This window comes from Mugil cephalus, chromosome 1, assembly GCF_022458985.1.
Source record: "Mugil cephalus isolate CIBA_MC_2020 chromosome 1, CIBA_Mcephalus_1.1, whole genome shotgun sequence".
In the NCBI taxonomy this organism is placed as follows: Eukaryota; Metazoa; Chordata; class Actinopteri; order Mugiliformes; family Mugilidae; genus Mugil; species Mugil cephalus.
In genome coordinates this window covers 44,309,389-44,547,901 of record NC_061770.1, presented here as the reverse complement: position 1 = coordinate 44,547,901, position 238,513 = coordinate 44,309,389, and the positions used below count along the sequence as shown (strand labels likewise).

The following is a 238,513-nucleotide window of genomic DNA, read 5'->3' as shown; positions in this document are numbered from 1 at the left end:
TGAAGAATTAACATGTTTCACCATCAGCAAAAACACACTTTCTCTTAATAAAATGTAAAACTAGAAGATCAAGGTTCATAAAACGCAAGCGTTAGGGTTGAGGCGTGAATGATGAGTGAAAGGTCAGGAAACAACTACTTCACACATTGTGTGCTCATGTATTGGGAAACATAATCATTAAATAAAATCAGGCACATTACAGTGAATCTAATAAATCGATATATGCATATTACCTGTTCTGTGGCATTCATCCTCATGTTGGGATGTCTCTGGGATGTCTCTCTCCACACACACTCACTGAGTACGAGTCCCTTTCCTGGACAGCTGCAACATAGCAAGTATGCAAAGTTAAAAGAGTCCAGTCATCAATACACGTCCTCCATTTTTAACTGCAAACATGTGCAGCCCTAGTCTAATCTATTAAAAAAAGAATCTGGAACTAATGGAAAAAATATTCCTTTGTAGTGTTTGTTACTTTGACACATTATATAGGGAGAAAACAGATCGTTGATTGTTTGTTTAACCACAGACCAAGGTAACGAGGATGAAGAATATTACCTCGTCCTGTTTTGGGGTCCCCTGTGGTCCTCTTGGGGCCGGGGTTGAGACCTTTGCTGTTCATCATTGAGTGTGGTTGGGTCTTTACGCCACTGCATCTAAAGTCTGCATCCAAACCGCAAAATGTTAAACTGTGACTCATCGATGCTTTGTGTGTGCTTTGTTTCACTGCCTTCATAGGCCACCTCTTCGCCATTCGCCAATGCTGCCTCTTCGTCCTTTATGAAGGATTTAACACAGAAGATAAAAATGGGCCAAGATGGAATTTAACTGAACACCACTTAAACTTCCCCAAATTTATCCTCAAATGTTTGCAGGGGCTCACTTTTTATTCTTGTTAAACACATTTCACGGGCACCATGTTAGATACATCCAACCAATATTCACCCACAGAGAAGAATAACAGAGAATAAAATTGAATTAAAGGTTAAAATATATGCTCAGTACTCAGCCTACGGCTCCAGCACAGTATCAGGAAAACACGAGAACAAAAACAGAGAAAGTCATGGGAGCAGAAGATTAAAAGGAAGAACTGGATGTCAACTGGTTTGTCCCTGTTATGTAACTGTCAATGTCTCTCTTTTATGTTTGTTAAGATTTTGTACAGGAAAATAAAGTCATACCATCATTAATGTGTACCTTAATCTCAAAAACGCCTCACACTGCTTTACAAATGAATGAAGTTTGAAGTTAACCAAGCCTTATGCTAGCCTTATGCTAGCCTTATGCTAGCTAGTTATCTACACTAAAGACTAGCAGCTACCGTCATATATACTGTGAAACACATAGTCAAATTTAAGCCGATAGACAGATAGCCGATAGACTCAGACAGTCTTGAGCTGCTGTAAATACATCTCTCAGTCAGTCAACCACAGGCTTCAGAGTGGCTGACTGCCTCAGTTTGTGGTGTTGACAACAAAGTACAGATTGCTTATTTAATGTTGCCCAACAGGCTGGAATTGGTTGTTTTGTCTTTTTGTGAAGCATGTGAATTATGGAGGCCCATTTGCGCCAAGAATAAAAAACAAACACTTGTATGTTTTTAACTGCATTTTAGTACATTAAAAAGAAGGTTATGTATCTTTAGATACTTTATTAACACACTACAATGATTAAAATCATCATATCATCATTTAGCATTGAGATTGATACAGACGAGGATTAGGGCCACCATAAAAGGTCTCACTTTATTTTTGGAACTTGACATTTGATTGACATAAGAGCAGTCGTCCCAGTTCAACTCTGTACCTTGATGACATGACAGCTGTATTGCATTTCGAAAGCTGCTATCAACACCTATATCTCTTAATTAACTGAAAGTGTGAAATGTAACAAAAATTATCTAACATTTTCACATAGTATCTTCTTTTTTTCTTTAAAAAACTCTAGTTGTGCGTTGATATGTTGTGATTTTGATGTAAGTGGTAAATTTTGATTTAGCATCACATAATTTTTTCATATTAAGTAATACTTTGGATAAGTGGTTTTGTATTTGGTCGTATGTTTTTAAGTGTTAATCCCTGAACTTTTAATGGACAATTTTAGACTTTAAATGAACATTTAAGTCACTGTCACATACCATCAGGCCTTTTCATATTTTTATTTTGTTGTTTTGTTTTATGGCACACATGGGCCTCCATAGACTGAATTTAGTCACACCGTGAAGCTAACGTGTGAAGCTTGTAGACAGCTTCCAAAATCACACAAAAAACAAAACAGACAAGTTTGCCAGACAAAGAGACACACCCAGTCCCTCTACACGTGAAACTTAAGTGTAGAAATACACACACGGCAAGTGAACACTAAACGAGGTGCTCATCCATGAACGTGTGCCGATGACATTAAATATCAGATTGTGGGTCACTCATCTGCACGGTTTTGTGCGATGCAGCCTGGCGGAGCCAGTCAAGAAGAAATCATTACAGAGTTTTTCTGGTGTAACCTCTCATTTTGTGCTGTTTCCTACTTGAAAACCACAATTTGCCATGAGTAAGAAACCCGGAAATGGTGCGACGAGAGAGGGGAGGAGAGTGTGTGTGTGACACAGAGAGAGAGAGAGAGAGAGAGAAAGAGAGAGAGGAGGGTGAGAGAGTGATCCGGTCGGTACAGTGGATGGTCCACATCCAACACACAGACTAACATCTGAGCTCATCTTCCTTATTCAGGAATATCGACCCGTTTTGACCGATCACGGATTCATCTCTTCCTTGGAAAGCGTGCGCTCGGCTCCTCTGCAGCATCTTCTCCACCCGAACGCGGCCGATCAGCGCTTTTTTTTTTAAATTTTTTTATTTTTTTTATTTACCGGATAAGATGGTAACAACGCAGCTAACACCCTCCAACTTCATTCATCGGCTGTGACTGGATCGGGCCGAGAAAGAAAACACCCGAGGGGCATAATACGCTGTGCGTCCGAAGAAGAACAACATGAGCCAGGCTGCGGATGTGGAGCGGTAAAACCCCGAGAAGATTTTGTAGTTTTCTCTCCGCCGGGCTGCAAATCACCTCCAGATTGAGTCCTAAATTAAAACGCAGAACGCAGGGATGACGGTGAAGCTGGACTTCGAGGAGTGCTTGAAAGACTCTCCACGCTTCAGGTAAGAGTTCCACCTGTGCTTCATTACTCATGGGGATGCAGCCAATGAGAAAAAAAAAAAAAATAAATAAATAAATAACTAAGTGGATTGCTCAACTGTGATCTCCAGCAGCAACGCACACATTATCACCAAAACAAACGATTACATGCCACTTTAAATCAAATACAGATGAGTGTTTTTTGTTTTAGACTAATATTATATTATTTTAATTCAGTGTAAAGAGTTGCTAAAAATCAGCGACTGATCGGAGTCAAAGGTCAAGCCATGTCACTGCTGGGTTCAGTAAAATTGATGAGAGACAACGTGCAGGCCTGTGATCACTCGTCTGAGGTCTGCCTTTCTGGTTTTTGATGTGTCACTGAAACACAGGAAACTAATATTAGTTGTGGAAACTCAACGTTGGCATTAAGCGCCCTCCGTAGAGGAACATCAGTGTCAAATTATAGTAGTGGCCGGGCTCCAAACATGGATTTTTGCCTCTTCTTGATATCCATCCAAAACTTTCTTGGCGCTATCCATGCGGCGAGTTACTTCCTAGCCCATAACTAAGCCGCCTGTGTGTAGCTCTACTTCTCTTTAGCACCACACTACAATTATTTTTCTTTCAACATCAGCATCTGGTGTAATCTAAAGGGAAGTGTCAGTAAGTAGGTTTTGCAAGTGCCTCAAGAGAGAGCTTGGCTGAATTTGGGTGTGCCCTGATAGTTTTTTGGCACCTCGCCTGACTCAGACAGAAACTGGTGTCGTCTCGTCCAGCTTATTGGACTTATTTCAGTCCCGAGCCTCCAATTCACGCGGGCAGCGGTGGAAAGTTTGACTACGGCTGGGGAGGTCTCGTGTCAAGGGGCCGAGAGCAGAAGGAGGAAGGAAAAAGTCCAAGCTATCAGACGTGTCGGACAAATAAACGTGCGGGGAAATTGAATTTAAGCAATAAAAAGGGCAATAAATCTCCAGTGACGGCTTGGCACCGCCACCGAAATGCGCTACCTCCTGTTGCCAGGTTACGGCGGGGTGGGAGGGCAACAGGAAGTGAAGCGAGATGTGCTGAGGTGATCAACAGGAGACAGGAAGTGTGTGTTTTGTGGGGAGAACCACGACGGAAACTCAGCTTTAGCACTGCCTTTATTTGCTTTCTTACTCTCTGTCTTGCATGCAGGGAGACGTGAAGAGGATGTGCCTCTTAACTGAAGCAATCTTTCAAGCTCCCTCCTTTCATCTTACCCTGTCTCCTCGGTCGACATGTAATTTGGTCGTATTTCAAGGGGACGTGAGCCCTGGCTTTGATTCAAACCTCCCCACTAACAACAAACAAACAGTCACTGTCTATCCAGGCCGTCCTCTCTTCTCTTTCCACTCAGACTCGCCTCTTGTTTCTTCCTCTGCGTCTCTCTGTCTCTCTGTACTGTTGGTGGAAGGCAGCGGAAACCACATGGTTGAGCTGTTGGTAAGAGGAGAGGCAACAGGCAGAAAGAGACACTAACTGTCAGAGCAAAGGCCAAGGCTTCGTGAAGGGCTTTTCAGTGCACACGTGTGAGAGATGTTCGCCGAGGCCAGATCTTGTGCTCAGACACTTAAATGAGATAAACGATGACTTAGCAGTTGACGAGGCCTGCACATATTTCCTGTAACCCACAGGAATGAGTCTCTAAAAATACCTCATGGTCAGAGACACAGGGGCATGAAAAGGTGCACGGGTCACCGTTAAAACATCGAAATATGCGATGTTTCATGCAAATTGTATTTTCTTTTTCTCGGAAAGGAAATTAAAATAACAATATCTGCGTTTATACCGAAGCTGGGAGAAATTAATGTGATTACGTAATTGGGAAAAAGTGCACGAACGCTGTTAAATTCAGACTGGAAAGTTTAAAAAATTTTAGTCTTACAGTGAGCACTAAGCATTTTAGATAAATCTGTTTTAATTTTATTTAATTTTCACTAATTTAGATTAAGTTTTAGTTAAATATTTTTAATGTAATTTTTTGTTATTTGTTTTTATTATGTATAGTGCTCATTTAAACAGCGACAGGCCAGCATTATTAGTTAAATTAAGTTGTTCTCTGATAGAAGTTACATAAGTTACAACACGGCAATAAACTGGATGAAGTGAGTTAGAAGAGGTACGTACTGAGACATTTTATCTGTGAAATGTTGTATCCAACCTATAACTGTCAACTTGCAATGACATAAAACAGAAAACATGAATATTTGAGAAGGGAAGATGAAACCAATGAATAAAAGATAAATTACCTAAGCATAATTATCTACTACATATTTACAGTCACATTTACATATTTTCACCTCTAAAATGACCCGTATGTTAATAAATGTGTTATTACGAGTACATTTGTTTTTAAAGACTGTGTATTTGTGTGTCCTTTTCAGAGCTGACATCGAAGTCGTCCAAAACGATGTGAGCGAACTCGAGACGCGGCTGGAGAAGGTATGCACGTACGCTCGCAGACACTTTCAAAATACCACACTGAGTCACTTTTTTTGCAAAATATCCCCTTCGCTACTCGCCAACAAACAACCAAGCAAACGCATACGCGTGGACACTCGGTCTTCGTGCTTGGTGACGGGTCGGCGGGTGAGACATTTTCCACCTGAGAGCAGGAAGTAGCTGCAGGTGCTGCTTCCCCATCATATTGTCCTGTTACACAGAGAACTACACTCTGTTCTGCTTCGGTGCGATAGCCTGTATTCCGCTTTGTGTGTTTGTGTTCATAGGCTGCGCGGTTTCAGATCTATTCATCAGGCCAACAGATCTGTCACATGCAGCGTTTCTGTTCCCTGATGATACCAACTGAGTGTGAATCAAACCGTTACTAGGCTGTTTATGAGAGCGCAGATCCCAAAGGCTGGGAACTGTGCACTCATAAACAGCGCGGTAACATTGTGTAGAGTTCCCAGCTTTTGGGAACTCCACAGTCTCTGAGGCACCTGTTTCACTTTGCCTGCAAAGCATCGCGACAGATTCACGACTGACGCCCAGGAGATGTAGCGATTCAGAAAAACTGGACTAACTGGGTTAAAGAGCCTGGTAACTTTTATCTGCTCTGTGTACTCGCCCTTGAGCAAAATCCTGTACGAGCTGCAGTGTTTCTGCTGACCTCTCACATCGCTGTCAAAGAAAGAAACAGAAAGAAAAGATTCCCCAGCCTGGCTAGTTTTTTTTTTTTTTTTCCCATGAGATCAGATCAAACAACTAATCCAGTTTTTCAGTTCTGTTTCCAGTTCACATGCTTTCATGTTGCGACTTGTCTAATCTGCAGGCAGATAAATAATATAAATGTCAGTGGGCCGCGTGTGCGTGTGTGACACTACCTGTAAATTAACAGAGAAGTTATCAAAAATACTCGATCACTGCTCTCCACTTACAGTTTAAAGTAGAAGTCCTTCAGCCAAATTAAACTAACAGCACAATGTGACCTTTGTGACGCGGCGACACAAGGACATTGTGACACGTGACTGCAGAGAAAGCACGCTTGTATTAAACTACTGAGCGTCCCAGTGAGCCACAACAATCGGCCGTCATTCACAAAGCGGGACCTCCTCTGAAAGGAATGCGGCCGTCAATACTACAGCAAATAGGTGCTTTGATTTCTGTGACGAGTCACAATGCGTGGCGTGTCAGCAAGCCCGACTCGTGAACTCTGACCCTTCCCAAAGTTGGCAGTTGACACCGCGGGAAGGTGTCAATCATATGGAGATAACGTCTTTTTAAATTTACATAGTGTTGAGCTTGTGAATACGCTAACGCAGTCCAGAGGAAAGGTCTGATCAGTCTCAGTGGGTGGAAAAACCTGTGTGGGTGGAGGTTGTTCATTGAGGCCTTGATGTTTCCTGAGCTGAAGTTGCATCAGGCCTTTTATTTTTTATTTCACCTGTTATTTTCTGCATAAAGTTTGAGGCCAGTAAAAGGTGTCAAGTGAAAAGGGGTTTTTTGCAGCGATGAAACCACAGAGATTTTTTAGTGATCTCTGCTCTAAATTCCTCTGTGATATTTTAGCATATTTTCTTTTTTGTTTGTTTTTGCAACTAGCTAGCTAGCTAGCCTACTTAGCAGCTAGCCCCTGTAATGGTGCATATTTCGTTCAGGTGCTGGTGGAGACCAAAACAGAGCTCAGTAAAGAATGAATGTTTAACTGGGCTGCGCCACTAGGTAGAAACTTTACTTAAATGTTGCTCTGTGTCTGTGTAACAACGCGGCCGTTCGCTAACATTTTCATAGCAACTTGTATGAGCTTCAGTTTGACGTTGGACAAAATCTCTCTAAAAAGTTTGTTGAAAAAATCTAATCTTCTCAGCACAGAAATATGCAGAAAAGATTTTCGTGTTTATTTGACTCATACTAAAACGCCACGCTGTTGTCATGCCGTTAATCTCTCGTGAATCGTTCGCTGATGTCTGAACAGTAAGAAGCAGGATGTTCAATTGAAGATTAAAAGTGATTACGTAAATGCAACTGAGGAACTTATCCTTGCGTTGTTGCGCTTATGTCCTAAAATAACTTCTTTTTTGTTAAATGATTCATACCTGTTATGACATCTGTCGAGTATTCAGGGTGGATTTGACTCTGGTATTTCTTGATTGCTTCACCCAGCTCGTCAAACAATGCCAGGCCATGCTGGAGGCAGGCAGGGTGTACTGCCAGACAAGCAAGAGCTTCGTCCACGGCCTCCGGGAGCTGGGCAACCACTGCTCTGGGGACAAGATGATGGAGGTGACAAGAACACACAGACATACCAGTCATCGGGGAGTTATTTATACACTTGTTTTATCTCTTGTGTTATTTTCTACTCAGATGGTGCTTTCCTTCTAAGTGCTGCATAATTCATGTTAAAACAGTGAATGAAACCGAACCAGGCGTCACACACTCCTAAACGGAAATTGCAAGTTGCATGATTTAATTTTAGATGTCTGTCTTGCAGGATTGCCTGGACAAATTTTCCAAAAAGCTGTCCATCATCTTGGAGGCGCAGGGGGTGAGTGTATTTTTTGTTGTTGTTGTTATTTCTTGTGTCACGTCCTCTGACTTCTCCATTCTTTTTGACGCTTATCAGCTGCAGTATGTGGTCAAACACGGCTGTTGCGCTCTGGTAAGCATATTTAAACTCATATAGTTATGTGTGCTCACTGCGGGATGCTTGTCTCTGTCTCCTTTTAGGAAGTGATCGAGACCACACAGAAGTCAGTCAAGACGAAGCTGCAGAACTTTGTGAAAGAGTGAGTTTTTTGGCAGCCTTCCCCGTTTGTTTAATCTAATCCTTTGGGATTTGAAGCCCATCTCCCACCAGCAACGTTGGCGGTGATCACACTTCTTCTCCAGACTTCTTAGCCAGTGACACACTTTGAATGTGGGCGCAGGCCTGCACTTTTGTTATGGTTATTATCAAGAGCTAATACAATCATCTTAGAGCAAGCTCCATTTAATTTGAACAGCGTGATCACACAGACAAAACAATAAATCCACAGCATAACTCAGTTTACTGCCAGTCTAGTTTTTTTTTTTTTGAACTGTAGACACAACCAATCCAGCATTCTTCCTCTCTGCCAGTGTTGTGTCTTTATGCTGAGTTAGGATAATTGATGTCATGATCCAGCTAAATACTTTATGTCTACTGCACAGACATTAAAAAAAAACATGCAAATATTTGACCCATTTTTGAATGTGGTCCAGTGCACAAAAGCAAATACCAGCTGATTTTCTTCAAAGTGTTATTTAACATAGCCCACATGAAAAAAAAAAAAAAAAAAACCCACATAAATACTACGTGACATTATTCTGCTTCCTGTTATCCGTTCTGATTGTGATGATATCTGGATGGTGCTCACAGAGTATCATTCATTAGCAGGAGACTTGTAAAGTTGGCTTAGCTTTGCAAAAGCCTCCAAGTAAAGTGGGATGGCCACCGCTGGGCTGTCCAGAGTTAACAATTTATCTATTTTTGTTGGTCAGCCTAATTTTTTTTTGCTTCAGATATAAGCAAGCTAGCGGTTTGCCCCTACTTCCTGTTCCTAATTAGTTATAACAGCACACTCAATTCACCGCCAAAATAAACTCTGGAGACTCTGAAGGCTGTTTATTAAAATCCTTTAATAAACAGGGTGACGTTATCCATGGATTTTTATATCTTCAGAGTGTTTTTGGATCTTTACGCTTACAGCCAGTTCACATTTTGAACATCGTTACTGGTCAACCTCAGTAAAATATATGAATCTAACTTAGCCTAGCTTAGCATAAAGACAGGAAACGGGGCAAACTCGGCTATGCTAAGAAAAAAACTAAAAGAGTTGCACTTGTAAACTAAATCAATAAAAACAGCTCCACTTGTTTAATGATGCTTTATATTAGCTTTTTGATCAGCTCTGTGTTCTAAAACAAAGCTCATCGGGTGATCCGTCCCGGCCTCAACATCTAATTTCGCTAACTTATTTGTCAAATGAAGGTGAAATACAGAATTGGGAATATCCAACCACACGTTCGTCTTTTCTTCCTGTCCTGCAGAGATGTTCGCCGGTTCAAGGATGTGCGAAAAGAGTTCGAGCGCAGCAGCGAAACCCTGGAGGGGGCGCTGGCGAGGAACGCTCAAGCCCCGAGACAGAAGCAACACGAAGTGGAGGAGGCGAGTAACGCTCTGCTCAATGCACGCAAGGCCTTTCGGTCCGAGGCCTTGGATTACGTTCTGGAGGTGAGAAAAGAGTCAAAATACTAAAGTAGTCACAGTTTTGTAAACTTGGGTTTCTGAGTCATGTAGACTACTAACACTCAGCAAGGTTCGAACAACAGCCTGGGCAAAATACAGCACAACTGATTATAGTTTTGAATGATAACGGGTTTGCCTCAGCGCTTCTCTCCAGACTTGTGGTTGTGGCTGTGAGCTGGTCAGTGAGTTTTCTTGGTCATGGAAATACAAACCTTGTTTTTAACCACTGCTTCCTTTTGTTTCAGATTAACGTGATTGAGGCCAAGAAGAAAACAGACATTCTGATGGCAGTGAGTTCAATCTGACCTATTTTAAGTCGTTTATATTTCTGTTGTTGTTGTTTAACAATAATAATAATATTAATGATGGTAAAGCTTCAGTCTAAATGCTTCCTCATCCTTCCTGTCAGATGTTGTCACTAATGGAGGCCCAAGCACAGTTTTTCCAACAAGGCCATCAGTCGCTGTCAGAACTGGAGGAATACCGACAAAAACTGAATCAAGAGGTAATTTCTTCCTTTGTTGCATTTGCGTGTTGTCTGCTAAGGAGGTTATCTGAGGTGTCAGGATGACTGTTATGACTTGACTATGGTTTAAACTGGTTCTTAACAAATGAAAAGTAGGCACTTAACCTGACAGAAACATCTGTTCTTTGCTTACGAAGAAAGAAAGTCAGCTGTTGTCAGCTAAAGGATATTACTTACTGGAACTTTAGTCTCTTTGTCAGAAAGAAACTATTTATGTCTTTGTGCTGTATGTGCGCTTTTTATGTAGTGTGTATGTAATTAATAGTGATAATTATCTGGATGGTATTCTCTGTAGAAAATGATCCATAAGCAGGATAGTTTGAAACTTAGCTTAGCAAAAGACTGGAAGTAAAGGGAAAGAGTTAGCCTTGTTTCTGTCCAAAGCTTAACAGTTTAAATAAATAAATGGTTAAATCTTAAATTTATCAGTATTCGTCTGTTATAAATCGAGGAAAGTGGGCACTGAAATGGTTGCTCACATCCAGGTTAAACCCAAAGATATCATGGTCATGTTTAAAGAAGAGTTGTAAAGTTTTCTTAGCCAGACTTGACTAATGGAACTATTATTATTTAGCAAAACTTGTGAAGAAGAAGTGCTGATCATCTGATATATTACTTTGGATAAACAAGTAGTTTTCTGGTTAGTTCCCAGTCTTTGAGCTAAGCTAGGCTAACTGCTACACACAGACGTGTCGGCATATATCAGCACATTCTCCAAATTTAACTTTTTTTTTCACAGTTTAAAACATCAGAAATTCACAGTCTATCCCCAATTTTATCAACATTCTTTCATTATCAACTTAGGGGAACAAATATGTAGCGATGAGCTGTGTAACTGTAAATAAATCTGCACGTTTTAGCTTTGAGTTCACGGATTTGTTACTTTTTAAATCAACTCGGAAGAAGTAACAACTCAGCACTGTGATCTGGCTAACTGTGATGTCCGCATGCGAAGAACAGGGCCTCGATTGCTTCATAGTTTGCATCCGCTGCTTTGCTAACACTGTATTAGTGTGCGTTTCCAAACCTCGAGCTTGAATGAGACATTTCTCAAATGGGGAAAAAAGAAAAGACAAACTTGTGCTGTGCATGTGTCTCCTTCTCTTCTCACTCATAAACCGTGTTTCTGGCTCCACTTTCTAAAAGTTATCCAAATGAAGCAATTAAGAGTTTGTTTTTTTGTTACATGGAAAAGTTTTGGGAAGAACGTAGCCCCCTCTACTGCAGCTCAGCGCGATAGCGTGATAATCTGCAAGTTGTGAACTAAAAGCTGACGAAGCAGGAAAGGGATTTTGGCGCAGGGACGCACAAGATATTGATGAGGAAAGTTGAACGTAACAATGTTCTGTGTGCGATTGTGTGATAGGCCTTGGAAGAACTGCATCTAACCATGTCTTCTGGGGTGGGGTAGAGGAGTCACAAGATGACATCATATTTTCATCGTGACAGGAAAAAGAGCAACAACAGGAAATATTTCACATGTCCATCTCTCTTTCTCTCTCTCTCTCTGTGTTCCTGCTCTGTGACTGGAGAAACTGGAACAGATTTTTTTTTAACATTTGCGGTTTGTAGAGTATTCGTTTCCAAGAATTTAAAACGGGAAATAAACACCGAAAACCTAATCAAACCACAACAGAGCCCCTTTTTACGTCAACGGGAAGAGATAGGAATGGGAGTGAGCAGAGAAATGGATTAGCGCGCTAAACAGATTCCCTTCAAGAGAAACAACTCGTGTTGTTCTTTGGTTTGGCACCGGATGTATGAAGAAGGTGGACGCTTCCTAATTCCAGCTTCTAGAAAAACCTGCAGGGAAGATAAACTCACCTCGAACCTGTTGACTCGTCTGCATTCCTCTCCCTCAGGGAGGAAACGCGTCAGAGGGGAAAGGGAAAGGATACGGTTGTCTCTTTAGTACATTAAGCAGATAATACAGGACTGACAGATGGAAAAACAGTCCGTTTTAACCAGGTCTCTGCATCTTCCATTATTATTTGTTACTCGTTCCACACCGACCAGAACAACCAAACAAACTGATAAAAAGTCCCTGTGAAATCAAATCCAGCGTTCCGTTATAATATTGAATTATATGTCAGCTTTGCATTGACCACTTTGGGGGTGTGAAGTAATTTTGCATGCAAGGAAGCACTTTCTCCAGTTTTCACGTCCCTTAGATGTCACTTTCATATCCTTAACCTCTAAACTCAAACACGTATGGGCGGGGCCTGCTTAAGCCATTGACCAATCAGAGCAGAATTGGCATTTGGGAAGTCTCGCTAGCTCTGCTTTTACAGGAAACACATGTTCACACTCAAGCAGTCGCGGTGTCCAAAAGGTGCCAAAAAGCCATGACGACCGTAGAGGCTGTGACGCATCAAGCTCACAGTCAGTCTGTCACAGGCTTTTCACAGCCAATTCAGCATGTTGCAAGAGTAAACGTCCTCCTAGCCACCTAGCGCATAGGCCTTCAACAGGCGGTCCGTGACCCCTAGGGGTTCCACGGAGGTACTGCAGGGGGCAACATCTTGGGTTGATCGGACATTTTTTGATATATTTTCTTTAATTTTCCACCCACAAATTTCAATATCTGAATAGAATCCGTCTCCAGGTGAAATCCAGACGCACACTGAGGTAGCGAAGCTAACAGTGCAGCTCGTTCCCATCAGCCAACTACTGAGGACAAAATGGATCGCCTTGTTTTATTTTCTTCATCTTTTAATTTCATTAATTTCATATATATACACAGATACACAGTTATATTTATGTTTATGTTTATGACAGCTGCACGACCACCATACTGTTGCATGTTTAAAATAAAAAAAAATAATATTTGAACTATATAGGCAGAGTAATATAGTAGGTAAGGGGTCCCTACTTAATCTCTCATCAGTTTGGGGGTTGTCGGCCTGAAAAAACATTGAAGACCCCTGACCCAGAGAATAATCGCTCTTCCAGATTCCCCTTTTTTAATGACGACTGCAGAACACTGCCACCTGCTGGCCTGGAGTGTTTCTTCCTCGCACACGGACTCGAAACATATTTTCCAGTTGTTCGTAGATTTTGTTGTGTGTTCAAGTGCAACGTTTTAGTCCAGACAATGGCGAACGCGTGGCGGCCTCACAGTCAGTCTTTGTTGTTGGTTGATGATAATGAAGGGTGCTGGTTAAAGACACAGCTTTGGTACCTTTGCATCCATGGCTAAATGCTCCCCCAGCCCTGCTCAGGTGTGCACACAATTTAATGAACAGGTTCAATAAAAACTTGAAATTGGACAAAGAACATAAGGAGAGTGGAACGACAGTGACCGGCATTTACCTGTGATTTGTTTCTGTTATGACAGCACACCCAGTTCCAGTTAGACTCAGCCAGGGAGAAGAGGGACATGGAGCAAAGACACGCAGCAATCAAGAAAAAGGTAAAGCAGCCCTAAGGTTGCAAAAGCTCTCAACATATCGGTTCAGTTTTACCCGTAAAAGGCTGTTTAGGTGTGGTAACTACTAGTTTTGTGTAATCAGACAACATCTCTGTTGTCTCTCAATGCCCTGATGTTACAGCTACAAGCCACAATAAAACCTGCAGGAATAGGCTTTGCACCAGATCGCGCGCACTGCAACCAATACAAAAGCCTCCTACACAGACATTTCAGTGGCACAATGTGTTTCTCTTAAATATTTCAAGGACGTGTCCTATGATGACTCCATTATGGATTTCAATGCCGACGCAGCTAATGGGATTGCGATGGAGGGCTACCTCTATAAGAGGGCCAGCAACGCTTTCAAGACCTGGAGCAGGTACAAGTTTCACCACAGAACGAAACCCAAAAGACGGGGGCCTCCTCTGGCCCCATGTTTCATGATAGCATCTAAACTGTTTAGTGATAAAGACCATATGCATTTCCTTTGTTAGCCTGTGTAACTTAGTGACTAACTTAGTTTTTCTCTCGACCCCTCAGGCGCTGGTTTTCGATTCAGAAAAATCAGCTGGTGTATCAAAAGAAATTCAAGGTAAACTATGAGTAAATGTCACAATTTCAGGAGGCATGGGAGCTCAGTGACAACACACAAACGTGAAATGTGTGCACTGAACTGTGCTGCCTGGCTTGCGCTTCCGCGTGTCTTTCAGGACCAGCCCACGGTTGTGGTGGAGGACTTGCGTCTCTGCACAGTGAAGCCCAGCGCTGAGAACGAGAGGCGATTCTGCTTTGAAGTGGTTTCCCCATCAAAGTGAGTGCGACTTCGTGCGTACGTGTGCATGTGAATTTGCTCGATGGGGTGGTGGATTTTTTTTTTCATGCTCCCTGCAAAGGAAAATCTGGTGACGACGGTGTCATCGTGTGCAGAGTAAAAATAATAACAGTGCGCGCGTGTGTTTGTTTGTAGGTGCTGCTTGTTGCAGGCGGACTCTGAGAGGCAGCAGAAAGCGTGGATCACCGCCGTCCAAAACAGCATCGCCTCCGCCTTTCAGGAGCGCAGAGAGGACACGCAAAGCCCAGTGAGGACTCACACCTTCACACTTTCACACTTTCACACACACACGGTGTCACGTTTTTTCTGCGGGAGGCTCTCTGCGTCTTCGCCCGTCTGCTGACGCGTGCTTTCACGTTCGCCAGCGACAGCGCTGCAGCTCGGTGTCGACGGGCAACTTCGGAGGAGGAGGTGTAGGCGGCGGGTGCGCGGACCAGGAGAACGAGGGCTGCAAGGCGCTGGAGGAGGTCCAGGCGATCCCGGGGAACAGGCAGTGCTGCGACTGCGGAGAGCCGGGTCCCGACTGGGCCTCCATCAACCTGGGCATCACGCTGTGCATCGTCTGCTCGGGAATACACAGGTGCGCGCTCGCACGCACGCACTCGCACACACTCGCACGCACTCGGGCCTGGAGCCTGAGCTCTAACTGTTGTCTTCTCTTAACAGGAGCCTGGGAGTACATTTCTCCAAAGTGCGCTCCCTCACGCTCGACTCCTGGGAGCCCGAGCTCATTAAGGTAATTTAACTTTTTAATTACAACAGCAGCCCGGGCCTCGTCGCTTAAGTGAGACGGATGCCTCCACGAGGCATCGCGCAGCAATTATCTTGAATTAAACCCTCCAGAGAAGGGCATTAGCACCGAAGCAAATTAAGTTTTATGTCTGTGCTTCCCGCAGCTGATGTGCGAATTAGGAAACACGGTAATCAACAGGATCTACGAGGCTCGGATTGATGAGATCACCATCAAGAAGCCTCACCCCTCCAGCCCCAGGTACAAGCAGACAGCCAGCACTGAATATACCCACTTCACACGTCACAGGAAAGGCTCCTCCATCTGTTAAAGCTGCTCTTCCGCAGCTCAGCAGAAGCTTCGTGTTTTTTATAGATCAGGGTCGTTTTACAACTGTTCTACTAACATGCACTACCGGTTGCATTGTGGGAAACGTAGCACGCAGTATTTTTGGAGGCAAACCAGTGTTAGGTTTATTCTGATTATGTTGCAAAAAAAAAAAACACACAGACACACCACCTGCTAGACATTAAAGGACATTAGAGGCAGAGATTAGATTGCACTGATGTGGTTTCGGTGACACCAAAGCAAAGTTCACGTTAACTGACTAATTTCCGTATTTTACTCGTTGGCTCATTTATTCGTTTTAGAAGGCAACTTTGGTCCCTCAGACAATGTACTAGAATCCCGTAAGTGAATGCAATGCTTCCTATGTGGTTGGTGCATCTCCTCCCAGTGTTGTTGTTGACGCTGTTACAATGACGGCGTAGCTCTGCCTGTGTGCGCGCCATGTTTTTTCGACGAGCTCAGCCCGGAGAGCGGGCACATCGGCTCGGCCGGCAGAGGAAGGGTTACGCGCACCGATGCGATGAGTGGTTCAGAGACGCCTTGTAGACTCATTTGTTACTCGACTTCCTCTTCTCTCCCCTGCATTGTGCCGCAGCAGACAGGAAGTGACACAGGTACACGATACAGATGGTTGATGCCGTGACTGAAGTTATCGCCCGGAAACGTGTCTTGAGGCTGCATGCTTTGCGCAGCATGTGCTTCCAGTCTTGTGTTGTGTTGGCTTACATTACACGTGTTTGTTTGCAGGTAGAAAGGCTTGTGAAGTACCTACATACCAAATATGTGGGGAGGCACTAAGGGGGGCGGGGACTATATTTATTACTTCATCAGGGGACATTCATTTCCTCATGAGATCTTATCTCGCAGCTGCAAGTAAAGCCAGAAATGTGCTGACAAACACAACCGCGCAGGTCGACGTTTTGTGTATTCACCTCGGCTTTGTTCTGATCCTTCAGAGGAGACAAGGAGTCGTGGATCCGGTCAAAGTACGTGGAGAAGAAGTTCATCCAAAAGCTGCCTGAGACGGGCAGGAACCCTCCTTTGAGGCGATCCAGCGCCAGGAGAAACCGGGCGACCACGCAGGACAGGACCGCGCAGCGGCCGCCTATCAAGCCCAAACCCAACAGAGCCACTCTGCCCCGGCTCACAGGTAAGACCCCCGAGAAACGGGAATCAGCACGCGGAAGTTTCATTAACTGCTTTGCTGATGTAAACAAAACAGAAACTCACACTTTTACAGTCCAGAGAGCTGACGGCTATGATCCTGTGTTTTCATGTGTGCGTTTGGCCGTTGTTGTGGTCGTCGGTGGTAAGCCATGACACTTTCTCTCTTCAGGGCTCAGCTCCAGTGACCTCTTCCAAAAGAACAACACAGGCTTCCACAAAGGTGAGACAAAACAAACGCACAAATAAAGTTAAACTCCGACAAAACGAAGAGAGACTAAAACCTCTGCTCATGCCAGATGAGGAAGAGGAAGAGGAGGAGGACCTCAGCGGCCTCCACCCAGGGGCGCTGCTGTACCGCTCGGCGGCACTGCAGAACTTCCCCGTCATGGCCGACGCGCTGGCCCACGGGGCCGACGTCAACTGGATCAACTCGGCCGAGGAGTCGAGCACGCCGCTGATACAGGCCGTCTCAGTGGTGAGGAGGCGTTCCACTAGCTACCGCTGTTAAGTATCGTGTAACTCTGTGAGCTGTACATATGAAATTTTGGCGTGGATACACGCAGCGATAATGTTAGTCCTGCTGTGCCGCCTCTCACTGGTTCTTCTGTTTGGACCAGAACGCCCTGGCGGCCTGCGAGTTCCTGCTGCAGAACGGCGCCAACGTCAACCAGGCGGACAGCAACGGGCGGGGCCCGCTGCACCACGCCACCATCCTGGGCCACACGGGGTAGGACGCACACTTCGTGGAACCGCAGTCCAGACACGCACAGGCTCAGATAAAATATAGCCCTTGAAGGCTGGGTTTAGTTTCTCAGTGTAACTTTGCAGCAACGTTTCTCGTAAGTTATCGTTGTGGTTGTTTGTTTAGCCGAACCTAGAGCAAGGAAAGCTGCGAACCCGAACCTGGGTTCAGTCTCATCTGGCTCGCGTTAGGCTGCAGGCATCTGCTGTGCACGTTTTGGAATTTGATGCGTGATCTTTTAGGAGAAGAAAAGTGATTTAGGGTTTGTTTCCAGGAACACATGAGCCACAGGTCAGTTAGGGTTAGTCAGTAACTTTAGGCCGCTAGCTGCTCAGGCTAATTCTCTAATGTGGTCTCTTCGCCTTCCCAGGTTGGTTTGCCTCTTCTTAAAGCGAGGAGCCGACTACAACGCCAGAGACAAGAACCAAAAAGACCCCATAACCATCGCCGTGGACAACGCCAACGCGGATATCGTCACCCTGTAAGCGTCCGCCCAACAGCGAAAGCGTGAAACGGTTCAGCTGCCACCGCTCAACTAACCGACCCCCCCCCCCCCCCCCCCTCTCTCTTTTAGGCTGCGAATCGCCAAAATGAACAAGGAGATGCGGGAGATGGACGGAGCGTTCGGACAGCCAGGTCAATCAGAGGGATCCGGGAGGGCGCAGGGGGGCACGGGGGGTGGGCTGGCCCACACCAGGAAGAGCTTCCAGATTCTAAAGAATCACATAAGCGGCTGGACTTCGGGGGGGCAAAATTATTAACGGGGATAAAAAAAAAAAAAAAACGGTCCTTCGAGGGTCGTTAGGTAATCAGTGTGTAAGCTTAAATAAGGAGGGGCGAGAACACAGGGTACGACGCAGCAAACAAAAGAACAAAAGAAACCTCCTGTGAATCATTGCAAGTCCACATGCACTTTGAATAACAAATGCACATCATCCTGCACTTTGAAACCCACTAAATGCCCAAACACCTTGTGAATAGAGAGTGCTACGTGTGGGCGTTCTCACAGTTGTGTAACTGAGTTTTATAGTAGACCTCTCTGCGGCCTATCTCCGTTTTTGGATATTTTTTATATCCAGCATCATACTGTCTTTGTTGTATTTCGTGATGTGTACAGGACTGTCCTTTCTCATTCCAGTTATGTAAGCTACAATCAGCATCTGGTTTTGATTCTTAAAAGGACAGTTTTCTCCTGCTATTCTGTGAATAGGGACTCCGTTTGTATTTCATGTGCTTTTTATTTATCAGAAGTTCAGGTTCAAGAGCTCCGTGCTGTAGCCCTTGAGCTTTACATTGGTTTGGTTTGTGTCCCTCGGCTCTGTTTCAAGCTGCTAAGTCCATCCTTTTTACGTCCTCCAGGCTTTTTTTGTTAGCGTTCTTTTTTTTCTGGTGTCAGTCGCGCCCGTTTTTCACTCGTGAAGGAATGGAAACGTGTTTGTCTGCTTGAAACAACTGCTGGCCAGTATTTGACGTGCTCTGCTTTATCGTTGTTTGTCTTTGCCGTGCGCACTCACGTGCCTTTGCCTTCTTCTGCCCGCTGAGACGTCCGGCTGGTCTCAACTGCTTGCGCAGTGTGCCACCTACAGCAGACTAAGAGGTAAAGTGCATGTGCATGTGATTACGTGTGTTTGTTTGTTCAGTTGCATGCGTCTCGCTGTAGGGGCTACAGCTCTAAATGTGTTCAGGAAATAGTTGGTGAAGATTAAAAACTGGATGCTTCCGCTCTGAAATCATTAGCTTTAGACGCTAGAGGGAGAGAGGAAACGCTCACAAGATGAAAAACAAAGCATCAAATTTAATAGGCTTCAAATATTCCTCTAAACTTTCGAGCTTCGAGGCTCATGTCGTCTTCTTCTTCTTTGGTCTCTTCCAGGTGATGAAACCTACCAAGATATTTTCAGAGACTTTTCTCACATGGCCTCAAACAACCCGGAGAAGCTGAAACGCCGCAGCGCAGACCCCAAATCTTAACCAGCTGCCGTCTCCTCCGCTCCCCGCTGGATCGCACCACGCCGCACCTCACATCTCCACACATATAGAAACGACTCATCTCACAGGCATCCACACACACACAGACACACACACACACACACAGACACACACACACACACACGCGTACGGACCGTCTCTGGCTACCTGCCACCCGTTTAAGTCAGAGCTCAGCTGGTGTTGACTTCAGGGGCGACGAGCGCCGCCAGACAGTGAATTCATTGTGCGAGCACGTCAGAGCCGAACAATCAGCGTCCAAGTGGAAACACTGCAACCGCTTTACGAGGCCAGCGTGAGGTGTCTTTATGTCTAGCAGAGGGTAACGCCGTCGCTCTGCCAAGGATTTCCTGATTAAAACCAGTAATTTCTTTCTTGTCTTTTTTTTTTTTAAACCAAAAGGGGCTGTTGCTATGTTCTTCTGCCATTCCTACTTGACTTTTTACGTGAAAAATAGTTGTCGGAAAAAAATGGACACAAGTGTTTTTTTTTTTTAAAGTTGTAATTTTATTTCAGCCGTCTTCCATCACGTCGCGACGTTTGCAGATTTTTACATTTTTAGGCGGATCTCCGTGTCTGTTTCTTCTAAACTCTGTGAGGTACTTTAAATTTGTATCAAGATCAAATAAAACACAATACAAACTTCTGTTCAGCTGTATTTAAGTGTTGCAGATGAAAGTGAATACCTGGAGAGAGGAAATGATTAAAGATCAATGTTTTCAAGGAGCTGATTGTTTTCATGTCAAAACCTCAGCAGAGGGCGCCATCATCTTGTGACGGAGTCCAGAAAACCTAAATCATGGTCTGGCAAAGACTGAAACAGAACCACTACACGAGAAAACACATGGAAACAAATCTGTTTTTAATCAAGGCCGAGTGGAAATATGTGATTTTAACATGTCACTGACAGATCACAGGTAGACTGAGTCGGATATTTGATTAGCAAAAGCAGGTTTCTAATTAAGATTTCTTTTTTCCCCTCGTTTCAACAAGTACTTTAGTTCCACCGTTAACTATTGACCGACTGCCTCTTGCATTGCAACAGCACTAAAGTTAGTGTGTCAGTAACTAGCAGGTCAAAATGACCCCGTTGTGCAAACACAGTGTTTATCCAGCTGCTCCCGAAGCCAGAAAACCAGTCTGGGCTTATGGTTCACAAAAGTACAAAGTGCAAAAAAATTAACTTATCTGGAAAAAATGTACAGTCATGTGTTCCCGCGGAGAAACATAAACCACCGGAGGAAAGAGACGCGCCACCTGAGGCCGAGCGTCGACGCCAGGAGCTCTAAATAGAAACCTGTTTTTGCAGCAATGTGCATTGTGTCAGATTTTTATCCGTGTGCTATATTTGGATGCATAAGGCACACGATGGTATAAAGAGAAGTCAGCACAGTTACGAGAAATCGTGAAGGAAGTTAGGCTAGAAATTTTCCAAAACGTGGATGATAAAAGTGGAGTCGTGGTTTATAACCTGAGTATAGAGGAGCCCTAAATCAAAATAAAGTTTTTATTACCTATTCATGGTGCGTAGTCTTAACTGATCGCTTTAATTTTCGATTGAAACTACCGGGTTTATTACCCTGCACCATGTATCGCTGACTTTTACTGGATCTGTGAAATATAATTTTGCTAAGTGCAGTTCAAGTTACTAGGTATAAGTGATATAAAAACACGGTGATGTGATGGCTGGTGTCTATAGTGCTAATCACAGTTGGTGCCACATGTAATCATCAAGTGCATAATTAAGAATAAATCATGTACATAATTAAAATATGCAGACTGTGTTTCGCATACACATAAAAACAACAGAAAATCAATTTCAGTAATAAATATGTTTTTAGTTTGATGACGTCACACACGAGAATTGTAAATAAAACACTTAAATATGTGAGTTTTAAGGCGGGAAGCACCTTGCTCCTAACGTTAGACTGACCTTTCTGCTGCTACAGCTTTCACAGGAAGCTTCTCAGCCTCTGAGGTATAATTCAAAGACACGTCCATTTGTCGACATGCGCTGCAGCGCGACCGCGGTTCCATCAAAGGCGCCGTCGTTCCCAAAGAGCGTCGTCGACGCTCCTCTTTGACCCCGTAACGGACGCAGGCGTGAGGTTCATTGAGTCTGATTGCTTTTCGCGTGTCAGATCACTCCTTTGAGATCCGCGTCGGGGGACGAACAGTTCATCTGCTCCGGCCTCAGGGTTAAACTGTTGGCTTTGTCGGGAAGGGAGCGTCTCTGTGGGGGCGGCGGCTCTGTGCAGGAGAAATAGTGAGGCAGAGTGGCCATGGTCAAGGTGCCGAGGACCACGAAGGAGCCGGCTACCACGAAGGAGGCGGTGTAGTCTCCTGTGATGTCCTTCAGTAACCCTTCAGACACAGAAAATAAACAAAAAGCATGAAGATAATTGTTTAAAATTAGGTTTAAAAAAAAAGGATCATAAAGTTAAACGCTAAATCTGTGTTTGTGTCCAGTTAAAATTCTCAGATCTCCAGGTCGTGGTATGTTTTACAACTAATTTAAAACAACTGGACTTTTCTCCAACAGCCACTTACAAAACATCTTAGCATCTGTCCCCAAACTGTTTCACCTGTTTACACCTGGTGTCTGGAGGTTCAGTGCATTAATGGATCGTTACAGAACCACTCACTGATATAAAATAACAGCAGTAAGACTCAGATCAACATGTGAGAAAACAGTCAAGTACTTTCTACTAAAGAAATAAGTGTTGAGTGTGTGTGTTCTCCAGTAAACAATTAAACAATTTAAACACATTATTTCTCAAAAACACACACTCTGTGTCCAGGATTCAATCTGTGAGAAAGAGGAGAACAGAGCAGGACCGACTCACCCTTATTACTCCACTTAATGTTTGACTTCAATGCGTTAACTTGTGTTTACTGACTGAGGTCACTTGAGATAACATGTCACAAAAAGCACTGACCTACATGGCCCGACACACGTGTCTATCATCACACACTGCGCAACCAAATCCGAAGCCACGCCGGTCGTTGTTTACCTGACAGGGGCGTCCCCAGCAGCCCCGCGCCGCTCTCCAGGAGCTGCAGCAGGCCGAGCCCCCCCATCACGCGCTCCACGCCCACGATCATGGGCACCACCGCGAACACCAGAGAGGTCAGCGCCCCGGAGCAGAAGCCGTAGAGGAGGCTGATGATCACGAGGGCCGGGTAGGAGCCGGACAGGGTGCTCACGGGCAGCAGCATGATGAACAGCCCCGCCAGGGCCGTCCACAAGCTCAGCAAGTGGATCAGCCGGAAGCGGCCCAGGTCGGCGAACCAGCCCGACGCCACGCGGCCCAGGATGTCCGTGGCGCCCGCGGCCGACATGACGAAAGCGGACTGGTACTCCGAGAAGCCGACCTGGCGGCTGTGCGCCACCAGGTGGAAATATGGCACGAAGTAGCCCACGTTAAAAAGGGAGACGGCCAAGGTGTAGGTGAGGTAAGACCTCTCGCAGAGCAGGGACAGCTCCAGGTAGGAGGAGATTCTCCTCAGCACAGTAACACAGGACAACCCGTCGTCTGAATCCACCTGGAACAGAGGAGCATAACGAAATGGTGAGCTCCGTCTTCCTCTTACATCCTGTTACATCACCCTACCAGAGCAGCATCTGAAAATTCAATCTCCTACCTTCTGTGGGGCTTTGGCGCACCGCCGTGGGCGGATGAGCGCCCCGCAGGCCACGATGTTGAGGCTGAGGCCCCCTATGATCAGCAAGGCCCCCCGCCAGGCGTACATCTCCACCAGGAGCTGGAAGAGCGGGTTGAAGGCGAAGGAAGAGAGGCCGATGCTGGAGAAGCCCACGCCCAAAGCGAGGGTGCGCCGCCGGGTGAAGTTGGCCATGACTGTCGCCACCATGGGAGTGAAGACCAGCCCCCAACCAAAACCTGAGGAAGCAGAGAAGTCAGTGAGGTCGCCTGCAGTTCACTAAACAATCACTAGTAACAAAGACTCATTAAAGAAGAAGCTGTTGGGCCCATTCTAACAAAGCCAGGAAAATAAAGCACTCTACGTGTCTACATGTCTTTCCTAGCAGGTTAAGTTTTAATAGGTTTGGTCTGAGACGTCGAGACGCATCACCTGAGATCACACCCATCGTGAGGTAGAGGTGGACCAGACAGGTGGCCTGAGAGGCAAGTATGAGGCCGAGTCCGGCGAAAAGGCCGCCCGTCATCACCACCACCCTGGCATTGTAAGCGTTACACAGCGCAGCACCCAGTGGACCTGCAAAAACAAACACACACACGAACAATATTCATTTAATCTCCCCGTCAAAATCGTTTGATTCCAATAGCGCTACGTGCTTTTCAATGGAAGGACGTGAATTAAAATGAATTATCTTTCGGATTTTCTGGAAACCGCGCGCTTCCTGCGCCGGGTGTGGATTTGACGGGAACAGAAAAGTGCTGAAACAAGTACAAGTATCCTGCTGAGTCATTCAAGTGACTCACCGCCCAGAACTTTTTAATGTATTCGTAAATGTGACGATTTGCTGTTTTTTTTTTTGTCTTCGGTGTCCAAGAAGTTGAAAGGTCGTATCGACAATGATTATTTAATTTTCATTAATCAACAGAATCACAGTTTCACCTGCTTCATAACATATTTCACAGTTGAACAGGTGTTAGAGACTCACTGAAGAACTGCTGTGCTGCTATGCCGGTGGACGAGATCCAGGAGATGGCCTGGGCGCTCTCCTCGAAGTACTGGACGAACTCCACGAAGAAGATCCCCAAGCTCCGCATCAGGCCGAACACGAGGCTGGTGCTGACGAACATGGCCACGACCAGCACCCAGCCCCAGCCTCCATCCGGGCCCTCGCCCTCATCCCCGCCGCTCTCCGGCTCGGTCTTGGGGTTCGTCATGTCTAGACGGCTGCGCGCAAGTGCGAAAGTGGAAGCGGAGAAAAGGCAGAGCGAGGAGGGCAGGTCATCGAGAAAGCGCCGAGAATAACAAGTATGCAGCTCCTCAGGAAGCGCGACAGGTTTCAGATCGCTGCGGTTGGTGAAAGGTGCAATGATTAACTTCCCACGAGCCAATAAATTCTCCGGTTGTGTCATTTATGCGTGGCCTCGCTCCTCAACTAGTCTGCCTTCGTTTGTCAACAAGATATAGGTGAGAGGTGGACTCCACCGCACTCAATCATTTACCTGTTCATTATCAATATTTACCTGCTTTACCTAAAATAACAGAGGTCACACAAAACATTCATTTGGTTTTCCAGAATGATCAAATACTCACTTTGCCACATTAAAACAGCGAAAAATTGTCATTCTCTAATTTCACACTGCATCACAGTGCGAATGCCATGTTTCTGAATGATTAACACATTGGGATGAACTGTGGGTTTACGTCCGTTTCTTCTGACCGCGTGATTCTGCGAAGTAAGAGGTGCTTACGCTGCACTACACTGCGACAACTCTCCCTTCTCATTTTGCAGAAGAAAGAATATTCATTAGTTACTGGTTACGCCTCGAGCAGTGTCTGTGTGTCAGCTGATCGCGTGACACATCCTCTTTTACCGCGCTGAGAACGGCTGCTGCAGGAAGCACAGTCACACACAGCCTTCAGACACTACAGCTGACATTATGATCTGCTCTTACCAGAAATTAGGGAGGAATTTCCCATGTTCACCACCATTTTTTTTTTTTTTTTTCAATAAAAAAAAATGCACAACTCCTGTTCATTTTGGAACAGCAATTATATAAAGTTAGAAGAAACGACGGAAAGAATTCAGACCACTTGGTCAAACATTATGTAATGTTCTGCTAGTGCTGCAGTGGGTTAACAAACAAACCAACAAGCAGCAGGAGCGACCTGATCCACTCCTAACCCGATGCCTCTCGCTCACGAGCTGCAGGAATTGCAGGAATTTTTCCGGCAGCGGCCTCTCAAACGCACATGCGTGAAAGACTTGAGAGAAATCCGCCAGGAGTTGAGAAAAATTCACGGTAAAAAGACGCCCTGTGCAAATGCAAACTTTGGCTCGGCAACTTAACTTTACACTGAGCAGTTTAGAGTCCTGAAGTGTGTGTAATATAATGAAGGAGACGGCTGAAAATAAACTGGAGGAGAGGAGGTGCAAATACCAGCCGAGCAACAAGCAGCAAACAAGCATTTCAGAAAAGATGCTGACTCTGTTTCCGCTATTTAAATTACATAACACATGTATCTGGTTATTAAGTGATAAGAGATAATTATGTCTGACATACTGACACCTATTAGGCATAACATTTTGTACACTTTTCTAATATTGTGTAGGTTGGGACTCATCAAAGAATAGACATGGGTCTTTTGAGGGTGTCCAATGTGGTGTTTGGCAACAGAATAGTTAGTGGGTGCTATGTGTTCAAGGGACGGTCTGTGGATCAACCCACAGACACTTTAACAGTTTGGGATCTAGTGAATTTGGAGGCCAGGGCAACACCTTGTGCTTTTTTTTAGTTGTTTTTAAAGCATTTTTGTGTGTGTCTGTGTATGTGTGTCGGGCTGCATCCTGCTGCTGTGTAATTGCTATGGGATGATGGAGAATGGGGTGATGGGCTATCACAGCCGATCAGTGTATGTCTATAAGGTCTTTGGTTTTGTCTGGGTGAATTCTCCCAGTGAGTAACTAATTTTTAATTAAATAAAAGTATTCAGATTTACTGTTTACAGTGTAAACATGCATTGTTAAATAGATTTCTGAAGCCAAACCATGTTGTGTCGACACGAATATCTGCAGACACCTGCTGCCGAACAACTTAACTTAACCCTCCACACGCCAAATTACTATTATCAATCGAGACCCTCGTTCTTTCTTATTATTCAAATAAAAGTTGTAACTTTTAAGACCTGTTGCTGTTGACTGTAACCAGGAACCTTGTTTTCAAACCACGTGCCTGACGTAGATTCACACTGCGCCTGCGCAAACGGCTGTCAAACCCAACCGTTGGACTCGTACTAAAACAAACAATACATACACGGGGGTCTTATTTTGTTTTATCATTCAAACGTATTCCTGAATATTTTGGAAGCACCTTTTCAGCTGCTGCTAGCGACGTGTTTGTTGCGGGGGTCTGTGCTGAGGTTAAAAGACCGTTAAAGGTTAACCGATTCATAGCGGTGTATTAACGGCTCTCAGCCTGATAAAAGCTCCAGTTTTACTCGTAACGCGAAACTACTCACCACTCGGTGTGTCAGCTTCGTCCCGGGCTACAACACATGGTCCACAGCCTCCAGGTTCGCTGCACTGAATAACAAGTGAATTGCACAAGGTACGACTGCAGCAGTATCACAGCGAACAACTTAAACAGCAACCACCACTGCCCTCAGGCTCAACTCCACGCATGCGCAGTTCTCATCGCCAATCTCATTAACTTCAGAGAATAACCATAAATTCATTTCATTCATTCATTCATTCATTCATTTCAGCTCGTGTAACATCGCACCAATATATGGAAATTATAAAATATATATATTTTTTTACAGTACACACTTATGTACACTCCACTTGATCATCTCCTTTTTGTAATATTGTTAAACTACTCCTATTGTTACAGCGCAGACCGAGCTCAAAGGTCAACAGCAGTGTTTGCTCTGTAGGAAAAAGACTACTTACCTATTAAAATATAAACTTTGCATGTGAGTGTGACTTCTTGCCAGTGTGTGTCTTTCTTGTGAGACTCTGTCGACTGTCATCAGTCGCTGCATTTCCTGTTTGTTTCTTTCTATCAGCTGATGCCTTCAAGCTCCTGGGTTGAGCTGAACCAGAAATAAGGAAAATTTCTGATCACCTGCCATCTACTTGGATTTAGCATTTCTGCAGACATCCTGAATTGTACAGTAAGGCATGCTGTTAAACATGTAACATTCATTGAAAATAATGCCATTCAGCGCTTTTAAGACTTTTAAAACTTGTTTTTTCCACATGGTAAATTTAATTAATATTCTTCTCAGACATTTCTTATATCTGCCTTAAAGTATCCAATGGCTAAATGAAGAGAAATGTTTATTTATGCAGGGCTTGAGACAATGAACCATTTATGAATAAGTAAAAAAAAGAGAGAGAGAGTCTACACACTGTTAAAACTAAATTTAACATTTCAATTACTTTCATAAAAACCAAGGACCACTTTTAATCTTTAGAGCCCACAGATGTTCAGCAAACTAACACTAGAGGGAGGCAGCCTCAAATTATCAGAACAAACGGCCTGGAAGTCGCCTCTCGGTGTTTACATTTCTTCTGGCCACTAGTGAGTGCGGGAGGTCTCAGTGTCCAGAGTCTAGTACCAAAATCTTACTTAGTCAGTCTTTTCAGATCATTTGATCAGTCATCAACATAAACTACTGCACCAACACACAGAGCTCCAGTGCTTGGGTATTTCTATTTATCTAGCTAGTACTTCAAACTAGCTCCAATTGCGTTATGTTGTAGTAATACTTTTTATTATTATTATTTAGATGTCATGTTTTGTCACAGGTGGTTGAATCTCCATGTATTTAGTTGCTTCAGTTTCAGTTTCCTGGCGTTTTTCATGTTGAGTAACTGTGACACATCATTTACTGGAACACTTGAATGCAACTTTCAACTGCCACCTGATGAGTAATTGTCTTTTCCTTATTTTGGATTTTAGATGTGTGACTCTGGTTGTGGTCATGCAAACCTTAATATATCTCGCTGAAGTCTCGCTGTCACAAAGGCAGTTTTTTTTTTGTTTTGTTTTGTTTTTGCTGAAGAGGAAATCTTAGAACTAATCTGCCTCTTTTTGATTGTGTTGTATATCATATATTACTCACTACAAGTTTCACAGCAAACCAAAGCAGAAATCCTACGATTACATATCCCAGCCGTGGAAAGGGTCGGTTAATGTGTCTTAGGGCAACACACTGAACAATATCAGCATGTGTGGTCTGATTTGTGAACTGTATGACAGGTACTTCAAGGCAACAGGATGTATGCACAATGCAAAGAGGGTTAAATTAACCTCTGGCACCCGATGCCCGTACTTCAAAAAGATTTTTCGGACATTATTTGCAAAACTTCACTAAACGTGGCACATGCAGATGCTTTCATGTCTATCGTATTTGTCTTTAATATGTGTTTAACGCTTTGCAGGGGGACCCCAGACATGGTACAGTTGTCCAGAATGTGTTTAAAAAGGAAAGACTCCACATCGCAGGTTTTCATTTGTTTTTCAAGTGGAGGAGCGGAGCTGAAGGTTGGAAAGTCCCGTCAAACATCCAACGTTTGTCTGCTGAGCTGGGACAATGAGGCCAGCTAGCCACAACTCATCAGGGAGCAGGAAGAGGGGATGACAGAGGGTGGGAGAGTTCGGCCGGAGTCTGCGGCTCCTCCGCGAGTCACCCCTTTTCAGGAAGCACCGGCGAGCTCGCACACGTGTTGTTGGCTGGTAGTCTGAGCGTGGAGTATTAGGAGCAGGGAGGAAACAGGTGCCCTTGACTTCATTGTTTCCACACCAACACCAAGAAAAAGGAGGAGATCGAGAAAATGGACAGATTTGAGTTAACAGAAGATGTGATTCATGGGTGAAAGAGTTAATGAGAGGAAGGAAAGTTAGGGAGGAGAAAGGTTGTGTTACACAGAGTGATCTTTTTTTTTTTTAAACTAGCAGAGCCTTGTTGTTTATATATTAATATGACTTCACACATCATGACGTCATAAATGAAACACCAAACACAACATTCCCAATTAATAAAAAATGATTTAATTTAAATTGTACAAAACCATTTTTGTCCAGCAAATTAACACATTTACCATTGTCATTAACTAATCGATTGTTTGTCTTATATAAATGGCTGCGTCATAAACAAAATATCATTTTATTTCCTCACTTTGTATTCAGTACAAGACATCTAAGTCCTTTGCCTGCTTGGACTGTGAAAGCAGATTATCTCTGCACACTACAACACACAGGCCCCAGGCCATGAGGTTAAAGATAAATATGAGATAAATACACATCTGAGAAGAAAACTTAAGCCACTTAATACTGATGAAGTGCTTTGCTACTTTGCTAGACTCATTGTCTCTTTTAATTCACTCCAAAAACTCCAAACCCATTCACTTCTTTTTCATAAAACTTACTCTATCTTTCTCTCAAACGTTTCACATTTCCTCCAAGTACACAACCTTTGACCACATGTTCATTGTCCTGTTCCCCTCTTTACGTCTCTTCACAAACCTTCAAATGCACTTTCTTTAATCATCTAATTTCTGATTAACCTCCGGGATTCCTACTAATAAAGCATTGATGTGTTGTTGCGATAGCTCCAACTTCCAAACATCTTCCGACAACATACTAAATAAAAATTTGTAAGTCTTAAATCTGGCTGCCTGACAAACCAGTGACTCAAAAAGACACATGCCAATAATTTAAAATTAGATCACATTTTCTGACAGATTTAGATATTATTGGGGTGACATTTGCCTTCCTCTTCAGCAGGCCTGCAGCAGAGGCTGGTAGGGCTCGGTCAGCACCTTGTAGCGGATCTTGGTGTTGGTGACGGCCCCGTGTTTTTGGCGCAGGTGCAGGCGCAGCTGACTCTTGTGTCGGAAGTGCAGGTCACACTTCTCACACTGGAAGACAAGTGGTGCACAGATTAGACATCGGGGAAATGAAAGGCAAACAAAGAAGGGCATTCTGTGATTTTCTTTGCAGACGATACAGCTCATGACGTAGGTAAATGCATTTGTGGCTTACAGTGTAAGGCTTCTCTCCAGTGTGGATGCGCAGGTGACTCTTCAAGGTCTGAAGGTGGCGGAACCGGGTGCCACAGGTGTGGCAGGGGTAAGGCTTCTCCCCTGTATGAATCAAGACGTGGGCCCTGAGGTGAGCAACCTAACACGGAAAACAGAGCAGGACAAACAGGTTGAGTGGTGAGATTGTGAAACAAAGAACCTAAAGAACATGTCAAGGCTTATACTCTGAAGTTTCCCCACATTAACATTTTTTTTTTTCAATCAGACAGTGCTCTATCAGCGACTCGACAGACTACTAAATGACTGGATGTCTCTTTCTTTTCTTATCGCTTTGATATTGAGATCAGTTGAAGAAAACTTTCACATAAGTTTGAAATTTTAAGGAAATATGAGTCTGAGTGAATGAACAGTTACATTATTGGTTGACTTTTTAGGATACAATGGGAAGATAAATTAAATACTGGTCTTAGAATGTCCTTTTTTTTATTATGGTTGTGATTAAAAATCTTCTCATAAACACACAGAGTTGTCCCTCACCTGTACGAATCGTGCCCCACAGGTGTCGCAGCGGTAGGGCTTCTCGCCAGAGTGAATGCGGGAGTGAGTCTTCAGGTTGGCCGGCCGGTTGAACTGAGCTCCACACACATTACAGCGGTACGGCTTGTCACCTGTCAGGTCCAAAAGGTCGCCATTAATATTTGTAGCTTATTTCTATTAAAACAAAGGCAGAGGTAGAAGGAACATAGCCGAACCTGAACAGACTGACTTGGTTCCCTGAAGGTTGCCTGAATAACTGTAGGGCACATAGCAGTTCTCACGCTTGACTGAGTGTTGGTTGTGATGGGCCGCTTCTGGATCAGAGGGGTGCACTTTGGGGAGAACGGTGCCAGGTGAGGTGACTGGAGAAATAGACGAGTTAAAAAAAGAAAGTAAGGATTTTACCTATTAACGGACATTTTGACCGCAAGTGTGAATAAGGAACAACGTGCCAACCTGGTTCCTCCTTGTGAGAGTGAGTCACTGTTAGATGATCCACAGAGGGTGGTGGCCCGAGGGGAGGGGCTCGGCCAGAACCCTCGTAGCAGGAGGCCTGCCCCTGTCTGATTGAGAGAGGGTCCAAAAGTTTCACAAAAACCCATAAACTACGTTTTATTTCTCTGTTATCTCGTCAGTTCCAGTTGCTCCTGCTTACCTATCAATCTGACCAGGCACTTCTCCAGACCACGCCTCTGTTGGTGCCTGTGGCACCGAGCCCACCCTCTCAGCAGAGGGTGATGCTCGACTTTGGGGTTCCTCTGGCTCCTCTACTTTCACAGTAGTGGCGGTGCAGAGGGGGTTAAGGACAATGTACTTGTACTTCTTCCAGTTGCAGGCCTTTGGGTCTGGTGAGGCTTTGGTGTCACTCTGGAGGAATAAAACCTGGATAGTTACTCCACTTTTGTAAATTCAAACTTGACTCCTATGAACCTTGTAGTGGCTCAAGTCGTGCTTTTGATCACTGATGACAATGCTTAAGGTGTCTTGAGGCATACCACAAAATTCTTGTTGCACGTGTTGGACTCGGCTGGAGAGTTTGGTTGGCAGCTGGAGCGGGCAGGGCTGTTTGGAGATGAAGTCGGGGAGCCGGTGAGGGGGGACCCAGGTTCTCCTTTTGTCTCCTTTGACCTGGGCTGACGGGCTGGGAAGTCCCCTGGCTTGAGAGAGCCGCCGGCCACTACAGGGACCCTGCCGGAAAAACACAGGAAGTGCTGTAATGGAGCTAAACCTGTCAACACGCACAAAGGCACACAGAACACAGAGGCAGCACTTCTGACTATGTGTAAACAAAAAGTGGCGACAAGTAAGTAGGAAAATATAAGGGCCACTCTTCAGGGTTGTCTCCTACTCTTGTTTCATGCTTAATTCTCTTACCTGATGGACCCGGCTGTTGGCAGCAGTGTCTGCGGCCGTGCATTAGGCAAGTCTCCTCCTTTGGGGGCTACAGAGGCTACAGATACCCTGGAGTCCAGCTCCAATTTCAGGTGTCTAGCACTCACATTCTCAGTGCTGAAAAGGAAAGACAAAAACATGTAAAAGTGCACAGTGAGATTAGTTTAAATGATCTCCTGCATTATTAAACCGCAGCGAATGTTCTTCTCAGGCACCTCACCAGTGCAGCTGCATGAAATCCCGGCAGGTATCAGCCACGTGGTCCATCTGCAGGTAGGTGGCGACAGCCAGCACCCCGGAGACGATGCTCGGTGTCAGAGGGAGGCGGGAGGTGTACATGAAGTCGAGCAGCAGGGAGACGCTGGATGGGTCCAAGGTGCCGGGGAGAGACACGGTCATGAGCTGCTCCCCGCTGCCACCACGCCCCTGAAGCAACACGCGGTGGGTGTACAGCGAGTAGAAGAACCCACTGAGAGGAGACAGGGAGACGGAGATGTACAACGTTTAATTCATGTGAGCATCAGCCTGAGGTCATTTGTTTTTAGAAGAGGTAAGGCAGTAATGATGGGAAGGAGAAGGGATGACAATGGATGTCCACATGTGGAAGGAAACTGAGACAGGCGAAGGTCTACAGGACAAAAGCCGTCATGAGTCAACCAGGAGAAGATATAACACACATGTGCTTGTGCAGATTACAGCTCATTCAAAACAAATTAGTCAGTTTCATCAGCTAAAGCCCACTTTGAGAAAACCCGTAGACTGTAAAGAAAAGGCTACTTCAGATAAAACCTCGACGACATGTGCACCGACCTGCAGGCCACGAGCACAGCACAGTGCGCCCGCAAGTGCACGTTCCCGACGACCAGGGTGGTGTCGGTCAGGATGCTTCTGTGCCGCAGTTCATTCATATTCAGCAGCACATCGTTCGAGTGGCGGGTAAACTCCTTCACGTAACCCTCAGGCGGGGCCGCGGCCCTCATCGCCTGTCCTCTGTCTACCCTGTATCCTTCTAACACTTCCATCATGCTCCTCTGGATCTGCAGGGGAGGGGAAGAAAAATGCATTATGAGTGAAAAATTCACAGTAAGTGTTGAATATTTGCATTAATTTTTTTTAGATTGCGATGCATATGAATAACCTACCTGTGTTTATCTGACAGAATAAATATACTGGAGTGTCACAGACACATCTGTTAGGTGAGACCAGCTCCCTACTCGTACCTGTGTGGTAAAACAAAGAGGAATACCCACTTCATCTCCTGTGCACGTTTAAACTTTACACTTTTTAATTCAATATAATTATAAGTCCTCAACCTTTGAATCAGTCAAGGTCGAGATCATTAACATTTCCACGTAAAAGCAGTCTAAACACACACTATCAAACAACCAGTGAAAAAAAATATAACATAATGAGAATTTCCAACTCACCCCGACCAGCAGGGACGAGAACTAACGCTCCCTCCGCTGACGTCAAGCCCCTGTGCTCAGCGTTCAGTCCACCGCCAAAAACGTGGAGCAGGAACCCACCCACAACCTCCAGCGACTCTGAGAAACACTGTGGCAGGAGGCTGCAGGGAGGGAGCTCTTTATAATGTCGCGCAGGAAGCCCCCTTACAACCACAGCCGCTCGTTTCCTCTTTCCTCAATGGCCCACGCGTACACTGGAAGCAGCGCAGGAAAAGGCCCTGGCCCGGGCTCTGGGCTCCAAGTATTTTTAGTGGGCTATTAGTTTGTCTAAACCCCCATAGCTCGGAGCAAAGTAATTGCAGGAAAGCGTTGTGTGTTTTTGTGCCACGCTGAAAAAATATATACGTGGAGGAGCAGTACGTGCCTGGCTATCTAGGGGTAAGGCAGAAAACATCCCCCACCAACGCTTTCCTACCCTTCACCCCTCTCCAGGACGGAGGAAACCGTTTGAGCGGAAGCAGGAACACCAGCTTATTGTTGGATAAACAAGCAATAACCTCATCATCGAGATTTTATCTCATCGTGGCTTATGATGTTTTTAACAACACAATCAATGGAATTCAAAGAGAGACTGTAATTGATAAGTGGACAAGATCAGTTAGGTTGCTCCTGGCTTCCGCCGTGGACGAGAGGCAACGTGTTATGAGGACACGGAGGAAGGAAGCAGGACAAAATCGATCGTTCTAGATGGGGGGACACCTTCTCCTGGTGGTGAAAAACAACCTCTGCCCCGCCCTGACTGAGAGAAATGCAGCCGACAGATGTGCAGGAACTTCCCCCCGCACACACACACACACACAGCGCATCCTGCGAAGCTGCTCAGAGACATGGATGAAAACGCCTGCGCAGGACATCCGTCAATAATAAAGCAAGCAGGGGATAAGGGAGGAGAAATGATGATGAGGGGGGGAGGGGGCTACGGAGCGAAGGGGACAAGGGCTCAAAGGTCACGAATAACTAAAAAATAAGCGGAAAGCCACCTCACCCTCGGTACAACCTTGGACTCGCAGCGAGTCAGATACAGGACAGTAAACCGAGGCACTACAAAAGTGAACCATGAACTGGATTTCCTCCACATCAAAGTATTTCGCAGAAGGAGACCTTGAAGAAGGCGGAGAGGAATCTTTAAAGTTGACTCAGGGATAATGAATACGAGGTTTCAGTGGTGCAACAGCAAAGTTGTGATCAGTGAAGAGAAGACATTGTTTTTGTTGTCACTCTTATGACTAATCCAGTTCAAAATGAGACAAATGTGAAGCTTCTTTTTTTAATTTTGAGCTGATTAAAAACATTTTTTTCATTCATTCATAAAATCACTAAAATCTACTTTGTTACAAGTCAGTGTGTCAAATATGGTGTCAGTGTCAAACAACGTGCCCGTGTTTTGATGTGAATCCTTTGAAAATGCGAGTCGGAAGTAACATGTTTGCATGGGACGGAGGGCGCTGGTTGCGTGTCCTTGTGCTTTTATTTGTTTGGACGGGGGTCGGATCAATTGTGTGCTTTGTAAAAAAAAAAAAAAAAAACAGAAGAGAGAGAGAAAAAAAGGAAAAACCATAAAGGAAAACAACGATTAAGAAAACAGAGAGGGAGATGTAGGTCTCGGCTACTTCCAGGCATTGTGAGAAGAACGGATGAGGGGGGCGGTTGAGGAAAAGTGAGAACATTACTAAACGGGTTCACCAATGGCCGGAAGCCATTGGGTCTGTCCCGTTGGCGAGGCTGGGCAACGCTCACTGAGACTTCCTGCATCTTACCCCCATCTGTCAGTGCCCATCAGCGACCCAGTGGTCCTGTTTTTGATTAATGCGGAGTGCTCGCTGTTTACCATCAAAATAAAGAACCGCATGAATCCTCAAATGAAGGGCTTCCCCTCGTTTTCTGGTTTCCTGGATACGATGTTTATCTGATAACGTGTGCATGTCCTGAGCCATGCTTTGACTTCAAAACTCCCAGTTGGTGCCAAAGTGTTGATAGCTCCTGCAACAATAACACAGATCTGCTTAAACTGCCTCTTCCTGCGATTGCAGAGCTCTGTGGACATATAAGGGCAACCAGCACCGAGCTGCTGGCAGGAGGAGAAGGAGGAGGAAGTGGGGAGATCCCAGCTTTGGTTGTTTGTCCACTTGTTGGCAGAGGCAGAGGGGAAATAAAACACAAATTATGAAGTTATGAATTCCTTCCGTTGAAGAGGTGCCTTGGGGAAAGGAGCTGGCCTCTGACGAGCTGAGGGAAGGACAAAAAGAGGAAGATGCGGGGTAAGGGGTAACAGTGGAGGGACAGTTGACCCAAATCTTTTGATCCGCAAAATTACAACTTGACCTCCATATGAACTGACCATTGTATGATGCATAACAACTGGGTATATGTTGAATTACTAATATTCAGTGGGAAGCTGGCACATTTTCAGTCAAACCCAGTGAACCCAATAAACACTATTTAAAACGTATAAATAGACCAAATCTGCTGACTAGCCTTGATAAATACACTAATTATGTTGCACACAATCATACAAAAGCACCATGTCTGTACACTGGAATCATATTAACACTTTTTACACTTAAATTTTTGTTCTGTTACTTTTTTTCTTTAACTTTCCTCACATTTTTTTGATTTCTCTTGTCTTTAAGTATATTTGTATACTGTATGTACTTCATGTGATGTGGCCTCATATACTGTACTTAACATGCAGTGCAGTATCTGAAACCACATCTGAAATCATACTGTAAGTTCTAAATTAAGAAGCAATGGAGCTGATTCTGCGCTATTGGCGCCATCTTAACTCGGAGATGCCTGGGTGGATCCATGCGACACATCAAGTAAACTTGCAGCTGTTGCATTGGACTCCATTAAATATAACATTGCTTACTAAGCAGAATTGTGATACTTGGAATAAGCAGCAAATCGCTTTCTCAATCACTAATCATGGCGGGACTGGATGTTTCTGAGAGAGTATTGTGTGGAGTTCCAAAATAGTTTTGCGGAAACTGTTTGTGTGCAAAACATAATCAGGCCAACCAAAGCACCATCGGAAGCAGAATACAGTAAGCTTTGTTTATATCAAACACTTTCATTACACATAGATAGCTTGTCACTAAAGCAGTAACAAATGTCAATAATTTAAGTATTTTCTTAAAAATACAGTATTGAATGGACGTGGGGGTTCCCGTTAAAACGTGAGTATCTGAGTTTTTATAAAACAGTCGAGTTTTGTATTTTATTTTCTAAAATGTGACGGACCCGCCCGCCACCCCACCGCCTCCCTACATGCGCGCGCACTGAACTCGCGCACTGCGGCGACGTCACACATGGGGAAGGCGGTGAGGAGCCGCCGCTGCTGCTAAAGGCCTCAGGATCCGGGACAAAGTAGGTTAACGACGCCAAAGCAAAAAGCGAGTTTTCTCTGGATAACTTTCGCCAACCTTTGAACGCGTAAGCGGAGGTTTAGGCCTCGTTTGTGTGGCTCATTTCAGGTGGTGGGTAGGTCTCGGTTGTCGCATTGTTCCCTCTTCGGTTGTGCTGGAGTTAGCCTGAAGGCAAGGCACGAGCTTTGAGTGGAAAACAGGCTAGCAAACAAGTAAACAAGCCTGTTATTAAAGTTAATTCTCGCTAATTATCTATCATTGTGGGTTATTGTGTCACTTAAGTGGCGTGTTTTCCACATATGTGACGCACAGAGGACATATTTGGACACACAGCTTGGCTGTTTGTCAGTCATTCATATGAGACATTAGTGCTGTGCGTTTAAAAACAAGTTATATTTCGCCGATGTGAGTTTAATGTGTTTTCTCTGCTTCCATTTTACCTGTTTTTTTTTTGTTGCTTTTTTGTATTTGTAGATGAGACTGAAGGGCAGAGGAGAATCACTGTAACGGTACTGTACAAGGTAGGAAACGCTGATACGTTAGTTATATGTACAGTCGTGTTTGCAAATGTTATTTCACGTTGTGTTTATTAAGCATTTTGTTTTAGTAAATGTTGTCTCGTTGTTATTTTATTTAAGTCGTGTGTCGCTACTGTGTATACAAAAATGTTAACCGCAGCCGTTTGCTTTCAAAATAAAAGCGCATGAAACGAAGCTGGATATTAATAATAATGTATTAAATGAAATATCGAGATAATATATTATAACTTTATTTGAGTTAAGCATATTAAGGATTTTTGTCCATTAATTGCCACGATGTATTTCTAAATGTTTGTATTGCTGAAACTCTTACGAAGGGGGTATTTTATTTTGGTAGTCAAAAATACCGGCTGCCTTTTTTGTTTATTTCCGGTAGCTTGATGCTCGTCGCTGTCATCAACTTTGATATTTCACGAGTTGCTACCGCCACGAAACAAAGCCGAAATAATGAATAGACATACCACCACTGTTTTCCTAAATGAATATAAAACCAAACTGGCCGTAAAACCCAGAGCGACACATCTGGTGAGATTAATTTTCTGGCCCGGTCATCCTCGGATTTGAGTGTGTGTGTTCATCCGGATTCGGGCAGAAAGGAGGAGGTGTTGGTCACTTGGTCACTACACGTGGTTACATCGTATAAAGCAATTTACACAATGCTGATTCTGCAACGGCAACAACAACAACAACAACCCCATGAATGGAAACCCCCCAAAATAACAGTGAGCTAAATGTAGTGTGTCAGCGTTGTGTTTCTGTAGGGCTACATCATCCTCCCATCCATCATCATAATCCTCTTACCAACATGGTCTTATGATGGCCACACGACCCACATGCAATCAGCCTGAGTGGGCTGCTAATTTCTCCGCCCTGACAACATTTGGATTTGATTCGCTCTTGTGTGTGTGTGTGTGTGCGCGTGTACTTTCAATCCCTTCAGGCTTTGTGCCAGTGTACATGCATGAACTTGTTTAAATAACAATTGAGGATTCAGCTGTATTTAGTCCGTCAGTCATGCTCTGTAAAGTGTTGAATGTACCGACAGATGTTGGAGGCTCCAAGATCACAACGGCTTAATATTTCAAATTTGTTCTGTCTGACCTCGACGGGATCCAGTTCATAATGTTGTTTGTTTTTCTTCACAGACGTATACATGACAAATCAATGATTGTATTAGATTACCAGTCAGACACTGGACCTGTCTCTGCCTTGTCTCTGTAAATGCACTGAATCATGTCTTTTATTTTATTTTTTTTAATTGGGTTTCTCTTTATATAAGACCTCAGGTGCAAGGCAGCACTCGGACGTGTCAGCTGTGCGCTCTGGCGTTGTTATTTATCCCACAGAGAATATCTAATATATTGTTGTGAGCCAGGTGTTCATGTGTTTGCAGATACATATCGTTGCATAACATTTCCTGCTTTGTTTTTGTCTCCAATTCATTTAGAAATAAGTGATACTGGTGTGTAAACACTCAAAGACAATAACTATTGTGGGGGGACAACAGGCGAGTGGTAGCCACAGAGTTGCACCTGTTTTGTATCTGTACGTGTGTGTGTGTGTGTGTGTTTGCCTTCTTTTCCATAACCGTTTGTGTCTCGAGGCACGCAAAATAACACACACACACACGTTTCAGTCATGTCGGGCCAGCTGGAAAGCCCCGAGCCCTGCAGAAATGGCTGCTCTCTTCCTGCTCCTCATGTGGACGCCTATTGTTCAGTCTGTGTGCCCCCGTTGCCATAGGAAACGAAGTCTGAAGCATCCCTTAGTTTCCACTGGTTACCTGAGTGTTAAATACACACAACAGCCCCAGCTGTTTTCAGACAAAATAATTATAACCGAAAGCTGCAACATAAGCGATAATTTGCTGTTAGCGTTGTGTCGTACTATTAAGTTACGATAATCCTGTAATTTATCCCACGGTGGGGAAATTTGCGGCGTCACGGCGACATTGAAAGAACAGAAATGTTATATCATATGATTTAAATATTCTCCTTTGTCGTTTCGTCTCAGAAGCCTGTCATGTCCGGTCCCACCTGGCTGCCGCCGAGGACTCTGGACAGCCCAGAGAGAGCCGTCCCCCAGATGTCCCACTCCGCCGGGGCAGCGATCTACCGAGCCCCCAACAAGAAGGGTACGTCCGAGTTCAGACCAAAATATGGTCCCTACGACCAGAACGGAGGAGGAGGAGGAGGAGGAGGAGGAGGAGGGATGACCAACAGGTACATGGCGACTGGTCCCACAGGTGAGAATGCCACTGATTTGTAAGTCATTTGTAAGTAAAATTTACGCGTACTAACTTCCTCGTGGCGTAACTGATCTTTTTATAACTGCAGCCATCGCCAGCACAAAGAAGCAGTTAACCCTGTACAGACAGATGATATGAAATAAGGGAACTCATAATGTTCCCTAAATGTTTTCGAGATGCAGCAATAAAATCTGCGTTTCTCTGCTTCCTAATATACGCGTTAGTTGATGAGTAATAATTCTCTCTGTTCAAGCTGGTCATGAAGAAATAACGCAAATAATGGCAACAAAGAGGCGGTCTGAGGTTTTTTACATTCTTTCGGTGTGAAATTCCTTCTGGATGTTTTCACATACAGTCCTGCTCTGCTACCGTGCAGGAAAGATAAGAAGGAATTTAACATTAAGACGACAACGATGCCAGTTTAAACCGCGTTAAATGTTCACACTAGTTTAAGCTGAGTCAACTCTTACACACCGATTGGACTGTGGAGCATTGATGTCCTGTAATGCCGTGGAGGAATTTCAGTATGAAAGTAATTGTCTCTTTGGGTTAAATTAACATGCTCCCTGCTGAGTCGTGTTTCCAATATCGGCTCTCCAAACTACAGGTGGACCAATTCATCATTCATCCGCCGATCACTATTACCCCCCTCCTCCTCCTCACGGGCCCAAAGACGACCGCAACTGGAGCCCTCACATGGACAGCTACGAGCTGATGGTGGGGGGATACTTTATTACTTAAATACTTTATTTTAAAGATGTAACTATAGATCTCCAAGCTAAGAGGAGGACATGGAAACGTTCTGATAAAGTCACTGACATCTTTGTAATGCTCTTCTGATGTTGTCAGCATCGTGGCCCTGAGAAGCCGGCGGCCTATCACTCCAACATCGACGCCGATATCGACTCCCTCACCAGTATGCTCGCTGACCTGGACAGCCACCCGCAGGACTCCAGCGCTCAAGTATGACGCTTCACTCTATTACATCATGGAAACTGACGAGAACCGATCAAATAAATGAGATAAATCGGTCCATCAGTGTTCATTTATTGCCCTCTGTCCCCGCAGCTCTACGACAACGTGCCTTACAACAAATACCTCTCAGGAGATCACTACAAACCTGCACATCAGACTGCAGCTCCTCCTCAGGGTCGGCCGACGATGGGCTACAGCTCTCACGCCCAGAGCCAGTACCACCCGGCGCCCCCTTACTCCAGCGACCACCAGGCGGCTCAGTACTCCGCCGCCCACCAGCAGGACTACTACACCTCCTCCGCTCCCAAGCCCTACCCTCAGCCCGTCCCAGCCTCCTACACCACTGCCTCGACTCCCACGGGGCCCAGGTTCAGCGTCCAGGTCAAGACGGCGCAGCCCGTCACCTACTCTCAGACGGGGAGGCAGGCCGAGCAGGCGTACACTCCGCCTCCTCCCCGACAGCACGTGTCGCGACCGCCGCCCCAGACTCAGACGGCTCCACAGGGCTGGTACCCTTCACATCCCGGCTCACAGGTTCAGGATATGCACCCCGAGGGGGGCTACAAGGCGAGCGGCCCGGGACCCGGAGGGAGAGTCAACCAGGTTCCGGTGTCTAAGAGAGGGATGGAGAATAACATGACGGGGCCGGGAGCTGCTCAGAGTCCTGCTTATCAAATGAGCAAGGTAGGGACACGAATCTCAGTTTAATGGATCAGACGTTTGTTTCGCAGTTTCATGCATTCGCTATGTCTCCTCTTTCCTCAGCAGGGGGTAGCAACGAGGCCCGAGGAGGAGCTGGATCGACTCACCAAGAAGTTGGTTTATGACATGAACCACCCGCCTGCAGAGGACTATTTCGGTACGGTTTCTACGCGTGCACCGTAAAACCAGCCGAATGTAAAACCGGTTTTGGCTTTGTAACACTTCCCTAAACAAATTCTGCTCTGTCCGTCTGCGTCCAGGTCGCTGTGCCCGCTGCGGAGACAACGTGGTCGGAGACGGCAGCGGCTGCATCGCCATGGAGCAGGTGTTCCACGTGGAGTGCTTCACGTGCATCACCTGCCACGCACGTCTCCGGGGGCAACCGTTCTACGCTCTCGACAAGAAGAGTTACTGCGAGAGCTGTTACATTGTAAGTGAAGGAAGTCGACCCTTTATAGTTAAAACTTTCGGATGGTCTGTTTACCCGGCACGATGGCAAAGCGTTATCTAAATTCCTTCTCACTCACGTATTTCTAGTGATCTTCATCATCGCAGTAGTTTTCTGTCATTTCTTCTCTCATGGTGTTTCCTCCTTTGGTTTTTAGAGCACCCTGGAGCGCTGTTCAAAGTGCTCCAAACCCATCCTGGACCGCATCCTACGCGCCATGGGCAAAGCCTACCACCCTCGCTGTTTCACATGTGTGGTGTGTAACTGCTGCCTGGACGGCGTCCCCTTCACCGTGGACGCCACGTCTCAGATACACTGCATAGACGACTTTCACAGGTGCGCTCTCGTCAACACGCACCACTCAGACGCCATTTCTTTCTCCAAAGCCTGATAACTAATGACTGAGTTTTGACGCCGCCTCTGACAGGAAGTACGCGCCCCGCTGCTCGGTGTGTGGCGAGCCCATCATGCCTGAGCCGGGTCAGGAGGAGACCGTCAGGATCGTAGCTCTGGACCGCAGCTTCCACGTCAACTGTTACATCTGTGAGGTGAGTTCATTTTCGTGTAAATAAGCGTTTGGAATAAAATCTGAACAAATTAATAGATTGATCGAGTTTGGCTGTTACATCTGTAAGACCCTGGGGCCTGATTTTGTTCATTGCTGCCACACATTGAACCCCTGTCTTCTCATTCATTCATTCATTCATTCATTCATCCAAATGTATTACAAGAGAAATGGAAGAAAACAAACACAAGTTTAAAGCACACACGCTGAAGGTCTCTTCTAGTCTGTCTAGTTTTTCTCGTCTGAACATTCAAATGTGCAAATATTTTCACATGATCGTCCAGGAATAAACTGCAGAATGTTTCTAGTTTTGAGTTATAATTACAGACTACTGCCACCTGCTGGTGTGAAGAGGTACCTCCACTCAGCACAGGTGTTGATTTAATTAAAAGAAATCAATCATGATGGCTTGGGGAAATTTAATTCCTTACATCTTTTGTTCCATTTCATTGAGATAAAATCATCAAACAATGCATCACGTTAGTACCAAACTAGACATCTGCTTTATTTTGGAGCCTGATAGATTCACAAAGCAGTGTTTTAGACGATAGAGGAGGAGAGAATAAATAAAATAATTATCCTGATCTTAAAGAAACGTTTCAGATTAGATTAGAGTTTCACACCAAGCGCCCCCAAAATAGCCTGGTTTGTTACAAGTGTTTCTCCTCCACGGGTCCGTGCGAAAGAGCCGAGGTGACTGGAGTGTCTGTGTTCATCAGGAATGTGGACTCCTGCTGTCGTCCGAGGGCGAGGGTCGAGGCTGTTACCCGCTGGACGGCCACATCTTGTGTAAGAGCTGCAGCGCTCGCCGCATCCAGGACCTCTCGGCCAAAATCTCCACCGACTGCTAACAAACCTTTTTTTTTTTTTCTCCAAAAACAAATCGGACAGTAAACACACCACACGGCATAAATCGGTTCATCTGTTACTGTTACTCCTGTTACTGAAGTTTTCTCGCTTCTCCTCCTCCTTCTTCTTTTATTTCGTTACGTTTCCGTTTAGCTCAGTGTTACAGTGGCCTGATCTGCAGGCAGCTTGGGCTCCACTCACCACTTTTCCACACCGGTACTGTTCACACCATTAGCTCGCGCATCGTATATCCCCGTCAATCACAAAGGAAGCACGAGAGGACATCACAGAAGACGACGGCTTGTTTCGACCGACCTAAACGAAGTCCTGAACTGTCTCGCGACACTAAAAGCACACAACGAAACTGTGATTGTACATAACAGACAGTGACATTGGAAATAATCCCAGTTGCTTCGGAGAGTGTAGCCTTTAGTGCGGTGAAAAACTTGCAGTGAAGTAGATGAAGAAGTATAGACGAAAGGAATGTGTAGGGTTTTTCTTTTCTTAAGTGTTTGCTAGCGCAGGTTATTTCTCACGCGTCTCAACGTTATGGAATCATGTTTAGTTATTTAATCTCTTAACATTTGTTTGAATGTCCGCAAAACACAAGGGTTGCTATTTTTTTTGTGTGCGCGTGGATACTTGACTGTTATATCGAAGCTGACGGTGCAATGAAGTCTTCTGTCTAACTGGACAACAGGGTGTGGGTCACTGACTGCGTGAAGCCTCAGGTGAAGAGTTTGCGTACGTGCCATTTGGGAAATAATAACATAATTTGTACGGTTTGAAAATGATTTTTACACATTTGCTAAGGATAATGAATGTCAAATTTAAGGGGGTGACTTTTATTTCCCCCTGATATAGGTCGTCCTTCTGGCTTCACTTAATGTCAATCCTTCCACTCCCACGAGACTTTGGAGCGACATTGTTTGTTATGATTTGTGTTTAACCTCTTGTCCATCCGTCCGCATTTATTTTTTCGTATGTGTTTAACTTAAAAGGGCTAGAAATTTGAAAGCCTTACCTCAAGGACGTCGTTCAGTTTCATCATGATCCTGAAACTGTGAATTCTGCATTTTTTTTTCCTTCTTTTTTTTTTTGTAACGCTTGATCACACTTAATACGGTTCAGCTTTCGCCTCCCGTTTATTTATCTCGCGGTGTACATAACTGTGCGAGGCTAACATTGCATTAATGCTCGTATATGTCACTTTTAAAGCCCTGAGTCATGGCGTCATACTCTTTTTCGTTCCCGCTGCAGTTATCCTTTTCACATCCTCCTCGTGTTCACTTTATAACGCTGTGAATCGGAGCTCGTAGACTGAAGTCGTCCACAGAACTGCAGCCGTCTAATAATGGATTCACCCTGAAGTTGGATTAAATTGAAGCGGAGGTTTGCAGCTCGCGGGGTGGCTTTGTCTCCTAATGCAGGCTGTAGTGATGTAATCTGATATTAAAATGTCACCAAATGAACCGGTGTGTTTGTGGCTTTTTAAGGTAATGCTGTCCATCGTCCGAGCCCAAAGGGGCTGCGTTATTTGTGATCTTTACCAGACGGAGCCGACGTAACAAAACCTGCTGCTGTGTTGCGTTATTGAGGTTTTGATGTAGACAAAAAAATGGATGCTGCTTTAACAATAACACATAGCTGCTGCAGTTACCGTTTTAATGCCTTTAATTATTTATTTATGCGTAATTGACACACACCCACATTCTGTAATTACAACCAGAGTGTGGTCACAGTACATGATTTTACCCAGCGGAGGGCAGTATTACCCACTGGTATCAACACTGCCTAAATAAAAAGGCAAAAAGGCTGAATGGAGATGATCCAGCTGCAGTTAAAGTGGACATTTAACCCTTTGACTTCCACACTAAGAAATGCGATTAATCACGATTAAATGTCATTCACTTTTAATCTATATTGATAGTGTGCACTGCAAGCTGAGCATTTTGACGTATCATTATTAAAATGTTCACACAATAGTACAGTTTGATAAAATATAAATACTGAAGCTTTATGATGTATATTTTCGAGCTATGGTCATCTGTTTAAAAGCACTTTAGTATAAACTAGTTTAAGAGCCACAGCTTATATATATAATGTGTTCAAACATGGGTAAATTTGTGTATCTTACAAACTGAATGACTGGCACTGACAACTACTACTATCACAAAAAAAAGATCAACTGTGTGGTTACAATGCTAGTCAAAGGGTTAAAAATACTGTGATTAATTTGCATCAACTATGCGAATAATGCGATTAATCGCGATTAAAAAAAATCTATTGACATCCCTAATTTAAATTCTTGTAAATGTACACCGATCATTTGCGTAGGTCTCCCCTGTGACAGCTCTGGGATGAGGATCTGAGGTTCTTCTGATGGTGTCTGCTACTAGGAGGCCAGGTCAACACGTTGCTCTATATTTTATGTTTTTTCTTTTGGTGATGTGATAGCATTGTCTTGCTTTGTGCTGTCTGAGAGTAGATGGTGTAGACGTGACAAGTAACATCTGCATGAATGCCCGGGCGAAAGTTTGCTGCATTGTTTCAACTCTCTCTTAAAAGTTAACAAATCAGATTTCCTCAAAAGCAGCATCACATTTTAAAATCACAACCTTTTATTTACATATCTTAAAACACACAACCTTACAAATGTCGAGCATCTGTATATTTTGATCCTGGAGCAAATGTTCCGGTTACTACAAAGTGAGCACACAGGGGTTAATTCATCCTTTAAAAACAAGAATGCTCCTTTCTCCTCTTCGGTATTAACACGAGGTGAACGTCTTCCAGAAGAAGCTGCGGCAGCCTGCCTTGCGCTCTCTCTGCGAGAGGGGAAGGTGCCGCCGCCTCATCATCACCTGCTCCCTGCCTGCCACCTCCTCCTCCTCGTCCAGCTCGCCGAGCGTCACGTCCCCTCTGGATGCCATCAGCTCGGACATAAACTTGAGCAGCACCAGGTGAGCCAGATCCTGAAGGAGAACAGAGACGGCAGGTGTAAACGTTTGGAGTTCAGGAAAACGATGAAGCCTGCGGGAGGGACTCACCTTGTCGTTTGTGAGGTCCGCTCTCAGCGTTTCAATCAGCACGTCTCTGTGTGGAGCGCCGCCGACCTGCACCAGCAGAAGAGACGAACACAAAGCCGCCAGGAGTACGTGCATCAGAGAGCGAAGCATCTCCAACTCCAACAAGAGCGTCCAGAATCTATCTAACCCCAACAAAGCAGTCAGGGCGTAGGCGATGGAGAGGCTGAACGCTGTCCCACTAAGGTGTGCAGATAAATAGTCTTCTTCATCTTCACATCCTCCTCATCCTCAAGACAACAAAAGCATGCGATTGGCGGAGGTGTCACTGGACGGCCGTGACGCCCTCTGAGAGCGTCTTGGGTTGATTAGTCCTCATGTTGCAGTGAAAGTCAAAGTTAACGACTTAACTTCTGTCGGCCCTAATTAGCCACAGCAGCCTCGTAGGGGTCCGGAGCGCAACGTGAGGTCCGCATGCCGCGCGGCGCTGGTAATGACACAATGTGACTCAAATGTTAATGAGGACGCCTGACCAGTCCAACAACCCCCCCAACTCCCCCCTCAGCTTCACTTTGAGTCAGTGGAGTGTTAACGCCTAAATGTCAGACTGCAAACAAAACACGTCAAAGAGGAGAAAAGTGACTCTGAAAGCACGTCTGAAGAGAGCATTTTGGTGAGAAACGCTGTTTTATACTTTAAACAAAATACTTGGATGTGTTGTGGCTGCTTCCAACATGAGGGTTGAGACCCCACAAAGAGACAGAAGCTGAATCTGAGCGGTCCAGGCAGTTTAAACCCTCCGTCTCATTCTGATTAAAGAAAAAGAAAATGCCCAAAATAAAATCATGTATGTGGTTGATATGTAAAATTAGCTTTTGAGTCTTGTAATATGGGAACTGATTCAGAGGAAAAAATATCTAGCGTGAAAATGAAAGCAGTCAGAGCAAGAAATGGTGTGACGTACACTTCACAACAACTGATTCTGATTCTGACAAATGCCTTCATCACTGTTAGGTGTTGCTACTTCAGAGTTATTTCGCTGTAAACTTCTTCTACTACAGAGGCCACAGCACAATCTGAACATCTCACTTCTCCAGGGACGTTTCATTTAGGCCAAAATATTTTTTGAACCTGACAGACTCCAGACAAAATTTTTGAGCTCAATATGCTTTTAGGATGATCATGACAACCGAGCTTTTACGAGTGCTGCATGAGTTGGTGGAAACACAGTTTTTATTTGAAGTTTATTTATTTTTTAAAAATCTAATTTTATTATTCATAAACTTAACTTTTTTTTTTGCTACATTGCTTTTACACTTTTACAGATGCCCCTCTAACTGGGGCTCTTCAGGCTGGAGGAAAGGTGTTGTTTTTTTCTAACCTCCATTTGTTTTCAGATGTCTGGGGGAATACAGGAATATTGTTTTTTTTTTAAATTGAGGATTGCAATTATGTTGTATTATGGGTAATGTAGGCACCAGATTTTATTAGCTGATGAAAACCCCTTTAATGAAAAAGAAACAATAATTTTAAGATTTGAGTCAAATATCCCTCCCTTCCATTGTAAATAGGTTTAGTTTTTAAGGTGCCCCAATGTCCTTCTGCACAGATGAATAAGAATTAGCCACTCGCTAAGTATAGTGAATATTTATTATTTAAGAGCCACAGCTTTAATCTTTGTATTTTTCACCACAGGACAATGATAATGCTATGGTCCTAATGCTATTTTATGTATTTTTTCCCACAATACTCCAACTGTAATTGTCATTTTCACATCTCCCTCTTTAAATAGACAGTGACCTTTCCCATGACTGGTGTTTTCCCTCCGTCTTCTCCACAGGAACCTCGCTGATAAGTCAGATTGCTCATTCTTTAATCACGACGTGACTTAAAGTAACATTTTCCAAGCAGTGGAAGATGTGACAACGGCGGATGTCCAGCTGTGGTCCTCTGGACCAAGGACAGGAGCACAGTGCATGAATCACACCTCTGCTGCTCCGTGACATGATACCATGGCAGTGTGTCAGGATTAATAAACGCCAGCTGATTGAGGCAGTATATGACTCTATAGGATCCTTTACGTTGCCGATTTCATTTTTTTATTCTGACTTTTAGATGCTTTATTTATCCAGAGGAAAATTCACTGTCCAGCAGCTTCATCACATTGAAACAGATATAAAAGAAGTTATATAATCAAATATATACACTTTTTTTTACACTATTAAATGACCACAGTCCAGTTGTTTCCTCACAGGGAGGCTCATGTCCCAAGAGACAACGTCCTCCTCAATCCGTCCATGGAGCAGCACAGAGACAGCAGCCTGTCACTGAATGAGCTTCTCTATGTGACTATGGTGTCCTGTAGGGTGGTGGACAGTACTCATGATGGACTGAGTTTTGTTCAAGCTCCTTGAATCTGCCGTTATTGTCGGAGAGTCCAGCCTTGCCCCTACCACAGAGACTGTCTCCAGCACAATACAGCATGGAACAGAAAAATGAAAAGCTGGAGAAGAGTTAGAACTACATTCAGGAGATACTGTACGTAGACGACTGAAAAATGATTTGAAACAGGAGAAGTTTTAAAAAAAAAAAAAAGTCTGTTGAATATTCAGCCTAAAACCAACTTCACCGCAGCGGACCAACATATCTGTGCTGCCATTATGAAAGAAGTCTTGTCTTTTTAGGCCGACCAGCTAGAGTCACTATACTTTGGAGATGGATGACACATGCTTCCTTGAGGTAGAGCTGGTCTGAAACATTTTTATTTGAATATCAAACCATTAATACTGAAGGCAAATACTGTATTCTGAGTCAGTGAATTAAGATATTGAACTTGTTTTCTTTAATTTCTCCATAACTTGACTGTAAATTAGTTCTAAAGTTCCCAAAGTAAACCTAAATTAAGAACAGTCCAAAAAACAAAATTCCTAATTTAAGTGCAATTATGATCATTTCATGTTTAGAGGAACAAACCTTTCTATGGGGGTTTTTCCCCAATAGCTATAATAAATTCATGAGTTTAGTTGTTGCATTGCAGATATATTCCACTGCAAATTCATGTAAATTTTGCATGAAGCTTAAATACCTTCCATCTCTAAACACCGTTTTCACACACGTTATATGTATGGAGCATGAGGATTCCTGGTCATATCTCATGGTGAACCTGGTGGTGAGCATTAAATACTGAAAAGGTTATTGTGCATTAGGGCTAGTTAGGGAATGTATTTCTACATGAAGCATCGGCCTCAAACAGCTTCATGTTAATTTCTTTAGTCACGTAGAAAGATGTGTCCATACCAGGTTAAGGCCTCCAATGACAAGTTTGAGCATTTAAGACTAAATTTTATTGAGAATTTAAAAATTAGAAGAGTCCTTCAATATATGGGAGAATTTTCTTTAAACTGTGAGGATCCTTTAGTTCCTGTGAAGAGATGCAGCCATTTAGAAACCATTCTTGATTTAAGCAAATATTTAACCAACTACTGACCTTTCTTTGAGAGATTCTTGAGAAAACTGGATACTCTGATGTACTCGGCTTTAGGGTGGTAACCAGGTCGGACATAGACGAGGCCAACACCACGACTGGTAGTCAGGGCTGTTGTAGGAATTGTAGTGGGCTGGATTGTGGGAACCTGCAGACCTGGACGACAAAAAAAAAAAAAAAAAAAAAAAATCTCAGCATGCAATAGTTTGACTGATGCTTCCACAGTTGAATTGTTTAACCACCTACTTTCAGTGAGGTTTGCCGAATGCATAATAAGACCAACACCAACAGTGTCAGACTCAAACTTGTACACCGAGAAGAGACGATGGAGCCCAGCCATACGATATACACACTGAAATGTGATCCTGAAAGACAAAAAGCATGGGTATGCCACACCGTAGCTGAGGGAGGAGTAACCAGTCTAGAGCTGAGGTCGAAAATACAAACCTGTCACTAATGATGCTCATGTCTGTCGGGTTTTTCAAAGAGCTGAGCTTCTGGCTGAAGAAGATCTCATTTTCATACATCACATACTCCTTACTCAGCTAGAGGAAAAATATTTAGATGTTGGTTCAACCACAGAATGTATTTAAAAAAAAAATATTTTCCTACTACCTTGACTTTAGATCCACAGCTGTTGAGTGGAAACGAGAAGAGAGCCCTGGTGCCATCCACTTCTTTGGGTCCACAGTATTTGTCCCTGAGGTTGGTTCTTGCTGGGGTGCCTCCGCTTAAGACGCCCAGAGTCAAGTCAGCCACCACGGTCATCACCCCATCAGTGGAACACACTAAAGAGAGATGGTTTTAGTAAGTGGCATCTATATTCAAACCCCACCTGCTCTTACAGCAAACAGGATGTTCTTACTAATGAGCTCAGTAGACGTGAACGGACACGTCTTGACAGTGGAAGTCTGGACCTCTGATGTCGCTCGATGCCTCACCACGATCTCAAAAGTGCCAAAGAATCCCTTCAAAGTAATGTCCTGTAAAGAGACACCCCGAGTCACGCCCTGTTTGATGCAACGTACGTCCCAGAACCAGAGTTCATGTCCATCAAGCCTCATCTTACCGTGTATTCATATCCATCGGTGTAGAGCGGCACAGTGAGCAGCAGACTCTGGCTATCGTTGCTCATGATGTAGCCGCGCCGAGTTGCCAGCTCTGATGTCAGCTCATCTGAACCGATGCTGATCGCCCACAGGTAGTCGAAGCCGGTGGTCCAGCTTGAAGCTGATCCCAGAGTCAGAACAAGTTGCATCAAAGACCGGAGGAGCTGTCAAGTACAGCAGAGTGAATAATGATGCTTGAACAGCACTGTAATCCAGATCTACTCAAGACTTACAGGCGTCTGTTAAGGCCATGACTGACACCGTGTGGTAATAAGGCTCGTTTCCATCCACAACAGTCAGTGTGTAGTTGATGTCAAGCGTGTGCTGCATTGCTGCATCTTCTTTGGAAAACTAGGAGACAAAATTCAATCCTGTCAGCATTAACCAGCTTCACCTGGACAATTTTCTAAAGATCTTTACCTCCTGAATGACGACTGGGTCATCAAAGGGAACCTTCAGAGTGTAGCCGTGGGTGTTGTTGGCTTGAACCACCTTCGTGATGTACTGACTGCTGGCATTTGTCAGTTCTTGTCCATTCACATGAACAGCAGCCAACTCAACATCCTCAGGAACATCTCCGAGGTACACCGTGAACATGCGGTCCTCAACAACCGTTCCTGGAAGAAAGAAGAAGAAATCCAGGTAGATCATCATCAACACAATTAAATGAGTCCATAAACTCACGGTTTTCAGTGAAAACAGGTCGCGGTATCAGGGGTGTAACCAGAGTCCTCTGAAAACGAAGTCTGGTGTCGATATGCTCCTCATCCACCGAGATTTGCTCCAAGTACAGATAGAAGATGTAGCATTCATAGAGGTCTCCAGACACCATACTCTGAAAGAGATGCAGGTGTTAGGGTTGTGTATCTTCAAATATTTAGGGTTGTATCAGCACTTGCTCACCTTCCTGTAATTTCCTTCAGCGTTATAAGGGATGCTGACGTGGACCGTGGTGTTCCGCTTTTCCACAGTGTAGCCTCTGTCCTCTGCAACCGGCTGCTCCACAAATTCGCCATCGACGCCAATGTTGACTTTCGTGTCATGTAGACCAGACAGCAACGCATGCAGAATCTCAGGAGTCTCCCATATCATGTAGCCACTCTCGTCATATGATCCTTCATCTGTGGACGCGCCATCATTAGTTTTATTGAAGATGAAAAGGGGGAGGGACAACAAGACTGTAATACTGACACATGGAGCAAGCAGCCACCATGTCGACCATGACGATAACCCAGCCTTGTCTGGAGAACAGTGTTGCATGGACCACCTCTACTGGAACACCATTCACCTGGAGAGAGACCGATTAAACCCTGCGTTGGAACGATGCTTTATAAATGGCTGGTCGAGGTTTACCTCGGTGCTGGTGGAGTCAGGTTGTCCATACGTTGTACGAAATACCAGCCTTCCGTCCGTAAGGTCAAACGCATATCCCTGTCTATGAGCTTCGGAGAGGTTCAAGGGTTTCAAGTGCTCCCCATCTCTGTGCAACATCACCTTCCAGTCTAAGGTAGCTGAAGAATAGGCCTTTAAAAATAGAATTCACACTACTCAGACTAGTACTACAAATGCCAATTAACACATTTTCTTGAAGATTACGCCTACAGTTTGGACCTCAGCATCCCAGTCATCGATCCTCGTCCCAGATGGACAGGTTACATCACTCCTCACAGACACCTGTAGAGCAGCAAGGATTAGTCAACATCTCGACAGCTCCCTGAAACAGCCGTTACTAGATGCATCCAAGCTCACTTCCATGTAGTTGGTCTCGCATGTAACCTCTCTGGGAGACCAGGGGAGAGAAGGAGAACAGGTCTTGGTCAGTGCATAGGTGCCCTCCTTTCCTTCATGGTTTATGATCAGGTTGAAGTTGAACGTGAACACTTGATCTTCCTGAAAGATCCAAAAGATGATGTACCAGACCAGGTCATCATTACTTGTTTTCAATAGCTTGACACGTACAGAACATGTCATACGTACATACTTTGTTGTCAGTGTGGCAGCTGAAATAAGAGGCTCGGAGCTCCACGTGGCCTGGGAGAGGACGAACACTGATAGTGTAGCCACACTCTGCTCCATACTGCTCAGTGATGGCGTACACACCTGTTCCATCTGGAAGATGTTCCATCCATAGAGTGATTTTACTCAACGTTATTAGATTTGGTTGGTGCCGATTCATTTACAGATATAATCAAACTAAAAAGCCAGCACACTTGGTCCTCTATAGAACATGAATGACTCACCAACAGCTTCAAACTGAGGTTCATACCCAGCAAAGGAAACATTAACGGCCATCATGAAGTACCGATCACGACACTCCATATTAACTCCTGTATGAAAAAACAAGTTTCAATCAAAATATGTTCATAAATCACTGAAAGTGTGTTTTTAAGCAGGCATTCTTACCACTGGGAACAAGATCACAGTTTGAAATTGCCCATAGGGAGAGAAATAAGGCCAAACTGGAACATAAAGTCAGCAATAAATCCAGAGAAATGCATCAGTGAACAATTAAAACTTGTCCAAATTGCAGTGAAAACACTTTACCCAAGACAAAACCCAAAAGCCATAACCACTGATGTGTCAACAGTGTCTAAAGCTAGCCCAGCTGCTAGCAAACTACACCTGCTAACCAACGCAAGTAAGACAAGCAAAATATTTGGCGTATCCTGACTGAACTATGTGGTACTGTCTCTTTCACCAGCTTTTATAAATATTGTAAATGCACGTTCACTGACCAACCAGGTGCTCTCAGAGGTTAAACTCACAGGTTCAGCTAATGAGCTTATAATCAGCTGCAGCTGAGGTCGACCTTCCTTTAACTTCAAGAAATGCACTAATAAAGGCAGCTGCAGAAAACCACCCTCTGATGCCAGTCTGCTACACCAAACAAGTGGCTCATTTTAGCTTGTGTTGGTTAGCCGGTGTAGTTTTCTAGCAGCTAAGTGCTAGCTTTAGACACCGCCAACACATTAATGGCTCTGTCCTTTAAGTTTGGTGTGAGGTAAGTTGTTGTAATAGAAAGTTGAGAATACATTGAGACATTTTGTCACACATGCTTTTGTGTTACAGCCTGTTCTTTGTCCTGTGTGCGTGGGCAACTGGAGGATGTGACCTCCTACCAGATGGTAAATAAATGTTTAAAGGCTTAACTCAACTAATAGGTGGCTTATAGTAAGAATTTGTATGCTCTTTCAGGAGTTCTTCACATTGAGTGTCGTGATCGTTACGTCATGATCGCCGTTAAGCTTTCATTCACTGGACCGGAACCTCGTTTTGAGGCTGTTGGTGAGTCCCACAAAGCTTTGTTTCCATCTTGTAACACAAACTGGCACACATTTAGTCAGTGAAAATAATAAATCAGCCCTTATCCTTTGCAACGCCACGCTGACCTGCTTAACTGATGTAGTAATTCTCTTCTTGCAGACAGGACAGGCGTGCATTCCATCACTGGGCAGTATGCGGCAAAATGTGGATACAGTGTCAGCGTCGTGAACCATGTGGAGCTCCGAGCCTCTTACTTCAGCTGCCACACAGATATAAATGTGTGCACCCACATATTTAGACTAAGTTTTACCTCTCTGGTTTTATCCAATGTCATTCTTCTGGCTTTTTCAGGATGACAAAGTATTCAAGTTCAACTTCAACCTGATTGTAAACGTTGAAGGAAAGGAGGTCTCTTACGCACTGGACAAGACCTGTTCTCCCTCTCTCCCCTGGTCTCCCAGAGAAGTTACCTGTGAGACCAACTACATGGAAGTGAGCTTGGATGCTTCGAGTAACAGCTCATTTAGTGAAATGCTGTTGACCAATCCTGGATTCTTTTGTAGGTATCTGTGAGGAGTGAATTGACCTGTCCTTCTGGGACGAGGATTGACGACTGGAGCACCCTCAAACCTGTAAGTCTTAAAGCGGCAAAATGATTTTCACTTCATAAAGCGTTTTCAAGATTTTTAAATCCTTTGCAGGTATATAGCGCCGTCACCTCGGATTGGCAGGTGATGTTTCAAATGGCAGAAGAGCAGCTGCCGCCCATGAACCTCTCTGTAGCCCGTAGGAGGGGTTATTTGTTTGACCTGACAGAAGGTCGGCTGATATTTCGTGCACCGTATGGACAACCTGACTCATACAGCACTGAGGTAGGGAAATGGTGCACAATGGCTATTTATGAAGCATTAGTCCAAAGCAGGGCTTGATCAGAGTGAATCTCCAGGTGAATGGTGTTCCAGTAGAGGTGGTCCATGCAACAGTGTTCTCCAGACAAAGCTGGTTTGTCATCATGGTTGATCTGGTGACTGCTTGCTCCATGCGTAAGTATTACAACTTTTATTTTCCTAATTCTTTTGCTAAATTTTCGCTTGGTTGAACTTATCTTTTTGCCATCTTCCTCTAAACAGACCAAGGATCTTACGATGACGACGGCTACATGACGTGGGCGCTCCCAGAGGCGCTGTACACCAATACTGATGACACAAAGATCAGTATTGGACTCAGTGGTGAACTTATGGAGCAGCCAGTTGCAGAGCAGATAGGCTATGCTGTGGAGAAACACAACGCCACAGTCCACATCAGCATTCCTTACAATGCTGAAGGAGGATACAGGGTGGTGAGAAGCTCAAAACTAGCATCAAATCTGGGAATGATGACCATTCACAAGTTATCATTTGACGTTTCCTCTTTAATAAAACACAGAAGTCATTCATTGATTCTAAACATCTTGTGGGAATGTCTTTCAGAGCTTTGTGGCTGATGGTCTCTATGAGTTGTACATCTTCAACCTCTACTTGGCTCAAACTTTGTTGGATGAGGATCGTGTAGAGACCGTAATCAGATTTCACAGGACTCTGGTCACTCGCCCGCTGCCTCGGACACTTTTCACTGAAAACCAAACTGTTCTTGAAGAGCAAATGTTCACGGTGTACCTCGGAGATGTCCCTGAGGATGTTGAGTTGGCTGCTGTTCATGTGAATGGACAAGAACTGACAAATGCCAGCAGTCAGTACATCACAAAGGTGGTTCAACCCAACAACACCCACGGCTACACTCTGAAGGTTCCCTTTGATGACCCAGTCGTCATTCAGGAGGTAAAGACCTTTAGAAAATTGTCCAGGTGAAGCTGGTTAATGCTGACAGGATTGAATTTTATCTCCCAGTTCTCCAAAGAAGATGCAGCAATGCAGCACACGCTGGACATCAACTACACACTGACTGTTGTGGATGGAAACGAGCCTTATTACCACACGATGTCAGTCATGGCATTAACAGACGCCTGTAAGTCTTGAGTAGATCTGGATTACAGTGCTGTTCAAGCATCATTATTCACTCTGCTGTATTTGACAGCTCCTCCGGTCTTTGATGCAACTTGTTCTGACTCTGGGATCAGCTTCAAGCTGGACCACCAGCCTTCCGACTACCTGTGGGCGATCAGCATCGGTTCAGATGAGCTGACATCAGAGCTGGCAACTCAGCGCGGCTACATCATGAGCAACGATAGCCAGAGTCTGCTGCTCACTGTGCCGCTCTACACCGATGGATATGAATACAAGGTAAGATGAGGCTTGATGGACATGAACTCTGGTTCTGGGACGTACGTTGCATCAAACAGGGCGTGACTCGGGTTGTCTCTTTACAGGACATTACTTTGAAGGGATTCTTTGGCACTTTTGAGATTGTTGTGAGGCATCGAGCGACATCAGAGGTCCAGACTTCCACTGTCAAGACGTGTCTGTTCACGTCTACTGAACTCATTAGTAAGAACATCCTGTTTGTTGTAAGAGCAGGTGGGTTTGAATATAGATGCCACTTGCTTAAACCATCTCTCTTTAGTGTGTTCCACTGATGGGGTGATGACCGTGGTGGCTGACTTGACTCTGGCCGTCCCGAGTGGAGGCACCCCAGCAAGAACCAACCTCGGGGACAAACACTGTGGACCCAAAGAAGTGGATGGCACCAGGGCTCTCTTCTCGTTTCCACTCAACAGCTGTGGATCCAAAGTCAAGGTAGTGCTGATAAGCAGATTTCACTGATATTGGAATATTGCACCTGGCCACTGATGACTGAATGATTCACTGTTTCACCAGCTTGGGAAGGAAAATGTCACTTATCAAAATGAGATCTTCTACCACAAGGAGTATGTCGGTACAAACGAGTTTGCTTCAGAAGATGGAGCTACTGAGAGGTAAGCAAGCTCCACTCTTTCCTTTTGAATACTATCAAGTGTTTCTACAGTTGACTCATCTCGGTGACATTGTCCTCGTCTCACAGGGTGATCATGCAGTGTATATATCCTCTGGCTGGTCTCCATCGCCTATTCTCAAAGTACAAGTTTGAGTCGGACACAGACGGTGTCGGGATCATCATCCACACTGCGCCGCCCACTCCTGGTACGGTAGCCTATTCACCTACAGGATCACCTTATTGAGTTATGAGTTATTCTAACTGGTCTCTGGTCTGTAGGTTTGCTAAATCCCACCATCGGGCCAACTACAGGACTTCAAACCACACGTGCTCCCTCCAGGCAAACTACACAAACGCAATCTACTGCCACATTCTTGTCTAATGTTCGCTACATCAAAGTTGCCAAGCATCATAATCCTGCTAGCAGCCTCAGAAAAGGTGACTTGTCATCTTTAAGTTTTGTTTAAAAAGCGTAACCTCAGTCTTAAATTTTGTTGTCATATCTCTTCACAGGAGCTGAAACGTCATCACAGATTAAAATGGCTATTGAAGTTTAAAAGTAACTTTTTTTAAAGTAAGAAAACTGAATTTAATAAAGATGTTTTGTAAAAAACAAAATGCTGTTTGTGTGCTCCACCATGTATCTACCAGGTAGCTAATGTCCCTGCAGATGTTATGTTCAAAATGGACAAAAACTGTTACTTCCATCCTTTTTATACCTCTTTATAATTTAAAGCTAGCATGAAAACTAATTCTCTCCCCTTATTGTATTAAAATACTACTCTTCTGTTTTTAGTTAAAGCCCTTTTAAAATGGGTCAAAACTTTGGAACAGTAAAACGAAGATTATACTTGGTTCAAGAGGCACATGTTCAAATGTAACACTACAACAAACTTAACAGTATGTATCCATTAACTATAGCCTTATATTTTATATATTATTGGCGTCATGGACTTTTCTAGAGTCTAATTAGCAGTGACTGATGGAAGCCATTTAAATGGTCAGACTCTTTTATTTTGCAGTGCTCTTCTGTCTGAATTATATTTAAGTCTGTCTCCGTAACCACAGTAACCATGGTAACAGCAGTGAAGCTGCTATAATTGTTGTATAACTTGCTTTAACTGGTTTTACAACATTGTTGGACGCCATATCCATGTATATTCCTGAGCTTGTGCTGCTGCTACAGCCAAAGGAATTGTGTCCTTCACTCTTAACATTTAAAAAATTATATCATCAGACTTGTGTGTGATTTCTATAACTACTACAATAACACAACACTTGTACTTTTAGTAAAATAAACTGCTTGCAATACTTAAGTCCAAAAAATGTTGAATACTTTAATACTTATGTGAGGTGCTTACAGAACTCTTATACTCAAGTCACTTTTTTGATAGAGTACTTTTACTCAAGTCTGGGTCTCTAGTACTTTATACTAGTGTCGTGCAGATTGATACTTACGAAACCAAGTCTATAGGTTCTCAAATCAAAATATCGATACTTTGGATACTTTAGTCATTTGAGGTAATGAAGAAACACACTGGATGGCCCCCAGATCTGCGTTCGAGTCCAGCTCGGGCCTTTCTGGGTGGAGTTTGCATGTTCTTCCTGTTTCCTCTCACCTACCTCCAAAGACATGCTCGCTAGGCTGATTGGTGACTCTAAACTGACCCTAGGTGTGAGTGTGAATGGTTGTTTGTCTACGGGAAGTTGAGATGTGGAAGTAAAAATAGATAATCATTGTCTAGCTAACCTGTTAAGAAAACAAGAGATGTATATAAATTCATGACAGAGATTAGAAAACTACAAAACTTTATTTTTTCATAACACTGGATGAACCCAAGATTTTAAGGAAACCGCACTGAGTTGAGAATCGCATAATTTTCATTTATTTTTTATGTGCGTCGTCTTTTAAATCAACCAGCAGATGTCGCTGTTTGTCACCACTCGGCATAAATAAACGGGGAAAAAGGCGAGTTTTGTTTCTTCTGGTACCACGTGGATGCTAGTTTCACCAACACAAATCGCCGACAATGAACCACTCCGTAAGTTTTCTGCAGTGTTAAGTTCAGCTCAGGCTTTGACGACACAAGCACGATAATCAACCTTTGCTTCTCCGCGCTTCTCCTCAAACAGAAACGCGGGTCGACGGTCCTGCCCCCTCTGTCCAACAGGACCCTGCACCACCCGTCCTTCATGCCCCTGTACATGACCGCAGGTTTCGCGCACCCCGGTCATGGAGAAGGCCAAACGAGTGAGTAACTTCCACCCAGGCAGGTTTGAGTTACCTCCATGCAGCTGCGCAACATCTGTGCCCGTGTTTGTCCTCCTCAGCACATCCCGTCACCCCCGCAGAGCTCTTCTACACGGACCCCACCATGGACCGTGGGAGGAGGATACCTAACATGCTGAGAGGGCTGAGGGTGAGTGAGCGAATAATAAACCTGTATTTAATGATAAGTTGGGTATTAATAGTCATGATTGGTGTTGTTTAATTAAATACATGTTAGGATGATAATGTTAAGTGTTAATAATGTAAATTATGGACAAACAAGTAAAAAAAAATTCACTACTTTACATAAAATATGCACAAAACTAAAAAGATTCTCTAACGCCCCAACTGTCCTGCTAAGTGCAGCGCTGCCGAGTTCAGACCATAATCAAATTTAATCTCAGTTTGTAATGCTGAAGTATATGATACATTAATCTCAAGTTGAAAAGTTAATTGAGTTTGTCTGGATTTATTGAGCGCAGGCTGAGATGATGAAGGGGTTCCTCGCTGGCACGGCCTGCTCTCTGTGCTCTTTGGGGGCGTGAGGGGGGGTAGAGCTTATGGAGGGGCTCAGACAGGCCGGGGCTTTTTTAATTAAATTGTCTCGGTTCACTCAGACGGAGCTAAGACCCGAAAGCGAGGGGATGAAAATGAAACCGGGGCCCGGGGGGGGAGGCAGTGTGTACGTCCTCGTGAATTAAAATCACACTCGAGCCCCTTCAGCGAGTGCGCACGCCTTATCGGACGGCTTGTTTTGTCCAGGTTTTTGACTGCTCGCTCCTCAACGCCCCGCCGCCCGCCGTGTCCGCTCGCCCGGCCCCGCCGAGCCGCCCGGACCCGTTCGGAAGTGGACCGCACCCCACCAGAGACCTGGGCAGCCCCACCTGGAAAATAAACGCCGCCTGCCGTCAGGTGCGGCCGAGACGTGTTGTCGTCCAGCTCAGCCAGGAGGAGGACCAAGCCATTACAAACCTGTTAAAGCTACACCACCAAGAGCAAAGTCATGAAAGCCTCGGCGACTTCTCCGGCGTTGTTGATTCGTCTTCGGCTGAGGAGGAAGAAAAACCCGCTAGTTTTGACGTGAAGCACCTGAGAGCGGCTGGCTGGTCGGACACAGAGCTGGAAGCTGCCGACACTCTCCTGAGTCGCTTTAACCTGGAGGAGGATGTCCAGACCCAGCGTAAAACAGAAAAGACACTTTCCGTCCCTCCGCTGTCCCCGTGTATCGAAACACAACAAAACCAAAACGGCACCGTCCGGTCTGTGGAGGACGGGAGTGCAGGTGGTTGCTGTCGACAAGGCAACCTGGCGTCACCTGTACCTGATTTAAACACCAAGACAGTGAGCAGGTGGAGCGTTTTGGGAGAACATCTGGAAATAAAGGAAGTGGTGCTTTCAGATTTGGAGGTGGACGCCGTGGACGTGCTCCTTAATCTCTGCGACGTGGACGTCGCGCCGCGACCGGGCGAGTCGCCCTGATTACGGAGGCTCAGAGTGGAGGTTTTTATTTGCACTTTCACGTATTGTTTTTTTTTTTTTTGGCACTGGTTCCTGGTGTTAGTTCAAAGGGCACCGAGCCAAATACACCTCAATAAAACGATTCTTTTCCTCCATGAACCGAGGCGACCGAATGTGCTTGGTAACGTCGGCGATGTAGGAACTTTGAATATCTCGTATGGAGGCTTATAGTTGAGCATTGGTGTTACTTTTCTTTTTGTTCATGTTACTGTGAAAAAAACAAACATTATGGGTGAATTTTGTTCCCACTTTATAAGAAAACTTTTATAAAAAGACACCTCCAGCATCTAAAAACATGTCAGGGTTTTATTAAAAGAACTCCCACTGTTTTTGAACGGGACAGGCTCCCTGTCATAATTTACAACCTACTGTACATTTACAACGCGCCCACAAGTTAATACACAGTCTCCTCTGAACACAAGCTGCAGGGGGAGCTGCTGTCTCGCTCCAACACCGACACTGACGCAAACAAACAAGCCGGTCGAGGAGCTGGGACACAAACACGGCGGTGCAGCGTTTACACGCATCGACACATCTCTCTGTTCTTATCACGATAAGAGTCTCGGTGTTTAGTCTGAGGTCGGCTGAAGGCACTTCCCGAGCAGCACATACATGACGGGTTGCTGTGCGACGCAGGAATGACAGGATTAAATGTTCAGGCAACACCCAACCCTTTTCTTTGCAGAATGCCTGCGACGACCAGAATGACTGGCTTGTCAGTTTGCCAGTTTCCCAGCAGGTGAACGTGTCAGCTGTCAGTTGTGAAGCCCTGTGCCGCAGTAACATAAAGCAAGGTGTCACCCTTCTCCTTTTGTCTTTCATTTCCTGGTTACTAGAAACCAGCGCTTCAAACATCAAAGTCCCAGAGTGATCTTTGTACCCTCCGACTTCACGTCTCCGTTTATTGTCCTCCGGGTTGAATGGAAGCGCCCTCCGCGGTCCGGGCCCTACTGCACCGGCCGGGCCTTGCTGTTTGCCACCTTGGCGGCGGCCTGCATCACCCTGTAGCGCTCCCTGAGGTTCCTCCTCCTGACGTGCTCGTTGGTGATCTCGATGACGTTGCCTATGGGGAACCAACCCTTCTGACCGTCGGACAGCCGGTTCCCTTCATACCAGCCTGGGAAACAAATATAAAAAAAAAAAAAAGAGAAAAGGGAGGACGGGAGGGGGGAGGAGGACAAACAAGGGAAGATTGGAGGTTTCTGTGTCGTTCATGCAAGAAAGTTCAAACAAATCAATAAACTGCTAAAGTGGAGGGTTGAGGGTTGGAGCGGTTTTCGGGGTTCGGGTGCATGAGCAGGCAGAGCGGAGGGAGGGAGCGTGTCAGTGTCTGCACTCTGCTTTTTAAACCGTGTCGACGCTGGTGAGTTCAGGGTTCTTGACTCACTGCGGCCGGCGAGCGAGGTGCTGAAGCTGCCTTACCCTCGTTGGTTTTGCGGAGGACGTTGATGATCTCGGTGGGCTCCAGGGTGAGCTCGTCCGCCTGCTGGGCGACGTACTGCTCCACGCACTGCACCTGAGGACAATCTGACACGCGCGCGCAACAGCGAGGATCAATGAAGCGCTTCATTTATTTATTTATTCGTTTATAGAGTGCTTCAGTGTACTCCGCTCACCCCAGTCCTCGTAAATGACTTCGTCGTCGTCTCTGTCTGGGTTGGTGGGGTTGGGGAAAGCCGCCATCCACCTGTGCATGTCCGACCTGTCGATGGGAGCGGCGTTAAAACAGAAGACCGAGGCCCTCCCCTCCACTTCATTTTTATAACACGGGTCGCTACTCACTGGGAGGGAGCCTTGAGGAGCCGCTCCATCATGCGGCCCTGGTGGTTCTCCAGCAGGGTGAGGGTGAAGCAGTTCTCGTAGGGGCTGACGCCGCCCCCGCCCTCGTCCACCGACTGCACCTGCACCAGGGAGCGGTGGGCGTGGTCCGTGACCACGAAGCGCTCCGCGCTGTTCGGGACGAAGCGCACGGGTTAAACGCGAATAAATTCAAACAGAACTAAACTCGGGCGTGACTGGAAGTACAAATAAGTCCCTTGTGGGAGGCGAGCAGCGCTTCCTGAAACGCTTGAGGAAGTGTAGAGTCATATCGCTAACGATGACACACATTTAACAAGTCATGCTTTCTTTTGTGATGTTGTTTGTTTAACCTGTGTCATGACAGATTCCCTGAAGAGACAGCTAGACACACTGCAGCCACAATATAATGATAAACTGAGGATAATGATTAAGTCGAAGGCTGATAAATACGCTCGACTTAAAGAACAGCCTGCAGGAGAACTACGTTTTTTTTTTAAGAGCACTACGAGTCTATAGTCGGGTTGGTACACAGCTGACAGCCCTATTGGAATTTATTTGAATTCGTGTTATGGCAAGAACCAAGCAGCTACGCAAAGAGAAACAACAGCCCATCAATACTTTAAGGACTGATTGTCCTGAAGGTGAATGTGTCCCCAAGTGCAGTTGCAAAAACCATTATGGTCATACCCTTTATGGTGGAATAGCTGCTGAGAAACCACGACTAAGGAAAAACAACACGCAGAGGAGATTCGTTTGGGCCATGAAACACAAGGAGTGGAAATTAGACCGGAGGAAATCTGTGATCTCTATTTAAGATCTTTGGTTCCACCCATTGTGTCTTTGCGTGACTCAGAAAAGGTGAACGGTTGGTCTCTACATGCCCAAGGTGGCTCCCGGTGGCGGCATCCTACCATGCCGTCCCATCCAGTTTGCGTTTAGTTGGACCGTCATTTGTTTTCCATCAGGACAGTGACCCCAAACACACCTCCAGGCTGTGGAAGGTAGTCAGTCACCTGACCTAAACCCAGCCGAGATGGTTTGGGATGAGATGGAGCACAGAGTGAAGGCAAAAGCGCCAACGAGTGCTCATCATCTACCACCAACTGCTTGAAGACTGTTGGAAACATTCAGCGATCCTATGAATCAAGCAGGGATATTTGAAGAATCTAATATGAACATGTTTGGTTATTGGCTTATTGAGCTTTAAGCTTTAAACAGTATAATGAATAATGATGGATGTGCAGGACCAGAGTAACAGTGACGTGGTCATGTACGTGATCTGTGCGCGGCGGACGGGATTTTGTTTATAATAAAGCGGCGAAATGCTTAAATTCTACTTTAAAAGACGTTCACAGGAAAATATATTTTCAAACTGGATGTGTTACTGGAATGAAGGGTTAGTGGCGTTTAAGGCGCCTGTCGGGAAGCACACGTCACATGATGTGTTTCTCTCTAATTGTTTGCAGAGGAATTTAGTTTTTTTTGGCAGTTGAGACACGCCCCATAAAGAAGTCCCAATGGCATGTTACCAAACTAGCACTGGCTAATGGGTAACTACAAGGTGTTAACGATGGTGTTTTTGCACATTACTTGTAAAAAGATAAATCTGTCTGGAGTGTATCGATGACATCATATTTCTATTAAAAATCAACCATTGATAAGACGCCTGGCTATGATCGAGAGCCACCGTTTGACGAACGGAGGCTTGGACTCGTCTCTTACGAGTCAACCAGCCAGTTGTGCCTCACCCCTTCTTGGTGGCGATGATGAGCAGATCGTTGAACAAGAAGAGGTGGACGGGGACGAACTTGGCCCTCATGTTGAAGAGAGTTCCTCCTTTGTTCATCTCTTGGAGCTCTCCCTTCTTCTCCAGGTATCGAGTCTGGGAGATGATCGGGATGGCCTGATCACCAAGAAGAAGAAGAAGTAGAAGAAGAAGAAGAAGAAGAAACCTCCATAACTGAAATACGATCTGAATAGTTGCGTGCACACGGTTGTTACGGCTGCAGGTCGGAGCTCACCCTGAGCTTGTCGAACTCCAGATTTTGGGAGATGTATATCAGCTCCTCCACCTGCCTCATCTTGCCCACCTCCGTGTTACACTCGTCAATGATCTGTGGAAAACAAAACAAAACGTGAGATCGGTCGAGAGATCCCTTGTATTTCAAATTGAAATCTGATAGTGCACAACTGTCCTTATCGGAGTATCGGGTTCATTCCTCTGACTCTATCTCGCTGTGCCCTCTGCGACAGCTATGACTCACCGTCTCTGCACAGCTCATTCAATAGGAAATCCTTCATTCAGACAATGGCTGACAGCTAATTTCCACAGGCATGCGAAGCACTTAAGAGTGTAATTCAGCGGCTGTGCGAGCAGGGTGACGGGGAGTGTGGCGCTCACCTTCGACACAGAAGCCAGAGCCTTGGAGGCCGTCTGCTCCTCTTTCGTCCCTTCCTTTGTCCTCTTCAAGATGTTCTGAAAACGACAAACAGCCACTTTCTATTTCGGCCCACAGAAAACAAAAACAGCCGAGATCTGTTTTTCCATCTAAACGAGCAAGAGGTCGTAATGGTTTAGGCCAGGTATGTCTGAGTGTTTGCCCAGGGTTAGGGCAGGTCAAAAGGCAGAGACGAGTCGAAGTGGAGACGGTCACACTGGAATAAGGACATTCCACGCAGCTGAACACCGTGAGGGACTACGTGTGGACACACAACGTACTGTGGCACTTCGTTAGACACTTAAGGGAAATATTTAAAGCTTGCGTAAGCTATTAGGAGTATTTCTGACTGAATTAATGTAGAATAAATCTGGAGTCAGTGTGGACTCGTGTCAGCAGTTATGTTACTTTCGTTTAGCTTATTTGTCAGACACTAAAAGACTCACACCGCTCTCTCTGGTTATTTTGAAGCTTTGAATACAGAGCGTAGTGAATTCTGTGAAGCTCCTCGCTCATTTAAATGAGTGGTTTGCTTCTGTAGCAGTGAGCGAACTGAAATATCAATGGGCAGACAGGATGACAGTGTTTGTTTTGATTTGGAAACAGAGGCAGGAGGGGTTAAAAATAAAAAATAATTTGGCAGATGGAAATATTGTTTCAGTCCAGGTGGTTAGAGCAGTGTTTGTGGATTTGGATCGTGGACAGTTTGTCGGCCTTCAGATTGGTTCACTGAACATGGGGACTCTACCCGGGGACGGCTGGTATAAACGGGCTAACGGGGCTAAGCCAAGCTAACACAAATAAAGTTTGAACTTTGAAACATTTGTTGGACAAAATTAGAAAACATTGCAGTGCAAGTCACATTAGAAACATGCAAACCAAACCAAGCATTATTATTATTATGCATGCATATATTACAAATGTGTGTTTAATTAGATATTACGGTGGTAAGAGACACTGGCGGCCACGCGGCGGAAGGTCGGGGTTCAAATCCCGGCTAGGGCCGTCTTAAAAAAGGCCAAAGTTCCTGGAGTGAAGTTCTGGTTTGAATTAAAATGCAGCTAATTGAGTGTAAAAGAGAATAGTTCCCTCTCTATTATATTCTACTGTCTCAAGTTCAAACTGCTCAATCTTTTCAATCAATAAATTTGACGGTGGGTCCTGACGGCAGGCCAGTTGAGAACCACACGCTAAAAAAGTATAGTGCACCTTTAATTGATGGAACTGTGTGTATTGAAGGTGATGTTTCTTTTGCTGCCGTGTTAACTGTTTAATTGGTTAGTTAGCATTGAAATGAATGGTGAGTCACAAAAACGTACAGTCGACAAGCGTGGGTGCAGTGGAGGAAACCCTTGAAAGACACTAGTGGTCTCTGTCTTTCAATGTTAGCGTGGTTCCTAACTGTCTCGCCTCCATGTCATCTGCAGAGTCTGCTGTTACTCCAGGTTTTTAACATTCCTGTTAATCAGTCAGCAGACCTGTCAGAAGGCTAACAAAGGCTCAGTTTACTTGTATGTATTCTGAGACATGTGTCTTCCTCTGCCTACAGCCTGTATGCTAAGCTAATCCCCTCCCGGTTGCATTTATCGCTAATGGCCACAAAGCTTTTGCGTCAGGGTGTGACTGGATGCACCTCAATGAGCATTTTGATGCGCGTGATCCTCTGAAACGGCAGCAGCAGGAAGGACATGAAGGGCAGCCGCTGGCACTGAGGCGACTCCTGAAGGCGAGCGATGACCGCAGCAAACTGTCCGTTGTTCTTCCTGTGGACGCGCAGTAAAGCATTAGTAATTTATTTGAAGTCAGCATAGTTAAGATCCAACCGGACCGCATTCTTCACAGTCCTATCTCATTTTTGCTTCGGTCGGACGAGATGTTTCTTACATGAGCGCAGTGTACGTCTTTTCCTGGTAGATCTGGTTGCGGACGTAGTCGATGTAGGCGGGGAAGTTGTGCTGGGCGTGGTAGTGGATGATGTCGCAGATGTCGGAGAAGACCACGTCCTTGAATATGCGGTCCTCCAGGTCTATCAAGAACCTGCGGTATCAGGCGGCAGCTTTTCAGTTCCACGCTATCTCTCGAGTGTCCTCATGTCGGAGTCATAAATCACGTCTCCTCCCAATTTCCCCCTTTTCCTTTATCTCCCTTCATCCTTCCGCGCGCCCCCCTCTTACCTCTCGCTGACCTCGCGGACCCTCAGGACGTTGGAGAAGAGGGGCTTCCTGTCCCTGATGATGATCGTGTCTTGCAGCTCTCGGCTGTTCAGGAAGTGCTCGGTCAGAACGCGCAGCGATCGTAGGTACGAGGCCTCCGATGTCAGGACCTCAAACATGCTCTGCCAGGAAGAGAGCGATTTATTTATTTAGCGTTTTACACATAAATGCAACAAGAACAAAAGGCGTTTTTTCTTGTGACGTGTTTTTCCACTTTGTAACTACTGCAGAGCAAACAAACCATTCAAGACACCATTCATACCTAAAAGAGTGAAAAGACAATGGTTGTTGCCAAACAAAGCTACGGGATAAATGACGGGCACAACAGATGAGTGTTTTCTCTCCACCTGACGTGGTGCATGACTAAGGATTTTTGGCGGCAGTGACGCGGTGTTTCCCTTTCTAAAAATCCATTTCTGTGATTATAAAAGCTTTCATGAACTCCGTATATTGTGTTACAGCAGCGAGTTACATAGTGAGGTGGCCACATTATTACTTTAAAATTCCAAACTCCACCCTGCATCTCCCGTTTCTCCTCCAAGCCTTATTGATTTGTCTTTATGGAAACACACATTAGCCTGTACCTCCCCTCCCTCCCCTCCTCCCCCACTTCCAGGCCTCACCTCCTGGTACTTGCACTGTTCTGGGGTGAGCTGCTCCAGCACTCCGCTTTCCCGCACAGCCGGGAGCTCCTGCCACAGGGTGCTCTGGCTCGGCGTGGGCGCTCCGTCTCCAGCCGGGGCGGCGGGCCCGGCGCGACGGGCCGTCCAGTCCATGGCGTAGTCCGCGCTGGTTTTACTGATGTTGCGGCAAACCGTCTGGCGCCGGATCTCCTTCGTGATGACGGTGGCGCGGTACGTCTGGTACAGGGGCTCTGAGGGGAAACAAGTCAAACGTATTCATGACACATACGGTTACTTCTGCGGTTCACATTGCACTGCTTTTTTTTTTATTAAAATTAAAATGAAAACCTCCATCATTGCTGTTTAATTTGATTGCACTGGGTCGCATCTAAACTATTTTGTAATTAGTTCCCTTGTCAAAGTGAGAGAAGTGTAGTGTGTAGTCCATCCTTTGCATAACATCATCAGACTCTATCACACTTAAGAAAGTTAGAAATATTTCATCGCGAACAGAGATTAAGGTTTCGTACTGAAAATCATCAACACACTGAAGACACAACAACACAAAACACAGGGCCCGTGGGCCAAAAACGGCCCACCAGAGGGTCTAACATGGCCTTTAGCCTGAACTTACGAATATTACATAGAGACTGTCATTTTTCATTGAAAATAACTTCTAATTTGTCAATTGCTTTAGTCAGAGAAGTGGACACAACAAGATAACTTATTAAATGTAACTCCAGCACCCAGCTGTGATGTCCATTTAGAGGGAGTTGATTGAGAGTCAAGCATCAAGAAGTAATTGACAGATTTGCCTCTTTCAAGGTGAGGACAGAATGACGTCTCTCAGACAGAGTTGTTTATCTTTATTGGAATTTATCTTTATCTTTTCTTTCGGGGAAAGATGAAGATAAAGCAGTATTGCCTCCAAATATCGGCTCAGAAAAATCAGCAGCACGTATCAGCCCTAAAAAAATCCATATCGGTCGTTTTCTACCTTTAGCATGAATTTACAATTTATTTCCAATGAAAATAACTTCTACCCCTAATATGACCATTGTTTTATTTAGAGAACTGGACAGAACACAACACTGAGAACCAGGACTAAACAGGAAATATGTGCCCTAATTACACTTCTCTTAATAAATGTATTTTTCTTTTGTTCCTCTTTGTACTGCAACAAATGGAAAAACACGTGGAGCTGCTGTAACGTCACATAATGGGTTATTATACTGTTATTTTACTGGTCCGACCTGCTTGAGATCAAACTGGTCTCCACGTGGCCCCTGAAAAGAGTTGATTTATCGTCGTCCTTAATGTTTTGTTTCTTACCATCCTTCAGCCGTGACTCAAAGATGAACGAAATCTCTCTCTTAAGCGAGTCTCCTCTGGCCAGGACACTGAAACAGGAGGAATGGATAGAGGAGAAACTGTAATGAACTAAACAACCACGCCATTAATGACTCCAGAACTGGAATAAAATGCCGACTAAATGCAAATAAAGGATAATAAACAGGTTATTTCCTGAACGTAGCTTGGTTCTGTAGTTTCCAGGAAACTTATTCCAAACAGGCGTAAAAAGTGCACATTTGGTATATTCGTGAGTATTTATGCCATCAAACCAGAAAACTCACAATTCTTCAACCCCTTCCTCTTTCTCCTCCTCATTCCCTCCCGTCTCTTCTCCTATTAAAAAAGAAAATCGGCGCTCTCGGTTATTGAGACAGTGAACAACGCTACATTATTCACGTTTCACCTCTGCCTCAGATAATAACGTGCGCTCGACACGAACCTTTTCTCGATGTGAGGGACTGCACCGAGGAGGTGCTGAGCCTCCTGGGATCAATCTTTGGCGGCGGAGGGGGCGGCCTGTGAGGCTGGAGGGGGGTGGCCGGGGGCGGGGTGATGGCTCGCTGAGGGCTCAGCCCGCTGGCGGTGGAGCTGCCGCCGGGGGAGGAAGGTCTCAAAGAGCGCCACTCCTCCAGCGTGGGCTGCGGGAGGGCGATGCCCACCCGGTGCACCGGAGTGACGGGCATCCTGGGCGGGATGGCGGGGGGGGCTTCGTCCGGGCTGGGCGAGTTCTCCGTGGGGTTCAGGAACTCAGACGTGGGGTCCGAGGTGCTGTGGGGCGGTTTAGACCGACGCGCCGGTTTGCGCACTTTGATTTGAGGAATATCCAGTTCCTTTGTTTTAGGAGGCGGCTCAAACACCGGCAGCGTGACCTCGTAAATGTTTTCCTCTTCGGCCTGGGCGGGTTTGTGGACGGAGGGGGACAGAGTTCGTTTCGGAGGGACGGGAGGGGAGTGAGAACGAGCGATGGCGAGAGAGTTGAGGACGATGTGAGGACCTGGGTCCGAACGCCTCCTGTGGCCCTCGCCGATCAAAACGTCCAGAGAATGATGGAACCTGGTTTTACCTTGTTTCAACGCATCAAAGTCAATCACAGAATTAAGGTCCACCTCGTCTTCTGCCTCCGCCTCACTGTCCCCTTCCCCTTCATTCTCCTTCACCACCACCACGACCACTGCCTCCGCTTCCTCCTCCTCCTCCTTCTCTTCCTCCTCCTCTTCCTCCTCCACCTCCTCCTCCTCCTCCTCCTCCACCTCCCAATCCTCTTCGTCCTCCTCCTCCTCCTCTTCCCTCTGCTCCTCCACATCAGACTCCTCCTCCTCCTCTCCACCTCCACCCTCCTGCTCACCGCCCTCCACGTCCACCGGCACCCAAATCAGTTTCATTCCAGGCCTCTGGAGGTGGCACACGCAGCTGCAGCTCGGCTCGCAGCCCGGGCCGAGAGGAGCGTCGGGGCTGAGCTCCGCCTCTGCTTCACCTCCTCCCATGGGCTCAACCTCCACCTCCTTTCCATCCGGTGCTGCAGCGAAAAGAACAATCACAGGGGCTGTTTTAACGGGATTATAAATCGGGAAGAAAACTTTAACATATAGGCACTCGGGGCTAAAATGCTAAGCTAATGGAAGTGAATGAGCTGTTTCCCGTCCACTTCCTTCCTCCACGTGCATTTCAAAATAACATTCACTTTCATTAAGAGCTTTTTTTTCCCCCCACTTGCTCTTAAACGTGGCCCGAGCTGCACTGTCCAGTCAGCAGTTGATCAGCTTGCAAATACAGCACATCTGCGAGTCTTGTCTTCAAATATTTATGGAAAGTTTGGAGCACAAATCCAATACTGACTAAAGGAAATGGAAGTGGTGGAGGAAAGAGCGCGGGGAATTAGGATGGAGGTTAAATGGGTCAGTCAGTAATCGGCTGATCTCAGTATTTTACTCAGTGCACTACTATGCTGTGGTACAGCCTCACCGAAGCTCTTCGTTTAGTTAAACACAACTGGAAACCATCATGAACCTTTTAAAGCATGGATTCTTTTAGGCAATGACAGTATTTTATTTAATAAAATTACACATTCAGAACTGTTACCCTAAATTTTGAATCACACAATTACTAAAATAATATCCCCAATGTGTCTAACTTGTATATCTGCACATTTTTTTGTGTGATAATAAAAAAGAAATCAAATATTTCTGTCATTTTACAGTCTGAATCACAAAATAAAATACCCATCTAGTTAAAAGTAACCATGAGTTGCAACCCTAGTTTCTCTGATGAGATATTTTTAAACACTGCACATATTCACGCAGAACTGGGAACCAAAATAAGGGAAGTGATAGTCAGCGTAACGGGGGAGGGAACAAATCTCTGTCATATCAAACGGCCAATGAAATGAAGTCTCCTGGTTCCTCTTTCATTGAGTCATTATGACACATCAAATAAATGTGGATGTCAGTCGGCTCGATTCGTTTTCACGTTTAACTGTGCCGATTTAAAGAGAAGACTTTGAAGAGAGGTAATTTTCCTCCTACTGCCAGTAAACGCAGCAGGAGTTACTTCCTGCATTTGCAGGAGCGCACACATACAGCTGGTATGACAGGTATGATGTGTGGCTGCAACTGTCAGAAAATAACACTTTCTGTTTCAAAGTTTTTTTTTACCAGTTTAACTTTCAACCTTATCAATATTGAACCACAGCCAAGACTTTATATGTGTGCGCATGCACAAACACACTTTATACAATATAGTTTATTTTATTGACCTTTTTAATCCAAAACTACACTCGGTCACGGAGCAGCCTGTGAGACTGGCCCTGACTCTGCCGGGGCTGGATATAACACCGTTTATGGGATCACCTGACTTTTCCTTGCTGACTGAATGTTGAAGTGAGTCATTTTAATTGTAGATACAGGTTTCAAGAAGTCACACACTTTCGACCGACAACAGCGACCTGCTGACTTCACAGGACTAACATGATGTTGCTCTGAGGTGCAGGGAAGCTTCTACCACCCTGCACAACAGTCTCACACCCACTTTACCTGATCGGCCTCCTTCCACGCCGATGCCGTCCCCTGTGTCTCCTCCCATGCTGTCCTGTTTCTGCAGCCTTCGGCTCCTCTTCATGGGCAGCGGTGGCGCCTGCTCGGCCCCTATCTGGAGCTGGACCTTAGCGCGTCCCGGTTTGGGCTTTATCGTGGGCGGCCTTTTGAACTTCTTAATTGGCTTCGGTTCCGCCGTCCCATTGGTGGGTTGTTCCGCCCATTCGCTGGACTCCTGCCTGCTAAACTTGTTCACGATCCTCTTGACTTTCCCGGCGGAGCGGCTCGAGCTGCCGCCTCTGGCTCTCGGGGACGGGGGGCTGACTTGCAGCGACGGCTTCGGGGGGATCTCCGGCCTCGGCTTGGCCTCGGGCTTGGGGACGGAGGGAGACGGGGGCCGCTCCTGGGCGGACATGGTGGCCAATCGGAGGTCAGGCGCTGAGGTCGGTCATCACCTGGTGAGTTAAATGGAAAGAAAGGGATGGAAAACATAAAACCAGTTTTCTGCCAAAAGAAACATTTACAACCATGAAATAAACACTTAACGTAATTACATATTTCCATTACATAATCCTGGGTCAGACTTTGAGCTCTGAGCTACAAAGCCCCCAACTGCAAGGCCTCAGATGAAGATTAACTTTGTACTGTAAGCACTCCCTTTTCTTCCCAACTAACGCACATGAAGTAGGAGAGAATATGAAATCAGCTGCATTAGCTCCGCACCATAAGCTCTGGTTACAGAACTTAAAGTTACATCACATCTGTGTAAAAAAATTCTAAAGTTGTTAATCATCAATGAGCTCAAAAGCGCGATCCCGTTCGTTCCTTTAAAGTTTGAACCGCTGAAATGTGTCAGCAGCATCAGATCAAGAGTGACGATCAGATGAGCTTCCTGTTTTCAGTCTGCTCACGTTTCCATTGCGGGCTCTTTCAGCAGAGGACAGGGGTCATGACCACCACACATAACCCGTCACACGCTCACAGCTTTTCCTGCCTCGGACGACTTTAGACTGTGGAGATGACACAATCTATCCCGACCACGCACAGATGCAGTGATAAGGAGTCAATCAGTCTTATTCACTTGACCTGTCAGCGGTCATAATGTTGCGGCTGACCGGTGCAGCTTGAACATCTGTGTATAGGTATGAATTAGGAAATATAAACAACACCTCTCCTTTTACTTTCTTTCTTTGTAACAACATGTAAAACATCTGCAGCATGTTGTTAAGAGTCGTACGTCCCATATGACTAATAGTTAACCGTTGCTTTCAGTGGAAGTGCACGTTAATTATCGCTCCGCCCTGTTCACCGTCGCCCTGAAGGCTCAACCATCTCTGGTGCCCTAAAAACATTTACACACGACGAAACTGACCGATTGGCGACAAGAATAATGTGAGGGATTCAAATGGGAAAATGCTGCACACACACAAACGCAGCGAGGCCCCCGGGCCGTGTGTTCACCCCTTCACGCTCGCAGTAAATCTGCGCTCATTCAATCCTTCAAAAAGTCAGACGCAGAGAAATTTCCACACAGAGCTCCAGTCGTTCCGACGCCGGCAGCCGACGGAAGCGCCGCCGATATTAAAAAAGCGCCTATAAAAAGAAACGTGACGACAGTGAATCCACTTTCCATTCTGGGTGACCAAATGGCCACGCTGCAGATTCCTCTCAACATATGTTTTATTTTAATGTGCGTGTGCAACAGCTGATGCAACACCAGGGCCAGACGGGGGTTAGTCATCCTTTGACTCAGGCAGAAAAGAGAGCAGAGCTCCACAATGTTACTGCAGCGCGTATTTAAGGACTCTCTAAGGGAAATCCATGTCCAGGTGGGTTTGTCTGACTGAAAATATCTCCAGAGTGATGAAAATGACAACGATCTGAATGATTTAGCGTCATATTGAGCACCTCTGATGTAGGACATACATTTGAAACTGCAGAGCATCATTATCAACACATGTTCTGTATCAGATTCTTAAAGGAGCAGTCCGCCAATTTTACAAGTGAACGTCAGCAAACTCATCACAGTGAGTGCTGCTCAAAATAGATGCTACGTGAAGGTCCGATCCAATAAAACTCAGGAAATCTTTAACCCTGCCGCTTCGATATATTGTTAATTTATTTCCCTAAATTAACCCTAACCCTAACCCTAGCCCAAAGCGTGGTCTGCAATCTCCGAGAGATTAAATCCTTATCGTTTTATGTAAAGTGCCGGCAATTTCATGTAACGGTCGGGTCGCTTTTGTTTTACATAAACAGCAGCGCCTAATACGTTTGGGCGGAAGGCGTTAGCTGCCAGGGCTTGCTCCCTCGACCGTTCACAATGTCAATATCACGAAACCCGTAGCTGCTGAAAAGGTGCACCAGCTCGTCTGACCGGTTTGGACGGCCCGTACCCGTCACCTCGTCACAAAGAGACACACAGAGTTTCACGTTTCAGTGAGTGTTTTCTGAGCTGATTGAACAGGATAAACACAAGAACATTAAACTACATAAAACAACATTTAAAAAAAAGTGGGCCCCTAATAATACATGCATTTCCTCTTGGATAAGTGTCGTTAAGTGTAAAAACAACTCTTCAGAGAAAACAACACTGCAGGTGTGTGTGGGTGTTAAGTAGGTCTTTCCAGGTTTCAGTTTTAGCCCTCTGGTTATTACCACTATCCACAATGACAAATAAACCTCCCAGAAGTGGGTGTGTTCGCTCACAAAGCACTCATCTCGACAGTGGGAATAACGTCTGATTGTGCGTCGGAGACACTTAAGGTTACGTTTCCCCTCTCACTTTCTTTCAGACAGCCCCCGGAAGACTTCACCTCTTTTGTCTCCCTTTGCTTTTATTGACCCGGTTAGTTCAATAGCTGCATCGTCCAGTCTGCTGGACCTCGCACACACACTCAGGCCGGGTCAGTGGGACAGTCATTCATCCCCGTAAGTGTGTTTGTCCTGGAAAATCCAATACGCGCAAGATATCGGCGCGACCCCTTAAATCAGACCAGCTCGGGGACAATCCTTGAGTGCTTAAAGAGGACGTCCATTAACACAACGCTCCGTGCGTGTACAGTGCACCATCTGCTCCGGAGGCTAATGGGTTACCGTGGGTAGAAGACGGGTAGGGGGGGCTTTAAGAGAGCCGCCACTCGGCCCGATCAGCATCAACCAGTGTGATGCGTGCGATGTGTGGGAGCTCCACGTTGGCCAGGAAGGCCCAACCGAAAAGGTGTGTCAGGAAGGAAAACACACGCTCATGCGCTTGTGGTGGGAATGTAAGGAAGAGGAAGGGTTCCTCACAAGTGTGGTATAATAAGATCAATCTGTATCTTCATACAGGGCGATCTAAATATGTCGTTCATTCATTATAATGATCTATAAGGAAATTACAACTTTAAGATACCATAAAGCTGCCAAATAAATGGTGTAAAACAACGTATGATATGATTTTAAATTCATACAAAATGATCATGTATCAGGCTATTCAACAAAATAAAACAGCTCGCATGTAGCTCTTAATATACAGATTAGTCTGTACTGTCTTCAATAATTTATGATTTCATATTTTTTTTGTATAAAAGTGTCAGTATTTACTTTCAGTATAATAACGTCACTATCTGGTGGCAAACAAACTCCCCTTTACAAGTATTAACATGGGTTTTAACATGATTTCCATCAGGGAACAGGTGCCCACAGACTCCACCGAAATGCACCTGCTAAACACCTAATTATGAACCAATCTCATTAAAAACATGAATTGCGTTGAGGATAAACTCACCAGTGATATTCAGACATGTCTGGGTGATTTTCTGCAGTCATTCGGCTCTACTGCTGGCAGTCCAACATATTTTCAGTTTGCTTTGGAAAGAAAAAAAAAAAAGCTTTAGTAAATAACCGGTCCGGGGCGCAGCTACATTAGTGGACTTTAAACTTAGCTAGTGTCGAGGAGAAAAAAAAAATAAAATAAAAAGAGTCGTTAAAAAGTCTGTTAAGAAGATGTATCCATTAAAAATAGATCGCTTTAGTTCATTGTTGTTGGTCTGACAGGCTTGTTGTCTGAGCGCCCATCACCCTCTTGTTGTCTCGTCTTTGTTACCAGCATAGTGAATACGAGGTGAGGACGGGAGGAAGCGGCCCCCCGCCTCCTCCCATGAGCACCGTCAATTGAAACACTGCGAACGTCACCGTTTCCGGTACCAGATTTCAAAATAAATGCACTTTTAAAAAATAAAATTACAGGACAATAACTAAACCGAAATTAAAATTTTACCCTATTTAATCAGCGTGTAAAACAAATATCCGATGTGGATATTTACTTTACAACCACGCATTTAGTTAATAGATAAAGCTCTGTTTGTGTAAATACTTTGTTTTCTGTCATCAGAAAGAATAAAAACATAACCTCGTAAACACACAATGTGCCACGTAGCTCTTTCTACTCTCACATAGTTAACATTTTCACACTTGTACCATAACGTGCCCCTTTCTTACATCGTGAAGACACGCTTAAATCATTTTTCTGAATTACTTTTTTAAATTGAGGGAGTTTTATTTTGAAACCCCGAACTGTTACGTTTCCGGCTATTTCTGGGTCGATATCGGAGCCTTTATCCATTTATCCTCCAGTCCATGCTGCAATCGACACCTGATCAACCTCTACATGTATCTATTTTTGATTGTTCTCTGTAATTCAGTAACAGGTGTCTCAGAAAGAAGTGCTTGGTTGCTGTATAAAGGCTAAATCCTTCCTCCCACCTCTGTTTTTACTCTAGTGTCCTACTCCCACCTAGCGCCGTAACTTGGAACAGACATAATAGCCACAGGGAAATTTGCACCACTCATTATTTCAGACATCTCATTGTTTTGGCTGTAGTAAAATGAAAATTTTGCCCTGAAAAAATAGTGACTTTAACTTTAACATCGCTGTACAAATCAATATTTAGTGGAAATCATCAGTGCATATAAGGAAACACCCAATCTAACAACATACTTATTAAGATCCGTTTTACATGTCTCATAACCAGATTAACTAAAAAAAAAAAAAAATACATCATACATTTTCTTGGTATCTGATCATTTTGACTTCAGAGTTCAGAGTTTCTATTTTAATATAATATCTCAAAAAATTTAAATTAATCTTGTCTTTATCCTTTTTACTGCATAACGTACATTCATAACGTGCACTAGTAAGTAAGTTCTAATTTTGACTTTAAAGAGTCATAATAATCAGATATAATACATTTCACTGTGTTTTTATAATAGACTACTTGTGTTTGTATAACTTTTGTTTTCGCCTTGTTAATTTGGGCCGACGTCTCGATCACACTGGCTTAAACTCTCTTCGTATGGTATTTTCTTTTCTTTTCTTTATTTAATTTTTTTATTTCACTTTATTTCCCATTTGCAGCCTGTGTATAACTTCAGGAGAAGAGCGGTGTGCTCTCTAATGAAGAGCATACGGGCCTCTATGAATGAGAAGTAGACCCGGCCGGTTTGATGGACGTCAGACTGTGGCGAGGACAGCTAACTTGAGACAGTATCTGGCTTATCGACAATAACTCCGGAAGCCACATCTTAGTCTTTTACAGCTAAATGCAAAACTCGAGTTAGCAGAGTGGGAGCTCTGTATCACGAGGACCTATTTCACCTGGATGCTCCTGTTGCGCAAAGATACACTGCGGCATTTCCTTTATAGTCGGGGGGGACGCAGTGCACGGTTGTATCGCTCCGCCGGCGGAGGAAATGCTCCTAGACCAATCACATCTGTGTTTACACCATCACCTGTCAAACACACACCCTCCGTTACATTTTCTCTCTGAAAGGTAGGATTTCTCTCTTTATTCTACCTGCACATTTTTATCCAAAATGTGAACGCGTTGTCAGGAAATAAGAGTTTAGTTACGGCGGCGCGCTAATGGGAAGCGGCCGGGGATAGCGAGGTTAGCGCCCCCGGAGATAGCAGCCTGGAGCTGGAGCTGGTTATCTGTCCGTCTGGCTTGTTTTTTTAGCCGATTATCAGAAGGTCCTTGCGCCTAATCATCTCTGCCTGAGGTCGGCCCATAACGATGTTGGTTAGCTTAGCAAACCCGGCTTTGTGCCTGCGGACCAGCCATGCAGTTCATCCTCATGCTAGCGGTAGAGACGCTGGTGGTCAGCTGCAGAGGGAGGTGTTAGCCGCTGTTAGCCGTGCGTGCACGGATGGATTGATTGATTCACATGCATGCATTTCGTATTTAACGCATTTCTTATTCATGTGCACGGAGCTGCTGACGGATAGTGAGCTCCACCGCCGCGTGAGCAGTAAGCGGCGTTTTGATGAGGAAGTTCTTTGTTTCCTTCTGGGTTTCTCGGTCCCTTCCCTCCGTTAAGCAGCCTAACGGAGGCGACCGGCAATGGGAGACTTGTGGTTAAACTGTGGCTGCCTATTTAACCTCCTTACGATGGATTATATGCTGAAATACAAAACAACACAATACAAAGATAATCCATTTCCACTCAATCCACTTAGCCTAGCCACCAGTTAGCCTCAAAATGTACAAGTAATTGTGCTCAAATAGGACACTGACCTCAACATTACACTGTGATAACAATTAATTGTTGCAGCTGCATTCATGTTGTCATTTGACACCTAACTTTGGCTAAAGGAGAGCTAATTTCATTTTATTAATATGCTGTTGTAAGTGGTGATGAGGAAACTTCAGGACATCACAAACGTGCTTAAGTTGGTCTTAAATACTGAGTAGTTTCTGACAATGTCCGGCTTAGTCTGCACTATTTAATAAAGTAATAATTCTTTTAGTATTTAGTATAATAAAGACACTTTTTGGTGCAATAATGTGTCTGTAATCTGCTTAAAAACCCTTAACTTGAGCAATATCACGGCCATTCTCCATGAGGGAACAGGTGTTCACACACTCAACCAAACTCCACCTGATGAACTGCCAATTATGAGCTTTGTCTAATTAAAGACACAAATTACAGAGACACAAACGGACCAATATTCAGACACGTTCAGATGATCCTCTGCAGTCATTCGGCTCTAGCGTCGGCAGTCCGGTCTATGCTGTAGTTGACTTTAGCGAGGATGAAAGCCTGCCCAGGATGCAGACACAATAGTGTGCTTCAAACTTGCTCTGCAGGAAATAAAAAGGGAACTTGCACTTGTAACTGTGTGTGTGTGTTTCCATACATATATACGTCATACTTTCTGAGCTTTGTAAAGGATGTGCACGCATAGTTTTAGTTTGCGAGATGATTATTGTTGTCCAATAAATGTGAATAATTAAAAAATACAATGTATTTGCATGAAATGTGGCAGAACAGTATTAAAATGAGCTTAAACACACACCTTACTCAAATACTACTACTTAAGTTTCCTTTCTATTTCTGTGTACGTCGCTATAAAATAGTTGTAATCAGCTCCTGTACTATTTGGTTGTAATATCTTCTGCCTTCGCTCGTTGTGGCTCTTCTTTGTGATATAAAATAAAGATTTCTTGGGGTTATCTTGTGCGTCTTTCTCCAGATGTCTTGATTAGAAGTTGGACAATCTTTGGCAGCGCAATATTACTTTTTAATGTCTGAAGTTATTAAACCCAGCGTGAACCCGATATAAGATGCCAGCGGCTCTAACTTACAAACTAATTGGAGAGAATGTGAAATGCATCGTGTTTTATTTTTTTTTATGTTAGTTTTTATACTATTTGCTCTCAAACTCCCTGAGCTATTGCATTTGCGAAATAACAGAGGAGGGGAGTTGAGGAGGAGCTGGGAGGGAGGGAAAAGGAGGAGGGTGAATCACGTCCAGACAGTTTAAGGTGCAGTGCAGTGTGGGTGTTTACAGTATTAATCCAGCCTCCGTGCTGAAGAACCTTTTTGATTTACAGTGTTCACTTCCAGTCCCTCTTCTCCTCCTGTGCATCCAGGAGCTGAAACACACACTCACACTGAAGCGCCTACGGTAGCCGCTAACTGGACGGACTCTCTGGCAATTGACCTTTCGCAGGTAAGCCTGGGCTCCCTCTGTGCATTACTCTTACCGCATCCTTAAATGTGTCCCACACGACTTACTTCATACCCCTTGAAATGCATGTTTCAAGTGCATGTACACTTTATGTGGTTTTAGAGATGCTTTGGTGATATATTTGCTGGCATGACGAGGGAACAGCCACATTTAACAGATGTTAGATAACAACAAAATTTCTCTAACGTGCTCCTCTAGATCAGATCATCGCTCGGCAAGCGGGTAGATTTAGATGCATGTTTATAAGTGATGAAAAAGAAGAAAAAAAACATTCTATATTTCTATCCTCCTAAAAAGGCTGAAGAATAATTCGCATTGTTTGACTTTATCTTAAAGATAGAAAAGAAGTGAGAGATGCAAACTTTCATTAGAGACAGATTTTAAGTGCTCGTAACTGATTTTTAAGAAGACATAGTGATATTATCTCTTTTTTTGTCCATACAGTGTTCACAAAACTGGTCTTTTACAAAAACAAAGTAAAAGTTTTATTTTAGTTGTTTGCTTTATAATGTGAGGAGACATGATTAGCTGGTAGCTCGTAGAGCGAGCGTTGGATGTCTCTCAGCGTTTGACTCGTGATAACCCCGTCCCCGAGGCTTTTGTGGCACCGTGTGTTTGTCTGAGGCTTGTAAAGTGTTAATTGGAGCATCTCGGGTGCAGCGAGCGCGATGGTTGCAGCGCAGCAGTGGCACAGAGGCCACGTCGTCCGTCGGGGGCTTTTCTAACGCAGTCCTAGAGAAGCACCGGGTGCAGTCGAAGGAGGGAAGAGACTCGCGCTGTGCGTCGCTCACCTGAAGTTTCATGCGTCTGCAGCGACTCTCATTTCTTTCCATTTTTTTCTACTGCAGTGGAATAGTGGAATAAGTCTTGAACTATGAGCTCAGTGGCAGTGTTGACCCCGGAGAGCTTTGCAGAGCATCGCAGCGGCCTCAAGGACCAGGAGATAGCAGGTAACATCCGGCGATCATCTGCTTGTCTTCCCTCGCAGCGTTCTCGTCTCATTCACCGGCTCCTGTCCACGGTGTTTGTCTTCCTGTGTCCTTACCTTTACGCCTCTCTCTCTCTCTCTGGACCAGGCTGCGTCCCGGAGGATGAGGCCTACATCCCTACCTACCTGGAGGCCTTCCCTCCTCTGCCGGAGAAGGGGGCACCAGGGGAGAAGGCCGGGGAACCAGCGTCGGTGTGGGGGGGCAAGATCAGACCCATTAAAGCTTCTGTCATCACGCAGGTCAGGAAGCCGCTGTAGTATACTGATGTTACAGTTGTTTCACGTGTCTTTTTGCAAGTATTTTCAGCTGTGGTTCAGCGGAACGTCGACACGCTTTTCCCTGCAACTTGAACCTCTTCCCTCCGAATCCGTCTCTGCTCAGGTGTTCCACGTCCCCCTGGAGGAGCGCCGCTACAAGGACAACAGCCAGTTCGGGGAGGGCGAGGAGGCCAAAGTGTGCTTGGACATCATGCAGCGGACCGGGGCGCACATCGAGCTGTCCCTGGCCAAAGACCAGGGCCTGTCCATCATGGTCACCGGCAAACTGGACTCCGTCATGAAGGCTCGCAAGGAAATCGTGGCTCGCCTGCAGACTCAGGTGAGTTCCCCACCGCCGAACCGCGGTCCAGTCCTCTCAGATTCATATTACAGCTCTTAATCCTAGAAGGTTGAGTAATATACCGAGATGGTAAACAGTAGCAGCAGTGGCAGCAGCTTGAATAATCCCCACTGTGCAGGCAGGTCGGTTTAGGACAGAAAGTTGAGCTGAAAAATGGCCGTCAGCTCCCCAGGGTGGCCTTTCTGGGCTTCAGCAGCAAACATGCTGATTTCCGCTCCAGTTGGTGCCCCGAGGTTCGCTTGTTTAGCTGAGCTGCAGTTATTGATATAAAAGTGCAGAAAAAACACTTTGTCCTCCTCGCAAGGTCGAGCGCTTTTGTGTTTGTTTACCTTCTTCACTGAAAACTCGCATTCATCGATTCCGATTCGTCCAATTACCGCCTTTCGCCACAGAACTCCATAAAGCGCCCGTCACATCAACTCATGCAACATCTTATAATTAATTGCTTGTTTCCACTTCGAAACGACGCAGACCTGACACTCTTTCTTCCTGAAACTTTCTTCTCCTCCTCCTCCAGGCGTCGGCCACGGTCGCCATCCCCAAGGAGCACCACCGCTTCGTCATCGGCAAGAACGGCGAGAAGCTGCAGGAGCTGGAACTGAAGACCGCCACCAAGATCGCTATTCCACGCCCCGACGACCCCAGCGCCAACATCCGCATCACCGGCACCAAGGAGGGCATCGAGAAGGCTCGCCACGAGATCCTGCTCATCTCGGCCGAGCAGGTGAGCGGTCATCGGCGTTCAACGGTCGCGCTTCGCGCCTTTGGAGTTACGATAGGTCATCTGAGATGTAGCTGAACTTTAGTCTGTGTTTTTGTGGCTCTACAGAATGGAGCCTCCGTCGTGTGGATCAGGTAGCTTGTGCAGAGTCTGTATGTTGAATCTGCTTCGTTCCAATGAGCCACAATGATCGATATTAATTAGCTTATTGTCTTGTGATGCTCATCTAATTTTCACACTGTTGAATCGAGTTGTGAAATTTATTAATTAGCTGCTGAGAAGATGACTGAATCATTGAGTTGTAGTTGTTTATGACTCAATAAAAGCTGAGTTTTATAGGATTCGATAAGAGAACTGATCGATTATTCAGTAAAATGCTGTTGAATCCCAACCACATCTTAAAGGTTAATTGGTGTAATTACACATCTTAAGTGGTGGTAATTAGCCCTGATGTCGCCTGAGCCAGACTAAAATTGTCTGGTTGTAAAAATTACCTCACGTTTTATTAATTAATTTGTTACGGATGCTGCATGAACCCTGTAATTACGGCGCCGTCCTGAAAACCGATAATTACACATTCTGCTCACGTTCCGTTGAACTCTTCTGTTTGCCGTGTTCCTCCTCCTCCTCCTCTTCCTCCTCCTCCTCCACACGCCCGCCCACTCACCAGGATAAGCGTGCCGTGGAGCGTCTGTGCCTGGAGAAGGCCTTCCACCCCTTCATCGCTGGCGCCCACAACCGGCTGGTGCAGGAGCTGAGCCAGGAGACGGGCGCCCGCATCAGCATCCCGCCGCCCAGCCTGCCCAAGGACGAGATCGTCATCACGGGGGAGAAGGAGGCCGTCGCGCTGGCGCTCAACCGCATTCGAGCCATCTACGACGACAAGGTGAGATCACGCAGCGCCGCTAATGGTCTCTCTCTTTTTCTGCACATGTTTTTGTCTTTTTCACAAAAATTTCAACTATAGTCTGTGCTAGACTTGCTTTTACCCAGGATGCCTTGCTGTGATCAGGCCGGTTTGGATAACATTGCAGATAAAAAAAAAACTTTCTTTATCTGCTTTGTTTACTAGCAAAGGTAGCAAAGGTGTTTTGTTCTGGATTGAAAGGGGCTTTTATCGGGGCTGTTTTCTGCGTCGCTGGCGCTGGCCGTCTCTCCAGAAGTTTAAAAGAAGCTACATGAGACGGATGAGTGAACCACTGAGAGGAAGCGTGCGCTCGTACCAGATGAGACCCGGTGATAGACAAGCCCGGAGATAATGCGGAGAGAAAATTGGATTTCGCCAGAGAACAACAGGATGAGAATGCTAATGTCATTTAGTGCATATTTATGAGAGGCGAAAACTTTTCAGGCTCCGCGTCCGTTCGGCCCCCGCGTCTCCTTTTTCGTCTTTCCCATCCGCTCCCGCCTCCTTCCGTCTCCTCCCCGTTTCCGTTCATTCCTCCTGCCGCGTTCGTGTTTTTCCGGTTTTGATCTTGCCCTTCTCCGCCTCGCAGAAAAGGAAGACCACGACCATCTCCGTGGAGGTGAAGAAGTCCCAGCACAAGTACATCATAGGTCCGAAGGGCAACACCCTGCAGGAGATCCTGGAGGCCACGGGGGTGTCCGTGGAGATGCCCCCCTTGGACTCGGGCTCAGAGACCATCATCCTCAGAGGGGAGCCGGACAAACTGGGGCCGGCGCTGACGCAGGTCTACGCCAAGGTGAGGAGGGAGGATGGAGAAAATGTTGTAATAACGGATTGAGATAGGAGGAGGTGTTGTTTCTATATAATGTGTTTTGCCTTTATTAGATCAGGTAAAGCAGAGAGGTGGGGGCCAAACGCTACCAAGACACCACATACTTTCTTTTTGATTTTGATATATTAGATATTTAATGTATCAGGACAGCAAAGACATTGGCACCATTGAGAGAAGGCGTCATCAAACCCCATCACTTGACATAATGAACTTAGAATGGAGCATTAAGGCAAATGTGTCCATGGGAAGAAAAGATCCATTGTTAATCTGTTTACGATTTCTTAATATACTGTAAAAGGAATGTGTGTGTTTTGTTTTGGATACTTTGTTAATATTGTCATCATTTAAAGTTGTTCAGGTGAGCAAAGAGTAAATGCCACGATCATATACACTGGTCTTAAATGTAATAATAATAATAATAATAATAATAATAATAACACCATATTCATATTTGTTTTTCATTGAAACATGGTAGTAAACTGAAATAAAAGTTAAATATCATTCAAATCTAGAATGAGTCCCAAAAATTATAAATAATAGATAATAATTATAATAGATAACAGATAATCCATAACAGGCTATACAAGCTCACATATTGCATGATGAGGCGTTCTGGGCTTAATATCTTAATTTCGGTGTGTGACACATTCACGCTATGAATTAACGACGCCAACGGCCTGAAGTGGTGACAACACAATTAAACACTGGGCGAACGTTTCTCACTTTGTAACTAATGAAAACACACTCTAACGGCTCCGTCTGGTTTCATTTACAACCAACGGTGTCTTTTGATGCCGGCACGTGATGAGAAGACTGGTTTACCGGACACAAAAATAAGCATCATCTCTGCTTCTGTCCCCTACGACGTCTCCTCCGACGCACTGCTGACTCCTCTGAGCGCACACACACACACACACACACACACACACAGACACAGCGCATGTCGGGGCCGAGTGATCAGAGTAATTTGTGGTTTATTATCGGTACAAGCAGCGCGAATCACAACTTAAATGAGTGCGGTTCAGTTCGACATTATTGCCGGTCCGTTAGATTAACATTTAATTTTATTAAAATGAGTATTTAGAGCCTGTGGGCTATAAACATAATGGTCATTAAAGTAGCCGGCTGGACTTAATTGTGTAGTGGGCTGCATGGCTTGTGTAAAGCCCTGTGAGAGGAGCTGTTACCTGTAGGTTGTGACTGTTGAGATGTGTGAGACCTCTGTGAGTTAATGCATACCTTGTCTCAACCCCAGGCTAAGAGTGTGATGGTGGTGGAGGTGACTGCTCCTGCCTGGCTCCACCGCTTCATCATCGGGAAGAAAGGACAGAACATCGGGCGGATTACACAGCAGCTACCACGGGTAAGAAAAGATGAGAGGAGAGGAGGGGACGTGAGTTAGGTTAACACAATCGCATCCTGTTTACGCTCTACTACATTTGCAGGATGTGGCGTCTTGTTAGAATAAGACCAATAAAACCAAAAACAAAAATGATCAAAGGGGTAAAAGTGACTGTAGAGGAGGACTTGAGTCGGCGCCTCAGCTGAGACGCGTCTAATGAAGTGTGACACTGTGGAGAATCGGTGCAGGAGGAGGCAGCAGAGAGCGCTCTCTAACTGGGTCGTCTTCACTCGTGTGCAGGTTCACATAGAGTTTACCGACGGTGAGGAGCGCATCAGTCTCGAGGGGCCCACAGAAGAGGTGGAGCAGGCTCAGGCCCAGATACAAGAGATCATCAAGGACCTGGTCAGTATGGACACACACACACACACACACACACACACACACACACACACACACACACACACACAGCTAGATTTATACACACATTTAAATAAACTACCTACGATAGTAGCGGCTTTAAACTGTGATATAATAATGAAAATAATTATTATGGAAAAATAATGATGTACCTTTTACATTGTGTGAACTAAATATATTGTCGTGTTTTCAACATGAATTTGAAAGTGAATTTTAACCCTTTAAAGCCTGGACTGATTAAAGCCGATAAATTAAAGCCGCTGTGTTTGAATTACCGTAACTCGCAGTGGTTTGCTCTGTTGACAGTATTCAAAGTGTAGCTGAACACTGCGAAGTTGTTGCTTTTGTTTGGACCTTTGTGACATCTCAAGGGTATAACTAACTTCAAACAGCTCTCTCTTCCTGGGTCTCCCCGGTCTTGCGTCGCTTCTCAACCTGTAGCCAACATCTTTGTGTCATCGTTACCGTAATGGCAGCTTTTTTCCCCAGCAAGCGCAACTTCCCGATGTTCAGCCACACTTTTGTCAACAGAGCAAACCACAGTGACTTACGGTAATTCAAATTCCACAAGCTTTTGTTTATGCGCAGGCGAATGGTTCGGTCTTAGAGCGTTAAAAATCACCCTGTGTTTTAAGAAACTGTGGTTTCCAAATATTCAAACTTTAAATGACTTCAGTCTTTGTTGTGCCGTGCTGTGTTCAGACTAACGGTGTCAGACACACCGTCTCAGCCGGTTATATGAGGCGGTGACTCATCCATATAGCGCGTTTCACTGTTTCATTTTTAAACAGATGACTATGTAGCATCAACGAGCGCGTGAGCAGCGCTTCAGCGGTGACTCTCTGAGTGGCCTGAGTAGTGAAAACACAAGGGGACAGAAGAGAAACGGATTTAGTCAGATTCCTTTAACGGTGTGTGAATTCATTCCTAAATCTCCCCCCCGTGTCTCTGTGTCTTTGTCCAGCTGGTGAGGATGGACTACACTGAAGTCATCATAGACCAGCGCTTTCACAGGCACCTCATAGGAAAGAACGGAGCCAACAGTGAGTAGGATAGTAGGAGACAAGGGATCAACCCTGTGGTGTTAAAGTTAACTTGCTTCCTTCCATTCTGCCGCGTCATCCTCCTCTTCCTGCTTCCTTCTCCTCCATCCTCCCTGCAGTCAACCGGATCAAGGAGCAGTACAAAGTGTCGGTACGAATCCCTCAGGACTCGGAGCGCAGCGGTCTGGTCCGAATCGAGGGCGACCCCAAAGGGGTGCAGCTGGCCCGCAGGGAGCTCATCGAGATGGTCCAGAGAATGGTGCGGACGGGGTCCGAGCTTTGGTTGCATTGGTTAATTTAATCCAGCTGGATCTCATAAAAAGAGGCTCATTTGTCACATGATTCCAGGAAAACGAGCGCACCAAAGACCTGATCGTGGAGCAGAAGTTCCATCGGACAATCATCGGACAGAAAGGAGAGAAGATCAAAGAAGTCCGAGACAAGTTTCCCGAGGTGACCCACCTGTCTCCTTATCATCGCTTGTAAAATCATTTTGTCTTGACTCGACTCTAATTTAATTGAAGTATCGTCTCGCTCTCTTTCAGGTCATTATTAATTTCCCCGACCCGGCACAGAAGAGTGACATTGTCCAGCTGAGGGGGCCGAAGAACGAGGTGGAGAAATGTGCCAAGTTTCTCCAGAAAATTATTGCAGACCTGGTACGACCCAGACTCACATTACAGTCAGTCTGTCTGTCTGTCTCTGTGCCTCCACGCTCGACTTCACCGCACTTTCCCTTCTTTTGTAGATTGAGAACAGCTTCTCGCTCTCGGTCCCCATATTTAAGCAGTTTCACAAGAACATAATCGGTAAAGGCGGCGCCAACATCAAAAAGGTGAGGAGGCTTTTAAAGATGAAATCGGGTCAAATGAGCACTTCAGACTAGAGATCGACCGATATGGATTTTTTCTACATCCACACGCTGCTTTTTCTTCCTCCATTTAACCAAAAACATGGACATTTATTGAACTCAAAAGAAAATTTAAAGCTCTTATGCATACAGAATAAAAGATAAACAGGTAAAAAGTGGTAGAGCACTAGCAGGAGGGCGATGCTAAGGTCAGAAACGTCAGCTAGCAAAACTCCTACTTAACAACAACAGTACAAGTTAGGGCTTTTGCTAATGACGGTAATGTGTTGGTGCTGAGTGATAAAGTAAATAGATAAATAGATCTTTGTTTGGTAACTGTAAAAAAAAGATCAAAAGAAAAACTTTTTTTTTCAATTGTTATTTTATGGAGTGCACACACTCTACTAGTGGGGGAGGGTCAATGTATGGGCTGCACAGTCTGCAGTGTCTCCAGCAGCACAGGGCTGCCTGTGGATGCGCCTGTCTGTAAATCTGATACTGATACCAGTAAACGCAAATATCGGCCCTGATATATCAGTCGATCTCTTCGTCAGACTGTTGTCAGAATAGTGTTGTTTTTACATTTGAGGCAGAAAATAATTGGAGATGTTTACGCCACTAGATTCGTGAAGAGACGAACACCAAGATCGACCTGCCAACGGAGAACAGCAACTCTGAGATGATCGTCATCACGGGGAAGAAGAGCAACTGTGAGGCAGCCAGAGATCGAATCCTCTCCATCCAGAGAGAACTGGTGAGACACCTGAGAAAATCACTTTAAATTATTTCTCAAAACAATGGATTTGACTAAAAATATTGAGACATTACCAAACAATATAAAAACAGGTGCTAGCGCGCTGACGTGTTCTTCTTCGTCTTAAAACTTGAAACTCCAGGCCAACATTAAGGAGACGGAGGTCGCCATCCCAGCCAAGCTGCACAACTCTCTGATCGGCTCCAAAGGCTGCCTCGTGCGCTCCATCATGGAGGACTGCGGCGGCGTCCACATCCACTTCCCCTCGGAGGGCTCCGGCTCGGACAAGGTCACCATCAGGGGACCTGCCGGTGAGGTGGAGAAAGCCAAGAAACAGCTGCTGCAGCTGGCCGAAGAGAAGGTGGGTCTGAAGGAGGGTTGGACCACAAGCAAAATTATTATTAAAAGTCACTGTTATTTCTAATTTTTAATCTGTTTTTTTTTTGCACCACAATTGGATCAAATTACACTTATTATTCTTAAGAAATTAGAATTTTTTTAAAAGATGGTTCATTGAATATAACATTCTCCTACTTTACTTGTTTTTCTTTGCACTAAAAAAAATGGAAAAACTTCAGAGTTGTCTTTATTTATATGTAATTATCCTGCTATGTTGCTGGTCCGGCCCACTACTGATGTGATGGGCTGAACTAACATGAGTTTGACAACCTCCGGGTTACACAGAGTGCAGTGTGAATGAACATGAAGACAAAAATAAAACGACTTCCTTCCGTTTCCAGCAAGTCAACAACTTCACAGCCGAGCTGCAGGCCAAGCCCGAGTACCACAAGTTCTTGATCGGCCGGGGCGGAGCCAACATTCGCCGGGTGCGAGACAAGACGGGGGCCCGCATCATCTTCCCGTCGGCCGACGACACGGAGCAGGAGCTGATCACCATCGTGGGGAAAGAGGAAGCAGTTCGTCAGGCCCAGAAGGAGCTGGAAGGCCTGGTCAAAAACCTGGTACGCGTTCTGTCCTGTGCGACACTGAAGTAGTGACTTTGCACCCGTTGCAAACCCCTCCGGTTGTCTCCTCCCCCAGGACGACGTGGTGGAGGACAGCATGGTGGTGGACGTTCGCCACCACCGCCACTTCGTGTGTCGGCGAGGCCAGGTGCTGCGGGAGCTGGCGGAGGAGTACGGCGGCGTGGCCGTGAGCTTCCCTCGCACTGGAGCCAACAGCCAGCGGGTCACTCTGAAGGGGGCAAAGGACTGCGTGGAGGCGGCGAAGAAACGCATCCAAGAGATCATTGAGGACTTGGTAAGAGCCATTTAGATTAATGACCTCAGGCAAGAGGCGCCTGTACGGATCAATATCTTTGTTCAAGTCAATTTAAAGTAAAGAAATCTAATTATTGCGAAAGTCATAGAAACAGGACTTCTATAAGGGCATTCGGTGTCGTTGTAACCGTCTAGGAGTCCCAGGTGAGCGTGGAGGTGGCCATCCCTCAGCGCTTCCACCGAGTCGTCATGGGGCCTAAAGGCTGCCGCATCCAGCACATCACCAGGGAGCACGAGGTCCAAATCAAGTTCCCCGAGAGGGACGACAGCGCTGCAGGTTAGAAACACAACAATCCACATGTTAACCTGCTGCTGCTGTGAAGTGTTATTCTGCAAAGGTAGTTTTGTTGCATTTCATTGTTGCATCGTTATCAGTACAGAGTTCAGGTTTTTCTACCAACCTCTTCAGCATCTTAGTCCCAGCCATGAAGGAATAATTTCGTTTCATTTCCGTGGTTTCCGTTAAACTCGCAGGTCAGGAGTCTTCACCGCAGGAGAACGGTGAGGTCGGTCCGGAGGCGGACTTCGTCCCCCGCAAGTGTGACATTATCAGCATCTCGGGCCGAGCAGAAAAGTGTGAGCTGGCTAAAGCCGCCCTGCTGGTAGGCACCGTTCACTTCAGTGGAGCCTGTCTGATGTTTGCCTCACGTGTTGTAGCTTTGTATTTCCTCTCACTGTCGTCGTCCCCTCCTTCAGGCCTTGGTGCCCATAACGGAGGACGTCGAGGTTTCTTACGAGCTGCACCGCTACATCATCGGCCAGAAGGGCAGTGGAATCAGGAAGATGATGGAGGAGTACGAGGTGAGCGGACGCTCTAGTGCCATCTACTGGTCATGTTTTACACTGCAGCTTAAGATTCACATCTATACTATGAGCAGTTTTTTAAGTTGGTGTACAGATCTTATTTATTATTTATCTTATTTATTTGTTTATTTGTTTGCAGGTGAACATCTGGGTGCCGCAGCCCGAGAAGCAGCTGGACGTGATCAAGGTGACGGGGCTGGTCGCCCACGTGGAGCGAGCCAAACAGGGTCTGCTGGAGAGGGTGAAAGAGCTGCAGGCCGAGCAGGAGGACAGGGTACGAACACTTTGTGCTTCACCGTGTGATCGTCACTCTGTGACCTGCTCCTTTTGAGTCTTTCCATTTTGCTTCTTGTGACAAAATTTCATCTTATTTCTATATCGTATTATGGCTCAGAAGACTTTATGATTCATACGTAAATTGACATCTTTTAATTTTAGACCGGCAACATATCGTTCAGTTGTTCAACATGGTTATTTAATAATGAGTCATTGGAGACAAATTTATTTGAAATGAAGCGTTAAAGCAAAAACCTGTTTGGTTTGAAGGCTGATGGATTATGTCACTAACCTCTCCATCTCCTCTCAGGCCCTGCGTAGTTTTAAAGTCACCATGTCCGTGGATCCGAAGTTTCACCCCAAGATTATTGGACGCAAAGGAGCCGTCATCTCTCAGATCAGGAAAGACCACGACGTCAGCATCCAGTTCCCCGACAAAGGAGACGAGCAGCAGGTGTGTGTTTGTGTTGGATTGTTAAGCCTCGCTGCTCTTTTCTCAACTCATCCCATCCTCCGCCTCCGCCCCCCCCCCCAGGATCTGATCGTGATCTCGGGGTACGAGCGCAACGTGGAGGAGGCGCGTCAGGCCATCCAGCAGCTGGTGGCCGAGCTGCAGGAGATGGTGAGCCAGGACGTCCACCTGGACCCGAGGACCCACGCTCGCATCATCGGTGCCCGCGGCAAAGCCATCCGCAAGCTGATGGAGGAGTTCAAGGTTAGACAGGACGCTGGTTCATAGTTTAGCTTTCCCTGTATGTTCAGGTCGATATTTTGGTCTTTTAAGCAGCAACATCGCGACTTTAAAGTTATACCTGCAGTTCTCCAAATGACCACTTGAGGCTGTCTCCAACCGTGAGTTGATCTCCACAGACCTCCGTATTAAAATGTCTAACTTAACAGCAACAAGTCAGTAAGTTTACAGTCTGGGACAACATTAGTTCTTCAAACTTGTGGAGATTAAGGTGGAGTCCTGAGGTGGTGCTGTCCCATGCCACCTCACTGAGCTTAAAACTATTAAGGTGACCTAAGGGTGACTTCACCAAAGTTCTGGACAGCTTTACAGCGACGTTCTCCTCTGGTTCTCCAAGGTGGATATCCGGTTCCCTCAGCCAGGTTCCGACGAGCCCGACAAAGTGACGGTGACGGGCCTTCCTGAGACTGTCGACAATGCTATTGATCACCTGCTCAACCTGGAGGAGGAATACGTGAGTTCACAGTGGCAAACGTCCTAGAACAGGATGTCTCCTACTCGCTAACTGTATCCCAGCTCAGATCAGAGAAATGCCTCGGTAGTGGAATCGCTCTTCTCCTCTCACCTCAGATGCTCAGCGTGACGGAGACGGAGACCTTGGCGGCGTACATGAAGCCTCCATCTCGCTACGGAGGAGGAGGGGGAGCGGGAGGACTGGATGATAGCAGCGGAGGTCCAGCTAAGGGCTTCGTGGTGCGGGACGCCCCCTGGAACGCAGCAGGAAACAAGGTGCGATTAGCTGACTTTATTAATCACACATTAAATGTGGAGCAGATTCTTTTCCCCTGTTCAGACCTGGCATAAACATGCAGTACACGTGTTCACACCTGGAATGAAAACGTGTCTCCATACGCTCGTTACGCAAATAATGAAAATAACGTGTGTGAAACCAGATGAAATAAACAGCCCAAGTCACAGCTTTGGGTCCCTCTTGGCTGATATTTATAGAGCGTCCTCTCAGACAGGTGAACTACTGGGACACCAGGTACCAGGTCTGAACATGGCTGATGACCCTGTTTACACTTTAAGGTGCATCTTGGGGGATTGTATCTCAGATGTAAACAGTAGGGGTTGGTTCAGATAAATAAAAAGACAAAGAAGAAGACAAAGATTTCTTTTGATTTCGTTGCAGTTCGGTATTAGAGTGGGACATCATTAGTAAAGAGACACTTAGACCTGTATATCACGGTATTTTTCAGAATTCTGACAGCATCACAGTATTTTATTTTTTATTTTTTATTTTTAATCACGTGTTCTTAACATTTTCTACTGGTTGAGAGAGGAATTAATGCAGTAGATTGACCAAGGACGGACTATTTTACTGTGATGATCAGTAAATATTGTAGAATAATAGAAAAAAGTAAACCAATGTTATCAGGATGAAAGAAAGATGAAGAAAAGGGGACAATTACGGTTTCATTTATTATGACTTATTTATTCCTTTTTAAACTTCTTTCTCTGTAACGTCAATAGCAGCGCCACCAGTTACCGTAATAACTGTAGTCTGCATGCAACAATTTTTTTCTTATTTATAAAATGCTGAAATTGGGGACAGCTTTGGAGGACAGGTCATTGAAAATCAGGGACCGTCCCCAGAAATCCAGGACGTCTGGTCACCCTAAAAATAAATAAATAAATAAATAAATAAGTTCTTCCGCATCTTCAGGGTCTTCTCGCTCTGCTGCTTCATTTTTCCGACTTTTCCATCTTCACCAGCCTCACAGTGGCATCATGTGTGTTGTTCCTGTCTGAAACGGTGTCTCGTGGTGCGGCGTTCTGAACACTGTGTAATCAAACACACCGCTATGCCGGTATATTAAAAATTCATATTATAACAAAAACAATAGCGGTATTCGCTGTGAACCAGTATAATACGCAGCTCTACTAGATGCCTTTTAACCCTTTAAAGCCTGAACGTATGGCCGGTGATCCATTAACGGATGCGATATTTGAATTACCGTAACTCACAGTGGTTTGCTTCCCAACCTGCAGCCAACAGTCAATTTTTTTTTCCCCAGTGTTCAGCCACACTTTGATTTTTGTCCGTCGGTGAGTTACGGTAATTCAAATGCCGCAAGATTTTTTTTAATGCACAGGTGGATGTTCAGGTCTTAAAGGGTTAAATGGCCACAAGATAGTTTGATGCTCTGATGGTTGAAAAATTAGAGAGGAGCTCTGAAGTATGTCAGAATACTTTGATATCTTCATATACAGACAGACGCGCTTTCAAAGTGTTAACCAGATCTGTGCGTCTGTTCGTCCCAGGCTCCCGACATGAGCAGCGCTGAGGATTTCCCCACGTTCGGGACGGGCGTGGCCCCGAAGCAAACGTCCGCCTGGGGTCCCAAGAAGTTCTGAAGCTGCTCACCCGGAGGGGAAAAACAAACTCCTGTAAAGTAGACAACGAGAGACAAAACAAATCTCTAATCAAATTGCTGCTCGCCTTCCTCCCCTTCCTCCTTTAGTGTCCTCCCCCCTTCTCGTCTCTCTTTCTCTGTGAGCCCCTACTGTTCTCCCACAACCAGCCACATTGAAACCAGGGAGAACCATCCCTTCTTTTCTCTTAGTAACTCCTCCTCCCCCTGAGAGAGAGAGAGAGAGAAAAAAAAAAAGAGTGTTAAGGTGCTCTTTTCATAGTTTCGCTGTCCCGCTCTGCCTCTCGGTTGCACCACCGCTGCTGGTCCTGCTGAAACATTTCAAAAAAACAAAAAAAAAACAAAAAAAAAAAACAGTCCCCTTTCATTCCTCCTGCAAAACAATCACCTCACTGCAGTACATAAGAAGAGTTTCAGTTCTACAAGAGTCGGCGTGGAAGTACGAAGAGAGGAGTCGGTTTTTATAGCTCGAGAAGGATTCATCCTTTAAGGTTTTCTTTTTACGAGGTGGTCTCTCGACGGCTCACCTCTCCAGTCTCTAACGTGGTGCAGCAGCTGAGGCAGTGAGCAGTGTGTGTGTTTCGGTGTGCGTGTCGGTGGGTTCAGGAGAGGCTTTTTTCACCCACAAGTGTTTGTAGATCCCGTTTTCTTTTAAGTTTTATTTCCGAGCCGGGAGCAGAAACGGCCTCTGTTTTGAAATCCCGAAGGAGACGCGTTAAGTCTGATTGTTTGTATCGAAGGTCGTTTTTGTCACAACCGATTTTATTTATTCAAAAAAGGAGCCATTTTATTTGAACTACTGTGATCATGCGTTTTTTATAAAAAACTAAAAAAAAAAGAAAGAAAAAAAGAAGAAGAAGAAGCACTCATTGTAGCTTGCAACCTTTGGGAGCGAATGCTGTACGTCAGGGTTTGGGATCATGTTGTTATGTCTAAGTGTACAAAGAACTTTTCGCTATTTTTTTAAACTGTGTGGGATTTTTTTTTTCTTTCTGTTGTTGTTGTTGGTTTCTGGCATATTTGAAAGATTATGTATGTACGTATGTATGTGCGTGCGCGTGGAAGTCAAGATGTATATTTGAATGAAGCTGAACCAAACTTTTACACCGTCTTTGTCCGTTTGTCTCTCTTCTCAGAGCTCACTCAGAGGTTTTTAACCCTCTCAGCTCGTCACTAAAACTCGCTGCTTAAAATCCAACCCCCCCTCCTCCCGAAACAAGAAACTCGCCTCCGTCTTTCGTTGTCTCTCGCACAAGTGCTTCACATGTATGTTCATGGTATTTTGTAGCAAAAACCTTTGATGCCCCTTATTCCTTTTCCCATTTCTGAGACTTAAAACGACGTGTCCTGTTGCTAAATTGTAGCCTGACCCAGACTTCAGTCGGTTTAACTAAACTTTCTTTGTGCCTGGAGTGTTAAAGGAATAGTTAAACATTTTGGAAATGTGTGGACAGGCTTTGTAGGCTAGAGATTTGGATGAGAAGATCAGTGAAAGGAGGCTTTTGTACGAGATTAATATCGGACTACGACAACTCACACAATGACTTGAAATGTGCCGACGTGTATGTTATTGAGGCTGTCGCTTCCACGAATGATGAAAATAACCAAAAATTAAATGGCCCAAGCTCACGTGCCACCTTACAACTTCAAACCGAGACATTAACGTCAGTATTTTGAGTGGTTGTTGATTGGTTTTATCGTTGTTTGCTTTAATTATTCAGACAAATCCTCTCACAAGCTGTAAGCAGTTTGTTTGTGCATATACGGACCTACAAAACTAAATGATGCCCATGAAGGTTATGGTGTAAAAATGTTGCATTTTTTCAGATAAATAACACAGCTGCTAATTAATTGAGTAAATTAATCTGAAGATTAATCGAGTAAATTAATCTAAAGATTAATCGAGTAAATTAATCTAAAGATTAATCAATTTACAAATAATTGTTTGTTGGAACACCAATCAAGCTTGGTAGACATCAAGTTTTATTTTATCTGTAAAGAAAAAAGAAGCCATTTTTGTTTTTTATGGGATGTCATCTACTGTTTTCTTGGACAACAACCGTTCAGCTAAACGTGGCTCATTATAAGGAGTCACTATTTTTTCCACAACTAATCCACAACTGACAACTAATGTGAGCGGTGCCCTCTTGTGATATCGACTTCTTACGACCTAATGTCGTAGCTCACAAGTCGCATTTGAATTCAGACACATAGATAAGATGGTGCACAATAGAGATCAGGGACAAAGACTAGTTTAATTTACAGCTTTTTTGACCTGTGTTCCTCTAAAAGTAATGAACTGCTCTGAGTTCCCTTTAGTCGAGGTGATTTCTAACAAATTAAGCTGTTTGATTTATTGGAAAACGTTTGGAAGCTCTTTGAAAATGTCTCCATCATTTTCATGATTGTAGCTACTTTATTTAACTTGATTGCAGATGCCATGACACGAATCCCACAGTGGATTTTAAACCAAACTTAATCTCAACTTAAACTTTGATTGGCCTTGTCTGAAAGGGGTAGAACTAAAAATAAAATGAATTCAGCTCTTCCTTTAATTGGCTTCTGGCTCGTAGTGTCTTTCCGCCTCCAGTCTTAATGCCGTGTTAATTGGCCGTCGGCTAAGCCACACGCACGTCACCGATCTTCTCATCCGACTCAAAAATGCCCAAACTATTCCCTTTAAATGCAGCTAAAGGGTCAGGAGAAGAAAAGCTCAGGACCAGCAGACATGAGAACGAAGAAGAAGAAGAAGAAAAAAAAAAAAACTCAGGGTCCAACTTAAAAGTCAAAGCTGGTGCAGAAATGACTCTTGACAGTAAACGAAGCCGACTATGCAACCCAACAGGATCACAGAGCAGATCGCTGTCTGCACGTAGCTACAGTTATAGATCGCACTGTTTGTGGGACAGCAAACCAGTCATCTGTCTATTTTTAGCTGCTGAACTCACGGCCGAGTCTCCGCATTTTAAATGTGTTTGAAAAGGCCTCGTCGATGCCATTTCTGAAACAAAACTCCCACTATTGGCCTTAACGAGATATCAGTCTACGGCATTTAAGAGAAAAGAAGAGAAAAAAAAGATGTGATTGAATAAGCTGCAATAACTTGTCAGTGACCGGACTTTTTTTTTTTTTTTTCCTACTCTAAATAAAATGTGAAAAAAAGGAACCAAAAGCAGCAGCAGGTTTGGTCTTTTCTTCTTGGCACCAAAAGAAATAACACTTCTTCAATCATTTTTTTCTGTGCATACTGTCTGTCAGTTTATTTTTTATAAATCAGGAAGATATGATTTGTTATGTAACAGCCTGTACAACGCAACATACAGAAAAACAAAAAAAACAAACAAAAAAAAAGAAAATACAAATTAAATTGTACAAAGCAGCACTGGGCTGTAAATAACCCATATAATAATATTTTTTTTTCTTTTCACATTTTTGATTGGAAGTTTTTCTTTTACGTTTCCCCTCCCCCCGCCAAACCCGTTAGATCTCCCGTCAGTCAGATCAGAGCTGCTCTTAGAAGGTGACTGAGCTTCTTTAAATTAGCATTTCTGAGTTTGACTCATTACAACTGTGCCTTGAACAATGTCGGGGTTTCATATTCTGCAGCGGGTTTTTAGCAAAGTTGGCAACAGGGATCGTGGAAAGCTGTTTACATACAATCAATGAAAGTGGATCACATAAAAACCCTTTTTTTAAAAACAAAAAAAACATCTGATGAGTGTAAATCAATTATGTCGGAGTAAAAGAACTGCAGAGCCCTAAAGACTCACATTCACGTGTAAACACCAGCGTAGTCACTGGATGCAAACAACTCGACGTATCGGATGGATGGATCGGGCCGTAAACCTTGATGGGTGTCGGAACCAGATTTATCTACCGGTAAAAGAACATTGTCTTTGTAAGCTAACACGTAGCTACAGTTAGCATTGAATCCTATAAAGGAAAAAAAAAAAAAAAACGCTTACAACTTCTCATAAAACATATTATTAATAACTTGGCTTTTTTTTTTTTTTTTAAAGTGGGGAACTATTTTACCAGTTACTCCTGAAGTCTCTATCAGGTACCTGATAAGTTTTAATGCTACGTTCACACTAGCAGCTACAAGCTACAAGTGGGTGACACAAAGTGCTAGTTAAAAGTTTAGATTGCTTCAACTTCTTTCAGCACTCCAGTTATTTTTGTGTGCATGTCATTAAAAAAAGAAGTAAAATGGGTGACGTCACGGACAACGAGCACCAACGGTGACTCAGCAAATTAACGCTCCGTTACCATGGCAACCCGTCGCGTCACCGACGACGTCAACGCGCACTTGAACATCGATTTAGCTGCTGAGTAGTGTGAACGCAACATAACACCTGCCCACATTTTATATTTTATTACGCTTGGCTAATCAGGCTAGCTGTTGCTCCGTCATGCTAAGCTAGCAGGTTGCTAGCTTAGTAACAAGACAGTCCCACCTACGGTTGGTTCCCATAGGAACGAGACACAGCCGCACATTGTGGAGGTGGTTATGTTAACAATTAGTTGTTTTTACCTTTGTAAAAGTAAAAAAAAAAAAAAAAATACTGTTTGAAAATGCCCGTTTGTGTGAGGTGCTGTTTTTAGCTTCATGAACCATCTAGCTGGCTGCTAGCTGTAGCTTCACATTTTTATACAGATGTGAGTGGTAAAACTCTAAAAATGCTAATTAGAAGTTATTATTATTATCTTTTTTTTAATGTGTAATGCTCCAGTTCAGTCCACAGTGTAAAGCTCGTGAATGTTTTCTGTCTGATGAGGAGTGAGAGTCGACGCTGGGCTACAACTTCAAAGCTAACGGGACCGTGAACGTGGAGACATGAGGAGAGAACAGCAACATACAGTGGTACATGTGTAAACATCTTTTTAACCCCCTCCAGTTTTAAAAACTCCCCTCCCTAACAAAGTCACAATCACGTGACAGTCTTCTTGGGTTCCTTCTCAGATTCAAGTGTATTTGTTTTGTTTTTTTTAGGTTTTTTTTTGTTTATTAGATTTTTGTGAAAAGATTTTGTCACTTCTTCGTTTTTTTTTTTTTTTTTTAGTGACCCAGGTTTCAGTCTTTTTAGGTGACAGTTCGTTAACGTGCAGACTGGCAGGAAACGGCTCCTCCCAAAATTAAACACTGACCAGAACAGAGTGGGACGTGAAAAATAAGTGCCAAAAAAAAAAACAGAAGAAAAAGCTGTTGATGAGGGTGGAAAAAAAAAATAAACTGATGACGAGAAGAAACGTGGCAAAATTAATAATAATAATAATAATAAAAAAAAAGTAACTTCAGCGAATGAACAAACGTGTCGTGTCGATGAGAAGTTAGTTTAAAAATCACCCACGAGTGTCCGAAACATAAAGTGCAGGCAGTGTCTGTTCTTTGAAACCGCCGTAGCCCCCGGCCGTCGAAAAAGAGTCCGAGAGCAAACAACCGAAAAAGACGAACAAAAAAACAAAATCAAAAATGTTGAGTTGTCAACAGTCCACAGTAGGAACAGCTGGATTCCAGAGGAGTCTCTCGCTCAAGGCAGGGGTTGGATTTGGTTGTCGGTTCATTAAAAGTAGGAGGAGAGCCGCGCGGGGCCTCCCCCACTTCCACCCGAGTGCCTACTCTCGATGCTCCGTTTCATTCGACCCGGATGAGCAGCCCGTAGAGGAGTGTGCCGGCCTGCTCCTTGGTGATCCACTCGATCTCCGAGTTGCTGAAGCGAGGATCCAGGGACTCGCTCTGTCCGAGCGTCTGAGGTCCGACCTTGTAGGAGCCGGGACGCACACACACCTGGAAACCCACCTGAGCCTGGTGGCAGCGGTGAGAGCGGGGGTCCCGAAATCTGCACGTGAAGAAGAACTAGTCAGTAAACGCTTTTATCCTCACACGCGATAAAAACATCGTCGTGGTGGAAATGTACATGATGCGTCTTCTACTGGACTCACTGCACTTTAGGAGCAAAGATCTCCAGACCAGAGTAGCGCATGGTCGGAGAGAGACGCACTCTGGGAACCTCCCTGCCGGGGGCGCTGTTCTCCTCCGGCTCGCTGTAGTCATTGGGCCCCTCGTCCTTCACGGGAGACACTGAAAAGATGGACGACGACCCTGCAAACAACAAAACGTCGCAGGTATGAACTGATAAAGGCTGAACATTTACGTTCAGAGCACATGTATCTTTATAAAAACCACAGAGGACTCCTGTACCGGGGAGCAGCTGGCTGTGGTCCAGCGTGCGTCGCAGGGCTCCTACGCTGGTGCCGTGGTACGCGATGTGCCACTTCTTCAGTGCATTAGAAACCTCACAGTGGGGCTTGATCCTGCACAAACGCAATTATAGACACACAGTGCAGATTAATATACAGTAAAGATGAAGCACTCTACAGTAGAGAACTAGTATTTGTCTCTGTTCTCTTTTTCCAATGAAACAGCTAAATAAAGGATACGGCTGTTAGTAACACTGCGGCACATCTCGTACCAGCTGTTAAATGCATCGTTTAATCATCACAACAGACCGGTCTAATCAGTCCAACAGATAACAAACCATTTGTCTGAGTCTATGCTCTGTGGAATGAATTTAATGTTATCAACCTGAGGAAAAATATCGTCTGTAAACACTTATCAGAATCAGTCGTCCTGAAGACAAACTGTCCCGACAGAGCGCAGCCGCTCCTCAGAAGCCGTCCTCTCACCTGAGTGCGAAGCGGCACCATCCGAAGGGCAGGGCGTAGTCCCGGGGCGGCTCTCCTCTCTTGTAGTACGCCTCGTCGCCCCGGAGCTTGTGGCAGGACTCACAGTAGCACAGGTTGTACTTTGCATCTTCGTTGAAGTAACCATCTAAACGAACAGCAGGGGACGTTTTTAGACCCGAGGAGGTGAAAGCCGAAATAAAAAAGCGGCAGAGTCATTAACGAGGACCCACCCGGCAGCGTGAGCAGGTCCTTGAAGCGCGAGCACAGAGCCTGGTACTCGCAGGTCTTGTTGGGGTTGACCTCCGGAGGGGGCGTCCAGCACACACTCTCTTTGATTCCTGCAGCACAGACACTGAGCTCAAGACTCCGACCACTTCACAGCATGCAAACATTTACCGCGTCTGCTCCTCACCGTCAACCATGTCTGCCTTCTCCATGTCGGCCTGACAGCGGCTCTCACCGCTCTCTCCGCCGTCAGCTGGCACGTTGTTTGTTACTATAGTAACCTGTCATCAGGACACGGCGCTTGTTAGTGAAATGCATCTAGACTTTACACACTAGAAATGATTTAGTCACTTTTTTCTTTTCAGCATAAATTCTACTCTTAAATTGTGTCTGAATTTTGTGACACAACTGTGGAAGAAGAAAGAAAGAAAATAGAAGATAAAATGAATAGAGGAGTCGAACTGGCTTTAGCTCAGATAAACCAGAAAGTTAAACAGGGCTGGACTGGTTTCATTCGTGCGTGCGGACCTGTTCACACTGGCCGTAGAGGTCGATGAAGGGGTAGCAGGGGGAGGGGATGTCCTGCGCTGCCACTCCCTGGTCCATGCCGTTGACGTAGAGGTGGAGACAACTGTTGGCGTCCACCAGCAGACCCAACACCGTCCCCTCCGGACACGTGTCCAGGTTGGGGCCGTAGTTCTCACATATCTGGAGAGCAGAAGGGAAAAGAGAGGAAAAAGATCAATCTATCAGTGAAGCTTGTGACAGTTAGAACAACGCGCCGGGTTTGTTCATCTAAGACAAAGATCGATAAGCTCCGGCGCGGCGGGCGGATCTGAGCGCGTACCTTTAGGGAGTTATGGAAGACGGAGTCCCGCTGCAGCAGCCAGGCGGAGCGTTTCAGACAGCACGCCGTGGAGGGGAAGTTGAGGCGGTCGGGGGAGTGGCCGATCACCCCTAACGACAACGACGACGTCCACGACGGGTTGAGACGGTCGATCTGAAACTGGAAACCGAGGAAAAAAAAGAGGCTGTAGACAAACTGGAACACAAACTCCGATCATTTATCGTGGAGCATCGTGTGTAGAGCTTTAACGTTACCTGGAACAGCTGCTGACGAGCCAGCGGCTGGGCGGTGACCAGCAGGCCCTGGTTGTAGCTCGACACTCTGGCCGCCGTCAGGTTCTGGTTGGACAACTGGATGTTTTTGCCGTGGTTCTCCAGGAACGCCATGACCGTAGGAACCAGCGCGCACGGCTCGCTCTCAACCTGGAGGCAGCAAGACGACACGTGAATAATAATAATGATAACAATAACAACGTAACTTCTAAATGCCCTGCTGGGCGTCTGTGACGTCCACCCACCTCCCTGACGGGGGTGCTGTCCTCCTCCCCTTCGCTGCAGCTGTCCGAGGACAGCGACGGCGCCTTGACGCTCTCCATGTCCTCCATCAGCGAGGAGCTGACGATGGACACGGCCGTTATCCGCCCGTAAAGGTCCAGGACGGCGTAGACGTTCTGCAGGGAGCAGGGAGGAGAGTGTTGAGCGGCTTCGCGGACTCATTCCTCTTCGTGTTGTGCGTGAGAGAGTTGCGTTACCTTGGCTACGGCCGTAGCAGCAGGTCCCATGTCCTCTCCGTCAATGAAGATGTGCATGGTGTCATCGTTGCACCTCTTCACACCCACGCGGTTTCCAACCTGGAGGAACACATTCAGACTGAGTGTCTACAAGATAAACTGTTTAAATGATGTTCTTTTAATTGTTTTATTGCTTGTTAATTAAATGATGCATTAAACTATATTAAATATAACTAGATAGGAATGACTCACGGTAAAATAATATAGATTCAAATCTATTTCTAGATAAAATAGCAATTTTCAGGAACATGTTTTCCAAGTGCTTTGGAAAATAAAAGAAATAAGTCAAGTGAAAAACCATAAAAGTCCCATAACAGATAAGATGTGATTATAAAAACAATACGATAACAGACATTATGCAATAGGAGAAAAGGATCTGAGGGAGGTCGGGAAAGTGTAAAGTCAGAGCTTTGAAGCAGGCGGAGAGAACCTGTCAATGAATCACGGAGGCTTTAACTTTGGCCTTTAACCTGATCTGAATGTGCCTCCGTCAACCGATTCTAAATCTACCAGTTATCCTTGAGGGCTCGTTTTGAGGCCGTGTTCGCAGCTCAGAGAGCAGAGGGGCGCAGCTCACCGTCAGCCGGTCCAGCGAGCAGCCGTAGTTCTGGCGCTGCAGCACGCCGTTGCGGCGCACCTCGGAGCCGCAGAGCAGCCAGGTGACCTTGGCGCGGAGCTGCGGGAGGGAGGGGGAGAGGCCCGACAGCGGGCAGGACGGCAGCTCGGGAGGCGCCAGCGTGGTCAGGCCGACGTGCAGCGAACCGCACCACTGCTCATCCACTTCGTCGATCCTCACCTGCGCGGAGACCAGAGGCGGCGTCTTTTATCGCGGATACTCGCGCAGAAACGTGCACATTGCTTCAAACGTGACAAACCCCCCCGTACCTCAAACAGCTCATCCGCTTTGAGTTCTTTGGCGCTGAACACGATGCCGTGAGCGTAACCCCCGACTCTGACGGCCTGGCAGCCGTCGCCGAGCAGCACCACGTTCTTACCGTGCTTGTTGTGGAGCCGATGGGCGACGCCTGCTACTGCAAATGGAGAAAATCATGAAGATGAGCCTAGATTTTTGTCCTTACTTTACTTTTATTTTGAACACAGAACATGTGTTTTCCAGACGTGAGTGAGGAAGGAGCCTGACGTTTACCTGGCGAGTGGATGGGGAAGCTCTTCTCAGTGATGTTGCTGGTACAGAGGCTGTTGTCCAGTGGACCTGAGGAGCTGGTGATGGACACCTGGACACACTGACCGTACAGGTCGACCACAGCGAACACTTCTAAAGGGAGACAGACAGACAGATGCAGGTTCAGTGGATGTTTGTGGTATTTGAGAGCCGAGGAGCTTTCTGACTATTCTCTACCTGGTGGCAGACCGGAGCAGGCGACGCCTTGGTCCACTCCGTTGATGTAATAGTGGAGGTCGCCGGTGGCCGAGCGCATCATGCCGATCCGTGAGCCCGTGGTCAGGGAGTCCAGATCGCAGCCGTAGTTGTTGCGCATCGTGTTGCCGTCCTGCATGATGGCCGTTCCACTGTGGAAAAGACAAAAAGGTAAAGAAAGTCAACTCATTTCAACATGTAAAAATAATCCACGTGTGGTTTAGCACAAAATTAAAATAACATCTAGATGAAGTTTAAAGAGAGAATCAGCACCTTAACATCCAGGTGTCGTAGTCGATGTCCGTCATCGTGTTTGGAAACTCCAGCTCCTCTGGTCTGATGGCCGTCACTCCTGGACACACAGGGAAAGGAAGAAGGGTTGTGTGGTCAGTCGTGATGACAAATGAAACACATTTTGATGTGAATCTTTAGAGACACGAGACAAAAACCTCACCTGCTTCTATTGAACCTGACCAGCGGTCCACCATCTTCTGAATAACGATTTCAAACAGCTCTCCGTCCCGAAGGCACCTAAAACACGCACACAGGGATTATTCTAATCTTTCTAAAGAAGAGACGAGACATCAAGTGGCTTCTGATGCACCACCTGACCCAGATGAACCCTGGTACGACTCGTCTCACCTGTTGGAAATGACAATAGCGTCATTGAACTCGCTGCGGCAGTTCTGACGCAGGGCGGTGCGCCCCCCGTTGGTGATGACGGCGTTGGTGCCGTGCAGGTGGTGGAAACGCAGGTCGTTGGTCGTGGTGGCCCCCCCCACCGAGCAGGGGCTCCCGGGAGACATGGCCGTGGGGCCGTCTGAGCTGTCCTCTGGAAGAGGGGGGAGGTCCACTAGCATGGGGACAAACGCAAGAGGGGAAACGTTAAGGAGGGCTTTCACTTTCCTCTGAGTTCATTTTTATCAACCTAACCGCTGCTGCTCTTTCTCACCCATGTCGTCCATGATGGTGGCCTGAGCGGCCTGACCGTAGAGGTCAACCACAGCGTAGACACTGGGAGGGACATTCCAGGCCGCTGGACCCTGAGCCACGCCGTTCACGAAGAAATGGAGGCTGCCGTCTTCTTTCCGCACGACGCCGACCGTGTCCCCCGCCTGGAAGGAGTGGAGAAGGTTTGTAAAAAAAAAATAAATAAAAATAGGGAGGTACCAGGAGCTGAGTAAGACTCACTTTGAGCCGGTCCAGGTTGTGTCCATATTCGTCCAGTATCGTCGTCCCGTTGTGCATCACGCCGTTCCCCGTCATCATCCACGTCCCTGGAGCACAACATCAAAACACTGATGCGGGGCGTCCCGTCACAGAACACGACCCGACTAACCCAGATACTCTACTTCGTGCTACCTGAGCGCAGGTTCGTCATGGTGGAGGGCAGCTGCAGGTAGGCCGGGTTGTGAGTCGTGACGCCGATCTCGATGGAGCCCGCCCACTTGTCCACCATCTTGTCGATGCGGACCTGGAACACCTCGTTGGAGCGGAGCGGCCGGCTGCTCAGGACCACGCCGTGGTTGAAGTCATCAGTCGCACTGCAAAAAAAAAAAGAAAACAGCGTTAACTTCAGAGTATAATCACTGCTTTGAGTTTAAAATAGCTCATTTAGAGGGTCACTACGTCTCTTCACAGCTGTTTGTGTGAGATGTGTTCTACTTAAAGCTATTTTTAGGCGGGAAAAAAAAGAACAAAGCTCTAAAAATACACTATTTCTAGTCATGTGCATGGACAGAAAAACAGGATACACTTAATCCACGAAAGATCAAGTCGCCACAACTCAACAGGAAGGAGGGCGGACTCACTGCGGCCGCAGCGCCGTCCTGCCATCGCTTATGATGGCGGCCTTCTGACCGCAGTTGGGATGAAAGAGCAGGCGGTCGGGCCCCTCGGCGTCGGGGGTGAGGGAGAGGGACGGCCGGGGCCGGCCGACATCGGGCGACAGGGCCCTCATGATGGCGTTGTTGCGTCTGAGGCGGTCGCTGTGGTTGTGGTTGTGGACTATGGTCACTTTGACAGCCATGCCGTAGAGGTCGACCACCCCGTAGACCACGCCGGGGGTCTGGGCCGCGGCTACGCCTGGGATAAACACAGAGCGGTTCAGAGGAGACCACCACGGTAGTTTAATCCCACACAGCATCCTCCGCGCACAGCATTCCTCACGTCACTTTAAAAAGGCCGTACGTCTCCGTTCCCACGGTGGTGCTACGGAGAAGTGTGTAATAAAGCATTCGGGGTTCTTTTCCCTAATGAAGGGTGTCTCACCTTGATCGATGCCATTGATGTAAAAGTGGAGCGCTCCGCTGGCTTTGCGCATTAAGCCTATGTGATCGCCCTCCTGAAACATGATGATGGACAATGTAACGGCACATTTAGCGGCTCAGTGCGAGCTGAAAACGGGATTCACGCGCTGCCACGAACCTGAAGCTCATCGAGGCTGAATTCACAGTATTCCCTGCGGGTTCCCTTCCCGTTGGTTAATATCCCACAGCCACTCATCATGATTGTACCTAACAGAGAAAGCCAAAATGATGTCATTTCACAGGGACGCGCTCCTCTCCTTTGCACTCTCTAGTGCGAGTTCTCGGCGGGGTTGTGCGTTACCTGAGCGCAGATTGGTCATAGTTGCGGGATAGTCCAGGTTGTTGGGGTTGTGCGTGGTCACACCGATCTCTATCGAGCCCGACCACTTGTCCACCAGCTTATCGATGCGGATCTGGGAACAAAGAAGAACCAGGTTTGATCTCTTCCGCAACTAAACTTGACGTTCATTCGGTGGCAGCGGTGAGTTGCGCGCACCTCGAACATCTCGTTGTGTCGGAGCGGCCGGTTGGTCATCACCACGCCGTTGTTGAACTCGTCCAGCGGTCTCCTCCGCTCCGCCGTCTTGTTGTTGTTGCTCAGCTTGATCAGCGTGCCGCACTTCTCGTGGAACAGCAGCGCGTCGTTGGTGGTCATCCCAGTGGTCAGCGGCCCGGAGCCCAGCCCCCCATTGCCGGCGGGGCTGTTGTTGGCGTTCCCGCCCTCCCCTCCGCTGCCTCCCCCCGTCGTTCCCGTCCCGCTGTCGCTGGTCGTTGAGCCTCCTCCGCTGCTGCTGCCTCTGTCGTTTCTGGAAGAGGAGTCGCTTCCCGTGTTTCCTCCCCCTCCGCCGCCGCCTCCCGTGCCCCCTCCGCCCCCGCCGTCCTCCCCTCCGCCCTCGTCTTCGGAGCGGTAGAAGGAAACTATTGCGTTGTTGAACACGTCGAAGAGCTGGTGCTCCGTGAGGACTGGGGAGAAACGGGAGGAGAACAGATCTCAGTGCCGGTCGTGGTGTAAATGCGTGATGTGTGATTTGAGGAGGATTATCTCACCGGTGTCGGGCTCCAGGTTATTGGGGAACTTGTCTGGTCTGCTGTGGCTGCAGCTGAGCTCAGGCACTGATACGTAGAAGAGCGATACAGGCGAACACATGAAAACAACATAACAGTCAATTGAGACAATAGGAAATCCAGATAAAGTGTCTCCCTACCTTCGTTTCCATTCATCATCCCATTCATCGCCGCCACGTTCATGAGCGCCACGATCCCCGCGTCCTCCCGACTCCCGCACACGACCACCTCCTCCTCCTCATCCTCCTCCTCCTCGTCCTCCTCCTCGTCCCGCTCCACCGTCTCCCTCTCCCTCTCCCTCTCGGCGGAGGGCGGCGGCGGCTCGCAGCTCACCACCGTCACCTGAGTGCACTTGCCGTACAGGTCCACCACCGCCCAGAGCTTGGGCGGCAGGCCGCTGGCGGCCGCGCCGCAGTCCTGCCCGTTGACCCAGAGGTGGAGCTCGCCGCGGGAGCTGCGCTGGATGCCCACGCGGTCGCCCTCGGCCAGCTGGTCGAGGTCGCGGCCGTACTCCTCCAGGACGGAGCGGCCGTCGCGCAGCACCGAGCAGCCCGACACGATCCAGGAGCCGCCCTTGAGGCCCGTGGCGCTGCTGGGGAAGTCCAGCGCGGCCGGGTCCAACGCCGTCACGCCGATTTCGATGGAGCCGCTCCACGAGTTCACCTGAGGGGGGAACGATTGAGAAAAACGTAATTATAGCACATCGTGGTCCGCAAGATGTTTCCTGCGTTCAGCAAAACACTCAATAAAAACTTGAGATATTAAAGAAGTTTTGTAAATGTGATGTAAATTTTCCAAAGGACAGTTGAGCAGCTAATCAGTGGTAACAGCTGTGACTCCAGTCGTGAACGGTGGAAATGGGAACAGTGGAACTGTGCTGTGGGAGATGCTGTTCGGAGAGTGAACCACTGTGCTAAAAACTGCAGGTAGACGTCGCTGGAAAACAGAGTGGCTTGTTGTATGATCCGTCTTGCTATTTTTAGTCGTTCTGTCAGTGGAGAACGAAGCTCTGCGAGAAGCTCCTTTGAAAATAAAGCAGGACAACGAGAGCGCAGAGTAAAAACGTAGGAATCATGTCCGAAACCAGTGACACGGCTTATTGATGTGAACTTGTGGTTTGTTGTTAACAGTCTCCTGATAGCCGAGAGGTTATGGTTCACACACGTGTTCTGCACAAGTAGGATCCTGGGTTCAACTCCAGGCTGGACATTATAAAAAATTAAAGATGGCCTCCAAAAAACTGGCATCACATGACTGTAAATATGTTAGTCTAATCCATTTTGTGCTACATTTGCATATTGTTCTTTGTCAAGATTGACATTTGCTCAAGCGCAGTTAAATTTTTTTTTTTCTTTTTGCTTTATAAATCAATTCAGAGGTTGGTCGGCACAGATCTCTAGAGGTGAGCTCAGCTTCATTTTCCCTGAAGCAGCAGGACAAATATTTCACATAAATGTTGCCTTTTTAACATTAATGTCAGATCTCTCTATTCCAGGCAAGACTAGGTTCCTCCACTACAGCGATGTCTCTAGAGGTGCAGGTAACACACAGTTTCCAATCTTGTGTTGATTTGTGGAGAGTTTTATTTATTAAGTCCAAAGCTGCTGGAGTCGCTACATCGTGATCACAGGTAATGTGTCCGTAACACGATTTCCTTTTTCCTATAGTGACTGAGGCGGTAACAAGAGGAAATTAGCAAGCAAACGCAAAACCTTCCCTTCAACACGCTGAAATCTCAAGGCCGTATTTGTTCTGCGACTAAAGCGTTTTACACCAGAACCCCCTTGTCTGTGTCTTTGTGTGACATTGGCCTCGTATCACATAACAAGCGACCCCAGATATGCATTTATTCTGGGTAACCCAAAGCTCACCATAAGCTGACAATAATGTGATGCTTTATTGATCCCCTTGAGGTAAATTCTGCCTTTTTTTTTTTTTTTTTTTTTTTATTAGACTGCAGCATCAGCTAGAGAGAAGCGTCGGAGCAGCCGGTGGAGATCCTTGGTTAGAGTCACTCCGGCTCAGCAGATGCTTTTCCGACACAGGGCTGTGAACCCGTGTCGTCCCGCTGAGGGATGATCTCTTGGCTCGCCGCACTCCACCTGCTGCTCGAGGAGAAAGTCCACCAAAAAAAAAAAAATCTCTGCAGCTTTTGTCTTCGGGAGGAAGGGTTCAGCTAAACGTACCTATCGCTCTCTCTTTTCCCCGGTGCGACACAGGACTCCAGTTTTAAGTTGGCAGGAATCCACCCCGAAGAAGTGACCTTGATCATATCATTGAAGCCCCGCCAGCTCTTGGGATATCTGTCTTGCGGCCGACTTCCACGCCAAGGAGAGACAAATAAGAACCTTCCCTGCGATCAATGTTATTTTTAAAGCGCCGTCTGCCTCCTCTCCTGCATTCTCCTCAACTGGGCGACAGGTGCTATGTAAGGCAGTGTGCTACGACGGGCCGGGTATCTGGGTTAACAGATTTAGTAGTAACTCAGCCTGACCGGGTCGCTGTGCGGAGGAGACAGACATCTCCTTCCCTCGCTTATGTAACAGCAGCCTGTGGGCGTCCGCCTCTAGGTCTCCACGCTCAAAAAGGCCAATAACTACAGCGAGCCACGCTTAAAAGAATGAAACGTTCTCATTACTGAGACACGGCGCAACTCTGAGCAGGTAATTCTCCTAAATAACAAGATTTAGTTTGGAATAAATTAACATTATTACACCTGTGACTTACTAATATTTAAATATATCAACATGAGTTCGAAAAACTGCATTTTTGTCATTAATATTATAATCTAAAAACTGTTTAATATTAATACTGCCTATAAAGGTGCACTCACTTGCCAGTTTATTAGGTACACTTGTTTAGTTTGTTCACTTTAGGCTCAAACTACGTGAGAAGGTGGTAATTCAACTGTACGATCATTTTTACAGGACGAAGTTTCTGGTGTTGCTAAGCTGTGTCGCATTAAACAATAAAGTGTTTTTGTTATTTAGCCGAGCCCGCTGACTAAACTAGGGTTGCCGGAATAACAGAACACAATTCAACAGTATGACAAACCACAACCTCCGAAAAAGAAAACACTGCTGAATCAACATGTCTCCCGTTTGTTTTGAATAAACGATGGATACCACAACCTTCACGAAACTAAGATTTAGTGGCAGGACTGTTACACTGGCACGCATTTGTATTCTCCAAGGCGGTGCGTCTTTATGACAGCTGAGTTTCTGTGCTCCTGCTGTTTTCAGCAGCTAAAAGCATAAAAATGCTCAGTAACCTCTCATTTCCGACTGAGAGGTTGGCACATTAAGTGGTGCATTCTGTCTCAAAAAACAAACACACTCTAAACTCTAAACACAAACCCTGAGCCTCTCACAGCGTCCAACACGTAGTAAACTTTTTTGTCCAATGCACGATTTCTTCTCTGGAGCTCAATCGGCAACTTCCTCTGCAGCTCAGTGAAGGCACTCACGGCAGCGGGCTGCTCTGTGATGGAAACATATTGATTTTCAGACGGGCAGCTCGTGTCACGAGGCTGTTTATGATAGGCCCTTATCAGGCAGAGAGCACCGGCAGGGATGCATAATCATTTACATACAGTATGTGCCATTAGGGCGTTGCTATTACGTTTTTGCTTTACCGGCACACGTGAAGACTTTCTGTAACGAGTTCTCCGTGTCGTTTAAAGGGTGTGTGCCCGGCCCAGTTGGCATCGGGCTCAGGAGCTGTCGTGTTGTTAATGAGTGATGTGCAGAAGCCATTAAAACATTAAAGCACAAGTTCTCTCTGCACGGGGACTCACGTGAAACGTGGACTGCCTACAGATGAAGGCATGTCAAACATTTTGCATTATGAAATGCTATTGGTCTGATTACAGAAGAAGAAATATTGAGATCAGAAGCCTATTTTTTAGTTTTACTGATTTGTTGTTGTTGTTCTGCCCCAAATGTCCCTATTTAAAACTGGTATAAAATGAAACTGTGAAGTTCTGCCAAAAAATTATAAATTGATGAGAGTCTCTGGAAACACAAGAAGAGGAGCAAGAAATAAAGTTTTAAGCGTCCAAATTTACCAGTTATGCGATATAAACAGAGCTTGTTTACAATAACTAATTACAGCTTAATAGCACCAGTTCACAGTCTACCTAATGCATTATAGCTATTATCCGTTTTAATAAGTCTAAAATATTATTTATATTGAAGTGAACTGTGTCACTGTGTAAGGAGGCTGTCACAGATGTGAGGCTCGGTCCTTTAGCATGCTAACTCCGGCTCTTATTAATGACCCTGGGCTGACAGTACCCAGATAGCCCAGTCTGAGTCTCATCACTGCAGCATTATTAGCCACCGGGACACACCGCCACTGTCACCGACTCCCCTGGTGCAAACTGCACCAGCTTTCACTGAGCTCCTGTCATGCACGAAACGATGCCAGTCTCTTGACAACTCACGACAAACCCCCCCTGCCAATAGCACCTTCCAGAAAAGGGCTAGCCCCCCGCTGCTAGCCCCCCGGCTGCTAGCCGCTCATTAGCATGGCTAACGACGGTACCAAGGCAACACGGGCAGGTTATCTGGAACCGAGTGATCGGTTTAACACGTCCACCCGTCGCAAGGTGTTTATCAACTGCCCCGTGCTCGGTCGCAGCCCGGGTATTTAATTCACACCGGAATAGACGGTAACGACCGCAGTCGCTGTCGAGACGTGTGAGCCGCCCTAGGCAGCGGATGAAGACCCTCACTGCGGACAGGGGCAGACCCCCAGCTCGTCCCGGCAGCTCTGCTCTCACCCCCGCTGAGGAGAAGCGGCAGCGGCGGGCCTGGTGTTGTTTACCTTCTTGTCAATGCGGACGGTGAAGACATCCCGGTCCCTCAACGGCTCCTTGCTGAGCACCAGGCCATGGTTGAACTCCTGGACTGGCTGGTTGCGCCGGGCGGTTCGGTTCGAGTTGGACAGGCCGATCAGCTTTCCGCTCCGCGGATGCAGCTCCGCCGCCATCTTCAGTGGGCGGCCAGTATTCACGACAGTCGGGCTTTGCGACAGTACTACAGTTACGACATCCGGTAGATTTCTGTAATCGATAAAGAGCATTTTACGGCATGGAAGGAAGAGGAGAGCCTGTCTGCTACCTTGTCGGTATTTAATCACCAACAGAGTTAATGCACGCCTCTCCGTTTAAAGTAGCCTCTTGCAATTAGTGGGTTCAAATTAAAACTATAACAGTCTCTCAATTAAATTAAATTAAAAGTTATTGTTCCTTGCTGTTATAACTCCTTAATTTCACCCACGTGGTTACATACAATTTTATCTTATGTGATCTCATCTTAATATATGCTGCAAAAATATGTTCCCTTCTGCGGATTTATAGATGAACGTTGTTTTTTACATTCTACTTTTTCACTAGAAAAATAAAACGTCTGTCACACTCAATAATGCAATGCATCTATCTATCTATCTATCTATCTATCTATCTATCTGTCTATCTATCTATCTATCTATCTATCTATCTATCTATCTATCTATCTATCTATCTATCTATCTATCTATCCAAATAATTAGAATATATCATATACAGTACTGTGCAAAAGCTTTTAGCAGTTGTGAAAAAAATGCTGTAAACTAAGAATGCTTTCAAATATGGACGTGTTTATTTTCAATTAACAAAGAGACGAGAATTTTAAATCAAATCAATATTTGGTGTGACCACCCTTTGCCTTCAAGACAGTTAATTCTAGGTACACGTGCACACAGTTTTTGAATATGACCACAGATCTTCTGTAGATGTAGTCTTCCTCAAATCCTTCTGTGTCTTCATGTAATCCCAGATACACCCGTTGAGATCTGGGCTCTGCAGGGGCCATGCCATCACTTCCATCACTTCTTCTTCTTCTTTACACTGAAGATAGTTCTTAATGACCTTGGCAGTATGTTTGGGGTCTTTATCATGCAGAAGAAATTTGAGGCCAATCATCCTCCGCCCTGATGGTATTGCGTGATGGATATGTATCTGCCTGTATTTCTAAGCTGGACACCATTGATACTGACCATGTCCCCTACTCAGTTTGTAGAAATGCAGCCCCAAACTTACAAGGAGCCTCCTCCATGCTTCACTGTTGCCTGCAGACACTCATTACTGTACCTCTCTCCATCCTTTCAGTGATCATACTGCCTTCTGCTACAACCGAATATTTCAAATTTTGCACCTGCTGCCATTTTCTGACCCCGGTTCCTATGTTTTCGTTGCATAGTTGAGTCTCTTGGCCTTGTTTCCTTGTCAGAGTGATGGATTTCTGGCTGTGACTCTTCCATGAAGGCCACTTCTGGCCAGACTTCTCCAGACAGTAGATGGGTGTACCTGGGTCCCACTGGTTTCTGCCAGTTCTGAGCTCATGGTACCGCTGGACACCTTCCGATTTCGAAGGGAATTAAGTTTATGTGTTTTTCTTTTTTTTGTGTGTGTTTTTCTGCTGCACTAAGTTTCCTTGGCCGGCCACCGCGTCTACGATCCTACAAAATCCCTGACTTTGTGCAAGTGTACCAATAAGGAAATAAGGATTGATTCTAGTTTGAAGGCAAAGGGTAGTGACACCAAATATTGACTTTCTTTTGTTCGCTTACTTTGTATTTTTTGCATGTGATTAAAAATAAACAAACATTTTTTATATTTTTGACAGCATTCCTTCCTTCCTTTAGACCATTTGGTTCCACACCTGCCTAAAATACTGAATATTTTTTGTTTGGCTGTTTTTAAAGATGATAAGCAACATAAAGGTTGAAGTGGTTAAATTACATCATCCATAAATCTGAATGAATTCAACATTATCTTTAATCATCCACTAGAGGGAGCAAATTCCATGTCTTTACATTCGTGTCTCTCAAACTGCTCTCAGTGTCTACGATTAGTGTTTAATGAAAAGGTCTACGTCCACTCTAAGGACCTTCATTTTGCCTTAAATGCATCAGTGACATTAATATTAATGAGGGAGCCATTTTAAGGAGAATCATATTTTATTCATAAACATATAATTGCGCGCACCAAGGTCACCGAGCCACTCACATCTCTCAGATTAATGTGTGTATTCGGGTAAAACTGGGCATGTCATCTGTTTGAAATGTGAAATGTTAGTATTTAATATGTTTTGTTTTTTTCCCCCCACATTTTATAGGTTAATTGGCGCAAGTACCACATCTGACTTCAAAATGAAAAGCCTAACAAAAAAAAAACGTACTGGTCATCAGGGTGATGCTAGAGAAAAATGTACTCCGATGTACGTTGGAATGAATACAGTATCCTGTCCTTATGCAGTGTATGGATGCTTTTATTGTCTATGCAGGACAACTGTGAGAGGACACTGACACGTGTTTGTCGGCTGAATCCAGATCCAGATCCCTGCTTTGGACCTGGATCTTCTTCAGGCAGCCTGTCAAGAACTGGGAGCCGGCGCCATCGTCACCTGAAAAGTGAAAAGGTCACAACAGCATTGACTGTCACATTCGTCTTGTTTAATGTTGCAAATCTCTTTATGGGCCTTAATAATTGAAGACATTAAGACTGTAGATGCTCTATATTTATTTAATACGCTCCATCATCTCACCCAAAAGGCCTCCGAAGGCTAGACGGCCCTCTTTCCAAGTTGTCAAATAACTGTTGTGGCTCTCTGGGTTACTGGATAATACGGAAGTCGTTGATTCATCTTCATCCTGAAGCACTTTCAGTACATCCTTTTGAAAGGTCACAAGGAGTCTTTTGAAAGTGCTTTTCACACTGATTTTTTCCTGCCAAAAACTGAGTGTGACCTCCTGAAAATCAAAAAAAAAAAAAAACATAATGATACTCTGGTCTTCAGTCTGTTTGTGACAGCATGATGATGGTTTTACGTGAATCAGACATAAATATAAGTGAGGGGTCTTCGACGTTTTTCAGGCCAAGGACCCTGAAACTGATGGAGAGATTAAGATTAAGAGTTATAGACCCCTGTTCTATATTAAACTCTGCCTTGGCCTATTTATACATAATAATTATTATTACAATTTTGCATTCAATATTAAGCTATCACACTAAAATATGAAAATGTGTTGGGTTCATGTTAATTTTTTTGTATTTAAAGAAATTTAACTTTGCGTGTGTGGACTCGGGGATAAAACAAAATATACAAAAAATGTCTAATCAACCAAAAATATTGCGACACCCCCTGCAGTACCGCCGCGAACCCATAGAGGTCACCGACCCCCCTGTTGAAGACTTACGATCTAAGTTATGAATATCACCACGATAACTGTGACACTGAGCCGCGCTGTTTTTATCTGCAAATTCCTGCGCTTACTTTTGTGTTGTTGTTGGCTACTAAAGCGAACATCAGCTCTTGTCCAGGAGCCTTGATGCTCAGAATGGTCCCATCCATCTGACTGAAATCACCCCACAATTCAATCTTGACCCCATGGTCTTCTCCTAGTTTGAACACTGTGAAAAGACAGAAATCATTCACATAATTAATCAATTCTGGAAAGAAGAAAAAAAAAGACTTATCTACCATTCAATAAAAAGCAGTTCCTTTTCATTTTCATTTACATGTTGAATCAAATTGCTGCACCACACACACACAAAAAAAAAGCATTATCTAGGCCAGATGGGAGCCTGTTATTAGATGAAGGAGAGTTAACACTTGTTAATATCTTGTATAACTTAACACAGTCCTTCCACCTGAGGTGTTGAAAACGGCAAATCCGGTGCCAGGGAAGTAGCTGCCAGGTTGGATGTTTGGATGGCACGGCCAGAGCTCCTCTGCCTCTGCCTCCCAGGGGACGCTGAGGTTTAGCCAGCTGCCCTCCCGCACACAGCCGTCCATCTGTGGCTCAAACTGCAGCACAGAACACAACAAGGCATTGAGAAGAATGAACCGCGAGGCAAGCTGGGAGAAGAATCCGCTGATCATTTCAGACGCCGCGGTAGCGTCTTAAAAACTACAGGGTAAGGTCAAAAAATAAAAGGGGGGGAGGGGTTAATGAGATTGAATGAGCACGATGGATGAAGTGCGTCGGGGCGGATTAACACCTGGACAATCAGTTGTTCCTTGTCGATCAGGATGCCGCCCAGGGCCAGCCGAAGTTGCCCCGAAATGCCCTCCTCCATCTGTTTGGTCTGCATGCCCACCACCAGCCCGCCAGAGCCGTCCACCTCCAGAATCACAAACTTCCCGTGGTTGCTCACTTCCAGCTTTGTGGCGCCAAGAGAACAAGAAACAAAGCAACATGTCCAGCATACTGTATGAGTAACGAAGGAAACGTCCATTCATTTAAAAAAATAAAAGGCCACTCGAAGCCAAATCTGAAAGACCTGAACGTGAAACTCACTGTGTGCCACTCGCCGTCGTTGAGCTTGGGGCCCCCGGTCACGCTGATGAGCATGCCCTCCTTGCTGATCTGCATCATGGGGATGCCATCTGTCAGGGAGAGGACGAACCAGTCCTCCCCGTTTTTGGTGTCTCCGTAGAAAACGACGCCTTCTGGGTCAAACGTCCGTAATTGAAAGGACGACTTGATGCTGTGCAAAACGGAGTAAAAATAGAGTTAATTAAAGGGGAGGCCTGGTCCCCGTCGGATGAAGAAGACAACCTGCCTGACTTATGTTTGGCTGTGCTTTCTACCAGAAGTAAGATATCAGCGTTTCAGTGCGAGAAAAGTGTAGCATTCGTCAAATATAAAGGTCTGCAGAAAACCAAGTTTTCTGCTGGATTTTGAAAGTGTCTGTCTTAAATCATGCAGGGTCCCTCTTCGCCTCCCCGACCTCCTCCCCCTCACGTGCCTGTTGATCTGGCTGAGGTTGACCGTCGTGTGGATCAGCGGCCTCCAGACGTCCCTCTCCTGGCCGAGGTGGACCGTCGAGCCTCCTGATACCTCTTTCTGGAAGACACATGCTCCATAAGGTAATCCTTTTAACATTGCTTCAGCTCTTTGACTCTGCGCACTTCTCTTCTTATTGATTCAAAGCTTAAGGAGAGCGTAACGAGGGAAGTGTGGTCCTGAGCGATAATGAACTGTAAAAAAATCCATTCATTCACAACATATGACGTTAAATAGAATATGCATGGGTAAAAAATAATAATAATAATAATAATAATAAAAATAAGCCCGCTGAGGTAAAAGCAGCTTCTGTCGTGGTGGTTGCGGCTCCATTTGTCCGACTGAGCAAAGTCCCAAGTCTAAACAAATTATGGGACCTGAGTTTCATAAGGGAACTGATATGAGCAGCTATTATGGATCTTTTCCTAAATTGAAATTTTACAGAGCGTTTGCAGGAATAAAACAACATATAGAAAGAAAATGTATGCTATATACATATATATATATGGGCATTGTGCATCTGATGAACATACCTTACCCCGTCCGTTCGCCTGTCCCTCAGCTCCCCGCGCCAGCAGAGCGAGGCTCAAACCGAGCAGCAGTCCACCTGCCATTGCTTTCCCAAACGCGGCCATCCTTCAGCGCGTTGACCCACCCTGGCCCTCCCAGCGTGCGGTCTCCAGAGCCCTTTGGGTGGTCTGCGGACTCCGAGCTGCGATATCGTGGTGGCCGAGGACGAGGAGCGGAGAGGCTTCAGCAACAGTGTGCAGAGCGCTGGTGTGTGCTGGCACGCTGTCCCGGGGTCCAGAGGGCGAATACTCCACCACGGTCAGCGCGGGTGATCGACCCCCGCGTGGGAGGCTCTGCGGTTGGGACAAATGGGATGTTTGCGAAAACTGTGGGGGAGGGGAGGGAGGGGAGGGTTGGAGGACAGAGGAAAGAAAGCCAGAAATCATATGGGTCTGGGCTGCCTTTAATATTAGAAAGCGTTACTAAAGTTAACTGAAATGTGCGTTTTGGTCAGTAGGTCCGTCTCAACCCGTGGCGCACGGACGCAGACCCAGGCCGGGTGAGTGACCTCGGCCAGACGACCGAGGCGTGTTTACACATTACACAGGAACCTTGATTCACCACCGCTGGCCATGACTCACACGTAGGTAGGTGTCTGCTCTGCAGCTTCACGTCGAGCTCTTTTTCCTCCTAAGCTGGCTGCGTTCCTGAAACTCTTTCTTTCTGGGAAAGCGGCGCTAACTGGGGAATACTAGAAAAACGTGCAAAAAGACACAAAAACACCGAGTATGAAATGATTTACTCTCAGTCCGACGCCCGGCTTTAATTTTGACGGGAGGTGACAGTCAGTGTTTAGCAGGTGGACGACGCACGACGGGCGCGGTTGTAGTGATTCAGCACACAGAGAGGAAGTGAGCCACCTCTGTGTCTGGCGCAAATGAAATGACGCACACTGATCAGCCACAACAATAGAACCAAACACTGGCGAAGCGGATGACGATCTCGTCACAATGTGAAGCTCCCCCTGGGAAACCTGGGCCCTGGGCACGTCGATCCAAACGCGCCACCAAGGCCCCAACCCGCCAGAGCTGCAGTTTTTCGAGACGCTCCGACCCCAGTCCTCCAGTCGCCACTGCCCCCTTTTTTCCGCAAATCGCTCAAATCGGCCCATTTTCTCCCAACGCGTCAACTTCGAGGACAAAATGTCCTAATAAATCCCTTCCCCCCGCGACCAGGCGCCACGATCGAGCAGAATCTCGTTCACTTTGCCGGTGATTGTGACCAGATCGTAATGTTATGGCCGACTGGTGCGCGCAACGCCATGCGGCGGAGGAAGAGCGCGTGCCCCCCACCCCCCACCCCCCACCCTTTCCCCTCCTCATCACGTTTTAATGCAACAGAGAGCACACCACCGACTACTCTCCGCACGCCGCCGAAGCTGTTCTCCCTCGGACCGCGAGGCCCTACCTCCACACAGAGTGATGAGTACAGCAGAAAAGGGAAAAAAAAAAAAAAAAAAAAAATCACAGGAACCTCACTCCCACACATACATACAACGACTTACACCAGGAATGCTGGTTGAGGAGAGCATTATCAAAGGCTTCAGTCATGCCATGGACCTCATGCGTAGAAGAAAAAAAAAATAAATTTACCGCAGCATGTGAAACCAAACTGTTGGCAGCGGCGTCTTTCTGCGGGTCCTGGCAGCTCTGAGCTTTGCATGAAAAAGGATAATCCACCGTTAGCATTCACACACAGGCCGACAACACAGGGTCTTATTAAAAATAACTCATTTGTCATTACTGGGGTTAGGGTTAAAGCTTCCTATTATCCGCATACCTGAGAGCATTTCATTTTTATTTACACCTGCCGTACAGATGAAAGTCATTAAGGTCCACTTAACAGATTAAAAGATTATGGGTGGCTGCGTAAAAAGAATCAAAACTAATTCCTCTAATTGCAGGTGAGTATCTGGTCATTAACAGACACCAATCATGTGAGTTTCAAGAGAGATGCGCGCACAGACGATCATATGAAAATCTAAACTCCCCATGCAAAACTGAAGAGGAATCTTGGGCTGATGGTGAAGCACAAAAACTCAAACAAGTCCCTTCGTTTTTGGTTACGGCTTCGTTCTATTTCGGTGCCAATATTGACTCTTCCGGCCTATTTTCATATCTCACCGTCTCACACGGGGCTAAAATTAATATCAGTAGTAACTTTCCCCGCTATCAATTTTATTAATTCAAAACCACCATTGTTTTACTACGGCTGTTTAAAAATAAATGTTTGGAGAGATGGGAGAACAAACTGTTCCCCATTTAAACCACTGAGTGTCACTGGTGGGAAACTGAAGTTTTAATCAGCCTCGTGTCAGCATTTAGTTTCATAAACTACGAGAAGTCGCGGATGTGCGCCGAGGCGAATATCACACAAACACACGGACAACAAACAGAAACCGAGCGAAGGCTGAATGCACGACGGTGGATGCTGATTAAACCGTGTGTTTAAAAGAAGCACAAAGCGCCACAGTCGGTTCGAGCCGTCATGTGGCGACGATAGGAAATCACAAAAACGACCAAACGAGACCTGAAGCACATGGTTCATATCGACTATATATATATATACAAAACAAATAAATACAGACATAATTTGACGAGGCGAGACAACGGCTGATTTCATTGGGTCATCAGGTTAATACTTTATTTTGTTTGATTGCAGCAAAGAGAAGGAAGGGGAGACGGAAACAAGGGGAGGGAGGGAGGCAGAGAAAGAGAGAGAAGAATGTCGGAAAAAGAGGAGACTACAGACTTTGGGAGAGCTGTGGCTACAAGCCTTTGTATCAAATCTAAAGACAAAGTCATCAGGCAACATTAAAACATCTTTTAAAAATAACATTAACATATTTTTGTGGGCTCTATATGGCACAGTATTACCCTAGACATGTACACGATACCAAAACGATTTAGCCACACTCCTACGTCTATGAACAGCTTCATAGCGAACAAAGCCATGAACTCTATCTCCAAACCAAACTGTCATTTCTCAACAAAACGCTCATTTCAAATTTCTTATGCCATAACAAGGCACCTTTAGCAGTTGAAATCTGGCAGGTCCACGTCTTCCTATAGATAATTATTTAAATATCAAAGCAGAGGCACATTCATTTAAACTAAAACATACAGTAAATAGTTGTATATTACCACCAGATTCCAGTCCAGTCACTACAATACGTCGATTTGCATGCTTTTGGTCTGTATGGTAACCATGACGGCAAACTATGGCATAAGAAATGGTCCAAAAAACACAAACATGTCCGTGTACAGGAATGGCTTGTGAGAGTGTGTATTGGAGACAGAACGGCTTTTTTTTTTCTTAGTTTTTTGTTTTTTTTTTACACTGAAACTAACTCACAGAAAAGAAAAAAAAAAAAATAATAACAAGTGGCCCATTTACTGCCGAGGGATATGCTGCTTAGGCAGATTTATTTTGGTTTCTCTTCATCACGCAGTCTCTCGTACACAAAACACGTACCCAAGCACGTTTAAAAAAAAAAAAAAAAAAAAAAGGCTTGTAACCACACCCGAGGGGATGCTCTTGCGCCCCTGCAGTCGGTCACACTGTGTTTTCAACACTCCAACGTAGGCGCCCCAGTACCATCACACACATCACACTGAAACATATGTACTTCATTCAGAAGGTGCAGTGTTTACTTTGAGGGAGGATTGACCGTTTGTCGGCCTCCTGATTGGTCTGGTAACCACCAATCAGAAAGCTGCTACCCTTGTCCTTACTTCCTAGGTTACTGTTGCTACGTTAGACAAACAATAACAAATGTCGGGGCACAATCCCATATACAAAATATATATATATATATATATATAAATAAATAAAATCTGTAATAACGGAGGTGAGACAGGTAACGTTAGCATCTGTGCTAAGACAAAGAAATATTACTCGTCTAGTTTTTACGTTTGGTTATTTTCTCGACTTGGTTTTTCCGCACTTTTTAATAATCAGAATTGCAAGATTCAACGCTGACCAAGTCTACGGGTTTTCAACGTTTATCAGCAGTTATTCTTCGTCTCACCTAGCGACAGTAACATGGGAAGTCGGGACAAGCAGTGAGGGCCTCCGATTGGTGGACATCCGACCAATCAGAAGCCCAACGTCACAGGGTCAATTAAACATCGACTGAGTCGTAAATATGGCAGCTAATTTTGTGCAATGTTTTTTTTTTGTTGTTTTGTTTTTTTAAACAGCGCTTCATGAAATAAAATAAAAACAAAAAAAATAACAGAGATATGGAAGATTAAAAGGCCAGAAAATTTAAGAGGAAACAAAAGCTGTGCGCACAATGCCAGATTTGCTGAGGATATAAACGGTTAGGAAGCAAGTGTTGCTCATGCTTTGTGGATACAGAACCCAAGTTTACTGACATGTTCCTAGGACTACTGTATATATGCATACCAGACGTTATACGGTTCTTTAACAGGTTATTAGTGTCAAAACAGAAACAAAAAAGGAACAGAAACCAACTCTACCATTAATGCAGCTGTACTTCATTAACCTCATGACTAAATTTACATTCATATTTTTAAGTTTACTCCCCCTTTTCACTGAAGCCACTTCCATCTGGTAAGAGGGCTAAACAACATAAACAACAACATATTTTAACAGAACAAACATATAGAGATAACAGACCACATAAAAAAAAAGGTTCCCCAAGTGGGCATCTGGAGAGTTTTCGGCCACCACTTTGGCTGCTAAGCGCCTTTTCCTACCACTTGGTAAATTACATGGGACAGGAAGGGAATGAGTTCAGACTTTTTCCAATCTTCTCTCAGTTGTGGAAAAGGACTTTTTTTTTTTTTTTTTTGTCCCCAGCATCATTTCTGTGGCGCCTTCTGATTCAGAGTCCAACAGTTTTGTGCCCATGTATTTATCTTCCTATCCAGAAATAACTCAATAACCCTGAATCCATTTTTTTTTCTTTCCTTCTTAGCTGTCGCTTTCTTGTTCCTGGCTTAGGAAATGTAGCCTTTTCCTCTTTCGCTCAAAGAGGAAAAGGCTACACAAGATGAAGGCCGACTGTTTTTTTTTTTTTTTTAAATTCTTTTCCTTTTTTTTTCTGAAACTAAAAGGAAATGAGATGAAAAACGGAAGTGCAATGTTCTACCAGCCTTTAAGTCTTACCCAGTGGCCAGCTACATTTCCAAAGCAGCTACAAGTGTCCCCTTTTAAGTGACTACTATTTTGTGCACATAAGGTATAAACTATGGTGAATGCTATACAGATCCTACAGTGTCATCTGGTCACGGAGTCGCCAGGTTTGTTGAGACCTCAGAAGCCCAGATGATCTGTCATTGTCATAGACTCGCGTCCAGCCACAGCTTTGACTTCTTAATGATTTGGATATGAAGAATCGCCTCTAAATGCACTTCTACACGTTGACCTACAGTAGCTATCCCAACTGGAGTAGGAATGCTGTGTGCGTCTCACAAGGAATCATCTACCCATTCGTGCACTTATTCCATCACACACACACACACATACAGAGTGACACATACACACTCGTTCTCTCATAATACCTGCTTAAGCCCAACTCTTCCACACACAAATACATGTGCATGTTCATGCTCATATATAACAACAGGATACACCTGAATTCCCACTCACTCATACAAAAATACACAAGGTTGCTTAATTCTCCACGTCCAGCTGTGGTGAGCAAAGACTCCTCCGTCTCTATCCCTTATCCTCGTCCACCCGAGCCCTCCCTGAAGAGCGTTTATCCTCGTTATGCGGTGACTATAAAGGGAAGTAGACTGAACTAATTTTCACACAACACACACCCTGTTAGCGATTCTTATTCTTACATTATAGATAATATGATGAGTCAGAGAGGAAGATTAATCAAGCTCTAAGAACTACAACGAACTACAGCCGGACGGGAGAGGTGCACGGAAAGGTGAGCAGGAGTAAAGATAGGGGAGTAATGATAAGTCACTACAACATTGGTCTCTCCTCCCTGTGTCTTTGCTCCTTCTCCTCCTTTCGCACTCCTCCCGCGATGCTCTGGTCTCTACTGAATAAAGGAGAGGCAGGGTTTCTGTGCAAGTGTAGTCAGTGACCTCGTGAGCACGCAGCCCTCCCACTCCCAGCCTAAACCGCTGAGGTCGTCCACTTTGAATTATATTCCTCATAGTCCTTCCGTGTCCTACGGTTTGCTGCCGCTGCTGTCTCGCTGCTTTTTGCTGCCGCCGCCGCTGCTGCTGTACAGGCTGGGGTTCGACACCAGCGGGTGCGGGGCTGCGCCCATGTAGGGCCCAGCTGCGTAGTTGAAGATGGCAGGGAGGAACGGCAGAGGTTCCACCTTGTCTCCCCCGGGCGCCATCATATTCAAAGCCACAGGAAGTGCTGCCAAGTTATAGGGGTAGGCCAAGAGCTGGGGCCCGTAGAGCAGCTGGTAAGGGTCCGGATAGAACGGCAGCTTGGCGAGGTCCCCGCCATTAGGAACCATGACTTTCCCCAACGGTCCAAAGGGAAGAGCTCCAGGCGGATAGGTGGACATGAGCAGGTTGTCCTCCTGCTTCTTACCAGAGCGGTAACTGTCCGGCACAATGAGGGGTAGTGGGTAATCCTGGGCGGCGTAGCCCACCGGGGTGACATTCCCTTGCTGGGAATCTCTGGAAGAAACGGTGTCCTGGTGCTCCGGCTCAGGTGGTTGCGGGGCTCGGGGAAGAAGCAGAGCGTGGGCGGAGGGCCGGTCGCCGGAAGCAGCTGCTCCGGAGGGCAGCGTGAGCCTGTCGAGTCCTTGCGAACTGGAGTGGACCTGGCGGTTGGCTTGGGCTAACAGTCCGATAGTTGAGGGGGACCGGCAGGGGGACTTGGGAGTGTGCCTGCGCGAAGAGAATCCGTTCATAGTGGTTTGACTGGGGATATGTTGGGGAGAAGGTACAGGGCTCAGGGGCTCCTCTTTCGGGACCAAAAGTGTTATCTGGTCCTCCGGGACGTGAGCGACTCTACTGATTTGCTGGGCTCTCTCTATTTCTTTCTCTCTTTCTTTCTCAAGTTCTTTGTCCCTTTCCCTTTCTCTCAGCCTTTCCAGCTCCCTCTCTTTATCTCTTTGCCTCTCTATCTCTCTCTCCCTGGCTAGTATGGAGGACATGGTGAGGTCTTGTGCTTCCCCGGGAGAGGGACTCCTGGACACGGACTGGACTCTGAGATCGTGGACCAGGGGCGGTTCCTCGTAACCCGCGTGCAGAAACATACCACTCCCACCCTGCCTCTCTCTGTCCATAATGACCCCATCCCGTTTCGCGAATCCCCCCTCAGAAGTGGGAGCTGTTGCCATGGAAACAGGAGGAGCAGCAGTGGTTATTCTGGTCTGTGACGTCACGGGCACATTTGGAGAGGTGTTGGTGGATGCCACGATGTGCGCAGGGCTGGGTATTCTGTGGACGTGGTTGTCTAAGTGCTTTTTGCTGGGGGTCCGGTAGTCGAGACATTCGGGCCCATTCATGACGAGCACACTCTGGAGGGTGGAGGGCGTGGCAGGCATGAAGTCGTGTTTAGAGGGCGTAAGGTTAATAGGGCTGTCCAACGGAGGGGCCGCAGTTTGTGGTTTGTCCTCTCTCGCCGGAGCTGGAAGTGTGAGCTCTGTTAGCTGGGGTTTGTCTCTGGATTCTAACACGTGATGTTTATCTGCGAGTTCACTGAGATGGTCTGCGTGCTGCTGCGATGCCAAACAGTCGCCGGCACCGGGCGGCTCAGGGGTCGAATAGCTGATGACGGAAACGGAGAGAGCACTGGGGACGTGTGCTTTTTCGGTCTCCAGGTCTGTGCCGGGAGCATGAACAACTGTCTGTGTTTTTTTTGGTTCTGGGTCTTTATCTTCCTTGTCTCTCTCCGGAGAGCTGCTCAACTCGTGACGTCGGATGTGACGAGTTAGTGCTGAAGACGTCTTGCACACCTTGTGACACTGTGGACAGGTGTGCCGCGATAACGCTCTCCTGCTTAGACGACTCGGGCTGGAGTTACATCCTCCCACTCCTTTATCTTCATCATACTTTGCTGCCTCCGACACAGATTTCATCCCAACCCCTTCAACTTGGTCCCCAAGTGCAACTTTAGGGGGTGCAGACGGTGCCTCTGTAGGCTTAGGGTGCTGGGCTCTCTGGTGGTCCTCCAACTTGTCTCTTGAGGGGAAAGTCGCTCGACAGAAGAGGCACACAAATTCCAGCAGATGGCTAAGTTCGTGTTTGTCTCGCTTCCTGGGGCTTGAGAACCAGCGTCCACATGTACCGCACTCCGCTGCGTTCCCGTTTGTCCAAGGCCGTCTCTTTATTCCTGTAGGAGCCACTGAGGTAGACAGAGGAGGCTTTGGAGAGAGCAGAGGAGGGGAGGAGACCTCATGACGGGCCTCTTTAACCTGCTCTCCTGTGTCTTTATTTTCCTCCTCTAAGAGAGCTGAGGGATAATCTTTCTTTTTCCCTTCTCCCTTGTCTGTTTTAGCTTTTGAGAGTTTTTCAGCCTTCTCAGTTGTCCTATCCTCCTCTTCATTTTGGGATTTCTCTGTTTCTTTATTCACAGCGCTCTTAATTCTCTCTGCCCTCCTCTTCAGCCGAATGGAGCGCTTGTACTTGAGCTTTCTCTGCCAGCTCTTCACCCTCTGTAGATGTGCTTGGGCCTTTCTCTTCGGCTTGTAAGAGTAGTACGGCCGCCATAAGTTATCCTCCGTGTCGTGGTCACTGTCCTGCTCGCGCACCTCCCGGCGGAAGTAGTACTCCCTCACTTCGTCGGGGGATTTGGAGCTCTTTTTCCTGACGTCCTCCTCCTCCTCTTCCTCCTCCTCGTCCTCCTCCTCCTCACACTCTCCTCTTTCCTTATCACCCTCTGCTTCCAGGCTGCCTCTGCTTTGGAGGCGGTGTCTATGGTGATGGTGGTGGGAGTGAGAGTGACGTGGTTCCTTGGTGTCACGCACAGATGATGTTTCGCTGCGTTTGGTTTTTGGGGGAGAAAGGCTCTTGTCTCTCCTAAGGTCTGTTTCAGAGATGCTGCGTTTCACTATGGCCTCCTCACCGATGCGCACGGTGATCTGACACAGTGGCCCTGCCTCTTTGATCTGTGACCCGACAGATGCTGACAGCTGCTTTGAGCTGGATATGTCACTTTTGCTGTGGGACTTGCGTGATTTGTGAAATAATCTGCCCGTGTCTGCATCGTGCCTGCTTCTCGAGCCCTCCTCTGTGGTATCTGAACCGTCTCTTGACCTCTTTCTGTGATTATCTGTACTTTCCCTTTGTTTTTTGGTTGGCCTGGAACTGCCCTTGTGTAAAGTCTGGCCGTCGCTTGTTTCCGGGAACGGGCTGTTCGTTGGACTCTTTTCACTCCCAGAGGTAACCTGGTTGCTATGCACGATGACAGAGGACGACACTGCTGTCCCATGAACGATGACGGAGGGTTTCGTATGGCCATACGTAATCACAGAAGGCATGCTTGACTCTGTGCCTCTACCAGGCTTGAGAGTTTTGGTTTTGCTGCTGTGGGACATTTTGAAGCTGCCACTGCCTCTCCCCTGCTCCGACTCCAGGGCCTCACTCTCATGTTTTCTAACGTGGGACACGTCCATTTGGGGGAGGGGTGTTAGTGCAGAGAGGTCCCTGTGTTCAGCAGTCACAGAGACGGGGAAGCCATCAGGGAAGGCATCTGGGTCAGGCTTGACACTCTGAGGGTGGGCCCCACCGATGAGGCTTTGTAGGTCCCCGGGGCCCAGAGCGCACCCCAGGCCGGGCAGAGAGAGGGAAGGTGTTTCAGTCGGCGGTAGCAGCAGACCATTATGCAAACTGTCACTGTACGTCTTGTAGGGTCTCTTCTGGGAGCGCATGGGAAGAAGGCGGTAAAGCTTGAGGGCATTCGCTTTCTGCTTATAACCCCCGTTGGCTGTCTTTTCACTGGAGATGAGGCTGGGGTTAATCCCGTGAATGGTCTTCTGGTGCGTTTTGAGGTTGTAGTAGGTGGCAAAGGCGTCCCAGCAGAAGATGCACTGGTATCGCCGCTCTCCGGTGTGCCACACCTCGTGCTTAGTGCGGTACTCAGCCAGGGCAAAGACCTTGTCACAATAATGGCATGGATATTTGCGGCGCCACGAGTGCACATTAGAGTGGCGCTTCAGGCTGGACAGGGTCATGTAGGATCGCTCGCACACAGAGCAGAAGTAAATGACATTGCCATCCACCACCTTCACAAAATGGTTCTCATCGCCCGCCAGTAGCTCTGTGTCTGCTGCAGCATCACCTTGGATACGCGCCAGGAGGCTCCGTGCCTTCTTCCCTGGCCGCGCCTTACTGATGTCTGTTTCTCCCACAATCACTCCCCCCTCCACTCTCACCTCGCCCTCCTCCAACGGCTCCTCCTTCGGCTGTACAGCGAGAGGAGGACGCAGGCTGTTAGAGGGTAGGCCTGGCACCCTGCAGGAGGCCTCGTGGGATTGCAGTCTTTTGCTGTGGATGAAGACTTTGCCACAGTAATGGCAACTGAGGGCGCGGCTGCCACGATGCAGCCGCATGTGGACCGTAAGTGAAGAGGCTGAACTGAAGAGCCGGTGGCACACCCCGCATATCAACTCGGGCTTCAGGCTGTCAGTAGGAGAATAGGAGGATGAGTGGGGAGGCGCAGTAAGACCCTCGGAGGGGGGAGGGGGTGGTGGCGGTAAGGGAGGGGGGAGGTGGAGCGTGGGTGGGTGAAGGCTTGGTCCGTGAGGGCTCCCCACTTTACCAGCTGGTCTTCCTGTTATTTTCTCTCTCTTCTCTGCGTCCCCACCTCTCTGATAGGCCGACGCGCCCAGGCTAAAGAGGATCTGGGCAGTCTGAGAGGGCGAGGCCGTACCGTTGGCCACCCTGTGCCTCTCATCCCATCCATCTCCGCCAAAACAGCCCCCCAGAGACCCAGCGGCGGATCTCGGGGGCGACCTGTGAAACTGGGTCTCTGAACTGAGCTTGGAGCACTTCAGAGGAGGCGGGGATTTTATATCTTTCCTGATCAGTGCATGAACAGTCATGGGAGACGAGGAGGAGGAGGGGGAGGAGGACGGAGAGCTGTCATGTCTCGGGGGCTTAAAAGGTCTGTGCTTTACGTCCATGGTGGCATCCAGTTTCCACAGTGATCCCTTGTCCGAGCTCTTGGAGGATGGTCGCCGTCTGTGGGGAGAAGAGGAGGACGACGAGGAACTGTGACAGTGGGTCGGCGATGTCAGAGAGGTTGGTAGCGGGGCGGCGCTAAGTGGGAAGCTTAGGGTGATTTTTGCATTTTTAGGTCCATCACCCATGTCCTCCAGCCTGTCGTCCATGGCGGCCTCTCCTCGGCCCCCGAGCCTTTTGCCCTTCATCTCGGACCGCTCAGCTTCCACTTCCTCCTCCTCCTCCTCCTCCTCTTCAGGCTGAGAGTCCACGCACAAACAGCGAGCGGGTTTGCGTCGTCCTTCAATTTTGCTCGAGCCGCACAAATCGACGGGGGAATGCAAGGGCGAGGAGACTCGAGCCGGGTGGAGGGTGTTCAGAGCCACTAGTGACAGTGGCAGGGAAGACAAAGGTGACACCAACTGACTTGGGTGGAATGTGGTGTCCTTGGTCACGGTAAGTGTGGGGTTGCAGAAGGGAATTAGCCCTGGAGCCAGGCGCCGCTCACTCAGATGTGACTGAACAAGGCCCGCACGGAGGGGGTCCCACACCTTCTCACCGGACACCATGACCAGCCCCCGAAATCTACAAGAGAAGTCAGAAAGCAGGTATTAGCATTATATATATATCCTAAGATAAATGTACAGCATGCACATTTACACTGACAAACAGTAAAAACTTAGCATTACACCCAACGCTTTAGCAGAATCAATCGGGATGAAGCGCTTTCAAATAAAACTAAATGCCCCAGCAGCGCTGAACTCCATATTGCCTAGCCAGGAATGGTGAGTCAAAGGAGGGAGAGGGCAGGGGAAAGGAATGAATCTGCGGCAGTCCTGGTTTAGATTTCAGCGTGCCACAGCCAAGCTTTCAGAAATGCATTCCAGAGATCCATCTCTCTCGGCTGTGACACAACATTCCCTATGCCTAATTGGAAGCGTTCAGATTTAATCAAGATTCCCTCAGAATAGGGTGCTGACTTAAATCTGTGGCCCCAAACGCACACGAAAATAGTCCCGCTCTCCTGCTATTTGAGCAGGAGCCGCGTTAGCCATTCCTGGCAGTGGCTAGTGTTTGCCAGGCATGACTCTGACCATTTATTTGTGAAGGCGGAGGGAAGGAAAGAAGGGAAGAGGGACGGGAGGGAGATTGCATGCATGTGCACGGAGCAGGGGTGTTTTTCTGCCCTCTGCATCCGGCACAATCACAGCTAAGCTGTGAAAGATGAGTGACAGGCCATTCCCATTCCATTTTAATTCGACTGCCATGGTGGCGGCGGCTGCAGCGCCGCTGCAATATCACGCAAGCACGCGGGGAAAAGCTGCGGATTCGCGTACGGCCGCCCGTTCTTGTAACGCGGTTAAAGTGCGGCCGTTTCTTTAAGTGCGCGCGGAATGGGGGGGGAAAAACGGCCATAATGATGCGAGGCGACGAAAAACCCTCAGTCATGCTTTTCTGCCTTCATTTTTAAGCAGCAGAGCAGCCAGGAAGGCAGGCCGCTGTAAAATTCCACAGGCAGCCCTGAACAGGCAGAAACTAGGTCAGCACTGTTATTGCAGAGGAAAGAGGAGGGAGAGTGAGGATGAGGGAGAGTGAAAAGGGTGACAGAAAAAGAGAGAGGGAAAAGAGTGTGAGAGAGCAAGAGACGGGGTTGTGGGGTGTGTGTGGGGGGGGGGTTCAGACACACACTCAAACACAGACGCACATACATGCACTGTACATACATACACTGTTACATGTCCGCGGGAAAGACAGACGGGCATAAACAAAGTAGTTCAACATGGACAGGCCCGCTTGTAAATGATATTCAAAACAAAAAGGTGAATCTGAGTCCAGCACTGGCTTGACACCAGGCCAGATGGAATAATGTATACCCGAGAAAAGAAAAGCAAAAGTCTTTTCATGACGTTGTGCGAGCGGTTGCATTAAACCGGCCTCAAACCAGGTCACACTTATTGTATAAGTTCAGTGTCTAAAATAGAACAAAGATGCACGAGCCCGTCTCCCCCAGTGTTGAAATATCCTGTTGCTCTGCACTGACGCGGGGCCTTCGCTCGCTTCCACTCACATTTGCTGAGCAATAGATGTTGTGTGCAGGAAATCCCTTATGGCAAGCGCCAGCCGCTATAAGTGGGTGGACACACTGCGAGACGGCGCTGAGGCTAAAAATTTCATCTCATCCGATTGCTTGCGCCGCGGACGGAGAAAATGCGTACGACGCCCCCTCGCTCTTTCCCTTTATCTCCCGGTGACGCACACGGCCGCTGTGCAAGCAGAGCCTGCACGACACGCCGCCTGACTGTGACAGGCAGCTTTTAACGTGCTTCAAATGCGCCGACTTTACACGCAGGAACGTGTGCGCAAACACAAGACGTGCAGAAAGAACACTCCTCTCGCCCGTTTGCCTTCCTTCTTCCCCGCGCACACGAGCAGACGCACATCAGCACACACGCGTACGAGCGCGTCCTCCCGCGCGGCTCGCAGGTACGCGGGGCGAATGTGACCATGAGGACCCAAAAGCAAAATCAAAATAAACAGCGGCCGTGTCCCCACACCTCTCTGCAACAGGATGTTCTGCACAAATAAACATGTTAGCTGGTCTGTGAAGTGTTCGTCTATTTACGCTTGTGGCGCTACAGAAACCGCATAGCGCGAACAGGTGCTCGGCTGGTGCACAAACTCGACCCGCGTAAACATAAAGCGCGTTATACAAAACACACATTTCAAACAATGAGTCGTCCCCGACGGGCAGGGAGAACAAAAGCATTCTTTAAGCATGCACTGATTCGATTTATAATCAACATCAAATGGAAAATGTGAGGAAAAAAGTAAACATTGAATCTCACTGTGCATAGCACAACTTGCAGATTGGGCTGCGTTTCCCTGCACAGTTTAACCTTTAAAATCAATCCACGCTGAGAGGAGCCCAAGCGCTGTTCGACTCAACGGTTCCTCGCGCTTCGTCTGCACGAATTTCTGGGCCGACTGAAAGCGGGCGTTTTTGGGGCTCGGCAGCGAGATCATTTTCCACTAGCATCTGAAAATGTGGATAAATGCACCGCTACGTCATCTGCAGAATTTAAAGGGACACAGCCGGGCCTTCCGGGAGCGTCGCAGCTATAGAAGCCTTGCATAACGTGAGGCGGCACGGCAGAGGAGTTTGGCTAGCACATCCGCTCGAGGCCTTGAACCGGGCGTTAAGCAATCTGTTTATTCCTCACTGAAACTGGTAGTTGTGCTGATAGACAAATAGCTGCTAGGATTCAGTAACCGGGCTCTTTTTCTGCTTTCTTCCATCTCGTCCCACAGGGAATGCCTTGAAAAGTCTAACTACAAGTTGACGTATCTAACTAATTACAATGAGACAGATTTCTTTTTTTTCTTTTTTTTTAAATCCTGTTTTAGTACAAATTAATGTGGCAGCCGCTCTAATGTAAACAGCTAACACGTCTACATGTGACATTTAGAGTTCTGCTAAAATTAAATCAGTCCTGCTCTCGACTGCACGCTCGCCATTTCAAACCACGCTTCTCGTCGCGTCTGTATGCACATAATCTGACGAAGGGGAAAAGAAAGCAGGCTGCGAAGGGCCGACGGCATCGCCTCGCTTTGAGGTGAACCTGACAGAACGTTGACAAGTGTCAGTGATTGCACGGGAAACAAACGCAGGCACAAAGATGCCCTAACCCGACGAGTCACGTGTGCCTCCCCGTCGCCGCGCTCGCTCCCCTCTCCATCCCCAGGCAAGGCACGTGAAATATTACTACAAAACACCAGATTTAAAACGCGTGTCAACTGCGAGGTAAATTGAGATTTACCCGATTAGCTCATGAGCACCGTCTGAACCCAAACAAACAAACAATAAATAAATAAATTTCATTCGCTCCAGCTTTAAAGTGGTGCAAACCAAAGCCGAACCAGGAAGTCTGTCTGAACGTAAAGTAATAATTACGACGCAATTACAAGCAAACCTGACTGGTGAGCGATTATGACCGAAAGGAAGGATGGTGCTCTGTGTGTATTTGTCTGTGAGTGGTGGTGGTGGTGGGGGGGGGTTAAGTGGAGAGCCCGTAAGCCTGGATGTGGGGGGCCTCGGTGTTCCAGCCGGCGAGCCAGCGGCGAGGAGCATGTGGGAAGGGGAAGAAGAGGAAGAAGAAGAAGAAGGAGGAGAAGAAGAAGGTGTTGGTTGGGCACTCTCCCCAGTGAGGAGCAGCCAGAGGGGCCCAACGATCGAAGCAGCAGTTGGTCCGTAAAAACGAGAGTGTGTGTGTGAGGTTGTGTGTGTGCGGGCGGGTGGGTAGGTGGGTGGATGTGTGGGGTGGGGGCATCGTTAGCAAAAACAGCTACTGAACTCTCCACAACCCCCCGGCCAAGAGAGCGTGGTGGAGCCAGATGGGATAGGAGGAGGGAGGAGGAGGTAAGGGGAAGAGTAAGGGGAAGAAGCTGGTATGGGATGGGGAGTGGTTGTGTTGTGGCTGTGGTGGTGTGAGCAGGGGAGGTAGGGGCAACTTCAAACACCTCTATTCCGTGTTCACCCCCCCCCCCACCCCCCACCCCCGTCCCTTTCCACGAGTTAACTGTTTTCGAATGCCGCTCCACGCACCAGCAGGCCTGCCCATGCCTAAAAACACCACGCTCCCCACACGCTCCGCTAGCTTCGCACACCAGCCCGTAATTCCCATAATTCCGCTCGCCGCGACACAATCGCGGGAGGCATTAGGGAAACAGCGAGACCCCAAACAAGCACCCCCCCCCCGGAGAGCAGCGGCGCTACACCGGTGACCTTTGTGAGGTAATTTCCCCAAAATCATTTTCAATTTCATGCGCGGTCCCAGCTGAAGGGGGACCTGAAAGCCCCTTTGGAGTTCTTAAGTCTCCGACGATCAAGAGGCGTCTGAGCGTTAGCGAGGCTGAAACGAAGCGCCGCCGCCAGAAACAGTTGCCGTAAACAGCGAGTGAAGCTAAAGGGGAGAGAAGCAAAGTGCTGCACCAATTTCCTGAGCGCGTCCACATCCTTTGTGTTTGTGGCATTTGAAAGAAAAAAAAAAGATGTAAACACAACCAGCCACCTCAAAGATCGCAACTTATCACTTCAAGTCACCGGAGGTTTAAAAAAAAAAAAAAAGAAAAAAAAAAAGGGCCCAGAGACACACACAACATAACCCAAATACAAATGATCAAATCAAAAAGACAGGCCAAAAAAAAAAAAAAAAAAAAAAAAACTACACTTCCTATTGTCTGACCTATGACCCCTGCTCCTGTGGCAGCGTGGATCATATTTTACATACATTGCACGGTGGCTTGGCTCGGCGTCAGGAATGTGGAGTAGTTGGCAGCAGATGCTCTGTTGTTTTGGAAAAAAAAAAAAAAAAAAAAAAAAAAAGTAAGGCTCGGGGCAGCAACAACGGGGTTGGGGACATCAATATGCCCTCTGCCGCTCTACGTGAGACAACCTCCAGCAAAAAAAAAAAAAACAACAGGCTGGTAAAATGGAGGACAAACTGGGCGGCCCGAAAAAACCCGAAAAAGAGACGCGAGGAGAACCCGCTGATGGAAGTTTTTCCCTCCCCGAAAAGCACTTCCCCTAATGTTGCGAGTAAGTTCTTAAGTGAGGGTGGAAGACGGACCGGCCCGCCGCGTTAAGACCCCTCCAAAACAAATCTCACATCACAGCTTTAACGCCCGCTCTGATATGTGCAGGCCATCCCCCCCCCCCCCACCCCACCACCCACCACCACCACCCCCCACCCCCGACACACACACACGCACGCACACACACGCACACACACTCCTCATCTGCGGCGGATCACTGAGACGCAAGAGGCTTCTCCGTTAAATTAAAAGTTTCATCGCCATCTCGGAGCGAGTCATCGCTCTTGAAAAAGAACTGCGTGGTGCGCAAGCGACAGAGGGGAGGATGAGGGAGACGGGGCCTGTTACTGGCACACACACACACACACACAGAGCCAACACACACACACACACACACACACAAACGCGCTTCTGCACTGCATAAATACACACACCCACCGACACTCACGCCCCGACGCACGCACAGTAAAATAGAAACCTTTTCCTCCTCTTCACGCGCGGGAGCAACCATCAGCGCCACGGCAGCAGCAGAGTGAAGCAGAAAAACGAGCAGGAAAACAACAGAATTCAGCCTCTCTTCCTCTTATTCTCTCTGTCTGCGTCTCAGGAAGGCAAAGCATACAAGAGAACGTACCTCGGAAAACCTCCTGCTGCATCTCTGCTGCGATGTGTTCTCTCCCCTCACACTCCCTCTCCCTCTCCCTCTCTCTCTCTCTCTCTCTCCCTCTCTCTCTCCCCCTTGGTCTGTGTATGCGCAGGACTGTGTGTGAGAGAGAGAGAGAGAGAGAGAGGGAGAGAGAGAGTGCAGGGAGAGGCGGTGCACACACACACACACACACACACACACACACACACACAAACACACACATACAGGCAGCAGTGTGTGAAGACAGAGGGCAGGAGCGATTCTCACACTCGAACTTGCTCGCTCTCCCTCATTCACTCCCCCTTTCTCTCCTCTCTCTCTCTCTCTCTCTCTCCAGTTTTTGCCTCTGACATACGATTCTTAGTGTTTTTGCTCTTTTTTTTCTTCTTCTTTTTTTTTTTTTTTCCAGCAAGTGAATCCCCCTCCGCGGCACCTCCTCAACCAACCCACCACCCCCCCCTCCACTGAATCCAATCTTCTTTTTATTTGGAAGTGTTGTTCCCTCTCTCTGACACACACACACACACACACACACACACGCATGCACGCACACACACACGCACACACACTACTTTATATACACAAAGCCCAGCGATAGGGAGAGGGAGGGAGAGGCAGAGGGAGACAGAGTGGGAGAGCAAGCAAGCAAGCAAGAGGACGCCATTTAAGCAGTTTGTTACGAGCACTGCAAGTCCCCAAAATGGCTGAAAACAAACAGGAACCACGCCAACTCAAAAAAACCTGGGCACGAGGACAGGCAGACAGACAGGGAGACAGAGAGACGGCGAGGGAGTGAGAGGACGGCGGGCCGGGGAGACGTCGAGAAAGTGAGACGGCGGGAGGACAAACAGGCCGTAGTCAAATGGCGCACGGGAGCGCTCTGATTAACAAGTGAAGTTGAGGGTGGGGAGGGTAAAAACAAAAAAGAAAAACGGAGTCTTCTTTAAAAAAAGAGGAGGGGGGGGCGCTCCGGTGATTTGGCGCCGCACTTCGATGAAGTTTAGGGAACTCGCGTTAAAAAAAGAACGAGGGAAATGGGCGCGTCGGAGGCCGGGATGTGCTCGCACGCGGCCGCAAGCGCCGCAAAAAAAGTTTCCTCCGTTTCCCACGATGCAACTTCACAACACCTTTCGCCGGAGCGCCCCTCGTCGTGGTGAATGTCCGCGAGGTTTCCCGCCTTGGCGCCTAGCTGATTTTACGCGGCGTCGTGTGCACGCGACGCTAACGCCAGTTCCTTCGAGTAACAGCCGTCCACGAAGAACGACCTAAACAAATCAGTTGCGTTCGAAGGCCGGCGCCGTATCAAGGATTTCACGACTCCGGAAAGTTGTCACCGGGACGATATTTTCCTCCTGTGCGTCGACGTCCGCGGAGTCAAATGTTATCACAGTGCACGCGTTTGGCTTAGTTGACGTTGGGTGGGGTCGCGACTGCGTCACGTTACACTGTCAGCATATGACTGTTGCTCAGCAGCTAATATATGAAACGGCCCAAAGAACCACGCCTCTCAGGGATCCTCTTCGCCGATCGCGTTTACCAAAACTGCAACCAGAGAGACATTTCCTCGAACTCTCTCACGGGCCACGTATTACTCGGCGATGAGTAACGCGTGAAACCAGTGGAGGACCTCTTAAAAGAGAAACCCTCCGTGCCCTCGGCTATAAAAGGGTCGAAGCGCTAACCGGCGGCAGTGGCCGTTCGTGACGATTATCGCTTTCAGGTCAGCTGGTGTCGTCCGCGGCTCAGCTAAAAAAAAAAAAAAAAACACCGGGGCGAGCTCGCGTCTCGTTTGGCGGCGCGAGCGGCGAGGCGCGGCGGCTTCACCTCGGGTTCATCCATGGGAAATGAGTCAGAACGTGGCCGCGGACGTCGTGACCAGTGGAAATTCCACATGTCTCCGCTCCCTGTCCGCGGGGCCCGCTCTGAGGCCTCAGATCAGGAGGTTTTCACTCAGCTGGAACAAGAGGGCAGAAATATGCGAGTTGGGGTGGAAGAATGTTGTTGTCCTGTTATGATACACACCATCATACTTCCTACTATCCTTCTGAGTGGAGATCCCCCCCTACCCCCCTCACTCTCCACCCAGTACCCACCAACTGAACCTTGACGCCAACAACCCCCCCCCCCCCCCCCCTCCTCCTCCTCCTCCTACTCCTCCCCTGCCCTTTCCCTCTCTCCCTCTCTTTCATCACTCTCTCACCCTCATTGTACGCTGCCACACTTGTCTCCATGGGAACCGCTCAGGGATTGGGTGTTGTTCCTGTGACCTCTCTGGCTCTCGGAGTTGGACAACTTTTTTTTTTTTTTCCCCTTCTTCTTCTTCTTCTTCCCTCTATCCGCTCCCGTGCGCTCCTGCACGTTTCGCGAAAAGTGAAAACTGGGGATAAAATTATGTCCGCGTGAAGAGAAAGAGAGGCCGTGTCTGTGTGTGTCTGTGTGTCTGTGTCTGTGTGTGTGTGTGTGTGTGCGCGTGCGCGCGAAGCGGGCTGCCCGTTGGCAAAAACAATAGCGAGCGAGTGTGTTCCCGGGGCGCAGCCGCTCGGTCCACACATGTGTGCCGGCATTGTCCCGCGGGCTGCAGCCAGCCACCAACCCTGCATTCAGAGGCACCCCGTTGTCCGTCCATTCCTATTCATGGCCGTTTGGCCGAACGTGATCATAGCTTTTCACGCTGTGCTACCAAGCGACACGCTCGCATCTGACTGCACAAAGATGGGGGAAACGGAGGGAGCCATCTTGGTGGAAAAAGGGTTTAAACCATTAGCTCGTCAAGACTTTCGGCGTTTGAGCGTTTTCTGACGGAAACAAAACGCTGTTTAAGCGAGTCGCGGCGTCTGCTTTAAATTCGGTCTAGGTCTGATTTCGTTTAGGTTCTGAAAAAGGCTCCGTCCAAAGGCTGATTAAGCTCGTCAGCGCCAGGTAAAATGCCTTCGTGTTTCGCAATATAGCAGGGTTTAAAATCTGGTGGCGCCGGTGCACTGATTGCGACGCGTTTAATGGCAAACAACAGAGACTGGTTTGGGCGGAGCGGCCTACGGCGACGACAAGTCCGAGGAAGCGTCCGAGAAAAGCTTCTACTGCTTTACATAAAGAGAGAAACTCGACGTCCAGGGAGGATTTCAGTCTAGGCCAAAGACTCCTGGTGGAGTTTTTCCTGGTTGGACTGCACTGAAAGAAGAGGAGGGACGGAGGGCTGACTCACCTGAATAATGTGTAATTTAATAATTATTTAACTTAACTGTGTTTGATATAGAGAAAACAGCTGCAACAGCCGACATCAACAAAACAGCTAAGTAAATATATGCCTCTAAATCCAGCTAGATGCTAACGGCTGCAGGCAGAGAAGTTGCTGAGGCTAAAACCGGCACCATCAGCACAGGAAGCAGCGCTCGCAAAGTTAATATTCTCCTCATTCACACTTTAAAAACACCGATTACACCAGCTTTTACCAAACAAACTAAATGCGTTCCGTTCTAAAAACGGGTTCTGAATGTGCGCTTACGCATAAAAAAAACTCAACAGGAAACCTTTAATAATGCAACTATTCAGGCCTTAAACTCTGCCCCACACTGACCTGCTACATGTGGTTTGTGGCCGCAGAAGAAAAGCCAAGTGAGTCCGTCATCTTGCATGACGCGGGAAATGAAAGTTCACCGTCCTGGTCAGCTCAGTCGTGAGTCACGCCTGCACACGGGGCGGCTTTGGTTTCAGTGCACCTGAACTGAAGACAAAAGGCACGAGCACGAAACAACAGTTATATAATCAGAAATAGTGGATCAAACATTACATAAAGTTTTGCCTCTTCTTACATTTAGTACCTGGTCCTACTTACATGTGTAGGCCACATATATCCGGAGGCCCGTTCAAGCTTTAGTAAACATCCTCAGCGATCTCGGGGAAGGGATGACTAACCTGCTCTCCAGCTGACTTGGACTGAGATCAAAGTGGGCAGTCGAACAGCGTTGGAGGAGTTCGGATGTCAGCGGCTTCTTAAAGAGGTAGCGGTGGCTTCGCGAGGGCGACGAGACGAGCCCTGCGTCTGGCGGCCTGCAAGCAGAGACACAAGACGTTTGCGGACGCAGGGAGGGAAGCAGCGGCTCGCGCGTTCCTCGAGAGCTCGCGGGCTCGGGGCTGATGTCCATGACAGATGTTTACGTGCGTCGACAGACACGAAAGGGTGTTTAGTCCCCGAGCATTGTCTCACAGACACAGGGGCGGTATTGTGAATAACTTGATGAAACCTCAGTAGACATGGGAAGAGGCGAACGTGCGGGAACATGTCCTCGGCTAACGCTTGTCTGCTGTTTACAAAAAAATGAAATATCAGGGCAACAATCCGATAAAGTGCAAAAGAAAATCTTTGCAAAAATAAATAAATTAATAAATAAATAAATGCTCCCACAGGAAGAACTCTCACTGCACACGTTTCGAGCAGATTGTTCTTCCTCGGTCTGCTCGTTTGCCCGTGCAAACTGGTGTTAAATGTTAAAAATATAGTTTTGTTTTTAAATAATTAATCATCAATAAAATACTGAACCGATCAGCCACTGCATTAAGACCACCAATCAGTGATCTCATGACGTGCCACCACCTGGACATTGTTGCAGAGCAAACACGTCCACCCTGGCATTGGTAAAGACGTTGTCCCTTGCGTTCTGGTGCCATAAGTTCTCCAGATAAATGACATGTATGCACCCAGTCATCAGTTTAATCAGTTCATCAGACCAGGCCTGTTCCAGTTCTCACGATAACATGCCTTTGTAGATACTTTCAGCAGCAGAGAGAGGTCAACAAGGACGCCCTCACACTGGTGTGCAGCTACACAACCCAATACGCAACAAACTGTAAAAAAAAAAATGTGATGCAGTGTGAGACGCTTTTCTATCACAAGCAGCATCAACTTTTTTTCAGTGGTTAGCTTCGGTAACTTAGCTCGTCCGTTGGGTCGTTCTTTGCGCACCATCACGGAGCCTTGACGGCCCAACAACCAGTGGCATTTCTCCTGGAGGCCAAGGGAAGCCATTCTTCCTCTCCTTTTTTTTTTTTTTTTTATAACTGCAGCTGACATTAAATAAAAACACTTTTCTTAACAGTTTCGGGCAATTTTCCGTTGCGTCACTTCGTCTGTCCCTTATTACAATGCGTAAAACAGCGCCCCTCTAAACGCTGCGTGGCCAAATGCGGTATTGCACTGTTGTCTGAAGAGAAGCGCAGTTGGGCCAAACAGTACCGTCATCAGCAAGCCAATGAATAAAATAACGCGAGATTAGCAAGTTTGTGTTGATATTTGACCAACCCCCAAAAAGCATACAGATTTGAGTTTTTGTCTAATTTGGCTTCCTCTAAAAAAATCTCCACTGCCCGCAACCCTATTAGTTGTTCACTGTTTTCCTTTTCTTGGACCACTTTTGATAGGCCGCTTGCAGACCGGGCACGTCTCACGAGAGCTGCAGTTTTGGAGATGCTCTGACCCAGATATCTAACAAAAGTTTGCCCTATGCCACTCTAATCCTCCCTCTTGATGATTTTTTCCCCTCCTTTTTAACCTCTTGAGACCCAGCGTCCCCATACGGGGACACTTTTGTCTGCCATGTACTGGCAGTGAAGGGTCAATAAACTTGTTTACTTATGCTGTGTGACACACAGATTTAACAAATTCACACGCACTCGTTTGAGGACGTTGGGAATTCATCATTTCCAATTCTGCTTTTGCGTTAAAAGAAGCAGTTTTATATTTCGGTTCACTTGAAGTGACCTAAATTGTAATATACACTGAAATAATCCACATATTTGTTTTTTAAAAAACTAGTTTCTGTGCAAAGATAATTTTTGTTTTGTTTTGTTTTTTTAGACTTTTTAAGATGCGTTGTTCCAAACAAATGCTTGGGTCTCGGGAGGTGAACACCACAGCTTTGTGGACAAAATGTTCCCTTGACTGATTACAGCATTGTGGCTGATTTATGTATCTCCAGACACTGATTTTTACTCATGAATTACTCCGTAATTCTGCATCTGCACCATCATTCGGTCGAAATGGTCACAACTATCGCAGTTATTCATCCGGGCGAGTGGCCTCGCAAGTAGACTTCTGTTTGAGCGATAAAAAAAAAAAAAAAAATGAAAGGGGATCAAAAAACGAGTCGAGAACAAAACATTTCTCCTTCAAACGCATGAAACCAGACCAGTCAAGGAGAAACTCTCAGCAGAGGAGTTCGAGGATTCAACACTGCGCCCCCACCCCCCACCCTCCTCCTTTCCTGCAGGGCTGCACCGAGAGGCCTGAAACACACACCACGCAGAGGCCATCCTGAGCAGATAGATGTCCACCGCCTGCCAAAGTTCAGACTACGTGTCGCATGCTTAACGACGGCAAAGCCTTGTACTGACAAGCCGTGTTGAGCTCGCCTGATACAACTCAACAGCCCCGCGTTCGGTATAAGGTGACGGCGAAGGTGTTTCACCCGCAAGACGTGCGACGGGACACGCCGAGCTGTAAAAGGCCAAGTTTTTTGCGTGAGCGCCGACACGCTGCTGCTGCTGCTGCTGAGTCACACGAACCGTCCCTCGGCACAGAGGAGATAAAATGCTGCTTTAAAAAAAATAAATAAATGAATAAAAAAAAAAAAATGGAGAAGGGGAGGGAGTTGGGGGGTGGAGGGGGGATTTAGATGGACCACATGAGAGGTGGGCATTTACAATCAATCTGACATGACATAAACAGCTGGCAAAATATGGTTGTGTAACAGCAAAGAGAAAAAAGCGAAGGAGGAGGAGGAGGAGAGGAAGGTCCGGGTTGTGGACGTTGCCAAAGGAGACTAGAAAGGATAGGTGGAAAATCATCTGGGAGGGGTGCCTGATACGGCGAGGAGGAAGGAGTGGGGACGGACGACTGGTTTTTCCACTGCCAGAGAGGGAGAGAGAGAAAGAGAGAGAGAGAGAGAGGGAGAGAGAGAAAGAGGGAGAAGGGCTAAATCAAATTAATTAGCTCCTTCATCTCCAGGCAGCTACTCAGGCATGCTGTACTGGCAAAGAAAGACAGTTGGAGGGAGAGGGGGGCTGCAGGCATTAGAGAATAGGAGAACGCGAGATAGGACATGGTGGAGGGGTGAAAAGCCTCGCTGTGTATGTGCGCCATTCAGGAGGACGGGCGGCGGAGGGGAGGGGTGCATAATTCTCTGATAAGCGTGAGGGTTGTTTTGCTGGAGCCGCTGCTCCGCCGAGAGGAGGAGGAGGTGGAGGAGGAGGAGGAGGAGGAGGAGGAGGAAGTGGCTGCATGTTGGCTGACGCCGTGTGCTGCTGCGCTCCGGGGCGATGGTACTTCCTGTTTCTAGACAGCCTGTATTTTGAGGGCACTGTAAACAACCCTGCTCCTCTGCACGCCTCTTTAAATAGCACACTTCAATCAGAACCTTCCCGGAAAGACAGGGAGCCGCGTCTTTCAAAGAGAAGGGGAGAGGAGCGACACAAAAGGGCCCCCTGAGTTACGGGCGACGCCGACCGTAATCGCAAAATAAAACAATAACTCGCTGGCTGCTGCTCTGACACAGGAAGCGGAGGGAGAATGAAGGCAGGGGAGCAGAAAATAAAGCAGATGGATGGGGGCAGCGGTAACGTGCCGCCGGGAGGTGGGGGGTGGGGGGATAACAACAGGATCAGAGAAACTAAACGCCAAAAAAATAAAGTAACGGGGAGAGACGGCGATGGCGACGTGTTGGATGAATCCGAGTGTGCACAGGAGAGGGATGAGGAGAATGGCGCCGGGAAGATCAGCAAATATGGGGCGTTCGAGTTATTTGGGAGCCTGAGTAAACCGGCCGTGTGAATACAAGGGTTGACTGTTCAAACAGACAGATTAGGCCAAGTCGATTCACAAAGTAAAGAAAAAAAAGAAGCTTAATAATGAATGAGGAGGGGAATGATAGTAAAGGACTGGGGTGCGCGGCGGCAGAGCGGGGCAGGAAAGACTGTGCCAGGGGTCAGAACTTTGGAAGAAGAGAGCAGTGGACAGCTCAGTGGAGGCAGCGTCACCCAGACGAGCCTTGGCTGCACTGTGAGAACCCAAGATTAGCAGTAAGCCGATTGCAACGCGACGCGGAATCGGGAGCAATTAATTTAGCACCCAGATAGTTCCAGGAAGAGGCTTCGAAAAAAAAGGACCTCGAACGGAAAACACGGACGCGCCGGAAAAACTCTGGCGCGTCCTGCCGACCCGAGCACTCGCTGACTTCAACATTTCTGCCTGCTCCCCTCTCTGCGAATGAGCCGCCCGAGAGGGAGAGTCCCGCGCGGGAGACGGCAGATGAGGACCTGGAAGGCTTGAAAGAGAGTGCGGACGATAAAAGGAGGGATAAAAGGAAGATGAAGAAGCTTGGCAGGGGCTGGCATCAGCCAAAACAAACACCCAAAGAACAGGACATTCTCTCGCGGACAGAAATGGGCCGGCCTGTTCCAGTGGGCTCTCAGAGCATGCCTCCGACCCTGCGTCACCCATTTTTTATTATGAAACAACATCCTGGTGCATAACTTTAAGGGGGAACGCAACCTTTTTTAACATAAGCACGGATTCGCGAATATTTCGTACGCTGTATCTAGACACATTCGGTTGTTATTCGGTGATGTTGTGTGTTAATATAATCAGCTACACAACCTTCAGGGCCTGGTTTTTAGTTATTCATGCTCACAAAGTGGTGGAATTGTTAAAAAAAATTTAAAAAAAGCTTCAGGTGCCCATAGCTTAAATTCACGTGTTGCTATTCTTGTGTTATACTTTAGGTTTTTAGTTAGCCTGTAAATCAGGCTGAATAATAATTTGCTCTTGCCTCCATACTCACCGCCTGCCAAGTGTCTCTCCCTCCCGTCTCGTCGTCCAAATTTATTCAGCCACTCTCCTCCCTCCGCTCACCCACCAACCACTGAACGCGCGCCGTCCGGCTCTGACATCACCAGACTAGAGCCCCCCCCCCCACGTACATGAATCATCACCCCTTATAGGAATTACATTTACTGCTGCACGCCGCTTCACAGAATTTACACCGGCCAAATCTAATAACCCGGTTTTTTAGCTTTAGCCCAACATGCTTTTTTTTTTTTCTAAAGCTGCGAACATATCACAATCTCCTGAAGGTCACGCCAACAGGCCATATAATGAACGGCCACCCACCAAAAATCAGCAATAGTTGTTTTAAGGCTTTTTCATCTGTTATATTGTGATTGGACATGATCACAATATAGGTCTAAGAATTTTATGTTTTTGCAGAGACCAAGTTTCACGTAAAACAATTAAACGGGACAAAAAAATCTGCAACCAAATTTGAAATGGTAAAATCAAATCAGAAGTGCATAGGTGAAAAGTTTGAGGGGTATATTTTTGACATATAATAGAGCTATACACACACTGTGGGATTGTTATTTAGCAATTTGAGAGCAGAATTTAAGTTTTAGTTTGACACGGCCGAGCGAACCCGCCATCCGTCATATTTTCAAATGGGTTTAGCGTTTAAATCTGTTAAGGCAGGTGTGTATCGGTTGCAACACTGAGACGCACTGTTGCTTAATTCCGGCGCTTCCCTACATTTGTTTTAGGTCTGTTACAAATATTACGGTAGGGCACTTAAAATTACACAAGCCGGATTTAAATGCTGGGATGACAAACAAAATAAATAAATCTGAGAAAAGGGGCGGTTAATGGTTGCAATTATTTGTTTAAGTGCCTCACAGACTGTGTTGCAACCATTGGGTATAACAATTAAAACCCACATACCTGACACCACCGTGCCTCTGTGCAGCAACCTCCCTGAACAGTAGAGGGCGCACACTTGACATCCTCCTAGGTCCTGAGACTGCACTGAAAATGTGGTTGTGCAATGCCTTTGCAATGCGGATCATTCTCACTATAAGCCAGATGAGGGAGCCAACTGGTCAATAATGAATCCTTTGTATAGCCATGGTATAGCATGGCACATGGTGAACAAAGTCGTGTACTGTCACATTCTTCTTTGCATCTCATACCTGGCGGGCATTCAGTTTTTGTTTTTGTTTTCCCTCAGGATAATTAATAATATTAGGTGTGACTCCATGTGGATGCTGCAGATGTGGCACCTATCCCTGCCTCAGTGATCCTTTCCCTCTGACAGACCTGCCAATAAAAAACAGATGATGGCCAGTGGGCATATTCATCCTGTTGACAGCTGACAAATCTGTCAGCAACTATAATGTGAATGTGACGGATTTAATAACAGACAAAAGAGCCTCGAGTCCACCATGTTGTTCAAGTTTCTTTATTTGAACAATGGGCAGCACAGAAATTGGAATACAGTGTCACAAAATGTGCCTTTGAGGTCGATTAGGGTCATTACATATAATAAACATTACACCATCTTGATATTATGTAATCACAGTACTGGGATGGTTCAATTACGATGTTTAGCTTCTACTTCCTTTTCCAGTTAAACGAAAGTTAAACACATTTAGGAAGCTTCTTCCAAACAATCCACTGCTGTTCAAATGGGATGATTAAGACTTCACAGTAACACAGTTACCAGTTTTACTTACAGAAAATGTGACATCAGATTAAACACCGGCCAAATGTTACTTTGTGTCTCCTCTTGAGCCAATGGATTGTATAACAAACTAAAGGCATTTTCTAATCACGAACACTTTAAATACGTAATTAAAAAGGGTTCCGAGACACCACCGTTAAATCCACCCGTCTATAACCTCATTTTGGTTAAACAGCAAGCGTATTTGTCCTATAACAGACGATATTAAGCGCGTAGTTAGCTAGCAAAATGGCTTCAACTTTCAACACCGACGAGGAGTCGAGACGACTGAATACCGGGTAGAAAACGTCCAAGCACTTTCCACTCTTAAAATCTTACCACAGTTGAATAAATAGGTTAAACTATTCGCATGGCGGGCCCTCATTTTATCGGGAGGGTCTACGTTTTAGAGAAAATGCGTAGCTATTTGGCTCGTCTAGTTCTCTGGACTCCATCTTTTCTCGTTGACAACAAGAAGCACTCGGTCCAACGCCGCCATGTTGAGCGCTAATGTAGAACACGTATGCTAGCTTCAGTAGCCTTAATTACAGCCTTCTTGGTAACGTTAAATTATAACTCACAGCCAATTTCCCCCGTAAATATTAACATCTCTGACACGCTTGTCATCAATGTAAGTTGTACGGCAAATGCAAGCTTTACTAGCCAACTGTTAACAGCTAACAAAACGTTTTGTCCCGTAACGTTCAGTACAAGGCTACCCGCCGGGCTACTTTCTCTTACTCCGGCTAACACTGTAAAACTCGCATACTGTGAGTAGTTAATACTCAATAGCGTTTTATAAAGCGAAAATCTATTACATTTGATAAATACAAAGTCCTAAATCTTAAATAGCAGACAACCAGCAGGGCACATACCGTCGTTGCTAGCACCAACGTTAGCCTAACCACATCGCCAGTTCAATTGCTAACACAAGAAAGCTACATTTTATTATTAGTATTTAATGAAAATCAAGTCCGTGGATTGTCACTGATCATCAATAATAATAGCTTTGAGCAATGTAAGTCGAGAGCAAGTTAAAATTATCGTCAAATAATGTTACTTAACCGCCATAATCATGTCGTCTCAAACCGCTTTTTAACGAGGCCTATAGACATTTTTCGCATTTTAATAAAAATATTGAAAACATGACAACAATGCAAAAATATAATACTGTATAAACTTAACACATAACACACATATGTAAAAATGGCAAACACACGTTGAAAAACAAACGTTAAATAAGCAGCCAAGGCTTCCCCCACACTTTCCTAAACGACGCGCGGAAAATCCAGTCCAGTCACCGGGCGTCCTCCGCAGTCGAGTCCGAGGTTTGCGAAAAAGTCCCAGAGATCGAAAAATGTCGTAGACCAAAAAACAAAACGTTGATATTTTTCTAAAGAAGCTCGAAAAATAATCCAATATACAGTGTTTAGAGTTAATAATATATTGTGTTTCGACAATTTCCCCTTGTTTCATAAAGGATCTGAACAGGCCTTAGCTCTGAGCCTCTTTTCTTAGAGCCCAGGCTGATCCAGAGCGAGACGAAGGGGAGAACAGAGATTTTTTTTATTTTTGCTCTGAGGGAAGAAATTAACATCGGCCACGTTCGGCAAACATCGGAAACAGGGCGGGTTTTGTTGAAATTATCCCAAGAAGGTTCATTTCTTCGTAGCAATTGGTTGCGTCTTTCCCAATACTAAATATTAATAAGAACAATGACGAATCAGGACGGTTCAGAATGAATATTTATATTTGGCATGCAAATAACACTTTGCACCGCCTATTCCATATTGATAAAGCCAATAGGAATGGATGTAGATTAAATCAACACCCGCCTTTAGTTTGGATTCGTTGGGAAAATAAACGTGCGCTCTAATTGGCTGTACGTAACATGATATTAATTATTCATATAACTGTCTTGAATGGCCAATGAGCGTTTTACTACAGAGATCCAGGTCCCACCTCTCGCAGAGCCAGTCCCTGCCTTTTTGAGTGGGCAACCCCGTAGTCAGCTCTCACTCTATATAACCAAGCGTCGAGCGTCTGAAGCCTCAGAAGCGCTCAGAGCGCTCCAGAGGCTAGATCAGAAAAAGGGAGGGGAACAGTCGGTAGCCAGTATACTTAGGACCAAAACATAAATAATTCGTCTCTAAAGGCAACCGACAACAGAGGTCCCTGGAATATCGCCTTCGGAGACTTTCCGGTCACCGTTGGCGGCCTGACCCGAGTCGTGGTGACAATTTAAAGGCTGTTCCTGCTCACAAAGCGGCGTGCCGAGGAAGGACGCGTCTCTTTGAATAGACAGGATGCACGGACCGCCCTCCGGCGACAGCGCATGCCCATTGCGCACGATCAAGAGAGTTCAATTCGGCATCATCAGCCCAGATGAGCTTGTAGGTTTTCTTTTTGGGGAGTGGGTTTTTTTTATTTATTCTTACAGATCACACATAACTCGTACAGTTTACTGCCTAATCGTTTAGTTTTATGTATATGGCAAAGACATGGTTCTGTTTACAACGGGAAATCTTGCTGTTAGCCTAGCCTAGCTAGCTGTGTGAAGCTGGAGCTTGAGCTAACTAGCATGCTTCAGGAAGTTTGAAAAACTTTAAGCACAACATTTTCTTAAATTATTCATGCTGTCACATGAATTAAACCCCATTTTTATCCATGCAATGTAACATTTAGGCCCACCAGTTAGTTAATATTTTGGTTATTTTAACGCGGTTCGCTCTGGACGCTGCGTCTTTGATTATAACACTGATCGTAATGTACGCATTGTCTCTTTTCACTCAATGAATAAAATAAACGGTAACTTCAATAAAGTCAGAAATGCATGTTGTTGTTTTTTTAAATGATACTGGATTTTAACGGGTACGATGTGTTAAATTAGTATTCCACGTGTGCGTTATCCCTTTGTTTCTTGCAAAAGGAAGTGTTAATGACTGAATGGTAGGAAAGGTTATTATTTAAATTATTATATACTTATCCCGGATGTGGATGGATGGTTATGATCACGTCTGTCAGTGGCACACAGTTTATCAATTATGCGTGTTATTCATATTCAATGAAAGAGGATCAGCTGCTGATTATTCTAGCATCATATATTTGTGATGTCTTTCTCCTCAGAAACGGATGTCGGTCACTGAAGGGGGAATCAAGTACCCCGAAACAACGGAAGGAGGACGTCCTAAACTTGGTGGCCTTATGGACCCAAGACAAGGGGTCATAGAACGAAGTGGAAGATGTCAGACATGTGCAGGTACCGTGTCAAGTTAAAATATTATTAATCAAGTGACAATTTTTCCCGTCTCAGGTGTTGACTTAATATTATTTTTATGTCTTTTGTACCGTCAGGTAACATGACAGAATGCCCAGGCCACTTTGGGCACATCGAACTGGCAAAGCCAGTTTTCCATGTCGGCTTCGTAACTAAGATCATGAAGGTTCTCCGATGCGTCTGCTTCTTTTGCTCCAAGCTTTTAGTGGATTCCGTAAGTAGTTGCACCGTATTACAGTATATACTGATGAAAACTAATACATCATCATGGAAGTATAATTTTTGTTTGCAATCTTCATGTAGGCTCAAATCGTATTATTTATTTTTTTACCTCCAGAACAACCCCAAGATCAAAGACATCCTGACCAAGTCTAAAGGGCAGCCCAGAAAGCGCTTGACTCATGTGTATGAGCTGTGCAAAGGGAAAAACATCTGTGAAGGAGGGGAGGAAATGGACAACAAATTTGGGATGGAACAGCAGGAGACAGAGGAGGATCTTACCAAGGAGAAGGTACATGTGTGATGTCCTTTTGCCGCAGTTAACGGTAAATTTGTGTAACTGCTCAGCATATTTTCTTACCCTCGCCCCTCTATGCAACACACACACAGGGCCACGGTGGCTGTGGGCGCTACCAGCCACGCATCAGGCGCTCTGGCTTGGAGCTGTACGCTGAGTGGAAGCACGTCAATGAGGATTCGCAGGAGAAGAAGATCTTGCTGAGCCCCGAGCGAGTCCACGAGATCTTCAAACGCATTTCAGATGAGGAAGACGTCATCTTGGGCATGGACCCCAAGTTTGCGCGGCCGGAGTGGATGATTGTGACTGTGTTGCCCGTGCCTCCCCTGGCTGTGAGGCCCGCTGTAGTCATGCAGGGTTCTGCTCGCAACCAGGTAATTTACCACGATCCCACAGTGATTGCTTCGTTGTGTTAAGTGCGCGTGTGTCCTGTGACTGACAAACTCTATGTGTTCTGTTTTAAAGGATGATCTGACCCACAAGCTGGCCGACATTGTCAAAATCAACAACCAGCTGAGACGAAACGAGCAGAGTGGGGCGGCTGCTCACGTCATAGCTGAGGATGTGAAGCTGCTTCAGTTTCATGTAGCCACTATGGTGGACAATGAGTTGCCAGGCCTGCCCAGAGTAAGTACTTAATCATAAAGTTACATTTCAGCTGTTATACCACTTTTGAGTATTATGTTATTTTGCACATTACAATTCGGTGCTAAAACTACAACTGATGTTTTTTGTTCGCAGGCCATGCAAAAGTCTGGCCGCCCCCTCAAATCCATAAAACAGCGTTTAAAGGGAAAGGAGGGGCGAGTGCGAGGTAACCTGATGGGTAAGCGTGTGGACTTCTCTGCCCGAACTGTCATCACGCCAGACCCCAACCTGCAAATCGACCAAGTGGGCGTACCACGATCCATCGCCGCCAACATGACCTTCCCAGAAATCGTCACACCCTTTAACATCGACAGGTACGTCAGTGTAGTTTGCAGGTTAAGTTTCAGAGCTAGAAGCGTTCTTAGATTCTAATTTGATGTCCGCTAAATCCTAATTTGTTAGATTGCAAGAGCTGGTGCGACGAGGCAACAGCCAGTACCCCGGAGCCAAGTACATCATCCGAGACAATGGAGACAGGATTGACCTGCGATTTCACCCGAAACCAAGCGACCTTCATCTGCAAATCGGCTACAAGGCAAGATAAGAAAAAAAAATACATATACAGTTGGTTCAAGAGCGTGCATTAGTGGGACTATATTTTAATGTGCCTGTTTTCTTTATGTAGGTGGAAAGACACATGTGTGATGGTGACATCATCATCTTCAACCGACAACCTACACTACATAAAATGTCTATGATGGGACACAGGGTTCGGATCCTGCCCTGGTCCACATTTCGACTTAACCTCAGGTACCAAAGCTTTGGTCTATTACCGAAACTATTAATACTCTAGCGCACAAATGTGTTGTACCATCTCTAACATCCCGTCCTGTTGTCTCCGTCCAGTGTCACCACCCCATACAATGCTGACTTTGACGGGGATGAGATGAACCTCCACCTGCCTCAGTCCCTTGAGACAAGGGCGGAGATCCAGGAGCTGGCCATGGTGCCCCGTATGATTGTCACACCCCAGTCCAACAGACCCGTCATGGGTATCGTGCAGGACACCCTCACAGCTGTTCGCAAATTCACCAAAAGAGACGTCTTCCTAGAGAGGGTAAGGAGACGGTTGCCGGTCCACCAAAGGGGGGAACGTTAGGATTTAATGCGTGACATTTTTCCATTCATTGTGCATTTTTTATATCACAGGGTGAGGTGATGAACCTCCTCATGTTCCTCTCCACCTGGGACGGGAAAATGCCTCAGCCAGCCATCCTAAAACCCCGTCCTTTGTGGACAGGCAAGCAGATCTTCAGCCTCATCATTCCAGGACACATCAATGTGATCCGCACACACAGCACCCACCCTGACGATGAGGACAGCGGCCCTTACAAACACATTTCACCTGGTGACACCAAGGTACAAAGCCAAGAGTTGTTGTGTTTAATTCAAAGAGCAGACATTTACCCCAATGCAGATGACCTGACAGTGAGCTCTATACGTAGGTCATAGTGGAGAATGGTGAGCTCATCATGGGAATCCTATGTAAGAAGTCTCTGGGAACCTCAGCGGGATCCCTCGTCCACATTTCGTACCTGGAGATGGGTCACGACATCACCAGACTCTTCTATTCCAACATTCAGACTGTGGTCAACAACTGGCTGCTCATCGAGGGTAAGAAACACTGAATAAATAGTAGACTACAGTTAGACCACAGTGTTTTACTAAGAAAAAAATTTATTTGCTTTAACATCATTATCTCAATCGCCACCTATTGTGTTTCAGGTCATTCCATTGGTATTGGTGACTCCATTGCTGATGCCAAGACATATCTCGACATCCAGAACACCATCAAGAAAGCCAAACAGGATGTGATAGAAGTAAGAACAACATCTGAAGTTTATAAAATGGTTCACTTTAGCTAGTTTAACCTAGTTTTGCCAGATTGGAGTGGAAAAAAATCTTCAGAAAACACATTTATATTTTTGCTTTTCATCCTCCAGGTCATTGAGAAAGCTCACAACAACGAGCTGGAGCCGACCCCCGGTAACACACTGAGACAGACCTTTGAGAACCAGGTGAATCGTATCCTGAACGATGCCCGTGACAAAACGGGATCTTCTGCCCAGAAATCTCTGTCAGAGTACAACAACTTCAAGTCCATGGTGGTGGCTGGATCTAAGGGTTCAAAGATTAACATCTCACAGGTAGAACAGACTTCCTAACCGTTTCACATTGGATGAAACTGGTTTGAGTTCACATCACCGAACTTCTCTTATCCTCCGTGCTCAGGTTATTGCTGTGGTGGGGCAGCAGAACGTGGAGGGTAAGCGAATTCCCTTTGGCTTCAAACACCGCACACTGCCTCACTTCATCAAGGATGACTACGGTCCTGAGAGCAGAGGCTTTGTGGAGAACTCCTACCTGGCCGGCTTGACACCGACAGAGTTCTTTTTCCACGCCATGGGAGGCAGAGAGGGTCTGATCGACACAGCTGTCAAGACAGCTGAGACTGGTAAGTCTCAGACGGTTTCTAAAAATTGGAGAGTAAGTTGAAGAGATGTAGAGGTTAAACTAAATATATCCCTCATGTGCAGGTTACATCCAGCGTCGTCTGATCAAATCTATGGAGTCTGTGATGGTGAAGTATGACGGCACGGTGCGAAACTCCATCAACCAGGTGGTCCAGCTGCGTTACGGTGAGGACGGCCTGGCGGGAGAGAATGTAGAGTTCCAAAATGTGGCGACGCTGAAGCCCTCACACAAGGCCTTTGAAAAGAAGTAAGTTCCGCACCAACACAAGTGGAGCGTTTAACAAATATTTTAAACCGTCGGTTTTGATTTTTATCTGTGGTTTAACTGCATTGCGTAACCCGTCTAGGTTTAAGTTTGACTGCACCAATGAGCGAGCTCTGAGACGGATGCTGCAGGAGGACGTGGTCAAAGACGTGCTAACCAACGCCCATGTGCAGAGTAGTTTGGAGAGGGAGTTTGAGAAGATGAAGGAGGACAGGGACATCCTGAGAGCAATCTTCCCGACTGGAGACAGTAAGGTATGTGATCACAGCTGTAGACTTACGTCTGGTACAGTCTCCAGGTCCGTCACGTGAAATCAGAAATGCTGATTAGCTTCCACATTTCTTCTCACCTGCAGGTGGTGCTGCCGTGCAACTTGGCCAGAATGATCTGGAACGCTCAGAAGATTTTCCGTATCAACACGAGGACCCCCACAGACCTGAATCCTCTCAGGGTGGTCGAGGGTAAGGTCAAAAATATCTGACGTCGTTAACTGCAGTATATTATTCTATACGAAGTTGCTCCTGTTTCAGTTTTAATCACATGGAGGCGTCACTGCTGCAGAATTAGAGCTAAGAGGTCATGGCCTGACCTCACGTGCTCTCTAAAGCTGTGTCAAGCCACCTGTTGAGTCCTCACCTGTTACATAACGTGTAGAGCAGTTCTGTCCATGCAGATAAGATTATCACTTATAGGATCCCAATAATAGTTGCTGGTTGCATTTGCATCCTCAGGTGTTCATGACTTGAGTAAGAAGCTGGTGATTGTGAACGGCGACGACCCCCTCAGCAGACAGGCCCAGCAGAACGCCACCCTGCTCTTCAACATCCACCTCCGCTCCACGCTCTGCTCCAAGCGCATGACCGAGGAATTCCGTCTCTCCACCGAGGCTTTCGACTGGCTGCTGGGAGAGATTGAGACCAAGTTCAACCAGTCTATCGTAAGCGACGCATAAGTGGTTTAACATCTGCTCTGTTTGAGGTTCTTAAAAAAAAAATAACATCACATTTGTCTCGTCTCCCAGGCTCACCCAGGTGAAATGGTCGGTGCTCTAGCCGCCCAGTCGCTGGGAGAACCAGCCACCCAGATGACCCTGAACACTTTCCACTACGCCGGTGTGTCAGCCAAGAACGTAACACTCGGTGTGCCCCGTCTAAAGGAGTTGATCAACATCTCAAAGAGGCCCAAGACGCCCTCGCTGACTGTTTTCCTGCTGGGTCAGGCGGCACGAGACGCCGAGAGGGCCAAAGACATCCTGTGTCGGCTGGAGCACACCACGCTACGTAAAGTAAGAAAATGATTGATGAGTTTTATTGTTGGGGGGGAAAAAATGGCCAAATGTAAAATCCAAACTGGGACTAAGTATGAGCCTTTCCTCTCAGGTGACAGCCAACACCGCCATCTACTACGACCCCAACCCCCAGAACACCGTGGTGGCCGAGGACCAGGAGTGGGTGAACGTCTACTATGAGATGCCCGACTTCGACGTGACGCGGATTTCGCCGTGGCTGCTGCGTATCGAGCTCGACCGCAAACACATGACTGATCGCAAACTGACTATGGAGCAGATTGCAGAGAAGATCAACGCAGGTGACTTGTGTGCACATACGTATTCGGTGTTTGAACACGAATTGGCGTCTTTTCCTAACAACGGCGTGGTTTCTCTGTAAGGTTTTGGAGATGACCTCAACTGTATCTTCAACGACGACAACGCAGAGAAGCTCGTGCTGCGAATCAGAATCATGAACAGCGACGAGAACAAGTTCCAAGAGGTAAGCAGTGACGATTACGTGTCAATAATATTAACCGCTTTGCAGACAGTTTTTATTTAAACAAATTTTTCCTTCTCTAGGATGAGGAGGTGGTGGACAAAATGGACGACGATGTGTTTTTGAGGTGCATCGAGTCCAACATGCTGACAGACATGACCCTACAGGGTATTGAGCAGATCAGTAAGGTAAGAGATGAACACAACAGCAAGTGCATCAGTAAGAAAAGGATGTTCCTGCCTGTGGCTACAAGTTAAAGGTTAAACTCTTCTCTTTCAGGTGTACATGCACTTGCCCCAGACTGACAATAAGAAGAAGATCATCATCACAGAGGACGGTGAGTTCAAGGCCCTGCAGGAGTGGATCCTTGAGACGGACGGAGTGAGTCTCATGAGAGTCCTCAGTGAGAAGGATGTTGACCCGGTCAGGACCACCTCCAACGACATTGTGGAGATCTTCACGGTATGAAATTAAAAATGTCTGTCTCTGGACAGCAGGATTGAGGAAGTATTTACTTATTAGAGTAAGATATTCATTCTTTCTCCTTTGCTTGTCTCTGTTATCTAGGTCTTGGGAATTGAGGCTGTGCGAAAGGCTCTGGAGAGAGAGTTGTACCACGTCATCTCCTTTGACGGCTCCTACGTCAACTACCGTCACTTGGCTCTGCTCTGTGACACCATGACGTGCCGCGGTCACCTGATGGCCATCACGCGTCACGGCATCAACCGTCAAGACACGGGACCACTCATGAAGTGTTCCTTTGAGGAAACGGTGCGAGGATGATTAGCGCTTAAATAAATGAGCTTTAACTGTGGTTACTTTCAGTCGGTTCCTAATTTTTCAATGCCTTTCTCCAGGTGGACGTGTTGATGGAGGCGTCATCCCACGGTGAAAGCGATCCCATGAAGGGTGTGTCTGAGAACATCATGCTGGGCCAGCTAGCACCAGCAGGGACAGGCTGTTTTGACCTCCTGCTGGATGCTGAGAAGTGTAAATACGGCATGGAGATCCCTACAAACATACCTGGCATCAGCGTCGCTGGACGTAAGTGGGGGAAATATTTATTGGCATGTGGTTTGTATGGTCGATGTAAGACGTGTGATATTTATGTTCTGTGTACATCCTATTTTCAGCCACAGGAATGTTCTTCGGCACCGTGCCGAGTCCCATGAGTGGTATGTCCCCCGCGATGACCCCGTGGAACACAGGAGCTACCCCAGCCTATGGCGCCTGGTCTCCCAGTGTTGGTGCGTAAACGCCCACAGTGCTTTTGGTTGTTATTGTTTTTGTTTTGTTTTTTTTTCCTTTTGGTTTAGTCTTCACCCACTGAAGATTTCTTTTGTTTTTTGCCTCCAGGAAGCGGCATGACCCCCGGAGCAGCAGGTTTCTCTCCCAGTGCGGCGTCAGACGCAAGTGGCTTCTCTCCGGGTTACTCCCCAGCCTGGTCTCCCACTCCTGGGTCTCCTGGTTCTCCAGGACCTGCCAGCCCATACATCCCATCTCCAGGTTAGACATTACAGAGATCACCTTAAGACTTACGAATGCTTTACTTAAAACAAATTAAAATCTAATGACCATAAAGGCTGCAAGGACTTAAAATAAAGATTTGGTTACATGTTTTGACTTGATTTAAAAACATAATAGTAGTAATAATAATTATTTCTTCTCTTATGAACCTCCTCAATCAATAGTGAAAGAATGCACAAGTTAATTTGTACATATTTACCAAATTATTCTAAGAAATAGTAGTGGCCCAATGATGGATCCTTGAGATACGCCTCAAGAGTTTCTTCTATTAAACGTGTCTATTTCTTCTTTAGGTGGAGCCATGTCACCAAATTACTCACCCACCTCCCCCGCCTACGAGCCTCGTTCTCCAGGCGGCTACACCCCACAGAGCCCTGGCTATTCCCCAACATCACCCTCGTACTCCCCCACCTCTCCCTCGTACTCCCCCACCAGCCCCAACTACAGTCCAACATCTCCTTCCTACTCGCCCACCTCGCCCAGTTACTCTCCCACGTCTCCTTCCTATTCACCCACGTCTCCTTCTTATTCCCCAACGTCGCCTTCCTACTCCCCTACCTCCCCCTCTTACTCTCCCACCTCCCCCTCCTACTCTCCCACCTCGCCGAGCTACAGCCCGACGTCGCCGAGCTACAGCCCGACGTCACCCAGCTATTCGCCCACTTCACCTTCTTACTCACCCACCTCTCCTTCCTATTCCCCCACGTCTCCATCCTACTCTCCCACCTCTCCCTCATACTCCCCCACTTCTCCTTCCTACTCGCCGACGAGCCCAAGCTACAGCCCTACGTCGCCGAACTACACCCCCACCTCCCCCAGTTACTCCCCTACCTCCCCCTCATATTCCCCGACGTCGCCCTCTTACTCCCCAACTTCCCCGAATTACACCCCAACAAGCCCCAACTACTCCCCCACCTCTCCCTCATACTCACCCACTTCTCCATCCTACTCCCCCTCCAGTCCACGTTACACCCCACAGTCACCCACCTACACACCCAGCTCCCCCTCATATAGCCCCAGCTCCCCCTCCTACTCTCCCACCTCACCCAAGTACACCCCGACATCCCCCTCATACAGCCCCAGCTCCCCGGAGTACACCCCAACTTCTCCCAAATACTCCCCCACCTCACCAAAGTACTCCCCAACATCGCCGAAGTACTCGCCCACCTCTCCCACCTACTCCCCGACGACTCCAAAATACAGCCCCACCTCTCCGACCTACTCCCCCACTTCCCCCACCTACACCCCCACCAGCCCCAAATACTCTCCTACCTCCCCGACCTACTCCCCAACATCACCCAAGTACTCACCCACGTCTCCCACGTACTCGCCAACTAGTCCTAAAGGCTCCACATACAGCCCCACCTCCCCTGGATACAGCCCCACCTCACCCACCTACAGCCCAGCCATCAGCCCCGACGACAGCGACGAGGAGAACAACTGATGAGCGGCGGAGGAGAAGGGGCGGCACCTAAAGACCCCCCCCCCCGTCACCTCGTGGATGAAAACTGAAGGACAGCACCATCAACCAGCTGGAGGTGGCGGCACATCCGGCCACTAGGGGTCCCTATTGTGATCACTTTCTATGGAGAAATCTTAACTTGGGACTTAAGGGAGTCACCCAGGCCCCACCCCACCACCACCACCACCACCACCACCTTTATCCCCCAAAATGTCCAAAACTATTATGTGAAAGACTTGAACTGCTTTGCCTGAAGGAAAAAAAAAAAAAAAGCTGCCTTTTGAAATAGTTTTTTAATTTTCACATGGGGTGTTGAAGCAAAACTGAGAATCCCTCGAGGGAACGAAAAGGAGAGGCAGATGTGGTGAACAAAGTAACTTTATCGAGATCTGCTCCCAGTCTCTCTCTCATTCTCTAAATGTCGGGTGTGTAGTTATTCCTGGAAAGTGTACATATTGCCAAAAGCCTTTCTAAAAAACCTGAGGGGGATTGTATCGATCACTAAATCAGACGCTGGAAAGAAAATGGTGAGGGTTTAGACTTTGTTTACTGCGTATTTCACAGAGGTGTATCCTGTTAGACCTTTTGCTGCTTTTGTAAAAATACAGTCGCTGCCACTTTTGGGAGCGTTTTGTGGATGGAAGACTGGCAAGTGCTAAATAAACACTGATTCAAAAGAAATACATTATATGAGAGAGAAACTGGTTTGCAGGGGTAAAAAAAAAAAACAAAAAACATTTCACTCTGAACATCATTAACTACATAAGGAGTATGTACCCATCGACCTCCCCTCTTCCTCCTTCACACCCCAAAGACCTGAAAGATGTCATGAAAACACCCACCAGCATCCTCTTGTCCTCTACCATTTTGGAGACTTGTGCGTCAAAAGCAAAAAAAAAAAAAAAAAAAACTTTTCCAGATACCAATCTTCCCCTAACATTGGGAATTCAAAGATTTCTATTGAAAATAGAATGATTGTTCTGTCTTTAATTTTAATTTTTGAAGGAAATGGGGCAAACACACGCGCGCGGATGAGGGATACTAGTTTGGCGTCGCTGCTTTTGTCATTGATCGCATCAGTAGCACATGTTAATACATTTTAATCAAGCTTTAGGTTGAAATATTTTTCGAAATCCCTCCCACCTTTTTGCTAATCTGTCCCATTTCTGATAGCTGTATACAGGTTTATTTGGACTATTCAATTTATTTAAGAAAGAAGGCTAACTACAATTCAGTGTGAATATTAATAGAGAAAAATTAAGAATTTTAATTTTTTTTTTTTCTTTTTTTGGCTTTTCTCTCGTTTTGCTTTTGGTGAGTTTGTAAACCTGTTTGCGGGAGGCTCATGTTCATATACTGTGGATGAAGGGGCAGGGGACGGAGGGGAGTGCTTTTTTTAGTTTTATATCCGCTGTTCTCCCCATCAAGTCCGAGCTTTTTCGACTGCTCTTTCGACTTACAGTTGTACGACATTTTGCATGCTGTCACCAGGTTGCGACGTTGCTCCGGGTTGAAAAGGTACAAGAGCGAAAGGTTCAGTGTTAAGATTTGGTGTCTGCGCCTGTTGGGGCGACGGACGGGAAATGTCTGGCCTGAGAGTGAAACTTTATCATTATTTTCTTTTCTTTTAAACAGAGATCGTCCAAAGAAACAGCACTTTTGGCCTCTCTCAAGCTACCCTTACCCACTACATTAGTGTGAACTTTGTTTTTTGTTTTTTTTCAGCATGGATACTATCACATGATATTTCAGCCGTGTCAGAAAACCGCCTAACGCCTGATAAAAGGAAAAAAAAATAGAAAAAGAAGCAGCTTTGTTCTTTCTCGCTCCATTTGAATATTTAACACGGTTTCTGGATTCATTAGACTTGCTGGGTCTCCTCCCTCTTCCCTCTTCATCCACAAGTGATCCTCATTTCTGAAATCAGTGTTTCGTTTTGTTTTCTTTTTTCTACCAGTGTATGTACCTGTGACGAGGGGAATCATGGGGAGGGAGGGGGCATGTTAGGTATTGTATCTGACTGGGAGTCCTGGAAAAAAAAAAAACAACAAAAAAAGATCTAAAATACATCCAGTAATCTTTTGGGTTCAGAAAATCTTTAAATGGTTCGTCTAATTTTGTGAAACACTTTTCTTCCCAGTTGAGTCTTGAACTGAAAGGACGGCACCTTCTGGCCTTTGACATAAAGCAGCTTTGGAGAAAAAGGAAAAAAAAGAGTCCAATCCTGTTGTCTTAACTGTGTGCCGTCCGCTCAGCTCAGGACGTCAGGACTCCCAGTGCGAATGAATGTCTGAATGTGTGTGCGTGCGCGTCCGAAGGCGATGCAGGGTTTCAAACTGAGGAAAGAATTTACACGTCGGGGCAAAGGAAGGTTTAACTTAAAGTTGCCACTGTATAGAAATCAAGTCTCATTCTCTGTATCTTTGTTCTGTTTGTTTTTTGACTTGGAGAAAAACTGAATAAAAAATTTTACTATACGTCTCTCTGGTTTTTCTTAAACTTTGCATATGGAAAGTGCAACTTTTTCCAGCGTCTGAATGAAAGAAAAGACTTTGTCATTTACTAATGAGTATTAAATCTGTACATTTATTTACCACAGAAAGTATTAAGTAAATTATATTATACCTACTTTCCTTTATATTAAAAGATTTATGGTAGTTTTTATTTCACTATTGATACATTATCCAGTAACGTGTGTATTGACATATTTACAGTACAATTTACAATTTAATGTATTGTAAATAATAACTATAGAATAATATAGTAAATATACTTTATTCAATTTTAAGTATTCAAGATAATAATTTGGCATATGCTTATCTTTAGATTAATACTTCAGTTTGTCACACAGATAAATAATAACACTGTATCTTGTTAAAATACACCTAACTACACTAATCAGTCATAACATTATGACCTATTTATTGTGTAGGTCTCCCTTGTGCCTCCAAAACAGTTGTGACTCATCAGAGAATGGACGTGGGTCTTCTAAGGGTGTCCTGTGGTGTCTGGTAACAGGATGTTGTTAGTGGAGGTCTTTGGGTCCTATGGGTTGAGGGGAGGGGCCTCTCAGATATTTGATCAGTTTGGGATCTAGTGAATTTGTGTCGGGCTGCATCCTGCTGGGGATGGCTGCTGCCATCAAGAAGTGACGTTGCTATGGGTTGGGGGTGTCTGGTCTGGTCTAGATGGGTGGTACACGTCTAAGTAACATCCACATCAGTGCCTGGTTCAACAGTTTCCCAGCAGAACATTGTATTGCCACAGATGGTCAATGTTATTCATTTCTCCTGTCAGTGGTCATAATGTTGAGGCTGATCAGTGTAAATAATGGTAAAATGAAAACAAAAGAAAAACATCCACAAATAAAATCTATTGGAGCAACTTTATTATTTCACAGTTTGACCAAAGTGACTTCAGTTCATTTATTTAATAATATGACAATTGAATCTACGCAATCCGACCACTGGGGGGCGCTCTCAGCTCTAATATACAGCTCTGGCTGTGAGCTCACCTGCTGCTGACAGGAAGTCAACGCATCGACCACCTAGTAGAAGTAGAAATGAGTGGGAGTCACACGTTAGCAGAGACGACTCTCACGCTAGAAGATTTACAGGTAAACTATTTAAAACGTAGAGAGTTAAGTCAAAACCTGCGGATTTTAAAACGCCAACCAGCATCAGTGTTAACTGTCTAACCCCAGCATGAACAGATTTGACAAGTATCAAAAACATATGAATTTAAGTGGAACTGGTGCGTGTTGCGATTTTGTATGGAGGTCCAAAAGTGCCATAAACAAATTTAAATAAAGACGCAAATAAATACACAAATAAAATCTTTTAGTGTAAGGATTTTAACTTAAAACTTAGTGTGATGAGTATGACATGAGAATTTAAAAAACACTTTTAACCCAACCAGTTAAATATATTTCATTGTTTTTGAAGACAGTAAAATTTGCTCTGTAGATTTGGTTCAAAATTGTTTAAGTTAAAATACACATGTGCGCAGATTTGTGGAAATTCTTCGCGTTAGCAGGCAGCGCCGAGTAACTGTCTGCAGTGTGTTTGCTGCTGAGAGGGCAGTGCCAGAGGGGAAGTCACAGTATGAGTAATAACAGTGTTTAGACCTGTTTCTATGGTGATTTTTAACTGTGGGGGCACTGATTCATAGATAGTGAGCACTTTAAGTTAAAGAGAGTTGAGTCAGCAGAAAAAGTAAATTTTGTTCATGATAGTATGAGAGAATAATTGACACAAATAAGTGATTTGTTGCTTCATGTTTTTACCCCAAATGTTCTAACTGAAATGCTAAGAAATCTGTTTTTTTTTTTTTTTTTAAATCAAGCCTTAAACGCCTCTGCCAAGAGATTCTAGTTTGTACATGAACCCACCAGCTGCTTTGAATCCTGATGCAATCAATGTCTTTTTTCTTCTATAGCGGTGGAGTCGAGAGGGCCGGGCTAAGGCGACCGCAGACAGAGGCAGGAAATATCTTTTGTGTGCGTGAGAGAGAAAGAATTTGTGTATTTAAGGACGTGTCCCTCCTTGCATTGCTGCTTTGCTCTCCGCTCTCCAGTCGAACACGTTTTTGATCTCCAACTCACTTCCCAACTTTACAAGGTAAGCTTCAACTTTAATACATTTCAGTTTGTTGCACATTTTCCTGTAAAACTCTGCAGTTTGTTTGTTTTTTTTCCCCTGTGTTCTTTTCTCACTTTTTGTTTATTTTACTTGCTGCTTTTTTTCCCCCCCTCCTGTTTGCTCATCACATTCCTCCTCCCTGAATCAGCCGAGGAACCTCTCAGCGGAGCAATGAATCTTTTTCATTCTACACTGCTGCAAGACTCTTCCCTGACATCCATCCTTCTGTCTGCAAACTCTCTCTCTATCCATTTTACGATTGTCATTGAGGAAGTTGTAACCTGACTTTTTTTTTTCCCCACTCTGTCCCCTTTTACCCGGTACACATCACCACATTTTGCCACTGTTTAACAACTTCCTTATTGTCAGGGCGGGGTATTGAGGCAGCAGGAAACTTGTGATACGGTCCAGAAAGAGGAAGCTTGGCGTTCGTATAATACGTGCTGCCTTTCTCTCTTTGTTTCTTTATCTTCTCTGTTTCTCCCCCCTCGTCTGCTTCGCTTGATTTCAGCCTCTTAATCTCATAAATGTAAAGTGCACCCAGCCATAAGAACACACGCTGATCATCAATTGACAGATTGCTCTCAGGTCTCTCCACGCCTGCTGCTCCGCTCTCATATTTCTTTCTGCTCGAGAACGCGTGAATGACTGATTGGCTCAGTGACCCCGGCAGCCTATCCGTGACCTCTCCATCCAAACCCCTCCGTCCACTCCGGTTCCTCGGCTTTTCTCCCCCGCCCCGGCCGGGCCCCGGGTAGCGCTCCGGCGGGCCCGGGAGGGCATCTCATTCTTACCTCCCGGTCGTCTCGGGCCGCCTCATTTTCTGTTTGGCAACATTATCGGGACTCATCTTTGAATTTAACCCATCACTGATTTCCTTTCATTACTGAAAGTGTTCATGCCTCCACCTCACCATGCAGTGGAAATCAGGTTCGGCACAAATAAAGAAGCTGTGCTGCATGAATTAAATGATTCAGTTAGAATCTAGAGGGTTTTCTGAATGGTTATTTTGTAGTACTTAGCCCTCCAAACTGACCATGGATCGTCACGTGTATCCAAACGAAAAAATGTTTAAATATTAAGTGTTTGTTCAGATGCAAATTGGTTGACATTGACATGCTGTCAATAACGTCAATAGTAGTAGTTAACACGTGACTATAAACAAATAAAGTAGACACATTGACGCTGCTGATGATCCACTCTATCTATTTATATGATAGTGACCTCGTAGCAATGACACTTCTTGATAGCAGCAGTCACCCATGACACAGACGCACAAAAACAAAAACAAAACATGAAAAACAGCACAAGGTGTTGACCTGGCCTCCAAATTCACTAGATCCCAAACTGATCAAGTATCTGTGAGATGATCCACAGACAACCCTCCCCTCACCAGGTCACAGTATAGTCAGAGACAGTCAGAAGCATGTTATTAGCATTTGTGATTGATGATTTCAGGTTTGGTTTATCATGATTTACTTTGCTTACGTTTTTGTTTTACGTGACACCAGATACTACAATATCCATGAGCCTCTGCTGCCTGAGCCAGCGTCATAGCCGTAGAGATTAAACTGCTGGCACTGCATTTGCTTATGTCATCCTAATCTTACCCAGAAGTCTAACCTTTATTAGGGCACTTATTGTTTGTGCTCAGGGGGCAACTATATCCGTTTTTAAAACCCGTGATCCACCCGGAAACGTCGGCTCTAAGTTACATAACAGTGGGAAAAAAAGGAGTAGTTCCCCTTTCCACTTTTATTAGTTTATGGGCGTCCTGAGTGCCAGTTGAAATGTGGGAAGATGAGGGAGAGCTGGAGTTAGAAGCAGGGAAACACGGAGGAAGTTGCTCTCAGTAATCATCGGCCTGGTGTTTAGCTTTAGCCTGAATCCAGGAACCCGACTCTAGTCCCCCCCCACCCCTCCTCCTACACACACACACACACACACACACACACACACATCCCGCACACACATCCACAGGCCACAGGTAGGCTTTCATCACTCCAGCTCCAGTTACCTCGCGCATATAAGCTAACCAGGCCAGGTGAGCTCAAACACTCCTCCTCACCAGGCCTCTCGATACCTTACAACCTGAGAAACACACAACACACACAGTCCAGTGGACACGCAGAATGGAGGCCGAGTCAGACAGCATGGCCGAGGTACCGGGGGAGATCATACAGTTAAGTGGCTTCTTTTTTTTTTTTTTTTTCTCTCTTCCCCCTCCATGCCTCCTTACTTACTCTTCAAAGCCGCTGTCAAAGCAGGGTAACTTTAACCTGAGGGCCTCTGCGTGTGCTGCATGTTTTTTTACGCATTGAAATATTCACATTTGCACGCTGTCAGCCTTCTCCGTGCAGCGTAGGCATCGCACGGTTTGTTGGGGATGGTTCACAAAGATGGCGCGAAGTCGCAATTTCTGATGAATTCTGATAAAGAAAAGGGCGTGACTCGATCTGCGAAGCTGTGAAACACACAAGAGTGGAGCTTCCGCTAACGCCCGGTTTAACCGCCCAAATTGCTGATTATTGCCGTTAATATTTTAACTTTTTCTGCTGACTAATGTGTCATTTTCAACACCTAGCAGGCGAGAGCTTACAGGCAGCTCCCAGCTTTATCAGTTACATGCGTGCCCCGGCGCCTGCCTGCCAGTGAAAATTAGACCTGGCGACTTTTATAACGTATAGGACGGGAGAGCTCCACCAGATTTACATTTTGCTGCAGCGGCAATTCATACGGTGAACCGGCTCTAATTCTCTAGCGCTCTTCTTATCAGGAGAGAGGAAATGTCAGCCGCTACATGGTTGCGATAAGGCCTGAAATGTTTGCATGTCGCCGACGGGATATCCGTCTGATTCTGATCTGTCCAAACCAAAATGCAAACGCACAGATCAGGCGAAACATTGTGACCACTGAAACTAGGAGGTACCCACACCCTCAGAAGACCTGTGTCCGTTCTCCGATGAGTCGCAACTGATTTGGAGACCTGCACAATATTAGGTCATAATGTTATGAATGTATTTGGGATCAGTAGGACCTAAGACGTATAAAATCTAAGCATCATGTCCTCGATGTCCTCATATGTGGACACTGGTATCATTTAATTATTTATATCATAAAGAAGTCACCAAAGTGTAACGAAATATGAAACTGTTTTAATACCTGAACATGGCTGAGCAAAGACAGAACAACGAAGTCCCAATGTCCTCAAACGAGTACTTGCTAATTAGCGACGCTGTAGCTCGTTGCTGTTGGTAAAATTTGTTAAATTTGTGCGTCATATCAAACTAGAAACGTTAATAAGCATAAATAATACGTTTTAACCTGTGCTGTCACTAGATGATAGACCAAAGTGTTTAAGATTTAAATGAAGCAGAACAAGCTGCAATAAAACCTCATATGAGTCCCCATATGAGGACGCAGGGTCTCTCTGCAAGCCTCGGTTTATTTTTGAAACCGTGCAAAATACCCACAGTCAGACAGGATGATGCAGTGGTTTGGTTTGGCACGGTTTTTATATCATCTTCTTTTTTTCTATTTCTTTTTCTTTTTTTCTTTTTTTTTTTTTTACCTCTTCCTCTGTGACAGTCTACGTCTGGCTTTCTCTTACCTGTGACATGATCCAACTTGCACTTAGCCAGGCCTGGTTTTGTGCAACAAGGCTGGTGTTGAGTTGGGCTTTGTGCTTGTGTTGTAAAAAAAAAAAAAAAAAAAAAGCTAGTGACGTAACGCAGCTCATGGCTATTTCAAGCAGCAACACAACCTGTGGCTTTGTGTCAAGTCTCGGTGTAATGAGACTCATCACACTTATGGCCGCTCTTAAAGGGAGTTTAGACGTGTGTGAATGAATGAAATCCCCTCCACTTAAATCCAGCATTTCAGTTGCCATGGAGACCAGTGGACATCTCTGATTGATGGAAGTTTCCAAAGAGTTTTAATATATTTCTAGTGACGTAGTTCGGCATGTGGTCTACACGTTGTTGGTCTAAACTTCCTCTTTTACTTCTCTTTTTTTTTCAACAAAAAACAGGCGTCTAACACCAAATCCACACAGTGACTAAATGTCACATATGTATACTTCCTGTTTTCCACTGAGGGGATTTCAATCCGTAGATTCCTTCAAAGTCTTTCGTCTTACCGGCCTCTTCCGTTCTCTTCTTCCCCCTGCAGCATGCTCCACTTCCAGGCAGCACCGGGTCAGTTCGGCCCAGAGGTCCGGGAGCCGGGTCTCCGGGTGTGGAGGGTGGAGAAGATGAAGGCGGTGGCGCTGGATCCCTCGGAGGTGGGAGCTTTCTTCAACGGGGACTCGTATCTGGTGCTGAAGAACCGCGGGGAAGAGGGGGCCGACCTCCACATGTGGATAGGTGAGAGACCGGAGACACATCTGGATTTAATACCAGCGAGAAACAGTTGTAGTGGAGATGATGATCAAATATAATCAAATTTAATTTAAACACTCATTCATTTTCAGGCAGTTCCTCAAAGTTGATTAGTTTTTGCTTTATTTAATTTGTCGTATTTCTAAATCTGAGCCTTAGTTCCTCATATTCTTTTATCTAAATCTAAGGACAAAAATGTTGAACCGAACTATTTTCTCCCTATTTTTCAGTTAGACTCAAAACGATCGGGAAAAAAATAAAATAAAAAAAATAATTTATGTGGAAACACATAAATAATTATCCTTCAACCGCGCAACCTTGACTCGGAGGGAAAGAATGGCCGCCTCTCCTATTTCTATTTACCCAGCTGACCATTGTCCAGTGCTTACTACACGCCGAGCCTTGGCCCAGTGCTCCGCCTGAAAAGCTAATAACGCTCCCGTGAATGGCGATGACACATGAGACACAGCGCTTGACCTGCTCCATCATTGTGCGAGGAGAATCTGGATGGAGGGATGATAAGAGAGGGAAGGACGTCCAGAGGGAAAACGGGGGGGGTGGCTTTTGAGCAGGACCCATTAAAAATGCAGGAGCGCTTTTACAGTACTCAAATGTGGCTGTTGTTTCCAGCATGTATCCGGTGCTTAGGTAACACTAAGCTGATTGTCACAGCTTGGAGAGCTCTCTCTTTGCTCAAGCATGCATCTCTCTGACCCCTCCCTCCCTCTTGTTTACAGTTGATGACCCTACGATGCCTTTGTACGGTTCGCTTCTCCTGTATATTCTGATAGAGCCCTTGTTTCTGTCTCGACTTTACCGTCATTTCTCACCTCATCAGTTTTGTCTGATTGAGAACTTTTTCGACAGATTTGACATTTAAACGTCTCTTAAATCAGGAGTTCAGCCTTCTATCCAGTATCTGTTACCACTTACCGTGTACAAGGTTGCAGGGGCTTAACTTGTTTTTTTTTTTCTCCGTCTCAGGTGAGAAGTCGTCCCGGGACGAGCAGGTGGCCTGTGCCATGCTGGCTACGCAGCTGGACAACTTCTTGGGCGGCGACCCCATTCAGCACCGGCAGGTCCAGGGCTTCGAGACGCCGGAGTTCATGGAGCTCTTCCCCAGAGGGGTCAGCTACAAGGTGAGGATCCGGAGATGGCCTCGGTCCTAGAGGTCAGCGGTGGGATTCAACTGAGTAATTGTCCAGTCAGAATAAAAGGGGCCACCTTAATCAGAGTAGACGGTTGAGTCACATGGAGAGCATGGTGATACCATACAAAGGCAAACCAATCCAGAATGGATGTGGGCAGCATTGTTAAAAGCATAGGCTATATATTCCTCATGTTCTCCTCTTGATGCTCCGCTTTGGGCTGAACCACTTCACATACGTCAGGAACGTCAGATTCTGACTGAATATTTGGGAAAAATATTGTCCATGTATGGTAAATGTAGCCAGAGAGATGCTTGAAAAAATTGCCACAGATGAGTTGAATTAACAGCATTTTTTTTTTTTTACTATAACTGTGTTTTAATCTCGAGCTGTAGAGTTCAGCTGCATTTTACTAAGGTTTCTCTCACCTGCAGTTTCCTAGTATTTTTATAGCAAGAGTCAAGCAGGGAACTAAGCAAAGTCTCAATGTAAACCAAAATAAAAAATGTATCTGTTTCTGCTAAAGCACAGAATTTGCTACTCTTGCAAAATCTTCATCCTGCGCCTTTTTGTGGCTTAGATAAATAGCTCTTATTATTTCACAGCTGGAGGAGTTACTTCTGAGACAAAAAAGTTTGTCCAAGTAGAGAAACCGTCACGCATGCGCAAATGTGCAGTTGATCAGATAGTGACTGGCAGCAGAACCAGCCGATAAAGATGGAAGTTGCTAAACAGCATGTTGGCCCTCCCCATGGGAAATTTGAGTGAAAAAAAAAAGTCAACCAACATAAAGTACTGTGCACACTTTACAGGAAAGAGTTTTCTTTTCCTAGAAGCACTTCCAGCTTAAAATAGCACATGAACACCAAGCACACGTTAGTCAGGGGTTCTGAGGCAAGCCAAGACAAGAACGCTGACATTGGCGGTTGGCAAAGACTCTTTCGACATGGTTGATTAAGAAATGAGAAGCTACTCATTGCATAAGTTGTGGTTAAATGATAATCACCTATGTAGTAATTATCCAAGAAGAGGCCCACACCTATTTGCTTCGTTAAATCCAGGTGGCGACTTATTTTTTTGGTAGTGTGTATTCCTTTCTTCTTGAGTCTGTTTGCTAAAATAAAACGCGATTAATCTAGATATTAAAAGTTAAATTAATCGTAATTAATCCACAGCAACCATGTGATTAATCGGATTAAAACTTTGGATTGTTTGACAGCACTAAAAAAACAAAAAATAATATAACGCAGAAACGCTTTAAAGTGCATGCTCCCCTTCCTCAACAGGAGGGTGGTGTGGAGTCGGGCTTCAGGAAGACTCAGGGCGGCGGGACGGTGCACAGGTTGTATCAGATCAAAGGGAAGCGCAACATCCGTGCCAAGGAGGTCGAGCTGTCATGGAACAGCTTCAACAAGGGGGACTGCTTCATCCTCGATCTCGGACAGGTGAGATCATCCAGCTGTAGGAGGACACGCACAGGACAAGAATAGCCACGACAAAAACCAAAACCAAACCAAACCCAAACCAAACCTTCAATGATTTCTGATCGTCTTCAATCGTTTGCTCTACAGACCATCGTGTCGTGGATCGGATCTCAGGCCAACATCTTCGAGAAGCAGAAGGTGCGTGAGATCGCCTCGTTGATCCGTGACACGGACAGACACGGCAAAGCTTCTATCGTGGACATCTGCGAGGGGGAAGAGCCGGAGGAGATGCTCAAGGTGAAAGCTCACTCGAAGCGACATGAAAATGTTTGCTCTGCTTTGTCGTCACGTTGTTTTACTCAGAGGAATGTAGTCAGTCTTTAAGTAGTCAGTCTTGTGCTGCTGTGCAGGTTTTGGGACAGATGCCAGCGCTGGCAGAGAGCACGCCAGAAGAAGACAGCAAAGCAGACGCTTCCAACTCTGCCTCCCTCTACAAGGTGACTCCATCTACACAACTTTGAAATCTGCACTACTTTTAAAACACTTTATTTTTATACTTTATTTTTTCATTTTTTAACACAACTTGTCTGTGTCAACTCTTTAGGTGTCAGACGCGACGGGCTCCATGTCCACGACCAAAGTGTCAGAGAAGAGCCCGTTTGCCAAGGATCTGCTGGTTCGTGACGACTGCTTCATTCTGGACAACGGCGCCAACGGAAAGATCTTCGTCTGGAAAGGTGAGGAAACGCTGAATACAGAGTGAAGGTTATTTAACGAGATAGGAATTTTAACGTACATGGTGAAAAATAATGACTGAAAGGTGAGTTTAGGGGGCGTTGACTGTTGGACTGGACGAACCCTGTGTGACACAGGGTTCCCAAAGAGTGGATTTGAAGCTCAGGCTGGTGTTGCATCTTGGCAGCGTCTGACTCCACCTAATGGAGTAGTAGTTCACACTATGAGCGACAACAGCTACAACTCAGTGCCAGGAACATTGTAGAGTCATTGTTGAGCTGTCACTCAGGCGCTCAGTAACGTCATTGGCTGTGAGTATAACATGGCAAAGCGAGAAGACGCATCGATTTCGAAGAAAATCAACTTTTATGTTCCATGTCAGTTTGCTGCTACACTTCACCGGCTTCTACTAAAAGTGTATTGTAGCTTCTATGTCTGTTACTGATAGTGTGAACGTAGCATGAGTCCGGACTAATTCAGAATTTGCCAAAGAGTTGCACTGTGAGCATAACTGAGGCTAACAGCTAGCAACCTGAGACAACACCCACCTGTCATTCAAAGTAGTCGTTATTCATTATTAAGTCATTATTTATGTATAACTTTGATCGTTAATATAATTAAGTGTGTGAGTTACGCAGAAGAAGTTATATACACTTGGTGTTTTGGACTGGGCTGTAAATGTTTTTGGACATTTTTACATGGAGGGGGACTGACTCGGCTTATGAGCCAGCCTAAAGTGGTCGTTTGAGGAACTGCAGCTTTTGAATTCATGTTTCAGCCCTGTCCTTTTTATTATAATTGTTATTATTTTATTATTTTTTTATTATTTTATTATCATTATTTGAGTTTAGTGTTACCTGAAACCAGCACTCCGCCTCTGATCTGACCTGAAAAAACAAAAGTGTTTGTAATGTGGCAAAATGGCTTGATGAAATTTGCGTACGTAAAAAAGCCAAAGTGGAACCTCCACGTTTCGAGTGTATTTTTTATCTGTACATGAGCACAAAGATCAGAGGCGTCTAGACCACATTCTCTGAAGTGACGCTTGTTATCGTTTCTTGTTGAAAAGTCAAGGTTAAAGACTTATGAAAGGGTGTCCTCATTGCACTGTGTTGTTTCCCACCTGCTGGTACAAGGTCTTTATCTGTATGTAACACATGTCTGCAGCGTATGCTTGGGCTACGGTGAACATACCTTCAGTTCCAAGGTCAGTAGGGAGCAACAAATGTTTATCTGGTCTTAACGTGAAGTCATATGTGAGATATGAGGGGATTTTGTTGTTGATCTCTGCTGATTGTCTTGTAATTCTGTCGGGAAAATAAATCTCAGCTTCACTTTTCTTAATCATTAAGGCTCCTTCCACTTCACACACCCTCCTTATTTTATTCCTTTTAGGAGTTTGCTCAGTTTGCTGCTCCATACATGGGCTGAACTTCTCTACTGGATTTAAAATAAAATAAATCGGGGCAATCGAAAGGATGTGATCTTATTTTTGGTGGAATTATCCATGAAACCGATTTATGCCGTTGAACAGAAGCACTAATTAAATTCACCGATTGACCCGCAGGTAACGGAGCAAATGCCGCCGAGAAGAATGCGGCCCTGCAGATGGCAGACAGCTTCATCGAGAAAATGAATTACCCCAGGATGAAGACACAGGTAATGCTTGTTAAAATGTCATCTTCGTCACTGGCAAATAAAAGCTGCAATCCCACTTTGCATATTTATATCTTTATGTTTCCAGGAAACTCTCTGCTAAAGCTGCGTGTTGTTGTTTTAAACTACCTGGATTATGACCTCTAGAACATTTACAGTACAGTAAAAGTTTATGTGTGTTGTGCTGCAGGTGGAGATTCTGCCACAGGGGAAGGAGACCATCATCTTCAAGCAGTTCTTCAATAACTGGAACTGAACATTTCACACGGGAGGAGCCCTGGACAAATCCTGCACTGGAGCTGGAAGAGCAGCAGCTCGTTTTGTTTTTATATGCGTTTTACTTGTACATATTTGTAAGGTACCACGCTGACGCTGCAGCCGGCTTTGGACGTCGTAGAATCAGAGATGTGATGCCACTTTTATAAAAACCAAACACGTTTCTTGTTGTGAGCGTATCAAAGACATAAAGAGAAATATCAAAACTTAAATGAGTTTGGATTTTTATTTTTTTATTTTTTTACATTTGTTCATCATAGATTTGCCCGCATTTGAGTAATAAATGTGAAGACGCTCGCTGCTTGTGGAGGGAGTGGTTTGATCGTGGCCAGTTGGTTTCACGTTCACTCGGCTGAACTGATCGTTCCCAACCACGTCTCCAACACGACAACGGGTTTTGCACAACTTTACACACAACGTCTGCGTGTTTACACGTACAACTACTTGTTGATACACTAAGCAAAAGATCTGGGTATTAAAGTAAAAGTAAAACATATGTTTACTGACACTGATCAGCCAAAACAATGAAGTGAATAATAACTCGGATGATCTCATTGCAATGTAGTGTCTTCAACAGGGGGTCTGTGACCCCTAGGGGTCTGTGGAGGTACTGCAGGGGGGGTCAAAAACTCTTTGGTTGATTAGACTTTTTAGATATATATATTTTTTCATTTCCCCCCGATATTTAAATGTCTTTAAATACACATGAACACAAATCCAACATATTCTGGTAAAAGGTTAAGGGATAGCTTAATATTGAATGCAAAATGATAATAATGTATATTTATAAATATAGAGTTTAATATAGAACACATATAGTAGGTAGGGGGTTCCTACTTAATCTCTCCATCAGTTTGGGGGTCATTGACCTGAAAAACATTGAAGAGCCCTGCTCTACAGGCATTTTTTCTGGATGTTACTTTGACATGTTATTGAAATCCCTGAGATAATAACAACATGGTGTTCCTTGCGTCCTGGTAACGTTCCCCTATTCATTGACAAAAAGATCTCCATCTTCTTCTAATGCTCCGTGGTCCAGTGCTGACGTTCACTCTGATGTTCCAGTGTTGGTGCTGTCGACAGTGGACGGGGTCGGCATGGACACACTGACTGGTCTGTGAAGCATCCAGTCTCCCACAAAACAACGTGTGTTCTGACGCCTTTCTACAGTAGCGGTAGGTGAGGTAGGTACAGTTGCAGGCAGGTTTTAACCAGGACTTAGTTGTTGAGAATATTTAAAAATGAACAATGGATCAAATACGTGGCAGTGATTTATAACCACCCTGTAATCTTAATTCTACAGGCGGACATCCCCGCTGCTTTAGAGCTAACAAATAACAGGTGGAGGCAGATGTTAATACACATGACGGGAACCAGGAAGTTAACATTGACACATTGATACGCAAAATATTTGCTTTAATTTAATAGGTATTGTTTGCACTTTTTACGTCATGTTTCCAGTTTAAACCATGAGCACTTTGTCTTAGGTGCAGCTCTTTACTGTAAATTTGATCTGTGTGTGACCTGTTTCCTTAAATGTCTAAGAAGCCATAAACCGGTACAAAGTTCAGGGCACATGTGCAGATGAAAACACTGAGGAGGCAGCAGACACTGTCCAGTCTTCTCCACCAGCTGAGCCGCACGGCCGACCGCTCCATCAGACACAGGTAAGACATGAAGGATCACTGCACCCCTGGACCACCTCTGTTCAGTGACTGAGGATATTTTTGTGTAAAGTAATTGTGGAAATGCAGTTGCCTGTGTGTTGTCCTTAGATGATTGTGTGGAATCAAACACTGATGTGAACCTGAGCGCAACTTGTGTCAAGTAGAGGACACTGATTGAAATTAAGTGAAGCAAACCGAATAGATTAAAGTAAGTTTTATTATATATTCAAGTCGTAGTAATCAAGTGGTACTTAAACTAAAAACTTAGCTCTAATAAGTTGTATTAAACCATGTTCCATTTTTCTTCGATTATATTTTACAGTGTGGAGTTGTGTAAGAAAATGATATTCTGATTTAAGGTGCAGCAAAGAGCCAAATATGTCTGGGCTTTTAGGGCTCAGTTGTATTTAGAAAAGCTTATTTGAATTGTTTTTTCTGAATTCATCTTATTCATCAACTTTATTTTTGATTTTTCTTCACTGTATTTGTTTTTTTTGTTTTTTTTTTTTAAATACTACAGGTGATTATTATAATCACATAACAATTATTTTTTCTCAGTACTTAGGTAGAATTTGTAGCTCTATTATGTGTCTAAATGTATTTTACTGTTCCACTGATGTATGTCCCGCTGGTTTTAAAATGTCTTGAATTATCTGAAGAACATATAACTTATTTTTATACATTAGAAAATAAAGGATTAGCTCCTCCAGCTACAGTTTAATGCACGATTAAGAATCATTTTGTAATAGTATGAAAAAGAAAAGGGGAAATGTTTTGTTTAATAAGAAAAAATGATGGTTGTGGTTTTGTAACTTGTTTAATTTTGTCTTTTTCATGACACAGTGAGGAAACCACCATGGAGATGAAAACTATCCTAAAGCCTGAGAAAAGTAGGGATTTTTTTATATATACACATAAATATAAAAATATAAATAATTACTTGAATCTAGTGGCATTTATATTTAATTTTTTGTTGATTTAGGTTTTGTATGTGTGTAACGTAGACCATCATGGGACTTGAACCAAACCATCACATTTGTTCAGTTGAATTTAAAAGTACCGCTTTAAATGCGCCCTTTTCTCTTTCCTCTTGATGTGTGGAGATCTGTTATGTTTTTTTAACACCTGAATCTCTCCACCTGCAGAGGTGGGTGTTCTGCTGGAGGTCAAGGACGCCCTCGTTGGCCAGAGCGACTCCGTGGGGGTCGTACGCTGGACACTGCCTGAGGAGAGCCACCAGGCCCACAGCTCGGCCCCCGTCAGATACAACAAACGCTCACAGGTAAGCCACCGGTTCAGGAGCTGACTCTTCTCTTGTCTTGTGCCGTGATTTGTAAGCGACATGCCGTTGTCTCCTGCAGCAGCACCCTCGTCAAAACGGCCTGAAGGACCTCCGCAGCCTGCAAGAGTGCGTTCAGTTCATCCAAAACTGGAAGGAGCAGGTGGACCGAGTGTGTAAGGTAGGACCCAGAGAAAGACAGCACACACATATTCATGTTTATTCTTTTTATCAGTCTCTAGTTTTAAAGTGTAAATGTAACAGCAGATCGTATACAGAACGGCTCCCAAACACTCATTTCTAGCCTATTTCACCATAAACATCAGACAAAACTTTGTTTTTTTCAGAGAAAATGAGAGCAGCATGACATAAGTTATATGGTCTTGACCCAGTTAGAAGTTCAGATGGAAGATACTTGTTTTTTCAGGTTTTCTTTCAGGGAAGATGCAAAGTCTCACTGAGTACGTCATGGTTTCTGGGATTTATGAGCAGCTGCACGGCTCAGACAAGCGTTGCCATGGACGTTTATCGCTTGTACAAACTGATGGCCACGTTAATTGGATTGGTGAATGCAGATAGGATACGTGTCCGCTGGCACTCGGTGCGTTTACATGCACGTGAAAAAACCCGAATTATTGCCTTAATCGGAGTATAACAGGAGAATTTAAGCGCATGTAAACACGTTACTCCGATTAAAATCAGAGTTCTCATTGTCCGATTGCGACACCCAGATAATACAATTGGAATCGAAGTTTTCATCGGATAAAGCGTGTGCGCATGCTCCACCACCGCAGCACTGGCGTGTGACCCCGGAACAAACACGTCCAAGAAAGCCGATCATAGAAGAAGAAGAAGAGAAATGGAGCCGTCTGAGGGACAGCGCGGATCTTAACTGCACCAGAAGTATCGCGAACATTACGTATAAGATTAAAAAATGTACTATTATCCGTCTGGTTGTTGTTTGAAATGCCGGTTTGCCGACTCTTGTTTATTATATCACGTAATAGGTCAACCAGAAATCGGGCCGTATTAATGTGGTATTATCCCGCTGAAAAGACACGTATCGCCACCTAGTGTGGAAGAGGAGAACAGTTATTCGATTTTCTTGTCCTGCATGTAAACTGGGACAAGGACTGGAGTCAGAAAGTCGAATTTTGAGCATAGCTCGATTAAACTCTGCATGTAAATGCACTGTGATGGGTGGATTAGCCGCAGCTGACGGCCACATTGTGACGCTCTACACTGTATTTGTCTGTTGTTTCTAATATATGATGGTGCTTGAAATGTATTTGAATGTGTGCAATGTGGGTTGCAGCAGGGCAGCTGGGACCCAGAGGAAGGGAGCAGTAAGACAGAGCATCAGAGTTCAGACCATCATGCTGAACGTAGTCTGCAGGAGAGCAGGAAACTGATCCTGAGGTGGGCTGATGAACTCCACCACGTCCACAAGGTCACTTGCAGATCAAAACTGTTCTCATATTCAGTACTGAAAAATATGAATATTCGCTCACTCAGTTTGTGTGTTTAATTTCCAGAAGTTAACCTCCGAGAGTCAAGGGGATGAGAATAAACTCGCTGCCAACGAGGAGGCACAACTCAGGATTATGGGGTGGGCGAAGGAGCTGCAGGAGACGACTGAGGTGAGGGGACAAAAGTCTGCTACTAAAGCTCCACAACTGCTTACATCACAGTTAATCGGGAAGTAACTAAGGTAAATCTGTGTTTGTGTTTGCAGAGTTGCGGCGTGCGGAGCGAAGAGCTGGGCAAAGCGCTGCGTCTGCTGGGCCCGCAGAAGAAAAATCTGGTCAAACTGCTGCCTCTGCTGGAGTTCATCACCTGGACTCTGCTCGACGGAGACAGCACGGTGAGGGACATCAGCACCTCCCCCCCGGAGCAGTTCTGAGCTTTCAGGAAATAAACGTTTGCGTATGTGAGAAAGGGTCCCCCCCCCCCCGGAGACTGTCATGAAACACAAGGACAGTGGACAGCATGAGACTGGACAATCACAAGATGAACATTAAGACTGTTCGTGATAACAAGTCATAAAAACAGCGCCGAGGTTGCAAAACGTTATTTTTACGCAACGCGCAATCTGGGGGAACCTTGCTCTTTGAATATGTCAGTATTCAGTTCATATGGCTTATCTGACTTATCTGGTCATGATAACTTACAGTCTCTGCGAGATCTGAAAGCACGTAGCGGTGCATTCAGTGCCTGCTTTTACGTCTATAATAATAAATACCTATTAATGTGCTAGTATGACTTACAGGGCTTTAAAGAGGAGCTAACATCCTTCTCTCTGCTTTTATTGAACTGTGATTAGATGTGTGCAATTCACAGATGAAAATCCTTGTTTCTCCCAAACTGTGAATCTTCTAAGTATCACACTTGTTCTTGAAAGGAAATGGCAGCTTCTTGAATCCATATGTACATTTTTATCAGCCCAAATTGGACCCAAAAGTCGATGCAGAGATTTCTTAAAGACTTTCCTTCACTACTTAGGAAAGCAACGGAAATGTTAACTTTAATTTAGTTTATTAACAACCCAGGTAGAGCTTTGTTCGTAGCAATAATGCCATTATAAACCCAGTGATAGAAACCAAATTGCCCATGCGCTAACGGCGCGTGGTGTAATTTTTTGGACTCATGAGGCCTCCTTAATTATCGAACACTCAATCATAAGAGGGCGCAGAAGTCACAGACTCACTTCTTGTGCGTGACACGTCTATTCGTTCTTTTCAGAAAACTATCCCACAGCTGTGGTTGCTGGCGAAACAAAAGAGGGGGAAAGCAGGGACTCCAAGATACATCCCCAACTCAGGTGTGTATTTTAAAAATGTTCATGCAGACGTTATTCATTTTTCTTTTTCTTTTTTTACTATTTATAATTGTTTAATATGAGACAAATTAAACTGAATTGATCCACTGCAGCCACAACTCATTTTCTGTGCCTCTGTTTTTTTCAGTTTGGAGTTGGATTTGCAGTGCAGCAGGTACGGACTTTATTATCTCACATATGACCAGAATTAAACACATGCAACAGCTGTAGCATGAAGAGCTCACTCATCTCTTTTCCTCACAGCTGATGTGATTCTCGACCCCAAGACCAACTACCCGTGGCTGCTGATTTCAGAAGATCAGCGTCGGGTCCAGGAGGGCCTCTCGGCTGCAGACCTACCATACAACTCCCAGCGCTTTGACAGCTGGCCCTGCGTGGTGGGCTGGCAGGGCTACAGCAGTGGCCGCCACTACTGGGAGGTGGACCTAAGCAACAACGGCTGCTGGCGCATCGGGGTGACCGCCGCCGACTCCCAGAGGCACGGGCGCTTCCCCATGACCCCGAAGCAGGGCTTCTGGGCCCTGTGGCGGAGCACAAAACACTTTTACGCGTGCACTAAGCCGGAGACGCCGCTGCCCGTCAGCCTCGTGCCGCGGCGCATAGGGATCTACCTGGACTACGAAGAAGGGCAGATCTCCTTCTACAATGCACAAGACAAGTCCCACATCTACACCTTCACGGGGAACTTCGAAGGGAAGCTGTACCCTCTGTTCGCTCCGATGGACGGTCGCACGCTCATCACAATCATCGATCCGCACAAGATCTCGGTCAACTGACAGAAAGCCCCAGAGAGGAATTCAATCTGACTTTAAGAACGTGAGCTCAAAATGTTCTGCTGAAAGATGTTACCAAAATCAAAGCCAGAAGTTAAATTTAAATTTGATGCTCTGACTTAAAAACAATAACAACAACACACAAAAAAACAAGATAGTTATAATATCTAGGTTCTGTATTAAAGTGGTAATGTTGCTGATGTAAATACATCTCCATTGAAATACTCAGACGTGGTGTATGTAAGAAAAACAAAACGGTGGAGGCGCTATAAGAGCATTTATTTTAAGAGATTGGAGCCTAAAGGAAAAGTTGCACAAAATCAATACACAGACAGAAATGTATTCTGTGTATTTGTATATATATGTTCATGTAGACACAAGTGTTTGCGTGCATGCCTCAGATATGCACGGAATAAACGTTTCACACAAATAAGTTGATGACATCTCCTTTCTCACTTCTCTTTGACTTGTTTTTCATCGCAAATGACTTCCCGCAAATAGCAAAACAGCTACAGCATCTATAAACACAGAAGCGCTTTAGAAACGTGTCACATCGCAAACAGCCTCATCCATCAGGAGTGAATTGAAGTAGACCTTTGAATTCAGTTGGAGGTGGTGTCTTGCAGCACGTTGTTTTAAATATGCAGTAAAATGCAAAATGAGCGAGGATCAGTGTGCGTCTGCCTGTCAGGACTCCTTCTTGCAAACCCAGGAGGTGTACTCCTCACAGTCGGCCGCCAGCAGACTCCCGCCTCCCCTCAGGTCGGCGCAGTCCCTGTGATCAGCGTCCCAGTCCACCGCCAGTCTACGAAACACACGCAGAGCCATGAAACTATTAAATAATTAATGAATAACAAAACTGATAAGAATTTTAGATTGGATTTAATTTAAAGTAAACTATTCTGTGGTTTGTGTTTTCCTAATTCTCCTGCATTTAGCTTAAAGTTTTTTAGCAATTAGCTAAAAACGTACAGTTCAGTACAATTTCACAGAAAGTACTGTAGCTATATTGAGCAATACTATTATAATGAATGCACTGAAATGAATCATATCCCACAAGGTTTTCAAAGTATGAATCTATGATGTAACATAAGCTACCAGTCAAAAGTTTGGACACACCACTTCCCATTCAATGTTCTTTTCCTCATTTCTGCTACTTTCTACGTTGTAGGCTCTAAATGTTAATACAGTTATACTGTACGTGACTTGAGACAAAGACGTTCTTCCCTTCTGCAAACAAAACTAATTCACAAATATTTTCGAGGTTGAGACTAATTTCACGTCTGCATCTATTGAGCAGTTACTAAGTTCAAAGTGTTTTCTGTCACACAGGGGCGTCACTAGGCTTTAAGTTACAGGGGAGCCTCAGCCCCCGAGGCCATGCGCAGGATGAGAGCAAAAGCACAAAATTTCACAAACAGCTAACAAACACACTGAGAATTTAATTATTTATTATTACTTCAGTCTACTTCAGTAAACACACTGCAACAACAAACACAGAATCAAACAGTTACAATTAATAACTGATCAACATAGATACTAATGCCATGAGTTTTGCTCACAATCCAAAAACCAAAAGTTGTTTGAACCCAAACAATTTGGAGACAAACTAATTACATATGTTATTCATATATATATATATGTGTGTGTGTGTGTTTATATATATATATGTGTGTGTGTGTGTGTGTGTGTGTGTGTATATATATATAGATGTATAGATATATACATGCATTTCACACTAGCTAGCTAGCTAGCTAAGTAGCATTGTTCTTTTAGAACTGTTCTTTTTGTCAAACATTTGGTTCATCAATTGCATGGGACTTAACTGTGGCTGGAGCTAACTAGTTGTTAATGCCAGCAGTGATGAACACTTTCTTACATCCATCCTTATCGGCTCTGTGTGCTTCACACACACACGCTGCAGGTATCGAGTGCAAGCGAGGTCACAAGGGTGTTGAAAATTAGCACGTCTGCTATATACGCTCAAGCAAAGCATCTGGTCTGTCCGCTGGGAGAGTCTCAGTGTATTTGTGATGTCCACATCAAATAAAATTAATAATAATAAAAAGTATGGACTGGGTTTTCGGTGATGTGGCCGCTCTCTATATGAACAAGTGGAATGGCTTGGATGAGGACAAACTGAAGGGGCTTGCTAGGCCATATATAATAATAATATTATTATTATTAATATAAAGTCATATTCTGGCCATTTTATATTGAATTTGTGTACACTTTTTCTAAATTAATAATTAAAAGGCATGACGGCGTCAGTGCTGTTATATGCACATTAAGGCCACTGAATGCCAAACAATATAAAGTCCAGGGTAATAAAACTATATATATAAATTCAACTAACCCATATAAAGTCCCGGGAGAGGCATTACTCACGGCATGTAGTGCTGGATGTCCGTCCCGTCCAACCACCGCCACTGACCTTCTTGCTTGCTGTCTGTCAGCCCCACCCACAGGAAAGGAAACTGGGAGAAGTTTTTCATCACCCCTTGAATGAAATCCTGTGGTGGAAGCAGCATTTAGGAGAGGTCTTTCCACTGTATCATGGAGCGTTTTTTTATTTTTGATTACGTAGGACTTGATGCAGCATAAATCCAAAGTTACGTTAATAATTAAGCTTGTTTAAAGGGCCATCAGTCCCTGAATTGTGCCAAGAACCTTTTGCGTTAAACTAAAACCGTATTAAATTGATTTTCAAATATCCTTTTACCATCTCTGCAGAGTCCTTGATGATAGCCAGGCTGCTGTTGTGCTCCTGGCAGAACTCGGAGCTCTCGTTCCACTGACGATTTTCCTGCAGCCCGACTGAGAAGAAGTAGCAGTGACCCATCCACCAGAGCCAGCCGCCAGGACACAAGCTGCACCTGGGGTCTCCACACAGGAAGAGGAACACAACAAAAAATAAGCCTGCAAGCACCGGAACCACTGATTCTACAAGTGCCTTCTCCCATTTGAAGAGTTTGAAGAAAATCGCCAACCTTTAGTGACGGAGTGTAGCATCAGGGTCAGATCTTGGAGCTCCTTTTGACACATCTGCAACTGCTCCTTTCCTGAATCTCTGGAGGTCCGATCCATGTCTGGTGCAGCCGTCCACATGACTGACAAAAGAGTCATTACACGTGACTTCAATTCACAGTGATGAGGAAAAAGTGGATTATAGCTCTGAAATCCATGTAGGACTGAAACATCACAGAATACAAATTTATAATTTAAACGTATCTTATTCAAATGCCTGGAGATGTACTTTAAAATGATGAGTTTTTCTCACAGTTAGACCACTTTCAATGTGGATGAGGCAGAAGAGAAAAAAAAACTTTGATAAATGTCTGCTTTGTGTTCATATTCACCGCATAAAAGTAAGGATGAAAGGAGTCCTGTGACCAGGGTAACCGTTGTTACAGCAACGACCCCTCTAGCCGTTAGGTGACAGCATCCTGCATCTGTAGCAAAACAACAACAACAACAAAAAAAAGTACCAGTGTATCAGCTTGGGGCTATTTTATTTTTTTACTATTTCTAACTTGAAGTTGAAAAAAAAAAAAAAAACGTGTTAGTATTAGATAAACCAGTTAGTGAGTGGATTTTCTAAATGCCAGTTAGTTTTCAAGTGGCAGCCAGAGACTTCAACCTTCAGAGAACAGAAAAAGGTTAATAAATTGGATTAAAAAAATGGTCGTTTTGAAAGACCAGTGGCTCTGCAATCAGCCTACACCATAGACTACAGGTCTTCAACAGGGGGTCCGTGACCCCTAAGGGGTCCACGGAGGTAGGCTACTGCAGAGGGGTTGCAAAATCTTTGGTTGATTAAACATTTTTATATATATATATTTAATTTTCAACCATAACCTCCCCCCACAAATTTAAATTCCTTTAAATACTGCACATTATCATGAATCCAACATATTTTAGTAAAGGGAGAAATGGAGGCAGGAGACGTCATCTACCAGTCAGCACTTCACTCGTTCGGCGATACGGGAGGTGTCTGAAGAGCGCGACACTAGCCGAGACCTGTCAATCTAAGCTTCCTGTACCCAGTAGGCCCCGCCCCTATCGCTGCTGATCGAATCACGAGGCCGCATGTCACGCGCTGACTCTGTCAGGTTCCCCGCAATTTATTCAGTCCCCAGCCGAAATCCGGACGCACGCTCCGGAAGAGAAGCTAACGCAACATGAAACATGAAACGTGAAACTCACTCCCATCAGCCATCCGGGCCCAAAATGTTTTGGTGATTCACTCTCCCTACTACATTTAACCGTGTTTAAAGGTAAAGACATGTATGTTTATGGCAGTTGCACAGCCACCCCACTGTTGGAATTTGAACCTGTATTATTTGAATAGCTTAATATTGAATGTAAAATGATAATAATAATAATGTATATTTATAAATAGCACTAGGCTGAGTTTAATATAGAACACTTAGAGTAGGTAGGGGGTCCCTACTTAATCTCTCCATCAGTTTGGGGGTCCTTGAAGACACCTGGCCTACAAACACGAAGCTTAGTCCAGTTGGCTTTGTAATAGATTTATTTCTGTGGAAATCCCCACACCATTGCACCAATCCAGACATAAACATTCCTCAGTCTAAAGCTGAGAGTCTGCCCTCTAAACCCACACTCACCGTATCGACATGTAATCGTTTCTGGGTGAAGATGCTGTACATGGAGGTAACTGTAGTCACGATATCAGATTTTCCCTTCGCCATTATCGTGGGCAAAAAATGTCACGATATCAGCAAAAATGGTATAAAACAATGGAAGATGTAAAACACACTGTGTTCAAGTGACACCGAATCATTTACACAGTATTATCATACATTTTTAACACAATATTGAAATTTAATTTTTTGTTCTACACCACGATTATCACCAATACCAGTACAGGGCCACAGTCCTAGTTCACAGTGAGCCTTTCTGGTCCAACGCGTCATATCTTTAACAAACACATGTGAGACACTGAAGGCTGATCAACAGCAGATGAATAAAAACATCTTATTCTCTGGAAGGTTCTTGTTGAGAGTCAGAACCTGGTGTTGCACACCATCTGCGTAGACTAATAAACCTCTGGACATTAGTTTTAGATGTCAGTTGTGAACAGCTGAAATGACAAATGACAAAGAGCGTCCAAACACATGTGTACCCAACCACTTCAGGACTCACGTGCAGCTGTTCCCCCCTTGCCGCCGCCCTCCCGGTGTCTCGTCGGTGGGTCCACGGCTGCGGCCTCTCGTCCCTTTACCTCAGCGGTGTCTTGACTCATACTTACAGCAGCTTCTCGTTTCTCAGGCAAATAAAGTGCCAGCACTCCGCCCCTTCCTCGTATTTCTTTTTCGGTTCAGCCCTGGACCTCGAAAATAAAGTAACGCATCTCTAAATGAGTTACTGAATCTTCGCAGAGGAAGCTGGCAGGGTGTGCGGCAATGCACCAGTAGCCTAAGCTATTTATAACAGCTCCATCTCAGACCCTGGAGGTGTTAGATGTTACATACACTCACGTAGTGAGTTCAGGCCAACTTGACACAAACAGCTTTGTCCATGTGCTATGTTATTTTATAATTATTATTTTTGTGTCCATGTGACTTTTGGACGTTCCTTTGTGATTTTCAACCTGAAGCTCATCTTCTCCTTATATACTGATATTTAAATCAGTGAAGGGCTGTAGTTTGGAGAAGGAGGAAGTGAGTGAGTTCCTATTCACTTTCAGTCTTACTTCTGATGCCTACACTAAGTGCTACATAAAGAAAGACATGTCATGTCTGTGTGGTCCGCCTCACTGACGCCTTTAGTGAAGAATCCATGATGTCCTCTGTGTCTTATTGAGACCACCTGTACGCCGCGGCTCAGTCAGGACATTAAGTCTTGTAGAGATGTGAACGAAGACGTTCTTTTTTTTTTTTTTTTTTTCCAGTTGTCATTTAGCTCGCAATAAAGTTGGAGAAACCACACACATGTTTATGTTTTGATACATTTATTTAAAACACCAGGAAAAGACGTGACAAGTCACAGATGCGGATATTGAGTAAAATACAGATTTGTCACACTATTTTTTTTTACCAGTATCTCTTATAACAAAGCTTAATTTACTTCTTCTCTCGTCCTGGTTGGAAAATATTGTATATAATGTGATGCTATGAATAAAATAAGAGTAATGCAGCAAACAAAACATGAACAGGTTGTTTATAGCACTTTTTTAACACTTAACTTATAGCACTTAACTTTTGTATATACGTATATGTAGTTAAAAGAACCAATAAACACAACTGCTTACTATTCAGGTCTTTAAACAAAGCCGTTGACAAGAAAACAAACTGTCAAACACTCCTTCACCAGAACAGTTTCCAAACAATCAAATGCAAAGCGTCGCTTCGTGCTCCCGACCACATAAGGGTTACTTAAGTTCCCAGAAAACGCTGCGCCCAAGCTCCTTAAAGAAATGGTCCTCCAACTGCAACAAAATACAAAAAAAGAAAAAATGAATTTTAAAGCTGCATGCATCGAAGCGGCGAACAACACAAAATACCTCCTGCATGTGTTTATTCTACCAGAGGCTCAGACGTGACCCACCTGTTTCCGTATGCTCTCCCACGTGGTGGAGTTACTGCAGAGGAGAGGTGTTTCCGAGGTGCACAGCATGGACAGGGACAACAGTCTTTCGTCTCTGGCTGCGGGACCAAACAAGAGGCTCGTGAGATGTGTGAAGAGGAAGTTGGAGCACAGAGGCATACTCTCTTTCACGTGTAAAGATTTGCATGCGGTGGAATAGACAGGCTCCACTGTGGTCCAGATGCAAAACAAATTCTGTTTTGTCATCCGAGTTGTTATTTTTTTTGTTTGTTTGTTTGTTTTAAAAAAAGAAAAGGGCAGAAGTTGGATTCATGCAACAAACAACGTAATGTTTAAATTTGAGATTCTTCAAAGAAGCCGCCCTTTTGCACTTTGAGCCTATCGTGTAGCGATCAGCAGCTACATTCCAAAAACAAACAAAAACAACAAGCCCAGCTTATATATCTAACACATCTTTGGGTGCAAAACACTAAGAACACCAAGTTGGCCTGAGAGAATCTCACCTGTTTCATTTCTTGCTTTGGCCGGATTACTCATCACATTACCTGCCTCTGTACGAACTTCAAAATCATATGTGGTTCCTGATATCAAATTTGAAAATACATAGCGGGTGCTGCCGTAGACACTATCTTTATGGGTATAGTTCCAGAAGATGGAGTTGAGTGTGACCAGGTACGTGATATTTGGCGATGCGTTCTCAGGGGCCTTCCACGTAAAGGTGATTGAGCTATGATTCCTGTCAGTGGCGACTGCATTAGTAGGTGGACGAGGCACTGAAAATAGCGAGGAGAGAGAAAACAAGAGAGAAGTGTGTCAGATCAATTGAATGAATGAATTAATAGAAATAACGACATTGTTGTGACTGTGTCTTGAAACAAAAAAAAGGGGGCCAGTGACTCACAGGTAAAATTGGAGGCTCCCACTGACTGGCTCAACAGGTCTCCACTAACAGCGTAGACAAGCACAGTGTAGTTGGCTGCGATCTTTAATTTTTCAAAGCAAGTTGTATTAGCTGTGTTGTCCATTATTGTGCTTGTATTTTGTATTACATCATCCAGATATAGCTCGACTATGTAACTCTTAAAATCGGTCAGCGGGAGGCTCCAAGTCGCTCGAACCGTGTCTTCAGTTGTTTTTACGGTCAGGTCTGAAACTGGTCCGGGAGCTGTGAGAGAGCCACACAGTCAGGTTAGAGACATTCAGCACGGCACGAAAGGTATCCTGTTTCTCTGTTGGTGTATCAACAACAAGCAGCGTGTAAGTCAGGCAGTTAACAGGAGTTACCAGTGTAGAAGCTCATAGATACGGGGTCTCCCTCCAGGGTGTGATTGGCCAGCGCTGTCACGGCCAACGTTACTTCGGCGCCCTTCGGTAGTTTCGTCTCAAGAACTCGCCATGGAGGGCCTTCCACCACTTGTGAAAGGTTAGCCAAGGGGGTTCTCCTAATGTAGAATTTTAATAAGCAACAAAACTGGCACCTCCCAACATCTCCAGAGCAATTCATTTAAAAATGTAATACCAGTGGATTACAGTGATTATACTAGCACAGCTTCGGCCTTCATTAACCCTTTAAAGCCTGAACGTATCGCTGGCGACGCGTTGAAGCGCGGCGGTGTTTGAATTGCCGTAACTCACAGTGGTTTGCACCATTGACAAAATTCAAAGTGGATTATGGTAATTCAGATACCGCAAGCTTTTTTATGCATGTTCAGGTTTTAAAAGGTTTAGTCTTAGCAGAAAATAACGAACTAACTGAATTCTCTAAAAGCAGCACTTGGCAAGATGAACCAGCTCTTAAGTCAAGTGCTGACCTGCTGAACAGAGGGTGGTGGGGGCTCTAACATATTTCTGCTACCTAAAACAAGCCCCACTAAACCTCCCTGGACCCTAATTTTGCCTGTGTTGGGTTTATACCCAGATTATTAGGTGAACAAGCATTAATAGACCTCGGCACACCATATGCCAAAAATGTATTGCAGAAATGTACACCGCCACTCAGATAAGCCAGATGTTGTCGGCAAGTCTTCCCCTGGAGAGTATAACTTACATATGCATTAATGGTTTGAAAACCAATGCTGAGAACAGACAGCTTATGCACCACATACTGTGCACCGAAGATATCCATAGCATTTAATACCTCTCCACAGTTTTCGCAAATTAAATCTGGTGGTTTTGAAATACGGAAGAGCATTAGGGCCACCCATAAGGGAAAAAAATGAGAGGAGGTGGATTTTTTTTTCCACTGACTATGTAGAAAGTGAAGTATAAATAAACGATGAACAGCATTAAGACGCAAAAAGAGACTTTACATGAATTACATGAATTCTACATCTCTGAAATTAACCAAAATAAAAGTCTTGTACACTCCACCAACCACTGTCATCCAAAGAGCCGTACTGATAACATGGCAAATATTTCTGAATGCATTCTGTGCTGCTGTCTGGAAATACGTACAGTTCCTTGTCCTTGTAAACCGTCACCCTGAAGCCCGTGTAGTTCCCCTCAGGTTTCTCCCAGGTAAAATGCACTGAGTCGTTACTACGAGAAAAGTTCAGAAGAGACACTTTCTCAGGCCCTGAAAGAAAACAAATAGATACGCCTGTGTCACCTGTTTCCTGCTGATTTGAATTTTATTCACAGACTATTTTTCTCCGGCGGCAGTTATGCAGCTTACTTCCTGTTCAAGTTCTCTATAACTAAACAAGATACACCGATCAGGCATAACATTATGACCATTATGACAGTAGAAGTAAATAAAATTGACCATCTTGTGATAATTCAGTGTTCTGCTGGGAAACGTTGGGAGTTGCAATTCAGGGGGATGTTAAACTAGATTAGGAAGGTGGTCCTAATGTTATGCATGATCGCTGTATAAACACAGTCTGCAGGAAAAGGAGCATCATCTATGACAAAACAGTTTTAGTTACTTGGCATTGTATAAACTCACTGGTGTACGCTGTGACGAAAGACTCTTCGCTCCACGTGGATTCGTCCTTGACTCCTGACAGGACGATGAATTTGTAAAAGCTTCCAGGTGTCAAACCATCGACTTCTTGGGTTTCACTGTAAGCCCTCATCTCCCGAGCCTCGACCTTAACAAGATAGAACTCTAGGTTTCCATCTGGTCTGTCCCAGCTCAGAACGATGGATCTTTCCTTTACTCCTGTGACTCGAAGGTTTCTTACTTCATTTGGTGCTGGAAAAAAAAAAATGACATGTAAATGTTTTTAATACGGAGAATTTTGTTTGTAATGTTGCCATTTGTTTGAGCATTTGGCTCACGGATGAAACTGTGTGAAAGTCCTTGCTTTAACGGCATTCAGATCTGGGTGTCTGCGGAGACATTCATAATCATAAGCTACGCATGTGTTAATGACACGTGATACATCACCCAAGAGTTATCTTCCTGCCACAGGCAGAAGGCCGAGCTAATTCTTGATCTGACTGAGATGTCTGGAAAGTGAGCTTCAAAAACCCACCCGCAATTACCTCTTATTGCTATGGGTGGCACCAAAAGGCACAAAAAAGCAAAGCCGTATCTTAGGGAATGAACTGTCTGATTGATCTCGCTGTGCTGATTGGTTCTGAGCTGGTCACGTTTTTCATGGGCGCCATGTTTGATACATCTAACCCAATATTCACCCACAGAGAATTGGCAATAACAGAGAGTAAAGTTGGATTAAAAGTTAAAATATGCCACAGTGCTTAGTCTACGGCTGCAGCAAAGGATCAGGAAAACACACAAAAACGGAGAAAGTCATGGGAGCAGAAGTTTAAAAGGAAGAACTGGATGTAAACTGATTTCTCCTTATTATGTGAGGTAACTGTCGATGTCTCTCTTTGACGTTTTTTTAAGATTTTATACAGGAAAACTAAAGTCACACAATCATTAATGTGTAGCTTGATGTCAAAAATGCCCAACACGGTCTGAAGTTATAACCAAAACGTCCGTCATATATACTGTGAAACCCATGTGTCGATGTTGATTGAATTGACACGTAACTTTGCCTTAATTACTACTTAGTTATTATGGCTAGTGTGCGAATGTTAGAATGGTAATACTAATGAAAATACTAAAAAACAATAAGACTAATTTAATTTTGACTATTTATGACTGTTTATAATCTTGCTGAGTAATTTCAAACTTTTAACGGTGATGGATGACTGAGGAGAAGGTTACACAACTCCATGACTGATAAGGTCATTGGACTACTAAGCATTTTTACAGAGTACATTTCTTTTTTTTTTCTTTTTTACATTATTTTCATTTTCAAGGACAACTGCCACATTCATCAGAAGTGAACACGGATAATGGCATTGTAATAAAGTTTAGTGATTCAGTATTTCATAAGAGAAGCTGAGGATTTTTTAAAGTGGAGTCAAGGACTTCTTTTGGAGACAGTGTCTAGCAACCATCAGTGATACTGCACTTCAAGTAGGGCTGCACGATTCTGGAAAAATGTGAATCACAATCTCTTTACTTAGAATTGAGATCACGATTCTTTGCAAATTGTTTATTGCACTGATGCAGTTTAACAAAGCAAAACAAAACAAAAAACATTCAAATGGTCAATTCAAGTAATTCAGACATTGAGATTTTCTTAGAATATATAACATACGTTTGAACAATAGGCCATCCATTTAACTGTCTTTACCGTTGACTTCTCTCTGCTTCTCTCCCTCACTGTTTCCTAACACTCAACTGCAGGCGGGCCTTCCACTGACGGAATCACGTGTTGTAAGACACTTTACCATATGTCGAGGGAGGAGTCAGCGACAGTGCTGCCTTTAGGGGCACTTGAAAAAATCCGGGAACAAATGGGAGCACTTGTTTGTGATCCCGCTCGTGAATAAAAATGCTTAAGAATCCTTGTGTTTCGAAATCAGATCATATGGATGTGTGAATTGAGATCGCGTTTTTTTTTTTAACGATTTATCGTGCAGCCCTAACTTTAAGCTACATCCATATTGATTTTTCAGTCCCTCTTTGTCCATGGTTCATGAACTTTGAGACAGGCTTCGTCTCTCATTTACATACAACCTATATTTGTCTTTACAATACGATTTAAAGACAATTTCTACATGTATATTGTACATGTGCTGAATGCAGAAGATGCAACTCACTGGTGTAGAAGGAGGCGTTCTGTGGGTTGAGGTCCCTTTCACACTTAACAGGGAACACCTGGACTGAGTAGTTGGTGCCTGCTGTCAGGTTGGCAAGATCCAGGGTCGTGTTTGTCAGGTTGCTTTCCAGCTGTATGTCACCATTGACCTCTACACGGTAATGGCTGATATCACCAGGCCCGAGGTCCCAGGTCAAGGTGGCGTTCTTGGTAGTGATATTGGTCACATTGACTTGACCAAAGAAACGATCTGAAAAATAGGTGAAGGCTGTTAACTGTCAAACACAAGGGAGATACAATTACACAGGTACTTCCTTTCTTCTCTAAGAGTTTCTTTTTGCTCTTTAAGCAATTTTCTGAGTGTTCCTGGACTACGACATGACAAGAACGCTCCCACTCCACCATCAGCAGGGAGAATTCAGTGGGTGGAACCAACGTTGTGGACGGTGTCTCCTTGCCATAAAGGTTAGGAGAACTCTGTGCTTTGGTCACATATCAGACAACTGTAAAGGACACTCCCACTGGTCAATGCCTCAATCCTGTTAAATGGCCAACAAAGGCTCCCAAAGGTTTTTCTCCCTAACATCGCTACCACTCGCCACATTTCATTAAAACCTCAGTGGCATCTTGTTGCTACAGCTACTCTCCTCCTTTGTCCATTTAGAATCTTAAACAGTTTAATGTAAATAAATTCTAAATATTGCGTCAAGGCATAAAGCAACCATAGCGTGCAGGTTTACACTCTGGAGCAATTACTGTAAATTCAGCAATAGTAATAAATCAAAGTGAGTCCTACCTTCATAACAAATAAAAGGCAGAAGCTCGAAGCACTCCTTTTCAACCCAAGCCCCAAAGCTGAGCATGGCCACACAAGAATCTTCGATGTAATTCTCATCAGGGTCGGGGACGTCGGGCATCGGCATAGGTGACCGTGAACACGTCGCTTCTAACGGCAGAGATGTGGCGGCTTTGCGTGTATCTGTGCTGGCCGTGGGTCCATCTGTGGCAAAACCTTTGGTAGTGGAAGTCATGCTTTCGGTTGTGTTTACTCTGGTAGAGTTGCTGTTGTATGTGTTGTACTGTCCAGTGGAGTTGGTCTCAATTTGACCAGTGAAGTTGGTGGTATCCGTTGTGCTGTCAATTGTGTACTGTATGGTCGTATCCGTTGTGCTGTCAATTGTGTACTGTCCGATGGAGTTTGTCATGCTTTGATCAGTGGAGTTGGTGATATCCGTTGTGTTCTGTCCAGTGGAGTTTGTCACAATTTGACCAGTGAAGTTGGTGGTATCCGTTGTGTTGTCGGTTGTGTATTGTCTGGTAGAGGTTGTCATGCTTTGGGTTGTGGATTCTGTGGTTCTGGTGAGGCTCATTACCACAGAGGTAGTTGAGCTAGCTTCTGGTGCGGGGCAGGTACAGGAGCAGCTGCAGCAGTCTCTCCTTGGGAAGGAGGATTTGAACACCGGCCAACCAGGGTACCAATTCTGAAAGGCAAGGGGGTCCCCATTGGCCCAGCGGGTCCAGGGCATACTGGGTTTGCTGGTAGAGTTACTGGTGGAGTCACTGATATCATAGCTGGTGAAGTAGCTCATGGAGTAGCTGGTTGGAGTGCTAGTGTAGTTGCTGGTTGTAGTGCTAGCGGGGTAGCTGGTTGGAGTGCTAGTGGGGTAGCTGGTTGTAGTGCTAGTGTAGTTGCTGGTTGGAGTGCTAGTGTAGTTGCTGGTTGGAGTCCTAGCGGGGTAGCTGGTTGGAGTGCTGGTGCTAATGCTAGTGGAGTTGCTTTTGGGGTCGAAGTTCTTGCGAAGGCCGATCCAGTGTTCATAGTTGATCCTTCGGGCAAAGATCTGGGTGTTTTCAGGGGTCACAGTCACCAGGTCTTTGAAGCACATCTGATCAGACATAAGAGGTCATTGACTTGTCATTCTTTCATAGATGAGCGCAACAGTCAAAATTAGTAGATCGTGTCTACATTCAATATTCAAGGTAAAAGGGGGGTTTCTTTAACAATGCTGCTGCTTTGAATAAATTCATGGCATCAAGTATAAATGCTTTTCACTCTATATAAATCCGACTTTTGAAAATGATACATCTTCACAACTACAAGATGGATTGCCAACACATTTAATACAAGCAGCAAAGTGCTGAGTTAGCTGCAATAATTTTAACGTCTCAAATAATCAGATCTGATGGAACTACCTAGATGGAACATCTTCAAGAAACTCTACAAGTTCAGTCGCTCTTGTTTTCAGCCTTTTGTTTTTGAACATACGATACCTGTATGACTGAGAACCTCTATAATGTACCCCTTTTACGCATCTGCCTTTGTAAGGGTTAAACAAATGAGATGTAATGTATTAATAAATTAGCTTTTAAGGTGGACATTGGAAGAGTTTTACATGCTCTGACACAGCCAGGCTAAAGGAGACCCAGTATTTATGCTAAGCTAAGACACCGTAGTGCAGTCAGTTGACTCACTTTACTGATAAAAAAGCAAACAAATGTATTTCCATAATTTCACAGTTCTCCTTTAGGTTGATAATAAGCCATGTATATCAGCCAGTGTTCATGTATCTGTATGATAAAAACGGTGCCCCAGTGATTACAGCACATCACTAACACTTGGATATTTTCACAGGTCTTTCAACCAGTTTTGTACATAGATCTGCAGTTGAGGTTGTACCTGGCAGTTTTTTCTGGCCTCGTCCCAGGTGAGATTTTTGGACTGGATGAAGTACTGCCGCTCTGCAGAGCCGTACGTCAACATCAGAGCTGACGGGAAAAACAGGCAGGAAACAAAAGGCTATTTTTTCTGCACAGGTTTTGTGTCAACAACCAACCAATGAGGAAAGAGTTTTGTCATTCCCCCACACTGTTACAAATTACTGTACATTTGCACTGAAATATTAGTTAGTTGTGGGATTAAATTTAACAGTGCTTTTTTTATATATAGGTCATTGTGGGAAAACTGAGTGTGTGAGTCTACACGTGTTGAAGTGGTGAGCACGAAATCTTTTAATGTTGAAAAGTCCATTGGTATTGGAATAACAATTTTTCCCCCACACTTGTTTCAGTGGCATGCTACCTGTGACACCAAAGAGTGGTGGTGATATTCTAATTTTACCCTAAATCTTTCTTCAGGCTTTAATTTAATTTAAAGCTTATTTCATTTATATAGCACCTTAAAAGCAAAGAGCATTTGCAAATAACTTCTTCCCATTCAACATGCCATATAAACATGTAAATTATAGATCAACATCACTGTGTCAACACATGAAAAGCTATTAGCACCCAAGGCGACCATATCAGGAAATGAAAACAGATCAAATGCCATTGAAAGCCAAGGAATAAAGACGGGTCTTAAGTTGCTTCTTAAAAGCCTCAACAGTGTCCTAATAGCCTCAAACGTGGCACAGCCAACATACCACGGTCTGAGGGTTCTGGTGGTGGTGTAAGGGGTGAGAAGCTCAATGTCATTTTAACCTCCTGAGACCCTGCGTCCTCATATGGGAACATTAAGCTTTAGGTTTTGTGACAGCTTGTTTTGCTTCATTTAAACTTTTATCCTCATAACTGGACACTTGTTGATGAAACTTGACCACTGATTCATTCAGCAGCTGATCATGTGAAAAAGTGGACAAGGTAAAAAATAAAAAATTACGTTTTAAACTTTATGCTGATGATTTATGCTTATTCTATCAAGAGTAACGAGCTATAACATCTGCAATTCTGCTTTTGCAAACCAATTTCAGGCATGAAAATTTATTTACAATTATATTTTGCTACATATTGGCTGAAATCCACACGAGGACATAAGTTTTTCTAAAAACTACTTCTTGCTCAAAGACAATGCTTAGTTTTTGTAGTTTTCTAGGTCCCAACAATCCCAAATAACAAGAAATGGAGAAATTAAAAATGCAGAGCAAACAAAAGCTCATGTCTCAGGAGGTTAAAACCATGTATTTTGTTAATAAAGAGACACATGGTCACTTTGTAGTAGTGTTATTTGTCATAAATCTTGAATCCACCATTTCACATGCTACATTACTGCACGTTATCCAGTGTATAACACAGTCATAAAATGTAGCATCTTTATAACAACACTGTATATGAATAATTTAACAAGCTAAAACATTTAGCTTCTTCAACAGCAAAACACCATTATTAATTTGTCAGTAAGCAGCTGGCAACTGTGCTACCAGATGTTAAACTAGTTCTGTCTATTCTGTCTATTCTATGAACAGTTGAGTCATTATCACACAAACACATTCTAAAGTATTCAAGAGTTTTGTTTTCAGACCTTGAGGTAATGTTTTAAATTTAATAAAAACCCTCATCTCACTCAAATAGAAACTTTGAGTCTACACTTATACTATTGTATTTTATTACCATTTGCTTACCATTTGCATTTGCGCACCATTTGCTTTCACCTATTTTTATTTCCATGTTCAACCGAGCTACTGTGACACAGTGTAAGTCTACTGTTAATATACCACACTCCCTGACTCACTTATATACAATTTCAATGGCTGATTGCTATTACTCACCCGAACATATCAAAAAACAAACTTGATCCTGGAACGATATCTTTCCCATATCTGTTTCCTGAAGAGTCTAGATCCTGGACAGACTGATGAACTTTCACCATGAGATTGGTACTGCAAATAAAACACAGAGTCCTAAATAATAACACCTTACACTGAACCAAATGCTAAATTATTCTGAATATTTCTTTAAAATCTGAAGTGCTGATGCCGCTCTACTCACCCAGCCTAGAGACGCTTCACGTCACTCTGACCAGAATAACCCATCATTTCATGATGTGGTCATATAACACCCACACCGTTGTCACGTAATAAACAGCACATTTTACTATCACCACAAGGCTCCATTCATTTGGTTTTGCATCCAACATGTAAAGTACTAACAAACATTTGCAGCTTCTAACAGACGACAAAAGCACATTGATACATAAAGCATTTATTTATTAACAAAAATGCAAATTAGTACAAAACGAAGCTGTGAAAAGGTGACAAAAAATATAGAAAGATCAGAAAGACAGAAAACTCTTATACAAAACTATGTTCCTAAAATAATCTATAAAGGTACAGAAACAAACGTAAGAAATGCCTTTAAAGCGCCACTGTGGGCATTGCGTCTCCTCCTTCTGGCGGTGAGAGGAATTACACAGAAATCGTTAACAGGACACATGCAGGTGACTTTGCTTCTGGTACGAGAGCGGTCCCGTCGCTAACTCATAGCTGTCAGCAGTAGTTTGTTAGCTGAGTGGTTTTGTCCAAGGACAGTGATTGGTCACATTAAACTGAAGTGCTGATTAAATGACAAATTGTTGTGTGGGAAAAAAAATGGTTTAAGTCACAGTTTAAAACTCAGCCTCATCTTTTTAAAATCTTAGAGTTGCTTGGAATACACACAATCTTGATAATTGAAAGTCCTGTAAGATATAAATTTAGACCGAGTGTCTGTCACCGTCACAGTTTCGTTTAAGGTCCTTCTTTTCTCTCAAGACATGATGTGCACAGTGTTCTGGATAAAACTGATGAGGGATTAGTTTTGGGGGCGAACCAGCCAGCCCTTTGTCTACCAAATCTAGTGTTAATTTGAACAAAAATCATTGCAAAACATGTTCCCTATGATTATCATTGTGTAAAAAGAAGTAACACTACAGATAATATATGGATACTTGAAAATATATTTACAGCTCTTTGTAATAAGAAAAAAAACAAATACAAATGACAGTTTAAATCAAAACAAAACAAAAAAAAAGCCACACTGAAATATGATCAGTTAATACCATGTTGTGAATTAAGCATCAGTTAGTTTTGCTTTACACTGGCTACCTTGTCTTTTTTTTTTTTCTTTGAATTTTAAACCTGCTTATACAGTAAATATAATCAAAGCTGGACAGAGTTGGACTCCCAACGGTAACACATGAAAAGGTAAAAGGGTTCTGACAGTGTATGGGTTGGTTTGGGCTGTGGTACAGTACAGCAACATTACGGGAGGTAAACATCGATACAGCTTTTACAAGTAGGTCTTTATACTCTTTCCAATAAATGGCAGTGATTTGTGTCATATAAATGTGTCAACTCAGAACGAATAAAGTTTTTTTCAGTTTCAATTTAACTTGTCAGTGTTGGGATTCAAGTAACTGCAATGTTCAACCTCTCCACTGGATGCCACTAAATTCTACACACTTGGACCATGACATGTTCTTGTCACTCAAATGAAACGGAAACAATATTAAAAAAAGTCAAATAAAATGAAGGTGTAAACTCTTCAGTTTTTCCCTGACTGGGGTAAAGGCAGTTTAACCTCACATCCGTGAGGAGAAGGAGCAGAGTGTCAACAGGACGAACTGCTCTCCCTAGCACAATCCATTCAACCTTTATTTGTTTGCATATGTGGGAAAAAAACAAAACAAACAAAAAAAAAAAAAAACAGCACAACTCTGTACAGCACGGTACAGTACCCGATCAGGCAACACAGTTAAAGGATCAAACTCTGAGGCAGGACGTGATTTGGGTTTTTTCATGGCGAGTAAAAACTTGAAACAAACCGATGGCCTGGAAGCATATAGAGATGATGCTGGTTTAAACGATGAAGGCAACTTGCAGCTCAGTCGCTGTCGCTTTTGTCGCCTTTATGCAAGAGTCTCTTGCCAGACGCGGGCTGAGGAAATTTTGCATGGCCCCTGGACTTGGGTTTGCTGTGGAGACAATATTGGAGAAAAAAAAACAGTCTACATAAATGAAAGGAGGTGTGACCGATATGGGCTAAATTAAATAACTTTTGATGATAATATTAATTACTGAAGGCTAGAGTTGATTCATATAATCCTAGAACGTTATGCTGTCTCGTTGTGGGATGAATAGTTTTTCTCACATCAGGCTTCCATCAGGTCAAAGCGTAGAATTGTAGCTCTACTCAAACTCTTTTTGCCACATGTCGTCCTACCTCTCCTTGTCGAGCAGCTCCAGGCCGTCGTTAATTTTCTTCAGCATCTCAAACCGTTCCCGCCCACGAATCTGCAGCAGACATTAAAGGTTACCCAAACAATACACAAACCAAGTGAATGTACTGTAACTGTACGTGTATTTACTTACATGGAGAACAAACACATCCCGTTCCTCATCCTCGGTACTAGAGGTGCACTTTGCCTTTTTGGTGGATGCCGTGTCGGGAGGAGGGGCGCTCTCTACGACACAAAAGTGGGGTTAGCAAGGAAAACAATCAAATTCAAAGAAACGACACAAGAGAGAGAGAGAAAAAACGCACAAACAAAATCTGCATCAAATATATACAATAAGAGAACGCAGTAAAGATAGTCATAAAATAAGTTTAACTGAAGTCACAGACAGTGTCAATAAAACCATCAACCTGTTGGGTTTAAAGGGGTTAATAAGGCCTTCAGCCTGTGTATAACCTTGGGAAGAATCAAGAAGAATGTTACTTACGCTATCTCACCATATCAATCGTTTTCTTTCGCTTCACTACAGCTTGCTCACAGACTAGGACACATTACACCCTAATATCTCACTTGCTGGAGACCAGATAAAGCTAATCGGCTATACATAGAAACTCACTGACACATAAGAGGCAGCACTCCTCCCCATTGTCTTATGGGCGGGGTCTAGGTAGAATAAGATCACTGTACGTCCCTGAAGTTGGGCTTTTGGGGTTTTTTTACCCCTAAGGTGAACTGACCAAAGCATCAGCGCTGAAATCAATATCTATTCTCTGTGTACCAAATAAATATCCAAAACGTGAGAAATTGTCACGTGATTTGTGCGTAGGTGAACTACCCTTTCCAAACGGTATAAAGATCCTGGGCTGAAGGAGAGGAAAATATCCTCCATCACAAATTGGGGGCTCATCCAGGATACCAGCACTCCTAGACTGCAGTAACCCTGCAGTCTAGGAGTTAGGGTTTGGAAGGTCCCCTTTGTCTAAATATTTAGGCTTGTAGATCGCCTACGTATTCAGAGAATAGAAGCTGCCACTCCAAACGCCCTGTAGATCAGACTAGGAGTTAGGGTTTAAAAGGTCTCCCTTTGTCGGAATATCTAGGCTTATAGATTGCCTAGGTATTCAGACAATTAAAGCTACCACTCTGAGTGTCTGAGTAGATAAGACTAGGAGTTAGGGTTTAAAAGGTCCCCCTTTGTCAAAATAATTAGGCTTGTAGATTGCCTGGGTATTCAGACAATAAAAGCTACCACTCTGTGTGTCTTGAGTAGATGAGACTAGGAGTTAGAGTTAGGAGTTTTGTTTGAATACTTAGGCATGTGGATCCCCTGGGTGTTCAAAGAAAAAAAGCTGCCACTCCGAATGCTCAAGTAAAACAGACTAGGAGTTAGGGTTTAAAAGGTCCCCCTTTGTCTGAATATTTAGGCACCTCGATCCCCTGGGTATTCAGAGAATTAAAGCTACCACTCCAAATGTCTGAGTAGATAGATAGATAGATTACTTAATTCATCCCCGAAGGGAAATGAGGTAAGGGAGTAGGAGTAGGGCAAGTACAGGAGAAGAATTTAGAGGTCTCTCATTCAGACAATTCGGGCCCGATATTGCCTGATTGTCTGAGTGTAAAAGACACCCTCTGAGGTAATAGAATGAAAATAAGAAATCATTAAAAAATAGCAGAAATAGAGAAAGATAAAAGAGGCAAGAGGTTTATGTAGGTATTAATAAGGTGTCTTTTGTTTTTACTGTTGTGAGTGAGATCTGCAGAGCACGCCGAAGCAGCGGGTGCACGGAAACCTAACGGTGATAACATAAGTCCACTGTCTGTTGAAGTAAGCTGTTCAAGGTTCTAAATAAGTTCTGGTGTCGTGACCGGGTCCTTATGTGAACAGTCACTTGGGCTGAGGACATAGCGTGCCATACCTCTCAGCTGGCCAGAGTGTGTGAATGAGAACACAGTATGAGAGTGTGATTCAGACACGGCTGAACAAGGGACATTAGGAGCCCATATAAAGGAAAGGAGGGACAGAATAAAACGATCTTTGCCGGAAAAGAGAGCAAAAAGAGAGCTTAAAGATTTTGAAAAATGGTGCAGAGACTTAACAACAGATGGTCTGTTCGGTGGCTTAGGGGGGCACCCCCACCGCCAACCACTCTATACGGGAACTCTCTAAAATATAAAAACCAAACAAAAACAATTGATTCAACTGATGACACAATTTGAAAAATTGGGAAGGTTATCAAAGGGAAAGAAAGAAAAAGAAAAGGTAAAGATTGAAGATCATGTAAAATTTACAAGCATGCATTTTAGCAGTTGCTATTCTAGCCACAATAACATTCCAGTGCAAGCAGTCCAGACCGGAGAAAGGCAGGAAGATAAGGACGGACTAACAAGGACAACCGCCTCGACAACTGGTGAGATAGCCCTTCCATAAACACCACGGGAAGCGCAGGCTAATGCGTCAACATTAAAAAAATAAATAAATAAATAATCTGTTTGTGGACACGAGGACTATAATGGAGAGAGCAGAACAGGAGAACTCTAATGAACAGTATAGCCCAAATAATTTGTTTATACAGATGCCACAATGATTGTAACCAAAGGCCTCCTTACAAGTGAATTAAAAACCCACGCCGGGGGAGGCTGTTGAGTAAGCATATAAAGAAGAGGTAAGAGAGGAGCAGTCAAAAGAAATGAAAAGTACACTGAATGAATTAAAAGATGAAATGGCCAAATTAACTGTTAAAACCAGTGAAGTGGAGTCAAGGCCAGAGTATGGAGACATGGGAGGGAGCGATAAAGGGAGTGAGGGAGATAGAGCATGGGGGTTAAGAAAGCGGATGACAGGGACATGATAAGATACCTGGAAGAACAAACAACAAAACCACATGATACTGAACAACTAACAAAGGTCCTGAAACAGTTGGGAGAGAACACCGCAAAACAGATTGAGGCATTGGAAAGATCAGAACACGGACTGCAAAACACTTAAGAGAACACCGTGTTCCAAACATACCATTAGAGAAAGAATCAGAATCAGACAGTGAAGTAGGACAGAGGCAGGCATCACCAACAAACCTCTTGGAAATTCTCCCCTTTTATTGATTATGAGTTAGGCTTAATATTGCGTGGACACATTACCATAAAGATTTAAATGGTGACACACAACTGCAAGAGTGGTCTCTTTTAACTGTTTACAGTAGGTGTCTTGGTGGTCTCCACTTCGAAATAAAACCCCAACGTCCTCAATCAAGTACTTGTGAATTTGTCAAATTTGCATGTCATATCATAATAGAAAAGTTAACAATAAATAAACAGATTTACTGACCCTTTGCTATCAGTACATGTCAGACAACAGGACCAAATAAAGCAGAATAAGCTACCACAAACCTAAAACATGATGTCCCCATATGAGGACACTGGGTCTACTACATACACCAGTACTCCTTTTAAAGGGGAAGCCACTTACTCCTGAGTTTCAAGGGTCAGGATGGTGAGGATGGGTCTGCGGTTCATGCCCCCCATGCAGGAGCTGTTGCACATGAAGCTCAGCAGGATGGTCGTCATTTCTGAGCCCAACTAAAACGAGAAGAAAACAGTTAAGGTTTAAAGCGAGACTGATCACATTAACTTATTTTGAAATTGCAAGTATTTCCATATCAGCTTGTTGGTAGTGATGCTGCTTTCCAGTGATTACATGGATCACAGTCTTATTAAATGTGCAATTAAATATTACTGTAAAATAAAATGGACAGTTTTACCTGTGGGGGTTCATAGGGGACAGTGACGCTCTGCCTCTTTGTGTGCGTGTCTTCACAGTACTGGGCAGACTGAGTGCCCTCCACTCTGATCAGATGGCTGCGGTGCTCAGCAGCTAAATAGAAAACAAAGTTAGGATGAAATAAAAATCACAATTATATCTAAAAACCAATCACATTTTGAAATGTTTTCCTTACCGTCCTCGTTCTGGTGATGGGGACATCTACGGACCACCTCTGCCACATCCTCAGTCTTCTTATAAACCACCGTGGCCCTGAGGACAGCTCCTTGGGGAGGCTCCTTACTAACCAGAACGTCAATAGGACTCGTCTTTGCAAGCTGGCAAAACAGTTTGTTGAGAAGCACCGAAAACTAAGAGAAAGCGCAGAGAGGAAGTCAAACATGTTACCATCAGTGCAAAAACATGGAGATGTTGTAAATTATGATACAAAGACTGAAGCTGAAACACAATCCTAAAACTTTGATTCAAACTGATCAATTACTTTCTACTCTAAATAAGCTGAAACTTTGATTCCTGTTTACTCAATTCACCAGATAAACCAGATTTGGAAACCATACTCTCCAGGGTAGTCGGTTGTAACTGGGACGGTGACAGCCGGGGGAGTGACACCGTCTTCAGGTAACATGTCAGTGGGCAGCTCAAAGAGGTTTTCATCGAAGCCCTCTGCGAGCTCCTGATCATTCAGAAGCTGTGAAAATAAATGTGTTCAGATTGAAGTTAGTGTCATAATGTTAAACACTTGCTAGTTCTATAATTTAGCTTAATGTCCCACATCAAAAGGTACAGATGATCATGCTTACCAACAAACACATTGACCCGTTTTGACCTGGAGGGTCCTCAGCCTTGATTGTTATGTCTGAGAGGGAAGGAGTTAATCTGAAAAGAGAAACATACACCAACGTGAACATTTTCAGGAGATTTTCAGACATTTTAAGAAATGTGAAAATGAAGACTTTACTTACACGTTCTGCCACAGTTCAGGGAATGAGTCCTGACTGAGCGGCAAGTTCAGCAACCTAAGCTATTTATAACAGCTCCATCTCAGACCCTGCAGGTGTTAGATGTTACATAAACTCACGTACAGTGAGTTCAGGCCAGCTTGACACAAACAGCTTCGTCCATGTGCTATGTTATTTTATTATTATTATTATTGTTATTATTATGTCCATGTGACTTTTGGACGTTCCTTTCTGGTTTTCAACCTGCAGCTCATCTTCTCGTTATAAACTGAGATTTAAATCAGTGTACACCGCGGCTCAGTCAGGACATTAAGTCTTGTAGAGATGTGAACGAAGACGTCTTTTTTTTTTTTTTTTTCCAGTTGTCATTTAGCTCGCAATAAAGTTGGAGAAACCACATGTTTATGTTTTGATACATTTATTTAAAACACCAGGAAAAGACGTGACAAGCCACAGATGCAGATATTGAGTAAAATACAGATTATCAGACTTTTTACCTGTATCTCTTATAACAAAGCTTAATTTACTTATTTTCTTGTCCTGGTTGAAATATTGTATATAATGTGATGCTATGAATAAAATTAAAAGTAATGCAGCAAACAAAACATGAACAGGTTGTTTATAGCACTTTTTTAAAAAAAAATAAAAACTTTTGTATATATATATATATGTATGTATGTATGTATGTATGTATGTATTGGTATGTATGTATGTATATGTAGTTAAAAGAACCAATAAACACAACTGCTTACTATTCAGGTCTTTAAACAAAGCCGTTGACAAGAAAACAAACTGTCAAACACTCCTTCACCAGAACAGTTTCCAAACAATCAAATGCAAAGCGTCACCTTGTGCTCCTGAGCTTTCAGGGTTTCACAAGTTCCCAGTAAACGCTGTCCCCAAGCTCCTTAGAGAAATGGTCCTTCAACTGCAGCAAAATACAAAAAAAAGAAAAAATGAATTTTAAAGCTGCATGCATCGAAGCGGCGAACAACACAAAATACCTCCTGCATGTATTTATTCTACCAGAGGCTCAGACGTGACCCACCTGTGCCTGTATGCTCTCCCACGTGGTGGAGTTACTGCAGAGGAGAGGTGTTTCCGAGGTGCACAGCATGGACAGGGACAACAGTCTTTCGTCTCTGGCTGCGGGACCAAACAAGAGGCTTGTGAGATGTGTGAAGAGGAAGTTGGAGCACAGAGGCATACTCTCTTTCGCAAAACAAATTCTGTTTTGTCACCCGAGTTGGGGTTTTTTTCGGTATTTTTTTTCTCATTTATTTAGACCAACCACATTCTATTGTGAGGACATTTTGAGCCTATCGTGTAGCGATCAGCAGCTACATTCCAAAAACAAACAAAAACAACAAGCCCAGCTTTATATATTTAACACATCTTTGGGTGCAAAACACTTAGAACACAAGTTGGCCTGAGAGAATCTCACCTGTTTCATTTCTTGCTTTGGCCGGATTACTCATCACATTACCTGCCTCTGTACGAACTTCAAAATCATATGTGGTTCCTGATATCAAATTTGAAAATACATAGCGGGTGCTGCCGTAGACACTATCTTTATGGGTATAGTTCCAGAAGATGGAGTTGAGTGTGACCAGGTACGTGATATTTGGCGATGCGTTCTCAGGGGCCTTCCACGTAAAGGTGATTGAGCTATGATTCCTGTCAGTGGCGACTGCATCAGTAGGTGGACGAGGCACTGAAAATAGCGAGGAGAGAGAAAACAAGAGAGAAGTGTGTCAGATTAATTGAATGAATGAATTAATAGAAATAACGACAGTGTAAAAAACAAACAAAAAAAAAGGGGGCCAGTGACTCACAGGTAAAATTGGAGGCTCCCACTGACTCACTCAACAGGTCTCCACTAACAGCGTAGACAAGCACAGTGTAGTTGGCTGCGATCTTTAATTTTTCAAAGCAAGTTGTTTTAGTTGTGTTGTCCTTTATTGTGCGGTTATTTTTTATTACATCATCCAGATATAGCTCGACTATGTAACTCTCAAAATCGGTCAGCGGGGGGCTCCAAGTCGCTCGAACCGTGTCTTCAGTTGTTTTTACGGTCAGGTCTGAAACTGGTCCGGGAGCTGTGAGAGAGCCACACAGTCAGGTTAGAGACATTCAGTACGGCACGAAAGGTATCCTGTTTCTCTGTTGGGGTATCAACAACAAGCGGCGTGTAAGTCAGGCAGTTAACAGGAGTTACCAGTGTAGAAGCTCATAGATACGGGGTCTCCCTCCAGGGTGTGATTGGCCAGCGCTGTCACGGCCAACGTTACTTCTGCGCCCTTTGGTAGTTCCCTCTCACAAACTTGCCATGAAGTGCCTTCCACCACTTGTGAAAGGTTAGCCAAGGGGGTTCTCCTAATGTAGAATTTTAATAAGCAACAAAACTGGCACCTCCCAACATCTCCAGAGCAATTCATTTAAAAATGTAATACCAGTGCATTACAGTGATTATACTAGCACAGCTTTGGCCTTCATTAACCCTTTAAAGCCTGAACGTATCGCTGGCGACGCGTTGAAGCGCGGCGGCGTTTGAATTGCCGTAACTCACAGTGGTTTGCACCGTTGACAAAATTCAAAGTGGATTATGGTAATTCAGATACCGCAAGCTTTTTTATGCATGTTCAGGTTTTAAAAGGTTTAGTCTTAGCAGAAAATAACGAACTAACTGAATTCTCTAAAAGCAGCACTTGGCAAGATGAACCAGCTCTTAAGTCAAGTGCTGACCTGCTGAACAGAGGGTGGTGGGGGCTCTAACATATTTCTGCTACCTAAAACAAGCCCCACTAAACCTCCCTGGACCCTAATTTTGCCTGTGTTGGGTTTATACCCAGATTATTAGGTGAACAAGCATTAATAGACCTCGGCACGCCATATGCCAAAAATGTATTGCAGAAATGTACACCGCCACTCAGATAAGCCAGATGTTGTCGGCAAGTCTTCGCCTGGAGAGTATAACTTACATATGCATTAATGGTTTGAAAACCAATGCTGAGAACAGACAGCTTATGCACCACATACTGTGCACCGAAGATATCCATAGCATTTAATACCTCTCCACAGTTTTCGCCAATTAAATCTGGTGGTTTTGAAATACGGAAGAGCATTAGGGCCACCCATAAGGGAAAAAAATGAGAGGAGGTAGATTTTTTTTTCCACTGACTATGTAGAAAGTGAAGTATAAATAAACGATGAACAGCATTAAGACGCAAATAGAGACTTTACATGAATTACATGAATTCTACATCTCTGAAATGAACCAAAATAAAAGTCTTGTACACTCCACCAACCACTGTCATCCAAAGAGCCGTACTGATAACATGGCAAATATTTCTGAATGCATTCTGTGCTGCTGTCTGGAAATACGTACAGTTCCTTGTCCTTGTAAACCGTCACCCTGAAGCCCGTGTGGTTCCCCTCAGGTGTCTTCCAGGTAAAATTCACTGAGTTGTCACTACGATTCATGTTCAGAAGAGACACTTTCTCAGGTCCTGAAAGAAAACAAATAGATACGCCTGTGTCATCTGTTTCCTGCTGATTTGAATTTTATTCACAGACTATTTTTCTCCGGCGGCAGTTATGCAGCTTACTTCCTGTTCAAGTTCTCTATAACTAAACAAGATACACCGATCAGGCATAACATTATGACCATTATGACAGTAGAAGTAAATAAAATTGACCATCTTGTGATAATTCAGTGTTCTGCTGGGAAACGTTGGGAGTTGCAATTCAGGGGGATGTTAAACTAGATTAGGAAGGTGGTCCTAATGTTATGCATGATCGCTGTATAAACACAGTCTGCAGGAAAAGGAGCATCATCTATGACAAAACAGTTTTAGTTACTTGGCATTGTATAAACTCACTGGTGTACGCTGTGACGAAAGACTCTTCGCTCCACCTGGATTCGTCCTTGACTCCTGACAGGACGATGAATTTGTAAAAGCTTCCAGGTGTCAAACCATCGACTTCTTGGGTTTCACTGTAAGCCCTCATCTCCCGAGCCTCGACCTTAACAAGATAGAACTCCCGGTTTCCAACTGGTTTGTCCCAGCTCAGAACGATGGATCTTTCCTTTACTCCTGTGACTCCAAGGTTTCTTACTTCATTTGGTGCTGGAAAAAAAAAATGACATGTAAATGTTTTTAATACGGAGAATGTTGTTTGTAATGTTGCCATTTGTTTGAGCATTTGGCTCACAGATGAAACTGTGTGAAAGTCCTTGCTTTAACGGCATTCAGATCTGGGTGTCTGCGGAGACATTCATAATCATAAGCTACGCATGTGTTAATGACACGTGATACATCACCCAAGAGTTATCTTCCTGCCACAGGCAAACCGAGCTAATTCTTGATCTGACTGAGATGTCTGGAAAGTGAGCTTCAAAAACCCACCCGCAATTACCTCTTATTGCCATGGGTGGCACCAAAAGGCACAAAAAAGCAAAGCCATATCTTAGGGAATGAACTGTCTGATTGATCCCGCTGTGCTGATTGGTTCTGAGCTGGTCACGTGTTTCATGGGCGCCATGTTTGATACATCTAACCCAATGTTTACCCATAGAGAAGTGGCAATAACAGAGAGCAAAGTTGGATTAAAAGATAAAATATGCCACAGTGCTTAGTCTACGGCTGCAGCAAAGGATCAGGAAAACACACAAAAACGGAGAAAGTCATGGGAGCAGAAGTTTAAAAGGAAGAACTGCATGTAAACTGATTTCTCCTTATTATGTGAGCTAACTGTCGATGTCTCTCTTTGACGTTTGTTAAGATTTTATACAGGAAAAATAAAGTCACACCATCATTAATGTGTAGCTTGATGTCAAAAATGCCCAACACTGTCTGAAGTTATAACCAAAACGTCCGTCATATATACTGTGAAACCCATGTGTCGATGTTGATTGAATTGACGCGTAACTTTGCCTTAATTACTACTTAGTTATTATGGCTAGTGTGCGAATGTTAGAATGGTAATACTAATGAAAATACTAAAAAACAATAAGACTAATTTAATTTAGACTATTTATGACTGTTTATAATCTTGCTGAGTAATTTCAAACTTTTAACCGTGATGGATGACTGAGAAGAAGGTAAACACAACTCCATGACTGATAAGGTCATTGGACTACTAGGCATTTTTACAGAGTACATTTCTTTTTTTTTTCTTTTTACATTATTTTCATTTTCAAGGACAACTGCCACATTCATCAGAAGTGAACACAGATAATGGCATTGTAATAAAGTTTAGTGAGTCAGTATTTCATAAGAGAAGCTGAGGATTTTTTAAAGTGGAGTCAAGGACTTCTTTTGGAGACAGTGTCTAGCAACCATCAGTGATACTGCACTTCAAGTAGGGCTGCACGATTCTGGAAAAATGTGAATCACAATCTCTTTACTTAGAATTGAGATCACGATTCTTTGCAAATTGTTTATTGCACTGATGCAGTTTAACAAAGCAAAGCAAAACAAAAAACATTCAAATGGTCAATTCAAGTAATTCAGACATTGAGATTTTCTTAGAATATATAACATACGTTTGAACAATAGGCCATCCATTTAACTGTCTTTACCGTTGACTTCTCTCTGCTTCTCTCCCTCACTGTTTCCTAACACTCAACTGCAGGCGGGCTTCCTGCACTGACGGAATCACGTGTTGTAACGACGCTTTACCATATGTCGAGGGAGGAGTCAGCGACAGTGCTGCCTTTAGGGGCACTTGAAAAAATCCGGGAACAAATGGGAGCATTTGTTTGTGATCCCGCTCTTGAATAAAAATGCTTAAGAATCCTTGTGTTTCGAAATCAGATCATATGGATGTGTGAATTGAGATCGAGATTTTTTCTTAACGATTTATCGTGCAGCCCTAACTTTAAGCTGCATCCATATTGATTTTTCAGTCCCTCTTTGTCCATGGTTCATGAACTTTGAGACAGGCTTCGTCTCTCATTTACATACAACCTATATTTGTCTTTACAATACGATTTAAAGACAACTTCTACATGTATATTGTACATGTACTGAATGTAGAAGATGCAACTCACTGGTGTAGAAGGAGGCGTTCTGTGGGTTGAGGTCCCTTTCACACTTAACAGGGAACACCTGGACTGAGTAGTTGGTGCCTGCTGTCAGGTTGGCAAGATCCAGGGTCGTGTTTGTCAGGTTGCTTTCCAGCTGTATGTCACCATTGACCTCTACACGGTAATGGCTGATATCACCAGGCCCGAGGTCCCAGGTCAAGGTGGCGTTCTTGGTAGTGATATTGGTCACATTGACTTGACCAAAGAAACGATCTGAAAAATAGGTGAAGGCTGTTAACTGTCAAACACAAGGGAGATACAATTACACAGGTACTTCCTTTCTTCTCTAAGAGTTTCTTTTTGCTCTTTAAGCAATTTTCTGAGTGTTCCTGGACTACGACATGACAAGAACGCTCCCACTCCACCATCAGCAGGGAGAATTCAGTGGGTGGAACCAACGTTGTGGACGGTGTCTCCTTGCCATAAAGGTTAGGTGAACTCTGTGCTTTGGTCACATATCAGACAACTGTAAAGGACACTCCCACTGGTCAATGCCTCAATCCTGTTAAATGGCCAACAAAGGCTCCCAAAGGTTTTTCTCCCTAACATCGCTACCACTCGCCACATTTCATTAAACCTCAGTGGCATCTTGTTGCTACAGCTACTCTCCTCCTTTGTCTATTTAGAATCTTAAACAGTTTAATGTAAATAAATTCTAAATATTGCGTCAAGACATAAAGCAACCATAGCGTGCAGGTTTACACTCTGGAGCAATTACTGTAAATTCAGCAATAGTAATAAATCAAAGTGAGTCCTACCTTCATAACAAATAAAAGGCAGAAGCTCGTAGCACTCCTTTTCAACCCAAGCCCCAAAGCTGAGCATGGCCACACAAGAATCTTCGATGTAATTCTCATCAGGGTCGGGGACGTCGGGCATCGGCATAGGTGACCGTGAACACGTCGCTTCTAACGGTGGAGATGTGGCGGCTCTGCGTGTATCTGTGCTGACCGTGGGTCCATCTGTGGCAAAACCTTTGGTAGTGGAAGTCATGCTTTCGGTTGTGTTTACTCTGGTAGAGTTGCCGTTGTATGTGTTGTACTGTCCAGTGGAGTTGGTCTCAATTTGACCAGTGAAGTTGGTGGTATCCGTTGTGCTATCAGTTGTGTATTGTCTGGTGGAGTTGGTCATCCTTTGATCAATAAAGTTGGTGGTATCCGTTGTGCTGTCAGTTGTGTATTGTCCGACGGAGTTTGTCATGCTTTGATCAGTGGAGTTGGTGATATCTGTTGTGCTGTCAATTGTGTACCCTATGGTGGAGTTGGTTGTATCCGTTGTGCTGTCAATTGTGTACTGTCTGGTGGAGTTTGTCATGCTTTGATCAGTGGAGTTGGTGATATCTGTTGTGCTGTCAATTGTGTACTGTATGGTCGTATCCGTTGTGCTGTCAATTGTGTATTGTCCGGTGGAATTTGTCCAAATTTGACCAGTGAAGTTCGTGGTATCTGTTGTGCTGTCGGTTGTGTATTGTCTGGTAGAGGTTGTCATGCTTTGGGTTGTGTCTACTCTGGTAGAGGGTGACGCGTTTTGATCAGCGGAGTTGGCGTTGTATGTGAAGACAGTGGCGCTGTTCATGCCCGTTGAGTTTTCAGTTGTGTACTGTCCAGTGGAGTTGGTCTCAATTTGACCAGTGAAGTTGGTGGTATCCGTTGTGCTGTCAGTTGTGTATTGTCCGATGGAGTTTGTCATGCTTTGATCAGTGGAGTTGGTGATATCTGTTGTGCTGTCAATTGTGTACTGTCTGGTGGAGTTTGTCATGCTTTGATCGCTGGGGTTGGTGATATCTGTTGTGCTGTCAATTGTGTACTGTATGGTCGTATCTGTTGTGCTGTCAATTGTGTACTGTCCGGTGGAGTTTGTCATGCTTTGAACAGTGGAGTTGGTGATATCTGTTGTGCTGCCAGTTGTGTACTGTATGGTCGTATCCGTTGTGCTGTCAATTGTGTACTGTCCGGTGGAGTTTGTCATGCTTTGAACAGCGGAGTTGGTGATATCTGTTGTGCTGTCAGTTGTGTACTGTATGGTCGTATCCGTTGTGCTGTCAATTGTGTACTGTCCGGTAGAGTTTGTCATCCTTTGAACAGTGGAGTTGGTGATATCCGTTGTGCTGTCAGTTGTGTACTGTCCAGTGGAGTTTGTCCAAATTTGACCAGTGAAGTTGGTGGTATCCGTTGTGCTGTCGGTTATGTATTGTCTGGTAGCGGTTGTCATGCTTTGGGTTGTGTCTACTCTGGTAGAGGGTGACGCGTTTTGATCAGCGGAGTTGGCGTTGTATGTGAAGACAGTGGCGCTGTTCATGCCCGTTGAGTTTTCAGTTGTGTACTGTCCAGTGGAGTTGGTCTCAATTTGACCAGTGAAGTTGGTGGTATCCGTTGTGCTGTCAGTTGTGTACTCTATGGTGGAGTTGGTCGTATCCGTTGTGCTGTCAATTGTGTACTGTCTGGTGGAGTTTGTCATGCTTTGATCGCTGGGGTTGGTGATATCTGTTGTGCTGTCAATTGTGTACTGTCCGGTGGAGTTTGTCATCCTTTGAACAGTGGAGTTGGTGATATCCGTTGTGCTGTCAGTTGTGTACTGTCCGGTGGAGTTTGTCCAAATTTGACCAGTGAAGTTGGTGGTATCCGTTGTGCTGTCGGTTATGTATTGTCTGGTAGAGGTTGTCATGCTTTGGGTTGTGTCTACTCTGGTAGAGGGTGACGCGTTTTGATCAGTGGAGTTGGCGTTGTATGTGAAGACAGTGGCGCTGTTCATGCCCGTTGAGTTTTCAATTGTGTTCTGTCCAGTGGAGTTGGTCTCAATTTGACCAGTGAAGTTGGTGGTATCCGTTGTGCTATCAGTTGTGTATTGTCTGGTGGAGTTTGTCATGCTCTGATCAGTAAAGTCAGTGGTATCCGTTGTGCTGTCAGTTGTGTATTGTCCGACTGAGTTTGTCATTCTTTGATCAGTGGAGTTGGTGATATCTGTTCTGCTGTCAATTGTGTACTGTCCAGTGGAGTTGGTCGTATCCGTTGTGCTGTCAATTGTGTACTGTCCAGTGGAGTTTGTCATGCTTTGATCAGCGGAGTTGGTGATATCTGTTCTGCTGTCAATTGTGTACTCTATGGTGGAGTTGGTCGTATCCGTTGTGCTGTCAATTGTGTACTGTCCGGTGGAGTTTGTCATGCTTTGAACAGTGGAGTTGGTGATATCTGTTGTGCTGTCAATTGGGTACTCTATGGTGGAGTTGGTCGTATCCGTTGTGCTGTCAGTTGTGTACTGTCTGGTGGAGTTTGTCACAATTTGACCAGTGAAGTTGGTGGTATCTGTTGTGCTGTCGGTTGTGTAATGTCTGGTAGAGGTTGTCATGCTTTGGGTTGTGGATTCTGTGGTTCTGGTGAGGCTCATTACCACAGAGGTAGTTGAGCTAGCTTCTGGTGCGGGGCAGGTACAGGAGCAGCTGCAGCAGTCTCTCCTTGGGAAGGAGGATTTGAACACCGGCCAACCAGGGTACCAATTCTGAAAGGCAAGGGGGTCCCCATTGGCCCAGCGGGTCCAGGGCATACTGGGTTTGCTGGTAGAGTTACTGGTGGAGTCACTGATATCGTAGCTGGTGAAGTAGCTCATGGAGTAGCTGGTTGGAGTGCTAGTGTAGTTGCTGGTTGTAGTGCTAGCGGGGTAGCTGGTTGGAGTGCTAGTGGGGTAGCTGGTTGTAGTGCTAGTGTAGTTGCTGGTTGGAGTGCTAGTGTAGTTGCTGGTTGGAGTGCTAGTGTAGTTGCTGGTTGTAGTGCTAGCGGAGTAGCTGGTTGGAGTGCTAGCGGAGTAGCTGGTTGTAGTGCTAGTGTAGTTGCTGGTTGGAGTGCTAGTGTAGTTGCTGGTTGTAGTGCTAGCGGAGTAGCTGGTTGGAGTGCTGGTGCTATTGCTCGTGGAGTTGCTTTTGGGGTCGAAGTTCTTGCGAAGGCCGATCCAGTGTTCATAGTTGATCCTTCGGGCAATGATCTGGGTGTTTTCAGGGGTCACAGTCACCAGGTCTTTGAAGCACATCTGATCAGACATAAGAGGTCATTGACTTGTCATTCTTTCATAGATGAGCGCAACAGTCAAAATTAGTAGATCGTGTCTACATTCAATATTCAAGGTAAAAGGGGGGTTTCTTTAACAATGCTGCTGCTTTGAATAAATTCATGGCATCAAGTATAAATGCTTTTCACTCTATATAAATCCGACTTTTGAAAATGATACATCTTCACAACTACAAGATGGGTTGCCAACACATTTAATACATGCAGCAAAGTGCTGAGTTAGCTGCAATAATTTTAATAAGTCTCAAATAATCAGATCTGAAGGAACTACCTAGATGGAACATCTTCAAGAAACTCTACAAGTTCAGTCGCTCTTGTTTTCAGACTTTTGTTTTTGAATATGCGATACCTGTATGACTGAGAACCTCTATAATGTACCCCTTTTACGCATCTGCCTTTGTAAGGGCTAAACAAATGAGATGTAATGTATTCATAAATTAGCTTTTAAGGTGGACATTGGAAGAGTTTTACATGCTCTGACACAGCCAGGCTAAAGGAGACCCAGTATTTATGCTAAGCTAAGAAACCGTAGTGCAGACAGTTGACTCACTTTACTGATAAAAAAAGCAAACAAATGTATTTCCATAATTTCACAGTTCTCCTTTAGGTTGATAATAAGCCATGTATATCAGCCAGTGTTCATGTATCTGTATGATAAAAACTGCGCCCCAGTGATTACAGCACATCACAAACACTTGGATATTTTCACAGGTCTTTCAGACTGTTTTGTACATAGATCTGCAGTTGAGGTTTTACCTGGCAGCTTTTTCTGGCCTCGTCCCAGGTAAGATTTTTGGACTGGATGAAGTACTGCCGCTCTGCAGAGCCGTACGTCAACATCAGAGCTGAGGGGAAAACAGGCAGGAAACAAAAGGCTATTTTTTCTGCACAGGTTTTGTGTCAACAACCAACCAATGAGGAAAGAGTGTTGTCATTCCCCCACACTGTTACAAATTACTGTACATTTGCACTGAAATATTAGTTAGTTGTGGGATTAAATTTAACAGTGCTTTTTTTTATAGGTCATTGTGGGAAAACTGAGTGTGTGAGTCTACACGTGTTGAAGTGGTGAGCACGAAATCTTTTAATGTTGAAAAGTCCATTGGTATTGGAATAACATTTTTTTTCCCCCACACTTGTTTCAGTGGCATGCTACCTGTGACACCAAAGAGTGGCGGTGATATTCTAATTTTACCCTAAATCTTTCTTCAGGCTTTAATTTAATTTAAAGCTTATTTCATTTATATAGCACCTTAAAAGCAAAGAGCATTTGCAAAATGCTTCACATTCAACATGCCATATAAACATGTAAATTAGCTATTAGCACCCAAGGCGACCAGATGAGGAAATGAAAACAGATCAAATGTCATTGAAAGCCAGGGAATAAAGAGGGTTTTTTTTTGTTGTTGTTTTTTTGCATTTTTCTGCATTTGTCTGCATAGTTGAACACCACAGGGTGTCAACATTATATGAGGTCGATGCAGTTATATTCTTGCAGCTGAAAGCTTTATTACTTCAGTGCGTGAATGTGACCATCACCAGCCTCTCTGGGAACTGTCCTGTTGATCTTTATTGAGTGTAGTGACCTTGTGTGGCAGGGAGGGCAGTGCTACACCTCAGTGAATAGAGGGGGAGAACAAAGGACAGAAAAGATGTGGAAGGATGGACACTGGAGGAGAGGCATGTGGTGCTGGTAGGAACTAGTGGTGCGTAGGGTTCTGTGCATCCCAAGTCACCTCACTCAAGTATGACTGGGTACAGGGGGGTGTTGTGTAAATCTCTGGAGAGGAGAGAGTCCAGGGGGGTAAGGGTGTCCCAATGGAAGGAGAGAAGTCTGCCATAGGGCACGTAGTGATAGAATGAAAACAATAATCCAGCTCTTAATAGCTGGGACTCATCAATTCTTCTTGATGTGATCCAGCACGGGATGGCAGGTGACGACACACATGCATGTGGGCATTCCCTAAATATGAGTGAGACCATTACCAGGGCCCAAAGTTAGGTCAGAAGCCCCAGCACCCAAGAATCCCCACCCCAGTGTGGGGCGCATGGGTGACAGGACCAGAGAACCACCGTAGCCACGGGGCAAGCCACACCCCAGCGCAGATGGCGAGCGACCACCAACACCCCCAGACCGACCAAGCGAGCACAAGCCGGTGCAGGCCGGAGCGGCCCCCCAGACCACAGGAAGAGGGAACCCCCACCCGCCAGGGAGAGACCCCAGCCCCCCACCGATGGGAGAGGGGAAGCACCGAGCCACCACCCGAACCAGTCGATACCGGAACAACCGGGTACCAAGGGAGCCGCCACAAACCCGTCGCCATGAAGCACCGGGAGACAATGCCCGGCCAAGAGGACACCAGAGAACCTAGGTAGGTACCCCTACCAACCGCCGTGGGGCCACAGACCACCAGCCCAAGATGCCCCTGCCAGCGGAAGACCAGGCCCCCCGAGCCGTGCCAAGGGATAATGAAAAGTGACAGTGTCCCTATTACTGTGCTTCCTCAGTCCCTGATGAGGGAGCAAACCCCTACACCGTGACCCTGTGACCCTGGATGTGGTGTGGTGCATTAAGACAGGGGGCAAACAGGAGGGTCGGGTGGGTCAGAGGACTGCAGCACACTACTGTCCAGCAGCCTGCCCTGACCCTGACCGATCCTGGGTGGACCCCCAAGGTGAGGTGCATTAAAAACTTGGGATGGGTGTATGTGGTGTACCTAGCCATGGGTGTAATAAGTGACATAAGTGTACGGTGGAGTGTGAGGTGAGTGCAATTTAGGAGGCAGGCAAGTGAGGGCCAAGTCCCCTGGAGAAGGGCCGAGGCGCAACAGCAGCCCATGGGACCCACAAACGGGGCGAGGGCCCCCAGGACTCAGAAAGTCCCCCGACCAGACCCCGCCCCCAGCCCAGTACAGCAACCAGGATGCAACAGACCCCCAGGAAACCCCGAAGAACCAACACCGACCAGCCGAGCAATGGCATTGCCTACCCCCCCATCCACCTCTCGAACCGTTCTCAGGGGTGCCCCCAAGGCGAACGGAGACCCCACCCACCGCAGCCCCCCCGGCCCCAGCGCGACAGAGCAACCGGACACGCCCAGGGTGGTATTCAGGCAGCCCCCTGCACCCTCAGGCTCCGACCCCAAGAGACTGGGCGTGGCCCCGACCGCCGGGGCCCCCCGGACCCCAGGAAGGCCCCCCGACCAGCGAGGGCCCAGCCACCGGCGGAAGGGAGGATGGGCTGGAGGAGGAGCCGGGCGAAGGTAGGAGTGACCGCAAAGGGGAGGGAGAGGAGGGGACAGGGAGCTCAATGTCATTTTAACCTCCTGAGACCCTGTGTCCTCATATGGGAACATTAAGCTTTAGGTTTTGTAACAGCTTATTCTGCTTCATTTAAACTTTTATCCACATAACTAGACACTAGTTGATGAAACTTGACCACTAATTCATTCAGCAGCTGATCACGTGAAAAAGTGGACATGGTAAAAAAAAAATTTACATTTTAAACTTTATGCTGATGATTTACGCTTATTCTATCAAGAGTAACAAGCTATAACATCTGCAATTCAATGCAAACCAATTTCAGGCATTAAAATTTATTTACAATTATATTTTGCTACATATTGGCTGAAATCCACATGAGGACATAAGTTTTTCTAAAAACTACTTCTTGCTCAAAGACAATGCTTAGTTTTTGTAGTTTTCTAGGTCCCAACAATCCCAAATAACGAGAAATGGAGAAATTAGAAATGCAGAGCAAACAAAAGCTCATGTCTCAGGAGGTTAAAACCATGTATTTTGTTAATAAAGAGACACATGGTCACTTTGTAGTAGTGTTATTTGTCATAAATCTTGAATCCACCATTTCACATGCTACATTACTGCACGTTATCCGGTGTATAACACCGTCGTAAAATGTAGCATCTTTATAACAACACTGTAGATGAATAATTTAACAAGCTAAAACATTTAGCTTCTTCAACAGCAAAACACCATTATTAATTTGTCAGTAAGCAGCTGGCAACTGTGCTACCAGATGTTTAACGTGGTTTCTTTTTAATATATGGGTCAAAGACGAGACATGTCAATTCTGGTGTCCGAGGCATATTTATAATAGTAAAAAATAAAATAGAATAAATTATAATATTTGGTGTTGGTTTTGTTAAAGTAATGACAACCGTACAAGTACTTATATGTAAAACAACTAAGTACTCATTTTTTTTTATCTACAAAGTAACAAATTTACATTTTTTAAAACCATTTTTGGATTCTCAAATGTCCTTCCTGTGTATCGCACATAAAGTGGCTATTTGACCATAGTTGGATTTGGACATTCATGTTACAGGGTGTTGTATCAGCCAACAGATTCTGAAGGACCCCCCAAAAGAGATGACAATGTCAATAAATCTCTCTTAAAATGTTGATATTTTGACCTTTTCGCTCAGTGGTACATGATGTACCACCATGATGTGTCTTTCTGGATAACGCTAATAACACATTTATAATTTTTTAAATTTTAAAATGACCTATTTCATGTGAAATATGACATTGATGTGTTGAAGGTTAAGCTAATGTTTTACACAGTAGACTCAGTTAGTGCCCCATTATAAAGGAAAAATAGTTGTTTTGTCCTTCCTGGATAACGAAGGTATTCTGTTACCCAGGACATGTCCTCTGTTAGAGAGACTGGACATGTTAATCAATTCAGTAACTGTAGGTTTTTAGACATTGATTTGACGTTGTACTGTTGTTCTTTTATTAGTAATAGCAGCTTTAAAAGTGAAAAAAAAAAAAAAAATCAAAAACAGCTGCTATTTTGATTTTTTTTTTTTTCACTTTTAAAATCCTTAAACGTCTTTGACCCATATACAACTAGTTCTGTCTATTCTATGAACAGTTGAGTCATTATCACACAAACACATTTTAAAGTATTCAGGAGTTTTGTTTTCAGACCTTGAGGTAATGTTTTAAATTTAATAAAACCCCTCATCACACTCAAATAGAAACTTTCAGTCTACACTTATACTATTGTATTTTATTACCATTTAATTATCTTTCACCTATTTTTCTTTCCATGTTCAACTGAGCTCATGTGACACAGTGTAAGTCTACTGTTAATATATCACACTCACACCTGACTCACTTTTATACAATTTCAATGGCTGATTGCTATTACTCACCCCAACATATCAAAAAACAAACTTGATCCTGGAACGATATGTTTCCCATATCTTTTCCCTGAAGAGTCTAGATCCTGGACTGACTGATGAACTTTCACCATGAGATTGGTACTGCAAATAAAACACAGAGTCCTAAATATTAACACCTTACACTGAACCAAATGCAAAATTATTTTGAATAATTCTTTGAAATCTGAAGTGCTGACTCACCCAGCCGAGACACGCTTCACATCACTCTGACCAGAATAACCCAAAATTTCATGATGCGGTCATATAACACCCACGTTGTCACGTACAAAACAGTGATTTTACTATCACCACAAGGCTCCATTCATGTGGTTTTGCATCCAACATGTAAAGTACTAACATTTGCAGTTTCTAACAGACGACAAAAACACATTGATACATAAAGCATTTATTTTGGCTTAAAGCTTTGAGTAACAAAAATGCGAATTAGTACAAAATAAAGCTGTGAAAAGGTGACAAAAAATATAGAAAGATAAAAATCTTATACAAAACTATGTTCCTAAAATAATCTATAAAGGTACAGAAACAAACGTAAGAAATGCCTTTAAAGCGCCACTGTGGGCATTGCGTCTCCTCCTTCTGGCGGCGAGAGGAATTACACAGAAATCGTTAACAGGACACATGCAGGTGACTTTGCTTCTGGTACGAGAGCGGTCCCGTCGCTAAACTCATAGCTGTCAGCAGTAGTTTGTTAGCTGAGTGGTTTTGTCCAAGGACAGTGATTGGTCACAATAAACTGAAGTGCTGATTAAATGACAAATTGTTGTGTGGGAAAAAAAATGGTTTAAGTCACAGTTTAAAACTCAACCTCATCTTTTTAAAATCTTAGAGTTGCTTGGAATACACACAATCTTGATAATTGAAAGTCCTGTAAGATATAAATTTAGACCGAGTGTCTATCACCGTCACAGTTTCGTTTAAGGTCCTTCTTTTCTCTCAAGACATGATGTGCACAGTGTTCTGGATAAAACTGATGAGGGATTAGTTTTGGGGGCGAACCAGCCAGCCCTTTGTCTACCAAATCTAGTGTTAATTTGAACAAAAATCATTACAAAACATGTTCCCTATGATTATCATTGTGTAAAAAGAAGTAACACTACAGATAATATATGGATACTTGAAAATATATTTACAGCTCTTTGTAATAAGAAAAAAAACAAATACAAATGACAGTTTAAATCAAAACAAAACAAAAAAAAGCCACACTGAAATATGATCAGTTAATACCATGTTGTGAATCAGTTAGTTTTGCGTTACACTGGCTACCTTGTCTTTTTTTTTTTTCTTTGAATTTTAAACCTGCTTATACAGTAAATATAATCAAAGCTGGACAGAGTTGGACTCCCAACGGTAACACATGAAAAGGTAAAAGGGTTCTGACAGTGTATGGATTGGTTTGGGCTGTGGTACAGTACAGCAACATTACGGGAGGTAAACATCGATACAGCTTTTACAAGTAGGTCTTTATACTCTTTCCAATAAATGGCAGTGACTTGTGTCATATAAATGTGTCAAATCAGAACGAATAAAGTTTTTTTCAGTTTCAATTTAACTCGTCAGTGTTGGGATTCAAGTAACTGCAATGTTCAACCTCTCCACTGGATGCCACTAAATTCTACACACTTGGACCATGACATGTTCTTGTCACTCAAATGAAACGGAAACAATATTAAAAAAAGTCAAATAAAATGAAGGTGTAAACTCTTCAGTTTTTCCCTGACTGGGGTAAAGGCAGTTTAACCGCACAGAACATGATTAACGTAAAATGTTTAAGTCAAATTAAATAAGTTCCCTGCAGAATTTAACACTGATTAAATCCAGTCCCTCCCATGTTTAGGTGTCACCCCAACATCTGGTTCTGAGCAACCGTAAGAAGGTTTGAGATCTCCAGGATAATTTCCAGAATCTCCAAAAGCAATGAGAGCAGTGAGGAGAAGGAGCAGAGTGTCAACAGGACGAACTGCTCTCCCTAACACAATCCATTCAACCTTTATTTGTTTGCATATGTGGGAAAAAACAAAAAAAAACAGCACAACTCTGTACAGTACGGTACAGTACCCGATCAGGCAACACAGTTAAAGGATCAAACTCTGAGGCAGGACGTGATTTGGGTTTTTTCATGGCGGGTAAAAACTTGAAACAAACCGATGGCTTGGAAGCATATAGAGATGATGCTGGTTTAAACGACGAAGGCAACTTGCCGCTCAGTCGCTGTCGCTTTTGTCGCCTTTATGCAAGAGTCTCTTGCCAGACGCGGGCTGAGGAAATTTTGCATGGCCCCTGGACTTGGGTTTGCTGTGGAGACAATATTGGAGAAAAAAAAAACAGTCTACATAAATGAAAGGAGGTGTGACCGATATGGGCTAAATTAAATAACTTTTGATGATAATATTAATTACTGAAGGCTAGAGTTGATTCATATAATCCTAGAACGTTATGCTGTCTCGTGGGATGAATAGTTTTTCTCACATCAGGCTTCCATCAGGTCAAAGCGTAGAATTGTAGCTCTACTCAAACTCTTTTTGCCACATGTCATCCTACCTCTCCTTGTCGAGCAGCTCCAGGCCGTCGTTAATTTTCTTCAGCATCTCAAACCGTTCCCGCCCACGAATCTGCAGCAGACATTAAAGGTTACCCAAACAATACACAAACCAAGTGAATGTACTGTAACTGTACGTGTATTTACTTACATGGAGAACAAACACATCCCGTTCCTCATCCTCGGTACTAGAGGTGCACTTTGCCTTTTTGGTGGATGCCGTGTCGGGAGGAGGGGCGCTCTCTACGACACAAAAGTGGGGTTAGCGAGGAAAACAATCAAATTCAAAGGAACGACACAAGAGAAAGAGAGAGAAAAAACTTACTGCGTTTTTTTGGTTGTTTGGTTCCAGTCTGGGTCTTGTGCTTATTCTCCTCCTCAGTTTTGCGGTCCCTTCCTGGACATGCACAGACACGCACCTCAAAGCATCTCCGTCCCAAAACCAGGCCCCTGGAGAAGGAAAGGAACAGCAGTAAGGGTCAAAACACTTCCCGAGACTGCACAAACAAAATCTGCATCAAATATATACAATAAGAGAACGCTGTAAAGATAGTCATGAAATGAGTTTAACAGAAGTCACATACAGGGTCAATAAAACCATCAACCTCTTAGAAATGCTCCCCTTTTATTGACGAGTGCAAGAGTGGTCTCTTTTAACTGTTTACAGTAGGTGTCTTGGTGGTCTCCACTTCGAAATAAAATCCCAACGTCCTCAATCAAGTACTTGTGAATTTGTCAAATTTGCATGTCATATCAAAATAGAAAAGTTAACAATAAATAAACAGATTTACTGACCCTTTGCTATTAGTACATGTCAGACAACAGGACCAAATAAAGCAGAATAAGCTACCACAAACCTAAAACATGATGTCCCCATATGAGGACACTGGGTCTACTACATACACCAGTACTCCTTTTAAAGGGGAAGCCACTTACTCCTGAGTTTCAAGGGTCAGGATGGTGAGGATGGGTCTGCGGTTCATGCCCCCCATGCAGGAGCTGTTGCACATGAAGCTCAGCAGGATGGTCGTCATTTCTGAGCCCAACTAAAACGAGAAGAAAACAGTTAAGGTTTAAAGCGAGACTGATCACATTAACTTATTTTGAAATTGCAAGTATTTCCATATCAGCTTTCTGAGATTTTTGTTGGTAGTGATGCTGCTTTCCAGTGATTACTTGGATCACAGTCTTATTAAATGTGCAATTAAATATTACTGTAAAATAAAATGGACAGTTTTACCTGTGGGGGTTCATAGGGGACAGTGACGCTCTGCCTCTTTGTGTGCGTGTCTTCACAGTACTGGGCAGACTGAGTGCCCTCCACTCTGATCAGATGGCTGCGGTGCTCAGCAGCTAAACAGAAAACAAAGTTAGGATGAAATAAAAATCACAATTATATCTAACAACCAATCACATTTTGAAATGTTGTCCTTACCGTCCTCGTTCTGGTGATGGGGACATCTACGGACCACCTCTGCCACATGCTCAGTCTTCTTATAAACGGCCGTGGCCCTGAGGACAGCTCCTTGGGGAGGCTCCTTACTAACCAGAATGTCAATAGGACTCGTCTTTGCAAGCTGGCAAAACAGTTTGTTGAGAGGCACCGAAAACTAAGAGAAAGCGCAGAGAGGAAGTAAAACATGTTACCATCAGTGCAACAACATGGAGATGCACACAAGAAGAAAAGCAAGTAGAAATTATGATACAAAGACTGAAGCTGAAACACAATCCTAAAACTTTGATTCAAACTTATCAATTACTTTCTACTCTAAATAAGCTGAAGCTTTGATTCCTGTTTACTCAATTCACCAGATAAACCAGATTTGTCAAATTAAGCTGTGATTTTTTAAATCCTTGCCTTTGTTCAATTTTCTTTAACCCTTTCTCATCTGAAGGAAGACAGTGCAGGAACATGCCCCGTCATGTCAGGGCTGCGCTCCACGAACAGACTACACCGCAAGTCGGAGTAGGAGGGAGTTTCACAGAAGACCGCCCTAACGTCCACTGAACTGGCCAACCATATAGCACTGCCGGGTGATTCAGCAGAGAAACATCAACCGCATTGGCTCCTGAAACCCAGCGACCGACTGAAGACTTTAAAATTTAGCGAATCGTTACAATGACTAAGATTTCACATGAATGCAGCCAGGAGGGATACGAAAGAGCGGATTTTAAAATGCAGTGACGAGGTAAGAGATTTATTTTACATGTTAATTAAAAAGGTTTTGAAACGAAATAATAATTTTGTGGGTTAAAGCACTTAAGTGAAATTTGTAAAGTTACGAATGTTTAAAGTTTTCTATAGACGAGCTCAACTTCATGTACAGAAATCAAACCATTTCCTAGATGATGAGAGTTTCTTCTTGATAAACGTCAAGTGTTGACAAAAGGAATTTAATTGAACACTGAATATTGCCTACAATATGAGCATCTGAAAAAAAAAAGTCCCCTTTGTCTCAAGCAGCAGACTCCTGCTTGGTTTCCTGGTAATTTGCCTGCGTGTGAAAAGATATAACCCGGTACATAAACCCTCTAAAATGATGTCCGTTTAAAAATATTATTATACGTGAGTTTTTATGTTATTACTTACAGTGGTAGTGACGGACTTAGCTATGCCAGCATCCTGAAAACGCAGTTGGAAACCATACTCTCCAGGGTAGTCGGTTGTAACTGGGACGGTGGCAGCCGGGGGAGTGACACCGTCATCAGGTAACATGTCAGTGGGCATATCGAAGAGGTTTTCATCGAAGCCCTCTGCAAGTTCCTGATCATTTAGAAGCTGTGAAAATAAATGTGTTCAGATTGAAGTTAGTGTCATAATGTTAAACACTTTCTACTTCTATAATTTAGCTTAATGAGGTACAGATGATCATGCTTACCAACAAACACATTGACCCGTTTTGACCTGGAGGGTCCTCAGCCTTGATTGTTATGTCTGAGAGGGAAGGGGTTAATCTGAAGAGAGAAACATACACCAACGTGAACATTTTCAGGAGATTTTCAGACATTTTAAGAAATGTGAAAATGAAAACTTTACTTACACGCTCTGCCACAGTTCAGGGAATGAATCCTGACTGAGCGGCAAATTACAAAACCCTGTATCCTCCATCCTTCCAGTGTTGTTTGTTTCCCTCCTTTCGCTACTGACACAGGAAGTCGGCTCTTGAGGTATGCGAAAACACAACAACAATCAAAAGCACCACATGGTTAGTTCCATCAACTTATATTATTGTAAAAAAGGCCTTTTCTACTTTTCGAAAATAATAAGCATAAACATTTTAAAGAATCCAAGACTATGTGTATGAGTTAGGCCTGCAACACAAAAGCAATTCGTCTAATTTACACCTACGGACACAGATTTAATCAGGTATAACGAATAAAAACGAATGCACTGAAAACTCTTTTGAGGAGATGCAAGTCAAAAAGGTGAATCATACCTACATTTCAAACCAGACTCGCTTCAAGAGTGGAAACGAGAGTTTAGGAAAAAGTAGGCCTCTCGCCCGAAAATGCACTAATGTTACCCAAATATTATCCAGATCTTAATTACCCAAATGAAAGAAATACTGCCAGATATATAAATAATGCGAAATGAAATAAACCTCGATGAATATAGGATGAAATCTCAATCTTTCTCCAGTAATCGTCGGCTAGCATCCATTTTCTATTAGCAGTAGGCCTGTAACCAGTGGATGAAGCTAGCTTCACTACACCACCGAGTCTAGACATTAACCAACTATAACTCGATAAAAACAATTATTTGGGTAATCGTGTAGGCCTACACGTAGAAGCAAGTAACTAAGGACTTTGAAAGAAGGGGCCACCGTTTTTGTATTCGCTAGCTTTACTGGAGTTAGCTTAAATGGCTAATTACGTTGGCCCGACGTATTAACGCTAGCGAGCTAAACTTAAAGCTAAAACTTTTCCTCGCGGGGTAAATAAGTTGCGCTCTGGTTTTAACGAATGAGGCGCGTGTCACTACACAGCTACCTGCTCCGTCGCGTTTTCACTGTCCAAACGACGTGACTCACGGTGGACCGCAAAGGACAGGGGGCTGCAACCGTCGAAAAGCCAAAATATTTTCACCAGGGAGCACGTTGCTGTTGGGGATTCCCACAAAAGTGAAGGGGGGAGGGGAGGGGAGGGGGAGGGGCCTGCGCGTAACGACCAATCACAGGGCGAGCTGCGCTCTGCTGTAACTGGCTGTAACCTACGAGGAAGTCTCACTGCTGTGTTCATGACTATAGGAAATATTTCGACAAGTAACACGAAACATTTAGTGGTATTGTAGGCAAATGGGATCTTGCTTTATTGCATACAATATTTAAATATTATGGGCTTGCATCGTGGTATTGTTAAAATACAAATGGCTTTGACATACATAAAGTCTTCCCATTTAGATACAGCACGTTTGATAGCCTGTGATGAGCACTTGAAGGCAATATACAGTGAATGCACCATAACAGAAAAACGAAAATTCATGGAAAGTTACGATTTTCATTCATTTTCTGTAACCACTGTCCTCCTTAGGGTTGCAATGTCACTGGATGAGAGGCGGAGTACACCCTGGACAGGTCTCCAGTTGATCCCAGCGCTACTTTAACATGTTCTGTTTTATAATAACGCAAAGACCCTTTCACTTAGTTTCTATTTACATGTTGCTTTATACTGTATTGTGGTTAAAGAGCGACTGAAATATGATTTAAAACTCTAAAATCTGAAGTAGGTAGTGATGATGATGATTAAGAGACAGAAAAAGAAGTTCACAACATCAAATCACATCTCACTACATGAGTTTATTGATCTCCAGAAATAACAGTGGACATAATATAAACAGAGCTCATACAACCAAAGACTAAATTTGGCCCTTTGCAAACCTCTTGCTCCGTTTTAAATGGCTGTTGATTTAAAGAGGAATCTTAAAATGTAATCACATGTCTTGTGAGTCAGTGCTCCAGCAGTCCACAATAAACACCAGACACCTCTTCTGTGTCGCTCCAGTGTTGCTGGTCTCCTCCCTGTACTCTCTCCTCTCAGCTCTAACCAGTGATGGCTGACGTCAGGAGAGCTTCCTGCTTGCGTCTCGACCTCTGGCGCTGGATGTGTGGGTGGGTGTCTCTATCCCAGCTGGATGGACAACACAAACTTCAAAGAAAGGAGGACAACCTCCAGGACAGGACAGGATAGTTTGATCACTTTGGGCTTCTCATTTTGGTCTGTTTCCATAAGTCTCTGTCAAGGCTTTAGTTGGGGGTCGTCTCCGTTTGGTTCAGCATTTTCTCCTTGTGTGTCACTGAGCTCTAACTGAACCTGTTCCTGGTTCGTTGCTTTTGTCTCCTTGCACCACTGTGTATAGACGCTGACCACCGCAGCCCGGGAACATCCCACAAGATCCGCAGTTTTGGACGGACTCAGACCGAGTCGTCTGGAAATCACAATCTGGCCCCTGTCAAAGTCGCACAAACCCTGAAAAGACACGAGTGTTATTCACTTCACCTGTCAGTCATCATATTATTATGTCTGACCATTATCCTCTATATTTACTTACATGCAGATCAGAAACATCCTTTGTTTCTCCCTTTTTACTTGGAGCAGACTCAGACTTGGTCGGAGAAGTTTTGTCAGGAGGAGGGGCGCTCTCTGAGACACAAGAGTGTGGTTAGTGAGCAAAGTGAAAGCAAGAACAGAAACCGATACTTAATGTAACACAACAAACACGTACTGCGTTTTTTTATCTGCTTGATTCCGTTTGGCGTCTTTTCCTTATTTGCCTCGTCAGTTTTGCGGTCCCTTCCTGGCCAAGCGCAAATACGCACCTCAAAGGACCTTCGTCCCAAAACCAGTCCCCTGGAGAAGGAAACGAACAGCAGTCAGAGACAACCGGTTTTCCTCCATCATCTTCCTCCTCCATGTACAGTCCACTCAAAAAGTATTCAAACTAAAGGGGGGCGAATCCTTTATATTCGCTGTTAGACTGAAAACATTTCAGTTTGACATCGAAAGAAGAAATATGATACATATGAGTCAACTCTGTAGACGTCTGAGTTGTCTTTGCTACTGCCAGGATGTGTTACATCCTCAGTGAAAGCCATCTAAGGCCAAGACACGACATTACCTCAACTGTGTTTCACAGATTTGCTTGTGTGTTTGGGATCATGAGCAGATCATTTCACTCTCCATTTCCTTCACTTTGCTAAAGGTTATTTATTAATCCATCAAACTTTGTCGAATGATATCTTCAGCTTGTCTCTGTCCTTTCTGGCTAATTCAAGTCTGGCCTTCATATTCCTCTTGCAGTGAGGTATGGTCTTTCTTTACAGCTCCCATAATAATTATATTGTCAATTGTTGCTCTTTGGTCTACCCGTTCGATGCCCGTTACTCAATACACCACTAGTTTCTTTCTTCTTCAGGACATTCAAATTGTTGTTCTATGACTATGGCCAATGTCTGTGCAATGGCTCAATAATTTTCCATCTTTGCTTGTTTTTCACCCATTCACTGCTCTCTGGTTTTAATCTTGGTTACTCCTCTAACTATAAATGGATTCTGCGCAGGCAAAACCCGAACACACCTGTAAGTCACATGTTCCAGTACTTTTGCTCACATTGAAACTGGATGGCTTCAGGCAAAAGGTTCTATCTTCTAAGATGTATATCAGATCCAAATATCCATAAAAGCTGAAATGTTGATCTCTTCTCACATTTATCTTTTAACTTTTCAAACCCAAATGTTTTCAGTCCACAGCAAAAATGAAGGACCTCATCGTTCCAATGCCTTTGGAGGGGAGTGTATGAGTTATTACTCAAAACGTGCATCCGCAATCCCTCACCCCTCACTATCTCTGGTTAAAGGGAAACACTTACTCCTGAGTTTCAAGGGTCAGGATGGTGAGGATGGATCTGCGGTTCTTGGCCCCCATGCAGGAGCTGTTACACATGAAGCTCAGCAGGACGGTCGTCTTCTCTGAGCCTGACTGAAATTTAAAAAAAAAAAAAAAAAATTTAATTTTCTACTAGCTTTTCTTCACTCACGTACATACTACGCTGCTGTCATTACTGATTTCCACATCTCATGTGTTGAATCTTAATTTGGGAGATTGAATTGGTGAATAAATAAAGTATTGTTCAATCAAAATCCTGGTGTGTCTTCCTGTTGCTGTGGCCATGACAGTGTCATAAAAAACTAACTTCCATGCACATTTCAGTTTTATCAGGATAAAACACAACATCAAAGTGAAACACAACGCTCATAAAAAAGCTGTAAAGAAATAAAAGTAGACACATTTGCCTCAGCAGAAACCAGCAGGACAGTTTTACCTGAGGAGCCTCATAAGGAACAGTCACACTCTGCCTCTTGGTGTGAGGGTCTTCAAAATATTGAGCTCTCTCGTTGCCCTCCACTCTGATCAGATGGCTGCGATGCTCAACAACTAAATGGAAAACAAGGTTAGGAAAAATAACGTCAACTATTTTTATCACAATTATGTGGATCTAACGTTTATATTTAAAAGTGTTTTCTTACTGTCCTCGTCCTCGTGCTGGGCACATCTACGGACCACCTCTGCCACATGCTCGGCCTTCTTATAAACCGCCGTGGCCCTGAGAACGGCTCCTTGAGGAGGCTCCTTACTAACCACAACTTCAATACGACTCGTCTTCGCAAGCTGGCAAAACAGCTTGTTCAGAGACTCCGAAAACTAAGAGAAAGCGCAGAGAGGAAGTCAAACATGTTACTATCAGTGCAAATAATTGGAGACAAATTTAAAGGCTGAAATGACAAGAACCACTGCCTCAGTAGAAACTGTTATATGAAGACTGATGATAAGATATGATAAGGATACTTACAGTGCTAGGAACAGACTTGGTTGTGCCAGCGTCATGAAAGCGAAGCTGGAAGTCGTATTCTCCTGGGTAGTCCGTTGTTTCTGGGATAGTAACACAAGCTGGAGCCGACACGTCTGCAGGCAGCACCAACGGCTTCTCTCCAAACCTTTCAGTCTGCACACGTTTATTCACAAGCTGTGAAAACAGAGTCAATCTGCCTCAATAAATACAGCTGAGCCCCGAAGTTTACATTCAATCAAAATGATTAACAACACCACAGATTCAATGTTAGCAAGCTATATTTTTGGCAAGTCGGTCAGAACATCTACTTTAATCATGATACAAGAAACAAAAAAGATACTTTAGAGGTTTACATTGACTTAGTTTATTAAACACTACAACTTTTTGAAGATTCTGGGAGAAATAGGTACAAATATGTTTCTGTCTGCAGAAACATTTATCACGCTGCCCAGTAATGAAGAAGCCACAGCTCCACAACCTCCATAATGAAGCTAGAGTTTAGTTTGCAGCTGCACTTAAAACCTCATCCTGTCGTCCAGCTTGATGTTGAGGATCCTCACTGTAGGTAGGAATGGTGCCCATGGGGACACTTATTCTGCAGAAACAAACACAAACCAATATAATCACTACTGAGGTAAACATAAAATAAACATCATTGAAACTTTACTTACACACTATGCCACACGTCCTTAATGGGGCCCTGAACCGGTGGCAGGTTCTGGTTCAGCTGCACAGTGTGAATATTAGGGACCTCCATCATTAGTTTCTCTCCTTTCACCACTGAGAGAACAAAGAAAAGCCAGGAGAAGTGAAGGGGATCAACAGGTAGTAAAAACTATTGTTGGCAGATGATGGATAAACAAAAACAAACAACTGTTGAGTTGTTTTAGGTTGAATCAAACACAAGGACTAAAAGTTTATGCAGTGAATGTTTTCATTTTTTCCATTTTGTTTAGTTTGGCCAACAACACAAAAGCCAAGATATCTGACATTCAACTATTAAAAGTGTACTTAATAAGCAGGAAACAACAATGGGATTCTACAATGATTCGGGGCTAAAATTCAAACATTAGTTGCAACCACGAAGAATATGTAGGCCTACTACACAACAAAACAAACATCCTATTCACATCACACACATAAACTGTGAAGCTAATGATGTCCTGACTTCTAGATCAGAAACACTCATGTGAAACTTACATTGCTAACGTCCATTTTCTGACAAATATAGGCACATAACTAAATGAAATCAGCTTCATTTTTCCACTGAGTCGACGCTTTTAACGATAAGTGGACGAATAATAATAACTAATAATAATCTGTGCACAAAGCGGTCTGATAGCCATCATAGTGCAGTGTTTTTATTCTCCCTAGCTTGGTGTCGGTTTAAGTTGCTACTTGCGTTAGCACAACATTGTGAAGTGAAAGCGACCAACATTAGCTACATATCCGACGTAAAACTTTCCTTTTGAGCAAATAAGTTGCTCTCAGTGTGTATGAAGGATAGAAGACGACACCGCTACCTTGTGTCCCCCTCGGCTGGTGTCCAAAACAGAACGGTCACTACAAATGTAGCGTATCGATCCCGTTTATGATGCTAAACGAAGTTAGCATTATCCTTATCTGGGACCCCTGCTGAAGAGAAGGGGGCATGTCCAGGTCTTTTTCTTCTTCTCCTTCTTTTTCTTCTTCTGCTGCTGCTGCTGCTTCTTCTTCTTCTTCTTCTTCTGCATTCTTTGAGCAGTTTTGAGGACACTGTGCGTCTTTACTGCCCCCCGCAGGTGTACATTATATACAGCGCCCAATTATTGAACATAAAAGACAATACACTTGGATCTGCCCGTCTCTTATTAAAGTTTTATTTATTTATTTTTTTTATCTCTATGTTGTACATTCAAGGAAAGCATGCTTCTCTGTCTCCAGGTTTCCACGGTGTCTTCTGTCCTTTGTAAATGTCTTGGAAGCTGGAAAGTTGTTATGAGAAATATATATTTTGCCCAAAACTGCAGACCCGCGGCTTAATATGCCTGAGGTACAAGAGTACTGTTTCCATTTCGCAAGCAGCAATGGAACTGAAGAAAAACAAACAACACAGTCCCAAAAACCTTTGTTTGCAAACCTTTTCAAGCACTGATTTTGCAGCAGCGCCACTCAACACTTGTACTCAGGTACAGGTACGCCCATCAGTGCTTAACACATTAAATGGATAGTCTCTCTCACATCCAGCGAGACTTGCATGACATTTAAAACATCCTTTCATTTCAGATAAAGTTAGAACCCAAGTTAGTTTTTCACTACACAGTCTGATATCAGATACATTTCCTCTCTAACCTGAGTGTCTCACACTGACAGCGGCCCGACACTTCAACACCCGCCGTGCATCACCAGACTCAGTTTAACGTGGCATGATTTTAAACCATCTGATCTCAACAAAAACTCACATATAACCAGGTCATGACAAGGAGGAACGGTATTTACACAAGCCGGGCTGGTCACATGACGTGTGCGTCAGATAACAGTAAAAACACACACTTCCAGGCACCTCAAGCTTGGGGACAGCACAGGTGACATTTTGTGCAGTTTTACGTTGAAAACATTGACTGCAGGTGGCCAAGTCGTGCACTGATGCCATTTTCTGAGCCCGCAGCTCTAACCAGTGTTCTTCACTGCGTCTGTGTGAATTCATGTGATGATATTTCCGAGTATCTTGTCCGTCTGCCGGTGGTTGTATATTTAACTACTGAAGTTGACAGAGGCTTAACACAAATGTTCTGATGGTGTAAAGTTTCTCTACATTTAGTCAGAGTCACACATGACTGTACTCGAGGCCCTGGCTCTGGCTGAGTGGTGTCAGGTTCTCTCTCGCCGTTTCTCAGTGTGCGTATGAGGACAGCAAAAGGAAAAGGAGGAGACGGCCAATTCCAAGGAGAGAAGTGGCATGAGGTGGGGGTGGCGCTTGAAATGGGGGGCGGAGATGAATCCTCTGACTAAGCCGTCCAGTGTGGATATTTTTCCACGGAGCCCTTTGGCAGATCCGCATCGCTTCCCACGCACGCAGACCCTCCCACTACACGCCTCCTACGCGCTTCCTGTCGCCTAACTTCACCCTGACCACACCCACTCTGCTTCCACAGGTGGCGCGGTCCAAATTTAGCATCCACCTGTTGCCTGCTGCAGGAGGAGGACTAAGCTTTGTTGTGTGCAGCCAAGAGAGTGAGAGGGGGTGATATGTGGAGTGCGACCTCTTTGGCATGTGATCTGAAATAGAAAAGGATTTATGACTGTCGGAAAGACAGACAATGGCGACTGGGGCAGCGAAGACGAGCCCCTCTTTGCTGCCCATGAGAAATGTTGAGTCACGGTGGTGGACTCTGACTTCCCACACCTGTGGAACCATGTAACCTTCCATGTTTCCAGCCATCAGGCTGTACTCCACTGTTTAAATGTTCCCTTGTAAAAATGGAATAATGCCCGGGACATAGTTTGGAACCACAGCTACTCAGACGCAGTGTTTCCGCACAGACATGCGTGCTAATGGTCTTATTACCAGGCTTCCATTTGCACTGCTCTTACTTATGACGACGTCTGTGTATGCTTTCGTACAAGCTACTCAACACTCAAATCTCAGCCCAGGGAACGGATAAAATATTTTTCTATTCTATTCTATGTTTGCCTTTAAATACATTCACATACATTAAGCTCCAGCTCAAGTAGGTAATGATGCATCTTAATAGGGAGAAAAAAGTTCACAACATCCAATCAGATCTCACTACATGAGTTTATTGATCTTCAGAAATAACAGTAGACATTATATAAACAGAGCTCATACAACCAAAGACTAAATTTGGCCGTCTGCAAACCTCTGGCTCGGAGCTCAAGAGATTTTTCAATGACTGTTGATTTAAAGAGGAATCTTAAAATGTAATCACATGTCTTGTGAGTCAGTGCTCCAGCAGTCCACAATAAACACCAGACACCTCTTCTGTGTGGCTCCAGTGTTGCCGGTCTCCTTCCTGTACTCTCTCCTCTCAGCTCTAACCAGTGATGGCTGACGTCAGGAGAGCTTCCTGCTTGCGTCTCGACCTCTGGCGCTGGACCTCAAGATCAGCCCGCGGGGCCTCTCTGCATCTGTATCCCTCCTGATGGATACAAGAGGATGTGTGCCTAAGTGTGTGTGTAAGTGTGTGGGTGTGGGTGTCTCTATCCCAGCTGGATGGACAACACAAACTTCAAAGAAAGGAGGACAACCTCCAGGACAGGACAGGATAATTTGATCACTTTGGGCTTCTCATTTTGGTCTGTTTCCATAAGTCTCTGTCAAGGCTTTAGTTGGGGGTCGTCTCCGTTTGGTTCAGCATTTTCTCCTTGTGTGTCACTGAGCTCTAACTGAACCTGTTCCTGGTTCGTTGCTTTTGTTTCCTTGCACCACTGTTTATAGACGCTGACCACCGCAGCCCGGGAACATCCCACAAGATCTGCAGTCTGGAAGGGGCTCAGGCCGAGTCGTCTGGAAATCACAATCTGGCCCCTGTCAAAGTCGCACAAACCCTGAAAAGACACGAGTGTTATTCACTTCACCTGTCAGTCATCATAATATTATGTCTGACCATTATCCTCTATATTTACTTACATGCAGATCAGAAACATCCTTTGTTTCTCCCTTTTTACTCGGAGCAGATTCAGACTTGGTCGGAGAAGTTTTGTCAGGAGGAGGGGCGCTCTCTGAGACACAAGAGTGTGGTTAGTGAGCAAAGTGAAAGCAAGAACAGAAACTGATACTTAATGTAACACAACAAACACGTACTGCGTTTTTTTATCTGCTTGATTCCGTTTGGCGTCTTTTCCTTATTTGCCTCGTCAGTTTTGCGGTCCCTTCCTGGCCAAGCGCAAATACGCACCTCAAAGGACCTTCGTCCCAAAACCAGTCCCCTGGAGAAGGAAACGAACAGCAGTCAGAGACAACCGGTTTTCCTTCATCATCTTCCTCCTCCATGTACAGTCCACTCAAAAAGTATTCAAACTAAAGGGGGGCAAATCCTTTATATTCGCTGTTAGACTGAAAACATTTCAGTTTGACATCGAAAGAAGAAATATGATACATATGAGTCAACTCTGTAGACGTCTGAGTTGTCTTTGCTACTGCCAGGATGTCTTACATCCTCAGTGAAAGCCATCTAAGGCCAAGACACGACATTACCTCAAGTGTGTTTCACAGATTTGCTTGTGTGTTTGGGATCATGAGCATTTCACTCTCCATTTCCTTCACTTTGCTAAAGGTTAATTATTAATCCATCAAACTTTGTCGAATGACATCTTCAGCTTGTCTCTGTCCTTTCTGGCTAATTCAAGCCTGGCCTTCATATTCCTCTTGCAGTGAGGAATGGTCTTTCTTTACAGTAGTTCTGTACTCAGTACACCACTAGTTTCTTTCTTCATCAGGACATTCAAATTGTTGTTCTATGACTATGGCCAATGTTTGTGCAATGGCTCAATAATTTTCCATCTTCTCTCAGCTCCACAATTGCTTGTTTTTCACCCATACACTGCTCTCTGGTTTTAATCTTGGTTACACCTCTAACTATAAATGTATTCTGCGCAGGCAAAACCCGAACACACCTGTAAGTCACATGTTCCAGTACTTTTGCTCACATTGAAACTGGATGGCTTCAGGCAAAAGGTTCTGTCTTCTAAGCTGTATATCAGATCGAAATATTCATAAAAGCTGAAATGTTGATATCTTCTCACATTTATCTTTTAACTTTTCAAACCCAAATGTTTTCAATCCACAGCAAAAATGAAGGACCTCGTTGTTCCAATGCCTTTGAAGGGGAGTGTATGAGTTAATACTCAAAACATGCATTCGCACTCCCTCTACCCCTCACTATCTCTGGTTAAAGAGAAACACTTACTCCTGAGTTTCAAGGGTCAGGATGGTGAGGATGGGTCTACGGTTCATGCCCTTCATGCAGGAGCTGTTACACATGAAGCTCAGCAGGACGGTCGTCTTCTCTGAGCCCGACTGAAATTAGGGAAAAGTACAGTAAAGTAAGATCACAATCACAAGTTATTTTCAATGATTATGAGGATCACAGTGTTGTAGTTCTTTTAAATATTCAATGTGTAAACTTATACATAGTGTATATCTATAGCACTAAAAATTAACCTAATGTACTAAACTAGTTGTTTTCAGTTTGATCAGGATAAAACACAACATCAAAGTGAAACACAACGCTCATAAAAAAGCTGTAAAGAAATAGAAGTGGACACATTTGCCTCAGCACAAACCAGCAGGACAGTTTTACCTGAGGAGCCTCATAAGGAACAGTCACACTCTGCCTCTTGGTGTGAGGGTCTTCAAAATATTGAGCTCTCTCGTTGCCCTCCACTCTGATCAGATGGCTGCGATGCTCAACAACTAAATGGAAAACAAGGTTAGGAAAAATAGAAGTCACGTCAACTATTTTCATCACAATCACGTGGATCTAATGTTTATATTTTGAAGTGTTTTCTTACTGTCCTCGTCCTCGTGCTGGGCACATCTACGGACCACCTCTGCCACATGCTCGGCCTTCTTATAAACTGCTGTGGCCCTGAGAACAGCTCCTTGAGGAGGCTCCTTACTAACCACAACTTCAATACGACTCGTCTTCGCAAGCTGGCAAAACAGCTTGTTCAGAGACTCCGAAAACTAAGAGAAAGCGCAGAGAGGAAGTCAAACATGTTACCATCAGTGCAATAATTGGAGACAAATTAAAAGGCTGAAATAACAAGAACCACTGCCTCAGTAGAAACTGTTATATGAAGACTGATGATAGGATATGATAAAGATACTTACAGTGCTAGGAACAGACTTGGTTGTGCCAGCGTCATGAAAGCGAAGCTGGAAGTCATATTCTCCTGGGTAGTCCGTTGTTTCTGGGATAGTAACACAAGCTGGAGCCGACACGTCTGCAGGCAGCACCAACGGCTTCTCTCCAAACCTTTCAGTCTGCACACGTTTATTCACAAGCTGTGAAAACAGAGTCAATCTGCCTCAATAAATACAGCTGAGCCCTGAAGTTTACATTCAATTAAAGTGATTAACAACACAGAATTAATGTTAGCAAGCTATATTTCTGGCAAGTCGGTCAGAACATCTACTTTAATCGTGACACAAGAAACTGTCTACAGATCGACTTCTTTGGGGTTTACATTGACTTAGTTTATTAAAAACTACAACTTTTTGAAGATTCTGGGAGCAATAGGTACAAATATATTTCTATCTGCAGAAACATTTATCAGGCTGCCCAGTAATGAAGAAGCCACAGCTCCACAACCTCCATAATGAAGCTAGAGTTTAGTTTGCAGCTGCACTTACTACCTCATCCTGTCGTCCAGCTTGATGTTGAGGATCCTCACTGTTGGTAGGAATGGTTCCCATGGGGACACTTATTCTGCAGAAACAAACATAAACCAATATAATCAGTACTGAGGAATAGTAAACATAAAATAAACAACATTCAGAGTTACCCTCTGTGGGAATATAACTTTGTCACTTTGCCACACGTCCCTCACAGAGTCCTAAACATGTGGTCAGAGGTCTGAAAACTGACCTGTCGCACGAAAATGTATTAATGATGTTTACCCCTACTTAACTGACTAAATATTCTCCAGAAAAAAAAACTATGAATCGACTTATTTGTCATAAACACTCCAGTGAACATCGGCTAGCGTCCATTTTCTATTAGCAGTAACGTTAGGCCCATAAGCATTAACCAGTGAATGAAGCTAGCTTCACTCCACCCCCCGACTCCACACTTTACTATAACTCGACAAAAACAATTCAAGCAAAACTGTTCTTAAAAGGAATTAACTATCTAAACTAAAATGAAGGTTTCCTGGCTTTTGTATTCGCTCGGTTGGTTGAGGTTAGCTACGTTAGCACGACCCGCTAACGTAAACCGTTTCTTATCGTGCATAGGTTGTTATAGCTAATAGACTTAAAAAAAATAAAAAATAAATAACATTTAGAGTTTCTCCCTGTGGAAACTTTACTTACACACTATGCCACACGTCCTTAATGGGGCCCTGAACCGGTGGCAGGTTCTGGTTCAGCTGCACAGTGTGAATATTAGGGACCTCCATCATTAGTTTCTCTCCTTTCACCACTGAGAGAACAAAGAAAAACCAGGAGAAGTGAAGGGGATCAACAGGTAGTAAAAACTATTGTTGGCAGATGATGGATGCACAAACACAACAACTGAGCAGTTCCTTCAGGTTGAATCAAACGCAAGGACTAAAAGTTTATGCAGTGAATGTTTTCATTTGTCCTTTAACTATGTATATGTATGTATGTGTGTGTGTGTGTGTGTGTGTGTGTGTGTTTATGTATAACCATCATAGTTTTCCATATTATTTGGTTAATTTGACCTGAAGCACAAATACCCAGACATATGATTTAAAAATATTAAATGCGTGCTTCGCCCGGAAAGTAACTATTACACAATAAATATCCCTAGAGACATGTTTCACACACATAAACTTTGAAATGAATGAATGATGTCCTGTCCTCTAGATCAGAAACACCCACGTGAACCTTACATTGCTAACGACCATTTTCTGACAACTATCGGCACATAACTAAATGAAGCCAGCTTCATTTTACCACCGAGTCGACACTTTCAACAATAACTGGACGAATAAAGTCGTATTCTGCAATACGTGCTTCAATACAAATAACTGTAACTGTGCACAAAGGGGTCTGAGAGCCATTATAGTGCAGAGGGTTATTGTACTCCCTAGCTTGGGGTCGGCTTAAGTTGCTACTTGCGTTAGCAACACATTTTAATATAAGAGTGACCTACATTAGCTGGATAATTGACGTAAAGCTTTCCTTGTCGAGCAAATAAGGTGCTCTCAGTGTGTGTATAAGACACAGAAGACCACGCAGCTACCTTATGTCCACCGCTGTTGTTTATCCAAAACTTCTTCTTCTTTTGTTTTAATGGCGGTTGTCAAACCAGCTCAAATGCGCTTTACCGCCGCCAGCTGGACTGGAGTGTGAGATTAAAACAGGAAAATAATACAATTTTTTATCTGGATTGTGAGAGTTATTCTACACTTCTCTCATTTGTTTTTCACCCTATAAATATTCTAGGATTACATTTAAATGCGGCGAAAATCCAGAGCACACTTGAGTAACATACAGCTTGATGAACTAAAGTAACCTTTGATTAGCTCTGAGCATCTGAGGGCAACGCTAATGTACCGTGACAAAAATAAATAGTCGCAGGGGGAAAAAGCATGCTTTCAGTATTGGTAATGTTTAACAATCACAAACAAAATGAGTGTTTCATCTTTTCTAAATTGTGTCGGGGTTAATATAATTTAAAGCACCTTTATTACCACGCAACTTTGCAACACTGCTCATGTTCTAGATAACTACATGATGCTTCATTACAGAATGCAAAACGCCAGCTTTAGGTCTGGGAAGGCTGTTGGCATTTTCAAGCTCATCCTTCGAGGGTGAAACCCTACTACTTTCTCTTTTAGGAGAGGTCAGAGGTCAGAGTCTCTCTCTAGGACTGCCATGGAGGTATCCAGGTTTCACTGTCCATGGACTGTATTTAAAACCAGGGTTTGAGTTTACCTTATCTGATTTCAAACATAATTCATAATCTCTTCGAGCAAGCTGGATGGTTGAAGACCCAGGTCTTCAACAGAACTCTGTGTTATTTGATTAGCTTGATCATGAATGCAAAATGATAATAATAATGTATATTTATAAATAGCACTAATATAGAGCACATATTGTTGGTAGGGGGTCCCTACTTAATCTCTACATCAGTTTGGGGGTCCTTGTCCTGAAAAACATTGAAGACACCTGGTCTAAGCGAATAAGAAATAATTAGGTGTGTGCAGTGCCCTTCTGGACACCCAAGGAGCCTGGGCAAACAGATGCGTTTTGAGGGCAGATTTAAATGAGTCCAGGGTTGGGGCGATGCGTATCTCCAGAGGGTGGGGGCAGCCACGCTGAAAGGCTCTATCTGGTACTGGGGGGGGGGGGGTGGGTGGAGAGCAGACCCATGTCAGATGACCGCAGGCTTCGGTGTGGGTGGAGGAGGTCCCCGAGGTACTGGGGGGCCAGGGAGTGGAGGGATTTTTTAAGTGAGCTGTCATCATTCAAAACGTCTCTTCGCCAATGAGGTAAACCTGGACCTCAGAGCAGCCTGGAGCTGCAGAGACCCCGTGTCAGACTGTGAGGATGAACATGAGTCACATCCAAAGAGACCACGTCCGTCTCTCATACCAGTTATTGGTGCCACTTGGGGGGTTGGTGGCTGGCTGACCTTTGAATGAATGTGCTCATGGGGCCAAAGAGTCCACTCTGAACCTGATCCAGGGTGGCACTGCATATAGATACAATAGTGGAGTCTAACGGACCAGGATGAGGGCAGAGAGTTTGCAGGATTCATTTTATTCTTGTAACATTGCAGTGTAACTTTGAGCTAATTTGATGCTTTGTGTAATATATCATCTCATAGTGTGCTTGCCGTGAGTATTTTGAATCTCTTCCAGTGGTTCCAGAGTCCAGAATGACCGCATGAAT

The 238,513-nt window shown here is 44.9% G+C and overlaps 21 protein-coding genes, 1 long non-coding RNA gene and 1 pseudogene across 44 annotated transcripts; 8 read left to right on the top strand and 15 right to left on the bottom strand.

Annotated features, from left to right (window-relative positions):
• The first annotated feature begins 2,620 nt into the window (after positions 1–2,620).
• acap1 (ArfGAP with coiled-coil, ankyrin repeat and PH domains 1) lies at positions 2,621–20,251 on the top strand. The gene is made up of 23 exons (XM_047590316.1): positions 2,621–3,155; positions 5,541–5,598; positions 7,762–7,881; positions 8,090–8,143; positions 8,326–8,384; positions 9,667–9,850; positions 10,111–10,155; positions 10,275–10,370; positions 13,729–13,803; positions 14,067–14,179; positions 14,341–14,392; positions 14,511–14,611; positions 14,768–14,879; positions 14,998–15,212; positions 15,299–15,368; positions 15,529–15,623; positions 16,667–16,860; positions 17,047–17,097; positions 17,174–17,352; positions 17,495–17,604; positions 17,990–18,100; positions 18,194–18,255; positions 19,493–20,251. Exons 1-23 carry the CDS (start codon positions 3,103–3,105, stop codon positions 19,588–19,590), a joined length of 2,307 nt encoding a protein of 768 aa, XP_047446272.1. The 5' UTR covers positions 2,621–3,102; the 3' UTR covers positions 19,591–20,251.
• slc16a13 (solute carrier family 16 member 13) lies at positions 20,089–26,945 on the bottom strand. Of its 3 annotated transcripts, none has more exons than XM_047590328.1 (6): positions 26,785–26,945; positions 24,254–25,682; positions 23,701–23,844; positions 23,251–23,507; positions 22,620–23,151; positions 20,089–21,969 (listed from the first exon to the last, which is right to left on the bottom strand). In XM_047590328.1, the coding sequence occupies exons 2-6, from the start codon at positions 24,675–24,677 to the stop codon at positions 21,743–21,745; spliced, it is 1,584 nt and encodes a 527-aa protein (XP_047446284.1). In that variant the 5' UTR covers positions 24,678–25,682; positions 26,785–26,945; the 3' UTR covers positions 20,089–21,742. The 3 variants fall into 3 exon arrangements, with proteins under 3 accessions (XP_047446284.1, XP_047446293.1, XP_047446299.1); XM_047590337.1 differs by having other exon boundaries at positions 24,254–24,612; XM_047590343.1 differs by having other exon boundaries at positions 24,254–24,492.
• A 2,356-nt stretch (positions 26,946–29,301) lies between these two features.
• On the bottom strand, positions 29,302–33,824 carry bcl6b (BCL6B transcription repressor). Its single transcript, XM_047573242.1, has 12 exons — positions 33,673–33,824; positions 33,388–33,465; positions 33,056–33,282; positions 32,466–32,714; positions 32,228–32,362; positions 31,849–32,041; positions 31,509–31,720; positions 31,310–31,416; positions 31,069–31,215; positions 30,854–30,984; positions 30,318–30,455; positions 29,302–30,193 (listed from the first exon to the last, which is right to left on the bottom strand). Exons 3-12 carry the CDS (start codon positions 33,268–33,270, stop codon positions 30,053–30,055), a joined length of 1,668 nt encoding a protein of 555 aa, XP_047429198.1. The 5' UTR covers positions 33,271–33,282; positions 33,388–33,465; positions 33,673–33,824; the 3' UTR covers positions 29,302–30,052.
• A 3,151-nt stretch (positions 33,825–36,975) lies between these two features.
• trip6 (thyroid hormone receptor interactor 6) lies at positions 36,976–44,874 on the top strand. The gene is made up of 11 exons (XM_047596925.1): positions 36,976–37,077; positions 37,551–37,597; positions 39,629–39,860; positions 40,471–40,580; positions 40,713–40,826; positions 40,932–41,522; positions 41,604–41,697; positions 41,801–41,970; positions 42,146–42,324; positions 42,416–42,536; positions 43,273–44,874. Exons 3-11 carry the CDS (start codon positions 39,638–39,640, stop codon positions 43,402–43,404), a joined length of 1,734 nt encoding a protein of 577 aa, XP_047452881.1. The 5' UTR covers positions 36,976–37,077; positions 37,551–37,597; positions 39,629–39,637; the 3' UTR covers positions 43,405–44,874.
• Positions 44,875–46,000: 1,126 nt separating this feature from the next.
• sst5 (somatostatin 5) lies at positions 46,001–47,549 on the bottom strand. The gene is made up of 2 exons (XM_047596937.1): positions 46,453–47,549; positions 46,001–46,377 (listed from the first exon to the last, which is right to left on the bottom strand). The coding sequence occupies exons 1-2, from the start codon at positions 46,579–46,581 to the stop codon at positions 46,174–46,176; spliced, it is 333 nt and encodes a 110-aa protein (XP_047452893.1). The 5' UTR covers positions 46,582–47,549; the 3' UTR covers positions 46,001–46,173.
• LOC125015239 lies at positions 46,978–48,484 on the top strand. The gene is made up of 2 exons (XR_007113573.1): positions 46,978–47,101; positions 48,269–48,484. It is a non-coding gene; the product is annotated as an uncharacterized LOC125015239 (long non-coding RNA).
• Positions 48,485–49,749: 1,265 nt separating this feature from the next.
• On the bottom strand, positions 49,750–53,161 carry LOC125015212 (annotated as a pseudogene).
• An 876-nt stretch (positions 53,162–54,037) lies between these two features.
• LOC125015204 lies at positions 54,038–57,813 on the top strand. The gene is made up of 17 exons (XM_047596905.1): positions 54,038–54,146; positions 54,217–54,306; positions 54,445–54,563; positions 54,637–54,777; positions 54,849–54,917; positions 54,987–55,157; positions 55,232–55,328; positions 55,416–55,624; positions 55,755–56,102; positions 56,172–56,289; positions 56,359–56,564; positions 56,651–56,768; positions 56,845–57,017; positions 57,099–57,196; positions 57,283–57,401; positions 57,475–57,633; positions 57,709–57,813. The coding sequence occupies exons 1-17, from the start codon at positions 54,074–54,076 to the stop codon at positions 57,750–57,752; spliced, it is 2,352 nt and encodes a 783-aa protein (XP_047452861.1). The 5' UTR covers positions 54,038–54,073; the 3' UTR covers positions 57,753–57,813.
• A 3,457-nt stretch (positions 57,814–61,270) lies between these two features.
• arhgef15b (Rho guanine nucleotide exchange factor 15b) lies at positions 61,271–76,527 on the bottom strand. The gene is made up of 17 exons (XM_047610055.1): positions 76,208–76,527; positions 72,439–72,893; positions 70,765–70,925; positions 69,849–70,638; positions 69,691–69,742; positions 69,389–69,456; positions 68,057–68,307; positions 67,395–67,555; positions 67,105–67,257; positions 66,854–66,983; positions 65,184–65,258; positions 64,804–64,896; positions 64,531–64,685; positions 62,765–62,932; positions 62,599–62,684; positions 62,405–62,509; positions 61,271–62,099 (listed from the first exon to the last, which is right to left on the bottom strand). Exons 2-17 carry the CDS (start codon positions 72,851–72,853, stop codon positions 61,930–61,932), a joined length of 3,033 nt encoding a protein of 1,010 aa, XP_047466011.1. The 5' UTR covers positions 72,854–72,893; positions 76,208–76,527; the 3' UTR covers positions 61,271–61,929.
• Positions 76,528–78,118: 1,591 nt separating this feature from the next.
• On the top strand, positions 78,119–95,518 carry hdlbpb (high density lipoprotein binding protein b). Of its 2 annotated transcripts, XM_047584326.1 has the most exons (28): positions 78,119–78,251; positions 80,355–80,434; positions 81,301–81,402; positions 81,529–81,680; positions 81,823–82,038; positions 82,577–82,783; positions 83,451–83,666; positions 84,277–84,483; positions 85,775–85,882; positions 86,162–86,266; positions 87,246–87,324; positions 87,444–87,583; positions 87,673–87,777; positions 87,870–87,983; positions 88,073–88,159; positions 88,797–88,928; positions 89,071–89,289; positions 89,669–89,890; positions 89,970–90,188; positions 90,344–90,485; positions 90,683–90,810; positions 90,905–91,009; positions 91,152–91,286; positions 91,599–91,742; positions 91,824–92,003; positions 92,377–92,493; positions 92,610–92,768; positions 94,305–95,518. In XM_047584326.1, the coding sequence occupies exons 3-28, from the start codon at positions 81,327–81,329 to the stop codon at positions 94,395–94,397; spliced, it is 3,807 nt and encodes a 1,268-aa protein (XP_047440282.1). In that variant the 5' UTR covers positions 78,119–78,251; positions 80,355–80,434; positions 81,301–81,326; the 3' UTR covers positions 94,398–95,518. The 2 variants fall into 2 exon arrangements, with proteins under 2 accessions (XP_047440282.1, XP_047440283.1); XM_047584327.1 differs by lacking the exon at positions 78,119–78,251 and having other exon boundaries at positions 80,336–80,434.
• Positions 95,519–99,131: 3,613 nt separating this feature from the next.
• neurl4 (neuralized E3 ubiquitin protein ligase 4) lies at positions 99,132–113,109 on the bottom strand. Its single transcript, XM_047584325.1, has 29 exons — positions 112,543–113,109; positions 107,856–108,378; positions 107,698–107,763; positions 107,147–107,613; positions 106,952–107,063; positions 106,769–106,857; positions 106,613–106,685; positions 106,153–106,426; positions 105,704–105,885; positions 105,533–105,618; positions 105,294–105,456; positions 104,984–105,194; positions 104,796–104,872; positions 104,615–104,693; positions 104,324–104,493; positions 104,111–104,239; positions 103,849–103,994; positions 103,541–103,759; positions 102,925–103,023; positions 102,691–102,843; positions 102,428–102,595; positions 102,174–102,332; positions 101,855–102,034; positions 101,514–101,607; positions 101,332–101,439; positions 101,102–101,246; positions 100,617–100,729; positions 100,358–100,517; positions 99,132–100,254 (listed from the first exon to the last, which is right to left on the bottom strand). The coding sequence occupies exons 1-29, from the start codon at positions 112,798–112,800 to the stop codon at positions 100,050–100,052; spliced, it is 4,908 nt and encodes a 1,635-aa protein (XP_047440281.1). The 5' UTR covers positions 112,801–113,109; the 3' UTR covers positions 99,132–100,049.
• A 1,589-nt stretch (positions 113,110–114,698) lies between these two features.
• On the bottom strand, positions 114,699–118,385 carry shbg (sex hormone-binding globulin). Its single transcript, XM_047606239.1, has 8 exons — positions 118,083–118,385; positions 117,512–117,609; positions 117,061–117,250; positions 116,762–116,923; positions 116,411–116,567; positions 116,034–116,170; positions 115,305–115,509; positions 114,699–115,163 (listed from the first exon to the last, which is right to left on the bottom strand). Exons 1-8 carry the CDS (start codon positions 118,182–118,184, stop codon positions 115,036–115,038), a joined length of 1,179 nt encoding a protein of 392 aa, XP_047462195.1. The 5' UTR covers positions 118,185–118,385; the 3' UTR covers positions 114,699–115,035.
• A 2,350-nt stretch (positions 118,386–120,735) lies between these two features.
• zbtb4 (zinc finger and BTB domain containing 4) lies at positions 120,736–143,051 on the bottom strand. Of its 6 annotated transcripts, none has more exons than XM_047605811.1 (3): positions 139,310–143,051; positions 139,052–139,198; positions 120,736–129,824 (listed from the first exon to the last, which is right to left on the bottom strand). In XM_047605811.1, the coding sequence occupies exon 3, from the start codon at positions 129,806–129,808 to the stop codon at positions 124,280–124,282; it is 5,529 nt and encodes a 1,842-aa protein (XP_047461767.1). In that variant the 5' UTR covers positions 129,809–129,824; positions 139,052–139,198; positions 139,310–143,051; the 3' UTR covers positions 120,736–124,279. The 6 variants fall into 6 exon arrangements, with proteins under 6 accessions (XP_047461767.1, XP_047461851.1, XP_047462067.1 ...); XM_047605895.1 differs by having other exon boundaries at positions 139,390–143,051; XM_047606111.1 differs by lacking the exons at positions 139,052–139,198; positions 139,310–143,051 and adding an exon at positions 137,678–137,699.
• A 5,023-nt stretch (positions 143,052–148,074) lies between these two features.
• Positions 148,075–160,428, top strand: polr2a (RNA polymerase II subunit A). Its single transcript, XM_047604246.1, has 29 exons — positions 148,075–148,408; positions 149,142–149,274; positions 149,370–149,506; positions 149,630–149,803; positions 149,902–150,183; positions 150,275–150,436; positions 150,551–150,771; positions 150,860–150,992; positions 151,083–151,207; positions 151,304–151,514; positions 151,607–151,816; positions 151,903–152,071; positions 152,183–152,277; positions 152,401–152,604; positions 152,690–152,912; positions 152,995–153,178; positions 153,279–153,450; positions 153,552–153,657; positions 153,928–154,133; positions 154,218–154,481; positions 154,576–154,783; positions 154,865–154,965; positions 155,046–155,150; positions 155,242–155,424; positions 155,530–155,733; positions 155,820–156,006; positions 156,096–156,209; positions 156,319–156,468; positions 156,783–160,428. The coding sequence occupies exons 1-29, from the start codon at positions 148,322–148,324 to the stop codon at positions 157,931–157,933; spliced, it is 5,901 nt and encodes a 1,966-aa protein (XP_047460202.1). The 5' UTR covers positions 148,075–148,321; the 3' UTR covers positions 157,934–160,428.
• A 1,960-nt stretch (positions 160,429–162,388) lies between these two features.
• On the top strand, positions 162,389–172,421 carry capgb (capping protein (actin filament), gelsolin-like b). Its single transcript, XM_047604465.1, has 9 exons — positions 162,389–162,570; positions 166,762–166,955; positions 167,955–168,109; positions 169,405–169,563; positions 169,690–169,839; positions 169,953–170,039; positions 170,147–170,279; positions 171,845–171,936; positions 172,124–172,421. The coding sequence occupies exons 2-9, from the start codon at positions 166,763–166,765 to the stop codon at positions 172,187–172,189; spliced, it is 1,035 nt and encodes a 344-aa protein (XP_047460421.1). The 5' UTR covers positions 162,389–162,570; position 166,762; the 3' UTR covers positions 172,190–172,421.
• Positions 172,422–173,637: 1,216 nt separating this feature from the next.
• Positions 173,638–179,200, top strand: si:dkey-219e21.2 (E3 ubiquitin-protein ligase TRIM39). 3 transcript variants are annotated; one of them, XM_047604358.1, is made up of 11 exons: positions 173,842–173,876; positions 173,985–174,084; positions 174,720–174,766; positions 175,022–175,158; positions 175,238–175,336; positions 176,471–176,605; positions 176,691–176,795; positions 176,891–177,019; positions 177,898–177,976; positions 178,122–178,148; positions 178,238–179,200. In XM_047604358.1, the coding sequence occupies exons 3-11, from the start codon at positions 174,733–174,735 to the stop codon at positions 178,768–178,770; spliced, it is 1,278 nt and encodes a 425-aa protein (XP_047460314.1). In that variant the 5' UTR covers positions 173,842–173,876; positions 173,985–174,084; positions 174,720–174,732; the 3' UTR covers positions 178,771–179,200. The 3 variants fall into 3 exon arrangements, with proteins under 3 accessions (XP_047460307.1, XP_047460301.1, XP_047460314.1); XM_047604351.1 differs by lacking the exon at positions 173,985–174,084 and having other exon boundaries at positions 173,638–173,876; positions 175,241–175,336; XM_047604345.1 differs by lacking the exon at positions 173,985–174,084 and having other exon boundaries at positions 173,644–173,876.
• LOC125019670 (CD209 antigen-like protein E) lies at positions 179,028–184,153 on the bottom strand. Its single transcript, XM_047604596.1, has 6 exons — positions 183,937–184,153; positions 182,127–182,219; positions 181,758–181,877; positions 181,490–181,650; positions 181,156–181,280; positions 179,028–179,572 (listed from the first exon to the last, which is right to left on the bottom strand). The coding sequence occupies exons 1-6, from the start codon at positions 184,034–184,036 to the stop codon at positions 179,455–179,457; spliced, it is 717 nt and encodes a 238-aa protein (XP_047460552.1). The 5' UTR covers positions 184,037–184,153; the 3' UTR covers positions 179,028–179,454.
• A 574-nt stretch (positions 184,154–184,727) lies between these two features.
• On the bottom strand, positions 184,728–193,934 carry LOC125010311 (receptor-type tyrosine-protein phosphatase H). The gene is made up of 11 exons (XM_047588883.1): positions 193,883–193,934; positions 193,141–193,229; positions 191,260–192,349; positions 190,465–190,713; positions 188,288–188,536; positions 187,795–187,915; positions 186,625–186,782; positions 186,242–186,505; positions 185,844–186,113; positions 185,341–185,438; positions 184,728–185,221 (listed from the first exon to the last, which is right to left on the bottom strand). Exons 1-11 carry the CDS (start codon positions 193,932–193,934, stop codon positions 185,165–185,167), a joined length of 2,697 nt encoding a protein of 898 aa, XP_047444839.1. The 3' UTR covers positions 184,728–185,164.
• LOC125019477 (serine-rich adhesin for platelets-like) lies at positions 184,728–217,745 on the bottom strand. Of its 4 annotated transcripts, none has more exons than XM_047604272.1 (12): positions 217,514–217,745; positions 213,091–213,179; positions 209,035–212,296; positions 208,241–208,489; positions 206,067–206,315; positions 205,574–205,694; positions 204,404–204,561; positions 204,021–204,284; positions 203,630–203,899; positions 203,234–203,331; positions 203,020–203,113; positions 184,728–185,126 (listed from the first exon to the last, which is right to left on the bottom strand). In XM_047604272.1, the coding sequence occupies exons 1-11, from the start codon at positions 217,560–217,562 to the stop codon at positions 203,051–203,053; spliced, it is 4,872 nt and encodes a 1,623-aa protein (XP_047460228.1). In that variant the 5' UTR covers positions 217,563–217,745; the 3' UTR covers positions 184,728–185,126; positions 203,020–203,050. The 4 variants fall into 4 exon arrangements, with proteins under 4 accessions (XP_047460228.1, XP_047460237.1, XP_047460217.1 ...); XM_047604281.1 differs by lacking the exon at positions 184,728–185,126 and adding an exon at positions 202,027–202,102 and having other exon boundaries at positions 203,034–203,113; XM_047604261.1 differs by lacking the exon at positions 184,728–185,126 and having other exon boundaries at positions 202,587–203,113.
• LOC125019584 (cellular tumor antigen p53-like) lies at positions 196,153–224,204 on the bottom strand. 3 transcript variants are annotated; one of them, XR_007114096.1, is made up of 12 exons: positions 224,070–224,204; positions 223,121–223,241; positions 222,959–223,034; positions 222,670–222,858; positions 221,515–221,689; positions 221,320–221,432; positions 221,016–221,125; positions 220,405–220,529; positions 220,231–220,322; positions 220,082–220,152; positions 219,282–219,835; positions 196,153–196,793 (listed from the first exon to the last, which is right to left on the bottom strand). XR_007114096.1 is itself a non-coding variant. In XM_047604437.1 (11 exons), the coding sequence occupies exons 2-11, from the start codon at positions 223,186–223,188 to the stop codon at positions 219,745–219,747; spliced, it is 1,110 nt and encodes a 369-aa protein (XP_047460393.1). In that variant the 5' UTR covers positions 223,189–223,241; positions 224,070–224,204; the 3' UTR covers positions 217,913–219,744. The 3 variants fall into 3 exon arrangements, 2 of the variants coding, with proteins under 2 accessions (XP_047460393.1, XP_047460409.1); XM_047604437.1 differs by lacking the exon at positions 196,153–196,793 and having other exon boundaries at positions 217,913–219,835; XM_047604453.1 differs by lacking the exons at positions 196,153–196,793; positions 224,070–224,204 and adding an exon at positions 223,521–224,041 and having other exon boundaries at positions 217,913–219,835.
• On the bottom strand, positions 196,831–202,038 carry LOC125010254 (cellular tumor antigen p53-like). The gene is made up of 9 exons (XM_047588758.1): positions 202,027–202,038; positions 201,807–201,914; positions 201,402–201,576; positions 201,207–201,319; positions 200,915–201,024; positions 200,078–200,088; positions 197,585–197,676; positions 197,436–197,506; positions 196,831–197,187 (listed from the first exon to the last, which is right to left on the bottom strand). The coding sequence occupies exons 1-9, from the start codon at positions 202,036–202,038 to the stop codon at positions 197,097–197,099; spliced, it is 783 nt and encodes a 260-aa protein (XP_047444714.1). The 3' UTR covers positions 196,831–197,096.
• A 651-nt stretch (positions 224,205–224,855) lies between the features above and the next one.
• On the bottom strand, positions 224,856–229,645 carry LOC125019568 (cellular tumor antigen p53-like). 3 transcript variants are annotated; one of them, XM_047604429.1, is made up of 10 exons: positions 229,449–229,645; positions 228,597–228,705; positions 228,448–228,520; positions 227,926–228,078; positions 227,603–227,777; positions 227,398–227,510; positions 226,945–227,054; positions 225,802–225,926; positions 225,628–225,719; positions 224,856–225,545 (listed from the first exon to the last, which is right to left on the bottom strand). In XM_047604429.1, the coding sequence occupies exons 2-10, from the start codon at positions 228,683–228,685 to the stop codon at positions 225,315–225,317; spliced, it is 1,161 nt and encodes a 386-aa protein (XP_047460385.1). In that variant the 5' UTR covers positions 228,686–228,705; positions 229,449–229,645; the 3' UTR covers positions 224,856–225,314. The 3 variants fall into 3 exon arrangements, with proteins under 3 accessions (XP_047460385.1, XP_047460370.1, XP_047460379.1); XM_047604414.1 differs by having other exon boundaries at positions 227,926–228,099; positions 229,449–229,643; XM_047604423.1 differs by having other exon boundaries at positions 227,926–228,099; positions 229,328–229,463.
• LOC125019542 (cellular tumor antigen p53-like) lies at positions 224,856–236,919 on the bottom strand. Of its 6 annotated transcripts, XR_007114089.1 has the most exons (11): positions 236,859–236,919; positions 235,964–236,072; positions 235,283–235,358; positions 234,761–234,934; positions 234,439–234,613; positions 234,228–234,340; positions 233,835–233,944; positions 232,730–232,854; positions 232,556–232,647; positions 232,009–232,473; positions 224,856–225,167 (listed from the first exon to the last, which is right to left on the bottom strand). XR_007114089.1 is itself a non-coding variant. In XM_047604371.1 (10 exons), exons 2-10 carry the CDS (start codon positions 236,050–236,052, stop codon positions 232,243–232,245), a joined length of 1,185 nt encoding a protein of 394 aa, XP_047460327.1. In that variant the 5' UTR covers positions 236,053–236,072; positions 236,859–236,919; the 3' UTR covers positions 231,685–232,242. The 6 variants fall into 6 exon arrangements, 5 of the variants coding, with proteins under 5 accessions (XP_047460327.1, XP_047460349.1, XP_047460356.1 ...); XM_047604371.1 differs by lacking the exon at positions 224,856–225,167 and having other exon boundaries at positions 231,685–232,473; XM_047604393.1 differs by lacking the exon at positions 224,856–225,167 and having other exon boundaries at positions 231,685–232,473; positions 234,761–234,913.
• Between the last annotated feature and the right edge of the window lie 1,594 nt (positions 236,920–238,513).

Coding starts and splice junctions, on each gene's coding strand:
- acap1 (XM_047590316.1), top strand. CDS start 3,103: ATGACGGTGAAGCTGGACTTCGAGGAGTGCTTGAAAGACTCTCCACGC. Junction 5,599..7,761: donor TCGAGACGCGGCTGGAGAAG/GTATGCACGTAC, acceptor TGCTTCACCCAG/CTCGTCAAACAATGCCAGGC. Junction 14,393..14,510: donor TGTATCAAAAGAAATTCAAG/GTAAACTATGAG, acceptor CGTGTCTTTCAG/GACCAGCCCACGGTTGTGGT.
- slc16a13 (XM_047590328.1), bottom strand. CDS start 24,677: ATGACACAACCGGAGAATTTATTGGCTCGTGGGAAGTTAATCATTGCA. Junction 23,152..23,250: donor GCGCCAAAGCCCCACAGAAG/GTAGGAGATTGA, acceptor CCTCTGTTCCAG/GTGGATTCAGACGACGGGTT. Junction 21,970..22,619: donor GCTGGGGACGCCCCTGTCAG/GTAAACAACGAC, acceptor CTGTGTCTGAAG/GGTTACTGAAGGACATCACA.
- bcl6b (XM_047573242.1), bottom strand. CDS start 33,270: ATGATGGAAGTGTTAGAAGGATACAGGGTAGACAGAGGACAGGCGATG. Junction 32,363..32,465: donor GATTTCATGCAGCTGCACTG/GTGAGGTGCCTG, acceptor TTTCCTTTTCAG/CACTGAGAATGTGAGTGCTA. Junction 30,985..31,068: donor AACCAAGTCAGTCTGTTCAG/GTTCGGCTATGT, acceptor TGGACCTGACAG/GTGACAAGCCGTACCGCTGT.
- trip6 (XM_047596925.1), top strand. CDS start 39,638: ATGTCCGGTCCCACCTGGCTGCCGCCGAGGACTCTGGACAGCCCAGAG. Junction 41,523..41,603: donor CTGCTTATCAAATGAGCAAG/GTAGGGACACGA, acceptor CTCTTTCCTCAG/CAGGGGGTAGCAACGAGGCC. Junction 42,325..42,415: donor TGCATAGACGACTTTCACAG/GTGCGCTCTCGT, acceptor CGCCTCTGACAG/GAAGTACGCGCCCCGCTGCT.
- sst5 (XM_047596937.1), bottom strand. CDS start 46,581: ATGCTTCGCTCTCTGATGCACGTACTCCTGGCGGCTTTGTGTTCGTCT. Junction 46,378..46,452: donor CGGACCTCACAAACGACAAG/GTGAGTCCCTCC, acceptor GTTCTCCTTCAG/GATCTGGCTCACCTGGTGCT.
- LOC125015204 (XM_047596905.1), top strand. CDS start 54,074: ATGCTTTTGTGTTACAGCCTGTTCTTTGTCCTGTGTGCGTGGGCAACT. Junction 54,918..54,986: donor ACTGGAGCACCCTCAAACCT/GTAAGTCTTAAA, acceptor AATCCTTTGCAG/GTATATAGCGCCGTCACCTC. Junction 56,103..56,171: donor ACCCAGTCGTCATTCAGGAG/GTAAAGACCTTT, acceptor TTTATCTCCCAG/TTCTCCAAAGAAGATGCAGC.
- arhgef15b (XM_047610055.1), bottom strand. CDS start 72,853: ATGTCCGCCCAGGAGCGGCCCCCGTCTCCCTCCGTCCCCAAGCCCGAG. Junction 69,743..69,848: donor GTCCCTCACATCGAGAAAAG/GTTCGTGTCGAG, acceptor CTTTTTTAATAG/GAGAAGAGACGGGAGGGAAT. Junction 62,100..62,404: donor CCTCCGCAAAACCAACGAGG/GTAAGGCAGCTT, acceptor TTTGTTTCCCAG/GCTGGTATGAAGGGAACCGG.
- hdlbpb (XM_047584326.1), top strand. CDS start 81,327: ATGAGCTCAGTGGCAGTGTTGACCCCGGAGAGCTTTGCAGAGCATCGC. Junction 84,484..85,774: donor TGACGCAGGTCTACGCCAAG/GTGAGGAGGGAG, acceptor TCTCAACCCCAG/GCTAAGAGTGTGATGGTGGT. Junction 91,743..91,823: donor ACAAAGGAGACGAGCAGCAG/GTGTGTGTTTGT, acceptor CCCCCCCCCCAG/GATCTGATCGTGATCTCGGG.
- neurl4 (XM_047584325.1), bottom strand. CDS start 112,800: ATGCTCTTTATCGATTACAGAAATCTACCGGATGTCGTAACTGTAGTA. Junction 106,686..106,768: donor TCAGCCTCGATGAGCTTCAG/GTTCGTGGCAGC, acceptor ATCATGTTTCAG/GAGGGCGATCACATAGGCTT. Junction 102,333..102,427: donor CTCGTCAGCAGCTGTTCCAG/GTAACGTTAAAG, acceptor CTCGGTTTCCAG/TTTCAGATCGACCGTCTCAA.
- shbg (XM_047606239.1), bottom strand. CDS start 118,184: ATGGCCGCGTTTGGGAAAGCAATGGCAGGTGGACTGCTGCTCGGTTTG. Junction 117,610..118,082: donor AGGCGAACGGACGGGGTAAG/GTATGTTCATCA, acceptor TGTGTCTTCCAG/AAAGAGGTATCAGGAGGCTC. Junction 116,568..116,761: donor AGGAACAACTGATTGTCCAG/GTGTTAATCCGC, acceptor TCTGTGCTGCAG/TTTGAGCCACAGATGGACGG.
- zbtb4 (XM_047605758.1), bottom strand. CDS start 135,342: ATGGTTGCTCCCGCGCGTGAAGAGGAGGAAAAGGTTTCTATTTTACT. Junction 129,825..135,295: donor GAAAAGGTTTCTATTTTACT/GTGCGTGCGTCG, acceptor CTTCTCTTGTAG/ATTTCGGGGGCTGGTCATGG.
- polr2a (XM_047604246.1), top strand. CDS start 148,322: ATGCACGGACCGCCCTCCGGCGACAGCGCATGCCCATTGCGCACGATC. Junction 150,772..150,859: donor ACACCCTTTAACATCGACAG/GTACGTCAGTGT, acceptor CTAATTTGTTAG/ATTGCAAGAGCTGGTGCGAC. Junction 151,515..151,606: donor GAGACGTCTTCCTAGAGAGG/GTAAGGAGACGG, acceptor TTTATATCACAG/GGTGAGGTGATGAACCTCCT.
- capgb (XM_047604465.1), top strand. CDS start 166,763: ATGCTCCACTTCCAGGCAGCACCGGGTCAGTTCGGCCCAGAGGTCCGG. Junction 168,110..169,404: donor CCAGAGGGGTCAGCTACAAG/GTGAGGATCCGG, acceptor CTTCCTCAACAG/GAGGGTGGTGTGGAGTCGGG. Junction 171,937..172,123: donor ACCCCAGGATGAAGACACAG/GTAATGCTTGTT, acceptor GTTGTGCTGCAG/GTGGAGATTCTGCCACAGGG.
- si:dkey-219e21.2 (XM_047604345.1), top strand. CDS start 173,794: ATGAAAACACTGAGGAGGCAGCAGACACTGTCCAGTCTTCTCCACCAG. Junction 173,877..174,719: donor GACCGCTCCATCAGACACAG/GTAAGACATGAA, acceptor TTCATGACACAG/TGAGGAAACCACCATGGAGA. Junction 175,159..175,237: donor GATACAACAAACGCTCACAG/GTAAGCCACCGG, acceptor TGTCTCCTGCAG/CAGCACCCTCGTCAAAACGG.
- LOC125019670 (XM_047604596.1), bottom strand. CDS start 184,036: ATGAGTCAAGACACCGCTGAGGTAAAGGGACGAGAGGCCGCAGCCGTG. Junction 182,220..183,936: donor CAAGGGGGGAACAGCTGCAC/GTGAGTCCTGAA, acceptor GTTTTGCTACAG/ATGCAGGATGCTGTCACCTA. Junction 181,651..181,757: donor GCTACACTCCGTCACTAAAG/GTTGGCGATTTT, acceptor TCCTGTGTGGAG/ACCCCAGGTGCAGCTTGTGT.
- LOC125010311 (XM_047588883.1), bottom strand. CDS start 193,934: ATGACATTGAGCTTCTCACCCCTTACACCACCACCAGAACCCTCAGAC. Junction 192,350..193,140: donor AGGCCAGAAAAAACTGCCAG/GTACAACCTCAA, acceptor ATGTCTGATCAG/ATGTGCTTCAAAGACCTGGT. Junction 188,537..190,464: donor GAACGCCTCCTTCTACACCA/GTGAGTTGCATC, acceptor TTTTTTTTCCAG/CACCAAATGAAGTAAGAAAC.
- LOC125010254 (XM_047588758.1), bottom strand. Junction 201,025..201,206: donor TCCCCTATGAACCCCCACAG/GTAAAACTGTCC, acceptor TTCTCGTTTTAG/TTGGGCTCAGAAATGACGAC. Junction 197,507..197,584: donor GGGATGTGTTTGTTCTCCAT/GTAAGTAAATAC, acceptor TGTCTGCTGCAG/ATTCGTGGGCGGGAACGGTT.
- LOC125019477 (XM_047604272.1), bottom strand. CDS start 217,562: ATGGGAAACATATCGTTCCAGGATCAAGTTTGTTTTTTGATATGTTGG. Junction 205,695..206,066: donor TTTCGTCACAGCGTACACCA/GTGAGTTTATAC, acceptor GTTTTCTTTCAG/GACCTGAGAAAGTGTCTCTT. Junction 204,285..204,403: donor ATCTATGAGCTTCTACACTG/GTAACTCCTGTT, acceptor GCTCTCTCACAG/CTCCCGGACCAGTTTCAGAC.
- LOC125019584 (XM_047604437.1), bottom strand. CDS start 223,188: ATGGAGGATACAGGGTTTTGTAATTTGCCGCTCAGTCAGGATTCATTC. Junction 220,530..221,015: donor CTGACCCTTGAAACTCAGGA/GTAAGTGGCTTC, acceptor TTCCTTCTCCAG/GGGCCTGGTTTTGGGACGGA. Junction 220,153..220,230: donor GGGATGTGTTTGTTCTCCAT/GTAAGTAAATAC, acceptor TGTCTGCTGCAG/ATTCGTGGGCGGGAACGGTT.
- LOC125019568 (XM_047604414.1), bottom strand. CDS start 228,685: ATGATGGAGGTCCCTAATATTCACACTGTGCAGCTGAACCAGAACCTG. Junction 228,100..228,447: donor AAGCTGGACGACAGGATGAG/GTTTTAAGTGCA, acceptor CTGTTTTCACAG/CTTGTGAATAAACGTGTGCA. Junction 225,546..225,627: donor AGGATGTTTCTGATCTGCAT/GTAAGTAAATAT, acceptor GTGTCTTTTCAG/GGTTTGTGCGACTTTGACAG.
- LOC125019542 (XM_047604371.1), bottom strand. CDS start 236,052: ATGATGGAGGTCCCTAATATTCACACTGTGCAGCTGAACCAGAACCTG. Junction 232,855..233,834: donor CTGACCCTTGAAACTCAGGA/GTAAGTGTTTCT, acceptor TTCCTTCTCCAG/GGGACTGGTTTTGGGACGAA. Junction 232,648..232,729: donor CAAGCAGATAAAAAAACGCA/GTACGTGTTTGT, acceptor CTTGTGTCTCAG/AGAGCGCCCCTCCTCCTGAC.